The 243,793-nt window shown below is 40.7% G+C and overlaps 3 protein-coding genes across 3 annotated transcripts; 2 read left to right on the top strand and 1 right to left on the bottom strand.

The window, feature by feature from the left end:
• The first annotated feature begins 394 nt into the window (after positions 1 to 394).
• SLC16A9 (solute carrier family 16 member 9) lies at positions 395 to 4,937 on the top strand. The gene is made up of 4 exons (XM_084289691.1): positions 395 to 488; positions 1,409 to 1,504; positions 3,352 to 4,260; positions 4,562 to 4,937. The coding sequence occupies exons 1-4, from the start codon at positions 410 to 412 to the stop codon at positions 4,738 to 4,740; spliced, it is 1,263 nt and encodes a 420-aa protein (XP_084145817.1). The 5' UTR covers positions 395 to 409; the 3' UTR covers positions 4,741 to 4,937.
• Positions 4,938 to 17,967: 13,030 nt separating this feature from the next.
• Positions 17,968 to 133,373, top strand: FAM13C (family with sequence similarity 13 member C; the record flags this gene model as incomplete). The annotated part of the gene is made up of 20 exons (XM_084290035.1): positions 17,968 to 17,992; positions 18,196 to 18,405; positions 20,238 to 20,421; positions 26,026 to 26,161; positions 45,548 to 45,594; positions 85,270 to 85,308; positions 90,007 to 90,063; positions 91,330 to 91,528; positions 98,129 to 98,250; positions 106,597 to 106,660; positions 112,368 to 112,518; positions 112,885 to 112,950; positions 116,497 to 116,707; positions 117,620 to 117,758; positions 119,170 to 119,251; positions 121,033 to 121,244; positions 129,680 to 129,775; positions 130,976 to 131,175; positions 132,298 to 132,399; positions 133,192 to 133,373. 20 exons carry the CDS (start codon positions 17,968 to 17,970, stop codon positions 133,313 to 133,315), a joined length of 2,466 nt encoding a protein of 821 aa, XP_084146161.1. The 3' UTR covers positions 133,316 to 133,373.
• Positions 133,374 to 135,670: 2,297 nt separating this feature from the next.
• On the bottom strand, positions 135,671 to 166,601 carry PHYHIPL (phytanoyl-CoA 2-hydroxylase interacting protein like; the record flags this gene model as incomplete). Its single annotated transcript, XM_084290117.1, has 5 exons — positions 135,671 to 136,205; positions 139,693 to 139,810; positions 140,799 to 140,973; positions 144,995 to 145,191; positions 166,496 to 166,601. 5 exons carry the CDS (start codon positions 166,599 to 166,601, stop codon positions 135,671 to 135,673), a joined length of 1,131 nt encoding a protein of 376 aa, XP_084146243.1.
• Positions 166,602 to 243,793: the final 77,192 nt, after the last annotated feature.

The raw sequence follows: 243,793 nt of genomic DNA, 5'->3' as shown, positions 1-243,793 counted from the left end.
GTTTGTGGGCACAGTGTTATAGGCTAAGTATGTATATGTATCATCCTGTGTTTAAATAATGTTTTGTTCTCTCTTTTCTTCCCCACCCTGATACAATTTCATGTTCTTTTTTTCAGTTTCTCCTTGAGCAACGTATTTGCAGGCTTGATCATTTATGTTTTTATAACCTATCTTTTTAAGAATCACGTAAAAATGAGTATTCTTGATTGTTATTCAATTATACATTTAAATAAGTATTACACAAAACATTTCCACAGCCTGAGTGTGCTTTTTTTTTTTTTTTTTTTTTAAGTTCTTCCTGTTGCTGCTATTTACAACGAATGTTTTTCCTGCTTTTTCTCTAGGTCCTGTCTGCAGCATATGCGTATCATCTTTTGGAGCAAGACCAGTAGCAATCTTCAGTGGCTTTATGGTGGCTGGTGGCCTTATGATGAGTAGTTTTGCACCTAACATATACTTTCTGTATCTTTCATATGGGATTGTTGTTGGTAAGAAAGAGCTCCCTTTTATATAGACACTTAGTCTTTATCGTTCTTAGTCTTGCTTTACAAATCTGGAAGAGGAAGCTGATTCACATAGGCAGCTGTAGTCTGGGACTTCAGTTAGCAAGGATTATTTTGATCTGGGGAAGGGTCACACAGGCAGCCTGTTGCCATGTGGTAAATGTTTGTCAGAATTCGAAAACAATTTGTCCTCTGTTGATGCAGTTGTTATAGGTGGAAAGACTCATGTTTTACCTAAGGGATAGACTCAAGCAGTTCTTCAGTGGGCAGGAAGTGCTAATCTTGAAGGAATAAAATCTCTTCAGGAATTTTGTTATGTACTCATTCAAATTTGGTAAATTAGAGATAATTAAGGAGTGGTGTTGTTCTCCACATAACTGGATTGAACCTAATATGCTCAGGTATTAAGCATGAAAGTGCTGTTCTCCTGGCAGGGGGTGACCTATCTCTCTGCAGCAGAGGGCTGCTGTGGGTGGTTTATCAAATTGCAGATTAACTGTGTCAAGAATCCAGGCACCTCGCTGGCCAGCAGGACCCAGCAGGGCGTGCTGGCTTGGGCACGGTGCCATGCAGACAAAGCTGTACTGTTTGCCAGGGCCAGCCCCAGGACTGAAAGCCATTTAGCTGCTTCCACGTAGCACAGAACCTGAGCTGGTGAAATCCTCAAACCAAGCCAGCTCCATGTGGGTTCGGGAAATGGGACTGGCTGTGGGGAGAGAAGGGTGGGACAGTGCAGGCAGCCTCATGCCTCTGTCAGCGTGACCGGTGCTGAGCCAGATCTAAGGATATCTCTGTGTCTGGGGTACGCCGCTGTATCATATGGGGAGTAAATGGGGGCATTCATTTCCCAGAGTATGCTGCATGCTTCATTGCATCCCAAATCTTTATCCCAAATCTTTCTCCAGGGCTTGGATGTGGCCTTTTGTATACTGCAACGGTTACCATCACTTGCCAGTATTTTGACAAACGCAGAGGCCTTGCGCTTGGTCTGATTTCAACAGGTATGATTTTTAATTGTAGTTCTCTCCATCAAACCTTTCAGTGCTGACACAGCTACCGTTACTCTGGCAACAGTAAAACAGAATATTATATTATTCTGTTACTTTTCAAAGTACTTCTCAAGTCAAAACATAGTAGCAATGATCATGTAACAGCAGGCTTCACATAAAATAGTAACTACATTTATAGGTGTGTGGTGCAGGTTATCCATAACGATGAGAAAAGGAGGTTCACCAAAATGAAAGCAGATTATAAGTAGCTGGGGCTGTATGCCATGAGTAATGCCAGGGGAAACTTTCTATAGAGCTCTCTTCTCTCTCTTTGTACTTACACAAGATCACAGGTAAGAGAAAGTCTGGAGATACAAGATATAAGTGCTGGGTTACTGTGATCTCACAAAACTCTGTCTGCTAAGGAGTAATTGAAGTTTGGGCTTTTTTTTTTTTTCTTTCTTTTCTTATTTTCCAATATAAAAGGAGTCTAATGTCTGAAATCTTCCAAAAGGTCATCCCAACTTTATGTCCACGCATGTTACAGGGATCCTAGAGGAATGAGCCTTTGATAATACAAGGGAAATCCTTTGAAGGATGCTAGACAGCCTTTCTCATCCTCTCTCTGGGTCTTTAGGTTGTGTGGTGTTGTCCTTTATACCAAAAGGAATTGCTAACTTAATGAACCAAGTCAGAATAGATAAAGAAGCACATTGTTCCACACCTGGCTTTCTGTGTTGTACAGTGTCTCTCCTCTGATCCCTTTTCTCACATAACTGTTATTAGAGAGAAGCTTGATCAATGTGGTCAGTGTTGTAAAATATTAATCCTGATCCACACCAGCATATTGAAGGGGAACCTCTACAGAAGCGTCCATTAGAATCGTTTTCATTGGCTTTTATTGGGTTTACAAGTGGTCTGCTGTAAGGCCTGATCTTATTGAGTCTTAGTTGATTTTAGTACCTCAAAGATAAAACAAGTCTGAACTTTACAAGTTTTTGTTGTGTTTTTAGCACTGAAGTATATGAATTGCTTTAATAAAATCTAGGGACAGTCTTCAGAAAATCATTTCAAATTAAAGATTGTCTTTAATTTGACTTGTAAAACCAATGCTCTGTATTCGTGAGTGGAGATCCATTGACTTATAATCCAATAGACTTCTGCTTGCCTCAGCCAAGAGCTTTTTCTTTACATTAGTAGGATTGCATAAAATGCTTGTACCCATAGTAATTGTGTACCTTTCAATATTTTCTTCTGAATAGCCAAATTTTTCAAATGTGCGTTTGCATTTGGAGCCCCTGCGAGGCTTCAGAAATGCCTTTGGAGTAAATTCTCTTCTAAAATGTGAGCCACCCTCCTTCAACATCAAATAGTCACTTGCTGTTTGTAGGAGGGCTCTTGGTGAACCACTGGTCTGTTCTTGCCTTGGAGGAGGAAGGTGGTAGCAGTGAGGAGAAAGGGGAAAATAATCTTGGATGAAATTCTAACTGTACTAACTCAAAATGGTACCTGAAGGAGTATATGGATGTATGTGCTTGGCAGAAGGATGGCTTAATTGTTTTTGATGTTTTTTGTCAGACAGAAAATTTATCCTACTTGTTTCTGAAGTGTCTGCTAGTGTTAATCATTACAAACTGTTCAGATATTTTGAAAAGCTGTTTATTTTGGGCATACTCAATAAAGATGGTTGTGCATTCTCACAAAGGTGATAACACCAGTTTGTTAAATTGGGAAGAGGAGCACTAATGACTCAGCATTCCTGGGACTGTGTTATGTAGTTGCTGAAATATGGGAAATTGTTATTAGTGAATGAAGTTCTCAGCTCTTCAGTTTAAAACGATCTTATTTTCATTTTATAGGCTCAAGTGTTGGACTCTTTATATATGCAGCACTGCAAAGAGAGCTTATTGACCTGTATGGACTGGATGGTTGTTTGCTAATAGTTGGTGCACTGTCTCTAAATATATTAGCATGTGGCAGCCTAATGAGACCATTGGAGTCATCAGATTCCCCTTCACCAGAAAAATCATGTGTAGACAAAGTCCCAGACCAATGTTTTGTTTACCATGAAAAAGAAAAGACTGTTGAAGAAAACATAAGCATCCTTGAAAAGGGCTGTATTGATGAGAAATGTGTGAACAATGTGCCTGATTTCAAACAAGATAACGTTATAAATAAGAATGTATTAAGCTCAATAAATGTAAATGAGAAAGACACTTATAAAAAGAAAGTTGTGGAACAGACAAACTTCTGCAAGCAACTTGCCAAAAGAAAGTGGCAGCTCTATTTGAACTACTGGGAAGAAACCATTGTTCTTTTTAAGAACAAAGTATTTTCAGCTCTCTTTGTTGCCATCTTGCTCTTTGATATCGGTGGATTTCCTCCTTCCCTCCTCATGGAAGATGTAGCAAGAAGTGCAAACATTGATGAAGAAGACTATCATATGCCCCTTATTTCCATTATAGGCATTATGACTGCAGTTGGCAAACTTATTTTAGGAATACTGGCAGATTTTAAGTGGATTAACACTTTATATCTATATGTAATCACCTTACTAATGACAGGAGTGGCCTTGTTTGCAATTCCATTTGCCAAAAGTTACCTTACACTAGCAATGCTTTCGGGGATTTTGGGTTTTCTGACTGGGAACTGGTCAATTTTTCCATATGTAACAACGAAGACTGTGGGAATTGAGAAACTGACCCATGCGTATGGGATATTGATGTTCTTTGCTGGACTTGGGAATAGCCTCGGACCACCAATTGTAGGTAAGGTCAAGTTAGATATTTAAAAATTAACAGAAAGAACTACCCACAGGCAAATTAATTCTAGTTGGTCCTAATTACAATGAAAAGATGAAAATCTTAAAAATTAAATCCTGTTTCTCTTGAACTGGGCAATCTGATTTTGTTCTGTTTTCATCTTTGATGAAAAGCACATTTTCATGTGTAAGTGGTCAAAGTGTGTATTAGATTTTGTCCTCTTTATTTAACGATGCTTTTCTAAGTCACAGTGCTGTGTTCAGTTTAACTCCCCATTGATGCTCTTTCCTTTTATTTTCACCCTCAGGTTGGTTTTATGATTGGACACAAGAGTATGACACTGCATTCTACTTCAGTGGCTTTTGTGTTTTACTGGGAGGATTTCTTCTGCTGTTGGCAGCACTACCCTGCTGGAATGCCTGTACCACGCAGAGCTCAAAGCTGCCTCCAAACACTTACTCCTACAAAGTTGCATCTAGTGCTTAGGTGACGACTGGAAAACACTTCATGCTTTTTTTTTATATTATAGAGCAACGTATTTTAGTAATTTTCCACTTATTTATGAAGTCCAAAAATCCTCATCACTAGAAAAAATTCCATTGCTGGTTGGTGTTCCTTTTTTTCTTCTGTTTTTTCTTTTTTCTTTTTTAAGAACAGTCTTATTTTGTCTACTATGCACTGTGTTTTCAGCCTTTATCTACTGTAATTTCCTTTTGCCTGTAATGGGTATATTCTGCTGTATTATCAGCTGTACTGTTTTTTATAAGGGTTGGGTGGTGTGGAGGGGTGAACACTATGAAGCAAAAATGAAGGCCTGTTTCTTGTCCAAGAAGGCTGGCATTTATGTCACCTTTTATAGGTCTCCAAGTTGCACAATCAGACTTTACAAAACATTAATTTGCCTTATGAGAATGTAATGCTGTGGCAAGGTGCTTATAACATCGTGTTTAGATTAACTTTTTGGACTTTTTAACGTTTCTCCAATTTACGATGAAGTGCCAATTGGAGAGGGGACGAAGAGGGAGAACAAAACCAACTTTGTGTTGTATAACTGAACTTCGTGATGGAAGTAAAGATTCTTACTACCACTGCAACTAAGAACTGTTTATAAATATTGCACATTTTGTGAAGTCTGTTTATAACACTGTTGAACCAAAATCTTTTAAACCAAGGAATAAATATGATTGTTGAAACCACGTAAAGAAATGCTGACTCGGTTATGCAAGTTGAACATCTTTAGATTGGAGTTGGAGGTATGCTCACAGAAGCCTGCAGGTGAGTGGTTCTAAGCAAGCTGCTGCAGTCTGGCAGTACGGGGTGCATCTATCGCTGCACAGCTCCGGTTTAGTTGGTTGAACCTGCTGCGGAGACCTTGTGCTTAGTCACAGAGCTTTAACTTTGATTGAATTTGGACTTGATTGAAAAAGGTAAAATGTGATAACTATATATTCTTTGTTATTTTTTGAATCGATTTAGCAAGGAGAGAAGCGAGTAAAAGCGATCAAAAAAAAATGTGGTGAAGTGATAACAGAAGAGGTAAGGGACAAGCAGAGGTGGTGAGAGTTGGGACACTTGAACACCAAACAGGCTCTGAGTGTGATCTGAAGCTACTGCCCAGAAACTCCCTAGCTGCAGTCCAGCTCTGTGTGCCTGTGTTGTTTTTTCTCTCGAGTTTAGCCTGAAACCCGAGGTTGGCATGACTGGGGGGATGCTGCGTGAGGTTGAAGTCTTTCCTGAGCAAGGCAGGTGATACGAGGCAGGATGGCTCAGCTAGGTCTGCCCTGCCCTGCAGGCCCTGGGCAGCAGCTGTTGCTTCGCTGCTACTCCCACACTGAAGACATGCCTGGTTGCTCTCGTGCTGTAGTCATAGGAATCTCCTGTCCACTGGTAGCACATCCTGTGAGATTTGGTTTCTTGTTCTAGGCCTGAATCTTACTGGAACGTGTTGGGAAATCTTGTATGAGGTGGAAGTTCTTAGACTTTCCTGAGCTGTGTACTGTACTGCAGCTGCCCCAGCAGAACATACTACTTCTCAGCAGTAGTATTGTCTTCAGATGTCTGCTGTGACTTTGGCTCGTAAACAATCCGTAAGATAAAAATCAGATAAGAAATGAGCATCTTTTATTGTCCTAGTCCTATGAACAGAGTTACTGTTTTTGCAGAACTCATTAAGCAAGAGTGATATAACCTTTAAGTGGGGCAGACACGGGTAAGTTTTGTTCCCTTTTCTGATCCAAGTTGGGAAAAAGCAGGTTGTCTTAAGACATTTTCTGCTGGCTTTCTGGGACTCACTTATTCCTGTTTGTATTAAAGCCTGACAAAAGTAACAATGTAGTTATTTGGCTTTGTATTTTTTCCTCAATGTGTCATCTGGGTGTAACTACTGTGGTTTTTATTTCTTGGATCGCTTATTTAATGCACGTGGAAAAAAAATCGAGTACTCAGTGTATGTAAAAATGCAACTCCGGTTCCAAATTGGTGTCTGGTGTACCTGATGTGGATTTGCATCAGTTGTATGGCAGCTGCAGTCAGATTTCACCACATGCACATGGAGTGGTACCATTTTACACGTCTTAGAGAAACTGCTGTGCTGTACTGGATATAATCAGAATGTGTGTGCCTGCAGATTAATATCTTTTAAAGTCTTTCACTTCCTGCCAGTGATACATTCTTAGTACTTTAAATATGAAAATGTTATTACATCACTTGTCAGTTTTTGGAAAAAATCAGCTACAATTAATGTTAATGATTGGGCAACATGTAGCACGGTTTTGCAGTGGAAATAATGTCTATTATTAGACAGCTTGGTGTGTTTGGAAATCTGACTAGTGATCTGTGACAGTTTGCTGATGTAACCCTACCCGTCAGGGAGGAAAGAGCACAGGCTGTGGAAAAACCTTATATTACCTCTGCAGTCAATATGTGTTAGGACTCCTAATCCTAACCAGCTGGTTGATTACAGTGACCATAATAATTGATAAACAAGACTAAGGACTTAATGCTTCCATTTTCACTTCTACTTCTCTAGTTTTGAGGGGGTTCATTTTCAAGGAGATGTTTCCAGGGTTGCCGCAACTTGGGTTTTGTATGAGAGCTTTCACTTTTCCTGTCTGGCAGGCTTCATTCAAATTGACCAATAGGCTCAAATGTTTTTGTTGGAGAAGTACATCATGATTATCTATGCCTCATTTGTTTGATAACTAGGTCATTAACGCTGACAGGCTCTTAGATGCAGGTAGATATACGGTTCTGCCATGTAGTATTTAATTCTGCATCCTTTTGAATCTTACAGTCCTTGACAAACAGCTCTAGAACAGGAGGAGTTCAAGGCTTAGATAATTATTCTTTATACTCCATTGTAGAAGAAAAAGTTATTGTTGCGTAAATTAATTAGTTGCTGTGGAGTCAGTCATGAATAGAACATTTATCTTATTTGCAGATCTTAACATTCATTGTAGTTACCAAAACACGAGAAAAATGAAACAGCTAAGTTTTATTAGATTTATAGGCTGTTATGTGCCTTGCTTAATTCCTAGTTTTTAAGGCTAGCTACAAAAATTGATTGCATTCCTTTGGTAGCTGTTAATTTGCCTACATCCTGCTGATACTGGATTCCAGCATCACATCCTGCCATTGAACAATGTGCTGAATAAGGGCTACGGATCTAGTACTGTGAAAATTGGCGGAGATGTTTGCACTGGATTATACTGACATTGCAGTGTTTTTGACTTGAAAGATATTTCACGCGAGGCTCTTCAGAAGGGCAGGTCCAGTGTATGTGTTGGCCTGAGTATTATGCTGGTAAAACATAAATGATACAAAAATTGGACAGACATGTCAAAGGAAGTGGCAAAAGCTTCTTTCTAGTTTGAAATATAATTCCTCAGATTCAAAGGACTATTTCAGTGATGTTTTGCTGTAGACTCAGTTAATTATGCTGAAGAGCCGAGTTAGACTTGTCAGTCATCTTACCAGAAGATTCTCAGTCAGAGCTAAAACCAAGTATGCAGCTCTCTTGACTTTTTCAGCCTACAGATGCTCCAGACTTCATTTAGTGAGGAATGGGAGTCTTGAGCATGTGAAGATGACAGATCATTTGGCTCCAGGGTCTCACTACAGAGTGTTTTTCCCCCTGCTTCTGTCACTGCAGACTGAGAGTCTAACCTCTCTTGCCTTTTTCTGGTGTCACAGTTCATGTCGAAAAGTAAACATGTTTTCTATCATTAACAGCAACGACTAGATGTTGCTGAGTAACAAGACGAAAGCCTGCCCACCTGTTCTGCAAATGGCCAGTGCTCAGACCAACTCTATACTTACAGCTCATATCTAGATTATGTACTTTTTTCTGTGGTTATAACTTTAAATTGTGGTAACATGAAATGCACATCAGGTTGCGTTAGGTCACGCTGCCTTCTGTTGGAATCAGATTACTCTGGTGTTTAGTTAAAATGGCCCTGGGTTAGAGCGGCTCTCTCCCCGCTTTGCGTTACTTAGGGGGTGTCCTTGTAAATTGGGATAACTGAAATCTTCTGCCATCTTTTGAATGAAAATAAAACCATGTATGAGGGCAAGGGTTCATAGAAATGCTTTTGTTATTTATTATTTGTTCCAAATGGAACAGGTTTATTTGGAAGTGCTGTGAGGGAATAAGGGACAAAAGAATTGCATTTGTGAGAGTGGGCTTGACAGTCTGGTGTCTCCCTAGGCACTATCGATTGTAATAATAGAATTAAGTAGTCAGCTGTTTTGGGTGTGTGGTTGGCTGTTCTGGCTACCAAAAACAGAGAAAGAGAGATGGGGAGGAGGGAATTCCCACTGAGCACACCACGTAGAGTGGTGCTTCAGAAATCGGAGGCTTGGATTTGTCTGTGACAGACAGGATTACTGAAAACAGGGTTATGTCATCTTGCCTGGAACTGGAAAGGCTAACGGAGCTGCTGCTGCCATTTCAGTTTTTTGGAGGAAAGATGTCACGTTAGAGAGTCTTCCACCTTTTTCAAGTTTTCTCGAATATTGATCAAGAACAAGAATCACAAGACTATGGAAGACTGAGGTGCTAAAATCCATACAGAGCAACTCAGTGGAAACAATATTGAATCACTGAGGACCAAAGGTGTTGAAATTGTGTGCTATTGGAGAAATACAGATAAAAATCTGCCTCTGCCTGACTTTTACTTGTGTTTGGGCAGTGTTCATGCATGGTGCAAGAGGATGCTGAAGTCTCCACTTACCATATTCCTCTTTTCTTTTTTCAGTCCTCACCTCAGATGTTGTGCAAGCTAGATGCAGAGAACAGGCAAGGACTAACCATGTTTTATTTCTTCACAGCTCTTCAAAGATTTCTTCAAAGAGGTAATAATGTGTTGGAACTGTATTATTTCTGCAAAATGGCAGTGTGCAGTGCCAGAGATAATTACTCCAACTAGAGATTCGTAGCCCATTTTTCCTGATCTTCATTCAAAACAGAGAGAAATGAGGCAGCCACCAGCAAATACCAATGAAATTTACATGAAAAGAAAAAGTTTTATTCTACTTTTCAGATCAATCCCCTATTCCCATGACTCTTTTATTCGTGTATGTGTGTACTGCACCAAGTAGCAGGTTGAATATATTTGCATTTCTGGCAGGGATGGTAAGACTAGGGACGGAGGGTGTTGTTTCTTCCCATCACAGATTTCTCTGTGTCTTTTCCAGTAAGAAATAGTGTGGGCACTGGCATATGAACTGAAATAAGGAGCGGTGGTAAGACTCTAGTTGCAGAATAGCCCTTGCACCTTTGCTCAGTTTTTACCAGACAGCCTTTATGGAATACAATTACTACTTCCCAGCTAGTTTGAATATACTTTTCCTCTCAAATTTGCCATCTGTGTCAAAGTTTGGGATTTGCTTTCACATAGTTAATTCCCTGAGTGGAGAATCAGTTATCAGCCTTATTCATATGTATTTTGAACTTCATATTATAGACTAAAATGGTTTTAAAATAATTTGTAAGTCCTGAAAAGAGCTTTACTTCTTTCATTACCCACAGCTGTTTTTCCTGATGTTCCTGCTCTTTAGGAGCAAGAGCAAGACAGCGCCTTTAGATAATGAAGCAATATTGAATTCTGAATGCTGACTTGTTTTCCCTGGAACAGCATCAAGAAAATTAAGAGGTTTAGGTGCCAGATTGAGATTAGAGGAAGAAAATGAAATTCAAAACAGGAAGCAGAGAGCGTCAGGCTCCAACTCACCTTCATGCCATTTCCCCTCAAGTGGGAGAAGAACATTGACAGCGATTGACCTGTCACATGCCAGGTACCTGTGATTCTGCAATACTGCCAAAGAAACATGCACTTTATCTGCATGGTTTTTCAAAGCCTTTAAAAGAAAGCTGATGCTGGAGAGTTTAGGTGGGGGAGGTGAGCTGGGGAAGCAAGCAAGCAGTCCTAACACGTGCCTCCTGCTGTTTCGTTGGACAGTTCTCCACATGCCTGTAGTTCAGCTGCTGGAAATAGGCTCTGCTGAGCCACTGCAGGACACCAACACATCCACTGCCAGAGATGGGTGCAGATAGAGGGAAGCAACTGCAAGCTTGCCAGGTGGGTTAATGTAGTGCTGCGTCTACAGTAATAAATAGCCTTGCCGTGACTCAGGAGATATTTGCTGAGGCACAGCGCTGGAGTGGTGTGTGCCTGGCTGATGGAGAAGGGGGCAGTTCCTTTGTGCTTGGCCTCACCGTGCAGACATGCCTGCCTTTGCCCCAGGCATCCGCATCCTGAGGAGACCACCCGATCAGGTGTGAGCAGTAATAAAGCTGTTAGAGGAGACACTGCTGGCAGCTGATGAGCTGGCCTGGCAGGAGGAACTGTGACCTGTGTACTCTCCCCATAAGCACACTGAAAGCAATGCATGTAGTAACAGGGAAGAGCTATGTTCTTGTCAGCACAGCAAATTTTCCTTTCTGATCATTTGGCTTGGTGAGTAGACATGCTTCGTAGTCAAAATACTGTGATGGAGGATATGCAGCAACCATCCTTTATGTCTGTACTAACACTTTTGGTTCATTTCTCTTTTGCTTGAGAGATCCAGTGTAGTTTCTCCATTAGCTCTATCTAATTACCTTTGAAATGTGTGATTTTTCATAATGTACTCATTTTTCAGTTTCAAGTGGTTCATGATGCATTGGAATAAAATAGGCAAGTGCAGTGTGTCAAGGGTGGCAATGAAACCTGCTTTGGAAGCCTGTAAGACAGATTTATCTGATGGAAACTCATCTGTGTATATCTGGCCCTGAATGTTTTCTGTGATAATTCAGGGATACTTTTATGGGGTAAGGTCACAGGAGTCGTCAAGCCTGAGATGGTGTAACTGTTGCATCATAACACTTCTAGCAAGGGTTCATGCTGTTCCCAAAATATTACATAAAGAAGGGAAAAATGCATTCCTGAACTGGACAGTTCTGAAGATTTTGAGCCAAGCAGTAGACTGTAGTTTTTCTGTTTTCCTTCTGTTCAGGCAAATCGCTAGGGCCTTTTAGCATTTCCAGTCATACTTGCTGAAGCTCTCAGTTGTAAGAGATCACACACTGCTGGATGCTGCCATGATTTTGTGTGCCTGTCATGGTATATTATCCTATTTTTAAAAAGCTATATGAATTGCAAAGTCAGAGCAATAGTGTCCCCATGTATGCAAGTGACTTTTCTGAGATCCCTACCCAAAACAAACAGTGTGGTAAAAAGGGCCAGACAGACCATGCTGAAGTCCTGCTTCCCCTACTTATGCCATCAGCTTCTTGTGCTCCCTCCTCACAGTGCCTTTCCACCTCCCTCGGCTCGCACATGGTCTAACAGGGGGCTCACAGCTGTGGGGTTGCAGCTTGGGTGCACGTGCTGATTCACAAGCAGTGCGACCAAAACACAAGCATTTTTAGGTGGACAGTGCTTCCAATGAGAAGCGTATAGTATTGATCCTTCATTGGCATTGTGTGCCCAAGTACCCCTGAGAAGCTGCTGAATTGTCACTAGCTAATGAGGATCATGTCATGGAAGCGCTGGCTAACAGTTGTGGTTGGGTTGAATTTCTTTGGTTCATGTCAAGCTTTATGTGTTTATTTTTGAGCCCCATGGTGCTCCTCTGATCCTGAGCATCCCATGCTCAAAGCCTGTGGTTTGCAAGCTACTCTTCAGCTGGGGCCAGCCACGCTGCCCTCCCCTGTGTTTACTTCTAACCCAGAGCCACCGCGGCCTCTCCAGCTGGACCCGAGCCATGGCAGGACAGCCTGAGCTGCATCCCCACTGCGGCCTCCCCGCAGGCACGCGTTCTGGCTTGGCAGCTTTTGCCCACCAAGAAGGGCTTTCTTTCCTTTTTGTCTGGCTGCGTTGAGACTCCTGAAGCTGAGATGTGGATTACTAGATCAGCAGAACAGGCTGCTTGCAGTTTTGAAAGAAAACTGAAATGAAGCATAAAACTTCAGTTAGTTATTGTTCTTGCTGCTATTGTTTTGCTTGTTTTTACTGCTGCTGACAGTGGATTTACCACAGCTACCTCTGCCCTCTCCCACAGGGATCCTGTTGTTTCTAATGCTTCTTTAAAAAAAAAAATCTAAGGAAGAAAATGAAACTTTTATGTTTTCCTTTTATATTTATCATTGTATGTTTATTTTTCCTCTATCTTATCAAGAAATCAGCAGGCCTCAAAAGCCAGCCCTGTTAGTAGTTGGAGGCCATACCCCCACTAAGAGTACCAAGGTAACCCCTGATGTTTCCCCAGCCTCCTCGCACCACCCAGGCCAGGGCACTGACTTTTCTCACAAGCCTTCCTCTGGGTAGCAGGGTGTTAGGAGACCAAAAGTTTTGGGTTTAATTTAGAGATGGCCCTTGAAGTCAGGGTGACTTCCTAGGGTACCACACGTCACAGTCATGCAGCCAAAGTCCTGCAGAAATTCACTGTGACCAGAGGTTGTGAAGCAAGGGTTTGAACTGCAGCTGCATGGTATAAGCAATTACATGTTTTGTTTGTCATGTCTGTCACTGCTGCTCTTCGTACAACAGCAACACATGGAGAAATCTCTCTGAACTGTGTTACTTTGCATGGGAGGAGAATTCTGCCCAGGGCTTAGGTCTCCTTGCTGTGTTTGCAGCAAGGGTTGCAGGACCACCTCTGCAGCATGCCTCGTGTGCCCTCTAGCTGCTGCAGGCTTTCTTCAGAACCAAAATATCTTTCCATTTTATGTAAGCCTCACTGCATTTTGGTTTGAACTCAGCAGGCAAGCCTTGGAAACAAAGCCTTGAGTAATTGCAGTTAGAGGAGCAGCAGAGACCAAGTGGCCGATTGTAGTCACTGCTGACTTGTTTGTGCTGCTACTGCTGTGATGATCCAATAGGAAAAAAAAAACTGCTTGCTGCTCAGGCAGGGAATTTGTTGCTTTAAAAGGTATTTGCTTAGAGTTTGCACGTTCAGCTGAAGCAGGGGGGAACAAGGTGTCAGCAGGACGATTCTTATGAAATCTAATAAGAAGGGAGTAGAAACATACTGTGTGGTAGGGAGCGAAGAGTTGTTTGGGGATTTTTATTTTTATTTTTTTTTTGAACAGGGTTAGTGTGAGATATTTTATGTAGAGAGCAAATTGCCGTCAGCCTTCAGGCACAGTTAGCTGGAGAGCTGGTGGCTCTGAGTGCCTTGTGTTTTTGTCTGTCCCAAAGGGTGCTGGGGGTGCAGCACCATCAGCCTTGGTGCTGCCTGTGGGCCCAGTGCCTTTGAACCAGCTTACCTATGAAGTGGGTAATTTCACAGGATGGCTGTGCTGGAGGGCTCAGGGCAGGGTTGGGGCCCCTGTATTGCAGCTGTGGTGATGGGCCCAGGTGGAATATGTCTGGTGACAAGGCTGGGCTGCTCAGCTGTGTGCACACCAGCAAGTAGCCATTACGAGGTCCCTCCCTCTCTTGTAGTTCTGGGGGAGACTGGGTTGCTGGGTAAGGTGGCATCAGCCCCCTGTGCAGAGCAGGTGAGGGCAGTGAGGAATTTTTGTCAAAATGCGAACCCTGCTTAGTATGCATTTGGGGGTATACTTGCTACACCTGGGGGTGAAGGTGGTGGTGGGCATGTACTAATACGAAAGCAAGGCCCTCACCTGTGTGCACTCTCATCTCACTCCAGCTGGGCAAGGAAACCTCAGATCATAGGGCAAGGAATCCTTAAACAAAGCATTTCCAGATTTCATTGTGATATCAAGTGGAGAGGTAAGTGAGCTAAAAATCTGTATTATTTTCTAAGTGGTATTCACTCTACTAAGGTATCATCTGTGTTGAACCATCACTGTGGTGTGCTGACAGAGTAACTCCTGGTGTAGTACCCTACCAGGGGAGTTTCTCTAAGCTACTGTATTTTTTTTTTAATGTATCCATTAGAAAACTGACTGAATTTGAGTTAAGAATCTGTTACATTTAATTGCAACATTAACTGCTTAACTGTGATTTACCTAGTAGGAGAGGCTTTGCATCTGAAAGAATTGTAACATAAGTATCTACATCTTAACAGTATCTACATCTTCTGGATATCAAAATCTGGCTGGATCCTTCTTCATGTTTACCAAAATGTTTGTGCAGGTGTTACATAATTATATATTTATACCATTTGTGTGCTGTGGGCCACCTCAACATATTGGACTTACCACTGGTGGCAGGCAGCGTGGACAGCAGGTAATACGAATAATTTCAAGCCTGCATTGAAAGAAGCTGCTCAAAACTACATATCAAACGTGTGATCTGTGTGCTTTCAGGAAGCTGTGCCATTGTGTTGTGGTGCTATGGAAACATCTCTTGATGGTAACACATAGTGAACTTTTGCAATATGACTCTGGTGGCAAGTGTTGGCTACAAAGAAAATCTTTCCTCCTCTGCTAGGAGTTATGTTCTACCTGGGACAGACTCTGGAGTGAAACTGCTGATTATGATGATACTTAGCAATTATACTATGATAAGTTAATTACAGAGGAACAGTCCAATGGCTGCGGTTTGCTTTGGCTGGAATGCATTAATTTATAATGGGAAGAAAGGTGATGGCATCTTCTGAGCAGCACAGCTGAAATACTGATATTCTCCGTGGTCTAATATGGGAGCAAGTGCTTCCTTTTCAATTTGTGTAAGTGAATTTAAATCTGGCTTCTTGAGTCTCTCTCATGTCTTTAATTCTTTCTGAGGAAGATGCACTTCTTTTCTCAACCCAACTGTTGCATCTGAAGAGGTTAAGAAGAGGTATTTACAGTAAAATATCAGATGTGTTAGAAGTCTCTATTTTAAAAATCTTACAACTTGTATTTTAAAACATTTTTGTATTTTTTTAAACTTTTTTTTTTTTTGGCAATTATTAATGCTTTAGCATTATTATCAAGTTCTAAGCTTGCTTATGCATTGAAAGAGCAGAATAAGTTTTAAATTTTTCAGTCTGTGTGTGTTTGTGTGCATTTGCCATGGCAACAAAGCTGAATACAGCCAAGTCAAGTTCTGGCTTGTGGCGTTGTGTTGAAGGTGTTCATTTTATGAGCTGAAAAACAGCTTTTTCTATAGCAAGTCAGCTACAAATTGGTAGGAAAGTCTTTCATTTTTCCAGAAGGAAATGTTGTAATAAAAACATTGAAGGTTAGTTTTAGAATATGTTGGGATGGGGCTATAAAAAATTAGAATCTGCCTTTAAAATGAAGTATGTGTATTGTTTAAATGTTCATAATGCAGAACTGGTACGAGCTTTTAAATCTGGATATCTCACAGTTGGACTTCTGCTTTCATGGTGTTGTGTAAAATGTCCGACCCTTTAAATAGCGTCCTCTTGTATGCGACTGTGAATATACCCTGACTGATAATAAGTAAAGAACACAACTTTCAGGGCCTTAAGTTAAGCTTGTGACTTGTGGCCACCTAGATTTGAATGTAGAAGTAGTAAGAGTCTTGTGGAGCTCAAAATGGTTGCTGCTGTGACACGTTGCTCTTCTCAGCAGCCAGTTTTGAAGGAGGTCCTGCTTTTAGGGCCTCACATGATATCTAAACCTATTGCTCATGTCCTTTCACCTTCTTCTGTATTTTAAACTACCTTGCTGAATCTCTGGCTGGCTTTTATTATTAGATCATTCTTTATTTGTGAGTTATGTACAAAAGTTGTATGTGCTTCAGTGTGGAAACTGCAGAAAACGTGTTAGATCAGCATCTGGCTTTATAGACAGGCTGAATGCCCCTGTGTCGCTGCTTGGCAAGGCTTTTCAAACGCAGGCTGTATTTGGATTTTTACAGTTAAAGAGTTTATACCAAACGGTACCAGAAATCAGAGAATTCAGTTCTGGAAGCAATAATCTAGACTTGGATCCACAGTTGAAAAAAATAGGGCAAATTAAAAATCTTTTCAATTTAAGCAAAAAGACATAAGCTGCTGCTTGCTCTGGGAGTAGTCTTCTTTCATGACTTTTGTATTATAAATAGGCCTTTCTGTCAATAAAACTTTGCAAATGCCTCAGCCACAGGGTAAAATGCCTGTGGGCTGTCCCCTCCCCATGCCGCCAGCCCCTGAGGGGTTCCGCTGAGCCCTCAGGTGTGGCCGCCAGAACTTTCCGGAACCTTCCCGAGGCGGTGGGGGCAGCCCCGCCCTCTCCTCACAGACCCCTCAGCCAGCGCCATTTTCCTCATCCTCTCAGCCCTGGGTGGCCTCTGCCTGCCTCCTCATGAGACAGAAAACAAAAAACAGCTCCAGAGTGCATTTTGTTCATGATTTCTTCTGTATGTTTTTTGTATCGGTTATCAGGGTAAGAAAAAAGAAAAATCTGACAAGCAGAGGCGGGAAATCTTTACCAGGCTTGTGTTGTGGCTGCTGCTTAAATTGCTCACCATTAATCTTGCTTTTTTTTTTTTTTTTCCCTAAATTTTCTTGGTGGATTGGGCAGGTGGGATGAGAAAGCTGTGCCCTAGCACCAGTCAGCTCTTTTTGGGGAAGGGGTTTCGCAGCCCCTGCCTGCCTTAAACAGGGCACCTGCCCTGACCTGGACCCCTATTGCCTCGTGGTTTTTGTGCACGGCGTTGTCTGCCTCTTAACACACGCAGTTTCTGTAATTGCATTTCAAAAAAATCTATGTTTCACTTTGTGGATGGTCCAGACACATTAGTGTGCTCATATGTGAAGTAAATGTGTCATGGTTTGGAGGTCCTGAGGTTTTAACAGAGCAGCCTGCTGTCCCTGCGCCCGAGCAGGCCTGGGATGGCAGCTGCGCGGAGGGCAAAGCCAAGCCTCTGTGGTCACAGCTTGTGGTTTTTTGGTGCTGGAGGTGGGGGATCTGTGGAGATCTGGATTTTAGACTTGAGGGGACTGTAGCTATGTATAGGTTTTGTTAGGATTTACCCCACTGTAGGTTGTCTTATCTCTACAGAAGAAGGATATTAGCATTTTAGGACATGCAGTGGAGGTAAAATATGCATGAGGATGCCTTAATGGGGACGATAATTGAACCTAATATGTAAACCCTTGAACTTTATTAATTAAAAAACAAAAGCGTGTGTGTGTGTGTGAAAATCTTTTTCTTACCGTTTATCTGTTTTTATTCCCCAGAAATCATTATCTTCTGTTCAAGTCAGGCACACAACAAGTAAAGTCTCACCGGATGCACAGACTGACAGAGAAAGAAGAACATTTGGTGTTCCTCTGGAAGCTCTCATACAGGATGCAACGCAATGTGGAGTCCCTTTTCTCGTCACACAGATGGTGGAGTACCTAGAAGTATTTGGTAAGTTCATGTTTTGTCTGCTTGGGTCTGTTGTTTTTTGTTTAAGCAGGGCTTTTCAGCTGTAACTACTCAGCAGTTTCGTGGTCTAGTTTTACAATTACTGTGCTTTTGTAGAGGAGCTCATGCTTTTTGAGATCCACTTCTCTTCGCACAGGTATGATAATGCAGCTGTTGCTTACTGTTTCGTATTTCTTCTTGGGCAGGTCTGCAGCACGTTGGTATATTTCGAATCAGTGGTTCAGTGAATAAAGTCAAAGAATTGAAGCAAAAGTACAATCAAGGAGAAAAGGTAGACCTCATCAATCATGGAGATGTTGATTCTGTAGCCAGCCTTCTGAAACTGTTTCTAAAAGAACTGCCAGTGGCTGTTTTTCCAGACAATGTCTGTGGTGGCCTGCTAAAAACTTTCCAAGGTACGGAATGGATACCTTCCAAAATTCTGTCCTTTCTCTGACAGTGAATGATACTGTGTTCATAGCACCTTTGTAGTAAGCAGTGGTTTCAGTTTCCTTAATCCTAGACTGATGTTTGATTGCTTTTAATGGACCAGTCTTCCATGAAAGTGTCTATAGTCTTTTTTTTTTTTTTTTTTTTTTTTTTAATTCATTAAAGCTTTTGGACACGATATCCTGTTGTAAGGCATTCTGCAATCCAGTCCTCTGATCTGTATTCTTTGAGAATGATCCTTTGTATGTTTTCTTTTAAAATTTGGTGCCTTTACCACTTACTGAGATACCATTTTTATTTTTAATCTAATCACCATCATAATGCTGTTCATGCATTTATGTATCTGCTGCCTCACTCCTCTCTTTTCCAAGCTGAGGCCTCCCTCTCTATTTCATCTTCCCTTATACAGGAGCCTTTCCATTCCCTGTTCTTATTCAGTACTTTTTACTAGTTGTCCTATTGTTTTATTGGCAACCGTGAGTGGAATGGCATGAAGTGTTTACATCTCAAAGCCAGAATGAGTACCTATAGCAATATGCTGACTAGTTCCCTGTTCTTGTCTATAGGTCTTAATTGTGTAAAACCAAATAAAACCCTACCACTGATGCTTTCAGACAATTAGGCCAAGTGATTTTGAGTGATAACTGATTCAGGTATTTGCATACAAATAAGTGGGTTTTGCGGGTTAGACTGCAGGCTGCTTTTGTTCAAACTTTATCTGCTGGACTCTGAGTTATGTACACGTTTACAAAAAAAAAAAAAAGGCAACAAAAACAACGAAGTCCCTTTCATCAGATCTGAAAACAGTAAGCTGAAAGATCCTTCTACAGAGTTTTGCAATCATCTTGTTTTGACTACCCTGAATAGTATTGCTGAAATCCTCTTTTTTTTTTTTTTTATATATATTTTTTTAATTTCTATTTTCTTTTCTCCCTCCTTCCCTCCCCTTTTCATTAATATGTTGAGCAACATGAGTCTTGACCTTTATGGAATGTGTTTTTTAGGGCTAGAATTGCCCTTTAGGATGTGATTCGCTATTCACAATGTTGAAGCTATGCAGATGTGTCCTGTCCTGGAGATCTATGGCAAATTTGAGCATCAACTGCCAGTTACTGAGCAGTACTACTATCTCAGTTCTAATATCCAGGAGAGTTTTTCATATTAATTTTGAACTGCTGGTCAAATAGAGTTTTTTGTGAAGCCATTTTTTACCTTGTAACTCTTTTTTGAAGAATGGGAATCAAGGAAATGCAAAGTATTCCCAATTTAGTATTTTAAGCATCTCTTGTGTAAGTACAGTTGCATGCTTATAGAGCACAAATGTTTTGAGACTGAGAGCTACCAATTAGTCAGGAAACGGAGGTGATGCGGTGCTGAAAGGGTACAATTTCTTATTTGTTGTAATGAGAATCATACAGCGTGTCAAATCTCTGGGGAGAATCAAGGCTGATAATATTTTAACATCATTAAAGGCAGCTTTAAGGATTCACAGACATGGCTACTGCTCATAACTCCATTAAAAAGCAGCAAGTGCTTTTGTCCTAACAGGAAGAATAGCAAAACCAGAGTATACAAAAACCCAGTAATTGGAAAATCCACAGTACTTAAATATTTAATATGTGAAAATAGTTTTCCAAATTTAGAGTAGAAATTCTTCATGTAGAACATATATTAGAGCAAAGTAAAGAATAAATATTTTAAAACCGTCCCCCTTTCTCAGATCTATACTAGTATCTATGATGAAATCATGTTATTATTAGGAACATCTGTGGAATAACTTTTTTTTCTTTTTTTACAGAGCACAAAATCCACACAACAGAATGCATAAAGAATCTGAGACAGTTACTCAGCTGCCTGCCTGAAGCCCATCAAAACCTTCTGCAGTTCCTGTCTGCTTTCCTGTTAAAGATAGCAACATACAGTGCAGTGAATTTCATGACTCTGGAGAACCTAGCCGTTGTGTTTGGACCTGCTCTGTTCAAGTGTGTACTCCGTATCTATTTACCTGTCTTAAACAGTACTACTTGATCACGCTTTAAAACAAGGCTTCCCATCATAATTGTACATCCAATCTAAATACAGCATTTTGAAAGTTAAATTTTATGTGCAGTATTAAGGGCTAATGTGAACGGTTTCTGATCAGGCTGACCAACTTGGCGCTGTTAGGTTGGCTCTTTACAGGCAGGGTCTCAAGTAAGAAACAATCTAAAAAGAAGAGGTATGAGGGCTAACGAGCCGTTCAATGAGAATTTCTTCTGTTTTCCTGCCCAAGCAATGCATGGGCTGTAGAGGCTACTTGGCGAGAACACTGATTCAGAAATGCTAAAGCTGATTTTGACCTTGTAGTGGCACTTGATATCAGAGTCTCTTCTACCAAAGTAGAGGAGTAATTCATTCTATCCTTTCTGGAAAGTTTTGGATATACTGGTGCCACTAAAATGCACATGGAAATGTGAACAGAGGCCAGCTGAGCTTGCAAGAGGTAAGTGCAGAAGCTGGTGAAGGTGTGTTTGGGATGATGGAGCGTGGACACATACCTGGATGCTAAAATGAAAGGTGGGAGAGCACGTCAGGTAAGTCAAGGTGGTGAGAGGAAACAGCCTAGAATGTTGTGACGGTGGATTTTCCAAAGAAACTGAAATGTTTTAGTGCTTCATCCTGTTTGTCACGCTGATACAGAAATGTGATAGTGTTCATACCTATCTGAGGATTTGTAAACCTTTGTTTCAGTGGATCAGTCTAGCTGGATGTAAACTACAAGCAAATTACCAATTTGCAAAATTTAAGCATTAACAATCAGAGTTTTCTATACAGTAACAAACACCTTGTTCTCCATTTTTTTTTTTTGGTGTGTGTTTCAAGCTGAGGAAGTTTTTTAAAAGGATAAAATCAGCAAAATTGGTATCATTTGTATTAGAAATCAATGACAGGCTTTGTTTTGGGAAACTGTGCTCATAAACCTTGCTGCTGTTTTCAGAGGGCTCTGTTTGTGTCTGCTGAACTGCTCTATAGGCTTATCACCAGATGTACCAGCTTATAGCCTTTGCAGGCGATACAAATAAAAGGAACCTTACTTCTTAGCAAAAGTACAGCTCGAGAGATGAACCTAACGGTGTGCAGTGTGACAGGACTTACACCGTTCTCTCCTGTGAGAGTAGGTTTCACTATGGAGGATATTCAGTTGTAGAACAAAGTGCTTGCACAATAAAAACCCTTAACATCTGCATGCTGAAATCAATAAATGAGCGCAGACAGATGAGGTTTACTCCCAATATCTGGATTAGTTGCATGATGATGCTTATAAATAGGTAAAAGGCTAACGCTAAAAAGCCTTCATCAAAAATCCAGCCCTTAGACCTATGCTATCTCAAGGACTGCACTGACTGTCACTCTCCTGACATTAGACCCCTTCACCATCACATGAAGCTTGGGTGCATGCATGTGCACGAGTATACTTTATTACTTCTGGTCTCAAATTCTCTGAATGTATGCCCGCTGATTTCTGAATCTACACAGAAAATTCAAGTGGACTCCCCTTTTGATTGATGAACTGTTTTTGTTTTTAAGTACCCCAGCCTGTTTTGGGAGATCATCCAGCTACTTCTGAATATGCACCTATTTTTTTGTTTTGTTTTGTTTTTGTTTTAAGAGTGCACTTAATGCTAAACTAAATATTTGTGTCAAGTGACCTGTCTGAGAAGCCTTGGAAACAATCTCTGCCAGTTATTTGTCAAGACCGCACAGCTACCATAAATAAAAGCTATAACTACCCTATGAACATTAACTCCAGCTTTATGTAATCGTTCTGAGCTCACCATCTCTGGGAGAGAAAAAAAACATTAAGTCTGGAAATCATTTTTTGTAAAGTGTGTAAGTAGTGCTGTCCGTGGAGAGTGACTTTCTGCAATTATGAATCATCACCGTTCTAATAAATGGGTGGTGAGGAGAACCTTGCAACTGGCATTTTCATTCAGTGAGATTGCTGTACCCCTTGCTTCTGAGTGACCCAAGGCCTCCAAGACTCAGACCAAACCAGTTGTATTTTCCTTTTTAAGAGAAAAATTAAAGTCTAATGTTGAGGACAATTCTGTTTCTAATCTGCAGAAATGTATACCCTGTGCCACTGTTGGAAGTAACCTATTACTTCTTGGATGTACTATTAACTACAGTTCTGGTGCTAACTCACTGCAGATGTTAAGTGTTCTGCATGCATTCTGGTACTTGCCTTTTTTTTGTGCAGTTACTTCTTCCTGCCTTTGCTTTGGGTTGTTTATAAACCTTTCTACTTAAAATTTTCATCTATTTATATTCAAGTGTAAATTCTCTCTGTGATTATCACCTGTCTCAATCTGTTGACGCTTTATTTGTGGAGACCTGTCATGTTCATAGTTTCACTGAAGTGACTGAGCTTGAATATAAAGTAGTTGGAATATGGAACACATGGACCTTGGGGACACAAAATTAGAATATAAAACTCGCTGGTGATTGCACCTTACTAACCTAAACTGCCAGTGCTTCACAGTTAGTAAATACACTAATTGCAAATAGCAAATAGAAGCCTTAGCACAGGTATAACTTTGGAAGCCTGGTTACAGGATCACAGAAAACCTCCTTTTGCCGTGAATTTTAAATGCTAAGAAAATAGTATCACTGTCTAAAAACTGAATTTTAAATAAGATGTCCCTTCTATATTTTTAATCTGTTACAACCCCCTTAACTTACTGCTGCTTATTTTGAACATTTGACTGAAATCACCTTCATACAGGAATTATTCTGTTATAATAGTAGTAATATATCTGCTTCCTGTCCCTATTCAGAGTGATGGGACCCAAAACGTGATGAGGAAAAGATGGTATGTTTCAGAAAAAGTGTAACTTTGTAAAACACTTTATTTTTACCTCAGTGTCCTTTGCAAACCACCTCCTTCTGGTTTCTTCTACTGGCCTTTCTCCTTTGTGCTGTTTTTCACCTGTGAGACTGTCTTCACCACTATGAGGTTGCTCCACCAGCATCTTTCAGATTGCTTTGCTCTTAGATTTGGAACCTGGCACCTGTTTCTTATCTTCTGGAACTTCAGTCTTAGCATCTGTATTATGGAGCTTTCATGTCCTAACTTCCTTGTAGGTGAAGGAGCCCCAAACATAGCTCATAGGTGAATTGTCAGGCTGGCTGCTCCCTAGACTTCCTGTGCTAAAATCTACTCTTCCGTCACCTTCTACTGGTGAATTCTTTCTGCTCATCCTCTGAATTATTTATTTCTGTTGCCATTCCTCGTCCTCCTTGTGAGCTGTATCATGTCTTGCAAGTCTCTCTAAGTGCCAAGGAGAAAGTGTTGCTTTTATCTGAGGTTTGACCAATGTTTCTCAGATTTCTACAGGTACAATTTTATTTACGCCTTCTCTTGGTAAAGATATTTCTGCTGTTATCCTCAGTAAGCAATTCTTGAGTGTGTGTGTAAGGATGCTAGCCAGGTATCTGTTTACAGCTACTCACTTTGACTCTTTCTTCCTGTTAATTTACAGAAAGTCTCATACACAAGCCTCTGCCAGCAAGGAACTTTTGCAGATCTCCTGAACACAACCAAGGCAAAGCACTGTATGGCTTTTCTAGCTTGCACTTTGTGGCAAAGCGACTTTGAAAGATTTAGGCTCTCTCAAGGAAACCATCGTTGATTCCTGATGGTCAAGATTCAGTTTTTTCTTATTTGTTAGTTTTCTCCTGTGTTTGATTTGTACTACAATTGATTACAGGGTTTTTATGGTGAAATGCATAATATACCTCAGTAGCTGTGCTCTTCCTAGGAATATATTCCTGGATTCAGCATTGTGTGAACACAGCTCCCCTATTGTCAGCCTGATTACAGGATTTCTGCTAGAAGCAGAAGTATCTGAAGAGGCAGGAAATGTTTATTTTACAGAATTAATTGAAACTCAAAGAGGAAGGTGGCTTCAGAGGAAACTAAAAATGTACTTTCTATATTTGGAATACCCATATGTTGCCACCCGTGAGTATTTGCAGATGAGCAGATATTGATATTTGGAGTCAGCTGTAGGGTCACATCCTAGAGTACAGGTTTGGTTTGTGTTAAGCTGACTTGAGAACTGAGCAGCCAAAACAGGCTGCTACTAAGGGAAAGTGGGCCCCAGTAAATACAGAGAGAGCTGTTTATCTTCAGGAACAACTTGTGGAGTGCGCCTTGCTAGCAGGGAGTTAACAGTTGGTAGGGATGAATTAGAGAACAAATGTTTAAGTTAAAGAAGATTAAAAAAAAAAAAAAAATCTGAAAAGATTGCTTGTATGGCTTTTGAGTTGAGGGTGTTAATGTTTGGGTAAACTCTGAGTGATTTCTTGGGCTTACTCTATGCCAGAAAGGCTGTTGCTCAGTTAACCAGGTTTAAAAGCCATGCTTGATTTTATTTATTTATTTACTTCTGAGAAATTGAGTCTGTCCTGAGAAGAGGAAGAATCCAAGATGGAGAATTGTTACTCAATCCTGAAAAAGAACTGATGACACAGCAGATTATCCTGTAAATCTAGGTCATACCTGTCTATAACTCTTCTTTAAACCATTCTTTTTTAAAAGGAGCCCAAACTTGAGTTCTCACAGAAACAAATGTAGATTTACAAAATGAGAATGTGAATGAAAGCACTTGAACTGGACCCAGTGCATATATTTGTACTTTAAAATTGCAAATGAAGAATGAATGTACTGATTTAGCAAACAGAAGACTGGTGCATATGGATGTCTCCCCTTTAGTCTCCAGAGGTCATTAAGTGTTTAATTTTTAATACTGTGTTGGGTGGACCTGAGTTGACGCAGCATTTCTGGGGAAGCTGGAATAGGTGACAAAATTCATATGCAAAGGTCCTCCAAGCCTCCAAATGGTTCACAGGGGGCATACGCAGTCCCTTCACAGAATGAGATGAATCTCTTTATTTTGATTAAATGATTCTGATTTAGTCTACTTGTATGGATAGTACAAATGAAGCTACTACATATTAAAAAAGGAAAAAAAAAATCTGCTAAGGGAAGCATGGGAAGTTCCACTGCATGTGACCTGAAGTCTGTGAAATTACAAATTATTACACTGTAACAGTTTCTTATCTATGTTTATTTCAAGGCAGTTCTCGTAATAAGATATTGTTCCAGCCTTCAAAGTTCACCTTCAGAAGCTAAGCTGGAACAGCAAAACAACTCTTCCAGCCCCTGTGCCACTGAGTGGTGGCAGGTTGGCAGGCTTCTGTTTTTTTTTTTTTTTTTTTTTTTTGTCTTTGCTTTTGTGAACTTCATGGCAGACTGCCAGGTTCTAGCTATTTTGTTGCACTGCTTCAAAGATTCAATGGGATGTGAACCAGTGTAGCAAACTGGGGTTCTATCACTGTGGGGTTCCCAATGTTGTGACCCCCACCAAGTGGAGATGATTCTTGTCCCAACAATTGCTGGTTGGCAATGAGCCTGGAACACTGTTTTATCCAGTTGCCTGGCTGGCTGCATTGGTGAATTATTTCGGGCACAAGGGGGCTACTCGCATCGCTAGCCCCTGGTATGAGAGCTCCAAAACTGAATCCATTTGTTCTTCCCTTAGGATCCCTGTCAGTCCCTCGGCTTGTGAAGAACAAAGGCTTTACAACGGCCTCCTGCTGTATTTGCTTCAACACCATGAGAAGCTTTTTGTTGATCTGAACCCTGGTTTCTCACTGAGTCAAGCAGATGGCTTTCAGGTAAGAAAGTTACATTAATTGATTCAGCAAGGAATCAAAAGTGCTTCATTAGGTTGTAACCTACAAATGGAAATGTATTTGCTTATACATACTGTGAGTACTGACTGACTATACCTCATTGCCAGCAGCCTAAGTATTCATTGTATGCCCAAGCTAGAGGGGAAACATAAGTCTTTAAATTTGTAATTATGGAAAAAAAAAGCAAATCTAAAAATAAAAGGTCAAGAAAAAAATACTAACTTTTTCCACTTTAGATATTTTAATGTGGAACTTTGTTAGACCAAAGCTGCTGATTGTTTCCTCAAGTGAAACACTTCTTACTGCACTGCTATATGTAGATGATGCAGAAGAGCAAAATCACAAGGGTGAACCCCCTCTCATCTTTTCTGAAAATGCTGAGTATGTTTCACCTTTTTCTTGGGTATGTTCTTTTCTAAAACAATATTAGTACTTTTCTTTGTTTACCTTATTTGTCAAAAAATCTCTTAGTGGAAGAAGCATGATAGACTACTGCTGCTTTAGGGAGAGGGTCAATGTAAGTCTTGTTTTCGGGATGTGATGTATCATTGCTGCTTAACTGCTTAACTTGAAATTGATTTTTAGAAAAGAACTTGAGGGGAACGTAGTAACAAGAACTGCAGTCTAATACTTTACGATGAAGTTATACTACACATCCTTGCAGTTGAGATTGATGGAAGCGTGCCAGATCAGGTGAAGGATTATGAAAAAGACTTGCGTTGCATGTAATTATAGCTCATGCTGCTCAAGTATCTTCAAGTTCCTTCAAGTATCTCTATTTAAAAAAAAAAAAAAAAAAAAAAAAAGGGAAAAAGGAAACTTATAAAGTCAAATACTGTATTTAGATTTAGAGCATATTATATATCCCAAAGCAGGATACTGGGACTGTTGTGCTCCTTGGAACCTCTCTTTAAAAAGTTTTTCTTAAAAAAAATCCTGTTCAGTTGTAGGTACAGAGAACAGAAGACACTGATGTAAGGATGTTTATGAAAAATTCATCCTGTGATATAGGACATGGTCCCAGATCTAAAACTGGGGTCGTTTGACATAGAGACTATGTTGGAGCCCACACCTCTACTTTTCCTCACATGTCTTATGCCACTACCATCTTTGGGGATTCCTGCAAATGAGTATGCAAGACCAAAATGTTAGGAATCCTATTATATAATGTTTCTGTTCACAAAACTAGACCGATTAAAAAGCATCAGCGACTAAAGGAGATTGGAAAGGTATTAGAAAAGCCCAAAGTCAGGCCTTCTGGCTTTCTATTGCAATACTTTTGTTTTAAAAGCAACTTCATTCCCTGTAATTCTGCAAAAATGTCACAGTCTGTTTGAGATTGTGGTGATGTGGGAAAGAATTCTGCTGGAAAAATCCTTTCAAGTTCTTTAATAAAACCCCAGACAAGGCATAGCCATGAGGCACTCTCCTACTCTGAGGTAAGCTTATGAAAGAAATCCCATCTATGGTGAGAAGGGAATTCGGTATTCTGTGGTTGATCTTGTTTTTGTAATTTCTGGCAGGAAATCCAGCACATTGGATAGGTACTCTTCATCTTTCATAATGTAACAATTGCTGAAAGTCCACTAAATGAGAAACATCAAAGTTAGGCTTACAAACTAAACATATTCAACGTGCATGAACTAGTTCCAGCAAAGCAAGCAGAAAGTGAAATGGCAAGCCTGGCTCAGATCCCTTGTTGCTTCCTGGAAATTAAACTTGCTTTTATTGGCTGTTTCTCATGAAATAACTTGAAGCAGTAACGCTGATACTTGCATTTGGACTACTTAATTCAGGAGGTTTTTTCGTTGTCGGGGTGCTTTTTTTCCAGTATATTTTTTACTTCAATTTTATATGCCACTATAATTAATTGAGCTTGAACAAATAAAAGTCATATTGATTTGGCAAGCATGCAATACAGCTGACATACGCTTAATAGGCAGCTGTGTAGTTTGTAGCCTGAGATGAACACGACTGATTGTTCCTGATCATAGCTCTTAGGATACCTAGAAGTGCCAGGAGTCATCCTACCTCCTCTACCTCTGTAGGCCGATTCAGGCTGGCTGCTTGGGAGAAGAATTTACAGATGTTAGAAAGCTGCCTGTCTAATAGATCAGAATGAGTATCCCAGGCTGGCTAGGAGACTGTTCATACCCACCTATTCCATCTAAAGACAGTTGTTTAAAAGATGCTTACAAGCTACTATGTGGCTTTAGTTTGTCCTTTTTCCTGACCATTGCTGTAATGACAATGTAAGGCTGTAAAATCCTGCTGGTGGTGGTGTTTGTGTGGTGTGTGGTTCTAGTTGTTTTTTAAATCCTAATATCCATTAGCATTTAAAGCTGTTCTATAGTCTTCTGTCCTAGCTCACATACTGCACTGGTACTGAGCTGATTTCCCTGTTTGGTTTAAATCACTTTTTAAAGAGGTTAGACACTGTAATGTTTGTTTTGACCTGGGGTCTCTCTAGACAACTCTGTTTAACCTGAAGCGTATTGGTAGCTGTGTTGGAGGTGTGCAAGATTACATTATAGAAGTTAAGCTAATTAAATTACGATCCAAACCTTTTTAATAGCAATTTGTCATGCTGTTTGCCCTCATCATTTCTGAATCTTATGTTCTGGTTTAAAAAATGGTTACAGAACTCTTCACATTTGATCTTGGAGTATTTTTTTCATATCTCCTTTCTGTACAGAATGCTGCTTGAATTAAGTACTCTGCCTTTGCTTTACAAACAGAGAAGCATGACTTTTGGTGTGTGTGCAAGCCACTGCATCCCGTCAAAGCATAGGATTAATTGGGGAAAAAAGCCTACACCTTCAGGAAATAACTCTCATTTCTTTGTTTTCTCTTTTCTTTGTCCTTTATGCGTGCTTCACTTTATATTGGCAAGGCTGCAGGGACTCTTGATTGGTTTCCATGTAGCTTCTGCCTGCAATAATGGAACCCCCTTGTAAAGGGATTACAGAGATTCCGGTGGCTGGGGAAGGGGAGCAGGGCACTCTCCTAGACCTGCAGAAAGACCGCAGACACATCAGAGTGGATTTCTGAAACTATGCAGTGTGGTTAGGAGTTGGTTGGTATCACTGGAGCTAAATATTTTATGGAGGCTATCTATTTGAATTTTTTTTTTGATTTTTTTTTTTTTTGGGGGGGGAAGGGCTTTGTGGTCTAGGGAGTTTTGTTAGTATCAGACTTTTAGCCTTTTTTTCAAAGAGGGAGGGGATGTTTCAGCATTAACCCATTTCTTTAAAAAAAAATAAAATAAAGAATTGGTGCCCCACTTTTATCTGAAGTTGCCATAAAAAAAAAATTGTGGTCTCCCTGATAAACTGCCCTCAATTTCAAGGACAGCTAATAACTCAACTGATGTTTTCCTTTGATAATCAATCCCATAACAGTGCTTTTGAAATCAGTTGAAACCTTTCAAAAACAGAACAAACATGATCTTATGATACAGTAAACTCAAATTTCCAGGTTAGACTGAAGTGTCTTGATGAAATTCTTCTTTGGCAGAGGAACACAGTTCCAATTCCTATTTGTGGCTCTTAGCACTTTTCCCTTACTCTAAATTGGTACAGATTTCGATGTTTTTCTTTCACTGAAGTTCTTTGCTTAGTAAAGGTAACTTCCAGTTGCACTTAGGTGTGAACATAGTGAGTCCTGTGTGTGCCTTAGTTCATTTTGCTGGTCACCTCCCTCCTACCCACATTATCTACATTGCTTCTTTTCTTTTCACTTCTCTTTTGGCTGGTAAAGCTGTACCAGGAGCGGATGTCAGCAGGTGAAGGTGTGCTATGTGGGCCATGAAGCACACTGTCAGCAGTGCTTCACTGTAACAAGCAGCTGGAACATTTAAGAAGGAAGCTGGCCAAACTGGTGGCCTGTGATTCTTTAGTGCAATCAACAATACAATAATAGAGCTCCAGTGATCACACTGGCTGATAACACTGCTCACTGCCTGTCATTCAGTAATGGCAGGAAGTGTGTGAGAGGAGAAGTGTTCTAAAACTGACACATGCCTTTCCTGACTGGGAAAAACATTTTGAAGGTGCTCTGCTGTGCAGAAACAAACTAAGCAGTAGTAAAGACTTGCCTTTGTTACCTCTTAGTCTGTGAAGGCCTACTTTAAGTTTTGTTGTGAACAGAGCATTTTAAAAACCCCTACCATAGACAGACTCAAAGAATTTGTGTTGATTACAGATTAAGAAGTCTTAGTGCAATTCCTACCTGATGTGTTCAGAGTGGCAGCTGGTTGCTTTGCTTACTAAGGTGTCAGCCACGCTACAAGGAAGAGGATTATAATTAATCAGGCAGTGTATACATTAGGATAACACACATTTCCACTTTCAGAGGATGCACGTGGTCTTCCTCTGATGTTTTAAAATTTACCACACTATCTTAACTGAAGACTTGCAGCTCTGAGATTTTCAAGCATCTCAAGTTTGCAGCAGCGTTTTCTTCCACGTGGTGTCAGCATTGTTCTCCTTCACTACATAGCTGTATTTGCTTTGAACATAATTCTTTTATATGTTCGGAGTATCTTAAAATTAGGTATTGCATTTCTATTTTTGTAACATATCAGCACATCAGCCTGTTCCTTCTCAGATAATTGCCGATATCAGAGAGGCATGAAGGAAGGGTATGAACTCACCTCCAAACCACTGTGAAATACAATCATTTTTTGTTTTATGTTCATGTCACCTTCCTTAACTCAGGAAGACTACCAATAAACTCTGTTACACTTTTTGTATTCCTTTTCTTTGGTGTACATAAGCAATACAATTTGTTCCAGATATGCTGATGATGAGGGCATTTGGAAAAATAGCAGAAGTGAAGTCTTTGATGGGAAACTCATCCCTTGGGAAATTAAAAGTATTTTTACTGAAAGTTCTGTGATGTCTAAACATAAAAACATTTCAGGCTTTTTTTTTTTTTTTTTTCCTGTTCTTATAGCCCCTGTACTTTGTAAAGCCACTGAGGGTTTAAGTTAAGGGATGGAAATGGGAAATATTATCAGAAACGCAGACAGGAAACACAAAATAAAGCAAAAACCATAAAAAAAAAGTCCACTGTTAAAAGAAAATACCATTTTTTATTCAACTGTAGTCTTCAGAGAGACTTGGGCTCTCTCCAATTCAGGGCTGTGTAACAGTGAATTTAACAGACATGCGCTGAACGCAGGCCCTGCTCCCCCTGCCCGCAGTTCTTAGACCACTTTTTTCCTCTTTAATGGGTTTAAATACCTACCTAGCAAAGATGCAAACATGCCAAAATACTTAACTTCACTTGCCAGAAGAATATGCCAGCATTTATCGCAGTTGCGTGAAGAAAGGCTTGGCTGAATCTTGAAAGCATATTAGCACGTTATAGCCTAATGCAGTTTCATTCTCTCCCAGCTTATTTGGGTTTTTGCTATAGAGCAGTCTCAGTGGTATTTAATTTCTTTACTTCAAGTAAAAAAAGGAAATGTGTGTTCATGAGTCAGCACTGCTGTTAAATAGTTTCCAGAGCTATCAAACTAAATACTGAGTACCTTTTTATTTTGATATGAGAAAGGGAAAGGATGAAATGTGCCTGTAATAAAAACACAAATCCAGTTGAGCCAAAACCATGAAAAACATGATGAAATGTACGGCAAAGATGCATGTTACTCCTGTTCCCTGGGGGCCAGGGTTAGAAAAGTTTAGTTTGAATTGTCCTGATTTACTGACATCTTCATTTTCTTAAATAAAGAGATCTGTGGGGAAAAAAGAGGGAGGAGAAAGCAGAAGATGCCTTTAAGAAGAATACGGAAAAATCAACGTGATACTTCAGAAACTTATATTAAGAATAAACAAACACAACACCTCCTCATATGCTTTTTTCTAGATGCGTTCCTACTCATTTCAAAGGCCATTTTTAATTTAAACAAACATTATGGCAGTTTGGCTTTGTGCACATGGGTTGGCTTGCACTGCTGGTAATTTAGATGCTTGAAGCTGAGGTTCTGTCAACAACCTTAATCCTGACCTTTGAATTTTCACTGACCATACTCTCAAATTAGATGTAGCCCTGTTCCCAGAGGACCACAGATGAGCATGCATGGATTTGTGCCAATAAGGAAATAATAATGGAGGCATTCAGCTCTCATGCCAAATGACCCAACTGTTCCTGGGTCACTTGTGTTAAAGGATTGTGTTAAAGGATGCTGATCAGGACTAAATGTTTCCGTAAGCTGTTAGGCAGACAAGGAAATACTTGATGAGGGGCTGCTGCTGTATGACGCAGCATTGCTTCCAGTGTGCGACTGGAGCTTCACCTGGAAATTGTTGGTGTCACTGGGATATGCACAAAAGCAGCATAGGACCTAAGGTGGGAGATTCCTCTGCCAGCATCCACACACTGAGAGCTGGGGTTGAGGGGAGAGGTGTCGTTTGCCAAATCAACAAATTAAAAGCCACCTCCCCTGCATCTCACTGATGGGGTGGCTGCAAGATACAAGGTTTCCAAAGCAGAGGGTGCTGCAATCTCTGCCTGGCATAGGCAGGAGAGGGCCCAGGTGCTAGGTCAGGGAAAAAGGCTGATCCCCATCTAAACCTTGCAGACTTGTGGAGAGGTAAAGCTATACAAGATAAGGATATGGGTGTAAGTAGAGGAGAGCAGGAGATGTCTTAGGGAGGTCTTTGTAGATCCTAAGCTCTAGCTTTAGGATTTTTATGTGCTATTTATATTTTTCTTAGTCAATACAAGGGTACAATGCAGCAATAATAAACAGTGAGCTGAATTTGGTTATATGCAGCACGCTGTAACTCAAAACCATACAGTACTTCTAAAAATATATTTGTCTTTTTCATATTTTCACTAGGAAAGTATAGCAAGCAATCTACCACTTAATTGCAAGGAATGATGTGTGAACAGAATATTTCCTTGACTAAATATCTGATGTGCCGCTTTACTTTTCTTCCAACGCTTCCCTTCATGTCCTTAAAGTTTCTTCTAAGCAATTTCCTAGCTATTTTACTAACCATTTATGTTCCATAACTCTTTCCATGCTTAAACAAAATGCTGGTTGAGGTGGGGGAAGAGGAAGATGAAACAGATAGCTAAATATTAAATGGGCTATAGGGCAGTTCAGACAAGCTGTATCTACTTAATTAGTACTAAGCACAGTTCATATAAGAAGCTTAAAGCAACTTGTGAAAACTGCTGCTGACAGAACACAGACCTAGTGTGTTCTAGATAACTAGCTAATCAGTGAGCTCTGCACACCTTTCTTCTCAATTGCCCTTAGTAATTTGGATATTACAAAAAAAAAAATCTTCCTGCAAGTTGTAGAATAAAGATGCTTCTAGCGACTTCGCAATTGCAGGCAGATTTGTCAGCTAAAAGAAAATTTCCTTCTGGATCTGCCTAGAGTGTAAGTTACTGGCAGCAGCAGCAGTGTGTTGACTTCTTCTGTAGCGTTCCTTATACCCTGTGTTCTTAATGGTGGCAAAGTCACTATGCTTTCTAACCAGAGAGAGCATAAGCAGGTGAAACCTAAATCCAGATCCATGTAAACGTCAATTCTTATAAACATCGCTGTTTCTAATATATACAGCAAATGCAGGTTCAGGTGATTGTCATTCTTTATGAAGTCTGTTTCTAAAGTTTAAAGCATAAAACCAAATTCACCTCCTTTCCGTTTTCCTAAAAACTCAGAGTGTTTAGGGATCTCCTAAGCCATGATTAAAAAAAAAAAAAAAAAAAAAAGAAAAGAAGGAAAACAAAAAAAAACCAACAGCTTTGAAAAGTTTTGCTCCAATTTCTGTTTTGAAGCCCTTTGCTGATACCTGAGATACATACTTCTAAATTTAGATGCTGCATTTTCCTCCAGTGAAGGCTACTTACTTTAAAGAAAGAGAGAAGTTCAGATTGGGTCAAAATCAAAGAAGAAAATATCAAAACCTTTATTTGCAGAGGAAGACAGCATTTTTTTTTTATATTGTTATTAGGCTGCCTCTCTTGAGAAGCTTGGCACTACCACAGACACTCTGGAAAAGGAAAAGAAACTCTTCAAAGTGCTGTATGGTAACTTCAGTTAAAGGACAGGTCAGGTCTTAAGAATACTGAGGGGAGTGATGGTTCCCTTTAGTACAACTTCTTCCCACTTAGCAGATTCTACATTATGTAACGTTCCCTTTGAAATCTTTATATAACATGGGATTTCTTTTTTTTAAAGTTAACTTTGGAGTTGAAGGGCTGCTGCTGTCCCTGTATGGTCTTCAATTGTGGCTTTTTAATTAGTTGAAAGGGAAAATATATCAGTAGTGGAAAATAGAAGAATAAAGTAATTCTTCAGTATCAACTCATAAATCATTTCTGTGAAGTTGAGAATGGTGTTCTCATCTTACCCTTCTGTAGTTCTTCCACTCAGCAAAATATTAATTCTGGAAACTGCTATGTGGTCTTTAGATATACATTTTTTTCCCATTCTCTACCAACAGTTTTCTTGAAAGTGAGAAAGTATTATTTTATACTCTGAAACTCCTGCTATTGCAGAGTAGAACAAACAGTTGGCTTTAGAGAGACTGTATTTTTCTTTCTTGTTCCTTGCTAAATTAAAACAAATAGGGAGGAAATTTTCATCACTGAGCCACTTCACATCTGCTAAACTTTTGTCCCTTTGTCTAAGAAGTCGCCTGTCTAGAAATCAGGTATTGCACTGATGGAGGTGCGATAGAAAGGAATGGCAAGGTTTCTTCCATACCTTAATGCATCTCAGCCTGGTAGTACAGCTCTTGTTGCAGAGGATTTTTTCTGAGAAGGGAAAATACTGGAGAGAAAACTCTAGCATATTTCATGCTCTTCACTGGCTGTTAGTTGCTTTGGGTAGAGATTGAAGGCCTTAGTCCAACTGTTAGAAGCCTTCAGTGGATCAGCACCTAGCTGTGCTAATGAAAAGATTATTCCTGTATCACGTCTACTCTGATTTGTGTAGTTGATGTGTCAGAGATCCCTGATAAAGGTAATTTTGACTCTGGAATGATTTTGTGGAGACGAGAGTACTATTTCTGAACACAGTGCTTTCAAAGCATTTTGCAAGATGAAATGTTTTACTTACGGTGGAGAAGGTATTATTCTCTTGACAGAAAATCCCATCTTACTGGTTTCTTATGCTCTGCACATGTGGCAGGTGACCTCCCACCATAGCAGAAGAAAGCACTTTTCGCTGTGAGTAATGCTATGCCAGTCTCATTACTCTAGGTGGTGCTTGGATATTATCACGGGAAGCTTGGAATATCAGGTGAAGTGGAATAACATTCTGAATTGCATAACAATGACTTCTTGAAATTTTCACAGGGTATCTGCATTTTTTCCCACAAATAGGCAAGAATTCATCAAATTTCAACCAAAAAAAGCACTGCCATGTAGGCAAAAACATGAGAATTTGAAGGCATAGTTGTTGGGTATTGAAAGGGGAAATCTGTCTAGTAAAAGGTGCTAGAACTAGAGGTAGGAGCATTTTGGGGGATGAAGAAAGACAATATTGAAGAACCTTTATCCAATATATTTCCTGGCACTTAAGAGCTTATTTGAAAAAGCATTTTGAAGAAATAGGTTCTAAGGATCCAGGCTGAGTCCCACGAAGACTTGTCTAGTGGCACACATGACAAACCCTCAGGTAAACAGTAATGGGTAGAGATATAGTTAAGTAATGCCAATCTATGCAGAGAAAATATTTTCATTGTATTTTTTTAATAGACTGAAAAGAAAGAAGGAAAACGTTGGTACAGCCTTTATCTATTTCTGAATATTTTGTTTCCTGATTCATTAACTCCATTTGCTTTATGCCCAAGCTAATTTGGGTTGTCTCTGTTGCTCTGAATAAAAGCATAGGGGATCAGATGTGGGGTTCTGTGTTAACTCAGGCTGTGAGTCCAGAAGCAGTAGCACATCTGGAGTTTTCCCAAATGAAAATATTGTTCTGCCCGTTTCACCAGTTGATTGAAAGTGGACTGTTAATTTTGGGCAGATAGGTGTTTGTACAATAAATTCTGTTTGTGTAATATATTCTGTACAAAGACTGATTTTGACTCTTTGGGTCAGCCCATGAGATTTGTGTAATCTGAGAGAGATATTCCATGGTAATCCTTGGAAAACATTGTGAATTAACTATGTACGTAATAATTTCACTGGGGGAGCAGTGCTATTTTTCTTTCATTAGTCTGATGTTAACAGATTCTGTGAAGGACAGCCCAATGCTGTGCAAAGGTGCCTGAGCTAGCTCTACATTACACAATTGAAAAGGGTACAGAAGGCAGGGAAATAATATGTTTGTGTTTCATGGATGTATGTTCTGAATATCTTAAGTGTTTTTAATTTGCTTTTAAGTTATGGAAAAAAAAAAACAAACACAGAGCAACTGGCTGCAGCAGGGAAGTAGTCAGGGAATCTCTTTCACATGCTTTTTTTGTATGTAGCATGGATAGTAGTGCAAAAGGGTGACTGCATTCTTAGCTGAACCTTTGACTAAAGGCTCTTAAGTGCCAGAACAAATATTGGATAAAGTGTCTTTAGTACTGCCTTTCTTACTGAAACCAGAATATTAAAAAAGAAGGGGGAAAAAAAAAAAAAAAAAAAAAGGAAAGGTCTGTGGTGCTTACAGGAACTCTTTATCTTTCCCTTCTGGAGACTTAAAACCCGATCTGAAGCGTAATCCATAAAAATGCGTCAAGAGGATTTGTTCATAAGCGTACCGTGCATTGACATCAGCAAACTCTTATTCGGGCTGTCATGTTCCATATCGTGGAGCCTCATTCTAAATCTTCTGGCAGCATTCAAGTTCGGTGCTTTCCATTTTGATTGAATTAATTAGGGAAGTTTGGATGGATCCCCTGATTGTGAAGCTGTCAGAAATTTTTAAGAGGATGTTTGTAAAGGTTATTTTTACCCTAGTTAATAACAAGTAGGACATCTGACTGCATTTCTGTATTGTTTAAATGTGAAATACACTGCCCATTTGGAAGCAAAGAAAATGGTAAATGAGAGCTGTATTTATGTACTTATCTTGCCTTTAAGTTAATCTCCTGTTACTAGTCTTGAGCCTTGCACGTTGCTATAGAAACTGCCACAGCCTCCAACTGTGCTTCCGCCAAGACTTAATTGCATTCTGAGTCTCATAGACTCTCTATTAACTGCAGCACTGGCAGACACAAACACATTGCAGGAGTTGAATTAATGGTTCAATATGATGTATGCGTCTTTTTAATACTATGTTTTCATATCCTTTTTCAATTTTTCCTTTACCAGCTGCTTAAGCTCCTCTCTAACGTGTAGTGATACCACAGGGATGGATTCTCTCTGTTCACTGTCACTATATTTGATGTTTTCCAGTCTTCAGCGCTATTCAAGTATCTGAAAGAGTCATTAGTCTTAAGGATTTTTTTCCTTAGAGGAGTCAGATTATTTATGAACTCTCTTAGCTTCACTGAAGTCTTTCTGAGACTTCTTCACCTCTGCCTTTGTGAAACAGACATGGAAGTGCATAGCTGCTATCTGGTAAGCTTGTGCTGGGTCAGTGCTCTTGACTGCGTGGTTTTTATGTGATTGGTGTGCGTCAAAGATAGGCGGCTTTTCAGCAAGGCCTCTTTTTAGGTCAGAAATGTCAGTTTATCAAAGTTGAAACTGAGTATGGCTGTGTGCAAGGTTCAGTAAGACTTTACTTGGAATTATTTATTATGTCCTTGATGGAAATTCTCATCAAAACTAGAGAACATCTCTCGTTCAGCTAGTGCAACTAAATCTCAGAGGTCTGTTTCCCTGCTCGGTTCTCAGTATATCGATGGTGGCCATGAAAACACACTGTTCTTACTGATGCTGTTCCACATTCAGTGGGAATGGCCTAGACTGTAGCTAGTTAACATCAATTTCCATAGGAAATGGATCTAAGTTCAGAACTTCATGATAAAAAAAGCAATCCCCACTGTTCTGATGCACAGAAAGAGGGGAGAAATGTATTACAACAGGAGGAAAAGAGAAAGTCAGGTATTTCCATTTCTGTGTTACTTTCTCAGCTCTGCTTTACTTGTGCTTATAGGATAAGACACAGCGAGTAGCACACACTCTGTGCACTGTTGCTCTTATGGGATGTTTCCATACCTGTGTTAATGCTGGCCCAGAAATTTCTTTCTATCCCGTTCTCATTAGAAGCATTAGAGGCAGCCCACAAACTGGTGAATGGACAAAGTCAGACTGAGGCTGGGAGCAGGACAAAGGGAAATTTTACCAGCCTTCACTGCAAAATGTTTGTGCACGTTAAGTCATGCTTTTAGATAATGAACATCTGAAGACAGCTTAAATATACCTCTTATAACATTTAAGCTTTTCAAATACCCTTTAAAATGTGACCCTTTGTGGTAGCATTTTTCATGTGGCTCACTTTTTTTCCTTCTCTTTTTTTTTCTTTTTTTATTTTGAATATGTGCTGTGTTTATTGATGGGCCTTTATTAAAAAAGTCATGTAATTAAGGAGAGTAAACCAAGGTAGCCTTTCTGGTCTCATCCTTGCTGCTGGTATTTCTCTGTGAATTTGTGTGGAAAATTTTGTTCTTTTTTACTCTTACAACAAAGAAAATCAATTAGGAAAGGAAGAAATTGTGATAGTATTGTCAGAATTAACCTGAAAGTGCGTAGACAGTTTTGCAGTGCTCCATTTTCACTTTTTTTTTTTTTCCTTCTTGTCTTTTTTCATTAGCTACCTATTTTGCACCTCTTGCTGTGTGCGACACAGTGCACTTCCTGTCATGGATCTTAAATCTCTTCCACAAAATGTCATCTTTCCTTTTTAGCTGCTCTGAGAGTTTGCATGTTACAGAGCGCTGCATTTCCCTGCCAGCTCTGGCTCAAGTTATGTTTCCTGGATTGCCCTACAGTGTGTCGATGTATATTCTGAAAAGCTGTGTGTGATAGAGACCTTCCTCAAACCTTCTAAAAACACCTACTTTGGGATGGAATTCATTGGGATTTGAGTATAAAATAAGCATTATTTGTTGGCTCCTGACGTTCTTGAGAAGCCAGATAGTTGCCACGTCTCCAAGTTGTCTGTCTGCTCGAGCTATTTTCCAGTCAGTGACAGCACCTCATTTACATAAAGCACTGCTTGCAGTGTTTTTATGGGTATTCAGAATCAAGGCCTTGCCTATGAGCTGAACAGCCAGATGTGTGTGTGTGTGGAGGGCTTTACATTGGTTAAATACAGTTGTTAGCAGTATTAGTAGAGAGCAAAGCCTCGTTACAAGTCTGGGATGTGTCAGGTTGTTCTACTGTACTGTAGAATGTATTGCAAAAGCCTTTTTCACAAGCCATCATTTCTTATGATTTCTGTAGAAAGGGTGGCGCGAAACTTGACCATAAAAAGGATTTTGGATAAGCAGGGGAGCTGGTGAAATGGTGCATGCATGTCTCAGGCAACTATCTCCATTGAAATAAGGAGATGCACAGAGAATGGAGAGGACAGGTAGGGACAGTCCATTTAGCAGGTATGCTCTTGGGTTCTGCATCTTTTTTTTTTGGTTTGGTGACCTAAATGCAACCATCCTCTAGTACCCACAGGGCAAGATGGAAGGTAACACAGCTAACATGTGTGTGTAGAGTGTAGGCTCTGTAGGGCTGAACTTTAAAAATTATTGAAATAGAGACTTAGAAATTACTTTTAATATGATTTCCATCTCTTTATCCTCCCTCTTGTGTCCCCAGAATCAATCCCCAGTGAAATTTCTATTTTCTGTCTTAACCCTACTTACCCCAGTGGCCACTTAGCAGAAGAGTTTCACTTGTGTCAAGTAAACTGGTCATTTTGTATGCCCTTGTATGGCGTGCCACGGAAATGAGCATGAACTCTATTAATATCTGTTCTTACGTAAACCTGATCCATTTTATTCAGTTCTTCAGCTAACGAAGTACTGTGGGAACAGGACAGTCAGAAGCTTGGGAATTACTCTACAAGGAAGAATCTCAATGTTTCTTGGCAAAAGCTGCCTTATGCTCTAGGCTTTCTTGGTAAGAGCCAACAGTAACAAGGTCTTATTCTGGACAGAAGTTTAAATAAATAGACACGGAGTATTTCTGTTTGTCTTTGAAAACTGACACACAGAAATCCCAAAGTTGATTTCAAAGAAGGCTTAATTTTTGTCTGATTACAGACAGATACTCAATTTGGAGGTAGGGGAGTTTTAGTCTAATGAAAGAAAAGAGGGGTCCCAAATAGGAACTTAGTCCCCCTTTTCCTTATTTATTTCCAAATGCTGGCAGAATGGGAATATTTTTTCCTCAATTCTTTGTCAGTTTCCTTAAAGTAAGAAGAAAAAACTAAGAGGCATAAGGTGGCTGAGGTGACTTACTCAGCAAAACTGGCTTTCTAGCATCAGTTGCTATTAAATTTCTGTTAAAGTTTCAAAAGGAGCAGCTGAACTGTCATAAATGGTCATACAAAGACTGCCTCATTTGGGGATTGTTGGCAAAGGCTGTAGTGGAGGCATTAGATGCCATTAGGTTTATGCTGTCGTAACTTCTACAACGTCCTTTACAATTTTTCTTGCACTCTTACATTGCATGAGGAATAAATGAGAACTTGTGGCTAAAAGGTCAGTGTCTCCAACCTTGTGTCACATGCATGTGACCCTATACCCCCGTGCACTCATCTGTCTAGTACTGCCCTGGTGTGCACTGATGGAGGAAAAGAGGGAAGCTCTCTTCCCTAATGGCTTCTTAGCTGGACCGAACACTGACAGCTCTGTGAGTATGGTATTAGCACGTTAGCTTCTGTCTGTTAAGCTGAAACCAAGGTATGTGCCATTTGATGCTGTTGCTTGACTCAGGAGATACTACGTGCAGAGGCCTTTTGGTTTCTCTAAGACTGGATCTGGCAGAATATTATTTCAGTGTAAAGATATCATCAGAAATATAAGAAAAAGATGAAAGATCCTGTTTATTCTTGGGTTGTTGGCTTTTGGTTTTTGTTATTCCATGGACCATAAGATAACAGCTAAGAAAAATTTCAGAACACAATCTTGCGTTCTATATACTGCTGCAAATATGGCAAGAACTAATATGAGAGAGGGCAGGACTTCTTGTATTAAATCTTTCTGCTTCATGCATTATTCTTCTTCCTTCACAAAATCCTACCTTCAGCCCTCCCTGTCTTTCTGTTTCAATAAAAAGCTGAACTATGAATTTAAAACTTACAGGAAAAATGTGACCTGATGTATCTTTGCATCCCAGATGAAGCAGGAGCCTGTTTCTTTTGGCCTATGTTTTCTAATTGCCAGTTCACAATATGTTGTTACATTATCAGTAGAAATGTCAACAGGAAACCAAGGAATCACTAGTTAATGCACTGAGCAGCACAATTAGTCTTCAAATAAATCAGGATAGCTACTCAGTCTTTTATATTCAGCATGCATTGCAACAGTTGATGTGCAACAAAATTATCTGCTAAGACCTGCATAAAAATACAGCAATAAAAGAGATATCAATCTTCATAAACGCAGACCAAAACGGAAGGAAATTAGGACCATATGGGGAGCACCAGTGACAAAAATGAGCCATTTATTCCCAAATCCAAAGATAAATTTATAACTCTCTGTATGAACTAGTTTTCCTGGATGCAAGCATAATGAAATAGAACCTGTATTTTGTTAAGTGCTCAGTATTGCACCTGGCCACCTGAAAGACATTTCTGAGGTTCTGGAAAAAGCCCGTAGGAATCTAAAAAAGGGCAAAAAATGCACTCAGAAAATCTTTATAACAAAACATTTAAAAACCAATACATTTAAAGATAATTGAGAAAGTAGTTAGACAAAGAAATTGTCCCAATGCCCATTTCCTGGGAGTGTGCACTGCACAAGGAAATAGAAGGTCCTTATTCTAAGCACACCTGTGATAAAATCCCTAATTATAATCATTCAGATCAAAGTTAATTAAAAGCACATCTTTAATATAGCAGTACGCTTTTCCCTACATACCTTCATCTGGGACCAACTCTCTTCTGCCCTCTCTGTTATTTAACTTAAATAGAAACAAGTAGCTGCAAATGTACTTCCCATTTTCTTTTATCTGCCGAACAGTACTGTGTGTTCCAAGAGCACACACGTGTGTGTGTGTGTGAGAGAGAGAGAGAACAAAATAGTGTCTCACTCTCTAATGCTGTAGAAAGTTAAAAGAGTGACTGCAAATGCATGTGCTTCTTGGGAACCACCTTTCCTATTGCTCTCTTTGGTTCCCACTGTCCACCACCAAACAGGTCAGCTCTTCTGGGAAGTGTCAACATCCCTGTTGATTGTTAGTCTCCTAAAATGACTTTCTGTGTAAAGTGCTGGTCTGGCATCCCACTCACAAACAGGTACCAGGTTCCCCAAGCTATGTGGGATGTGATCTGATTTACCCGGGACATAACTTAAGGAACTAGGATAGGGGAGGGAGATGTAAATGCAGCCATGCAGTTGAAGTCAAATGATCAAAGTGGTGTTTAAAATGCCCAGAAAGTTAAAACTGCATTTCTTATAAGAAAGAATTTTGATAGCATTGCTTACCTGCATGGAGAGCACTGATGGGCTCTCATGATATTTATGTAATTACCTGTGGCATTATGAAGGATAATAGAGAGAACTTTCCTTGGATTTTTTTTTCTTTTTTTTTTCCCCCAGAAGTAGCTCAAGAGTTTCTCGATGGTGGAAAAATTGGTGGACATTGCAAGGCCTTTGCTAGGTCTTGCAAAATACGGAGCATACTCCAATCCCAGCCTCTTTTCTGTATGTGATTTCCACTCCCAAGTACTGTGTTTTTTTGTTTTGTTTTGTTTTGTTTTGTTTTTTCAATGGAATTTATTTCCAGAGCATTCCCATGTCTCTCTCCTATACAAGCCCATAGCAGATTATTGCTAACAGGCTTAATGTTTTGCCTAGCTAGAGGCTTCCCAAATCAGAGTTTCCCAATATGCAGTTCAAAAATAAACCAGCCCCCACACTATTGCGATTGCCCATGTTTCTGCTTCACAGAAATCAGATTAGTAATGAAATGCATCCTCTTTCTGCTCCTTGCCCCCAAAAAGTCAGTTACATTGTGCTAATAAGTACAATAGGACAAATCAGTCCTGAAGCTTATAGTTGAGGTATTAGCCAGAACTTTTGAAAAGAGACTAAAAGGGAAATGTTTGAACTCCTTCGTCTTCAAAATATTTGTCTAGCTTGCTTGCAGTGTGCCAAAATAATTGTGCCCCGTGAGGAGATGTGTCAGTTAGAATTTGAGGTAGGTAGTAAGCTGATTTCCAGGCCAGCTTGAACAATAACTGAACAGGACAAACATTTCCTCCCTGTGTGGCTTTCTGAGCACTACAACAAAGTGGCATTGCAGTGTTTCATACTGCAGGTCTGAAAGTTTGTGCAGAGCAGGAACAAGAACAGAGTAAGAAGGCAACATATATCTAAACAAAGGTTTTAATATGGATCAAACAGAACAACCAAAAAAAAGGGGGGGGGGGGGGGAGGAGGAAGGGGGAATATGATAGCCACATTTAGCTATGTTCTTTATAAAATGTTTCTAGGAGTTTAGTGTGTTATCTTCCTGCTCATCAGTGTAGAGGAATGCTGAATTCACAAATATTTGCTACCACAGTGGATGATACCTGTTTTTACCGAGTAAGGTGTTTAGAGTTGAAAACAACTGTTTCTTTTAAATGAATAAACATTTTAAAATGTTAGTATGTGTTTTTACAAACATTTCAACTAACTAAAAATGGTAACATGCTATCAAATTATCAACCGAGATAAACTCAGGCTGTAGCAAATTCCTGTTCTGTTCTAATTTCAGAAAAACTAAATTTACCTCTTCTGGCCTTGGAAAGAGAGAGAAAGTATGGCTAAAACTAAAATCTCAGCCCCTACTAATTTTTAATATCCTATCCAGAATTTCATTAATCCATTTTGAGATTAAAGTTAGAGACAACTGATTGTGGCAATAAATACTTAATTGTCTTTCATTTCAAGACATATTTGTATTCATCTGTTTCTTTAAAAGCTTTATTTTTGTAAAATTATATTTTTCAAGCCAAGAATGAAAGTGAGAAGGCTTGGGTCTCCAAGCTGGTATTCTCACATAATAAACCATTTTACCTAAGTGTTGTTGAGCTCATCACCTTCCTTTTCACCTGAGCATTATTACTATTAGTAAGATAAATAAATGGAAATTGCATAGTTTAGTGCTATGCATGAAATTCCTCTTGGCAGGCACTGACTGCTCTGTGTGCATGTGTGTATTTGTGTGTTAAAGAATTAGATCTTGCTTTATTTAACAAAACAGTCCAGTGCTTGCCAACCTACTTAGCAGGTGCTTAGCATATTTAAGTTCTTAAAGTTAAATATATGCATAAGCATTTTCCTTACTTGGAGCTTAAATCACAGGTTTTCCATGTTTATGATAATTATTGTAAAGTTGCTTAAAGGCTTGGCATAATAGAAGGTTACTTGGCACTTTTTATGCGTGACAAGCTCTTCCTGGGTAACTCTGATTAAGTACGTAATGGATATTTCATTACTACAGAATAACTACATGACAGAGGTAGTTATGATAACACTCATATGTGTACACAGCAAAATGCTGAATATTTGTAGTGTCCTGATTCCTGCACTGTGGAAGATAAAAAACACAAGGGATGAATAAAAAGTGAAAAGTGTAGCAGAGTAAAAAATATTTTTTCCAGTTTCCTACTACATCATGAACTGTTGAGTCCAGATAACACGAGATCTGATTGAAAACTCTATTTTCTCTTCTCTTAAAATAAATGAAAATGATACTGCTGAGATTTTTTTTTTTTTTCAGCAGAACCATAGTTCTGTCTTAAATGTAAAAAGCACCAGGTAGTTTGGGGAGAATTTTTGTAGTTTGGCAACATTGATGTTTCCCGTATTCCCATAGATGCTTCCCATTATTGAACTAATAATTCTTACTGTTTCAAATTTATATCTTCTGTTTGCCACAGTGTTTATCAATTATAGGGTTATCATAGCTTTTAAATCATGTAAAATTACAGATTCCTTGAACAAAAGGGATTCAATATAAGTAATGCATTAGATTAGTGTGAAAAGCAGCAGAGTCAAGACTTCTGGGAGCAGAGATGACTGCACACAGGCTACAGCAATGTGAGAAAATTTGGGCTTGGACAAAGTATTCTTTTGAATCTAAGGTAAGGTGTCCTTACTGGTTTGGATTTCTTACCATTGAAAAATGAAAACAGGAAAACACAAACACACACACACACACACACACAAGAACAGTGCAACAGAACATTGGATCAAACTTGTCTTGAACTGAAACCCAATCTTGTACATTTTGTTTCTTTCCTTGGTGCAGGAGAACAATACAGAAGATGAGGAGAGGGACAGATCTGCATTATTAAGGTAGGATGAAAGCACCTGTTATTTAATGGCTCTGTGGAAACTTTTGATATCTCATTACCAATCCATATAATACACATCTATAATGTAATGACAGTTGGTTTATTGGAGCAGTAACCTCCCCCCAAAATGAAAATTCTCAAATCTTAATGGTAATGTATATGAACTACACACAGATAGCCTAGCAGGCTAAAGTCACTTGCTGACGCCAGACGTGTATTCTAGATTCTTGGGTGCTTTGACTTTATTTCTTTAATTATTTGGTATTTCTGCTTGTACATGGGTATATCTCTGTATGAGCCTATATCACGGGTCACATGTTGGGATTTCCTAAAGTGCAAGGATGAACTGCCTGGTTTCACAAAGTGTTTCAGGGCTTTTCACTGGTGTGGTATTGCATCAAGAGGCTGAGATGTGTTCAGAATAAATATATAAATAACTGTGTGCACTTCCCCCTGGGAAGGGGAGGATGTTGGCAGTGAAATCAGCATCTTGATAGCTTACTTTTGGAGCAGAGTGTGGTGGCCAATGACTATACCATATGCAGATGGTTAAATTTGGTGGAGAGAGGAAAACTGATGCATAAACAAAGCTGAAATCCTTTGCTGCATTTGTCAGAAGGATTTGGCTTTTACTAGACTTAAGTTTATGTAAGCAAGCAGTATTTTGTTATGCCCCAAGACTAGATTTTCTTGCATCATTTCTCCAGCATATGACTTGGGGGCTGTCTGACCACAGGACCATAGCTTAGCCAAAAAATTTCTTAAGGGAATATTTTTTACCCATAAGGCTTAAAAATATAGTAATGCCTTCACACCCTTTTATGCATTTTGCAATAGCTATACTTGGACTAAGCCAACAATCACTGGAAAATCATGGTACATCTTTCAGATTTTGTGGGTTTTGTTCTGAGATTCCACTGAAACACTGCAGTGGATGCCAAGTTAATTGTGCTCTGCAGTGAAAAAGAAGAGGTAAAGTTGTTATAGCTCAGAGCAACTTCAAGTATTTCCCAGATATTTTGGAACACCAGACACTGCTACTTAATCCCACTTAAAATTCTGCTTGCTTTGCCAGAAATGCAGAACATTAATAAACCGCATTAGTTAGGAAATAGCTTTCTGAGTGAAGTAGGGAAGATAATTCAAGGTTTTAGACAAAGCTATTGAAGCAGAGACAAGCTGGCATTTCCCAAAAGCTAATCAAATACTCATAGAGCAATAAGAGACTGTAATATATCATTTGGGAGACAAAAGTCATGGGAGAAGATTTCAAAGGCTGCTATCTCTATTTGCCAGCAGGTAGTACCTCCTGGTGTTGAGCCTTTAACATTATAGGAATTGCCAAACACTGCTTGAAGTAATCATCTGTTCTGTGAGAGGATACCTTCTAAATCCTACTGATTGTGTAGGCCTGGTGGAGGACTTGCATATAGACCTAACTCATATCTGAATCTGAAATACAGGATTTGGTTCAGTAGATAATAACAATTCTGGGCATTTTTTCTATGTTTTTGGATCATAATGGAACAACTGGCAATTGTTTGTTTTCTGATTGTACTGAGTATAACTCCTTAGTGTCTTACACTATCATTTGTAAGTGATGATTTGATGTTCATCCACCTTACAAAACAGATGAATTTCAGTATTTGCAATGAGTATGTGTGTGTATTTGTATATATATAAGTATGTATAGATATATGTATGTGTGTCCAACTGTTTACATAATAAAGGTAACAAATATATATGTTCCATTGTTTATTAAATACATACATGTATGAATGTATTTTATAAACAGCAGAACATAATACTAAGGAGACTGGAAATGCTCAGCTTCAACTCTACTGGAATTAGGACTTTCTTCTCAGGAATTTCAGTTCAAGTCTGGGGAAGGAGGGGAATTTAAAGCCAGATTTTCTATCTTGAGTTTGTGTCATAAGTTTTGGTTTAAAAAAAAAAAAAGAAACACAACAAAAACAACAAAACTCTTTAAAAATATTTTACTGAATACATTTGACATGATTTTTTTTCTTGCTAAATGAAACTTCTGCAGCAAATTCAAACCTGGTTTGTGTTTCTTTGGGACAGATGGATTCACCCATCTCATTGAACCCAGTATTCACTGGTGTTCATTATTCTACAGCCAAGATCTGGTGAAGATTGGCAACAACTAATTTTTTTCATAGAATCAACGTTGAATATGCCTGTCTCAGAATCAGTGCAGTTATTTTTTAATAAGTATCAGCAAGTGGGCCAATTGCTGTTACGAACTTCCTCAATTTTTTGTTTTTGTTCAAACAAAATTAAGAGAATGTAGTTGAATAATCACTTTGCAGACCCTCAAGCCAGTAAAGGGTACCACTTACAAAGCTATAAACCCAACTGTTTGTTACTGCAACTCTGCTGGAGTGAAAATGCATAGCGATTTGTTTCTGGTAAAATAGGATGAACTACCCATAACAGGTCATTTCAGTTAGCTTGGCAGATTCTTGTCTAAACAGAGAATGAAGCACCTGAATGAAGTGACTTCACTTCTGGCAAACAGGGGCACTACCTGTACTGGGCAACATTGTTGGTTTAAAAAAATTACCTATCACCATCAAAAGGTCACAAACCTGTCAGTCTGCCACCCAAAAAATGTGTACTGCACAAAGATTCATGAAGTAAATATGTAGGAGAGAGCCATAGCCTCAGTGTGTTGTGATGGGAATAGGTACTGTAATTAAGAAACCTGCTCTATCTACTGTAAAGCTTACTGGTTCAGAATCAAAGTGCTGGTATTCTGTTAGCAAAAAATCACCTTTCTCTTAAGTCTAAGCACAATTAAGTGCTGCCCTGTTTCTCAGTATATACATCAGTAGAGGAAAGTGTTATCAAGAGTAAGTGACTGGGAAAGGACAGTAAATCTACTTCAGCTTGCAAAAGTCATGTCTAGCTCTGAACTTAGTGAGACTAAATACCACACGCCTGTCTTCACATCACTAACATTAAATATGGTAGTTGATGTTTAATTCATCTATATGGTGGAACTAGTTTCTTTGGCAATTCAGGCATTCTCAGATAAAACAGGGTAGTGGTTCCCTTTTTCAGTTACTGCATTTTTGTATCATATTCTGGAATGAAAACTTTTCCTGATGACTTAACTTTGATCAAATTCCTTTTATAATGGAAAAGCGAGGATGACTCTCACTTTTGGTTAGCAAGCTACAGACTTTCATTTACTTTACTCTGATGCTATTTTAATTTTCTGTAACCAGAGGTGTCTCTCATTTAGCCGGTTTACTATTATGCCCTTTTAAAGCAATTCAGTAGGCTATCACAAGATAGCTATTGACTGATTTTCTGTTTTGTTTCAGAGTGGCTTAACTTGATGCATATACAAATCTGTCAGCTTAGAAACCTGACGTACAAAAACATGTTTGACAGATACCTATCAGTATGCTTAGCCTGGCAATTTTAATCCCTTTAAATTACATTTGTTATTAAGGGCAAATAAAGTGTCTTTCTTGGGGACAGACATTAGCATATATGGGATTCTAGAAACACTGTGGGGTATTTGTCTTTTGTGAATAATTGATTTTGGCAGATGCATTCTGTTGGGCTTTTTTTGTTGTTACTTATTTTCATGTAAAAGCTAATTGTTAAATATAATTAGATTTACCAACTGTACTGGGTGAATTCAGATAGCTTCAGGAACACCCCAGAGCACCACACTATAACCAGGGTAGTGTCACTCGTCTGACTGTACATGATGCTAAATACTGTTAAATCTAGTAGGCACAAATACTATCATGGGTCTGTTATTGTTATGGGAGACTGATGTTTTGTCCTGCCCAGCTCCATTATATGTCTCCCAGTATATATAATTCCAATGACCTTTTTGAAAAAGATGTGCAAAGTAGCCAGAGGGCTTAGAGTATAAAATTTTAGCAATGTAAAACCAATGTACTTAGTCCCACCTATCAAGATAGCTTTGTCAAAAATGATATAAAACTAGCAAGTCCACAAAAAAAAGGTTTGAAATGGATGAAAGTATGTTTTGAAGGAGAGGATCATAAGGCTGATGTTTTACTTCCCTCCTTTTCTCTTCTAACATGCTCTTCATAAAATATGCAAATGAAATGGCAATTAAACTGAAGATCAAGGATGGCAAAATTGATGATCAAAGGTTCACAAAGTCAGGCTCGTCAAGAGAAGGCTAGTCCAGTGATTTTGGGCATTGTATGTAGGTACTTAGGGAAAGATCCAGACTAAATGGGTGCAGGTACATCTTCTACTCATAGATGTGGAAGGATCATCATGAATGTTTGTAGCTAATGTGATCTGCTTTCCAGAACCAGCTCAGCTCTGCCGTATCTGTCCATGTGTGTGCATGCACTCTTGAGTCCTATACGTTGATATAGAGTATGCAGCAGGGAATATTTCAAGTGGGTTTGATGAGAATGAAGCCATAAATTATGTAACTGAAACTCTTTGTAAGTAGGTATTGTGCCAAACATTGAGATTTCATTTTTAACTTTCACTTTGGGAGGGGAGGAGGAAGAAATTTTAGAGTATTTTCCAAATGAAAGTGAATAGTTTTCATCCAGTCACTTGTAAAATTAAATCCAATGACAACTGACATGTGCAAAATCCTTGGGAAGTGCTGTTGGCAGTCATTATAAATTGTAGTTCAGTGGGTTCCCTTTCAGCTTTGGGGGTTTGACAGTAGATCTCTACAGAAGCTTTAAGTTACTGTATTTCAATCTGCAAGTATAATTATTCAAATTTCCCTAATTTCCCCTTAAAAGCAGTCATTAAAATTTGCTGACATTTCACCCTTTCTTCAGGGAGCATGGCGGACTGAGGAAGCAGCAGTTTTCCAGAATTTATGCCAAAGCAAAGTTTACCTTACTTGCTGTCAAGTAGCTTATTTTTCACGCAGCTGTAAAGCAGGTGTCTGTATCTCAGTATAACTACTGCTCCAGTAAATTGAATGAGGCAAGTACTAATATCCTTGAAGGCTGAAACAACTTTGAGGATCATGAGTCATATCAGCCGTGTGGGTGGAGCTGAAGAACTGGAATTACACGAACTGTTTCCTTATTGATTTCTTATGAAAATACAGTTTATTTAAATTAAGAGCTTTGGGCAGCGTACGTAAAAGGAGAAGGCTGTCCAATTTGCAGTAGGTACAGTACTGAGCTACAAAATCCAGAGTTTGTCCCAACTCTGAGATTGGGTTTGCTTTACTTCCAACTTTCACAGTCTGTCTCTCATATTAAATTGCAGCATCTCAATGCTGGCACCTTTCTTTGCTACTCTGGAATAACAAGGCTGCATTTCTGGATCCAGTTAGTGACGTTATCTTGACTGGGAACTGAATGTGATCACCTTGGGCTTTAACTGACAGTGATAAACCACACAGGGAACCATTTTGCAACAGGGCTTTTTCCTAACTTGATGTAGTTAGTAACCGTCTCTCATTTAAGCCTTACCTAAAGTAGTGTAGCTAATTGTATTTCTATTCTGAAATGTTTTATGATGGCATATAACTTGATAAGCCAAAGTTGCATTTGCTCTTAGCTCTTCATAATTCGAGACAAAATTCTTCTCCAGAGAAACTATACGGCAGTTATTTCAATGAGAGGAAAAATGCTGGAGAACTGAGTCAAGAAACACGTTCCCAAGTCAGAGCCCTTGTTAAGAACTACAGATTTCAAACATATGTTAATTATACTTTAAATTACAGATTTATGTTCTGTCTGCAACTTCAAATACTGTGAAGACTTTTTTTCTTCTAAATTTTTCTCTTTTCAACTATTGCTGCATCAAACAAAATCTGCCTGTGTTTTGAGAATTGCCAGCTAATTGGGCTTCCTAATTATCATAAAGTGTGTCGGTGCTTTATAAAGCATGCTGCTGTTGTGTGCTGAAGTGATAGTGTAATTCAATCATACACAAAATATATAAATAGCCATCTCTTTTTGCACGTACAGTAGATATATGCTGTTTGTGGGCGAGCTCTTGGCTGCAGGGACAGAGATGTTGTGGTGCTAATGGGCAGCGCAGAGGCATGGGGAGCAGAGCGGTGCAGGCTGGGCTCCTTGCTGTTAGTGCACCTCTGCCTGCCAGTGTAAGCAGCTGTGGTAACACAGCCTCATCCTGGGCTCTCCTTCTGGAGCAGTTCCTTAGCTTTAGAGGCAGTTAACGAGTAAATCTTTCTTCACAGGAAGAAAGAATCTTCCTTCACAGGAAGGGTATGAAAGAAAACGTCTCAGAGCTGATTTTATTTGCTGCTGAAATGCAGAGCAGAACTCTGTAACTAATTGAATTTATCTTAGCTTCCTACCCTAGCTTCAATATCTTCTGGGTTTTTTAGTACCCAGACTTCATGGGAAAGGTGGTATGCAAAGATGTTTTCATAAAATGACATTGTCAGTGTGGAATATTTTAGGCTTTTGTTTTTATTCTTATGGTCAAATACGTTTTGCACTTTGGGATCTGTTCATTTTGAGAAATATTGAAGATCTCTATTGTCTGCTGACTTTGTTACTGTTCTACAGATATACCTTTGACAAGAGCTGAGGCTGGAAAATGTAGCAGATTATGAATTTTATGAACACCTTTCTCTGAAATGGCACTTAGGATGTGTGGTTTTCTTCTGGTGTGACATTAATGCTGTTTATGGCACAGCAGGACTGTCAAGAGAATTTGAAAATTAGAGGATATGATTCATCATAAAAACAGTGGTAATGTTATTTTCCATGACTACTGGCCCATGATGTAAATCTGGATCAGATCTTGCTTTATTATTGAGACAGAATTTTGGCAGGTTGGGAAAGTATTTCCCTGATATTCCTTGAAGCTTTCTTTGATACCACAGGCTATCGAGCTGTATAATTGTACTTAATTGTTTCAGAATAATGTGGTAGCTGAGAGTAATGGCAAAAAAGGTGGAAAAAAACCACAAACCTCTTAGCACAAGAGAGCAGAAATTCTAGTCAATTATTGTAACACCCTGCAAAACGTTTCCAGAGAGGATGGAAGTGGCCTGAAAAGACGTTCCTGCTCATTTCAGATTGCCAAAGAGGAGATCATCAGGCCCACTAATTAATTGTCAAGTTTAATGAAGCATTCTGAACCTTGAGTTTGAAGGCACTTATAAACCACTAGCAGTATGCAAAGCCTCTGATTTTCCCTTATTTCATAATAATTATGAATTTGCTCTAATATTTCAGCATCCCTGCATTCCCAGCATGTGGGGTTGAAATGCTCTGTTTTGCTTTGGTTTACCTCCAAGCTGAAGACTCAATTATGGTTAACTTCAGTGAATTAATTAAAGTAAGTTTTGGCTCTTTGTGTAATAGTGAAATTTTGGTTGTTAACAAAAATATTATTTATTGTTGGTTTTCACTGCACATTCCTCTGAACGCTTGCGATAAAATATTTTGGGGGTGGGGGGGTTAATGTCACTACTGGGGATGATGCTGCAGAGACTCTTTCAAAGTAATGGGGCATCCTTTTTCTATTACCACTTAAAGGACTTGAAAGCAATGTTCTTATTCTGCAAAGAAGGCTGAGAGAATTTTCTTATTAAGTAAATGTCCCAGTACCCTCTTGTCATGTGCCACAGGCTTTTACCTTAAAGGAATAAGGGAAAGCGTTGGTAAAATCCAAACTCCTAGCATGAAGAAAAGGGACCTATTTCAATAGGTGTGGTGTACAGTGCATGATCTGTGCTTTAAAAACCTCTGTGCAAATGTCACAATTGAGGGGAACAGAAAAAGGCTTGTGCTGTGATATGCACTTAAAACTTTTTTTTTTTTTTCTGTTGAGGGAAAAAAAGAAAGTACTGCTGTGCACATCACACATCTGACACTTGCAGTCAGCGTCCTGCAGCAGCAGGTCTAGCAGGCAGCTGTCCTCAGCTAATGATGCTTTTTCCTCTCCCCTTCTACCTTCTATTATTTGAGCTCTGCTTCTGTGATTGTGCTTTAAATTTTAAAATATGTATCCCTCTTCTTCTGATGTGTCTCACTGTTCCTTCTCAAAACAGAAGCTTAGTTTCACTGCCTTGTAGTTAATTCTTAGCTCTCCAAGAGGTTGCCTTATTCATGGGGGACTGTTCTGTACCCTTCATTTCACTGCAGAATGTTTTATTTTCAGATCACTCTGGGTCATCCTCTTACCATGTTTCACAAGAGTTTTTAATCCAAAAAGATTTCTTGATAAAAACTTTTAGGAAGACCCATATCCCTCTGCAGAGTGTTCCTTCCTGATAACACAGGATGTTTTGGCGACACTTCATTGAGTGTAGAATGAAAAAGCTTCTAGCCAGCTCTCTGATAGTGGATAAGTGTTTTGCGAGTATTACAGCTGACAGCTGATGTTCTGGGTGGCTGTGAATTCATTCTTGTTTATGGCCAACGTCAGAAATTCATTAGTAACTGTGTAACTGGATACTGTTCAACATGTGAGTCATAATGTGTTACTCTGATTAGAGTTTGTTGTTAGATAAATTTACACTGCCATAGACCTTCAGATAGCTTTCTCAATATGAAGCTATGGGCAACTGGAAAAAAGATTTGGTTTTATTTTTGAAAGGCAATTTTGTGCACTGCTTGGATTCTGTCATGAAGGGAAATGTTTGTAATTATTTCCCTTTTCTTAAGCCACATTGCTACTAGGAAAGGAAAGCCCCATCCTGGTTTGTAGGAGTCTTTTAAAGGAAAACTCTTTTGCTGAGGAGAGAAAGCAGAATGAAATGTTTTCCCTAGTTCTTGATGCAATGCTTGCTACCGTTTTATGGAAGGAATGGAAACTCTGGAAGTTTCATTTTTCTGTTAGTCCAGCTGTGGCTAACGAAGACATGGGACATGTGGATGGTGCCTCCAGGCCCCTGCTGGGGTTCTCTGGTAGGTAGCACTGTGGCAGTCAGCACCAAAAGCCAACAACAGTGCTTAGGGACATGGCTCTGGAATTTCAAAAACTCTCTCTAATGTCTGGGCATGACTGGAGCTAGGGTTTGATTTAACCCCTAGCAGTGTGTTAGAGTCTGTAGGGCTCTGCTTGTCCCACTGCGCACAGGCAGTGGCACTGCCCAGGCAGAATAACTGGGGGCATGCTGTTGGCTTTATAAAGTCCCTTTGCAAACTGAGGCAGAGTTTTGACTTTATACAAACACATATATTGGCTATTTTGTTCTTACGCTTTGAAAGATAACCGCACATTGCATCTATTTATCAAACTATGCACAACACCATGATCTTGAACACTACTGTCATCCTTTTTATTTTTATTTTTTCCCAAACATGATTTAGTAGAAGGTTGCTAAATTTGTATTACAATCACTGTACTATACAGTGGGCAGTAAGCAAGCTGTTGTTACATTGGGCTTGGCCAGGTATGTGTTTGAATATGTAGGTCAATCTGCAGTTTAACAGTTAAGGTTGCCATTTTTTCAGTGACTGCTGAATTAGTTTCTCGGATACAGATTTTTATTTATTTATTTATTCATTTAATGAAACTGATTTCTTTGCCACCTAGTTTTCCAAAGAATTTTCCATTTCCCTTCAGGGCTTTCCAAAGGTCTGGCATTTTTACATCAAATATGTTACATCCAACGTTTTTCCAAATAATAATGGGGATATAGTGAATTTAGTGAACCTTCATAAAAACAAACTCTCTGAACCTGCTATGGTTTCATTGTAATATGTTGAAATGGATATGTCAGCAGCAGCATTTTTCATCCTAGATTTCTAGTTCAGTACTTTTCCATATAAATAACATATTCCTGAGTTAATGGAAAATTCATGCTGAGCTACTTCATATTGGCTAGCTTTGCGTGTCACCTCCGATGTTTCTGTTGGCTGGCAAAAAGGGCTGGTATTTTCTATTTATCAGGTCTTTTGACTCTTTCTCTGCAGCGAACTAAATCTAATAGCCTGCAGGTGGAACACTTCAAATATAAAAGGAAAAGATGGCTGATTACATGGAAAGCCAGCAAGCTTCCAATCACACTGCTGAAATGTTGTTTCTAAATCAACTCTGAGATTTAACTTGTTTGACTTGTTTGATGATTTTGAAAAATAATTTTATAACTCCGAGAAGGCTGATGTCTGGATCGTTTACTGCTTTAATGTGAGCACAAATGAACAAATATGTTAGAACTGTCGAGGTAAAAACATCTATGAAACAAACAAAAAAAAATATGGTGCAACCTTGTTAGGTTTTAGTTTCAGCATGAAAAAAGCTGTCTTTCAGAGAAAGCTCTGAGAAGTCTGCTGCTTACATTTTTCACTTGCTTGCTCTAGAGCCTGTACAAAACTGTTAACAGGAAGGACTATATGCTGACTGAAATTCAGACTGTAGTTGGATTTTTGCTGTCTTATGACTATGTATCCTTACCAAAACAAAAAATCTAAGAAAAAGTTTTAGCTAAGCTCTTACAATTGTCAGCTTTCATCCTTTACCATTGGCAGTTTAAAAACATAATGTGGTGTCACAGATACAGTATGTCATTAAAACTGCATGCTGCAGCTGTTTTCTCATGGAAAATGTTTTTCCACTAAAATCCTTGATGCATTTTTTTTTTCATTGCCCCCCCCCCCCTTCAAAATACAAAATCAACAACTCCTTCACCATCTGCTCTTAGGAGAAGCAAAATGACAGAAGTTTTCAGCAGGGTAGTTAGAACCCCCTTCTTCTCCCCAGTTCTGTTATTAACTTTGTATATTTTAGGTTTTCTTAATTCTGTGGTGCAGAAAATTTAGTGTTTTTTTTTTTTTTTTTCAAAACCACAATTCCGTATGAAAAAGCACTTTCATATCCTCATCTGTTCAAACAACTGTATCCCTTTGTAGTCTGTAGAATCCTGTGGGAATATTTTGTATCATGGTTTCTTGCTTTTCTTTTGTTTTGTTTTAAGAGATTTGTTCAGAAGATCTGGGATTGCCCTGCAAGATGGTAACAGGATTTTGAACAAGCTGTACATAATTAAAATTGGAAAATTTTCTAGAATGTTGTGGGGTCTTTTTTTGAGAATATTTTAAGCCTGGTCACATCTGAGCACCAAGAAAGACCATACAAGAGTTTATGAGACTTGTAAAAGTGTAATATAGTTATGCTGGGAAAGCAGATGGTGAAAGTACAGTGTGGGTGGACTCCTGGATAATATCCATATAAAGCCTACAGTCTCAGGTGTCACGAAACCCTAGGGAAAATACAGTGTCATTTTGCAATGAAGCTGACATATTGTTGGGCAGCCAAGTAGGGAGTAAATTTACACCTTGCTCCTGCCAAAGCTGTGGTGCAGTCAGGGTAGGACTGCAGGAGCCAGAAGTACAGCAAGCACACAGACTGTCCGAGCTCCGGGATGGGAGGCAACACCCTTATCCCTTACATTTTGATGTGACAGACAGCTTGTTTAGTCTGCCTTCAGTGGAGCTGAAAGGTGTGAGGCAGGTTAATGAAAATATTATGAAGTGGTCACCAGGAAAATACAAGAATCTTACAAACGTTACATCAACATCCCACTTCATTCTCTGTCTCTGAAAGAACTTCATCTATTTCATTCTGAATGCATTTGCTCTGTCTGATGCCAAAAAGAGGTTCATTTTTAAATACACCTGTAAAGCAGCAAAGTATTTAATTTATTATATAGTTACGAGTGCATCAGTGGTTTGATTTAATTTGGGATTTTTGTTTGAAACATTTCTATATGTCTGCTTGTCTACTGCAGTCTGGTAGCTGAAACTGCTTTATAATGTATGCAAAAGAACAGCTCTGGGTACGTTAATTCAGGTTAGCTGAACTAACATCGGTTTAGTTTAGAGCTCCATGTAGATTATAAAAATCAAATTAGGAGCTTAAATACTGAGAGAATGGAGCCCATGCTGAGCTTTGGGCTCTCTCTGGCTAAGTGAGAAATGCCTGTAGTTGAGCTAGCTGGTTTAAAATTAACATGACTGTATCTACGTGCTCTGTTATGGTTGTAGCAGTGACCACTGGAGAACTGGTTGCAAGTTCCCAGGAAAATTATGCTAGGAATACTTGAAAATAACCAGGATATGAATCTGTACATTTTGTTCTTGTACTGTCTCGTATAAATTGACTTTTTGTGACAGGCTACAAGTATTTTCATATCAATTGAGTGACAAGCCAAACATGTGCTAGTAATGTACTTTTTACTCTGGTTCACAAAGCTGCTATTTGAAAGCAGCACCCTGACAACGCTTGAGATGGAACAAAGTTTCTTTTGGAGAAACTTTATGACTTGTTAATGACTTCTAGGTGGTTTATTTTATCAGCAGGAATCTCTTCCAGTTCAATTTGAAATTGGCAAAATGACTATTTGCTCCTTTATTACCTGCCCATCAGGCTGAGATACTCATGCTAGAAATATTTCTAGCTATGCAGTTCGCATATCAGCATCCATATAAATCAATTTTTGTGAGAAGGTTGACAATATTACTTAATTACACTGTTTTAGGAAATCACATTTGGTGGCTTCTGCTTCTTCTATCATCTAGAATGCTACTGGAACACCTCTCACATCCTGCTCACGCTACCTAGTTAGCACAGGCAACTAAGTTGGCTGCTAACTTCCACTTAGGGCTCTTTCTTACTCCCTGCTTCAAAGAATAATGTTCATGCTGAATTTTGATTGCTTTTGAGGAGATGGCTTTTATGTTATTCAATAACCAGGTAATTCAAAATTCAACTAAAACTTTCATTTTGACTGTTGGAGATCTCTGAACTCCTTCTAGTCTCCCTTTCATAATGTGACAGAGTATAAGGATAGGTTTATCCACCTGTGTCTGTTTGGGGCTTCTTATTTTGTGTGTTTTGTTGTGATATTGTTAAATCTTGGTAGGCGGGACAAAAAGCTTTGGCAGATAGACTTTCAGATGTTCCTGCTGACAAGGTTTCATCAACAGGTGAAGCAGTTCCATTGTCATTTTTGCAGAATTTGAGAAATTACGTTTCTGAAGGTGAACAGTTCTGGCATTTGTTACACTGTTGTTCCTTACAGTAATTCTCAGTACTTGGACACACATATCTGTACCTTCGATGTATTGCCAGCTTTTTCTTCTTATGTGAAGTTGGAAGTAGTATTTTAGCTTTCAGTCAGGCCTTATATACTTGTTTACTCAAGCCATATTTTATTGTAAAATATTCTCTAGTGCTGTTAACATTACAAATTCCATTAAGACTAGCTGCAAGTTCTCACCTCAGGCACTGTTTAACCCCTCAAGAGATCAGGTTATCAATTTACTCTGAAAGAATGATATTGACAGCCAGAAGCTGCTGTAACCTTCTCTTGTTTTCACCCTTATCTTCAGATAGTACAGAAAATGGTGCAGAAAGAGCCCCTTGGGTGGGTAATTTTCCTGTTGAAACACATGCATAAGTGCCATTAATACTAATGGACCACATAAGTAGATATTAAAGGGCAAACCATGCATATGTTTTACTACCAGTGTCTTACTCTGCCTGATCATTGCTTATCAGGGAAGATAAAGGTAATGGTGGGGGAGAAAGGATGGTTTACTTCTTCTGTTGTTTGTAATTTAAACCAGTTGGACAATGCAAGAAATAAACATTTTAGGGACAAGGCTTTGAGGGAATGTGTTTCCTAGCTCCCAGGGACTGTGATTAATCTCAATTTTGTGTGAGTTTCTGCTGGGAGATAGTCATTGGTGTGAGAAACATAAAGGACAAAAGGAAAAAATTCTGCATACATCTTTTTTTTAGGCAATTTCCTACCCAGATTGGAGTAATATTTTGTCTAGTTTTCTCAAAAACTAAAAATAATGTCATCATGTCATTGTTCTCCACCAACTTTCTGAGCCGTTCCAAGCCCAAGGTGTTTGTAACCTACTGAAAGTTTCTAATGTGATATTTAAAAGCCAAGGTAATAAAACAGGTTCACATTAGAAAAATAGACATATTATTACATTTGGGTAAGGATTTCTAATGCAGTTTTCTCCAGCCATGCTGCTGACAGCTGTAGGCCATTAGGTCATATTTGATTCCAAAAGATGCCACACATTATCTCCCAGAGTCACTAAATTAATGAAAATCATCGCAGCATCTGGCCACCCACTCAGAAAATAAGTTCCTTTCACTAAGACAGGCTGATGAGTGGTGAAGATTTACCAGTATTCTCTGAATTTCTGCCAGTGCAATTTCAAGACACTTTTAGTATTTGCTCTCAGTTATTGTACTTCTGTCTTCCTTTGATAGGAAATATAGATGCAGTCTTAATTTGGTCTATGGATTTCCCAAGACAAGCAATGAAAATTATATCCTAGCTTGCAAAGAAAGAACGGGAGGCTGATGCCTGTGAGGGTTGTCAACATTTTCAGATGAACCTGCAAAAAGGGATCCGCTACTAATCTATAGTTAGTTATGGGCTGCTTTGCAGAAGTACCAAGATACCAGGGCTGTGCTGAGTAGAGTACAAGAACAGCTACTACTGCCCTGTTACCCCAGCCATCCACCCAGCTGGGCTAAGTGCTTGCATGCATGTTGCCTTCCTGAGCCAGCACCCTTGAAATAGACCTGTTTGGGCCCTGATGTCTACTTGTCAGTAAAAGTTGAATTCTGAGTGTAGTTGATGCAATGAATATTTTGCAAAATTGAAAGAGAGTTGGAGGGAGGGGAGGTAAAAATAACTTCAGAAGAGCAGCCACAAAAAAGAGAACCAAGTTACACAGCAAGTTCATCTAATGCTCAGACATAAAGAAGGCTGAGTGCTTTAGTGAGCTTTGGACTGCTGTTTGAGGGAGGGTAACATACAGCCTATGTTACATATAGGGAGGGTAACTCTCCAATGGTAAGTAATACATAACGAAAGAACTTTACCCATTTTCCTAAAGTATTGTTAAACAGTTGGCAGAAATGTCAAAAAAAAAGTAAAAGGACTCTCAAAAGAAACAAGCACAAAAAGGTAACTTTGTGTACTTCCCAAAAAAAGGAGAAATCAGAATGCTTTAAAATAGTGTGGTGTATTTCAGTGTTTTGTGTGGAATGTGATAAGCAGGTTACTAATTTACTGCAGTAAGCTAAAATAAATTATCAACAGCACTTAAAAAAATAAATAAACCCCACCAAATTAACAAACTTGAATTCTGTAATACCTAGAATTGCCAAAAAAAAAAATCGTTACCATATTTTTGCATCCGTCAGTTTCAAGTGTACATAAACTAGAAATACAGTGATAAGCATGTTCAGTAGCAACCTGCTGGTTTTGGCAATGATGTGCCTCAGCACTGGGTACCAGAAAGAATTCTTTAATTTATTTGGCAATATCATTAGTTCATCTTCCAACTGTGGGTAACAAGCTGGACACCAGCTGGTACCATCAATATATATATATTTTCATATTTCCTAAGGACAACTTTTGTTTTTGATTGCGGGTATATGAGGGCTTTCAGGAAGCAAGTCAGTAGTTATGGTAGTTATGTTCTTCAGCCCTTTGAGCAGAGATTCTTACAGTGAGCAAGGTCAGGTTAAACTTTTTTTCATAAAAAACCTGAATAAAAGCGTTTCACAAATCATTGAACTGGGAAAAAAAATCCTTGAGATAGCGCACCGTCGCTGTGTTGGGATATACTATGTGTACTTACTATTAATAATAAGTACTTTTTTTTTTTGTTTTGTTTTTAACTGGTTTCTCATCTTTGATTATTTTCTAGATGTGAAAACAAGGCAAATTGAATTACAAGGTCATGACATACCTCTTTTTGTTCTCCTGTTCCTGACCTTTTTCTCAGTGCTGCCTTGGTTTATTGTTGTTGGTTGTTTGTAGTTTATGTATGTCTGTTTTTTTTTTTTTTTTTTTTTTTTTTTTTTTTTTTTGATATGCCAAGTTCCCTGTAAACCTCATGCTTTCTTGGGCTAAGACAGATATAAGTTGGCTGAATCACAATTAATGATCCCCTAAAGTTGATGAGCTAAAACCAGCTTCTTTAATATTTAGTAATGTAAGGAAAAAAGCAGTTTATCTTAGGACTTTAAAATATATTTGTAATAGATACAAGATAAGCAAAGACGTGTGCACATATCTTACTTAGGTAATACTCAAGTTTTAGTCTGGGTAAAACTTTTTTTTTTTTTTTCCCTGAAATAACATCAAGGCATGCGAGGATAACACCGAGAAAAACAAGTGCTGGAGCTGAACAGTACATAAGTCGCCTTGGGATACAGTTTCCTTTGTCATTTTGTGATCCTTTGCTGTTGCATTTTGAAGTGTGTTGCCAGATGTGTATGTCACATAAAAACAGCAGTTTGTGTAGGCAACTAATAGAAAAATCAAAAAAGGTGGTAGTGATGGGCTGGGCGAGTCTTTTTCGTGGAGACGGTAGTACCTAACTGCCATGGAAATTCTGTCTGTAGGTGGTACTTTTGCACAAAAAACACGTGGTAAACAAACTGTTGACAGAAAAATGTTTCTATAATCGGTGTAAACATATTGCATGTGTTCACCAACATGTCTGTGTTTACACAAAATGAAATTTATTATGACCTAGAATGTGAATACCTAAAGCTCACATTCAGAAAATGTCAGTTTCCAGAAACTGCAAGTAGAAATTTGTAGAGCAGTTTAACAAAGCTAAGCTTGCTTAGCAGAAAGAATTATCTTAAAACTCATTTATTGCTTTGTATCTTGATAGAATTTCAGCGAGTCTGCAGTTGTATGACAGTCGCCAGCCTGGCTTTCATGTTGAGAATGAAAAATTTACTTTCAAGATGCTAGTAATGGAGAATTATCTTATACTTTTTGAAATGTTTTCATGTTTTACATACAGTACTGATTTCTCTTCTCTACAAAAAGAAGATACATTTCGTGATCCATGGTACAAATATGTCTTTTAACAAGCTCTCAGATCAGGCATGTGTGCAAGACTATCATTAGGTGTCAGTGAAACATAAGTGAGGGGTGATCGTACTAGGTCAGCCAGAGAGATTAGTGACCTGAGGACAACTGCCAAGGCCTCAAGATGTTAATACTTGTTCTTTTTTTTTTTATTTTTTTCAAAAACAGAGGTAAAGAAGAGAGAAAACTAGCAAAAGACAATACTGCTGCAGTTCAAATGCTTTTGTTTGTCTCTTTATAAGGAAAAGCATTGTATTATTTCTCAAAAATGTGGGAAACAGCCATCTTCGTAATTTTGAACGTAGGCATAGATATTTGTAGTACTCCGGGAGTTCCAGTGTTAGTTTTGGCTGGTTATTAAGGTTGGCATAAACCTTAGTATCTAAGCTGTGTGACAGCAGCATGTTCTTCATCACTCAGTATGAATCCCCATTGTTCAGTAAATCTGGGATTTGTTTGCCACTCATCAGGAGTGTTGATGTGTCACAGAGATGGCCCTGCTATTCCCCCTATGTGGTTTATCTCCACGGATCAGCAGCACAGTGTTTTTGCAGATGTTATCAGATACAGTCAGATAGAAAATTGTTGCCTTGTGGCTGAAGATCTTTCAAAGTTCTGATGTACCAAGAGGTTATGGGTGTTTTCTTGAGATCTTCTTTGCTCTAGTGTGTGCAGTCTGTTAAAATGGTTCTTTTTTACTGAGAACATGATGGCCTGCCAGATGTTGTCAATTGTGAGGTATGTTTCCTTTGTGTTACTATGTTTTTGTTTCTGTTTGTAAGAGCTGATTCATCCCAAATGCCAAGGGAAGGCACTAAGGAGAGTTTTGCCATGCTTCAGAGTAGCCGATAAAGCACTTTGAAACCTTCCAGATGTGAGCTGGACAGTGAGATAGGCTTGGCTGTGAGACTCATGATAACACCCAGCCCTTGGCCTTTTCAGTGGGAATGCTGGTGGCGCTGCCATTTGGCCTGCAACAGGAGCTTGGTGTGGGTGATGTGGGTGTTTGCTCTTAGAGTGAGTTATGTCTCTGGTGTGCATGGTGACAGACTCTAGAAGGTGATTTCATTCAATATTTTCCAAAGCACTCCTGTAAAAGGAGAATTGGGAACCAACATTTCCATGATGGATCAGTAGATCTGAACACCTAGCTCACTTAAACCTCTAAAATTTTATACTAGGCTGCTGTGCAGCGCTTTGGTGCTAGCAGTACTACTCACTTGCATCATTTTCGTCCTGAAGTCACTTACATGCTCCAGCGATGCAAAACATTTTATTCCAACTGCAATGATGTAGCACAGGTCCTACTGGTGATCATGATAGCTTCTAATGAAAACAGAGTTAGGGAACTCTGAAATTCTGCTTCATCAGTGGTGTTAAAAATAGCAACATCAAAAAGCAGTAGAATATATATAAAACATACAAGTGTGTGTATGTGTGCATATATATGCATATAAAGGAATCTGGTTTTCTTTTTTCATTTAGTGCTGTGCCAAAGATATTCTATGATGAAGGTCCAGCATAGTAAAGACATTTTGGTAGTTTTCCTGCAGATTCTTAGGACTTCGTACTTTATTCTTGATTTGTCATTCTGCTTTTAGACATTTTAGTTCGTGTTATTGAAAGACTTGCTTTATATTAGTGTCTGTTTGAATGTCATCTCTGTTCCTTGTCAAAACTGTGAGTTTTACATTGTACCTATGTCCTCAGTTGGTAGGTATCTTGATGTGTTGCTGAAAACCAAATTGTTTTCACTGTTAACAAGAAAGTACTTTGGGGATTTTCCCAGATTTTGTAAAAACAGTAGTTTGATTAACCTTGTTCTTAAATTATGTGCTACATAATAAAATATTTTAGTTTTCATTAATGCCTTTATAAACTCAGTAAAGGAATTTAATCAGAGTATTTTTTCATCATAAAATCTGGACTGTAATAAAAATAAATAAATACCTTCCCCACAATTTTTATGTCATTTAGCAGTGTATATAGTGTCCGTCCAGATGTGATATTGATCAGAGATCACAGGCGATTTGATCTTGCAACCAAATTTACAGCCAGTCCCCCCCCCAAGTTTTAGAAAATTTTGAAATCCTTATAAATTGATTGAGGTGACTACTGGACACGTGTAAACCAAAAAACATTTGTAGTATACATTTTAATGAAATGCAAAATTCACAATGGATTTTGCATCTGTTACTTTGACAAAGCAGCTGATGCTTTGACCTCCATGGCCTACTCTGAAGCATGGCAAAACTTTCCTTAATGCAATGTGTGCTGTTCTCTCCTTCCTTCAGCATATAGGACTAGTTAGCTCTTACAAACAGGAACAAAAATCTAATAATGCAAGGGAAATGAATATATACTACTGTTCTGTTAAGACAGTTCGTAACATTTCAGCCAAGTGCTTACTTCAAAGCAAAGAGAATAAAATGCAAGTATAATCTTGTTTTCTTATCTCTGAATTGCTCCCTGTTTACTTCTTTCAATATAGCAGGCTGCTTTTCTGTTGTATTAGCTGTAATTTACTTCGAGGCATATATTGAAAGAAGGAAAACTAAACTCTGAAAATGCTTTGTCCTGCAGTTTTCCTATTATTTTTCAAGCCATACTTTAGTTAAAATTGAATGAATAGTTTCAGGTTAAGACATAATTATTTTAGTTAAAAAACTTCCCATTTTTTCGTTGTTTGTTTGTTTTTGTTTTTGTTCCCCCCCCCCAAATGCACACAGGACTACAGTATCAGTTTCTGTCTGCCAGCTCCACAGACTCTGCCTGTATCTCTGGATTTCTTCCTAGCATAATAAGATCTTACTAACATGTTCCTGAAACAGGCTGCTGTGGATGCCAAAGAAGAAACTGAAAACCTGTTTCTAACCTGGAGATCTTGGGTAGTGAATAGGTGATAAAAATGGATGAGGGGCTTTCATGCCGCTATTACCATCTCTTAGCTCCTGATAAGGAAGGTAGAAGCTTGGGAATCTTTAAAATGGAAAGAATTATTTTAGTTTGTAGTAGCTGTTTAGAATGGTAGCAGGCATTTGAGAAGAACAGAAGAAGTACGAGTGCATCAGAACAGAACAGCAAAAGTGTTTAATACACTGAATGGACAAAGCTCTCCTTCCCACAGGTTTTTGCACAGATGGTCTTGGGGCAGTGCCAGGCATGTACAGGTGCAGCAAACCTTCCCCTGGTCCTCATTCCCTTGAAGCAGCTCTCAAACTCACAGTTCCTCAAATCTTAGGAAATGGATTGCTTTTTGCTTCTCACCAGATAATTCGTAAAGGTTTTGCCAGCCAACTAGAAAGTGTGTTGCTTGAAATCTCTTAAAACATTCTGTCTTACCTGGTGAGATATAGCCAGCTGAAGGGAAAAAAAAAAAAAAAAAAAAAAAGCATGTCTCAGAACTGTTACTGATTGTTGTATTTTTGCCCTATAGAAGAAGGTGAAGTAGCTCTGTGATGTTGCTATAGTAGCTGCAGTTCTTCTTGAGCATCATCCTGAGAGTTACAAGGGCCATGAAGGCTGCTCCAAAGACAGACAGTGATTAATGCTATATTCATAGACTCACAGATCTGGAAGAAACCTCAGGAGGTGGTCTAATCCATACTTCTGCCCAAAGGCAAGGTAAACTCTGCTTAAAACATTCTTTACAGACATTTGTCTAACTTGATCTTAAAACACCAGAAGCAACATCCCTGGACAATTTACTCCAGCACTTAACCAATTTGTCTCCCTCTTCTTTATCTTCAACTACACAGTGCTTTTTGTCATCTGTCATAGTTCCTTAGCTTTCGTGATGTGTTTATTTGTGAGGCTTAAGCTGAAGGTAAAATAGCATGATTCAGCCCTCCTAGATTCGTTTAAAATACTGAAGACCAAAAAGAAAAGATAAGTTTATTTTGTTTAATGTTAACTGAATGAACTCTGCTTGACTTGGGAATGGATTAAATAGAATCACTTGGCTTCTAACTACATTTCAACCAAAGAAATATGAGCAAATTCTGCTTCTGAAGCACATCATGCTGAATAATTTAGGAACTCTTGGGCTGTTTGCTATGTGTGAGGTATTGCAGGGGGTAATATATCATTAGTTTGCATAGAGGCTTTATGTATTTTGGAGTGGAATATGGAGAGTATCGCAGCAGATAAATCCTATCAGATAATAATGAATGCTTGATGAAAATTATCTGTCCAAGCATTAGTTGCTCTGTCAAAGTAACAGATCCAAAATCTAATGTGAAATTTATGTTTTGATAAAATTAATGGAGCCCATCACTGGGACTTGTGAAGGTAGTTTACGATGCTCTCACAGTAGTGGCCATAAATTGGCTGGATCAATTTCACAGAGAATGTCTAGACAGGCAAAACAAGTCTGCACTGCAGCTTCTGGTAGCCTGGAGTATGCCGGGCACATTAGAACCAAGAGGCATGGCAGTAGTTCTGCTCTAGTTATTTGGGATATAAATGTTTCATGCAAAGACCCGTGTAGCTTTTGGCACCTGAGCGCAGTGTCAGTTGGCCTGCAGTTGATTTGAGGGCACACAGGACTTGGTGACAGATTGTGTCTCCCTTGTGTCCCACAGTGTTGTGTTGAGCACAGCTTGCTTAACATAAAGTGGCCTGAGAGCACGTTGCTTCTGATTTTACCTTTTTAAACACATATCCAGTTAAAAAGATTTACTTGTTGATGAGCAAATATCAACAAAGACAAAATTTTATGTTTCTCTGTGCTTGTTGCTTGTGAGGATTTTATACTAGGGTGTTTAATTGGGGCTGGGAAGATAAGTCAAGGTATTCCATGAGGGAAGATTGAGACACACACAGTTCATTCATCTGATGCAAAGTATCAAGTGAAAATGCCTGCAGTACATCAGGCACAAAGAATATCTGCTTATTTAATTCACTGGGAATAATTCATTAAACAGCACTTCTGATTTTTGTCAGCCAAAACTAGATTTCCATCTCGAGTCAGTTCTAACTTTATGGCCTATTTCTTTCCTGAACGTGTGCTGGATTTGACCTTGTAACACTTTTCTGCACACTATACTGTTTGGTGCAGCTGAGTCCAGGTGTATGATTTTAGTATTCTAATGAATACCATTACTTGTAAAATGATGTTAGTCCTGAGAGCTACTGCAAGTGGTAAGAATATCAAACTCAGTGCCACTGAAACATCTGAGCTCTGGTGCCAGTTTTAAATCTCCAATGCCTTCAGTGGAGACTATTAGAAAACGTAAAATTGGATGCATCTATATGCATGCTTATTTTTGTGGCAGTCCTTCCCTTGCCTATGCAATGAACTGACTGAAAGCAATGTAACTGCCCTGGTAAAATGGATTTATTACTGCTACCTGTAACACACTGGACTTAATAAAAGTCTTTCAGCCAGCTCAGATAACAAACTTTTATCTAGGATTTCTCTGCAAAATATTGTGTAAATGTCTGGGTAGTAGCTTGATGAGGGAGGGCATTTGTTTCCTTCTAGTACCTCTGTTGAATGGCATGAAACTTTTCATTTTGTCTGGTAAAGTAGCTGTGGGAAGAGGTTGGCACGTCCTTGCCTCATCCTCCAGAAGAGGATCTATGTCTTTGACTGGCCTAGTAAGATCAGCAGAGAAGCTCAGGGTGTGCCATCCCTCTGCCCAGGTGAAGAACAGATGTATTAAACGTGGTCATATGTGAGGATGCATTCAGAAAACAGGAATGGCACCTGAGCTCCTGAACTACTTTTTCCTGTTGGCTGGCACTATGTCTCAAGCGAGACATAATTAGTGATAGGATATTTGAATAAAGTTCAGGTCAGCTCCAGCCAAATGTTGACTTGGCTGTGTTTCTGTCCAGAAATGTATTTTAGAGCTTTCCTATACCTTGTAAATAGAATAATGTGCTGATTAAAAAGTGCAATTTTATGCCGATTGTGTTTGGTGAAAGTTTTAGTCCCTAAACTCCCAACTAATTATTTTTTTTCCAAGTTTATTGAAACATTTTTATAATGTCTCATTTTGGGGAATGGAATTCATGTGGGAAATTGAGTGTCACTGAACTGAAGAGATGCATTCTGAGTCCTAGTGCTCCCTTCTGTTGAATTAAAGACAGACTGAATTGCTTAACAAGAGAGGTCAGGAGAGACTCATTCTTTGTAGCCCACAGTCTGGAGCAAACTTTGGAGATGAACAGCCACATATTCATATTCACGCTCCAGGAAAGACAAATTGGGCTGTGATTCCTGGTACCCCTCATTCAGGTGAGAATTACAGGAATGGTAGGAGATTGAGAAGCTGAGAAAGTAAGCATCTCTTTTGTTGCTCTTTTATGTAACTCCCTGTGTAAGACTACTTTTTCTTTTCCTTTTAAAAAGAAATCTGCAAATGGGAACGTCCTACTTGGATCAAAATAGGTATTGAGTTGGTATTCTCTACTTCTTTTTTCTTTTATTTGTCACTGATGGCTACTACCTGATTGAGTTCTGAACAAGTATGTTTTCTGGTTTAGTTCTGTTAAGCCATAAAGGGTTCTCATAGGCACTGCATTAAATTAGCTGGACACGTTCTGCTTTCATGCAGTAGCACTGAACAAAACTCAAAACATTTTTTTATTTCATTTTATGAAAAAAGTTAAATCCATTAAGAAATACTACCGAAATATTTGAATTTAAGCTGCAGAGAAATATTCCATCTAGAGAAAAAGATTCATTTATGCTGCTTTGTTGCAAATAGACTAGCTTCCAAATAAATTAGTACTCAGGCAGCATCAAGTCCTATTTATTTCCATCCCCAAGTCTCACCTGCCTATCTGTCCTGGTTAGCCCCTATCACTGCAGATATGAATGTCTTGCAAACGTTGGACATGCCAGAATTTTTGCTTCTGTTTTAGAATGAAAGCCTACATGCACAACAGCTGCAAATTAGAGCTGGTAACAGGAGAGAAGAAATTCAAATACAAATCTAGCAGTGGCAGATACAAATATAAATCTGACTGTAAGTCTTATGCTCATGTGAGGTGTTGTATGTTAAAAAAAATTTAAAAAAAATGTTTATCTAATTCTGTTAATAAACAAAAACTTTTTTTTTAAGCCAGTCTGGCTTTTATCAAATCCAGAATAAAGAATGGCTACAAAAATATTATTTTATAGTTTTATGGGAGTTCTAATTTTAATCTAAGCTCTTCTCTGTCAGCTCTGTCATTATTTCTAATTGTTCCAAACTCACAGAGTTTAAGTTATAAACTGTACTCTGTAGATTATTCTAAAAACCAGAGTATTAGTGAACTGCCAGAAGATCAAAATAGTCACAGAGGAAAAATACGAAAATATAATTTGCATTAGTTGCAAATAGGTATTGCACACATACTTACTCAACCTACTGATTATTTGTGCATGTAGAAATCCAGTTTAATGAATACATAAACAAATGAGAAATGCAGATTGTGTTTTCCTGTTTGCATATGTTACCGGTTGTGTCTGCATTTCAGAAACGTTGAATCCTAACTATCTGGGGTGTTCGGGTTAAGGAGCAGTCATTGGGCTTGCTTCCATGGCTGGAATTACCAGATGGCTTTTTATGGTCATGCATATTTCCTAGCATTAATTCAATGAACAGGAACGTGTAACAGCTACATTTTTTTTTTGTTTGTTTTTGAATTAAATGCAAAACAAAGCAAGCGTAGTTAGCAACCCAAACCTCTGCCTTGGATTAATTAGATTTGCAAATTTTCAGAGATTTAGTAGTCTATTTTTGGATACATCTGGAAACTATATCAATCATGACAGTTTCTTTAAAATGCTTGGTAAGAATAGGTTATTCACAAGGAGGCTCATCAGAACAGTTTGGTTTGCAGAGTCTTTTTTACAGGTTTTGCTAAAAAAGAAAAAAAAAAAAAGGAATTTGATTATAAATACAGGAAAGATAAATTACCTTGACTCTTATCAATTCTTTTTCTTCTAGCCTATTATTTCTCTGTTATCATAGTTATTTTTTTCTGTGCTTTCAGAAAGCTTATCATCAAGATTCAGCCTTTCCAATTCTGTCTTCTCTTTTCCTAGTTCAACATGAGACCAGTTTCCTCTCCTCAGATTTTAGTGCACCATCCCACTCCATATGAACAATTCAGCCTTTCCCACAACTGTGCCCTGAGATACTTCTGCCTGCTTCAATCTTTTAACATTATACTTCTCCTCACCCCAAAAAATTCATTCCCTTTTCGTTTCCTCAGGTTTGGAGCAGCACCATTGCTCCTTTTTTCTTTCTTTCTTTCTTTTTTTTTTTTTTTTTCTTTTTTTTTTTTTTTACATTGCCCTAAATCTGTTTTAAGTCCATGAATATATATATATATATAATTTTTTTTTTGGCAGGTAGTGGGTGGAACAAGGGACTCTAACAGGTTACTGAGGTATGGCAGTAAACACCAGAGTGACAGCACATTCCTGCCAAGCACTGACTTCTTTTTGTCCCCTTCAGTGATGTGAGGAAAGAGGACTTCTGGGGCATCCAAGCCTACAATATTGAAGAACTAGCAGTAAGCATAAGACAATTCACTCAGAAAGTAGTTCTCCAGAAGGTTAAATAAAACCAAGGTCAGAAAGGAGAGTTGTGCCCTCCCAGCAGTTCCTCAGGGCTGAGGAAGGTGCTGGGCCTGCTTCTGGCTGACATCAGGTGCACAACAGAGCCTGGGGCAGTGGTGCTGCAGAGAGCAAACGTGCAAGAGCACCGCCAGGAGGGAGTGCAAGGCAAAGAAGGGGAGTGGGGAAGTGATTGAAATTGTCCCAGGGCATTTAAAAAAAAAAAAAAAAGTTCCAACTGGAGATTTTGCTGGGATAATGATGGGGGGGAGTAGCTAAGCAATCAGGGAGAGAATGGAGGATTGCATGAGAACAGAATTCATGTTCTGTTTGATAGCCAGCACATAACCAATTAGCTTTTATGTACTTTATTTTATGTAAATCAAAAGCTTGCCTTAAGACATGGTTCACATGACAGATTGGAATTTGATAATGGCAAGTTGTGAATGAGCCCTAAAAACTGGTCACTAGAAAGGCTACAAGACGGTCTTCAGGAAATTTCGCAGTGTGGCAGACTTCATCTAATCCTATCAAATGAAAACTAATATTCATCTGCGAGAATATTGTAATTCTGAGATAAAAAAGAAGTTTTTCATGCTACTGAATTCAATTTATTTTTGTTGTCGTTTATATTCTTGCAAGGTATACTCATCTTTAAAATGCTAGCTTAGCAATCAGAAACTCTGGACTTCTGTTAGACTGACTTTTAAGGAAGCAACAATACTTTCTTTATGTCTTTGTGTACGGCTCCAAATCTTTTCCAGTTCTCATTTTATTTTGGGTAGCCATTGGAAAGCAATATCTAAACGCATATTCAATCTAAGGATTTAGCAAAGTCATGTTAAAGCCATGTTTCAAAGTATATAATACGAAGCTCCTCTCAAATAGTGCTGATATATTTCTAATTTACATTTGTGTGAATGCTAGTAGGAAGGTATCTTATGTAGATGATGGCTGTGTCTGCATCTGAAACATTTACAAGAACGTTTTACTAGATTAATGACAGGCTTTCAGATTCCTGGAATTATGTGGTTGTTTTTAATCTTGCAACTGGGTGACTTCTTCCTGCTGAGGAAAGTGTCATGTTGATCTCAGCAGTAGCAAAAATTATTCTGAAAACTGCATACTGTGGAAACATATATAGAAACACAGATGGCTAACTGATGGTTCGAGTTGTGGGGACTATGTGATTCTTAAGATTCCTAGGATGTTCCAGGGCTTAGATAGCAGTTTTGCACTAAGACATGGATTGTGCTGTCTACATCAGTGCTATAATGACACTTTAGAACAATGGCAATGGTCTCAAGTTGCAAGCAGACTTGTTACTTGCGTCCTTTTTGCTCATGGGGAAAAAATGGAGGTCTGCTTATACGTGCAAAATTTTGAGATTCGTTCCTTAAAATGTTTAGTTTAGGCCATCAGGTAGCAAGTGTAACAACTTTTAAGACACCTGAGCCCTGTTTTTATAGGCCTGTTAAGAGGTAACAGTGAGCTTACTATTGACCTTTGAGTTATGCAGATGATGCTGTTTATGTATTTACAACTTGTATAATCAGTTACGTGATGTTGCATTTAGGGGGAAAAAAAAAAAAGGAGGCCAACAAAGTAAAGACTACTGTCTTTATATGGGACAATGTCACAATTTTTCTAGACTAAATATGAGGCACGTGCTTCCGGTTTTACACTTTCTCTGTTATCCTATTAAATAGGGAAGGTTTTGCACAGATCAGAGGACATTATGAAAAAAAGTTTATGATTATTAATTTTGAGTGGCAGCAGTGTTGTGACTCACCCTTTTCACGGGCATCATTCCCTACATTCTTAATGGATTGTGAAATTTGGAACAGGTTTCTGCCAACAAACAAAATATTAATGAAATGTAGAGTTGCATAATATATTTTTTGCATAATGTAGTTCTTCCCAGAAAATGAAATGACCACCTCCTAAAATAACTGAGGAAATGCTGCATGGTCTTATTTTGCTATGAGCTAAAAGGTATTTGGGTAAGTGCACTGGCATACTTATTTGCAGAGCCTCTGCAGCTTTGATGCATAAGAGAAAACTCCTTAACCTTTTAATATATGATTTCTCACAATGCCTGATGCATTAATTACAATCAGTTTCTCAGACTTGAGTAAGAAACATTTCATCATTTTTTGTAAAGTCTGCAGTGCACAAGCAGGGAAGAAAGGAGGCTGAGGATAGCTAGGAAACTCAGGAGTTCACCAGCACAAGTAAGTAAATATTTTTCTGAGTAATGACCTGGAAACTTTCTCCCAGAGAGCAGAGAGATGCTTGACTAGACTGCCTCAGCTGTTAATCAATCAAATGCTTCCTACAGTATGGATTAAATTAAGTATATCCTTGGTTACTGCCTAAGCCCCCAGGTGACAGCGCAAACCTTTTGTCCTCTTTCTCTCACTTCCCCACCTAAGGCCGTAAGTAGGTATTCATATCAAGGCTTTTGTCAGCAACCTGGTTGAAGCAACTGGATTTTATACAGTCAAGGAGAGAGCAGTAAATAACAATAAAGCCCATTAATCCTCTTTTCCATTAGTGGCACTGTCAGATAAACCTGCTTAGAGACTCTTGGGAAATGTTACATGGATGATTTATTATATGTGTAGTTTTAGACGTAAGTGTAATTTTGAAACATGGTACCTCTATATATTCACATAGTGACAGAGCAGAATAGCAGATGAATTATAGCACCATATAATGGGCAGTTTCAGTATATCTCTTTAGCTGATTACAGCTGATGAACTGAAAAGTTAGTGCTGGCTGCATTGGGTGGATCATTGGAGTGACAGGACACTTTGTGGTAAGAATTGAAATTAAAAAGCTTATTCTGGTCATGCACTGGGAGAAGAGGTTTCATTTGGTTCCTTTTCTCCTGCCTTTTTGCTGTTTGACTTTGCCCCATGACTATTTGTAAAAATGAGCTAGCAATAAATTAATTTGTCTACTGTACATCACGGATGCAAAGAGTAGTTAGAGTTTTATGAACTTTTTAAATACTGGGGATTCATTTTAATGGTGTATGAGGAGGAATATTTACCCTGTATTGAAGAGAGTGGGCCAATAATGAATGAAGGCTAAACTTTTCTTCCTTTTATAGATTTAACATCCCTAATTCTTTAAAAATACAAAATGCTTTTTGCCAGAAGATGGCTGTTCCTCAAGCTCTCCCTAAAAGCTTAGCTGTTCCTGACCACAGCTGCATTTTTTCCTAAGAGAGGACTCAGCTACTTTTTTATTCTGCTTGAAATTCTCTGCGCAAAACTATAATGTGGTTGAGCAGGGACTTGTAGAGCACCTGCAGGCAGGGTGCAGGCACCTGATAGCAGGATGACTCAACTCTGCATCCCTCTAGTCTGGTGCTCAGTTGTATTTGCCTTATGCTTGACTAAGAAATACGTCTTTTTTATTTCTTTTAGATTCTGCTAGAATCTAAAAATCTAGAAAACAAAACAAAACAAAAAAAAAAACAAAACAGAACTAACAAAAAAACTTTCATAATGCTAACTTTCTACATGTTTTATTTAAAACTTCAAGCTACATTTATTTGCTTAGATTTACACCATGATTCTGCTTTGGTAATCATTTCAAGATTATGGAATGCAAGGCAATTGAGAACAAACACACAGAAATGATTTAAAGGCTGACTTTTAAAAAGAGAGCTATTAAACAGGTTAGTCACAACCATGAGTCACTTGAATTGAGTCACGCTCAGTTTTTTTCTAGCTATAGATTATCTGGTTTTCCTATTTTCCCACATAGCTATGAGTAATGCTGTATTAAGAAATATTACTGCTTTGGAGAATGTTTTTTCCCTACTCTGTGTGATGCCCTCCCTGTCTGAATACATTTTGACATTGGTCAGTTTACAGTGTCATTGTTTGCTTCATTCTTTCAACCACTGAGTCTCTGGCTGTACAAAACAAGCAATGAAATATGTGCCAAGTGTCAGGTTGAAGAGAGAGAGATGAGCAAGTAAGGGACCTCACCATCAGTCTGGGGTTTGCACCATTTCTGTGGGGGTTAATTTGAGATGTTAATAGTTATCTTGGCTTACAGGAGCGTGTAAGCCACCCACAGCAGCTGAGGTGGAAGGTTTGGGATAGTTATACAGGGTGGGGATGGTCTGTGGAGAACAGTTCAAACAAATGTGAAGGGGGAACAAAAATATGTCCTGAGATGGTAACAGAGTTGATGGCTTAATAACTGTTGAAGCTGGGTTTGGATTTTTTTTTTTTTAATTTCTATATTTGTAGTGAACATGCATCAACACAGCTGTGGTGTTAGGCATAATCACAGAGCCCTTACAACCATCATTCTAGAAATAAATTTAGCATAATATGTATTGGCCAAACGTATTCAGCTTGGTAGCTACCTAAAATTAGTCTGAAACTGTGTAGGTGCTTAAATGTGGGTTTGGGAGACTGGATTTGGGCTAAAAAGTGTAGGCTGTAGTTCTCCAAGCATCAGAAAAGAGAGGGGAGTTACTGTAGCTTTGAATATTCGTGAATATGCCTACATTTAGACTGCAATATTCATTGCTGTTTTTTAGAAAGTACTGTCAGCACTTTTGTTAATAGAAAGACAAGACTATGTTTCCATGCAATCATTACAGAAAGAAAATAGATATTACAGATGAAGTTTCAAAGATTATTTTTTTTCCACTGGTTCTGCTTTTGGGAATTTTTCTGAAGTCTCTGATTCTCTCCAAAATGGATAGCTCACCTAGAAATACGGTTTTCTTCCACGACTGGCGTCTTGATGATTGGTGCTCCATGGTTGCTAGATGAAAAATATTACTAAAATTAGAATGAAAACATCTTTCTTATATTTGAGTCTCTGCTGAACAACCTAAAACCAAAATCAATTTTCTCTAATTTATCAAAGAGGTCTGGGGACAAACAATTTGAGTTAGAAAATGTGATGATGTCATGAAGAGCACTCAATGTGCTTTACAACAAAGAATTCAAATGCCTCCAAAGAGAAAAGCAATTTTCGCTGCCGTTTTGTAACAAAACTGTTGCACTAGATAGCAAAAACGGTAAAGCCGCTGTCGGTACAAATGTCTTTCCCATATGCTTCTGCTTCATTTCTGCAGATCTATACAGGAAATACTTGAGTCACAAATAGTTTTCATAGAGGCCAGCTTTGTATGAGAAGGGGTCATTTGTTCAGTGTCATCAGCTGTAAAGCTGCACAAGGTCATTCCAGAAAAATATCTCACTTGCAAGTTCTTTCTGAGCCTTGAAAGCTGTTGCTAACCTTGGATGAAAACATGTTAAAACAAATAACCAACCGAAAAAGAGCATGAGGGATGTGTTTTATAACCAAAGGACTGTCTGGTGTCCACAGTGTGTGCTTATATCAGTTCCGTGAACTAATTCTGGAGACCTCTGTGAGGTAGTCTCAGTCAGAAGGAAAAGCTGGCTCCTGCAGAGTCTGGTTAAGATTTGTCTTGGTCCTTGGAAGAGGACCTGGCCTCAAGATTGGAAACTGTGGGCTATCGTAAGGATCTTTGGTGCCCAGGGTGACAGATCACCTGCAGACCAGCTATGTCAAAACTCACATCTTGGTAAGAGAGCAGGAAGGTCTGCTACCTGAGACATGGGGATGGATCAGAGGCTCTTGCACAGGGCAAGTCTGCTGACATGCTTGAGCTCACTGCTATCTCAGGACACTTCTTGCATGGCAAGGGAGCCAAGCCAGCTCACAGGATAAAAGCACACGCTCTTAAGCAATATGCGGTGTGGCAGGAGGATAAAAAGCAGAGTGCGGATGGCATGTGGTTATGTGGATATTTCCTCGGTTTTGTATTGAAATTAGGTCACGTGTTTCTTATGTTTCAGTGCCTGCAACAGGTTTATCTTTTCCCCAAACAGCCATCATACAAAAGAAAAGGCTTTTAAGTAATGAGAAGGGTAATTTGGACATACAAATAAGATATCTCTATGCCATTAATTTACATTTTCTGTAGGGTTCTGGTTTTATGCCACAAAACTGAATATTATGTAACAGGATTATATTATTTAATTTCTGTAGAGTGCTGTCTTGTCCCACCAGTTCTACTATGTTGAAAGACATAATCTGCTGAGAATGTAAGTTCAGGTAAAATCGAATTTTCTCTGTCTTTCCCTTAACCTAAAATGTACATGTGCATGTGCTTAAAGTCTGGGGGGGGATGAGGCGGGGGGGGGAGTGTAGAGTTAAAAGCATGAGTTAAAAAACTTTCTGAAACTTCTGAAAAGCAAACTTCTATCTGTGCTGAGGAGTGATGCATCATCCTTTAGGGAAATTAAAATAGTAGGTGGTAGGATACTAGCACAGATTGGGAGCCTGAATAGAAATAGAAGCTGAATAAAAGAGAACTACTTGTTATGAAAAGAAATTAAAACAGCTAGGTAGAAGCTGAGCAAGAGTTGACCACTGACTGTGACTGCTAATGTTGACTGGCTTATTCATGGCTTTTTGCTGAAATACAAGTGCAGACGAATATGCCATAACTGATGAGATTTTTCTGATGTCAATGGATCATGATATTGAGAAAGTTAATGGTCTGAATCAGCAGTTGTCTAATGTCATTGACTATACATTAGAGCGAATGGAAAATCAGAAAAACAACTTTAAAAAAAAAAAGGTGGGATTCACTACCATGCATGTTTCATAATGGAAATGAGAATGAGCAACTGGAGCTACAAAACTACATGTAGATGAGCTAATGCCCTTAACTAAAGGAAGGGATCTCCCCCATCTGCCTATCGCAACTGCATTTTATGTTGTGATTCTTTGCTCATGGTGCTTGTTTTGTATCTGCTGTTTCTTTCATGCTGTCCTTTTATTTTCTCCAATATCAGTTTCTTTCCTTTTGCCAGCCAGATTATTCTCTCTTCTGTCTTTTCTCCCTGCCCAAAATTCATAGCCACATGAGTAGCTTTTCCTCTCTATGAGAGGTAAGATGACTGGGAAGAAATATTGTGCAGAATTGACATCTAGAGAGGGGGAGGAGGGTGGCTCCAAAGGTGTCTGTGAGAAGTTGGATATATCTTGCTTTTAGATTTATGCAGCACATGCTGTGAGTTGAGAAAAGGACATGTAAATATTTATATTATACCAATTGATGAGGCACATCATATCAAATGGATTGGACGTGCTGGGCTATAAGTACATGTGCAGCATCCTCAGGTGGTGTAAACTAGCGTGGCTCTGTGTGGACCACCAGTACACCTGCCTGACCTTTGGAGAGCCGCCTGTTGGTGTTTCCTTGTAACCGAGTGGTAGAAGTGCACACACTCGTGTTTTGTAAACCTGAAAAGGGCTTAGAGAGGACTGAGTGTGAGTCTGTTTTTAATGTTATCTGAACTGTCCCTCAGATATCACCAGGACCAGGCAGCAGTTGTCATGTGGTGCACAGCGCATGGTGGAACAGAAGGCCAAGTGCTGCTTGAAAACACTTTCTTAATGATAATGAAGCTCTTTGATAATGCCAATTTAAGAGATTTTGCCTATATGTCACTGAGAATAAGCTCTGGCATCAAGCAGTGTTTGTTTTAAGTTAATATTCTTATGTGATTTCTACACAGGTTTAGATTTTGTTTTCTGTCATTCTGGCTCACGTGCTTTTGGAAGGATGAAGCTGCAGGTAAAGCAAGGTGAAATGTTGTTACTGTGTTAGGTGGGAGTTAGTGGTTTGCAAAGCACCTCACAAGTAGATGAGGAAGAGCTCTGAGTAAAAGCATGTGTATACTTTCTTGTTATTTTTTCCTTTCAGGAAAAAAAGTAGATTGCCCAGCATAGTCAGCCTTATTCTAAATGGCCACTGTCATCCTCTGTAGAGAGAGAAAAGAGTCATGAGGGCACCTTCATACATACATTGCGTATCTTTATCATGTCTGGGCTTAACTTGAACCAAACTGACTGGGTGGCTCCACGTGTCTACAGATGCAAAGACCTAACAGAAAAAAGCGTTAATGTTTCTTGAGGGTACGAGCAGCAGTTTGCTTGCTGTTCCATTTATTTTCAAATGCTCTGCCTTTAGAAAATATGGTTGAGCTCAAGTTCACCTTTCCATTTAATTCTGTATTGGAAAATGCAAGGAACACTATGCACATCAACTTCAGGTTGGCTTTCTTGCACGTGAATTACAGTCTGGCCTCTGCCTATATGATCACATTCAAATTGTTCAGCAAGATCTGTACTCTTAGAAAGAAAAGGACATTCTTGAAGTTTGAGACTGAATTCCAGAACTATTTTCTATTCCTGACTAGGTCTCTTTGGTGTTGCGTAAGACTGTTGTACGTGAACAGATGAAATAACATAAGCTATGGAACTTTCCTTAATTTTGCTGTTCATACTCTATGTAATAGCAATAATATAAGCATTTTCCAATGTTTTCTAGGTCTCTGAAGTAATCAGTCTGGGATGCTCAGAAGACAAACTTGATTTTAAATTAGTGCTTTGTTGAGTCTAGCCCAATGTTGGTGCAAGCCTGCTGGAAATTGTTTTGTCATCTGTGGCAATACCAAATCACCTGCAGTGGGTGAGTGCAGTCAAGCAAGCGTTAGTGTCTGTAATGGCTCAGACACCAGCACCAGTTTGACTGGTACAGTTGAGTTTGTCGGGCAGCCTAGTGCATGCTGGATAATGATACTTGGGCATCTCTGCATGACAATTTTCAACAGAGATGACTGGACTTCATAAAGCAGCTTGTTCTTTAATAACAGGCTTTGAGGTGCAAATCTGTATTTCCAAAACAAAATAACTTAGCACACTTATTCAAATCTGCAGACCCGTATGAAGTTTGCTTGTGCTAACTAACCAGGGCACCAGTAGCACAGGAGGTGTATGCACCTGAGCAACAAAAATGTAACCTGAGTGATGGGAATGAAGTGGTTCACAAATCAGAATTTCCAATCTGCAAAAACCTGTGCATTTCCATGATATTTTTCCCTTTAAAAGGCTAGGGATTTGACTGGTGTGGGGCTGTGCATTTTGGACGACAGGGTAGACATGCCTTCCCCTGTACAAACTTGGATGTACTATGGAGTGTGTATGGGACTTACGGGCCCAGTGCTTAGAAGGCTTGAGCAAGGACGTGTGTGCAGTTTAATTGCTCACTAACTCATCTTTAGAAAATATAACCCTGAAAGTTTGTGCAGTTACACAAAACTCAATCCAATCCAACATATATATGCTTTGTAGAATTGCCCTGGAATGGATGACAACTGTGTCTGCGCCTACACTCCGCTCGAGTCTCTTCGTGCGTGAGCATGTCTATGCATTTTAAGACATACAGCAAGATCAGCTGAATGTTTTTTCCCCCAGGTCCATTAACTCAGATGATGTGCTAATTAGGTCACTGGGAGAATCAAAGATAGAGAAAGTGGACTGAGTGCTCACAAACTGGCTCCTACATGTAACTGCTGTGTTTAGTTTAATTTGCCTTAAGATATTTTCTGATGTCTCTGAGAATGTCACCCATAAAAAGGCAGACAGCATGTCAAGCAAGCAAGTCAGTGAACACACGAATATTTTCAGCTGCTTGAATGTAGTGTTCAGTATTTATCACTATAGGAAAGAAGCATATGGCTTCTCTCTCACACGGCAGTTCCTTGGTTTATGCCTTACTGATTGGAGAGTAGCAAAAATATCCCTCATGAAGAAAGGGCAGAGCTGGAATGATCCACAGTGCTAACATTTCCTGCAGAATGATCCCTGCTCCTACCCCATAAAAAAATCCCTGTGTGTTCGAAGAGAACAGACATGCTGAAGGCGGAGATGAGTGACTGAAGAGTCCATCAGTTTGTTTTCTGCTTAAATGAAAGTGTTTTGTCATAACTGTGACCTCAGAAGCAGCAGCGTGACCCGACAAGCAAACTTATTTAATCTGCTCTTTGGTGAGTGTGAATGTATTTTTTCCATAAAAGCCTATGTAGTGTGTGTGTGCACAGGTCAGATTGAGTGTATCTCTGTGTTGGTACAATCTGAGAGGCAGACGATGGACTGTTGGAGCACTTCAGGGTATTGCTACTTGGCAGGAGCACACATACTCCAAGGCAAACAAATTTGCTCAATATTTTTATGAGTCTCCGAGCTCAGCTGGTTCTGGCAGGGATGACTTGACTTAACCCGGAGAGGCAGCAGGGGAGAGCTCATTCCAACTTTCCCTTTATTTGGGTAGTGGAACATGAGTAACATCTTCCCAGACAGGAGGGAGCCACCTTGGCCTCCTCATCATGCACAGCGTGTCGTACCGCGTCTCTCGTGTCCCTCCGTAGCGCTTAGTGCAGCTCCCTCGTATGGCCTAACCATAGTGCAAAATGTAATTGCCTCTGATGCAGCCATTTCAGCACAAGCACTTTGGACTCTGTGGAATAACAAATAATAGTAAAGAACACAGTCGTGCAATAAATGTTAGTCACACCCTGTAGGATTGCACTGAATTTGTCATTAGCAGATAGCAGATATTAAATGCACGAATTCTAACTTTACCAGAACCTTTGAGAGTTTAAAGTTCTTTGCAAATAAGTTAATTCTCCCTCTAAACATACAGGTTATTTCCCAGTACAAAATCTTCATTATTCTGTGGTTAAAATTGAAAAGCCTTGTCGTTTACTTGAGTCAGAAATCCCCTTAGGAGAACACAGTCATTTACTCAGATGAGCAAAGGCTGGAAATTGTGGCTAAGGTTCTGTTGTTCGGTGAAACCAAACTGCCAGGAAGTCTGGAGGTGGGTGACCCTTCAGACAACTGCAGCCTGGCAGGTTTTACTATTCCTCCTTTTTGTCTGGCCTTTTGATCTTGATCATCGGGCTTTCTTCTGTACTCCTGAAGCCAGAAGTACTACTTGCACATAAATTACAGTCTGGCCTCTGCCTGTATGATCACATTTGAATTGTCTCACTACCTCTCTCTTCTTTTGAAGTCTTCTGCAAGTAGACCATACCATCTTTGTATAGCTTTCCCTGGCTGATGTGTTTATAGTGCCAACTAATGTTGTTCGCAGTTTGTGAATGTGCCATCTATATTGTGCATGTGTCTTTATTACACGCTAAACGATTCCCACCTCAGCCTTCCTCCTGAGCTAGCAGTAATTCTCTTGGCGATACAAACAAAAAAAAAAAAAAAAAGAAATTTCTATGCCAATCTATTTGTCAACCATAAAAAGACAATATTTTACTCAAATTTTAAGAAGTGAACAGCAATGTATTTCCGAATCCCGATATCTCCAGAATATAGGTAGATGTTTGCTTTGGCGTCCTCTATGTTTATTGTCAGCTGAGAGCTGGCATGCGATCTTTATCTTGGCTTGATCAACTTCTGGCAAAAGAGGATGAAAACAAAAGTGGATATAAAATAGGAAGCTTTTAAAGAAGAATTTGTCTTTCTGCAGTCAGGATATTTGAAAAATATAAATCCTTTAAATCACTAGACATAAAAAAAGGAAAAACTGATTTAAAATCCTTTATTTTGAGAATAAAAAGATGTATTTTAATGACTTAAAAAAAAATGTGCGTAAAAGTATACTTGCTCTTCAGTGGCATAATCCAATGCTCACTTCACATACGGGCGTAGCATTATTTTCATCAGGATGATGAGAGACCTGACACATCATGTGAAAGTGATGACAAAATGTACCAGGCACTGCAAATTTCAGTATGTTGAAGAGTGATGTTTTATAGCATTTCAAGCCTGATTGACTTTAACTTCATTACTGAACATGAGGAGGTTGTGCTTGGAGCTTAGAGGCAAAAAAGATACATGTTTGAGCATCTTTGGCTTTGCCACACCTGACTCGTCCTGTTCTGGTCTTGCCCAGAGCACATGGATGGGAAGCACATGAAAGGAAGTGGGGTTAGCCAGTAGGGCCAAGCCAACATCACTGGTGAAATAAGCATTTCCCCTTAAAGAGAAATTCCTTCCTTCTGGGAGTAAAAGAATAGAGGTGAAGTTATTGTGAGTCTGCAATAGTTGCTCCCTTGGGCTCCCCCAGGAGTAGGATGGCTTCATCTGTCTGGTTGGAAGATTAGCTCTGAAACAGGATCCTGGTTTTAGCCGGCCTTTATTTTCTTTCTTTATTGATGTTACTCTGTTTTATGTGAAATCTTGTTTGTTTGTTTGTTTGTTTCCCCCGGATGATTTCACAACCATGCAAAAAGAGACTATCCCATAACACTGGTCAAGCACTGTCTTTAAAACAAATGGAAGTTTGTTAGTGACCTGAAATAAAGTTAAAGTGCTTGCCTAGAAGAGATTTAGCAACAGCTGTTTAGCACTGAAGTTCATACAAACAATGTAAGAGATGACATTTTAAAGTTGGTCTGTGTCCAAAGCCTCCCTGTTTTACAAACTGCTCTTCAGTCATGTTCTGTTATTAGTAATAACAAGAAAGCACTGTAGTGTGTTTGCACAGGGAGTGAATTAGCAGAGAATTTGACCTTAACTTTACAGTTAGAAATGGAGAAGTTAAGTTTATAAAATCCTTGTTTTCATTCTCCCTCTTGTGCATGTGTAGGAAGGAGAGTGGGGATAAAAATGTAGTGTCTCTTTAAGCTCTGCTCTGATCAAGCTGTGATGCTTGTCAGTCTGATTTTGTGATAAAAAGCTGTGATTCCCCTGTTGCACACTTGAAATGCTAGCTGTAAAGTTAGCCTCAGCATTTAAAATCAAGAGCCAAGCACTCACAGTTTCTGAAGTATATTTATTAAAAATAATTTAAGATATTTTAGTTGCCCTACACTGTGTTTGTTTTTTTTAGCATGCAAACTGAGTTTTTGATTGCCACAACAGCTAGAAGCACACCTTTTGTTCAGGTGCTGTCCTGCAAATAGAAAAATAAATAAATAAAAAAAAAATTTAGATCTGTACAGTCAGACCTGAATAACTGGAAACAGGAGGAGAAAATTTGAAATTTTATATCTAGGGCAAGTTATAAATGCTAATTATTAAACTGAGTTTTTCTGTTCACCCTTCTCTCACAAAGCCTGTTTCTTTGTAGGGCAGAAGTCCCTAGGGACCGGCTGTAATATTCTGATCCCCAGATAATTTGTGCCGTGATATGAATTGATATATATGCAAACACAGGAAAGAAAAAAGCAAATAATGTGTGCAAGCAGGTAGGAGGGCTGGGGAAAGATGAAGATAAGATGCACCATCAGCGCTGCTGGTGAGAGAGGGGAAATTGTCACGTCTGTGGCTCCTGCCTGCCGCTGCCACCTGGGAGATGTGTCGATACCACGCAGCAACACGATCTACTGCAAGGAAGGGGATGCTGTACCTCTCTGAATCCCTGCTCTGCTTGCTGCTGGTGTCTGTCAGGTGCCATTGTCACAAGCAGGAGTGCTCGTAAGACGCTGTTGTCTACACTACCTTCTCTGCTTCCTCCCAAGCAAAAAATAAAAAAATAAAAAAGTATGTATATAAAAAAAAAAGCCCTGTTCTGGTATGTATCAGTGAGAATGGATTTTGTTTGTTTTGTGTGGCTATAAGATTTCAGAATGATCCAAGAATGTATTTACTGGCTTTGAGAGGTGTTGTTTGAGGGGGAATTCCACTGCTGCCTCAAAACCAGCCGTTTACTGTATCCTGAGTTGACCCTCAGCGAATATATTACATCAGGTCTGAAACATTTTGCTGCAGGAGGGCAGCAGCCTATTCCTTTCATAGGAATGGTTTCGTCTATTGCTTGTGGTTTGCTTAATAGCCTTTTGCTACTTGAACTGTCCTTTCTGCCAGATTATTTTTTCATAGCTTCCCCTGGGGTCTGGCCATGAGCTGAGCATGTAAGAGACCACCAAACAAGAAGAAAAAAACATCCAGAGATCTTAGCTGAGCAGCCCTATTTAAGTAATAAAAACAACATTGTGTTTGATGAGCCAATTACACAGAACAGGCATTTAAAGGACGGAATGCTGAATACTTGTTTGTAAACCTAAGACTTTATTAGCAGCAGTGTTACAGTTACAAAAGAATATGATCCCTTTCTGAGCCTCACGGACTACCTGCATCGCCGTATTAATTCAAAGCACTGCTGGATGGGCTTTGTGAGTGTTGTAGGGCTAATCCCTATGGTTCCTTGATTATGAGCATGTGCAGAGCAGCCGAAGGTACAGTCGTGCATGTAGAGCTAGCACACAGAGACTTGCCTTGCAATGCCATGTTTGTGCATGTGTTCTTACAACTGAGGACGATACAGGGAGCCTGCCTGCTTTGCTGACTTGTCTGATGTTTTCTTGTTTCTGTTTCAGCATTCAGGATAATTCCTTCAACACCACAGCTTTAGCAGAGTAAGTGAACACTTTGAAGATGTGCCTTATTGTTAAATAAGAATGCTGAGTTTAGCTACTGTAGAGAATAATTGTAAGTACTATGTGAGAAGTCCCAAGCTTTCTGTCATATATTTTAATTCAGTTTTCTGTAATCTAAGTATATTATTGAGAATATGGAAAGTATTGCATAAAACAGCTGCCTTTACATTTTCTTTGACCATTTAGCAATGAAATGCCTTTCTAGGAGGATATAAATCTGATGTACATCACACATGTTTAAGTGCATGATTTCAGTGTAGGTTAAATCTCCTGTGAATATATTGCTCATTTCTGGTACTGATGATCTTAACAAGCTCAAGTGTGTCTGAACACATGCTCTGTACTTCCTGCATACATTAGTAAGAAAAAAAGTCTTTGCAAATATTTTGAAAAAATAATTAGACATTATTTAGATGGACCAAGCACCAAATACATTGTTTCTTTGTAATCAATTCCATAAACTCATTGGAAGGCTTTTCGTCTGTATCATAAGGATATGTCTGTTGATTTTGTTGTTGTTTGAGAGAGACAACAAAATAGGATGTTAGAAAGTTAGAAAGGTGAAGAGCTTAGGAAGGATTACAAATGAAATTGTCTTTTTTTATTTCAGTCTAAAATGTTTCAGTTCATGTGTTCTCTCATTATTTTGCATGCTTCTGGTTGTTTCAAAAGCTTTTAGGGAAGACTCTTCAGCAATAATGTGTCAAGCAGTTTTTCAGGAAGGAGGTGGTTTATAGATTTGTTTGTATATTAGGTGAGTTCTACACTGCTAAAACACTCATAATTTAAAAAATCCTAGCGGGATGGTGTTGCGTTTGCCTGTGTTGTGGGGAGAGAACACACTCTGAAAAGCAGGCCGAGTTGTAATTTGGTCTGAGCCATCCCAAAGTATTGTCAAAATCACTATGGGAAAATATAAGTAATATTTCTTTAATCTCTCCTACATTCCTGCCTTGCTTTAGTTGATATTTTAAATTAGTCACTTTTTCTGTGTGATTGTGGTAAATATGGGAAGATTTAACAGGAGCTAGTTAAATCAGAAAGTCATTTTGAATTATTTTTTTGTGTACCTGTTAGTTAAGTGATTAATTGTGGTATGTGAAATTCTGGGATGCTCCTCCTTTACAGAAGAATAGCCAGATTTCAGATAGTACTTTTTTCATATTATTGTCTCCTTTCCTTGTCTCTGTCCCCTAAATACACCCATTGTTTCCATGTTCCCCTGATGTGACCTGGTGCCTGCCTCACTCTTGAGGTTTTCTGGGACCTGAAGGTGATAGCTTTGCGCTGTGGTGCTTTGTGTGATGTTAAGATAAGGGCTAGGATGGCAGAAAAGCTGACTGCAAAGTATCAGTACTGAAAGGGAGAGCTGGGCCAGGAACTGCCTGCAGGCTGAATCTCCCTCATTTAAGCTGTTGTTGGTTTTGTTTCAGGGGCTTTGATTTTTCATCTTATTTTCCCAAACACAGAAGTAGTAACATGCTTTTAGAAAACAAAGGAAGCGAACAACATCATCTGAAAATTATTGTCCAAATGAACAAACCTGGTTTCCAGAGTTGTTTTCCCTAAATCCTGTTTTAAAGCCTCCCCCAAAAGCCTGTCTTGAGAAGTGCTGAGGATACGTAATTCCTACTGATTTCAGCACTAGTTGTTTGTGCTAGCCATCTCTGAAAATAGGTTACTTCTGTTTAACAGAATAAAAAGAGAGCTTGCCGTGCAATTTAGACATCCCCATTGACATTTTGTCTTTCCTTGTGGCAAAGGAAAAAATCAGGGCTTCCTGAATGACATGAAATCACTGAAACAATAGTTTCAGGAACATTTCTCCAGATAAAACAAGTGCCTGGGGCTGCCGTGCTCCCAGCAAGCCATGTGTGCAGCCAGGTGGAGAAGTAGTTGATGTGAACATCTTAAAGGTCAAATCTGCAAAAGGAAGCAGTTTTCCAGCTGTACTGAAATGGCTCCTATAGAAAGGTGAAAATGGAAAAATAAAAAGCCAATCCCACAAAAACAGAGTTCTCTGGAAGAAATGTACAGAGGCATTGCTATAGAGAGTCAGAGCAGCAGTCTGTCTACACTGGGATCCCATCCTATATGTCAAAAGGCAAATTTCATGCCCATTCTAAGCTTCAACCCTTAGGGATTTATGACTTGAGGCTGTTCTGGTGCATACTGGGATGCTTTAGGAATGAGTCTGATGCTGCTTCGGTTTTTCTGGTGGTGGCAACTCTCCCTACTGCATGGCCACAGACTTTCACAAAACTTACCAAATTCTTGAGTATTCCTCTAGCTGTTAAAATGTGGCTGAAGTTGGGCAATGAGATTTAGAGGTGGGAAGAGATGAGTGTGAGTATCTGTGTGTTCGTACATACAGACAAGTGGCATGAACACATAAGCTGCATTTCTGGAAGAAACCAATGTGAAAACACTGTGCTTTCATGGTGGATATTTTCATTATATTGTGAATTCATCTTTTAAAGGTCCTGCTATGATCTTAGCCTCAAGCAGTGTCTTGTGCGAGTGAGTTTCCTTGGTTAATGTTTATTCCTGCAGAGAGAAAAAAGTCGATTTGCCCTTTCAGGTTTTGTGCTTCTGAACTGCCTCACAGTCTTTTTCATTGCGTGATGCTCACTGCCTTGTGTGATTCACCGTTGCTTATTTTTCATATCTACTGCTATCTTGTTACTTAAATACAGCTTATTGTGCTCACTTAGAGTATTTATAACGTCTTGATGTATAACCAGTTGGTGCATGCCGAGTTAGGCTTTCCGCTTCTCTAGATCACCCTTATTACAGCCAGCTGAGGGAAGGTGACCCCCGAGGGCCCTTCCCCAGGTTAAGGTGGATGCACCCAGATATGCACACGTAGCCTTGGCTGAAGGACCTGCGCTCAGTCACCCACCGTACTTCCAGAGAGCGTTCCCAGTTGCCAAAATGGTCTTCTGTAGGTGAAGACTTCTGAGTGTGCTGACTGCTGAGAGGAGGGGGTGAGTGAAGCTGGTGTTGGAAGTGCCCCCTCCCATCTTCTCTTGTGTCACACGTGGGAGGGAGAGCGGGCCCCAGCGGGGGTCCCTGGCCTTTGTTGCCTGTGTACACGGTGCGTGGTGCACCTGGTGGCATGTCACCCTGCTCTTGGGTCTGTGCTGGGAGTTGTGTCCAGCCAGCTGTCCTTGGCACTGTCTCCTCACTGTGTATTTCCTTTCTGTATTTTCTCCTTGCTGAAAGTTTCCATCCAGGTACCTGGCTCCTTTTCTCCTTGGCTTCCCTCTTCATACTAGAGAATATTTATATTACCCATTACACCCTGTCCTCACGCCTTGCTTATCTCAGAGATCAATAAGGTCATTTATGAGTGATCAGAGGCAAAGGTGTGACAGACATCCAGAGGCAAAGAAAGCTACATTTCTACAGTAAATTTATTCACTGTGTGCATCAAGCTCTGTCTTCCATCTGTCAGTCCAGTTTGCCTTGCAGGGAGAACTGCACCCATTGCAGGAATATTATGTGATTGAGGGAAACCTGCAGTTGTAGGCATACGTTCCAGTTGCTTTCAGCGAATGCTTTCAGACAAATGCTGATGTATTCAGGAAGTGTAAATACTTTGTATCCCTTTAAATAATTTCTGCAGCAGTCTGGCTTTTGGTAAAGATGCTGGCAGAAGACTGGTGGGAAAGAGGAATATATTAAAATCCTTGCCGTCAAATTGCAATGCAGAGCTATGAATTTATCACTTAATGTGCTCTGTCCTAAACTGGGCAGCTCTTCTAAAAATTTAACAAGTCAGCGGAAGTATAGGCTGCATCCCACATAATGAAGAGATTCCTGTGCCAGCAAACTTCAAGCGCTCCAGGCCTACTCAGTGCCTGTGCCCTGTGAGTATGAACTCAGGGTGAGGGCAGGGCCCTGACTCTTCCGTAGAAATCATACCCAGGAAGGGTATGTACATGTTTGTTGGGACGGTATGTGTATATATGGATGCTTATTTGAAGAAAAACTGATCTTGGGCTTTGCAGCTGTATCATTCTGCAAAATTAATCGATGCTGCACAGTACACTGTTCAACACTGGCGTTTTGCATATTTATCCAGACTTCTTGTTTTGATTATGTAGTCCTATGATAATTTTGCTGTTTTTTACACAGTGGGATGGAATTGATTATTATTCCTTGTGCATTTTAAAAAATTCTGATAGTTCACTTTTGACTAATGGTCACTTTGTAATTTATTTGGGGATTACTTTCCCTGCTGCTCAAAGAATGACTGCTGTATTGTTGTTATTTTTTTTTTTTTGGTGAGTCTAAGAGAAAAAAAGCCTTAGCTAATTGTTGTTTCTAATTCTTTTTTGAATGTTAAATATATTATATAAGCAATCAAAACTCAGGATTTCATGTAAATTTTTTCTGTAATTTTTATGGTAACATCTGAAGCCTTTGTTGTCATTATTTCCAGCTGGCTGAGAAAGATATGCCAAATTGTGTGCATTTAACATTTCAAATCCTCTTCTTCCTCTGAGATGTAGGCTATCACTGAGAAGCTATGACATTAAATGATTCAGCTAAGGTGTGAGAATGTGAAATGTGTTTATGCGTACTTTCAGCTGCACTGTCATGTTATTGAAAGCTAAATTTCTGCTGCAGGAGCAATTATTTATCAGCAATTATTTTCTATCTATTTTCAAGGTGTGACAGGAATTCAGACTCTGTACATGAAGATCAAGTGGCCAGCTGCAGCTCCAGGTATGCTATTGCAAATTTTGTCTGAAATCCATTGGCAACAAGTAAAGCTGTCAGAGGACTTCTGTTAAACCATTAGAAAGAAGCCTTTATTGTCAAAAGAATGTAGAATTTCTGAGGTATTGCCTGCTATAGCTATTACTGTTTCTGGGAAGTGCATGTTAGTATTATATATATGTAAACAATAGGAGGATTAAATGTCATTTTATAAGAAAATATGTTATGGTCTGTGTTTTTAACTCCAAATCATATTACTTTCATTCAGATGGAGCTCTGAAACTAATATATTTTGTTTTACTGTACAGCAGCTGGTACAAAGCAGTAGTAAGTGGAGTTTTGTAACTGTGCAAGGATATGCACATTGAAGAATCTCTGTGAAAAAAATGAAGCTGATAAACGAAGTTTCACCTGCACACTAGATAATAGTCAGGGATTGCAGAGCAATAGTACCAGTCTGCTCATCCTGCCAGCTAAGTAGGCAGTCTCACATCCTGCATTTGGGTTGTTCCCAATAGAAGGCATTAGAGAGGTTTAAGGTGGGATTGGATGAATGTGGATAAGGCTAACAAAGTCTCCTTAGGATAGGTTGCACCTTGTAGACTAGGCAAAGATTGAAAACCTCTGTTCAAGATTCAGTGGTTATCAGAGCATGCATGAACAACAGCATCTGTTTAAACCAGCAGCTATGGTGTTATAAAGGGGAACCTTTCTCCAAACTGGTAGCAGGTGATGCTCATCCCATCCACCCAAACATCCCTCCGATTGTTCAAACCCTGCTTCGTGTGCCTACCTTCCTTGCTTTGTACAAAAGCCCTCAGAAAGATGACGAAAGGCTGTCAGAAGGGAAGTGTGACTATAGGGAGGAATTACTCTGCGCGAAAACATTTCTGTGAGATTATAAACTACTGTAAAGCATTGGACAGGGAGAGGCCTGCTGCATGAAAAAGACAGTTCCAGGTTTTATTTGGGGAATATGAAATGTAGAGCTGAGGCCAAAGAGTGCTTCTAAAACTAGTCTCATTTAAATGTCTCCACAAATAAATATATAATAATGCTAACAGTAGTTTAGCTTGTGATTTCTCAATAAGCACTAGCCTCTTAGAATCATTTTACTAATATATGCAATGTTTGTTTGGTATGTAGGCAACATACATTTAACATTAAAATTAAAACACCATGAATAGCTGAGATCTTGTTGATGTTCTTCATAATGTTTTGACAGCTGTCTGAAGTCCTGTCTGATGCATTTCATTTTTGTTTTTCTTACAGAGATGATGATAACAAAGAAAATTATCTGGACAACACTGCTGTCTTAGGAGAAAGGCAGCTGCCTTTGCAAGACAACCAGCAGCATAAAGAGCAGGCAGTAACTGACTATGCTCTAAAGCCTGACATGGGCAACTTAAAGCTAAGAAAGCCTAAGCCCTTGGCAAAGCTAGAAAATGGAAAAAGCCATGAGGAAAGTCAGGTAAAAACCGAACTTACCAAGAGTGGGTTTATGGCACAGTGTCTGAGCAAGCACACCTTTTGAAATAAGAAGTGGGGCTCTCTGCTAATCCATGATGTGGCTATAACCCCACAATAATCTACCCCAGTTTTCAGGGACCTGGAGTCCTGGAACCCTCCTGTAATGCCAAGTAATTTCTTTGAGGCACGGAATTGCAGGGAGGGCTGTCTTGCGACTGTTGTCAGAAGTAAGTGGAGAGCGTATCTGAAGATACACAAATCTCTCTCTTCAGATTTCCTGTGGCTACATGATAAGATTTTTCTGTTTTATGTGACTGAGGATGTCTTGTACTGGTATTTTGGCTGTCTGTGGAAAGCTTTGGTATATCCCCTTTGTCTTGGTTATGTTTTTCTCATCTTTAAGTAATAATTTTTTTCCAAAAGTCTCTGCAGACACTAGTACCAGCGCTCTGCCCACAGGCTTCCTTGAGTTGAGCTGAGGGGAGCAGAACTGTAACTTTCCTAAAGGCTATTTAGAAGACTAGAAATGAAGAAGCTTCTGCTGCTGACAGTGCAGGTACCTACATAGGCTCTAGGCTTACCGTGCCCCCAGCACCCGCAGGAAGTGCCTCTGTTCTCCCCCAGTGCTTTCCAAGTCGAATCCCGTGGGCAATGTCAGGGATAGAGCTCTTGTCCAGGTTTAACTCAGCTAGAAATATTCTCTTAACTAGGACTGTTAATGTTCACTTTGGCAGATAGGCAGCCTGTACTAGGGAAAAGGCCCGTGAAATGTCTGTATTTCATCTTTCATGTGTAGTGTATTTGCCTTTTGTATTTTCTGTTTCTCCTCTCTTCTTGTTGGTGGATAGAAATTTGCAGAGTGCTTTCTGAAGTGCTTTGAACCATTCATAGGCCAGGAGTGATTTTCGTCCAATTTTTCAAATTTAGAGTGGGAATTCATTATTTTGGATGGCATGTGTTACCTTCAAAACCAGGAATGTCTTTTTGTATCATGGAACAAAACCCAAAGGCAAATAGCATCCTAGTGGTATTATCACAGTCTCTTTTAGGATATCAACATTAGCTCTTGCCCTAATCTTTTTGCATGCTTTTTCTGGAGTTTATTCCTAAGATGAAGTAATAACTTCTTTTTTTTTTTTTTTTTTGGTAACTGTATTGCGTTACTAGGACATACTGTGTAGGCTGCAGGTAGGTGAGGTGTGTGTGTTTGCTGGCAGATAAAAAAAAAAGATTGGAAATTTTTCCCTATGAAGCGCAAGTGGAGGCAAATCAGGAAGAGGAGTCATGAGAAAGTCATAAAAACGGCAAGATCTGTCTCACAGATAATCTCTTGCTCTTTCAGCTGCCTCTGAGTCTTCTGTCTGCCCTCTCCCTGTGTATATCATGTCTGTATCTCTCACTCAATGAGAGCTAATATAGCACAGATTTGCTGCTCCATGGTATTTTATGTCGTCTGAAGGGGTTAAATGAAAATGTTGATATTGTTTCATGGGAAACTTTTTGAGCATATAATTAGACTGCCATAAAATAGTACTGCAACTCAGATATGCAGTCTCTGGAAGGAAAAACAGTGTCAGGCAGATAATTTTCATATGACTCAAAGGCTTGAATTAGGAAAAACAAAAGTGGTCCTGTGCCCTCCTCCACCTCCCAATTGCTCCCATCTCTGTTGTATTGGAAGAGGTAACGTGTAGGCACTGTTTTATCCCACCTTTGATTTGCTGGGACTACTTGAGAGACAAGAACTAATGGAGAGCTTTGAATGCAATATAAAACCAAAGCACAAAGCAAACATCCTGTCATAACAGGAACTCTGCAAATTCACTGAGGAAATTGTATCCTAGTACTGTGAAAGACTTTTCAATGAGTATCCTATATCTATACTGAGCTCAGTGGTGTTTGCAGTGCAGGAAAGTGTTTACCCCTTGGAATAGTTTACACAAGGAAGCTATTCAGGAGAAGGCATCTACCAAGTCCCTCATATGACATAGCCTTCATTCTCCTCAGTAGGGGTGTGCACACTCCTTGATCCCGAGTGCTTGCTTTGCTACATCTTCAGCTACCTGGAAAGCTTTCGTTCTTGAAGAAGCGAGCACTTGGCTCATGGCTTTGTTTAAGGTGCTTGTGGAAAACTAGGCTGCTTGCAGGAGTGCTCTGTAAAGTGTTTGTGTGTGAGGCATTCTCGTTGAGATCCTTGGTGTGTTGTGACCTTCAAAAAAACTACTGCAGCTGTCTGTGTTAGCAGACCTAATCATAAGCTGGTTGCATCTGCTTCTCTCCATTTTGAAGCTGAAAGTGAGGTGCTGCTGTGTTTTTTTCTAGTAGCTCTTGGTTTTGTGTATATGGCAGGCTGTTGTTACCTGGGGAAGTGGGACAGACTGATGCTTTGAAACACTGTGCAACTGCATATACCTTCCTTTTGGGAAACAGCTTGCCACCAAGCCATTCAGTGAGATAAATGATGTACTTAAAAGCAGCTGATGTCAAGCTGACAAACAGCAGTAACTGAGTACAAGCATTGTAAAAGAAAAGTATGATGCGCTGCAAATGGTGATTAAACTGTTCATCCTCATTTTCTTGTGTTTATCGATACTGTACTTTTTCAGCAGTCTCACTTCCCCAGCCTGAGTTCTCTGTGGCATAAAAAAGAGACTGTGACAATATTGCAGTGGCAGTGTCTCTTTTAAAGATGTTGCTCTGATAAGTCAAGAATGCTTGCTACTCACAACTACGTGTTATAAGCCCGCGAGCTGTATTTTTAGAAACTCGTCCCTTTAAAATTGGAACAGGCTTTTGGTAAATAAGTTTGCTGCATGTGTTGGAAGGATTAAAGTCTGCTTGGATGGAAACGATTTTGTATGCCTTTCTGCTAGCGAGAATCCAGGGGATTTCCACTGTAGAAAGGTCACTGAGAGGGAGCAGGTCTCTGCTCGAGTAGGGGAAAGATGGCCATCTTGGGGATTTTGAGCTTCATGAGGCTCGGAAGTGTGTGTGGCTGCTGAAGTGTGATATCTGTACCTCTGATTTTTATCACACAAGATTTTTACTACACAAGTGTAGTACTGTGGTCACGTAGTATATGTGGTTGTGTCTTGATGCAGAAAAGGTTATTGCATTTCCAGTGATGATTAACAGGACCAAGTCTAATAAAAGTGCAGTACCGAATGACATCAGTTGACAAAAACATCAACTGGTAAAAACTCACTACAGTAAAGCTGTTCCTTGGATATTGCATCTGGTAATTTCTTTGGAGGCAGAAACTGAGTGTGGAGGTTGGAGCTGGGCATGGGGGCATCTGTAACTTTTCCAAAGTATGGGACCAGGGGCAGGCTGCTGGAATGTGGCTATAACTTTGTATTCCAGCTACTTGGGTTCACCATTTCCCTGGTTTCATGAGCTCTGTTTAGTAATTCTGCAATATTTATCTCTAGAAAATCAAATGGATTAGGATTTTTGGGGCTTCAAGAGATAAGGAAGTATATGCTTAGAAAATAGTTCAGGGGTTCAGTGTAAGAACAGATGGTGAGGAATAGAAAGTCTGCTCTGCTTGCCTAATCCTTTCTTTGGTTACTCTGTGTTAATACACATTCATGAAAATAGATTATTAAATGAATCCATCCTCTGAATCCTCATTGATATTGTGATATTTTTATATGATGACACTAAACATACTAGATATTGGGTATAACGAGGTAAATTCAGTTTTTAAGTCATATTATTAAGGTAAATGACTATTAAAATGAAATGGCGGCTTAACAATAGATACCCAGAGATGGGAATTCTGACAACTGCTGTGTGAAATTTTGTATTTTGAGTATAAACTTAAGTTATCAACCTATATTAATTTCAGAGGACTTCCAGTATTAAAGTTGTGGTTTAAAATACACAGAAAAAAAAAAAAAAAAAAATCAGAGCCAATGTTAAGACAGTAGCCACACGATCGTATGAACATCTCAGGTTCCACTTTGTTTTTTACATATACTCTGTTTATGTTCAAATTATACCCCCTGTCATGGGTTAAATCTGTTCCATTCACTGCTCACTGTCCATTAAACACATCTGCTTCTTGTCTTGTGTGGACTGGTGTTTTCAGGAGGTGTAGGAGGCACTTCTGCTCAGGACTTTAGTCCTGGCTATTCTCTGCATTGACACAGCACCATGAGGTATACCAGAGCTCTGGGCCCACGTGCTGATAAAGTATTCCCAGGGGCAGGAATCACGGTCAGGAATTTGCATTTGAAGAGATCTAAAAGTGTTTGTGTGTTGGATAGGGCATATTAAGGTTGCAAGGCACTTTTTGAGGTTCAAGAGCAGATAAGCTGCTGTGTAAACACAGCACAAGTTTGTACATCTGTACCGTAATTCAGATGCTGTGGCAGAGATGGTTTATGATATGCTGCGATTGGAGAAAAACATTAAAAAAAAATTAGCTTGTGAAACAGAAACGGATTTATCTCAACATGTGTATGATGGTAGTTTTTGGCTGACATAGTAAAGAATTTCTTCCTTATATCTAATCTAAATCTACCCATTTTTAGTTTAAAACCATTACTCCTTGTCTATCAAAATAAATAAAGTAAAATGGAAGACAGCTCTATACTGTTTGTTGCCTCTGACACAGCAGAAAAGGATTTTGTTGCTCTAAAGAAACAGTCATCCCATCAAGGGTGATTCTCTAGGGTTTTTCTATAACATCCTAACAACTTACAAACAAAACAAGCAAACAACCAAAACCCACCACCACCACAATAATAATAATTAAAAACAAAACAAACAAACAAACAAAAACCACCCCATGTATTATGGTCCTCAACTTTCTCTTTCACCTAGCAGAAAGCATCTTGAATTGTCATTTTCTCTGTGCTGATAGTGGAGAGCGGAACTTGTTGCAAGAGAGGCTTCTGCTGAAGTAAGTTTACCACTTACCAAATGCAGGTTTGGTTTAGCACTTTTACCTGGACTGGCTTTTTGGAACTGAATGATTTAAACAGTCCAACACTGAGAAGATTTCAGCCTCAAGATAAAATTGGTAAACTTGTTTTGATCATTTACATAGTACCCAAAGTTTTATTTTTGCCTGTATTAGCAGCTGTTGTCGTCAACTTGAATTTAAGCACATCTAAGAACAAATATTTACACCTCTGTGAATGCATTACAGGCATATTTTTACAGATCTCATACACCAAGTAGAAATTAATATTCCCTTATTCAACAAGTATCCTGGTACTTTATAAGAGGTCTTAGATTAAAATAAATTGTAAGAGTATAGTTTAATATCATCGTAAAAATTAAGTAAAATACCAATGATTGGTCTTGTTATGTATTTATTTTTTTTTACCATTTTTTTTTACAAGTTCCTTTAGTCCTTCCACATTAATTTTGAGAAGCAAGCACTGAATATTTCTCCAGAGAGAAGATCATTTAGACAACTTTCTCGAATTTTATAACTTTTAGTAGAGTTTGCAATTTTATAAAATAATAATTTACTTCTGTTTAAATAGTGTATCTCTAAGCAAGATTCATTCATAATCTGTAAAAATAGAACAGGCTAAGAAGGACGTGAAAAGCATCCATGTTTTTTTGTAAATGCAGAATGACTTCAGCACTCCAAATTCCCATGCAAGCAGTCCTATCCAATCTTATGACTTTCAAGCTTGCATCTAAGCTTTGAGACTGGAGCAAACTCAGGAACATTGTTTTACCAGGGGAAGTGAATGCGTTGTTTTGCAAAACACATTGCATTTTAATTTTGTAAATGAGTAGAATAAATCATTGGCTGATAAAAGCTAATAAAGTAAAAAAAACCCTTTGATTTGAAAAAATGTTCATTGACTTACCCCTTTGCAATACAAGGGAAATATTATAACCCATTTTATAGGTAAGGAAATTAAGACATGCTAAATAAATTGTCACAGCCATACAACTGGTTTCTGAAAGCTTGAAGTCAAGTGTATTCCTTTCTAATTCCTAGTTCTGGCCTTGACTTGTTGCGTAAATTGCCTTTTCTATTTCCTTTTTGGCTAGATGTCTGATTATTTATTTATTTTCTTTTGCTCACTGATTTTCACTCCTCTGCAGAAATACTCTCTTCATTAAGCTATGAATATGCTGGGGAAGGGAAAGAGCAATAGGAACAAGAAGCTGGGTAAACTTTACAAATTGTATTTAAGTGAACTGAATTTGCTTTTGTCAGCCAAAATTTTTCTGATTATGCCCAAGCAAAGAAATATTACTGACATGTGAATAAATAATTTCAATTTAAATGTAAATTTATAAATAAGCAAAAAATATTGAACTCTGTGTGCAGCACCTCTTAGCTCAGATGCTGACATATGTTATCTAACTAATAAATAGCAAAAGGGTTACAGTAGCTTCTTGTCTGCTTTAGTTTCAAAAAGCATTTTACAGTGAATGACGCTTCTTTGTTTAAAACCTTTTCTACTCTGTGTTTTCCAATTGTTTGCACATTGTTACCAAAAAATAACAATGAACCACAAATCAGCATCCAGTCCCATGAAGCTCTTTCTTCCTTAAAGCAAAATATTCAGCTGAGTTTGATCAGTACTGACAGGACATTGAACATTTTTGTTGTTTTCTGCAGGAGCTGGAGAGCTCATTGCCAGGCCTCTCAGACAGGCAGGAGAAGGAAGGATCCTCAGCTAATGACTATGCACAGAACGTGTCTTTCAGATGCCAGGAAGAAGTCGTGAGGTTTCAACCAAGGTAAGCTTTGGGATAAGACAGTGCATTCCATTTCTGATTAATTCTAGGAAAGGCTAATTTATTTGTTGCCTTTCGTATGAAATATTCAGACTCCTGGCTCCCAATTGGCAGTTGTATTCTGTATTTATGTGCCTAGAACTGTTTGGAGAAAATGAAAGGGATGAAGATAAGAATGCAAATTTTTATCTTTCTTTAAACCCCTTCAATTTCAAACAGGAAAAACATCCTCAGATCAGAAATTTCAGTTCCTGTGTGCCAATGCCAAGAAAAATAGCTCAATACACCCTCCCCCCCCCCCCCCCCCCCCCCCCGACTTGCCTCAGTCTTTCTCAGAGCTGTATTCCCACTGAGAAATGGGAAGCCACACACTTGATTTTAGCATGGGTATATAAACATTTACATATTGTTTACACCCTGAGCACTGTGGAACTGTGCTTGTTTCAATGCTGTGAAGGGTATGGAGGGATGGGGGGGACATTCAGGTCAAGAGTTAGCTGGCTCTTGTATACAGGCAACCCAGCAGATCATGAAGTAACCTACCTCTGGTAACTACTGGGAGTCAGAATTCCATTCCCAATCCTTCACAGCTCTGCCAAAGGCTGGCAGTGGGGCTTCACCTCACCCAGCTGACCCGACCTACCAGCAAAGGCACGTCCCAAGGATAAGATTTAGCTCTTACTGACGGGCTTGGACTGTGTAAATAAGGTCATGCTCTTCAGAGTCATTAGTTTTCAGGGTACTGCTTTACAGATTTCCCATGGTCAGGTGCTGGATCAGCCCTGCTTTGCTGTGCACGTTGAGTTTCAGGCAGGTGAGCCAGGACTCTCTGATCTCTGTTCTCTGCCTGAAGGTGCATGACAGCCTTGGTGCTCTGAGTGCTTCCACTGCAGCGTGACAGAGGCTCTGGCTCTCTTTGGAGGGGACTTGAGCAGCAGCTGTACGCCCTGGGGATGATCAGTGGGTCAGGACACAGCCAGTGGACACACACAGCTCATTGCCTCCAAGGCCTGTCTCAAGTTGGTGCTAGCTCAATTATATCAGTTGCCATCCAATGGTATTTTGGTGCTTTATGTGAAAGGAGCTGCTTGCCTTCATGACAGCCTTTAGTAGGCAATGTTGTAAATGATTTTAATTTGTGCTCTCAAAGGAAACTTTAGCAGAATGACCAAGCATTTAATTAGCTTTCAGAAAGAACTATATTCACCCTCCAATGCTTGTATCTGCAATTGAGACACTGCAAATCCTGCATATCGGAAAGTGTTTCTAATTACCCCTAGCCTAGGAAACCTGCCTTCTACATCTCTGGTATTCTTTACTCTAGGAAAAAATCACATGGATTACTTGTCAAGAGGAGAACAGTGAGTTTGGTACCAGAGAGTTAGACCTGCCCAACGCTCGTCTGGTAGCATCTGTGTTAGGATAGATAAGGAAGTAACACGACTGGTAACAGAAACATAACGAAAGAAAGATGGACTTTAAACATAAAAGCCATAGTGTGCCTGAATTAAACAGCAACCACAGCAAAGTTACCCAGTGCACTTCAACTGTTTGGCCTTTTCAGTTTGCCTATATGACACTGTTGTTTGCTGTGCTATTTACTTCTGTTTAACACCTGGGTAGTTACTTAGAAAGCTGGCTATCCACAAGTGCTAAGTTTGTTAAATAGTGGCACCTGGATTTAGCACGGTGAGAGCTGTGAAAGCTTAGTGAGCACATCTCAGTTCTGGCCATGTCTTAGTTTCATTATTAAAACAAAATGGAGTTGACTTTGAGCATGGAGTGAACACATTAACTCATGGTCCCTGGCCTCCCACACACATCACATTCACTTCATCTATCTTAACTTTCCCACCACCCAGCTAGGGCAGAGGACTTTGAATTGCTTATGCTGAGGTTAACACTTTCAGTTTCAGGGTCACTCTGGCTGGTGACTCCTCTTAAGAGTCACCAGCAGCTTGCCTCATCTCTTTGCCAGCAATAGGCTTTGATTGGGCCAGAGAGTCATTATGTGCCCATGTCTCAGCTTGTGCAGGTCACTGGCTGCTGTGTCAGGATCCCAGAACTGGCTTGTGCAATGGGCTGTGAAACACAGCTGCCAAGCTATGATGTCTTGCCTTGTTTTCTTCCTTCTCTGCTCTGGAACATGGCAAAGGTTAGGTATTTAGGCTTGGGAGCAGACAACGGTCATAGTTAGATTTTGATGGAATGCATCTGCTAGCCCTGCAAAACTTGAGTTTCTCTATCTTCTAGTTGAGTTTTGCTAGGTTACTGGTAAAAGTGAAAGTTCTTTGGAATGTTGCAGCTTCCTAGGATACATAACTCACAGACCAGAAGCTTTCTGGTCTTTTGGAGAAGAGGAGATGACCACACTACTGCAGGGGTGCCACTGGTCAGGCTCTTCTGTCTGTCTGATGTGTATGGGGAGGATAGGAGAGGAAGGATTTATTTCTGTCCCAGACTAAGGTGGATTATTTCTAGTAAGCTTTGTTGTTCCTTCGATAATATAATTTCTTCAGATTGCTATAGCTCTGTAATTAGTCTCATTGGAGTTTAAAATCTAAATACATCTGAACTGTATGGAGTTTTTGAAATCTCTTCTAGTCAGTGCAAAGCCAGGTCAGTTTTAATTTGACTAGATATGGATAAAAACTGCTGAGACACAAGAAACTTTTGGGCACAGTCCCCATTTAGCAGAGCAATCTAAATTCAGGGTGACATAACACAGGAATTTCATAAACAGATACGCGACAGAAGAGCAGAACTCACAGTGTAAGAGAAACATTTCATAGAAATAGGGCACAAGTGCATGCGTAGATTGTTTGGGTGGAGGGGTTAGTTGTTGGTTGGGTGCTTTCATTTTATAATGACTCACAACCACTGAAACAGTGAAGGAAAAGTTAGTGGGATTTGAGAGAAATAGGAGAATGTTCTTGGTGAAGAGATTTAAGGATAACTAGTGCATTTGAAACAGAAGAATGAGGGGATATTGTCTTGTCCTTGGCTAAGCTGTATTTGCCCTGTGAATCAAGGTTTTTAACTTTGAGGTGTCTGTCATGCATAATTTTATGAAAATCAGCATCAATTTAGAATACGAAATGCCATTTGTGTAGATGGAAACCTTTACATTTTATTAAAAGAACATGAATTTCTAATACTGTTGCCACTGATTACATTGAATACTGCTCCAGTTGTTGTGTGCAGTTGGGTTTGGATAAGAGTGTAATATAATATGCACCTCTGGGAGGTAAAAATTATATGCAAGCCCCAGGAACAAGTGGTGCAATAAAGAGAATTTATTTATTTATTTATTCTTTAACAAAGAACAGGAAAGCATGGATGATTTTGCATGATTGCAAAAAGCTGCTCTTACTGATTGCCTTCTTAAAGTCAATCAGCAAAACTGATCTGGATTGCAGAGCTGTGCCTGCAGTTTACCTGAGTGGAGGATGGTGTTTGCTTCAGATACGTGTTCCACAGACAGGGGGCTGAAGCATGGGACTCCTGGGCAGTGGGAATATCAGTGTTTCAGAGAAGTTCATGTTCAAGTCAGTGGGGGAACTACATTTTTTTTCCTGACAAAGAAAAAATTTCCCCTCCTTCCTATTCCCCAAACAAAATAGAAATGAAGCAGTTTCATTCAGTAGCACCCAGCTTGTCCCTGGGTTGGACTGCAATTTCTGCAGAGGTTTCAGGATAGCTGCTGTTGTCAGACCTACGGCTCTTCTCCAGGAAACCTGGGAATGCTGAGAGCCCTGGGCTTCCCTGGATCTGGGGCTCAGCCAGAACCTCCCAGGATGTCTGTGCTCCCCCATGGGAGGCTGGGCTCTAGCAAGGCTTTCAGTAACAAAGTTTTTAAGGCAAGTAGCTTTTGAGTGCAGTTCAGGTGGTGACTGATATCTTCCATGCTTCCAACAGATACATCTCAGAGATGTGTCAGAAAGAGCAGGGAAGATGCAGAATTGCTGATGTCCCCATACCATGTTGCGGAGCCTCATGGGTGAGGCAGAGCTGGGGAGGCTTCATTCCCATGCAGGTGGCCAGGCAAGCCAGGAGAAAACCTGGCCAGATTCTCTCCGATCTGGCAAAAATTCATCACGACCAGTCTGTGTCTGTGCTTACCTCTGTGTCAGCAAATCTTGATTTGCTGATGAAACACTGTTTTGCTGGGAAATGATGGATCAGTTCCTAAAAGCAGTTTCTTCAGGAGTATTGATATTAAAATACTGGTGTATAAGGTGCCAATGGTACTTCTTGTATCAAGAAGTGGAAAATCCACGAGCAAACTCCTGGGTTGCCATCCACTTAAAAAAAAAATAAAAAAAGGCGGCAGTAGTGGTGCTGGGATGACAAAGGGGGAAAAGAAAAAAGCATATAACTGTAGCCCAAATAAGGACTGTGGCTGGTGAGTATGAAAGACACTCATGATAAGAAAAGCAGATAATGGTGGTCCACAGCCAGCCTTTAGCTACTGCAGCTTGAGACAGACACTGCTCCGCTGGCTCTCTGGATGTCTGCTTGCTACAGCATTCGGGGACTGCTGATAGAGTAGCGTAGCATGTGTCCAAGCAGTCTTGTGCCCTTAAAGATGTTTTATTGAGAGTCCACATTTTATGTTAATCCAAAAGCCTGTTGTGGTTCTGCTTTGCTTTTTAAGGATTCATAAGCCAGTTTTTTAAGCATTTACTTGCAGCTCTGTATGAGGTGGTGAGTATGTTTGAATTTTATAGTGCTTTTTGCCATTTGGGAGTCTCAGCAATGATGTTTCCATTTCCCTGATGCTGAGGTGTGTTGGTTCTGGGGTCTGCCATTCTGTGAACCCTTGTTATATAACCTCTGGATAGGCTGAGTCAGTCCCCTGACGTGGTACTGAGACTACACTTTCTGAGCTGTTCCCCTGGCAGACCATCCTCACAGTGGGCAGGGTAAAACTGATAGACAGACTGGAGATGAGGAAGGAATATGGGTCCAGGACAGACTGAAAGTGAATCTGGAAAAAAGGTTTCAATCCACAGCACAGAGTAGAGTTTGCTTTCAAGGAGTTGTCACTAATGGCACCTCTAATGCATTACTTGGCCCAAGACGCTGAGCACACGAGGCACCGTGGTGTATAAATGTCTCCAGAGAATGGTGTTAGAGTAATCCAGGGTTACACAGGTTTAAACGTACAGGAATCTAGTCCTAATCCGAGGTAGAACTGGGAGGAGTGTAAAGGCTGGAGATGTCAAGATTACAGAATGTAATGCTCCTTTCTGGTTTTAATCTGGGAAATAAGAATCAAATTTGCTTAGGTTATGTTTAAACATTTTCCCTAGTTTTTAAAATTGTGTTTTTATTTGAATTTTATATGGGTTTAGAAGTGGCATCATGCATAATTCAATACTTTACATGTTTTGGTCTGTTTTTTTTTAAACAGCTCACTGCTCATGCAAATTCGTCCTCTCCTTGAAGTCTGTTAGGAGCTCTGTTATGATAATTAACATTTAGATTTTTTTTTATGTCCACAAGCTTCAAATGTACATGTTATTGGATTGAATCTTTGTCGTCTGTGCCATAGCAGAACACAATAATTCTGCCAAAGCCAGAGCTGCCAGACTGCAGGAAGGGTGAGAGATCAGGCTTTTTATATTTTGTAAAGAATTATGTTACACATATTTGAATAGTAGCTATAGAGAGAATTACATTTTCATTATTTTATGTGACGTCAATAATACAAAATAAGGGTTGTATGCAATTATTCAAAATTTCAGCTGCAGTTCAAAATAATTTTAATGTTCTCAGTACAGATGGAAAATTAGGGCTTCTTACTGCTGCTTTTGAAGTTAATGGATAATTTGTGATTGACTTTTAATGAGAGTAGGATCCAACCCTTAGTTATTAAATTGTAAGCCCTTTGTTGCCTGGTGACAATCAGATAACCTGCGTTTGCCTAGCAGAGCGGTTAATCTCGGTGAAAACAAAGAAGCACACCCCAAAACTCTATAGAATAGGATTAGCTCAGCATATATAGATGGCTGTTAATGTTTTTTCACACAAAAATGTTTATTCCGTTAACGATTTCAGAAAAAAATATTTAGCATCTTCTGAACCCAAAGAACATAAAGCTAAGAACATCTTATTCTAGTATTTTTAGTGAAATAAAGAGTAAAATGCAAGACTTCCGCATCCCCAAAACAGTAGACAAGTACATCGTCCTAAATGAGACAGGTAGTACTGCAGGGATGCTGTAATCTTTTTACCCTCCAGAGTGCAGAATTCATGAGTGATATAGCTGTGAATTACGTAGAATATCATCCTGCGTCTATAAGAACTGCTAATGTCCTTCTTTAGCTTTTTTGTTTTCTTTTGCTGAGGTAGGTTAAGTTCTGCTCATCTGATGCACCCTGAAAAGAGTTATCCAAATAATACCAGAAGAGAACAAATTTTACATGTCCTTTTCTTCCTTTCCACTTGTCTAGCACTTGTTCAATGTCATAAAATCACTCTAAATATTTTTATCTTCATTAGTGGATTGATTCTTCAGCTGTTTGTAGTCTTGCAGGTCCTTCCTTATGTGTTATTAAACAAAACAACAAAACTAAGAACACTTTTCCCTACTCAGCTAGTTCTTTGACTCCCCATGGTATTTCATAGTCTTGTAAAAGTTTTCTGCTGCCTCATACTGTTGTCGCTGCTGGGTAAAAGCTAGAGATCAGTTGTTAGGCATTAATCTTTTTGCTTCTGCAATTTGGTTTTCCTTCTGTTCACATTACAGAGATGTTTGCTATTCATTTTTAGGAGAAATGGCACTAAAATATACATGCGGAGAGCTATACAGACACGTAGATAAATGCTGGTACAACAGTCAGCCAAAGGCACCTTGCTGCTTAAGTACCTCCAGCAATCACTCATGCACTTCTGAGCAATATATCTTCAGTGAGCTTCGTGCTGGCTGGCCTAGGAGGCCTCCCATGCTGGTGCTACATGTGCCACCACCAAAACGGCTCCTTTTTGTTCCTACAGACATTGCACATCTCAGAGCCTTTTTGAAGGCAAGTGGATGTTCATTGTACTATGACTATCATGTCTGTTTTAGTATAGAAAGTTTTTGTGGCAGACTTTGTGCAAGTTTCAGTCTTTAAATGCATCGTAAATCTATGAAGAACTACATAGTTCTTGGTTAAGAACTACAAAGAGGACTGTGTATCTCTTTGTACTTTGTTGTCTCTAGAGACTTTTAAAACTGCTTGGTTTTGCTGGGATGAGACTGAGCATGATAGGTTGAAAAATATGAATTATTTTGTCCAAGGGAATCTGGGTATTGTAATGATTTTGATCACATCCACGAGTGAGTTCTTGCAGGGACAAGTCTTGAACAAATATTGCCACCTTTTCAGTAATGAGAAATCTCATTCTCTGAGACAGCAATGGTTTTCTTGCTTCAGCTGAATGCTGTTTTTGCAAGTCAACTTGTGATACACCCATGTCAATCTTTGAAGTTTTATGTGGAAAGAGAGCCTCTGCTTTGGGAAATGATAGAACTGTGGTATCAGGCTCTGCGGGTTTCTCACCTAATCCACGGCAGATTTTTATTAGGCTTCAGTTTCAGTCCTTGATAGATGCCTGTAACTAACCCTGAAGCTGTTGTGCATGTGGATCCCTAGGAAATGACTACATCTGCCTGGATATGGCACAATCCTCTCACTAGCTAGTCAGCAGGAAGAGATTTTCCCCTTGCTGGTCCAGGACCTTCCTTTCCTATTTCTGCATGGAGAAGTGGTGATACACCGAGAGAAAAGCAAAGCTATGAACACATGGAAATCTCTATTGTTTAAAGGTTTTCCAGCTCCTCTTGAGAGTCCTGTGAGTCTTTATGAAATTTGCAAAAGAGTACTTAAGCAGAAAGTTGACGACTGGGAGCCTAAAATACCATCAAGTAGAAATACAGAAAGATTTATTCTTTATGGCTCTGATACAGGAAAAGTTTTGTTCTTAACTTAAAGCATGTGGGACAAATCGTACTTAGGTTTAAATGTTTGGACTTATTTTTGGCTTTAACCCTATTAGTTTATGATGCTGAGAGCCAGTCATGCTGCCGCAGGACTCTTTGTATGACAGAGTGAGCCCACACTTTAACGTTATAGTTTCCAGATTCTCATTCAGAGTTTAAATATATTATGTAGAATTCCATAAAATCACCAGTGTTTTTTGCATGAGGTATAAAATACAGAAGTAAATTTCATAGAAATGTTATTTTTTCAATAAATATCCTGTAACTTGCAGTTTATGTACAGACATGATGAAAAGTTTGAAATATTTGCAGCACACACAAGCAATTTATTGAGTGAAAATTCTTGTTTTATTTTGTAGTCTAGATCAGAAAGCATATATTTCACAAAAGGAAGCAACTGAGCCACTGCACAGCTTAAGTGAGGTGAGTGTAACCAAAAGCTGAAATATGGTGTTACAAATTTTGAATCAAATATTTGTGTTTTGTTAATTCTCAGCTCTTGGAATAATGTAATCACTTGTGAATTTTAGGTTAGCTTTTTAATGAATCATTCTAGTCATGTTTTTGGAGAAAAGCATAATAATGTGATGCAAGACTACTATAATGTTTTAAAAGTTGGAATGAGATTTTAAAAATATTTTAAGTGAGCTATGCTGCTTTTTGTCTGATCAGAAAAGAATTAAACATTGAGTATTGACTAAATGAAATGCCGTCTTGCAAGAACATTTGATTTTTTTCATCACATTACAGCTTAAATATGTTCAACCATCAATTATGTTTTGTTTGAAAATAAGGTCTCAAGGTTGCTACATCCTGTATAAATAAACTGTGAATTGTACAATGTATTCTGAAAGGTAGGGTTGTCAGTAGGAGGGGAGAGTTGGAGGGAAGAGAGAAAGCAAGGAGAGCCAGATAACACCTGTAACACTCAAAACGGGAGCTTTTTTCATAGTAATTATGTCAGGAGCACAGCATAAGAGAAGAACACAGAGAAACTGTCAGTGTGACCGTGGGTGAGCCTGGGCTAAACTGTCACAGTCAAGGCATTTTACGGAAGGCCGAAAACAAGTTGTGCAATTATTGAAAATGGCAAACATTATAAAGCATCTTCCACAAATAAGGGTATCTGCATACTAGCATAGAGCAAACTTAATACTGGAAGATAGTACTGCAAACATGCTTGGACTTAAACAAAGAGCAGACAAAATTTTAAGTGTAGAGTAAGATGACAATAAAGGCAGGTGGAGAAAATGAAGTCTATTCCTGTCAAACTATGGAAAACCAGCTTTGTTTCCATAATGAGCCATTGAATATGCCTATTAATAGATGCCTGACTTTCATTAGGAGAAAACCACAATGTTGTGTCCTTTTGAAAGAATTCAGACTTAATTTTCTCCTTTCGTTTAATTATTTCCTGTGCATTTGTGCCATCGTTGTGCAGCTCACTGTTGAAAATCCTGATAATAACTAGGCACTTTCTGTGACCAATATAAGGGAGCATTCTCAGGACTGGTCAAGCCAAATAAGGTCCTGGGAGAAATTACTAAATAATCATTTCTTCTGAGAAGCTCCATTGCAAATTTCACCAGAATTTCCAGAACCAAAATTGGTGAATCATAGAAAATCCTGAGGTCAAAGGCACCCACGAGGGTCCTTGAGTCCAACTCCTGGCTGCACACAAGATTTAAATTACAAGATTTAAAATTCTTGGATTCTAAGGATTCCTTAGCGGTTAAGATAACATACTATAATAAAAACTGTGAGATATTGAAACTGATAAATAGATCAGAAAATAAAATGTAAATCATTTATGGGGAATGAGCAAGATCTACATTCTGGTGCTAACTTTCTTTTGCAAAATCTTAGATTGTAGTATATCTCAGGTCTCCTTCAAACCCAAGTGGAAATGTGCCATTAGAAAACAAGTTCCCTTCTTGCATTAGAGAAATTGTTGTCTCTCCTAACTGGTCACCTGTGACATTATTCAAACCCAGGGCATATCTTGTTCTATCTTATAGTTGCTTGTTTGTTCCTCGTAAGGGAAATTTTGAATTGAAAATGTCATTTGCCTCAAGACACGAGTATTGCCCTAGCAGATACCACAGATTTATTTATATTCGTATAAAATACACCTATCTTATTTTAACCTCAACTCTCAGATTAAAAGGCAAGGGAGATGCTTTTGTATGTCACTGCTCTAGCTCTGCTTTTAATTTCCTTACGGTGAGGAAATTGAACAGGCTGATATTTGTTCAGTTTCCTTTCTGTATGAATCACTTCAAAGGCCATTAAATTCTGAAAGCTTGGATTATTCTCTTTCTCTGCCCCAGCTGATTTCATAAATCCAGTAAATCCGTCAATAAACTGGATATAGTGGAATAGCTGCCTTCCTGTCCCGGGGTGGGCAGCAGCAGGAGCAGGCCCAGGGGCAGGGTGCAGCCTTCCTGAATATTCAGAAACATTGTGTGGGGAAAGGCAGCTTCAGTTTACGTCGACTGCAGCAAGTCCAGGCTTTTCTGACACTGGGCAGGGTCTATGGGAAGGGGCAGACCCATTCTCTTTCCCTCTTTCCTCAGTTCCTAAATTTACCAGATCTCACATTTCCACAGGAATCAAATGAAACAGGGAGCAAAATTATTTCTAGCAGCAATGGCTCTTTTTCGGCCATTGGTAGCTATTTGCTTTCTCTGGTGATTTGCTGTGAGTGCTGATTAATTAGCAGGCTTAATGGTATCATAGCCCTTGGTGCAACAAGGGAAATTTTGTTGTGCTGTGAGGCTCCATTTGGCACGTTGTTTTCCCTTGGGCTGCAGCTCCCTGGTTATGCTGACTGACACAGTGCATAGGGCTGATGTTACAGGGCCCCATGTAGGAGACCTTCAGCTGGAGAGGCAGGTACTGATAGCACCAATTAAAAAAATTAAATACATTATATATATATATATATATAAAGCTATTCCATGGGACTTGCATTCATTGCCAGAGAATTTTGGTGATAAACGGCACATTTGTTCCTTCAGCGTCGCGTTGTCCAGAGTGATATAACAGTGTGAGTATAGGTGCGTGGTATTTATCTTTAGATATAAGAAGTTATCTGTCATCTCAATAATTCCTTGCCCTAAGGCCTCAACTCTTGATTTTTAATAATCATTTGCTGGAAAGAGAGATGGTCAGTGGATACAGTCTACAAGCTTGCTGGTTTGTAAAGATGGCTTCTTTACTGCAGGGCTGAACTTCCTCAGCAAATGGCGATCCTTTTGTACCATTTTTTCTCCAGCAGACAAGAGTACGATACTTTAATGACTATGTTTTCTTAAAGCAATAGCAGGAGTTACAAATAGGAATGAAATACCACACTGCATCTCTTTCTGTTTTCCTTGGACTTCCTGTAAATGTCTATATTTTTCCATTATCTTTGATCTGCAATAATGCAGGGCTTTGTTTCTTCTTCCTCTAGTGGAATTGGTATAGCTCAAGTTATTTGAATTGTCAATTACTTTAAGAGGACAGCGAATATAAGAAACCCTTTCCCAAGACAATTATAATTGCTTCGTTTTCATATTTGCAAAATACTGTTCTTAAGAGGTGTCAGTATTGGTTTTCTTTCCAATAAACTTCAGGAACCATTTCAAATATTGATATGTCCTTTCATTTCCATCAGCATGAATCAGGAATTATTGCATAGCACAACTGGCAGGCACCAGAATAAAGTTGGAATGAGCATCAAGTCTGTAGTATTTGAGATGAGGTTGTCAGCTGCTATAACATGCCATAGCTTAAATTTCTTCAGTGATACTGGTTTTCCATGGAAGAATTTACCTAAAATTATGATGGTACCTGCCATGACCCAACATTTCCCTCCCTATGTATTATAGCTGTTTGTATTTGCTTCTAACGTGTTTGCAGGTCCCAGACTGGCAGGATCCAGCTGGCTGCTCAGCCTTTGCCCGTACTTCAGACAGTCCCTCAGAGAGGGGCAAGGCAGGCAGCAGGGTCATCCCTACCCTTTAGTAGGACCCTCCTGTAAGGAGTAAGATGAGGTTGATGGCATACTCCAGATTCATTTACCTGGTAACATCAAAGTGGTAAAAATTTCTTACTCTTTTTGTCCCTACGTCAAATCTCTGTGAAGGGCATATTCAGGAAATTATAGCAGGTGTTTCTATCATTATTATAGTTTTTTTTTTTTTTTTTTTTTTTTTTTTTTTTAGTATTTGGCAGGGGCTGGAAATTTGCCATCCACCCACCTTCCACAGACGGGTGAAAAAACATCACATAAAACTCAATATAAACCAGCTTGTGAATTACACCACAGGCATTGCTGAAATAGCGTTTAACAATGTAGTCTGTGTGAATGCCCTTATACTGCGCTTGCCATAAATATTAATGTATCATAAGAAATAGTGATGTGAAATGAATGTGTTTTCTTGACTTGGGATTTTTTTTTCAAAGGCTGAAGTCCATGAAGGTTAGGTGTTTTTGTCAGTTATTTGTTTATGTACTCCATACTGGGAGACTTAGAGACTCCCTTGAAAATTTTGGAAAGGTGCTTGCTATCAGCAGTCCATGCGATAAGGTCAGTGCTGGGATCAGAATTCTCACTAGTGTGTAAATTGTATAGTTACTGTAAAACACTGCCCATCTGCTGTGGTAACTCCACAGCCACACTGGGTCTAGGTGGGGTGAGAGGTTGTAGAAAATGAGGCCCTATGGGTCATGAAAACTCTTCAAGAACTAGTGGCATGGGTGCACATTCAAGCCAGCATACTTAGTTTCACAGGGAAAAATCACTTCTTGCTTTTTCAAAACTTCCCTATTTTGAGGTATCTCCTTGAAAGAGCTGCTTTCCAATCCCTTTTCACTGCCTGAATTCTATAAAAGGATCAAGGCTGAAAGTCTTCCCTGCTGTTTTCATTCAAATTAATTTACCTTCCTTAAGAAAAAAAAAAAAAAAAAGACTGGCTTATAAAATTCTCGGGCTTATAAAACAGCTGTATTACAATTAAAATAATGTACAAATATATTAAGCTACTTACTAAATAGGTGATATATTCTTACACAAGAGAAATTATTCCAATAAATAAAAGAGCATTTTAGGGTATGAACTTAAGGAATATTTTTTTCTGTTATGACTCAGATATATATTTTTTTTTCAGAAAATGCTCTTTACAAATATGTACCATTTGTGTGATTTAACATTTTATGTATATTCTTAATGCACCAGCTGTGTGATTATTAAGACAGCCTTGTGTGTTTTTGTTTTAAGCTGCAAGCTGTATTTCCCTTGAGAAAGGGGAGCTGAATGCACGGGGTATCAATAGTGAGTCATTTCGCCCAGTTGGATGGTGATTAGGGCTTTCACAGCGTTTACATCACAGCAAGATGCTTCTGTCAGATTGCACAGCTGAATATCGCATGCAGCATTAAAGATTAAAATGAGAAATGGACCAAGCACGACACAGTAGCTGGAAGTGATGTTATAGATAACAGGTCTCATTCCCATTGATTTGTCTGCAGCAAGTGACAATGATCTGCCAATTTTGCCTTTGCAGCAGATCGGAAATGATCTTTTTGCCCTGTAGAAGCAGCAGCCGCCTACATAAAAGCAACGTCTACATAAAGAAGTATCTCTAAAAAGCCAATCAAAAAAAAATCTCTTCCAAGAATCCCGTGAGGGAGTGTGTTCTCAGTAACTCTTTGTTCACTGCTGTGTACTGCACAATAGGCTGGAGAGGGATACCTTTTTTTTTTTTTTTATGAATGGTGAATGGGGAGGGACATAATATCATCAGATCGTGATGTCAGCCCAATGAATGAAACACTTGCTTAGGGTATTGCTTCAAGACCAAGAAAAGGGACACCATCTCAATTTGCCTTCCTAGAATAAATTGTCTTTTGCTGACGATGTCATCTTTCCCACGTGTCACGAATAATCCATTTAAATTGGGACTTAAATAACCAGAAGTGAGGAAACTCGTGGAATAGTGCGTGTTTGTTCTCTTGCACATCCTCTCAGAGCTGCTAGTGGAACACCCCTTTGCAGGCGCTTCTGATGGGCTCAGTGAGTTGAAGAGCTATCTCTGTATTTTGTTACTCTCTATCTAGCCCAATGTTCTGCTTTTGTCTGCAGAATTCTTTGTTGAAGCTACAAGCCCTCGAAACCGATCTGTGCTCTGCATTTCTGCCAACCCAGGAGGAAACTCCTCAGCTGCCGGCACCCAAGGATCCAACCCCTTCATCAGTCCAAACCAGTGTGCATCCTGATGGGGCCAGTTGTGGAGGTAAGGGATCGTGTCATGATGTGCTCTCATTTGCAATTATAAGAAAGCCTTGTGATTTGCAGTTCAATCTCAGATTTGCAGTCCTCCGGGAAACAGTGCAGAGCTAATGCAAAGCACCATTTCCTGATGCAAATGCTATGTAATGCAAAAAGGGATGATACCTGTTAAAAGAGCAGAAAGGAATGTCTGGAGTCCTCTGTTTTTCTGCAAAGGAGTGGTACTTTTCAGATAGATTTTAGGAATCCCAATTCCTTTATTTTCAGTTTAATTTGTTCAAGTAAATTTATGCTCTTTATTTCCTATGTCTGTATTGTGTGAGATCGTCTGCCATATCATGTAATTCTATTTTTGTCATTCTTTTGTCAGACCAATATCACTTCATTTCTCCTATTATTGATTTTAGTTTAATGCATCAGCAGAGAGATAGTGAAGGTGAGTTTTACAGCATGTGGATTTTAATAATTCATGAGGCTTTATTTAAAATTACCAATATGGGCAAATTGTGGTGTGTTATCTTTCCTTTTTCCTCAATATGGAAATCAGTCCTTGCAAATAAATAGCCCTAAGGCTCTGCACTATTTTTGTCAATTCATAGCTTGTAGTCATTGGGCTGGCAGAGTCGTGATGCTCAGTAGAAGAGGAATCACTGTTCGTGAAAAATAGGTCAAAGGCAATATGACTAATGCATCTCACAGACAAGTGACACGAATACACAAATATCTAAATTGTTGACCACATATGGTCAAAATTAAGGCAGATAGGTAAGTAATCCCTTTGCAATTGACATTTAATGTCTGAATAAATGCTAGATTCAGAACTTATTTCAGAAACTGTTTGCGTATAATTTTCAGCAAGAAATAGCAGCAAATTATTTACCTAAAAAGATCACAAATTATAATATTCTACTTAAGATGTTCTACAGTTTCAGGTTTGCATTGGACAATTAAAAGAAATGGTACATAGAATCCAAATTATTATAAGACAGAAGGAATGTAAAGAATACTAAATATCCTGTTGTACTGGGTCTTCATTCTTTTAGCTTAAAAAATTGGTGGTTTTGCACAGTGAGGCAAACACCTTAATGGCTCTTGGATACAGGTATTTAATTTTGCAACAGTGCTATTCCTTGATGTGGATCTGAGGCAGAGACAAATCTGTATGTGCTGCACAGGTAGAGACATTTTGCAGCTCATCCAAAACCTGCACTGACTTTTTCCTTTATGGCAGGGTGAGTTTTATTTCCTTTTCCTGTCATTTACTAACCTATTTTGTTCTGTTAGTTTCATAATATATTGCTAGGATGAATTGTTAGGCTTCCTTTGATTATTTTTATTATTTTTTTCTCTTCTAATGTGATTCTGTTTTAATTTAAAGTGTTAGTGAACCCCTACTCTCTATCTCTTACGTGCCTATCTCCCTCTACACATGCGAATATTGGATGATGTAGCGTTTCTCTCTTGTAGTTCAGAGCATGCTCTGTAACTCTGGCAGTTCAAACTTCTGCTTTAGATAAAGCTTGCTTAGTTAATGGATTTCAGTGGATTCTCCTTCCTGGTAACATCTGTGTTATGGTTAGTTTGCTTGTTTTTAATGACTTTCTATTTTTTGTAGATAGAGCCAGTTTTAATTCTGTCTCTTAAATTACTAATGAAATCTTCTGAAAGATGCAGTTTAGGTACAGTTGCCACGTGGGACTGTTTGTTATTTCAGGTTGAACTTGTACAGAAGTCCAGAGATTTGCACCAGGCTAGAAACAGACTTTCAAGGACGTGCCATATATACAATGTCCCTAGTTATTAGCCTTTGCTTAGTGAATAAGGCAATAGGAAAAAATTATTTACATGTACAGGTGTGTTATTTTAAATATAAATATGACTGTGTAGTGCATTTCATTTCTGTTGTTTCATGTCCCAGACAACAAAAAATTCAAAAAACATATGTTTTTATATGTGTGGTGAATGAAGCCAGAACAGTTAATTTTAAGTGATTAACAGTAACTCTTGCTGAGAAATATCACCAATTTCCAGTTTACTTTTGGATATGGAAAAAAAACTTGAATTAGAGCTGGCAAAATAAGACTATACAGAATTGCAAGGGGGATTATTAAGCAAGGTTTTTTAAAGGGAAAAAAGAAAAGCAGATTATAAGTTAGAGTTTTGCATTCAATGCGTCTGTGGTATAGTATGGTAGGGACTAAGTTCTTGGGTCCATACCAAAGTGGTATAGTTTCCTTAGTCTGCAAGCTTTAGTAGAGTGATGCTGTCAGGAGGACCTGGTGCCAAGGAAGAGGAAGGGCCTTGGCCTTTGGGAAATCTACCTGGCAGGCAGGTTGTCTCCTTTTCATCTTGCTAGCTGGATAAAAGGACCTCCTCAAATGTTGTGCAGCTCTGTTTCATTTTACACTGGGGTTGCTCCAGCCACTACTCATCCTTTGCATTTACCTTGCAGAAGTGTTTAGCTTTGAGGGTGTCCTGTTTTGTAATTTCCGAGACTGGGTTTGGCCCACTAAAATGGCCTGGTTGTAAATGTGCAAAGGGGCAGATGTCTGTGACTGTATGGTTTATCAGTAATACAGAATGCCTCCTGAAAAGGAGAAATCCTCAGTCCACTGGAAATCAGAGTTCAAACGCTGGAAAACAACACTTTTGTTTGCAGAACAGCTTTTATTCTAGTCTTTATTACTGTATGTTGTCTGTGTAAATAATTTCCTTTGACTGGTACAATATTATATCCTTGCCTTCTCCCAGATGTCTTTCTGGATCTATCTCAGGAAGGACTTGAATCTCATACACTGTTTAGAACTTTTGGGAGTTGCTCTCATATCTTGGAGAGGTGAATTTGACCTACAGAGCAGGAAGTATCTAGAGGAAAGATGTATGACAAAGAAAGGAGCACTTTCTTTGCTTTAATATATACCTTTTGGTCTCATAGGGAGAACTTTTTATGAGGATATGGAGTTTCTCCATAGGAGTATAATCTGTTTTCAAGCAGAATTATCTGATAGAGAAAATATCAACTAGGTTAGATTATCTTCACCCATTTTACCCACTGAATGGTGAGGAAGAAGATTCAGTGGTCCTCCCTATTAGTATACCCAGGAACAGTCAAGGGAAGATGAACACTTGGTATTCCATGGAGGTAGGCTCTGTAATGTGCCCATCAGCTTCCTTGTTAGCCATGAGTACAATCAGTGTGATAAGGTTCACCAGTTCCTACTTTTTCAGACCAGAATAACTTATTTTGATGTCTAGCTTGACCATTTCTATTAAAAAAATCTTACCTTTGGAACACCTGAGGTGAGGTTTCCATTGATAGTCAAAGACAATATTAACATAGTATTGTTAGCGTGACTCGTCCAAGTAGCAGTCACTGTATGTTACCTTGAATAACTACTGTGAATGTTATTTTTTGTTATTGCTGTTTCATATCCAGTGTTCTTCAGACCCGTATGTATGTTATTGGCAAAACTTAATGAAATTCTCCAGGATACTGCAAGTAACACTAGAGATCCTTAGCATCAGGAAATCCTGTATTTCTGTTCTGGTTTTCTCTTGACCAAGGGACAAAATGCTAAATTACAAAATTAAGCTTGTTTTGTATATTTATCTTCTGGCTTCAGGAATGTGGCTTTCTAAAGCAAAGAGATTTATAAAATTTTAATTAATGCTTCTTTTCTGGGAAACTCTTCATCTTTATATTATACTCCATAGTTTACAAATACACCCACCTACCTTCTCTTCTGGAATTTAAAGATACTGTATGTCAAGTCAGTAACTGTCCTTTCTATTTTCTCATCCTCAGTACTATGTTCAACCTGCACATGGTACTTTGTTCAACTATTTGCTATGTTTACTTTGACTACTTAGTCTTTTAATATTTCTGTATGTATAGATTTGTATTTATCTGAGTAACTAATATCTTGTGAATGACCTTCAATCCATATTGTTTTATGTTTTTGTTTGTTTGTTTGTTTTCTAGAGCCTTTACCAGCACAGAGAGACTGGCAGAGTGACATGGACAGCAGCCCACAAGAACATCACTCCCTAGGGACCAGTCGGCTCCTGTATCACATTACTGATGGAGACAATCCTCTTTTGTCACCGCGCTGCTCTATCTTTAGCCAAAGCCAGAGATTTAATCTAGACACAGAGTCTGCCCCTTCTCCACCAAGTGCTCAACCTTTCATGACGTAAGAAAATATATTTTAATTCTTACATATTTTAAGTAATTTTTGTACAATGCGTGATCTCTGACTCTTCGAGTTTCTCAGTTACTTCTATGTCATATATAAGAAACTTTCATATTATACAGTATTTCAACGTGGTTAATTTGCAATACTGGAAATGGGATCTAGCATTTTCAGTAATAACACAGTACAGCGTTGTTTGAAGTCTTTGTTAATTAAAGTTAGCAATGACAGTTTTAAAGGTTATTTAGTAGTTTCATAAGTGAACTTAAGGTAGAGGGAATTATCAAGGTACTAAATAATAAAAAATTCATCTGTAATAAAACTATAGCTTGTGTCATTCACTAGGTAGGAGGGAAGTCATAGAATATATGAACAGTCCATATCAAAAACCAGGGTGTGAGTTTCAGTCAGGAACCACACTTTCATAAAAGCTTACGTACATAACTCAGTCAAATGTGTATAAATAATAATCAGACCTATTCACTTAAAAAAATCAGAAACTAAATTGCTTTCAAAATGCTTATTCCCAGTAATAAACTCCCTGGGTTTACTTCTACAAATCATCTTATTGTCCTTGGAAGATATGCGAAGTAAGATGCTGCTCTTAAATGGAAGTACTGGATCAGTTTGTGACCTACTAAATTAAACTTGAAAAATATTCAAAAATCCCACAATTAAGAGAGAGAGAGAGAGAGAGAAATATAGTAAACCTATTACTGTATCCTAGGGGTAACCTCAAGCAAAAGCAATTATTTTATGTTTACTTTGTAAAACTAAAACTAAACCTATGAAAGAATCTACCTGCCAATTCCAAAGTGCTAAGAAAGTGTTAAGTATGCCTGAAAAAAGGCACAGTCCGTTTTAGCTGTTTTTTTTTTTTTAATCAATCTGCTATGTGTTTGGCTTTTTCAGACCAAGAAGTTCTTCTAGATGTAACTGTGAAGAGTGCAAAGAACCACAAACAATAGCACAACTTACCAAGCATCTTCAGAGTCTGAAGAGAAAAATCAGAAAGTATGAAGAAAAGTTTGAGCAAGAAAAAAAATACCTGGTAAGATAATCATTGAAAAGATGATTGAAAAAGGAAATACTGCAAAAGGCAGGCAGGAATCCCAGTGTATTTAAAATTATGCAAAACAAATTATGAAATTGGAAAATAATTAATGAGGGAATGTATTTCATCATCTTTCAGTATATTCAGTAGTGCAGAGACTGATTTGCATTTCCTTTGGATTATCTTTGTTAGAAAATATGCATCTTCTAGCTGTGTGAGAAGTACAAATCAGTTAAACATAGCTGATAGACTTGTAAACCGAAATGGTTGAAAAGGTGAAAAGTTACTTATTTACTTTGTGGATGAAGTTAATTGCTTGGAAACTTTTGTTCTGCTATGCAGATTCCTTCTTTCAGGCAGATTCCTGTAAACCTCCAAAGCATAATGTCCAATAGAAGTTGACGTAAGAAATAAGAGAAATAGGAATTGTGAGGTGTTACTGATGGGAGATGTTTGAGGCTCTGTGCAGTATATTGAAGATCATTGGTCATCATCAAGCTAGTTCTGTGTAATGTGAATTGTGTCGTATAAACATATAAAATATCCACGAAGCTAAGATGTATACAGTATGAAACAAGAAAATTTGTGATATAACCATGTTAAAATGAAAATGGAGCAAATTGTATTATTACTTTGTGATCTCACTAATGCCTACAAACCTAAACGTACATCTGTGAATTGTACTGCCCTGTGGTCATCATATACTCCTAGGAGTAAAATTTCATATTGAAATAGTCATCAAAATGTGAAAAAAGTTATTTCAGAGGCTTTATTTTGCAAAATTTCTTTGCCGTTTAAAATATCTGAGTTTTGAAATTGCAGTGTAAATTGATTTTAATCTGGAAGCATTCTAAATGGAAAGAAAAAAATGATATACAAACCTTTTGTTGTTGTTTGCTTTTGAAATCACTCCGTTGCATGTTTGGTTTTTGTTTGTTTGTTTTCCACTTAATTAGTTAAGCAGTTCAGTTGAAATGTTTAAAGTGTTGTTTCCCAAGAGAATCCCTGTTGTGAAGCAGTTAAGGCTTATCCCTGCAAGGTGCTTCATTCAGTTAACATCCTGCACATCACCTAGGAACCTGACCAACATTAGGTATTTGACCAGTCCTTTTGAAGTCACTGAGGTTACTTATCCAATTAGTCAATGAAATGTTTTTTTTTAGAATCAGAGCCAAAATACTCAGACCTGTAGTGCTGTGCCACAATGAGGAGTGATAAGCCATGATAAACTCATGCCATGACCAAGCCAAACGGTCTGTGCAACACTATGGTATAGTGGAGCTGGAACTATGGATATTTTAGCACAGTATGTGGATAGGTTTTAATGCGTTTGTGCCTGTTTTTTTTTTTTTTTTCTGATTGTGTAATCCTTACTTCCCTTTTTTCTTCCTTTTTATTTTACATTCAGCCTTCACATGGTGACAAAACTTCAAATCCTGAAGTTCTAAAATGGATGAATGATTTGGCCAAAGGTCGCAAGCAGCTCAAAGGTACATAATAGCATCTCATTTCGCTTTCTGTATGGAAAGCATACAGAAGCATACATGGAAGCAGCATGAATGCACCTGGAATGTTTTAAAGTTAGTTTTCTATTCTTAATGCTTGGCTTATTTTTCACTAGTGCATGACAATAAGTCTCTTAATGACAACAAAGGTATTAGGTGACATGACTTGCCTTGATTCCCGGTGGCAGGGGTTAACATTAGGTCAGTCAATCCTCATAACAAGGGTAAAAAGGGGAAGGGGAAAAGACGTGATCTGTCCCTCATAAATGTCAACATTTATATAAAAGGCAATGTTATTGAGAATATTTTCTATGTATGCTGTTGCAAGGTCACTACAATTAATGTAAAATACTGAATGACAGAGGTAAAAGCTTCTTTGTACAGGAGGAGCAAAAAGTTTCTTTAGGACTGAGGTTACATAGCTCTAAAGCTTTTATTTATTTGATCATAAAAACAGATTTTTCTCTGCTATTTGATTTGGTCTTGGGGCTCAAATTTTGCCCTTGACTGTCTGCACACAGCTCCATTAATGTCTTTGGGAATATAATGTGCTTGCCCTCAGAGAAAATATAGCCAGGATTGATTGATTTTTTTAAAGGCTATTTATAAATTATCTATGTGGTTTTTTGTTTGTTTGTTTGTTTTTTTCCCATTATAAATGAATTCTCACTGCTAATTAAATCCTAATATTATGTTTCATATGTGTTTTGGAAATAGTTGAGGATGTAGATGTAGACGTTGTTGTTTTGGTGAATAAATAATTAAAACTCATCATTTAGTTAATTTCTGCTGGAAAGTTCTCCTAAGGCTGCATAGTTATTAGATTCTTTTTTCCTTGAACCTTGGGTTATAAATTCAGGAAGGGCAAATGAGAGGATGTGGCCAAACAGCGTATTTTACTTTCTGAAAGTTATCTCTCTGACTCAGCCATCCTGTGAACACCCTTGATTGTATTATCCTGAATAATAACACTGATTTTAAGTGAAGTAAGATTTGTAACATCCATGAGACAGGTACAATTGAAATGGAAAACCACTCAAGTTCTCATAAGTCTTTTTCTCAAGACCGTGAGGCTCATCCATTCTTCCTACCTCTTTGAGTTTAATAAAAATTAATACTTTTCCCTGCAAGCTTGGCCTGTGTCCTTAGACTGTCACGGCTAAAACAAACAAACAAACAAAAACATTACTGCATAGATTTCAGTAAATTTAACAGGTGTGGGGCGAGCAATTTTCTGCCTTGTCCAAGGTCCTGCACCAGCCAGGTATGAGCTAGAAAGAAAGCCTGCTTTTATGGGAGCTACGTGGGGGAGTGAGATATCTCTGCTTCCACATCCTTACCCCCTGAAGAAAACAAGCCTTCTATAATTACTGTGAAGCTCTGTTTGTCCTTTTGAGTCTTTTTCCTACCCTTATTCCAACCAAAATTCTGTGCTGATTCCTACCCTGACTGCACGCATTAACCCAGTGCCTCTTCAGTCCTCCTTCATGGTAACTTACACCTTTTATGTCAAGGATGGGTTTGGAGAGGTTAACTATGTGCTTTCTTAAGTGTCATTGATCTAGATACATCTCATCCTTCACTGGATTTCGCTTTAACCAGATGCAAGGTGTTCCATGCTGAAGCAAAGCAGAATTACTTTCCGACACAGCTGTGGTGTAATAATTCTATGCAAAAAGTTGGGATGCTTTTTTCTTACGGTGTTATGGGAAACTTCTTTGCAAATATTTCTCACCTATTTACTTGCCAAATAATTTGCCTTTCAGAGTTGAAACTCCGAATGTCAGAAGAACAAAACCGTACCTCCAGAGCACCCCAAAGAAATGATCATTGTGAAAGTACTGGGACCTCCAAGGAGACTGGGACGCGGGAGGCCACAAGCGTGGAACCAGCTCCATCTGTAGAAGAAACCATGGACGGTGTACTGAGACGACTGAAGGAGAAAAGGCAACACTTCAACATTCCAGAGACTATTAAGGTATTTAGCAAATCTGACTCTTTCTTTCAGAGCTTTATCATCTGAGGCAGATACTAGCTGCTGTGTGGCTGTGTTAGCCTACTGTATGACAACATGACTGTGTTGCTTACAGCCTAAGATAACGGCTGTGTTACTCGTGGGAGATGGAGATACCTGCTGCTAGCTAGCAAATTCTCACTGTCACGGGAAAAAGCATTTGAAAAGTTACTCCTCTCTCTGTTGAATCAATACTGGTAATGTATTGAGGCACAGCAGCTGCTGCTCCTGCTTCTCCTGCAGAGGATCTCCCGAAGCAGGAAGTTAAGGGCACTAATTTATCTTGATGGGTATAGGTTTCTGCCTTCCAAGTGGGAACATGTCAGGCTCTCTGATGAGGGCTGAAAATGGCAAAGGCTTTGAAGAGGGAATGGGAGCTGGGAAAAGGCTTTAAGCACATTTGAGCAAGCATTTTCAAAATGCGTATGCTGGTGGGTGTGCATCCTGTGCCCTCTGGCACTGCAGTGCATTTTCTCTCTAACGAGATGGGAGCTCTAGTACAGTTTTCTGAAGTGATTCTTCTGTGAAGAGTTGCACAGAAAATCAGTTGCGGAAGGTTTTTTTGAATAGTGCTAAGCACTTTTTACACAGAGATGCAGGTAAAGAACCATTTGCCACATGTTGTAGTAACCTGTGTAGCTGAGGCTTTAGGCATGTGAAGTGTGTATTCTGATGCATCAGAGATGGTGACTGCAAATGTGATCCTATTTTGAGTCCACGGACACTGCGTGTCTAAAAATGTTCCTGAAGTGTCAACTCTGTGTTCCCCCAAGGCTTGCCTGAGGCAGTGGCTTTGCTTTTAAAGGAATAGCTCTGTGCTATTCTTCCTGAGGAGCCTTAGCAGGAATAAGGGACCAAGACTTCTCCTCCAGTAAACTAGTTTTAGAAGTTGCATTCAAACCCAAATCAGACTGCTTGTTGGCTATGCTCCCAAGCATCTTCTAATGGCAGGCAGGGTGGCTTCAGCTTTGGTTCCTACATGGGACCCAAAGGTGCCTCCGTAGTAGACAAATAAACCAGCAGGTCTGTTTGGTGGATCTCTTCCAAATATTTTTGAAGCAGAGGAATTAGAAACATGTGCAAAGTAATTTTGACAGTAAAGTCCCCTCGTACCTGAGAAAAGCTGAAACTGTGCATTAAGAACACATGAATAGCACAACCATCCAGGCTGCTCTGCCCTTCTGATCTGGTACTTTACTTGTGTTGATATTGCCCCTCTCTTCCACATTCTTAATTGTTCTCCTTAGTTTAAGAGACAATTTCATATTCCATGAGATGTGCTGGGCATCTAATTACTTTTTTTTTCAAACTAGTACCTAGTTTAAAATTCTGCTGTACCTCCATACTACTGGGGCATTTTAGGATCTGTGTAAATCTGTTGTTCTGCAATACATATTTTTCATTAGGAGTAGTTTAGTTTAGTTTAGTTTTACTATTTTTTACCACCAAATGAGGTTGCTATGCCTAGTGCTGTATATCTAAACATGACAACAAATTCTGTTCCCAAAGGTTCTTGAAATCCAAACATTGACAGTAACATCTAGAAAATGTGGCTGCTGAAAGAAAAAGGGGGGAGAGGTTGAGAGAGACAAAGAGGAGTGTAGAAGAACAAAATGCTTAACTATCCTGGAACATTCTAACACTAAGAAATGTTGTTGGTTCAATTTCAATAGCAGAAGGTACGCAGCAGAGCTAATTTTAAATTTATTTTGTTTTGATTTTATTCTTGGTTCTTAACACCCAGTTATTGTATTAAAAATTAGAACCGTGCAAAACTATGCCATGCTCTGTAACTGAAATATTGAGTTCTGCATACATGACAGGCTTTTTAATTCTTTCGTTTTATAAACTGAATTTTTTGAAAACCTGTAATGGAAAAAGTGTTGTAAGAAAACAAAAGACAACAACAAAACATCCAATTCTGTATATAGTCCTAAAGCTCCAACAGTACAGACTCAATGAAAATATTTTTAGTTGTTAAAAATTTTGTTCTATGGATGACTCCAAAAGAGATGTCAATGAGGAAATACTTTCTAAAAAAACCTCTTTTACATGGAAGAGAGTAAGTTGGCTGTGGGTCTTAGTCCCACTCAGTCATTGATCAACTGGACTTCTCTTTACTTTCCAATTGAGAACATCCTAATTCAGTGCAATGGCAGTGCTGTCTTCAAAGTTTCTCACGAAGAATTTTGTAATGTACATGAATTTTTTGCAATAGTTAATATTTTCAATTTTTTTAAGGTCCATTTGCACATTTTAATTTATTTTCTTCCAGCATTCCTGTAGAGCAAATTTGTGTAGAAAGAATTATCCATTTGATAGTAAAAGTGTTTGATAATAGTTATATAGAATCACTACGGACCAGAGGCTTGAAAAGGATTAATATTAAGTTGAATTGATTTATTTCAAGATAATGTATTTCAGTAGGTCCTTATGTTTCACATTAATATGATAGATTTTTATTTATGAGTGATCTGCGAGTTTAGGGGGAGAAAGAGCTTCACAGCGGTGGTGATGCGAAATGAATCAAGGATGTCAGCTGGTTACAGAAAAGATCAAAGGCTTCATTTAAGCTGCATGCAGCTGTGCTGTTATTGTAGATAATCTTTATGTAAAACATTTTATTTTTTATATAACTTTTAGATCCTGTACCAGAATGTGAACTGGATTAATAGCAATCTAAATAGTAGCTTTTCAGTTTTTTTTTGTTGTTTGTTTGTTTCTTTGTTTGTTTGTTTTCTTTTTTTCCTTTTGGGGGGGGAAGGGTTGTTTTTATTTTCAAGATTAGTAATGTGGGGCAATTATAGTGTGTCTATACAAGACTGCCTAGATCTCTCCTGAAGTTCTACCATGGAAAGCGTCTAAGGCCCTGCTAAAATAGAAATGGGAGAGTGTGTCTTTAAGGAAGATGCAGAGAATAATTTAATGCGACTTGTGAAACTGGGCTTGGTAAATATTTCACCGACCAGAATTGACAATGGGATTCATAGATCACAGAATTTTCATTTTTAGGCGAAAGATGTGAAATCACTTTGGGGGAACATTTTATTCATCAGATATTCAACAGTCATCCTAACAGAAAACAAAAAGTCAAAAATGTGAGGAAAGTGGGAGACACAGAAGGGATATAAGATCCCGAATGATCCAGTATGTCTAAAAATGACAAATCACAAAATTTGAATATGAAATAGCAGAATGTGGTTCTCAGAACAAAACATCCCCTACACTCTCCTCCCCCAAAAGCCCGAGTAAAGTTATTCAATTAGGAGACTTAGGGAAAATAGAGATTGACCTGTGAATGATTCCGTAACCCAAAAAGGGGCAACGACTTGTACTATCACTAGCTCCTAGTATGTCTATGGGAGCTGGTGGTTTCTTTATATATTTTCTTAGATTGTTTACATTTATGTATCTGTCCTCTCATTATAGACCCATTTCAGTCAATATTTTCATGGGCTATAAAGCAGGTTTTGTCTAAATTAGCATTGAATTTCTCGTTGCTGTGTACAGCTTACAGTCCTAAGATGTTCCAGACAATTCTGGACTTTGTGATTCCAGTTTCTGTCTCTGATTTTGTTCAAGCCTAGCTGAATACAAACTTGTCTTGAGATTGCTAATGAAATGATTTAATGAAATAAGCCCAAATGCTAAACACTCTTGAGATTGTTTCTCATGTGTAAAATCAATGTTAATGATCACTCTCTGTTTCCTCCTAAGCATTCAGCTACTTCAGGCTTAATAGTTTTTAAAAGAATTAATCTCGTATTAATTGCAGAACTAGCAATAAATAAAATAGGTAGCTGTTTTATAATACTCCTAAATTCTAGTTAGCAGCTCTTCCCTTAATGTGAATGGCAGATAATTTTGGAGTGAGTCACTCATGCAGATCTTTAAGAACAAATGTGATTAGAGGTTCTGCACTGTTTTTGCATTCAGGCAACAAACAGAAAAGGTCATGTTCCTGATGAAATGAATTGCAAGGCTCGCCTTTGGTATTTGAAAAGCATTGCTTCTTCAGGGTTTCATATATATTTGAAAAGAAGAAGCTAATGATTAAAAATACTTCTCCAGTTTGTCCATAAATAAAACCTAGTCATTGATTTCTTGCAGAAAGGTATCCTTGCGCCCCCACTCCTTTCTTCTGCTCATTGCTTCACTGTGGTGGATGAGCTCTGCTCCAAACCTTTGAGCACTTGGCCCTAACTTGTAGAGAGATCTGTTGTGACCTGGCACAGACTGCAGGGGCTCTGAGGGTTCCAGTAAATGGGGTTACATCAGGCTGGTGGCAGTCACTAGTGTGGTTCTACAGGGCTCCGTTTTAGGGCCCTGTAGCAGGGGCCCTAAAGTTCTCCACTGAGAGGGTGGTCGGGCACTGGAGCAGGCTCTCTGGGGCAGTGGTCATGGCACCAAGCCTGCCAGAGTTCAAGAAGCATTTGGACAACGCTGTCAGACATAGGGTTTGGGTGGTTCTGTGTGGAGGCAGGAGTTGGACTTGATGGTCCTTCTGGTTCCCTTCCAACTCAGGATATTCTGTGATTCTGTGAAAATTACATTAGCTTCATGTGCTCCTTGCTGTTTCAACCCAGATGCAAATGTGCACCAGTCAGGAACAGATTTTATTGGGAGGAGGAGGAAACTGAGAGAAGGAGAGAAATAGCAGCTAAATATTGTGTTCATTGCACCAGGCACCTGTATTACTGTATCACCACCACTAATAAATCACATTGCCAAAACACATCATTCCTTTTTCTGCTACCAGTGCTTTATATTGTGATTTTGAACAAAAATAAACCGCATCACTTGTGATTCTTCACTTTAGAAGGAATCCCATACCTGTGAGGTCGGTAGTTGTTAGGCATTCAGTCCAGGAGAGCAAAACCTGTGAGACTGGGGATGAAGCCCAGAGCTGCTCCCGTTGCTAGTACAGTGCTGCACTTTCTGCAGCTTCTCCATAGCAGTTCTACAGATGCACGTTATCCAGCTGAATTTCCTGCTGGCTGATCGAGCTATTGTTCCCTTTCATTTTAAAGATAGTACCTTCTTCTAGTATGTTCAGCTTTGGAGGGTTTTAACCATGGTATCACAATGTTTGGTAACATAAAGATTTTGTTGTGAATCTATCATTCCACTCAGTAAATGGGTTGCATTTGCGTAGCTGAAATTTCTGTTCTTCATCCCTTACCAGCCAAGGCAAATCTACTTCTCCTTCTCAATGAATAATTAAAAAGTTGAGCAATGTCCTTTTTGCATTTTTGCAAGTTTTTAAGTATTGTGTCTAGAATGATTTTGTTCTAATTTGTTGCAACTAAATCATATTTAATATATGATAGAGAATTGTATGATTTACAAACTGATCTTGCAAATAGAAGCGAGTAACACACTGTTCTTGTTAACAGCTTTCTCCCTAGGAGAAAAGTACTTCTTTAATTTTTCATTTACTACAACCATTTATAAACATTACCTAAGCATCAGAAGAAGTTCTAGGAAAGTACTGAAGTACTGATATCCATGGGTCCTCAGTGTCAATCCATTCCACTCACATGCTGCAGTCTTTTTTGTGAGCCCACCTTCCCAAAACCCAACCCACAAAATACACCCCATATACATTCAGTTTGGTTGTGATAGTCAAGTAAAAAACTCTGCTTTTTTAGACTTTGTCAACCAGTGTTCCCAGATACATACATATATATATATATATATATATATACATATATATATATATATATTTCAGATACAGGCTCTGATCCAGCAAATCATGAAGATCATTGCCTTATTGAATAAGACCATAGTTTGTACCCTTTGAAGTTCTCCAGATAAGGATGCAATGTTTTTTCAGTAGCCTAGTATCATTTCCTAATTTTAAGTTTGTTTAACTGCTTTTATAGAATAGTCATTTTGAAAAAAAAATCAAAAAAAAAAAATCAAGGAAATAAACTATTAGATCACCATAGAATGACAGTTAACAGGAAGATTCCAACCTTCCAGTACATTTTCATTTTTGCATCTTTCTACAGGAGAAAGAGTACAAGTTCTGGCCACAAAGACTCCACTTTGGTGAGACAAAGTGAACACAGGATATTTCTCACTGGTGAATGCCTAATCTAAAATCTACTCTGTTTGTTAGAAGTATCTCTATAGATTTCTTCAGCTCTGTATTAGGCCTTGAGTGTGTAACATGTATTCACAATCCATTTAAAACGTCAGTCATGTACATTTGGACTCTATTCTTACCAAGTCAGTGCCAAGTCCCTGTTAATCTGAGGGTGCACAGAAACAGAATTCAGTGTTAATGTTTATTTGGGGAGCACAGGTTACTGAGCAAATACCTACCTGTACCCTTGTCATGAAATCCTGACTCGTAATTTCATACATAACTTTTTTAAATAGGACATGACAAAAAAGCAAATGGCTTTGGAAAAAATCAATCTTCAGAAATGCCTACTATATTTTGAGAGTATTCATGGACGGCCTGTAAGTATACCATGGAAAGATAGGTAAATTAAAACTTACTTAATTTCACTACCAAGTATTTTTGGACTCATGTATTAAATATATTTAGATTATTTTTCCATGATTAACATAATGTTAGTTATTTCAAACTAATTTTCAGATATAAACTACTGCTTTATGAATTTGGTTTATGTTAAAAATAAAAAATAAAAAGGCAAGTTTCGAGTGGTCCTGTATCTCTCCTCGTGACTAGAAGTTGCAGATTTTGACGATAAAAATGGAGAATTATATATCCACATCAGACTTGGCTCATACACACTGCAGCTGTGCTACAGCATACAAAAGATTAGAATATTTAGCAGCTGAGAAAGGTTTGCAGGGCAACGTCAGAGATGAAATAAAAAATTAAATAGCCTGTCATCTGTTTTCCTTTTTTTCGCAGCAGCACTTAAAAATATTAATTAAATCATTTCAAGAACTCTGTATTAAAGGGTTTTCAATGCTGAATGTAGGTACAAAACAAATAATTTCCAACATTGGTGAGATGATGATTTGAAAATGTGTCTATGCAAATTCCTGGAATTCCTGTTTGATGTGGAGGAATGTCTGTATTCTTATGTCTGTTTCTCCTTTGTAATTGTTGTGGTAGAGGAAATGTGGAGTGGCACCAGCAAGCGTCCAAAACTATGACAGCTCTCAAAATTACTGTGATCTGAATCTGATCTCTGTGCATCTTGGATAAAATAATTTTTAATGATGAATAAGCCTCTTTAGGCTTTGAATGAGAGCTGAGGGATGGAGAGAATATGTAGGAAGAGTCTGAAGAGATGACTTTTCCTAAGGAGAACAAGAAAGAAATGAGTTATTAGTGCTACATAAAAACAACTGAGACTTGAAAATCCAAAGATAGAGAAGAAAATAATAGGGCATGCTCTGTGGCATGGAGTACAGAGAGGGTTTTTCTTCCCAAGGTAGAGGCAGCTCTAACCATCTGAGAAAGAAGATGCTAATTGCATAAGGGAAGGAGATGATCAGTGATGCTAAGCAGCCATGCAGCAATCTTGGATCTGCCAAACAGCTCTGACTTAAGGTCACAGAAAGCTCAGAAGCAAGCAAGAATTTAAAGCAGGGAAATGGAAGTCAGGAAAGATTTTTACATCTTTTGTTGTTCCCGAAAATAAGCAATCTGTAGACTGAACGTTTAGAGTCACATACTTAAATAATCATATATTTTAGAGAAGCAGATTTTAATATTCGTATCAATATTAATGTCTTTTCCTGTGGGAAAGGGTTGGAGATTCTGTGTGCATCCTGGTCACCAAGAATAGCTGGAGACTGAGGCCAGCAAGGTCCAGGCTCAGTGTCGAGCACAGACAGGCTCTGTGCCCAGTTCAGAGCTGGCAGGGCCCAGGAAAGAGCATCTCAGGAAGCTCATGTTTGGTTTTAAGACATGCAGGGATGCCAGCTTACAGAGACAGTGAGTGTCCAGGCAGAGGCATTCTGGTGAGGTCAGCCAACAGAACAGGTGCGTCTCCGCTATCAGAGAGTTGTCCCAGGGAAGCAGAAAAAGGATTTTTCACAATGCATGAACATTGACTCCTGAATACTCAAGTACTTGAAATGTTTGACCTAGCAGGCCATGCCGTACCTTGCCATTTAACAAGTATCATTCCATGTCATTATCAAAAGGCTAATTTGAATTGAATATGCTTGGCTGGGATTATAAGAAAACTACCAGAAACTTAACCTACAACTCAGATTTAAGCTAAGTTTCTTTTTCAAAATTGTTTTTGTGCTGTATACTACAGTTCCCATGGAATACCTGTGGAAGCAAAATACACATCAGTATTTCTTTCTAATTATTTTCTTAGATTTACAGGAACAAATGAGGAATGTATTTATTTATTTTTCATTTTGGAGAAGTATATTTTATTATGATTTCTCCTTAGGTAACTAAACAAGAAAAGAGCCTTATGAAGCCTCTTTACGACAGATATAGAATTATCAAGAAGCTTCTTGCAACTCCATCTTTGATCACAACAATTGTAAGTTGGAAAGAATTCATAGCCATTGTGAAGACAGTGTGCTGAATGCAGTGTTTAATTTGTACCTGTATGCCAATTTAGCAGCAATATGACTAGTGCTATTTAAAGAATCTGCTTATTAGTTAAAACAGTGTTTATATTTCAGCTAGATCAAATGCTCTGTAAAATTCATCTTCCAACCATACCGGAGGTTGTAATGTAAGGCAGCAGTTCTGGAGGCAATTGTTTCAAATCACTGGGCAAGAGATCAAAGGCTGTCAGTTTTCTACTACAGCTGATGTATGCAATATAAAATGAAACTTGTCATTTTCCATAAAGCACTATACTGTCACTGTAACTATCTGCTAAATTTTGTTTAAAAAATCTTTTATTTAACATGTAGCACATAAATGTCACTTATAGTACTTTGATTAATAATATATAAATGTAATTTAACAGTAATGGTCTCACTGTGAGTAGAGGTGGTGGAGTTTCAAATTTGGTTGGGTTGATTTTAAAAATTATGAACTATTGTCCTGTTAGAGGTCAGTGAAGCTTTAGATTGCTTAGAAAATCTTGGTCTAAATCCTTAAACAAGTGCACACGGACACTTCATTTCAAAATTCAACTGAAGGTAACTGAAGGTGTTACTTAGTTTTTAGGAGCTTTGCTCCACAATTTCACATTTAAACCCTCATTTCAAAAGCCCAAATTTTCTTACGAGGCTGAAGGAACATGGGGAAGACAGCAATATCAATCTATTTTAGTAGTTAACATTTGTAGCTATAAAACCGAATGTAGAATGTCTACCTCCAATGCATGTTATAGCCATAATTTCTGGGCTTAATAAAAGTGTTAGATGGTATTTAAGAGCAGTACAAGTTCTAGCAAGACTGCAGTGTTTGCATAAATACAGAATGCTCTTTAAATCATTTCTACTTGTAAAGACTCATGAGTAAATATAAAATCGATGGCTGGAGGTACTCGGAAACAAGGTCAGCTCCTGTCCTGTTTAGCCATAGTGAACAATACCCAGTAGCTCAGCAAACCCCATGAGAGTTCTCATGAACTCTCAGGTAGAACTGGGTAGAGCTTTCAATATCTGTGATCTTTCAGTGAATACATCCAGGAAATTAACATCTAATTCTTTGTGTTGTCATGCTATTAGTTGTTATATTGTAATGTAAATGACTAATTTGATAATGCTTTATATTTTACAAGCAGGAAGAAGAAGACTCAGATGAAGACCATTCTCAAAGCAGCCATGAGCTATCATCTGGGCCAATATCTTGCCTCCCTGTTGATGAGCATCTGTGTTACTCTCAGGAGGACAGCGAGCCTGCATATGTTTCACCGCTGGATGAAAAGAAAGTTTTCAGACAAACAGCCCTGTCTATGTCCAACTTACATGAGGCAACAATGTGAGTTCTGTCTTTTTGTCATGGATGTTTTAAAATATTTTGTAAAGAATTTGCAAATGAAGCATGATCTATACTTGCTAGATAGGAGAAATACACATTATATGTCCATGAGAGGCTACTCCATGTGTGTACAATCTTATTCCTTGCAATGAGGGTATTTATTGGTGTCTGGATACCCAGAAAAATTAACAACGCTCTCCTGCTCTCCATTAAAACCAAAACAAAAACCTCGTCCAGATTTGTATTTAAAAATTCCAGGTTGCATGAGGCAACAGGTCTCAAGATGCACATGGGCTGTTATTACTTAGCTCTGAATATGCTTTCCATGACCAGGTATGTTCTCATAACATATGGGCTATTATCTTTTTCTCAGGTTTTGGTTGGTATCACTTGGATGCATACATTATAAATTGACTAGGTTCTACCAAAAATGAGAGTAAATTAAAGTTTTGTTTTCCTACGTAACACAACTGTGTATGCAGCAGTGTGCTCACAAGTCCTTTGAAGATATTTCTGTGTGTTGTGTTCTAAGTAAAAAGATATAGTATGGGATATATCAAGACAAACAGAATTATTTCTCTGCTTGAAAAAAACACAAACTTATTCTCCAAACAATACCAGCTGAAACATATCCTAAAAGAGAAAAAAAAAATATTCTGGGTACCACTAGCAGTATTACTGAATCACAGTAATATTTGGTAACAGTTGCTTTTCAGATTTGGGCTTTGCTATTGACTTTATTTATTGAGAGAGAGAGAATGTAAGGAGTTTGATGTAAGCCACTCAGCCCTGTCAAGTCCCTTAGCTCCACGTAAGACTGAGCCCACTAACAAGCCTCAGTCCTGAAAAGCTTTTGCCATGTTGTCCACAGAGCTCTGCCTTCATTTTATTAGCAGGGTGAGACTAACAGTAGTAAACGGGAAGGAACACAACTGTTTAATCACGTGATTGATTGTACAAGCAGTGATAGCTGTACTTGGAGGGCTATGTTAGATTGCTTGGGGGCACTGAGTTGAGCACCTGCTGTGGCCAACAGCAGGAGCCTGACTATTGTCCAAAACCCTGGCTTTTACAGGGATTCCTGGTGCACAGGGTTTTCATAGTCTTGCCTCTGTTTTACAGGCCTGTTCTACTTGAACATCTCCGAGAAACAAGAGCAGATAAAAAAAGGCTTCGCAAGGCTCTGAGAGAGTTTGAAGAACAATTCTACAAGCAGACAGGAAGGTAAATAAACCAACTTGACAAATTCCTTCTCCTTTTCCCCTCTGGGCACCTATGCAGACATGTTTGTTTCTACTAGAGCAGGTACTCTTAGGTGATCAAGCCAAAGAAAGAGCAGTCTGGAACTGGAAGGTAACAGGGAGGTGATGGGTCTCTGTGGAGATGGCCAGCTCCCCGTTAAGTTGAGGATGTGGGCATCCCTGATGGCTTTCTGGCTCTGGGGAGCTCCCCAGAATATGCCTGTACTAGACATAAACCATACAGCATGTCAGCACAGGATCTTCCTGAGGTGTAGAGAGTCTGCTAAACAGGCTTCCTGAAGATGTCAATCTCTAGGGACTTCACTGCGAAGTTTGGCTATCTCTAAAAGGCTAGATATAAAAAAGTAACTACTGTTTCTTTCACCCATAAATATTACTTTCCACTTTTTGGTTGTCCTCCTCCTATTATTTAACAAACTTTTGCTGAAAAGGTAGTATTCTGGTTACAGTTTTCAAAGCAATGCCTAATAACTTCCCTGTGTATTTTAGAATGAAGCAATTACACTTACTTGCATAGCTGAGTAGAAAGAAAATTACCTGATATAGGAAAAGTTAATATTTGAAATCCATTTCATTTCTGTCTATGACGTTGTTTTTGGTTTTTTTGGTCCTGTCAAAATAACTTTACTTACCTATTGCTAGGAAAAAAAATATATATATGACCCAAACCTCATTAGTTGCTGCAGAATTCATTTTAAAGACTGTTTCTCTGTTTAGTCATAGAAGTGATTGTACTTTTACTTGCTTTTAATAGGAGTCCTCTAAAAGAAGATCGTGTACCAATGGCAGAGGAATACTCTGAATACAAGCACACAAAAGCCAAAATCAGGCTTTTAGAGGTTCTCATCAGTAAGCATGATGTTTCCAAAACAATTTGAAATTAATGCAATGGCGTGGTGTTATTCTCTAGCAAAACATACAAGAACAAGAACAAAAAAAAAATGAGGCAGTTGTCTTACAGGTCTTGGTCTGCTGCACAATTATTTGACACACTGAGATTTTTTGATGCACTTTACCAATTATACAAGCTGGGATGAGCGAGGACAGCAATATACGAGAATATTAAGTGTGGGTGAGTGATCTATAGTATATATATTTTTTTCCTTTTGAAAAGCCTTGAAGTGCACTGTGAAAATGTTAGAAATTAAAAGGACATTGAAGTATGGTTGAGACTCAGTTTGACCTGTTCTTAGGTTTAAAAAGTGTGAGGAAATGCTCTCCAGGTTTCTAGTATATCTTAGTATTTGGTAATGTACCACACATTTCTTAGCAGGATTTACATGCACTGTAATTAACTATTGCTGTTGGTTCTCAAGATAGAGTTGCCATTCAGTTCCAGTAGCTTCAAAGAAAGGTGCGTACACAAAATCAGTGACAGGATTTGGTCTATAATTCTGAGAGTAGAGCAAAGTGATGCTGCCTATGCGCAAAAAAAAAAAAAAAAAAAAAAAAGAGAGAGAGAGAAGGAAGGAATATAGCTGCCAAATGGAGACAGTGGAGATAGTGTTTTTGATTTTGGTTTTTTTTTGGAAATAAGAGCAAGCATTTGGCGAAATAAACAGGTAGTCTACTGGGAAGAGATAAAACATAGGTACTGGATGCTGTCCTTTTCACTACGGTTTACAGGACATAAAAAAGTGGTACACATTGTGGTACATAAAATTCAGTAAATAGGTCAACTATGTGCTAATTTTCATTTCTGTATTGAACTTTTGCACTTTATTTTGCCTGATGCTAATTTGCTTTTCTAATTACCAAAGCTTGTTTAGAAGCATGCACTTTGTAAAAATGTCAAAGTATTTCCTGTGTTATAAATTACCATATATATATATATATATAAAAGACAAGACTAGATTATTGCATTATGCTAAGATATTTTGGATAGATTAAAGTACATGGTATATAAGTGAGTGTCACAGTTATCTGATGAGGAACGTTAGACTTCTCATTTACTATAAATAAGATTATAAAAAAGATATTTTTCCATTGGAATTATGCATCTTTCTTAACTTTCAGAGTACCACACTTTGTAATATTAAGGATTTTTTTTTCACTATTTGTGATAAACCATTTGTGTTAAAAGTGAACTGTTAACAGGAGGCTTATCAACATTTTTGTACTGCAAATGAAAACCAGGGATTTGGGAAAATACCTATCCCAGACATAAAGGGAGGAAGAATGAAAACAGAAAAAAGGACTTCAGTAAGTTGAATCATGTTTAGTGTTCTGCTTTAACTGTCATTTTGTATTGACCACATAGTATAAGCAACCTGTTTTCTATCTATCTTGGTAAGAAAAATTTCATTTTTTAAAGCCTATTATGTACCAACCACGTTTGTACTTCTATTGTATGTAATGGCTCAGCATGATTTTGAAGATGTACGTACCTGTTTTCAAGTAGCTTGGAGGAAAAAGTATGATGACTAAAAATGATTTTTTTTTTTAATTTCTTAGAGGTATGTTGTTTCAGTGTACTGATTTAATAATTTGTAACTTTTATGAATCAGAATGGTCTCCTTCGTAAATCTGTTTTAATTAAAGTCATCTAGAGCAACAGGAACAGATACAGAGCTATTTGAAGTTTACAAACTACATCTTTGATAAGGGAAAATGATTTCATGACATGTATACAATTGATATTAAAATGTGATCTATATATTCTATATGATTGTATAATATTTTATACAACAGTACAAATAAAATATTTTTCTATTATATTTATTATGTCAAGACACAGTTTCTGCTTTCAGTTAGCTAATATAAATAACATAAATAACACTGTCAAACAACACGTTGGAAGTGCTGACATTTCTAGGATTTGAAATTTAAATCATGCTGCAGTTACAACCTTTCATGCTGTTTGGAGTTATCCCAGTATTTGTTCAGTAGTTAAAATGAATGCATATTTAAACACCATTTATAAGCCGTTATTTTTGTTTTGCTAAAGCAGTTTATATAGGATTTTGTTACATTTGGCAAGAAACAGAAAACATTTTTTGCAGCATCTAGGTATAAATGGTTGCCGGAAAAAAAATCCAGGACTTCTAATCATTTAAAGCATTGGGTGAACAGAAGGGAAGGAGGGAGAGAAGAAATACTAAAAACGCTATTGGAGATTTTGAAGACCCATGTTTGCTTTTGGTGACAGCGGCATGTGCATGCTTCTGACAAAAATGTCTGACTATGGAAATGGGCAACAGAGGTTTGAAGGCTCCTAAGTAACGAGGGAATTTTTAACGTCCAACACTGATATTGCAGGTCTTGCAGCTGGGATCTTTCTTTGCATTTGCAGTAGACAAGCTCATTAGTTGGTGACCAGTAATTTCTGCAACTGTGCCGAGGGAGAGATCCACAGGATCAGTGTAAATTACTTCCAGAATAACATCCTGGGCATGATGGTAAACCATTACACCATCTTCTTCATCACAGGTCAGAAATTTATTATCTTTTATATTTAGTTGAGGAAGGCGCTGCTTACAGAATTCATCTCCTGGTGATCCAACAGGGGCGATAACGAGAATGACGTAGTGGTAGGCTGTGTACATGCAGTAGAAGTCTCCAAAGTACAAGTTAGTATTTGGGTTGAAGAGTTTTTCAGCTGCAATCTCAAACCTGTATCTTCCATATGGTGAATCCTGTGGTGGTTTCCCAGTGTTAAACTCGGTGTTGCAGCTAAAGAAGATGCCTTCCAACTTCCCGCTGATTGGAGAGCCATGGCTGCCACTGTTATCCTTAACAGAAGGCTGCAGGGCGTTCCCATGGTGCTCTCTACAAATGAATGACTGCTATTGTTTATTGTGTAACACATTAAGAGAGTGGTAAGTTAGGACTTCATGCTGTTCAGTAACAGTACAGAAGAGACATAAAGGAAAACCATTAAACTGAGACCTGTGGTAAGTGTCATGATTTTCAGACCAAGAAACTCAAGTGAAGCCAGACTCAGAAAGGGGTAGTGCAACTCCTGCTCAAGGGAAAAAAAAATTGCATTTCCAGTCTACCTTCTCTGTCAGCTGTGAGCTGCATCAGTATTCTATGAAAGAAGGCAAACAATAGCACAAACAAAAAAGTCCCCAAAGCACCAATAGCTTCCATTAGCTGATCTGTTCAGCTTTCCACTAAAATTCTAACAATAAACATATTTTAATTTAATCACGTGCTGGAAATTGCAAGTGAATCTCAATATGCTGAACCTATTGTTAGTTAATGCATATTTTTAGCATAGGCAGTATGTAGTTCATGTGGGAAAGGTGCTAAAGTTATTTCTGAATTATGTTTCTCAGAGACATTATAGGAAGGAACATAGTGTCTGATACTTGCTATTCTTTTTTTATATTATGTTTTATACATTTTTATTCTTTTACATTTATATTTTGTATTTATATATTGTATTTATATATATATATATTTATATATTTTATTTATATTTTACATTTTTTTTTCCACAAAATGATAATTTCAGGACTAATTTTTCTACAGGTGACTTCAGTCAAAGCAGAGCTGGGCACAGTATTAATTAGGTAATTTGGTTGGGTTCCACTTTGGTTGGTATCCAGCTCCTGCAGTTACTAGTCCTAAGGTACAACAATGTACATGACTTTTTATTTTTTGCAAGCTGAGCTCAATTTGGTTACACTGAAAAGAAACATTCAAGTGAATTTTTAAACCTCTAAATCCTGAATTGCACTCAGCAGCATTAGGCTGCTAAATTTATGAGGACAATCTTAAACACCCCACTTAGTCCTCTGTAGCACCTGAGATTTTATGTACAGCAAAGACATTCCCCAGAACTTGTGACCCATGCTTCTTTGTATGTGCTGTAGCAACAGCTTTGGCTATCTCTGCACCTGCAACCATTTAATGCCAGAAACTGAAACATTCCCTCTTTTAAGTCCTGTAAAAAAAAACCACAACCTTACCTTTAAAGACCTTTACCCTTAAAGATTGCATTTATACACATTGATTTATACACATTGACAGATTAAGAAGGCATTAGGGTTGTAGAGTCTTACATCTATCTCCCCTCCCTCTTTTACTAAGCAAGTGAGAACAAGTTTTTAATCTCTCTTTTAAATTTGCGACAACTCCAGGAAAAATGGTGCTGTCTGAGAAAAGATTTTACCTGGTTAAACTGGAGGTAGCAGTCAAAGCAAACACATTCAGTGTACAAGTAAGAAGGTAAGAAAGCTCTAATCAACAACACAGTAATGTCTCCAATTCTGGGTGTTCCCTTCCCCTTATTTCTAGTCTTCTCAGAAGCAAATCTCAATTTATGATTAAGTTAAAGTTCAGAGGTTTTCTGGCTATTCAAATAGTTACTGTCTCAAGCCCCATTATACAAAACATTGGGCTTTTCAGGGGAGGGGAGGAGGAGAGTGAGATACAATTGGTATATTATGACTGAAGTGAATGCTAAGGAAAAAAAAATCAGCTTGAATAACCACTCTCTCTGCAACCTGAGAAAACAGGCTTGCAGCTTTATTTCTGTGGCAAGATACTGACATCCAGTGGCCAATTATGCTAATTATAGGTCACTCTTCCCCAGGGAGCTGAGTTGCTCTATTGCACTTCCAGACGAGGGAAGCAGCAGTGACGTGTGTCACATTTCAAAATCCTACATTTAGGGGTAGTTGCTCATTGGCTATTGGTACTACTAGAGCCACCCCATAAGCTTTTTCTGACTCGTTTACTAGTTAGGACACTACAGAGGCCACTAGAAGAAATGGTACAACAAAGGAATTTTTCCTAAAAGGAAGCCTGTGATTAGGGTTTTTAACACACCGTTCAGAAGCGTGCCTTGCAGGACTAACCCTTGCAACCACGTTAGTACACTTCTGATCAGAAAAGACCACTGTTAGACAGTTACAGCTATCCTAGCTTTATACTGACCTGGCAAAACTCAAAGACAACAAATTTAGTTGTATCAACCCAAGAAAGACCGTAAGAAGAGGGAGGGAAAAGATACAGTGCAATCAATTAAAGAGTCACATTTGGCAGAAAAAGGCCAAAACCAGAGTTACAAATGTACCTCAGTAGCAATTTTTAAAGCTCTGTGAACACAAGAGTGGACACATCATGATTACACAACTGAAAATAAAGCTGTAAGAGAATCAGAAACTGCAATTTCCCTTCTGTGGTATCCAGTCCTAGTCCAAGGTGGCAGTAGATTTACTAGGTCCTCAGAGACCTTAAAATGCAATTAATTTGCTACCTCCGTTGAATATGCAGCTCTATCAACGCGCAACAACATAATTCTCCCAAATCGCAAAGGAAGGAGGAAACCCCATGCTCTGCAATATATAAGACAATCCTAGAATCCCGTATGTACTCATGACTACAAAGAGGAACATTTCCAAGGGTGGTGGACTCTGCTTTTTGAAGGTGGACCTACAGAATATTTTGTTTCTTCACCAGTTTTTTAAAAAAATAGTTCTATGTAGGTACTAATGCAAAACGCACCTAAAACTGGCATTATGTAGCAAAGGAGCAGCCCCAGCACCAGTGCTGAAACAGCCGCTGTCACGCCACTTACCTCTCATCCACGTTCTTCTAACAAACAGCAGAAGGTTACCGCTGCATGGTGGCTGTTCTTGTAGGTGAGCTTTGACTCCTCCCATTGAAATGTCGTCTTTTCTAGTGTAATGGTGCTTCTGCTTGTGTGTGCAAGGTCACACTGGCTCTCCATGCAGGAATAAGGAACCTACCTCCAGCTATCCCATTTATTCATTCCAACTGAAGCAGTGTTCTCAAATTGTCTAAACATCCCTCCTCCCCACACAAACATGATCTGTAAATTAAGGTTTTCATTACAGAGCCCCAGTTACGTCATTTGGGCGCACAAATGGGGTGATTGTATGTGGAGAGCAAATACATGAGATAGATAGAACTCTTATCTACAGGCAAACACTTACTGATAGATACAATTGTGCATTCACACTATTAGACATCTCACCATGAATTTCTGAATACAATGGCAATATTTGGCTACTAAACACTTACAATATCATAGGCACTTTAATGAGGCTGGAGACTCTGTGAGTACTTAAATTCCTGCTCTAAAACACAAACTTTTATTTCCTAATCAAAGTGCTGAGCAAGACAAGGTGGAAGAAATTAGTTACCTTTTATTTCTCCCTTCTTCTGAACTGGCAATAGTGCACAGACATCCCGCTCCAGCTTTACCACAGCTGCCTCCATTTACTTATTTTCATTACTACTGTAATTTGCCAAACAATTTTGCATCTGTTTACTTTCTTACCTGGTATAATCAAAGTATTCTTTGTGCTGATTCCGATAAAAAACAGACAATTTAAGCATACGGCCTGCAATCACTTCAGCTTTTTCCAAAAGCTGTGTTAGGTGAACTTTTGAATAATCTGAGGAAAAAAAGACAAATCTGCTAGTATAAGAGGGGAGAAAAAACACAATGCTCTTCAAAAACAACAGACATAATGGGGAGCAGAGCCTAAATAACATACCTCACAGCACGCAGCAGCTATTGAGCAGCTATCAAGCTCGGCATCAGCTTCCAGCAGCAGCAAGAAACAGTTGGCAGGAGCATGCAGATTTGATTCTCCCCACTCCTTTCCCCATGAATACTTTGCAAGCCTCTGGTAACTCTCACCTTGGGATTCCTTGTGTTAGAGGTGGTTTCTTGTATTTGGCAAATGCAGAGGAGCTCAGAATTGCCCTCTGACTTATGTCATTTAATAAAATGCTTGCTGCAGTGTACCTGGTTATGAGCCACACAATTAAAAAACCTTGCTTAGAACCCAGCCTAAACTACATCTCAACCAACATGGGCTTCATAGAGAGCTTCCTACAGCTCCCAACTTTCACACACGCAGGCGTGTTGATGTTGGGTGATGTTCAGCCAATAGAATACGTTTATAAATCAATGACAGGCTAAAGGTACATGTACTAGTCCTTGAGACAGAGTATTGGTGGTACTCAGGCTTTGCAGCACACAAAGAACAGCAGAATGGCTTAAGCAAGCTGTCTGTTAGGGAGCTGCCAGTATTTTCTCCACTGGGCTTGCGGGCAACAAGAGGCACACAAGTGGCCCCGCTCCATTGCAGTTCACCAATCTCCTTTCCTGGTTTGGAAGAAGCAATGGTACAAGACACAGCAGTTCTGGGCAGCTGAACTATTGTGGAACACAAAGGGGCACTGCAGCTGCTTCCCTCCTCTCATTAATGCATCAAACCAGAGTGCATACAAAGCCCAAAGCTAGTATTGCAGTTTACAAATCTAACTATTAAGCCTACCAAGCTACTGCACACTGGTAGATGGCTAATCCATTCATGCAGCAAAGCTAGCCTTATTGGATACACCTATGGGGCGTTCTTTTCTCAGAAACATTACCTGCTGTGCAAAACTCAATGATTTCACTCCACTCAGAAACAACGTAATCGCCGTCAACTTGCTTTGATGCTGTCTGCACTGCTACTGTGTATTCTGTTCTTGGGCTCAAGAACCAGTGTCCACGGACCGTCATAGGCAAAGGAACAGCTTTGGCGACCAATTTAGTTGGTACATCCTGATGGGAACAAAAAAACAACAACACAACAACACAAAAAGGTCAGCACAACAACCAAACCAATCCACCACCACTCCCCAGCCCTTGGCTCTGCTGTGTAAGTATTAACTACATCTCACGATCCATTGGTGCAGTGAAGTTAACAGAGCAGCCTAGGACAATGGCCTGAGGTCTGCTCTAAAAGCTACACTGGTAACTGGCACACAAGAGTTTATTTGTGGTTCCACACGAATACAGACCATTATATATAGCCCAAACACACAATTCAGACTAAGGTCATTTATGCTTAAGCATGCAAGCAGAGCATGAGGACGTGTTAATTTAAGTACTACTTGGGCTCTTATTGACAAGCTTTTCTTTCAGTGCAACCAAGCAAGATTCCTCCTGCAGTCATTGAGTCCACCTATATCGCTGTTGGTATCCTCCACCTTGAACAGAGAAAATCAAACGTTGCAGAGTAACTTTGTGCACTTTACATATTTCAAAATACCCTTATGCACAGGGAATGGCCAGAACAAACCGAACATATCGCTAGATGTTCTCTGCTTATCACCACACCTCTTGCTCCCCCACATTTCAGGTGTTCTGTCAGCACATCCCACGATAGTGCAACACAGAAGTATACCTACTACTGCAGGCGTACAGACAGGTATAGCTACTTTTTGTTGTTGAAATAGTTGGCATCTGCAGCACCAAAACCTGCAGCTCAGACCACCAAGGGGAAGAAAAAATGAACTGGACAATTTATACTAGAACTGTGGGTAAACACTGCGGGACACACACTGAGGGACTCACAGTGAAGTTGAATGACTCTTTACACATTGTAGCTGAGAAGCTGTGAGAGAGTGAGAGGTGTTTGTTCTTTAACATTTACCAGTAACCACAGAACAGTAAGATGGCTTCCACTCAAAAAGTAGACATTTTAGGTAATATCCATAGCTATCCACATGTAAATGCTAGTCAATAGTTACCCACATATAAATTCTAACAAAGCAGACCCTTAAGGAAAAACACACACACACAAAAAACAAACAAACAAACAAACAAACAAAAAAAAAAACAGAAAGTAGACTCCTCCTATTCATGATCTGTAAGCAAGACATGGAAGATTTTTTTTGAACATCTTCTATTATGGAAAAATCTCTTTTTATCATTTTTCTTCAGTTTCTATATTACAAAACTAAAACTAGCAGCTTGAGATATTACAAAACTGAAATGTGATTGACTGATGATCAAGGGTAAGATTTTGTTGTTACTTTGGTTTCTTTTTATGTTAATTTTCATTTAAATCAAATTACAAACATCTTGGAGAAAACTTTCTATGTTAAGTACTAAGTTCTGTATTCTGAAATACATAATATACAAAAGAGAAAAAAAAAAGTACAGGGGGGAGGGTGACATTTAAAGTTACCACCCTAGAACTACATTGTAAAGGCATCCCACTGAACTGGATTTACCAATGCTAATGCAGTCAGCAGCTGCTACAGTTCCACTCATTAGTCTTCTTGTCATCTTTTCTTTGGCTGTGGTAAAAGCTGACTCCACCTGGGTCTGCTCTCTGTGCCCATGACACTGTAGCGGTTTTTGCCCCCATTAATTTTCTGAGTGTTCACACAACATTAAAAGCCTCATTACCCCCATGGCTCAAAGCCTTACCTCCCGGCTGTGCATCAGGAAACTCTTTGAACTACACCAGAAGAGGCCAGAACACCCAGAGCCACAACATCACTTAGAGGAGTTTCTCTTACGTGGTGGGGTAGGGGGATGGAGTGGGATGGGAGGGGGCGGGGAAGGGAAGAATGATGCTTTTCATAAATTTAACTTATTGTTCTTTTTCTAAGCAAAGCCTTTTTTTTTTTTATTTTTTTTTTTTTTTAAATAAGATCACTATGCTGACCTCAGAAATAAATGTTCATGTTGAAATTCCTCTGGGCACACTCTGCTCTGCTCTGGGCTGAACAAACCAAGGGACCTAAGGGACCTCAGCTGCTCCTTGTATGTCTTGTCCTCTAAGACCTTCCACCATCTTTGTAGCCCTCCTTTGGATGCTCTCTAATAGCTTTATTTCCTTCTTACACTGTGGCACCCAAAACCAGTATACCACTATACTGGTATACCAGTCACACTACCTCACTCTTTGGGAAGAGAAGCCTGCCTATTCTGTAGTCCCTTTTCTTCTCTAAAGAAGCTGATTTCAATTTTCAGCTTTCTTGCACTTCATCTCATCCTTCCCTTTGCCAAGTCTGCTTGCAGGACACAATGCAGGAGCTCAGCACTCCTAGCTTCGCTGCATAGCTGAGCCTCATTTCCCTACCTATTATACGGGAATAATCATACATCCACATTCTAGTCTTTACATACTACTACAAATCTCCTTCCCAAATATAACAATAGTCCTACGTAATAAAACAATATGTACCCTAAACAAGTTGAGTATGTATTTGCCAACAGAAAAAGCATTGAAAGTACAAAGCATTCACATTTGCTCTTCCAGAAGGAAATAAACACCATTTACTGAAGTACAGAATCTGTTTACCAGGTTAAATCTACATCCCAACTCACTTTGGCTCACAACCATCTCATATAGCACACTAACTCTCTACAAGTTAGGAAGTAGCTGAGCTTATCACCCGTGAGAGAAACAGGCCCTTGTAGACATTCACGCGACCCTTATGCTGAGTAAGGTTTTTAATATTACTACAAATATTTTTCCTCATTTTTCACAATAGTCTCATCACTGCAATAAAGATTTTTAAGAGAATTTAGCATTTGGTCTGCCAGAGTGGCTCTACCTTTTACAAAAACAAATTTTACAATTTTAACACCGGTTTGCATATGAATGAAAAACATGTAAATTAATAAAATGAAACAATTAAGACAAATCCATCTCAGTAAACATTTATAGTGGAAGGCGTATTTATTCTTGCAGCATAAAATGGGAATGGGAATTGAACTTCAAAGGCTGCCATAAGAAAAAAACAACCAAACAAATCATTCATTACCACAATTAAAACTGGATCAGAGTAAAGGCTATTATAACATTAAATTTGGTACTGCTTTGCATACCACTTCCTATCATCTGCAGCATCTTGTAGGCCAAATGTGTGAAATCCTTGACTTCAAATAGCAGTAAGTGATTTTTGTTACACTTAATGAATATGCTATTTACAACCATGTTAAAAACGACAAAAAAAAATCTAATAAGGAAGCATAAATGGAGGGTTACACACATGCTGTGAACAGGCTGTCCCATTGGTTTATACACCAAGAGTAGTTTAGGTGTTAGTAAAATTGGAGTGCTCATATTTGTCTGGATGGTTATTTGTGCCTTGGCCAACCTTATCTTTTAGGGATCTTGCCAAGACTGCAGATAATTAATTTGCAGATGGCTGTGGTGTTTAATCTCCTTTTATATCTCATTCCATGTTTCTACAGACATCTCAGTATTTGAACTGTTTGAAGTTGAAGCAATTTTTTCTGTTATTGATAACAATAGACTCGGCAATACATTCAGTATGTCTCTCCATCAGTGGTTCAAGGATATAGGCCAGATGAATATTCAGGTCACAGTGCTGAATGCTGCAACCTAAGATTGCTGGAAGCCTTCCTAGAAGTGCATTAGAATTTTTGACTCTTCTGTTGAAACAACAGGTATTGCCATCATGGGTCTGTCACTGATTGAGGACAGGCACAGAAAACATAAATTGTTTAAATAACGATTAAGAACTAGTCAGGAATAAAAACGTCTATCTTACAATAAATTGTACAGCTTCCAAAACTGTTTTAGTTTCAAATGAAATAGAAAAGGTAATATTACTTTCTCTATAAAACAAATGTGTTTGCGTGTACATGCACATAAGGTTTAAGTGGAGGTATTCTATGTAAAAAAATATTGCCAGTCAGATTAATCAAACCCACCTTGGCCAGATGTCCTATACCTGGTTTTGAACAGTTCATAAACCACTGAGATTCAACTATTTAAAGTCATGCATTTCCACCTTCATTTTTAAAATAAATTTACCTTGTGTTTAAATTTGTTGGAATTCTTGTTTTCTTTCTTGTTGAGATCAATGAAGTAATGAGTAATGCGATCCTTGGATTTAGAATCCATATCCCAAGAAATCTTGAAGGAATCACACGTGATGTTACTTATTTTGATATTGTGTGGGACGGGAAGTTCCTCCATTTCTGCAATTCCACTGTCTTGTGATTTATTCCCTGCATTAAAAAAAAAAAAAAAAGCATGATCAGTTAAGGTCCTACTAGATTCTGTTTCCTTATATGATGCCACCTCTGAATAGCCTTTAACAAAATCTCACAGGTGGTACTTAGAAGCAATGGTAAGGCACTATTATGCAAGCCTCAATTTGAATGATGAGAAATACTGAAAAGGGATGGCATTCCTCATGTGAACTTGTAACATGTAAGTGGGCTTCATAGACTGGCTAATATCACAACTTTGTGCAGTTACAGTTTGAGAAAAAGAAACATCTGAAGTTTTCTGGTGCTACACTGATTAGTTAAGATGCCAGCAATGTCCACAGTTCAGTTAACATAATGGCCCCATCCATACTTGTCCACGAAATAAATACAAATAGAAATCACATGCGTCCTAAAAGTATTTTTCAAGCCCAAAGTAAAACCACCCTCCTCAAGGTTAATAGATGGTGTCTATACATACACATATGTAAAATACTCTCCTCCACAACGAAACCATTAACAAAGGAGTCATTTTACTGAGGCAAGTTAAAAGGGACATATACACCAGTGTCATTTTCCTGTCTTTTTTCTATTGCCCAATTGATACCCCCTGCTTTTTTTTTTTCCTAATATCTCTAAGTGCATATATGCTGAACATAATGAGCACATGTCCACTGACTCCCCAGAAGCATCACAGGTACCCAAATTAGGTCTTCTCTTAGTTCCAGGGCAACCTTGTTGCACAGCATACAGTGAATATTGTAACTCAGAAACATTACGTGATCTTGTACTACATAAAACACAATTCAAAAGCAAGCAAACAATACAAAAGACCTGAAAGACAAGAGAAAAATAAGTGGATAAAAAGAAAAAAATAAATAGAGAAAATGATGAATAGAAGGAATAAAGAAGCGGCAATGAAAAACAACAAAAACCCCACACACCCTTAAATAAGAATAGAAAGAAACAAAGGAGGAGGAAAAAAAAAAAAAAAAAGTATGTATAAAAAAGTAAGGAAAACTCCCAAATTGTGCCCAGAGGTGAAAGGCAGGGAGACCATGCTACAGTTGTACCAGAGATATGTGGGGAACACATTGCCACAATTATTTTTAGTCTCATCTAAGTACAGCAAGAGGTAACATTATACCTGTCCATCATAACTGATAAAAATAATGGACACAAAGGGATCCAGTCAGTAATAATAATAAAATATGTGACTTGTAAGTCCTTAGGGACTTTTCAACCTGTCAGCGTATGTTATCAAAGAGTTACATCGACACCTCAGTTCAGGAATTGTTCAGGTTGTTCTGGTTGTTCAGAATTCTCCAGGTGGATACATGAAATCCAGTTACAGTGCCTGAGAAATCCATATATTTCCAGGTGGTATTACAACAAAGTAATTTTATTGATGATGATTTAAAGAACCAATAGTAATACTTTTATATTTTTGTTTCATTTGGTATATTTACAACCAACATGTCTTCTATTTTTTAAACATCTTATTGCCTTCCCCCCTATGACTCCCACCCCTTTTTAATCAATATCCAAGTCAGAAAGTATATGGTCTTCCTCAAAATGCAATGCTATTTGTTCCAGACACGGGGACTTTTTCAACAGCTGCACTGAGTGCAACAGATTCGGGAATACCAGTCATTACTGAAGGCTTTCTGTTCATACAAAATACCCAGTGCATGCTTTCCCCTCCATGAGATTTCAGAAAGCTAGCAGGGAGAAAGCAGCATTGCTTTGTTTTGTGAGCATTCTGTATTTGAAAAATGACTAAAAGCTCTACCAGGTACACTAAAAAGTAGCATGATTGCTCTTTCAGGAGCAAGGCCTTGTGTTTAACAAGACGGGGTGACGCTGCTGAGGTTCTCACACCTACAGAGCTGGAGGGACTCAGATCCCAGCACACTGAATGACTGGATAAGGACACGAGCACACAAGCTGCCATATATATCCATGATACTCCAATACACAACATCGCTTCAAAACTGAGCTTGTATACTCCGCACCTCTGGGCTCCAGCCACATTATAAACGACCCAAGTAATTTAAACTTCAGGAGATGCACAAAGCAGTAATGACCACTGACTTGAAGTAACCAAGATGAAAAAAGATTTCAGAGCACACTCATGACAGTTAAAGAGCAAAAGTGCTCCCATAAATGGCTACTGTTTTCTATGTAATTTTTGGAAGTAATGTTTAGATGTCTGTGTTCCTCATCCATTTCAGAGAACCATAGAATCGTACTTCCTTTACTTAAGAAGTGAATAAATAGCTGGAACGAATGCTTATCAAAATATCTCCAGATAATATTTAGAAACATTTTTAATATGTCTAGAGAAAATAAAACCATTCACATTACTAAGTACAAAGCTATCTGTCTTTTGTGTGTGTGTGATGCCACAAAATCCAAAATACAAACATTTCTGGAATCTTTAAAGTTCTTTGAAAGTGGAAAAAATAAGTTTAGAGATTCTGAAGTGCGGAGTATAACAGAATATGAAATAAATAAAACATCTCACAGTCATCACCAGCAAGCAATATTCCAGTTTCCCTTGTATTTAGAATATGAAGTATCTGTGATATATGTAATGTATATATATATATTTTTATACTTAGTTGTGTAGTTCTGAATGTCAAAAGCCATTGAATTGACAGGCAGTGTTAAGAACCTAGTAGTGACCAAGGATGCAGCTTTCCCCCACACAGATCCAGCTGACTACCAAGGTAACACATCGGTACCTTGCCTTTTTCTCACTTGTGCTTTGGTAAATGGTTTGAACTGGTTTTCATACCGAAAAGCATATCCACTTCAAACAATTTCTTCCTTATACCAGCATCAATTAAAGAACAGACAATATTTGAAAATAGGAAATCTACTAAATGCACAGAGAACAGCTGAACTTACTCAAAAATAGAATATATTTTCCCTAAATATAAGTCCGGCTGACAAGAAGTTAGTACTGTTAGGATATGAAAACAGGTGGAGAAGGCCTTAGAACAAGCTGCTTTCATGTTAAACGTCTTCCCACTTCACTGAGGCTAAATTCGTCTTTCTTTGATGAAACATCACAATACATACAGGAATTGAAAACAGAAGCAGCGTAGGAAATGTCTCTCTGAATAGCTTCATATCAAACTGAAACAGATCAGCTTCCAATTAAAATGGCTGCTTTGTTTTGCATTCATGTTGCTTCAACAGTGGGTGCCACTGCAGGACTTGATAGAAACACTGCTCTCTGGTTTCTTTCAGGCAGAAAATTATACAAAAGCTAGTAGTGAAACAAACCTGGTCTCACTGTCAAAAAAACCAACAACTAGGCATGTCATCCCTGTGTGCTGCAGGAACACCTCTGTTCCAACAACAGCAACAAACCAGCTTATTTCTATAACAAGCAATAGGGCTCAGTGATTCTTGACCCTTATAAAAAGTCAAAAACCACTCGTGTGCACAGGTCACACTGGAAGCGTAAGACATTAAATTTCTACAAAGCCAAAGAATAAACACAAAATGCTAGCTTTACTGAGATCAGCTGAAGAACTGCACGATTCATGTTTTATGCTCCTATTCACAGGCTTATCTCTCTCTGCCATATCCAGAGTTAAATTACAAGTTAAATTGTCTAATCAATTTTAAAGCAGTCATGATAGTCACTGCTGCAGCTGAGCCAAAATGCTGGCAAATGGGTAACAAACCAATTTTATTTATACACACACAGACACACTTAATTTAGCATCCTCATTATATCCTCTACGTACATAAATTATCTCTGAATGAGAAAAAAAAGGCAGAAAATTCCCATTGAACATCTATGGCTTTCATCTGTCTTTATTGGAGACAAATGATAAGACTCAGAAATTGTTAAGTCTATGCTGAAAATATTTGGAAGAGGATTTTTTTTTTTTATTTGCCTCATCACTCAAACCAAATTGCTGAACCATGACATCTGCAGCAGTGGCAAGGCGGTAGGGAAGAACCTGGACACATCTCCAGTTGGTAGTTGCTGAGCCCTCACAATGACTGAATTTTTATAAATTTAGAATATTTTGTTATTCTTTTTCCTTCATTCTAAAAATGCAGAACTTTGCAGCAGGGCAAGGTAATACTTGCCTGCTTTTTCATTTCTCAGACAAACGGTTTATGTTATCCACAAAAGAAATCCTGAAAGGACTAATTTGTAATCCATCCTTTAAGGCTACTTACCGCTCTCATAAGTAAGTTTTATGTAAGTAGAACAATAAGATAATACATTGATTCCAGATTCCTGTGACACTGCACGTGGAAATTATGACTCTATTTCATTATTTGGAAGCACTAAAAAGATGGGCTCATGCTCAAAGTCTGTATACCAGACAGGCTGCAGTAGGACTCCTAAGCATTCAAGAACTCACTTGATTTGTACTCAGCAATCAAATCACGCCTCCTTTCCCATAACTCCATCCATAATACTAATATGCCACCTCTCACAGCATTAGCTATGTAGCTGGCTGCACTGTGAAAGCATGAAAAGTTATCCAGCAGTCAATAAACAAATTCACAGAAAACAGAACTTGCAAATGCCTGAATACAATGACATAATAGGCATCCATCAACTGGGAAAAAATACACAAAACAGGTATTGAAGCCATAATGAGTGCGATTGCTTGTACTCAGTGTGAGGTGAACTCATGAAATAGTCATTCAGCTGCAACGATGTCCATTACGTTTGGAGAAACTGAAAGAAGGAAGGGCCAGGTGAAATCATTTTCTCTGCTGGAGCTGAGAAAGCCTCCCTTCACTAATTGTGGATGAAAAAACATATCTAAAATACTACTCTGTCTGTAACGCAGACTTGGATACTAGGGAGAACAGCAAACAAAGTCATATAAGAAAGCTGTTCATAAAGGTATTTCTTTTTCATGGCACTGGACATTTGTCCAACATCCAGGTAAGAAATACGCATTTTATACATGGGAAAACTGTAAATATCTAAGTAGACTTTGGAATTAAGGGAGGGGCACATTCAAACCATCACTTAAAATCAAAGCTGTCCTAAGTAAAGGTGGAACGTTACATATCTCTGAAGTGATGTAAATGCACTTGATATCACAGAACTCAAACATGCCAGGAGAACAACCAACAGAAAAGAGAAGAAAGCGATAAAAAGGCTCTTCCCTGCATCATTTTAAAATCTCTTGTTGACTGTGTTTCCTGCTAAGGCATTGTCACAGACTCACAGTGTGGCTGAGGTTGGCAGGGAGCTCTGGAGGCCATCTGGGCCAACTCCCTGCTCCGTGCCACGGAGCACGGTCTTTAAAAAGACACTCGAGGTACTAACCCCAGCGGATTTATCTGTGAAGTGTCAGCTCCAGGAAAACCTAGGAATTTGATCAAAGGAAACAAAACAAAGGTTTGTAAGCCAGAAAAAAAAAAAAAAAAAAAAAAAAAAGGTGAGATCATACCCACCTAGCAGAAAATTTAGAGCTAAAGCAAGATTCTTAATATATTCTGGGGGGATATCTGTAAACCCTAGATAGGTAAATGGGGATGAGAGGCACAGAGGAATGAAATACAAGATCCAGTGAAGTTTTCAGTCTCAGAAGATCAGGTTTGCATTATACACAGATACCAATAACACATGTAATAGATACAATAAAAGCCAAATAAAACCTTATGATACAAATCCGATTTTTTTTTTAATGTCACCTGGTTTAGATATTAAAATATATCCATTAGGGAAAACAGGAAGTGTGTTTCTCATATCAACATTTCCAATACAACGAGAGGCATTAGCTATGACCTTTTGAAGTAGAAATCTTTGATGAGAGGGATCAACGTGAAAAAGAGCACATCGGTACCATGGGGTAAGAAATCCTCTTAGTAGAGAGTGGTATTATCGACTGAAAACAACTCATTTAGATACAACTCGCACAGAATGACCAGACACGTTTTTATGAGTTTTGAAAAATTTCTAGCTTTCTTTGTGCTGACAGATCAGCTGATCGGTTATATATCAGCTCCATAAAGGCAAAACACTGAGTTCATAATTCCAGAGAACTGCTTGTGTGTGACACTGAGTACTATAACTCAGTCTGAATTTTCTAACTTGGTATGGAGGTATGTTGCTTCCTCAAAAAATAAGGGAGAAGATTTTAATAGGAGGGAGAATTCTTTCTGTATAACCATCAAAAATGGCAGGAAAGTGCCAGGAAATTACATATTAGCTACACATTTAAATTTATTTCATCACAAATACAATATAATGTTGTTTTTTGTTTGTTTGTTTGTTTTTTTCCTCAGCTTTGAAATGAACGGGCTCTGTCCAACTGCTAGCTATGTAAGACTGTTCCACAGGACTGTGACAATATGTCCCTACCGAGCAAATTAATTAACCTGAGTCTCAAAAGCTTCAATGTTCACTGCATCATCTTGCTTAAGAGACAACAAAAATACAGAGGAAATACAACTACAACAACATTTATAAAATGATCAGGTCAAGGCAGGTATTTCTTAGGCCATGTCAGTGACACTTCTCCAGGATGGCAATCCTATTTCAAAATTCAACTTGCTAGCCACAGCCATCTAAGTAATATTTATGTATTATTCAGTATCTGTGCTTCTTTTCCTGTACAAAAAAAATTGTCTCAGACTCTTAAATGCCTCACCCCCTCTCTCACCCAGAATCTTGGTAAACCAACTCCTAACACAGATTTTTATGTTTATATAAACATATTTTAAAATATTTTCTAAATATGTATTCTTGTAGAACCACTTCCCACATTAAATAAAAAGAGAATGCCTGGCTCGATAAATCCTGTTAGAGGAATAAACCTCTCAAAATCTTTCTCCTCATTTCCTCCCCATGTCTGACACTAGTGTTATGCATTTTCTAGTAAGATAACGTGCACTCCTCTATTATTTTTTTTAAGTTCTGAAAATTAAGTATTATTTATAACAAGAATATATCTATATTTACTAAGAGGTTTGGAAATGTTCATTATACATTCAGATTCCCTTGCTACTTGGTTTAACTCAAAGTGTGATTCCTTACTACTAATCTATGCCATTGACTTCAGCAGCAATACTCCAAAAACAAAAAGAAACCTAGACTTTGCGAGCACAGTTGACCCTTCAGCACAGCCAGCTTCTTCAGCAGTGAGTGCACCCCAAAACTGTGCCTACGTAGACCTGTGGATATCACTTGGGTGATATCCACAAAGGTTACCTAGCCATTGGAAGAAATTTGAAGCTGAATGAGTTTATGAAAGCAATACAAATTTTCTAGTTCCTGCATCAAGGAACTTCTCTCAGTAAAAACCCTTACAAAAGGCTCAATTCTTCCTCTGTCTCCCATGGAGAACAAATGCCCTCCACAAGCAGTCCCATGATTCGCATCAGGAGCAGACCAATACCTCAGTCCTGCAACCGACAGCAACAAATGTGCAGGCTTAGTTCCCAGCGAGCAGCGCCCCGCTGTCCCCAGCATCATTTCTCACCGCCTGCTGTCAGCTACAGGACTGAGACCCTGTTCCACAAGCAGCCTCTCGCTGCACCAAGACAGCTCAGAGACTCGGTTGCTGCCTGACAAGAGCTGTAGTACAGCAACTGAAGGAAAGCGTATCATGAAAGGAAAGCATTCAGCACTCCTGAAGGTTTGCCATCCACTTGAACACTAACTCAGCTTGGATGCTGGTCTGGCCTCAGTGAAAGTGCTTGTGTATCACATACTTTGAGATCTTGGGCTGATGGCACGTCAGGGGCTTACCTTCCTCAAAGATGTATGTTTCCACTAGCACCATGGCAAATACACAACACAAGTGTGGCAGACCTGACAGCCAGCGGTAGCACATAGAGAGATTCACTGATATATTTTGGACTATGATTATGCCATCAGAACCAAAGGGCTCTGCTCTAACATTCTCTCAGCAGACGCTGAATGCAGCGTGAGGTTAAACAGGAAATTAACTACATCTGTACAGAGAAGGTCAGTATCGTTAGAAAGCAGAAATCAAATAGTCCTGTTTTAACCCTTCTGTGGAATATAAATTTTGACTTAGCCACAAAATTCTCACAAGTGGGTTTGTTGGGCCATACATATATACTCCTTCCAAGCTAAAAATAATAAAACCCAATCATTTCATTGACACTTAAAAACAACAGTAGATACAGTACCAAGGAATAAAGCAGAAATACGGGAACAACACACACTCCTGCCATAAGACCACAGGTGTCTGCGGAATTACACCTGGAATAAATTTTACGCAAAAGATGTGTCCTCTGATTTAAATACAGACTGACATGTGAAAGATTTTATACATGTTACTTGCAATGATGTTCATGCACAATACTTATATATATACTTGTATATATATATATATATATATATATATATACTCTCTATATATACAAATATCTAATGATTCCTATCTAAGGATGCCAGTGAATCATGGAAGCTCATAAGTTTCACAAACCCAAAGCCTAAGGCAAAACCTGACCAAAAATCCAATCAGCAAAACTTTGTGCAGTTGCTAATACAGCAAGGCTGACCTCATTCATTCACTGAGATTAAATTTTTATTGGGTATCCCAATATCTTACAAGTATTTAGTATTTACACTCAATTCATCCAAAACTAAACATTTTGAGGATATCAATGACAGCCTTAAAAAAAAAAAAAAAAAAAAAAAAAAGTGGCTTTCTGACAGACTGAGTACTAAATTGGAAAATGACATGAATCCTTTTTTATAGTTTCCCAATTCTTATGGATACTTTTGGAAGACAATACTTATAACTGGGTGCCTTCATGTTTCTGGAAAGTATGCACAAGACTGGACCCCTATTGCCCTATTTTTTCTGCTTCCTTTCTATATTTTTCTTACATGTAAGTTGAGGTGTGTTACTAAAATGCTAAGCTAAACACACACAGGTTCACACAAAATTTAATTTTCACTATGTTAAAAAATTGTAAGAGGAAATTAAGAAAAAGGAGACATTTCATTATCAGATAAAAATGCACAACTGGAAGGTTGTGCATAATCATCCTAGCGAGGTGGTTGATGCCCCGTGCCTGTCAGTGTTCAAGAGGATGATGTCCTCTATTAATATGCTTTAACTTTGGCTAGCCCTGAAGAAGTCAGGGGGTTGGACTCAATGATCCTTTTCAAGGTCCCTTCCAGCTGAACTGCTCTACTCTACTCATACACCATTGGTTTTCAGGCCCCTGACCGTCAGAGCTAGAGCGAGGCTAGCGCAACCCCACCTTCTTGAAATCAAACAGTACACCATAGTAGTCTGTTAACACTAAGCCACCACAGTATTTATTACTAATTAATGTTCCCGTTATGTTCGGCACAGCAAACTTACTGTACATGGGTGGTAAGTGGCTCTCCTCAGCATGTGTTGACTGCAAGACGCATTTTAAAAACAAATTTTAATTAAAATGAGCATTTCTCAGCTGCTGAAAGAGAAATGAGGTAATAAGAGATGTAAACAGTTCTAAACCATCTTCTAGCTTAATCTAAATGTCATCTAAAAAATACAATGAACTGTACAGCCACTTATATGCACTAGAATTTGCATGTGGACAGTTAAAAGAAATTCAGATTTTGAGAGGTAGTTGCTACACCAAAAACATTACTACAGAGGCAGATCAATTTATCATACGTGACTTGTTCATGTAGCAGGAGCAGCCCGCATTGTCAGGATCTATGCATCCTTATGAAATGCTGTACGACCATACTTTGGACTGCACTCAGACCCATTTTGTAGTGTATTTTTGGAAGGATGCTGTCTCAGTATTACAGCAGTTCAGTACTGTGTTGCTGGAAAACAGAGAGTGACATTTTCCTGCATGCAGACTCCCAAACAGTTGATTATTAAAGGACAGATTTTGGAGCAGGAAGTGATCTGGAGCTTTCTTATGGCATGAGGTTTCTCTCTTCTGATGAATAAACAAGTACAGCTGCCTCCAAGATGGTGAAATTGCCCATGTCTCCAAGACTAACAACGAAAGAAAACAGATCTAACAGATGAAGGCACCAACTGTATGACCTTGGACAAGTTGCTTGGGGCCAGATTCTTATCCAAGTTACTCTGCTCTAGGTCACTGACCTAATTGCTCCAATGCTCTTCATCTAACAGTGTAACTGAAGGCACAGCACTGCCCTTAATCTTCTACTGCTGTTAATATTAACTGTGTATTAGAGAAATGAGTAGCCTTTCGAACATGATTTGTACTTCCACACGACACTGAACAAAAGGGAGAGGCAAACAAACCTTCATTTTAGTTGAATATTATGAACATTCACACTTGTTCTACCTCATTCTTATTTGACTGGCAACAACTTGTGCCATTTACTGCAGCTGTGTCTTAATCAAAAACTAAAAATGTTACCTGTCTCAAGTTAGGTCAAGTGAGTTCAAATCTAGCAAGGAGAGGGAGCCTTGTATTCATGCGAGCTTTAATTTGACCTGTCAGCGTAGTTTTCAGATACAACTGCCTTAATCGCACAAGAATTTTCATTTAAGACCCACTTTTCTTTCAAGCAAAGGGAAGCCCACAGAGCAAGGCAAAACTCATCACTTGAAGGGCAGCAGAGAGAACTCAGTGCTGAGGAACACACTTCTACTAAGCTTTCTTGAGCAAGCAGGGTGCTCAGCATGAGTGGGCTTTTGTACCTCACTGGTACACTGGCAGCCTGCAGCATGAATGAGCATTTCTTTACTTCAACACGCTGGTAATTGCGGCGTACCTCTCACACAGATCTCTTGTAAGGAACAGAATTTGGCTCTGTTTTACACCAGTTTCTGCTATTTAACTGTGATTTGAAATGTATTACATAATCTCAATAGCCAAGGACTTTCTTCTTCATGACTAACTCTTGTACCATTTTTTAATGTAATTTTTATGCAGGTTTCCAACTTTTTCTCAAGACACTGACAAATGAAGGGGTTTTAAGAGCCTTTTATTTTTTTTGGCAGGGGCTGTAGTTGTTCTGTTTTGTTCCACTTTTAGTTGGTTTCCTAGGACAACCAAACATAGGCAAGGTCTTTGCATCCACATAGGATGTGGGTCTGCCACTGGTTCACTGTTACTAACTTTCAAACCTCTGACAAGACCAGAGAGAAGCTCACAGACAATTTAGGTTGCTACCACTGTTACTAAGGTAGGCAGACATGCAGAAAGGAGAGAGGATGCTGTTAAATACTCCCCATCAAGGGGAGGGCTACAATGGATTCAAGCTTTTCACAGATGCTAAAATATACAAATAACATAGCTGTGAGTACTGCAGTCAAAAGCAAGCTTTAAGTGACGCTTTCACCATGTTTGAATTCACCCCTCCCTAGGAGGGAGGCTGCATAGAGTACAGGCTGTGCAGGCTTATTAGAAGTCTCGACTCCAGCTCATCATTTTCCTGCCCTGATGGCATCTGTAATAGACAGCTCATGTAGGTTCCCTGATGTCGAAATGAAAACGAGAAAATTCAAACTGAAGTCCTGATGTAATTAAGTTAAAAGGAATCTATAACAACTCCAAACCGTCAGATTTTAATCCATTGGAAATCCATAGTCCTCAATAGCTCCAGAATTTTTATTATTTTTTTTAAAACGCAGCTCAGCTGGATGTTTTAAATAGTTTCCATAATGAAGTCTTCTGTGGTCTTATCACCCAGGCTATCAAATAGTCATTGGATCGTAACACGGAATCAATCATGACCATGCTAAGACAAAATGGAATTATTGCCTACAGAGAAATAGCTGCACAACTTACTACAAATTCGCTAAGCCAATCAAGTCCCCTTGGATATGTTCTTTAAAATAATTCAGATTCAGATTCATTTTTCATGTTTCAGATTTAGAACATTCAAAGGCATCCTAAGTAATACTTTCCAATTCACACTCCCTACCATGTGAGCTAAATTTAACAAGTGTGCTAAGATATACTGAAGGATTTCGGTTCACTTTCTGCTTTTCTGTTGGCCTTTCTGCTTTCATCTCAAGCTCCACACACTTGAATTAGCACTGACAGCCTCACCAGACAGCCTAGGTAGTTTGCTGATGGTTTGCTCAAGGAAGCAACTCAGAAACCAGCTGAGCTTTAAAGAATGTATAAAAACAGGAGGAGGAGAATCAGAGTTTTGTTTTCACATACAGGACCTGATTCTGTCTTTCCTGCACTTGTCCAGTATTCTGTGCTTCCTCATAACTGGACATGTTCCTACCTAAACAAAGTGACGAAGGGAAGTACGGAAGCTACATGCAACTTACTCAATGGGTTGAGGTTCCAAAGCATGGCACAGAGCACTTCACAGAGAGAGGAAGCAACAAAATGTACCTGGAGCTTCAGGTGCCTCCAACTAGGAGAGAAAAGCAAGCTGTACTTAAGGACAGAGCTCAGACAATCCCAAGGAATTGTGTATGTGTGAAGTGCTACTGTCCTTCATGAAGGGTAAAGTGGTAGCTGTATCACCACAGAGCATGTGGTGCTGGCTAAAATTCCAGCACATTCCACAAGTGAAGGACAACATTTTGATGTCATGGATTGACTGAGCAGATAGGCTTGGGGGTTTTCAAGTCCTGTGATTAGAGATGTGTCTGGAAATTACATTCAGAGTTTACAATCTAGAAAATAATCAGAAATGTTACCGCTCTGAAAGCCACGTTTACCACTACCTTGAATGTTAAATTACCAGCGTAACATCCATCATTAAAATGTAAGTGCATAATATTTACTTTATGTTATCGGATGCACCTTACAATTAGCATTAAAATACAATCTGCTACACACTCATCCTTATTTTTATCCCTTAGTTTATATAAACTCATGTATAATTTCCCTTTACATACGTGAGATTAAAAGGACTGAAGACACAACATGAATCACTCCACTGATGCTTGTACTTACGGCTGGCCAAGATTGAAAGAGCTTTTAAGGATCTTTTCATCCTGCTGATTTTGAAGTCTTCAACCATAAGTACACATAAAAGAGAACTGGAAAAAAAAATCCACCACAGAATAATCTTTTAAAAATGTTTTTTCTTTTAGCCCTAGAAGAGGCCAGATGAAATCCAGACAAACCGGAACTTGAAGAGGTAAAGTCTGTATTAGACACGTGTCTGTATGTGTCAGGACTGAATGCACGCACCCAAAGTTAGGGAGAATACAGTAGTTGTAAGATTGTGAAGATGCTGAGTTATGAATCTAAATTTACTTTTACACAGTCCTATTGAAGTCAGTGGAAAAGCTCAGGAACTAAACTCATGGGATACCTCTGACAATTGCAAACTGCACAATTCTCCTAACTAGAGTGCATTCATACACAAAGCTCAATATGGGAATTCCTCAGACTGTTCTTATCATCCTAGAGCTGCCAGCTGTACCTGATTTAACAGTATTGGAGAAATAAACTCCAGATACCAGTCCGTACTTGGAACTGAGAGTGCAACTCTGGTAACAGTTACTTCCTTTCATTCTGCAGGAATAAAAGAGTAACACTGAACTAGTTTTAAGGTTTCCCCTTTTTGGCAGCAGCTAGAACTGTCAGAGCTCGGAGGAATTGTTGTTGGGTTATAAAAACACTATAGCTAATCATTGTTTTTGAAAACATCCATGCAAAACAGCTTACTCATTCAAGCATAAATAAAACAAGAACACTGTGAAAACAATAAAATAAAATTGATTAATGATTCAACTACAAACACCACTGTGAAAATTGATCCAGCTACAAACACTAAAACAAATTCTAAACAAACCTTCTGTGCTGAAGGAAACATTTTCAAGGTCGCATAAAGGATGCTGTGCCATATAACAAAACAGCATGGAAGTCACAGGAAGTGATGCTGGAGCAGAGCTTTCTTTCATTCCGATATCATAAGTATTTCATCGGGAGTACTTTCCTATAACAGTGACAAGTTTTTATACAGATATCATTGATTGAAAATGGCAGTAGAATTTTTTCAGACATGCTCCTAAATATTTAGGGTGGTGAGGCGCCAGAACAGGTTGCTCAGAGAAGCTGTGGGTGCCCCATCCCTGGAGGTGTTCAAGGCCTGGCTGGGGCCCTGGGCAACCCAATCTGGTGGGAGGTGTCCCTGACCATGGCAGGGGCTGGAACTGGATGAGCTTTTAAGGTCTCTTCCAACTCAACCCCTGCTATGATTCTATGACTTGGAAAAAGTACTGCAAGTGATATGCTTAAAACTTCTACCAAGACACAAGAAAACAGTGGATGATTCTGGGCCATCTTCTGCCAGAATTAAAAATAGCTCTCCAGGTTACATAAAGCACAAAAGGCCATGCATGCTGGCAGCATGGCAGACATACCTACTGTACAAAGCCGACAAAGAAAAACAAGCCCAGACTGGAAGGACTTTTAAAGATTACCTTCTCAGTCGTGCGTAAAGATGCTGACGCTACTTCAACAGCACAAAGAGAACTGAAACCTACCCTATTCCAAAAGCTGGGGCCTCCAAACCTGCTTTGCAGAAGCCATGAATAATAACAGGTAGAACAAATTACAGGGAATGGGTAAAGAAGGTGATCTTTCTAGATCATGGAGGGGAAAAAAAGAAAATTAATGAGGCAGAAAAGTCCCAGACCGAAAAACCAAGGTCAGGCAGATAAGCTTCAGCAAGTCTTTGGAGCCAATTTAAAACAACGATGCCTGACCGAAACCAATTCAAAAATGAATGAGGAATTACAATACATCTCTAAATAAGAATGTGACATAGCCCTTCCTCCCCCAACCCCCATGACAAAACAGTCCTCTGCTCATTCGAGAACCTACGACTTCTGGGATCAAGGACCCCACTGGAAGGGTCCTGTAAAAGCTGCAGTGGCCTGTAGCACAGACTGATCTAGGCTACAGGCATAACTGCAGGGTAACTAACAAGCTCAGAGAAGTTTGACTACATAGCAGGCTGAGAAGAAAACTGCTACATATAGTTTAAGATAGAAGCTGAACAGATGAAGAGGTTACTAACAACATTTACTCAAGAAAAACAGCTTTTGTCTTTGAGATTTTCAGTTTATGTGAAATTTTAAGTGAGGGGGTGGCTTGACAATCCTACTCCTCAAATGCTGGAGGCAGTAGTATTTCTCCTCCCTAAACGATTCCTCCTGCCATGGTACTTACTAAGAACTTGATCTGCAAGGCTGAACACTGGCTGGCAGAGAGGAGACGGACAAACGGCAAAGCATGAAAGGAGTTCAGGTGCCTCACGGACTACCACAGAGCCCACAGCTTTCTTCCAGGCTAAATAAGCATCTTCACGAATGTTCTGGAAAGATTCATCACATTTCTTTATTGCAGACAACATCAAAATAGGAGCTGCAAACTTGGCATGGCTTGGAAACGTAGACAGAAAGTGATAAAATGGATTCTGCTACAGAATAAATAAACATGCATTTGGGAATTATAGTCTGGAAGAACAAAAGCCACTAAAGAAGGACATACACGGGAGGCAGCGATGTTTAAAATACCCTAATTTAAAACAGTGGGTGAAAATTAACTACAAAAAACTCATCATACACTTGAGTTTCAACCTAGCAATATCATCTTATAGCGCTGGGAGAGAACAGTGTTTCTGTATGTGAAACTGGCATAATTACACATCAAGCATTTGAGATGACTTACAGCGGATCTAGAAAAGTTTCAGTGAGCAATAACTGAGTCAGCTAGGGACACAAATAAAATAGCAGACAAGACTTAAATAGCTAATCATACGTAGCTTGGTTGTTGACAGACCAAACAGTTAATAATCTATCAAACAGATTTGCACAGCGCTCTAAAAGGAGAAGAGGAAGGAGGAAGAAGGAAGGAAAATGACTCTAAAAATAAAGAATATTAAGGAAGAAAGGAAATAATTGCATTTCTTGACACAGGAATGTTGAAAAGTTCTTTTTCAGCAAAGTCTCGCTAGTTATTAATGGCATCATTGCTTATGATACAAAACAAGAGTGTAAAATATTTGCATTAGTGAGATGAAGTGAAAGATACAAGCAAATCATTCTTCTTCTCTTCCACAATTTTAAACATCATTCACGAAGACTTCAAATAGTTGCTTGGACCCTTTCAATATACCTCTGTGTCCTAACAGTAAGGAATGTTACACGTGGAAACCTTTGCCTCTGGCAAAAATGTCAAGCTGAAATGATAATAAGTACTTTTATTTGCAACAAGTGAACTTTTGAAGCCATATGCAAGATTCTGGCTCCTACCTGAAGTAGCATTATTGCTTGTCACAAAAAAATAATAATAACCCCTAACTTTGCTAATTTGAAGTTCTGCCAACTAAAATGAAATTTTATGGAAAAAAAAATGCATTAATGAGTTGGCCATTATATCATTCAAATTCTAGAAAAGTGAAACCGTTTGCAGTTGAAGAGTATGTGCCTAAATCTACAGACTCGCAGTTAGGGAGGGAAAGAGAAATGACAAAAACTTTGTGTGATATCTGAATATCACACAGGCAACTCTGTCATACTAGGTATTAACATACGGATTATTTATTATGCTCAGAACTCATAATTAAGAACAAAACAAAACACAACACCACCAAACTATGCAAGTCTCATTCAGGACACGGATCCAAACTTGGATCTCTCAGTTGTTCTTCATGTAGGAGTCCCCCTAGAAATTCATTTTTTTCCTGTCTCTCTGACTTACAGGACAATATTTCCAAAATAGCAGTGACACTGCTCCATAATGCCATGAAAGGGATTTGAAGAATGGCTTCAGAGCCTCGATGATGCCACTCTATCCCTTCTGTTCAAAAGGCAAATATGTACATGATATGGCCAAGAAAACTCCTCTCATCTACAAACTCCAGAAATGTGTTGTGGAATGCCCTGATAAACCCAACGTGACAATAAATTTCTGAAATAAATAAGAAAACATGAGACAACCTCAAATAGCATGGAAAGCCAGAGATACAAGTTGTATATACAAGAGAGAAATACCATCTTAGCCTGTATGATGTAATACCTATATACAAGCTTTTTAGACTAAACAATTTTGATAGTGTCAAGTGTATGGATGGCGATTAATTTGATTTACATAACTGTAGCTGGCTAAGACACCAATTCCAATTGTGATCCTGACACCCAAATACTATCTTCATATATTATGGACACACAGAAGGAAAAAAAGCAAACAACCACACACACGAAAACAAAACAAAACAAAACACCTTTAAAAACATGTTAGTAAGACTGTATAGTTTAAACCATCAATAATTAGAAACATCAGAATGAAGCATACTTGAATAACCTTAAATTGTCCCCTTTGTGTGTTCAAATTATGATATAATCTTTAATTGCATGATTACATACTATTTTTCTACACAAATTCTGACTCATTCAACATACTGAATAGTGTGTACATAATGAACTATTTTTCTTGTAACAGCCATTCACTATTGTTCAGTGTGTAGTCCCAGGACTTATTTGTTACACATTATTCAGATCCTGCTCTGAAGACAAAATTATGAATTTAATCATGGGCTTTTCCAAGTACCTCATGGGTTTTCCAGGCTACTATGGTGCCAGGCTGCTTAACAAACATTCATTAGTTTATTTTGAAAACATCTCTGTGAGGGAAAGAAATAATATTACTTCCATTTTACACATGGAAAAGTGAGGCATGGAAAAATTTAAAAAAAAAAAAAAAGAAGTTCAGTGGCTATTTAACATCATTAATATCCCTTCTCCCCTTTCCCCAAGCATTTAGCACTGTGCTTTTTGTATGTTCAAAGTCTCACTCTCCCTGACACTACCTGCAAATGATGACTCTCAGTACCCTTGAAATCCTGACAGCGCAGTCCCAGAACCAAGCACCCAGAAAAGGAGGAACACAAGTAACAAATCCCTGTGATAAGTAGGTAGCTCTTGCTCAGCTTCATGCAGGTCAGACCATTTTTTTTTCTCCATTGTTTCTTCCCCTGCTTTGCTTCCAACACCAGCACTCAGCACCCCCAGTATTCACTGCACAGCATTCAGTGTCCTAGCACCACGCCAGTTCTGCACAGAGGACCGTACTTTTCGCCATTTCCTAGCTTTAAGAGCTTACCTCGGCAATCCTAACAACCCATTATGTCTGCCCTTTCTTAGGTCTTACAAAACAGCACCTGAACAAAAGCTGGAATTCTACCTGTAGCTTCGTATCAATCCTCCCGTGGGTAACCAGTGGCGCTGGCACATTGAGGTGCACAGTTCCCAGCCACCTGCTGCCAGCCGTACCAGACTGCCATCCTTCAAACGCATCAGCACTGCAAAAGGATGTCATGCTTTGCCAGGGGGGTTTAGATAGTTTTGCTGGTAAATAAACAAGGAGATGGCGTCTGGCTATGGAACGTTGCATGTACTCATACAGACTGAGCTTTGTCTGCCTGTCACACCGAAAGATAGCTACTTCTGTCCTCTTGAGCTTGTTCCTGTCCTGCCCCTTCTTCCGCAGCCCAGCCACCCTCCAGAAGCCCTGTTCTTCATTCCTAAGGCTGTTATTTTGGTCCCAGCCTCTTTGCCCAGCAAGTCCCAGTTACATTCATTTTCCCCTAACCTCTGTGGTCCAAGCCGCCCCATTCCCCCACCCACACTCTCATACTTTCCGTCTCCTCTTTGCAGACAGGTCTCCAGGTTTTCTCTTCTTCACAGGCTCCCAGTTCTAATTCCATCCTCATTCACCCAACTCATCTAATCTGGGTGAACACCTCCTCCTCTTATTTTCCCAACTTTTTTTCTCTGGGTACCCCATCCAAATCTGGATCGCCTCCCTTGCTACTTCACCTTATTTTCCCATTCTCATTCAAGGTCACTCTTCCCACCCATTTTCACATGCAATTTAATCCTCATAAACATCTCCACCTTTTAAGTTTCTTCTGTTCTTCCGCCCTCGACCAGCCACAGCCTGTCTCTACCAGCTCCATGCCCGTGTGCCTTCTGGGCCAGTCCTTTCGCTCCTCTCCCAGTCCAACATTCCCAAGTCCCAACATCCTCGCTGAAGATTTGCTGCTCCGCTTTTCTCCTTGTTGCGTTTGGATCGGTGCCTTTCTCTCCCCAGCTGCCTGTGCCAACTGCAGGAGCACAGAAAGCAGATGACAGCGTCGCTGCTCTCCCGCTGGCGGGCCTCCAGCAGCCCAAGAGCAGCATCTGTAGGGGGAGCCCTGCACAACCAAGGAAATTCAGCTCCTAAAATCTGGGACTGTTCTTTCTACCAAGGCTCTGAAAAGGAGAGTTTTTTCAAAATTTCTGAAGTTATATATACGTTCACAGAATTGGCCTGTTCATGACACAAAGGCCATCTATCTACTAAAGGTTAATACCCAGGTACGGTCAACACAGGTTTCATAAAATGGTCACCAGAATTTTAAACGCAGCTCAAACATTCTTTCCCTGCCTAAGTTCACAAAAGTATGGCTGCAACATCCAGATACGGCAAAGGAAAGCAACAAATGATGTGCTTTTCTCTGCAAAGTGAGTTCCTTAGGGTTCCAAGGAACTAAATGTTACCCTGTGCAACAGACTAATACAAAGCTGTGCTAGTAGATGCAACTAAAATAAGAAAAAAAAAATGCAAGATATATTCATAAATAGCAAAGAATGCTGAAAATAAGAGCTGATGATTGGCTTTATAATTTTGCATTCACTTTAAACCAAATCTTACTAGGTGTTTTTATTTAGAGGTCTCCAAAATGCATACATTTGTTTTATTTTGCCTGAAATTTTTAAGTTTTCTAAATGATTCATTAAGAGAGGTGGTGATATCTGTAAAAAACCCTGAAACAAGCAGTAAAAAAAATCTAAAAAGATATAGATTGTGATATTATTAATTGCCCACTCCGATTCCTGGACTTCTGCCTCCTGTATATTCTACCACAGAAGGTATAACCCAGTTTTCTGAGCACAAAATGTTTCAACATTAATTCCCTCGTCTTAAAAATACAAGAAAAAATATTTTGTTATCTGAGTAAATATTTCATTATTGCTTACAGTTTTACTGCAACATTGCCTGCAATTCCAATTAAGAGTGCAGCAGAATTTATATCATGGTTGGATTTGCTATGCTACCATTTCGTTGGCTCTCTTCATGGCTGCTATTGTTTAGGGATAAAGGACATTTTCAAAAGATTAGGATCTAGCTTAATTCACAACAGGTAACACATATTTATGTTTATTGCAAAACTTTGACCTCAGTGATGCCAGCATACCATCCTGACAGCTCAGTCTTTCACAGCTAAGATACCCTAAAATAAATCATAAGTATTTATAATATAAATGCACTAACTAAACCCATGTACACAGCTGGGGATATAAATGTGTTGCACATGCATTTGCATGCTTACCTAGAAAGATTAACACCCAAATCTTTGCTTTGCTTGTTTTTATGATCCCATTTAAACACGCTTTTTGATACATAAGTGCCACCTGTAGGAAAAATCCTGAAGTATGCTCCAGCGTGATCTCGTGCCACGCAAGGCACTGAGTTGCAGATTTCCTATGCCCAATGTAGGTGCCCCTTTCGGAAATTCGACCACATCTGGTAGGAAGCAATGACCCCGTGTGACAGGGGAGATTGGTTCGTCAAGCCAGATCTACAGGAAAGCTGTTGTTTTATTGTGAACCCTACTCGAACAGGAATTAAAATGAAAAATTAAACCACCGTATTTTTTCCATCTGGTGGTCTGTATGACTCTGCTTCACAGAAATCAAGCGTGTTTAACTACAGAGTGTTGAGCCAAACAGCGTCTGCGATGATTAACATGGAGTACTTCACCACGACTGCCTGGGGCAGACAAATATTAGGGATTGCATAATTTTTCCATTTTCACTTCTCGCCAGCATCAATACAAAGAAACAAACGTGAAGTAGTGTTTTAACACAAGCCCAGCCTCCACTACCATGCATGCAGTTCAGATTTTCCAAGTAGCGCGTTAGGCACGAGCGGATGGAAGTGGACATTCTGCCTTAGATCAGACATCAAAAAAAAAATAAAAAAAAACGGAGAATTCCCAATGCTGCTGCAAAAATGGTTACTGGGAAGACTTGTCGGTGCATTAGCGATCAGTTGGTTTTTACAGGACAAACAGAGAGCTTAGGGAATTCCATTGTTTGACAGATTGAGTCGATCTTGGTCGACGGAGCGAAGTATTTCATCAGAACTGATTTGTAAAAATAAAATAAATAAGAACGGAGGCTGATGGAGCCGGCTGCCCACGCTGCCCCCCGGCAGGGCGATACCTGCACCAGCGGCCGCCCCCCCCCCCCCGCCCGCCGCTGTCCGCGGTGCTGACCCGGCCGGCCCCGGCTTTGTTCGCGGCACGGGGGGGGCGGCCCGGCCTTACCGTCCGTGTCGCAGAGCTGGATGGCCTCCAGGCTCAGGTTCTTCAGCACCTCCTCGCAGGGGCTGCCGGGGCCGCTCATGGCGGGCGCCAGGCGCGGAGGCTCCATCGCGCCCCTGGCCGCTGCCCGCTGTGCCTGGGCGCCGGGCGGGGCGGGGCGGGGCGGGGCGGGGCGGGGAGGGGGCGGCCGCTTTTAAAGGGGCCGCCTCGCGGCTCGCCCGCTCCCCGCTTCCCGCCCTTACGTAACGGCCGCGGGCGCGCGCCCGCCCCTCACGGCGCCCCGCTCCTAACGGTCCGGGTGGGGCTGGGGCTGGGGCTGCCCGCCCCCCCTCAGCCCTGCCCGTCTGTGCCACAGAACCCGCACTGCCCACAGGGCTCCCCGGCCCCACTCAGCACAGCCCAATGTTGGCCGCTCGGGCGGCTTTCCAGCGGCCTTCGGGAGCGTCCTGCTCCCTGTGATGGTTCCTGGGGACGCTAAGCTGAGGAAATGATCCTCATTTATCCTTCACAAAGCTGCTGCCTGGGAGCAGGGAATGGCTCTGAGGAGCCCAGAGTCCCCCAGCCCCTTCAGAGGCCGTGGTGCAGCAGTTAGGAAGCACCATGCTGAGCGCCCTTCGGGCTCCATCTCCTCTCTGCTCCCTCCCTCTCTCGCTCACCTCCTGCTTTCTGCCCCTCTGCCGTTTTATTAAAACCTCAGACGTGCGAAGAAGGGGCAGACAGAGGAGAAATGGAGTGAGTGGGAAGGAAACCCGAAGGAAGAGAAAATGAAAAAGAAGCAATAACAGACAGGGAGGGAGGGTGTGAGTCAGCGGGGAGGTGGGGAGGGAGAGGAAGATCTGAATGAAGACACAGACAGAACGAGGACAAATGTAGAATCTGAGAGGGAAGACATGAAAGTGGGTGAGACTGCATTCATCAGGTTTTAATTTTGGCTGACAACCATTCATTCCCTGCACGGAAGCAAACCCTTCCTACTCATACTGCGACTGTTCTTAGCACACCGTCATCTCCTACATAAGGCTGGGTGATTTCTTTCTTTGAAGACGCCGTGTTTAGTCTCTCAGCCTTATGCTCCACGTTCCTTCCTTTCCACAACTGTGGCAGACTTCTCAGCAGCTCACACAACAACCACCTTACTTATTTGCTACAAGATTACATAAAGTCCATTTGAGGCAGACACCGTTGTTGAATACTGAGAGAATTCCCATTTTATTCTCGCTGCCTCTATTTAATACACCATTCTCTCCTCTACTTTTTGTTTTGAGCTAGTGAGATCAGGATTTTAAGGACTGATGGCTTTTGCATAGATATTTGAAAGCAGACAGCCTTGGGGGTGTTCCCAGTCCTCCAAGGCCTCTCGTTTCTCAGCTGCCTTTTAGTAATAACTTCTGGCTGAACTGCATCTATTTATCTCCCCAAACCATCGCACTTTTTTTGAAGAAAAGACTAGTTAGTGTACAAATCCTGCCAGCCTCCTGTGGAACGATGCCACAGAGAAACCTATTCCACAGCTCTGCCCTTCCGAAGCACGAAACAAGCCAGACCTGCCTGCGACAGCTTTTTGCAGAGTCACTCTTCAGACATGCTTCCTTCAGCCGATAGCTACTCCCATCACCTGGGCTAGGCATAAACACTCTGTAAAGCTCAAATTACTCCCAGATTTTGTTCCATTTACTGTACTGGAGTCACTGCGTGCTGCCCTAGGTATTTCAGTCTCGAAGCACACAGCACCATCCTAGTGCTCCTCTTATCTGAGAGAACTGTACGCGCGGCTTGTCTCCTGAGCAAGGAATAGCATTATCTGAGGCACAAATTACATTTGTGCTAAAGGATGACAGAGCCTCAGCCTATAATCAGAAAGTTTATTCTGAGGTGGATTATCCCTGACAGTGTTTAGCAAAAAATGTCACAACTCACAAATATGGGTCAACATTATGTAATGGGAAGCCTGCCACTGGCAGCAGACTGGTAGAGACAACGAAGCGGCATGTGTCTAGAGCTGCAAAAGCTTGCAAAGAATCTGCCACAACACCAACCTCCAGCACTTTCAACATTAGATAAGAGGGGTATTACCAGTTTCTGTAGTTCAACATGGGTGTATCTGTTATTACAGCAACCTTGTGCAAGCAGAGAGAAGCAGCATTTTCTAACACATTAGCAGTACCAGCAAACATGGGCTGTGGCGTGCACCTCTTGCCTGGCCAGGTTCAACAGCCTCAGCTCTCCTGCCTTCGCCTGGCATTCACAGCCCCCAGGCAGGGCACAAAGGTCTTGCAGCAGGGCTACCACGTACAGCAGACGGGCAGAGAGGCTTCCTGCTGGGAAGCTTCTTTCCTGCAAGCCATGACCTTATTCAAGCCATAAACACAAGAGGAAAAGGTGCTCTCCTCCCCACAGACAAAACCACGCCATCACAAAGTTCGGTCCTGCCTCTGTTATCTTAGCAGTCCATCTTGGGAAAAGTGCTTCGTAGCAGCAGAGTACAGCACGGAGCAGTAAGGCAACTGCTTTGTCCTTATTTGGAAACACTTTTTCAGTTCACACTAGCAGGTTTTTATTTGTGAGTTAAAAAAGAAACCTTTCTCAGACTTCAGCAAGACTCAGAGCTTCAGCCATTCCTTCCCACTTGGAAATAAAAAAGACTTGTGTTATTGCTCAATGGACTGTGGAAACAGAAGGCAGAAAGGCTACAGACACGGTTTTCAGTAAAGAAAAACAAGGGAGCAAAAAAGGCAGCCTTTTTTTCCTATTAATACGTTTCTTTTGAGAAAAGCAAAACATTAAAGGTCAGAAACATGGAAGGGTCAAAAACAGTATCCAGCATTTTGGGTCATTCTTAATAAGACCAAGACTAAACTTAGCAAATGACTCCTGAAGATTCATGGAAAAACACTTTGCAATTTCACGGTCATTCTTTGTCTTTAGTGGACATGCCAGTGTTTCAGCATGCAAAGGCATATACTTGCAAACGATTGTGCGCAAGATATTCTTGGAATACCATAGGACTGAAGTAAAGTCCACACAGTAGTGACAGGAAGACAAAAAAAGATTTAAGACCCTTTAGTGAAAGCCGCAACTGTGTCGAGTTAATGCGCAGTGTGACACAGCTTCCTTTTCTACACTGACAAAGACATTGATGTATGGCAGTTTGGCACACTAGGCATGGTATCTCGCTGGGAACCTCTCTGCTTTTTCTCAGATAGCTTAGCAAGAGCCTCCCCAAGTGCTCAGACAGGAAGGGTGATGGCACGGGAAAATCCGAGGCAGAGCAGCAGTGTTTGTGTCTTAAATCCTGAGTGAGGCTTTCGCACTCTCCCCCTCCCATGCAGCCAGGCACCCTGGCACTAAGTCCTGTGCCCAGGCTGCAGCTCTCTCAGAAAGGGGTCCTGTTGGCTGGTTTCTGCTCTCGTCTTGCTTGTGATGCTGGGAAGCCCTGACGACTTGTGGGAACTGTCCAGTGGGATATATACATGTACAATAGCTCATACATCTCAAAGTGCCTCTCCTTCTCTGTCTGGAAGGTCCCATTGCAGTAATTGAATTCAGTTCATGCATTCAGGCTTTTCTTGCAAGGCCAAAAAGCATACTATAAAACACCAAAGATGCAATTCTGAGGTAATTTTTTGACTTCTGGTGCCAGAGATCCACTCACAAATCTAGATTTTTTGTATAAGATGGCATGGAATGCCATCTGCATGGGGAACACCAGCCTGCCCCTCACCAGGTAAAAAGCCAGTCAGTGTGAGAAAGGCAATGCAGAAAGAGTCACAAAAGCATGAGGAGCATAGGCAGGGCAACGAAGTGTGACTGCTTTTCAAGTCTCCCAGCACAAATACTGGGGAGTGTCAAATGCAGTTAACAACAACCATCTTCAAAACAAAGAGGAGGAGGAGGTGATACTTCACACAATGTTTATTACACTTGCAGAGTTTTTTTCCAGGGGAGAGTGTCAATGCTAAAAGTTTGCACTGGATCAAGGAGAGGCTAGAAAAGTTCAGGGGAAAGAAATCCTTCAGAGTTACTAAATGCACAAGTGATTCAGGGTCCCTTAGCTGGAAACGATTAGAGTCTGGGGAAGAGTTACTGAAGAGAAGTATATGTGCTTGTCCTGCTCTTCTCTAAACAACCATTTACAACCGTTGGTGAAGACAGGAAGCTGTGCTTGGTAGCTCTTTGGTCTGACCCAGCACAACCAAGGAAATGCTCTGGTACCTACCCCTTCATTCCTCGTTCCCCACCCCATCCCCACTCATAATAAACACTTCAAAATTTGGAGCTCTCCAACTGTACCATCTGGGTATGCATCTTCCAACCTACTCTGAGCATTGTAAGTGGTTAAAAGAAAATGTTCCTCTCAGATTAATGAAAAGATATCAAGCAAATTATCATTATATTAATGCTATTTATACTGCTGCTTTCTGAATTTCAGTTTTCTGATCTGCTTTGTAAAGCCCAAATAAGCATTTAGGAAAGACAAATTCGTCACAGACGACTATAATGTATCTGTGGCTTCATAAAATTTATTTGTTGCCTAATGGGCACAAAGTACTGTTAATGATTGCCATTATCATTTATTTATTTGCTTTTCTTTAAGTTTAGCCTCACTTTATTAGATCTGTGGCATCTCTAGAGAACAACTAGAACCATTTATATTCCCTCTCTCCTCTGTGCTGTTAATCATTCTCCTTACTTTAGTATCATTTCCACATTTAATTAGTGCTTTATCCTCCACATACTGGACCGTATCTTGACCTTTAAAAGATACTACAGAGTACATATCCTCATGCATATCCCCATGAATGCTGACTGCTATTCAGATTTAATTTCCGTCTACAGTTCAGTGGCCAGCTTGTGATACCTTCAAATGAATTTTAGCCCAAGCTGACTTGATTTTGTATTTCCCTTAAGAAATTGTGCAACAGAGCATCAAATACCTCTGTAAAAGTCTTAATGCTACTCTGTACTCTACTAACCTGTCACCAAAAATAAAAAATAAAAAATAAAAAATAGGAACTTGGAACTTGCTAGTTTGCATGGTTTAGTTTACTGTAGTACACCTGTGTCATATCTGGGTCTCATTATACTATTCGCCTCCATATGAATAAATTTTATCCTCCTGCTTTCATATTTATACTATTGCTTTCAATCTTGAACTATGCTCTTAAAACAATAGTTTCCATAGTTACTCTTAATTCAATTTTTAAAGCCTGTGACATGCTGATACTTCATTAGTCTCCCAATACCTCCTCAATTCCCTGTGATATTTTAACAACTAGCTGTTCTGTCAGTTCTATAAATACCCAAAGGGACACCTCAGCTATATTTGTTCAAGTGATGATATTTCATTATGTATTTCTTAGTTACTTTTTCCCAGCAGTTCACAATTACATCGATGATTTCTTAACCAAGCTGTTATTCAAAGTTTAATCCCCTTCCCAATAAACTTCATGGCAAAAGTCCAATTAGTTTTAGTGGGAATAAGAACCGGTCCCAAAATTTATCTCCCTATTACAAATTAATTACCATTAGTATTTTCTTGGTAAAGTCATTTTGCTGCACTGTGCCTTCAGGACATACAACAGCCCCTTCATATTATCTTTAACCTCTTGGCACCTTTTTCAATATATTTTCTGGCTGTCCCCATTTTTCTCATGTGTACTAAACTTGGAACATAAGAGCCTATTTTGGTGGCCTTCCAGTTTTCAGTTTCCTAGCGTTGTTAATATTTTACTTTTACTTGCTTAAGTAGCCCACAGTGACCAATTCCTCTGTGTGGTGTTTCCCATTTTCATTGGAACAAGATACATTTCTGCTGGCTTTCCATTACAGTATCTTTTAGAGTCTTTCCCACTGCCCTTCCCCTTTCCACAAGGGCTTTTCATGATTACCCGGAACGATCCTGTGCATTAGATTTTCCTTATGATACTACACCCCTTCACTGGATGACATCAAAACTATTTGCAGACAGTCATGCAGGAGGTAACACATAATAAAGTCTAAATGGCTGGTTCTTCAATGTCATCTGCTGATCTAGCTTTTGTATAACTACAGAGGTTTACATTTTTTGTTTGCTTGTTTTGTTTTTTGTATCGGCACAGAAGATGGTCATCTGAGATTAATGCTGGTGCCTGCCAGGTTTGCACTACCAAGATCTATGACTGAGGTCACGTGGCAAGATAGGAAAGACATCACTGTCTTATCTCCCACTGCAACCATAAAAAAAACAACAACACAACACACTAATTAACTGCTAAGGAAACAGAAGGAAAATTATGCTAAATGAATGAGAAGAAGACACCCAGACATTCCCTCTCCTTGGCTCAGAGCCTAGATGCGTAGTGAGACCAGGCTTGTATTTCACTCACTTGACTCAGTCAGTTACTACAAATCCTTACACTCTCTTTCAGATCTCTGATTATTTAACTGTGAGACCCACAATTAGAATTTCACAAAGAAATACATTAGGAACAGCAATTAAGAGTTGTGTTTTACGTGGTTTTGCTCTGGTAGGAATGTATGCCCGCTTCAGCAGCCATATACAGGCAGATAAGATAGGGAGAGAATACAAACAGACAATAAAGTGACTATTAGTTTATAGCACTGTTTTAACATTCATCAGCATTTTAATGAAACCACGCTCTGCTCTGAACAATGCCTTATCACCATTACTTGCCTTCTGAATACATGCCAGCCCTACAGCATGTTCTTGATACGCATTATACAACCCTCACAGATTGCTGTTCCTATAGAGTGCCCCGGAGTGCTTAGAATCAGTGGAGAGATCACAGCATTGTGAGCCTTGAAAATCACAAGACTGACTCCAAAATCAGTCAGTGACTGATTCGCTGCTCGTGGTCCTTAGACCAGGCTGCACAGGATAGTTGCGCAGGCTGATGTTATCCTAAGGAGCTTATTTGCCCTGGGATCTTTCCACAGCCAGCGGGGAGTGGCAAATTCCTCTACAGCATGTCTCCACAAGAGCTCGTTGTAGGTGCTCTCAGTTGCCCCAGAAGAAGTACTTTCTCTTGGTTCTGCAGGAAGCTGAGGGAGAAAAGGTTGGACTTGATGATCTTGAGGTCTCTTCCAACCTAGAAATTCTGTGTGTGATTCTGTGAAAAGCACCCTGAAGCTAAAGCCAGGCTTTGTGAATGCCCCCCAGCTAATTCTTATGTGGCTGTAACAGCTGCCTCTGATAATCTGCAAGATACTTTGCAATGAGAAACGAGAACAGCAAACGTGTCAAAACCCCCCTTTGAGGCTACCATTAGCCCCAGTAAAAGCCTCTCACCCCCTTGTCCGAAGTTCAGGCAGCTTAATATACACGGCACGCTCCCAGGGGCAGTGCCGGCTGCCAAGCAGAGCAAGCAGTCATTTGTCCAGGCACAGCTGCTGCCTGATGACAGAGGTCTGACAGTGGCTCCCCTGTGATAGAGCGTGGGTCTGTTTTCAGACTTGTCTGATCACCGCTTATCTGTGGCCTGCTGAACTCGCATCAAAAGCTCATCATCTGTAAATTTGTTTTCTCTAATTTCCTCTTACTCTTCCACTAATCGCTAACCTGATGTCTTGTGTGAGCTTTTCTTCTTCTTCTTCTTTTGGTAGCAGTATTTTTATTCTTACTTCCTTCTAATTTTTCTCAATTTTCAATCTAACCTCGTCTACTCCCATCTGTCTCATTGTCAACTTCTGAATAATGTATCTCCACATAAATTCAGTTTAGCCACTGATGCAATTTTTTTAGGTTTCAACACATGACATCTACCTGGTCATTTCTGGTGCGGGGAGGAGAAATGAGGTAGAGAATAGCAAAAAAGGCAAAAAATTGCTTTTGTTGTGATCATTTTTTTGTGTGTGAAATTAAATTTACTGGTGTCTTGTCCTTAGCATGACTATTTACGTTATCAGCTGCTAGATGAGAAAGTTGTCTCTGTGGATTTTATCAATCTCATAACACATTCCTTGTCATGCTGGGGAGAGATGAATCTGCATATAAGCAGCAGAAAGGTTTTAGAAGAGCAGACCAACAAAAGTAACCAAGTAAGGTGGAGCTATACAGAGTTTTGGAGTTTAAATGCTAGTTACCCAGATTAGCTCCACCATTTTGCGTGGGCAATAGCTACACCACTACAGTTTATTTCCTTGATTTTTTAGAACATTCACTACCCTTTGAAGCTGTAGCTCCTTCAAATTAATTTAGAGGTTGCACCAGCCTAATTATACACAGATCTAAAGTGATACAGCTAATGTCATACAAAAACTGAGCATAGAAACCCCCTTTAATTTCTATGTACCATTAAACAGCACCTGCCAGGAATGAATTAGCCCTGGTATTAAGATAATACCAAAGCTTGTGTGTATTTTGGGAGCAGAGCCAAACGTTCATTTATAGCCAAAAACCTAGAAACATATTACTCCTACCTGTGTGTTTACATGCATAAAATATATACAAGCAAGGTTACTCAGAAAAGGCAGATATGGCACTGAGCAAGCCTAAGGAGAGACGGAAAACTGAAATTCTTCAGCGCTGATCAAGTACTGCTCACATTTGCCTAATAGTGCAATAGAAACGATGCCAGTGGCACTACATTACATCCAAATACTCCATTCTCGGCAGAGAGTTTGAGACCAGGGCAAAAATGCCCTGCCATGACTTTTATCATCTCCCCTGTGGTTTTGTTCTTCCTTCAATAATATACCACTATAAACTTAGGAGAGGATACGTCAAGCTAAGTCCCAGGGTTAATGAGATTAGCAGGTATCAGACCCATAGGCTATCTATAGCCTGACCACTAAGTCTCATGCCCTGAGGCGTTAATAACGGGGCTATCACAACCCTCAAAAATGCACGTAGCTGGCCTCTACCTGAACTGCAAGCAAAGCTTCCTGCTTCTAGCACAGCAGCAGAAATGTGTCTGATAGAAATGTGACAGCAACTAATTCAAGGAGAAAAACCAGGAAGATGTTCCAAGATGTTTTTAAGGCTTTTCCTCATGCTTAGCAGGAATAAGGGATGCTTACTCACAAATGAGACACACACTGGGAAGCCCAGCTGTGAAAGCAGAGATTGCTTCCTCCACCCCTCTCACCAGGTAGCTCAAAACTGCATTCCTAACTAAAATTTGCAAAAAATGGTCTTGAAAGTGTGGCGAACACAATAGCTAACATGAGGAAAAACAAGCTATCTGGAGCTTGGTTTTATTTTGGTGCATGGTTCAGCATTTGAAACCTTGCCATCCAGAACTTCTGAGAGCAGTAGTTACCGGCAAGCGATATTAAATAGCAGACAGCTTGGGCAAAGATGTTCACTTGCAACGTGCGGCTGTTTGGTTGCAGAACACAAATGCCTGGGAGGTGCCAGGAGTGTCAACACAGAAATAGGAACAAGCAGTAGGATTAGACTACAGTTGGTTTAGGGTTTTCAGCACTCATTACAATGACTGCCTGACAGTACTGTCTAAATGGAAATATTATGCGAGCTTCTGCAAACCGTGAATTCATCTTGGAGTAAAGCCTTCTTCCTGTATCTTGCTGGGAAAAACACATTATGCACAAATAAATTCAAATTGAAATAGATCATGCAGCCAATTTTAGAGAGGATGCATGGTCTTAACCCTGTTTTCTCGTTGTGGATTTCTCCACCTCTCTAGGGATGGCGCTCTGAACTCCCTATTCCATCAAACATTCGCTGACCTTAACAGAAAATTGCTCATCTCAAAACACAGCTGAGCAGAGCAGCCAGCTGCCTCGCCTTCAGCCACTTGTTCCCAACCCGGGGTTGCAATTCTGTGTGCAGCTGCAAGGGAGGAAACCGAGAGCGGGCTCAGTCCTCCAGCTCATCATGTGGTGGTTCCAAAGGCCATGGGAGCAAAAATTTGGCTACAGCAATGGTCAGGAGTATCTTCTTTTGCTACTTTTAGATTGCTTTCTCCTCTTCCTCCCCCTCAATCAGCCATGGAGACTTATTACTGCTTGATCCATCCAAACCCTACAGCAAAGTTTTCAGCACTGGGCACACTCCTGCTGAGAGAGTTTCCTATGAATTATAAAGTCGGGGCATTCAAGTAGTACATCAATTCCCTTCCCTCAGGCTGTCTTCATGAACGCTTATTCATCTTGAAATGATGGTACGCTAAGAAGTCATTTAAGCTCTTAAGCTCCCCTGATCTCATGTCACAACTTGAAGGCAAACAACCAAAAGGGGAGAAGGCGAATGCTCGGAAAGTGAAAAAAACCCAGAAACTCTAGCCACAAACATCTCTGCTGTTGCTGCAACTGCCTTGCAGAAATGAAAAGATCCCTCCCTGTGCAGATACAGCATAACAGTGTGTTTTGCTGTATCACTCGTAACAACCTTTGATTCAGTCCAACATGTTTGTGGACAAAAGATGATTGCTGTGGCATCCTCCCTGTAGGGGAGTTTGGGAAGGAGGAGTGACAGACAGGAAGCCCCTCCACAGGCACCCTTTTAGAGACTGTACAGGAGGAGAAGAAATACCAAAAAGATAGCCAGCCCTTTTCTGCTGTGGGAGGACTGTTGTCTATTTCTGACAAAGAGAATACCGATCTGAGAGAGACGTAGCAGCTGAAAAATATTTTCCCTGTCATTATTAACAGCAGCATTGGCAGCCTTGGCAAAGCACCCTTGTGTTTCAAAGAAAACATTACCACGTGAGTGCTAGCGGGGCACCTCCATAAAGGCTTGCACACACGCTTCTTCCAGCCTTAAATCATGTCTTCCGGGCCTGCGGGATACCAGGGGGCTTTGCACAAGCCACTCGTAATGTCCTACCTGCTAACTACAGAGCAGGCAAATGCCTGCGGGCTGGGCTGGAGCTGCAGGCGCACGATGCTCGCTGTGCTTCAGCCCAGGAGCAGAGAGAGCACCGCTCCCCTTTCTCTCATGCCCTCCGCCACACGCCAACAAGCAAGCAGGAGCAGGGAAGCAGCTGACCGCTTCTGATGCCAAGGTGGACTGTAACAGCCTGTGCTTGCCAGCACTTCTCAAAGGAAAGGAGAAGGCAATGTTCCTCTCGAGCCTTGCGTGAGGGCAGAGGGAAGGAAGAGGAGGGCAAGCTGCTCTCTCTACTCTTTCTCCTCTTGTGGGAGCTAAGCTGTGGAAGCCAGATTTCAGTAAATGTATGAACATTTCCACACAACACGGCAGCTACAGCAGCACTGTCAGAGCCTCAAAGCCAGCTCTTGACATTGAACTCCCAAAGTGTGGGCAAGACGAAGGCACAGGAGCCCTGCGCACTCTGGTGCTGGTTCTTCCCTTCCCGGGGCACAGCCCAGTGACTGGGACAGCCAAGCAAGCTCGCACACCACAGAGGTGCCCCCAGGACCTCTTTGTGCTTCTCTTCCCCTCTCTTTGCTTACCAGTGCTTTCTGGGGGAAAGGGAAAAATGGAAGAACAGGTGGCACCTGCATCTTCCCAGTTCCAGAGATAATGCAGCACTGCAGCAGAGCTCTGCTCTGCAGCCACGTGCAGGTGGCACTCCTCTCCATGAGGACAGAGCAGGGCACGCTGAGAAACTCAGACTTTTAGGGGTGAGGAGACTTCAGCCAGAGCTGCACCCTGCAACAGTGTACCCCCTCCTCATGCTGCCCTAGCTCCAGGTCCCTGAGCCATGGGAGGCCAGCGGAGGGGATGGAATCCAACATTTATGATATTCAGAGGCAGATCATCGATCATTTAAGGACCTGTCCAGGGCAAGTTTGATTCTATTTTCAGAGCTGCATAATGACTTTTGATGACATCTGCCCACAACCAGCAGCAAGCATTGATGAGTATTGTAAACAACCAGTTTCCAAATGTACAGCCACGTGTCTCCTTTCTGCTCCAGGCAGCTAATAAAGATCCATTGATGGGAGCTGCTCTTTAATATGGTAAATGATTTTGGAGATTACATTCTTAGTTTATGTAATCCTATTACATAAGGACTGAGAAAGCAAACATGCGAAGAGCAAAATTTGAATAGCAAAACAGCAGGGGCTCTGCACCTCAACATAGGTATTGCATTCTTGAAGTCTTTTCTGAGTATCCAAAGCTAAGAAAAAGCCACCTGGAATAAAATTCATTGCCTTTTAAGTATATACAAGAAAAATAAGAGTGGCACCTCACCACAGAATCCCGCGTGATAATGCATTAAATGCCTAAATAGATGTTTGGGGCATGAAAAGGCAGGTAACTAAGTAAGTAACTTATAATTAAAAGTAAAACCAAAATAAGACTGAACAAAAAGCTACAAAACTTGGAGCCTAGAGATTGCAAATGGGTTGTTCTTGGGGTAGGTTCAGGTTGGAGACAAATGAGTTGTTCCTCTGAACCAGCTCTCACAGAGTGGCACGCACTGACATTTTTTGCATGCTGATTTATGAAACAGCGCTGTGCTACTCTGTTCACAGTCTCCCCATGTGCTGCTGCATCAGCGGCTCCTGCTGTAAGCATGTTGCTGGCTGCTCCTAAGAAGTGCTGCATCCACACATTGCTGCTCATTCCTCAGAATCCAAGCCTGTAGTAGGGAAAGAGAGGGAAGGGCTCCAAATGTTTTAAATTTTGGTGGCAGAGAGAGGGGAATGTGAAAGAAAAGGTAAAGAGAAGGGAAAAGAAGAAGCAAAAGCAGCAAAATAGACAGAAAAGGGAGAGACTCTATTCTCCTTCTAATTCATATTTATTAGTCTGCGCTGTTCCTTATCTCTACTTGCGATATCATATATCATACTGCAAGCTTTGAGAACATTGTGCTCACCCAGATTGGCAAAAAGCCAACACATGCAAGACCTAAACATGCCAGAGAGATTAAAAATGCTCATGGGTGGAGGCTGTTTGAAGCGATGCGAGAAGACCTCAGCAAGTTTCACACCCACAGAAAAAAGGTCAAAAACAGGAGGCAGTCTGTCCTGGCTTCTGTGCATAGGGTATAGAAGGCTCGCAGATTTATCAAACTCAGTAAGTGATGGCTCCTGTGATTTATTATTTTTTTCACTGTTTTTATATGAGATTTGAATCAGGTCTTAAGAGAGGTGAGAAAATTCAGAGAAAGTATCCACCAATGTTTGCTCAAACTTTTTTTTTATGAATTCAGTTCAACTGCATTCAGAGTTCCTTCTCTGTTTGCCCACTGTATGCATTCTAACAAACAAATTCAGTGGTGATGAGACTCGCAGACACTGAAATTATGCGAATTATTCAGTGAAGGATTTGGAATAATGCAACAGTAAAGGCGAGATTCTTAAAGACAGAGCAACTAAGGAAATGTCACCTCTGCTTTGCTGCTACATCAGTTATAAGCAAAAGGGTTCATGTGAGTTTTTTTCTATTCAAAAAGCTGTAATTCTGACATTAGCTAACATTAAAGTGCTTTTCATGCTTGACTTTATCAGCCACTTGTATGAAAAACACTGCCTAAACATGCATTATTTTATCCAAAACTTGTCATTTTTTTCCATTTGCATTAATTGCTCTTTAAAATACAAAACATTGATTGGTGTGCATTTCCATGGCTGTGAGATCAAGACCAAAGCCAAGGAAAAACAAGCTAAAGCTCCCAATACTGGCTTCATTTACAATGAAATATCACAGAGAACAAATGCAAACACAGTACTTTTTACCTTTCTTTGCTTGCAGTATAGCTCCGAAGTACAAGATAGACAAAATGGCCGAAAAGAGGGAAAAGAAGAAAGAAACAAACACCAAGGCTAGTAGAAGATAGGCTGCATGCTCTTATTTCATGGGGGAAAAACAGTAATGAGAATATTGATCATCTAGCAAGATTCAGTCTGTTAAAAAAATGAGGCTTTCACATGTTTAGTACCACATTACCAAACGTGACAAGAGATGTTGGCATGGCAGCTGACACTATTAACCCTGCTGCACTCCCTGGGTCTGTAACTCACTGTTTCTGTAACTCGTTGTTAACAGACTTCAGTGCTGCCAGTCTCCCACTTCGCTGTCCTATGCCCACCACACAAACCTGTGTTCCTCGCTGGTGCTATGTATGCACAACCACATTCATCCTTCTTGAGATGGACTCCCTGAGACCGTTCTGGAGGGCTGGTAACCACCAGCATGCAGACACACACTTGACTGACATTTCTAATAACAAACTCACTTTCTTTATGAGACAGAGAGTGATAGAAAAGAAAAAGTTTTTAAGGTGTTTTTCTATCATCACATCAAGAAACATAGAGACACAGGGAACTTCATCAGGCTACCCTTCTGCTCAGAAATACCTTTTCTATTAACAAACTAACCCTGGAATTTTTATAATGTTCCTACGGTGCTCCTCCTCCTTCCACTTGCAGCATTGTTCTCCATCATGAGCAGTAAGTTGGCTGTCTGGATCTCTTCATTCACTGTGACATTTAGGTACTTAAGCCTAAGGCTCCAATGTCTTTTGAAAGGTTGCACAGGGTGGCAGCGCTTTGGTTCAGAAGATGAAATGCATCCAGGCACTGAATTCTGAATTTCAATTACTTCTTGACCTATACTGACAATTTGCACTCTTCTTTCCCCCCTCACTCCCTTCTAGGAGGGAGACATTCAGTTATCTGAATATTTCTTTTGGACACAATATAGCTTAGTTGCAAAAATAACTGAACGTATATGAACGGTAGATCTTATTTACGACTGCTCTGTTTCATACGTGATTGATTGCCTCCAGTAAGAATACCTAAATGGAGCTGAGCTATTTGTGTTGGAGGCAGTGGCTGCAGAGCAGTATCATTTGGCAGTCACCAGATAGCTGAGCTGTCTTAGTGCTCCTCTGTACGTGCCCCAGCAGACATTATTATTTTCAAGTCAGTAATACTGCATATTAGAATCCTGCAGTGACACTTTTCCTCTGCTTCTACAAACTTTTTGCTGTTCCTTCTACACTGAAGTCGTGGCTTTCATTCTCCCCCTCAGCCCTCTTTTGCCAAGCTGTCTCTTTAATTTAGTCACCTGATAACACAGCATGTAAATATGTCTGTATTTATCTCTAGCACCTATATATTTGCTAAGTAAGGAATAGAGGGAAAGGAAAAGTGGAAGGATAACTCATCTCCTCAGAAGTCCCATAAGATGGAGATTATGTTCTTTCTCCCCAGAGTGACAGCAAGAAGGAGGTCCACTGAGTTCAATGAACAGGTTGGAACCGAAGGATCCAGCCCAATGCCAGCCTCAGCAGAACAGCACGGAAGGATTTTCACAGGAAGACATCCTAAAATGACACTTGAAACTTCATCATACTGCATTTCAATGTTAATCAGAATAATTAGTTAATACTTGTCTTGAGACTATATCTCAAGTAATTTAAATGTAATATGCCCTGAGACTGTAAACAACAACAACAACCAAATAGTAACGATCTGGAGGAACGCTTTATGTCCTCCACAAAATAAAGGATTGAAGCTATCAGAGAGACTCAGCTGCACAAGAGCCCTGCTTTAAGAGATGGACATGCGGTTGTCAGTTTTTAGATTTTGCTTCTAAACTATTCAAACATCCAACAAAATAACATTACACCCAAACACCGACTAGGTCAGAGGGAATACTGGCAAATACCATTGCCATGTAGAGACCCTCCAGGATTTGACTCATGAGTAAATGGTTTCGTGCAGATGCAAAGCAAGTACAGGATTACAACTGCTGAAAGGATTACCTATGGCCTCCTCATGTTTCGTCTTGCCAGTAAAACATCCTCATGAGGATAATAAAATACTGGATGGTGACGAGCAAAGAGCAAAAGCTTTTGAAAGCATTCTAACAAGGATGCACCAGGAGAACCTCTCTTGACTTAGCATACAAACTCTGGACAAGAATGGTACTGTGGTATGTTACAGAAATGTTGGCATGTCGTTTAGATATACTTTGATATTCTGCCAGTGTTCTGTTTCAGAACATGGAAGTGGCCATCACATTCTTAAAGAATGTGCATCAGAAGTTGCAGGTTTTTTCCTCATGCTTTGATGATCAATGCCACCACAGAATGGTCTTTACATACCTCATGTTTCTCACAGGTCAATACAGTATAAAATTCCAACTGATAATCAGAATGAAACTCCATGGACAGAGGAAAGTGGTTACACAACCACAAAAATGGCACGCACCAAATTCAGCTGATGTTTTTTGAACACGAGAAATATAACTCCTCTATTAAAATCATATAAACATACTTAAAAATAAAAATGGACACCAATTCAGGTCTTGAATATGATCCTGCAGCACATTTTGCAGGTCACCAGGCACAGACTAACTTAGAGCTGAGAGGAATACTTCTAGAGAGGGAAAGTTGTCACAAATGATTGTCACCTCCACTTCTCAGCACTGAGAAAGGGTACGCAGCTCCCAGGCTTTGCCTTGGTCAACACACCATCATGGGCTGCAGGAACGTGGTCTATGAACAGGAGAGCAAAACCAAAGATAGGTTTTATACCAGTTTAGATATAGATGCTGATTGTGGAAGTCACCTTATCTTGTTACAGAGAAGTACCACACCATGGGGAGTCTTCTGGAGATGCGTGTTTCTACACGGACACAAGCAACATGTCCTCAAGCAGAAACCCAGGCCCAGGGCAGGATGAGAGGTAGGACCTGGGCAACTGCAGGAAGACTTCTGCTCCCTTACAGCTATAAATATCGCTGTCTGCCTTACGTTCCGAATACAAGCACTCATTTTAATTAGGGTTTCATCTCCTACCTTTCTGCACCTGACCACTCCAGGGTATTTTCTTGCACTGAAAAGGTCTTAGTATCGCTGGGTGTGGTCTGGTTTGACAGACTCCTGTGGATCTACCTTCATCTTTTGTTTCCTGATGAAAATCTGCTAAATACGTGAGGCAGAAAACAAATTGTGTTTGAGCATTACTTGGATGAGAATGGCAATTTGTGGATTTGAGGAATAGCAAAGGTGCCACTAGAGTGTGTAAGTGGGCAGCTGGCACAGTAGCTTTTGCCAACATTTGTGTTGATGTGGGAGTAGAGCAATATGGTAGCTGTTAACATTGCACTCAATAAATCTCTCGTCATATGTGAAGACATGACTAGCCTTTTGGAGGAAGAAGCTGCGTATTCTCTGCGTTTGCAGCAGGAGTTTATGTGTAATCCCAGCAAGCATCAGCAGGCCTTCGTGGGCGCTTAAATACTGTATAAATAAAATTGCTTTCCTGAAATCTTGTGTGTAGTGAAATGTGAAATAACAGTAAAATAATTCACACATTGAATTAGAGAAAAACAGTGTAACGCTCACCACTGCACCTTTTCCCAGCTGACTCAAGCCTTAAGGCAAAACACATGGGCCTGCTGCTATCAAGTGCACATGACAATTGTTGTTACTATGAGATCTGGTTTCTGTGTGCTATGTGTATGTACATCCATAAGGGGAGGCACTTAGGTTACTTCCAACATGGTTTTGCTGTTGTTCAAAATAGGGAGGACATTAAAATTACTGTTTTGGAGTAAAGAAATTGTTTCTGTTTCACATGAATTTGACACATTTCATAACTATTTGTGTTAAACAACAAATACAGTACTGTAGGTAAAAACAGCACCGGAACTCAGTGGGGTATGTTTCTAAAACTATTTCTTGCCACGAAGTTTGAAAATCTCATTTCTTACAGCTCTGACACAACAATTTGATATGTTGTACTATTAGGAAAAAACCTTCTGGCGTTACCTCCCAGAGCCCAATGCTCTGTATTTCTGCTGTACATGTTCCCTTAGAAGAAAGTAATCTATAATAAAAAATTATCATGACAACAACAACTGAAACTCCACCATTTTGAAGAGCCAAAACCACTGAGATTTTCAAGAAATGTTGTCTGTGACGCTTCAAAAAGGTCAATTCACAGAAGCAAATAGCAATAAATACAGAACTAGAGCAAAATCAAAATATGTAACATAACCCTTACTTGATCTTTTAGTCCATTTCACTGAAAATGAACATACGAGATTTAATAAGATGACAAAATCATTATTTGTTCTCAGGACCTATAAAAAGACCTTGAGTTAACCAATTCCCCATATTTATTCATATATTGTCTGCAGATATCTGGCTGCCAACACGTACATTATCCACAGGGTAAACATACAGAAAAACATTAGGAAATTCTAAAATACAACAAAATGCCCTATAAAGCCCATTGTAAAACTAGCTGGCTAGTGAGGTGAAAGTTTTGCAGGCTTTAGTAGTGGTGATTACCCAGACTCCAAAATGAGGATACATAACAGCACTCTACTCACAGAACATCTCCCATGGTTTTATTTTTACATGCAGAAAATTCTAACTGTCTTTTATGAAAGAATTTGAGAATGTAAGCTGTTGGGGGAAAAAAGACAGTACTAAATGACAGTACTATTTCAAACTAAAAAGACTCATTATAGAGCTTATGTTATCACGTAAAAAAAATGCACTTACATGTGTAGGAAATTAAGTCTTATAGTTTTACATGCAAATATCAAGAAGGGCCATTTACATTGTCTTACTGAAAAGTTAATGGCTTGCATTCTCTAATAAGATACTTTCAGTAAGCCTCATTAATGTTAGCTATTTACATCCACAGTTAATTGCCATAAGCATAAAGAAGGAAGATATTTTCTCCACCCTACCCTTTTAGCCTAAAAGCCTGAATTCGTATCTGTACAGAAATGTCAAACTGACACCAAGAACCAAAACACAAAGTTGCACCTTCCGAATGAAAGTGAAGATCGTGCAATATTGCTCTGGGAAGTGAGGTTAGCAGCAGGCTGATTTTAGCAGCAGGCAGCCCAGACAGACCGGGGCAGGGGCAGGTATACATGTATTTATTTCCTCCTGCCAGCGCGGAGACAGCTTGCTGCCTGAGCGCAGGGAAGAGCTCATGGGGCCGGGCTAGCCCCAAGCCAGACAGAGGGGCAGACAGCCTGACTGCCCTGCGAAGCCACCGCTTCCCTTCCAGCCAGCTGGAGCTGGAGACCCAGGCTCTGTCTTAAGCCGACTCACTCGTATTTGCCAAGGAGGTAAAAAGAGAGCCTCGTGCAGCCATCACCAGTCTGGTTGGACAGCAGTGCGGAGGGATGAGGCTGCTAACCGTCCTCTCCCCGGGTGCTTCCAGTGCCCCCAGCACACAGCAGAGCCCCGTCGGCCTGCCGCACACCCTCACACATGCTGCAGAGGTGGCCGGGATGCAGCACCACCATGCTGGCTGTTCCCAGCTCTGATTTCTCCTCTCAAGCAGATACTGCCTAGTGAGTTAAGCCTGACTTGTAGCCACTCCAGGGGCAGCGATCCTATCCTGTATTCAGTTCCATACGTTTTGTGCATTTGGCAATGATAGGCTAAGGCTTAAGCCGTGGCTGTATCGGCCAGCTGTCTCCAGCCTGCCTTCTAAGTACCAAACAAATTGTAGGAGAAATGTCAATAGGGAAATATTCTAAAATAGCATTTCATATAGAAAGTACACTGCCATGACATTCACAATGAGTTTCTTAATCAAGCAGTACACAATTTAATACCAAAGTAATGACAGCCAGAATTCAATACCCCACATAACGAGCTTTCCAATAAGAATTTAAATTAAAAAATAAAATAAAATCAAGGATGTTGACACATGAGATTCATGCAAATACAAGGTGATATGCTGGAACTTGACAGTGTGGAAAGTGTTGAGAAATTTATAAAGCCAGGTACTAGTCAGTCTTCATTTTCCAGTCTACCACCACACCAATGGGTTTTACATTCCTAAGAGTTAATGAAACATTTATCTGTACGGTAAAAGCATCTATTTCCCAAACTAGGTGCCAAAATAAATAGTCTGATATCCCATCCCACAGAACAGATCATTCTGCACGTATATAAATAAAACTCCACTCAGAAAACAAGCAAACAAGAAAACCTTTATCCTAGAGCATCTGGGATCCAAAGGCATTCAAGTCCAAGCGAAGAAATCATGTTTGAGATTTATCACATGTTCAAGAGCAGGTCTAACCATTCTTTTCATGGAAGCAGCCATAACTTTTTGAACAGATGGGAAACCTGATGGTCTAAAATGCAATAAATCCCTTACTTACTGATTTCAAAAAGGGAAAGTTTTGGTTTTGAAAGTTGTTTTCAAGACAGTTTCCCAACTCCACAGCTTAGAAGGCCACCAGTGTAGAAGACTGCAATTTTATGTTGTTAAACTCTGGAGACATAGGATCCAGACAAACCTACTTAATGCCAGCAGAGTAAAAAAAAATAAAGAAAAAGTGCACATCAGATTTGTCTGTACAACATGGGCATTCCCACTCAAATGCCTCAGGCATTGCATACTCAGGATCGCATCAAGGCCTTAATTCCACAACAAATCCTCCTCCTGTTCCCCAGCGCATCCCTCTTCCCTACTTTGCGCGTATTTGAGCTTCTCGTTCAATCTCGCTGTCCCTGCAGGCAGTGAGTCACATTCTTCCAACTCCCTCAGACCTGGCTTCTCACTTCTCGGCATCCCTTCCTCTCCTAGTTGCTCAGCTCTTTTCTAGCTCCCTTTCTTCCCTCTCTCCAGTCTCCCTCTGCCCCAGGACTGCCATACCTCATGCACAGTGTGACTGGCTGGGATCCTTGCTGGAGGAGCCACCCTCGCTGGCGCTGGCAGCTTCTCTGAGGGCCCTTCCCCTCGCAGAGGCTCTGCGCTGCCCGCCCGGTGCTCCTCCCCCAGCTCCTGCAGTCCCCTCATCTGGACGCAGAGAAGAGAGATTTGTTGAAAGTGGTGCTGGGGCCTCATGCGAGGAATGGTGCTGCCCACTGTGGCCAACAGCCAAACACCGAAGACACGGCATGTGAAGGGGCACTAAGGACCTGGGATGCTGCTGGTCCCACACCCTGAAGTCGGGCAGGCGTGAGCTTTGGGCTCTGAAGGCAGCATGCATCCTCCAGCCCCGTCGCCATCGGTGCTCCTGATGACCTCCCTCTGAGCATATGTGCTTGTCCTGCTCCAGCACAGGGCAACAGAGGAGCAGGAGGTGGCTGTGCAGCCAGGCTTCCCCTGCCACACTGCTCCCATCAGACTCCCATGGCACAGGGCTGATCTGGCTGCCTCTGTGGGGCTCTTTGGCAGGAGCCCAGCAGCAGCCGTTCTGTGCCACTGCTCACATTGTACTGCAGGAGTATAAACATGGGCTTGTCCACAGAGCAATCAACAGCTCTGGAGGAAATCTACCATCATCCAGTGTCAAACAGGCTAGAGGAGCTGGGCAACTTTCTGTATGCCAGCTCTTACCCATAGCCCAATTTCCTACCTCTTGTAACAACATGGATGTTCACTGGCATCAGAGAAAAGACGACATTGTGATGGGACTACAGTAAATATTCTCAGAGTTTGATGCTGCAGAATCGTCTTTGATGTTCTCCTGCTTTTAATGACACTGGATAATGCTTAGCGTTTCTTGGGACCATGCCATTATGCCACAGAGATAAAGAAATGAGGCAGAAAATACACAGCACTTAAGAAGACAAAAAGAGTCACCAGTGTGAGGAGAAAAACGATTTTGGAACCCAAAAAAGGCCATCTCAACCAATCCTCTCTCTACCCTACAAATATTCAAAAGCAGTAAAAATGTTATCACCACTCTACTCACTCCTGTCTGAGCTCTCTTTGGCTGGCAGGATAAGCCTGGAAAGCATGGAGACAGGATCCTTCATCTGCCTAGCAGTTTTAATGCCCTGCTCCTTAATAGTGCATACTCTACATGCACCACCAGCGGATTACACTGACTTTGCACAGATTTGAGTGGCTGCACAAACTTCATAGCCCAAGAACACAAGAGCGAGACCAGCAAGAAGTCAGCATGGTTGGTCCTTTCCAAGCTTTGAGATCTCTAGCCCAGCAGAAAATCCCCATGGCTACCTGAACTTCAAGCCTGGACTTGGAGCCCCCGGGTTCTCCCTCCTGTGCAGGTACTGGCCTAGTCTTCTGCAAATACTGGATGGCAAACTGCCCTGGAGCCCCACCACACACGGACCAAGACTTAATGTCCCTCCTGCAGTATGCTGTGGGGAAATTCCAGTAGTGTTAGGAGCTGATGTATGTGCTATAAACCAAAACCGCGTGGTTTCATTTAATCCTGTTATCGCTTGGGCTGAGTTGCTTTGCCTGTAAGGAGAGACTGCCCTGAACGTAGAGCCTGAAACCTAGGGCAGCACCGGGGTGCAAGCAGGACCTCCAGCTACTCCCCTTTGCCCACCCCACTGCAGACCAGACAGGGGAGAAGCACACACGCTGCGTATATACTGTCAGATACTGCTTTAGTTGCCTTTACAACAGAATGTGGCATTTCATGAATAGCCCATTTTCCACACGGACAAAAGGCAGGATTCTCCCGTCTGCGTTCCCGGTTGTCGCAGTAGTCAGCTGATCAAGCGCTTCAAGACCCCATTTGGAAACTGATGTAAATTATCTTTATTCTGCTGTCTTCAATGAAGCTAGACAAATTCACACCCACTGAGGAACTACTCCTTATATATTCCTGCGATCTTGTACAAAGGAATACAGTTACAAAATTGAAATGCAAATATGGCTGTGAAAAGAAGAATTTTTCTCTTCCCTAAAAGTTGTTATCCCATCAGTTTTCTAAAGGATCACAAAAGTGTAGGCTGCAGACGTTTTTCTGTATGTGTTCCTTCTTGAAATTAAGATTGCTTTAAACAAGCCCAACCTCTGTAACTTTTCTTCTTTCCCAAATCAACTACTATTTCCTGTTCCGCATTTAGTTTTTAACGAGGAATTAAATATGTACTCTGATCAAAAAATCAATTTCCTTTTGAATTACCCAAGTGTTAAAACCGCATTTCTGTGGTAAAAAGATGACGCTCTGAAGAACAGAGCCATCTACAGAAATCTTTTTGATAATGGCGTCCTTCTTTCAAATCCAAACATTTCCTTGATGTAGAATACAAATTGAGCTCTAGTGTACAAGTCAGCTAGGATTTCAAAGTTGGCCTTTATACTTTGCCATTAATTAATTCCGTCCAAGAAATTCAAACAAAGATACAAACAAAAAAGTTCTCTAAATACGTTACATAAGGCATTCAGAATATTCCAATTCATTCCCCTCCAGGAACACAGCAGAGTCAAAGAATAGTGTACACAGCATGTTTAGACTGTATAAAAAGCACTAGAAACTGTAAGAATAGTTTTAAACCCATTTATTTAAAGCTCTCCATTATAAGAGCTATTGTAGAGTATTTGCTAATCAATCTACACTTCTGAGTTCTAAACAATTACAGGCTTAATGAAGTGTACTTTTCTTCACTTTCAGAAGCAGGAACAAAGAGTTTCCTATTAAAAGGGAGGAAATGAAAGCAGAAGGCAGAAGACCTCTTCCAGAACTTACTGAGGCTACACAGCAATTTAAATATTAAATAGAAAGTCAGCAACTCTTACTTGACATCTCTTCTTTTAGGGGAAAAAAGATCTGGGAAAGATGCTTTCCTCCCCAGTGCAGCTGTACAGCCTGAAGCCAGGTGCCAGGTAGGATGAATATTCTCTCCGTGACAGTAAGGAAAGCCTCCCAAAATCTGGCAGGGAAAACTCACACAACTTAGTCAAGTTTTTATATCTCATTTTGTTGCCACTATCATAATATAACTAAAACAGAAGTTGAGAAATGGGGTCAGTAGTCAGCCAGTATAGAGAGATCTTTCAAACTGGGCGGCTGACAATGTTTTTTGCTGGGGAGTAGGAAACACAGCATGGAATAACAACAGCAGATGTCTATTCAGTCTGAAAGCAAAGCAAGTTTGCTTTTCCTCAAGATCTACTTAAACTAATTTGTAGATAAACACAAGGGAAACATGCCCCCTAACCTCTTTGCTGCAAAATTTTCTGGTATTCACTCACCTGAAAACAAATCTGGTAGACAGAGTTGAGAAGGCAGAGCCACAAATGCTATGTCAGGCCAAAACCAACGTGAAAAGCAGACTTTGTTGTGCCCCTCAGTACTCTGCAATGCACAGATGCCATCTCCCTCCCCATCCCTCCAGTGCTATTGTGACAATCTTTTATAAGAGACCACAGAGCAAAGCTGACACCACACAGCGCTACAAGCACCATTAACCTCAGTGAGACTACCCACATCCATTTTATTTTTTAACTCCTACTCTTGTCTCTTTTTTCTTTGGAGCCCACCTCACAGAGAAACAATTACTGGAAGCTTCCTATTTGGGCTAGGATCTTATCTGTTCGTATTTTTTATTTTTTATTTTTTTATTTTTATTTATTTATTTTTTTTGGGTAGCCCATCTGGTTATTTTTTTGTAATTTTATGTGCAGTTAGATCTAAGAGTCCCTACTGTATGACTTATATGACTTCATTTTTAACACTCCTTTGTAAATATGCAGCATGAAAAAGGAGGTATTTCACATTCTTCCAACATTTTTGTAGGTTTACCTCTAACTATAATGGACTACCTTAATAAGGTTTTAGGTTACCATCACTTGTAGCATTTCCTAGGACAGTTTCAGAAAATACAATTCTTGTCAGGGGCATGGAAGTTAACTCTGGTGCCTATATGGGCACAGAGAAGCACCTACCTTTCCAATTTGCATTTATAATTGTTTATGATAACCAAGGCTTAGGACTCACTGTATTTCCATCATGCAAATTTAGATATATTTTTTAATATACATTCTAGTTAGGGGAATCTGCTTAAATATTCGGATTGCCTTTAGGCACTGAACCACCTGCACTGAAAGGCATAGATGTTCCTTGACATGTTGTCTGAAAATTTGTTACCATGTATCTTCGCATGTATGTTTGAAAAAAGGATAAATGACTTCATGAAATATAACTAATAACCACAAGGATTTTGTGAAGGATAAACCAAGACATCTGTGAGAAGCTATGAAACGTTGATCTTCATGGGACAATCAGGTAGGAGTTGCACCCTAAACGAGGAACAAGCTAAGAAGTGTTCATGAAACCATAGTAGCCTTTGATATTAACATGGGTTTCAGAGGAAACGTGAAATTCCAGTTTTCTTGAGGAAACAAAGTCCATCTGATACCGCATAGTTATGCGATGCATAGCCAGGTATTCAGACATGAAAAGAAGACTGCAGCATTTGTCCAAGAAAAGCAGTATCACATGAGTAAAATGTGTGGTTTTCTTGTGACTACAATTTATAGACTACATAGTCTGGGGTGGTGACAGATGAGCACTTCTGCTGCATAGTGTGGGATGATTGCCTATTATGCTAAGGGCTCTCTGTAAGGAAGGTTTCCATGACAGCATTCTGTGTATCATTGTTATTTGGGAAACAGCATTGAGTTTTGATCTCTGACTTCTACAGATTTTGTTATTCCCATGAAACATTATAGCCAAGCGGAAAAAAGCCAGGGCTAACATGCATATTTTACATACAGCCAGAAATGCGTGGAAGTGATATCCCCGTGATAAAATGCACAGCTATGTGATAAACCACAGAGCTATTTGACAAATGCACCCATTAAACACCTTTAATTACTTTTTCTACTCTCTGTCCAGTAACCGTTCTGTCTTGGGGCTTATTCTGTTGTTATATTTTTGAACAGGTTCAGACAGCTGGCATTTCCAGCCTGCTCACTACATTAAAATACAGACATTTTCTTGAAAACTACCTCTGCCTCAAAGCCCAAGAGAGGTTAGGTTCAATCCTGGGCCAAGAAAAAAAAAAAAAAAAAAAAGGCTTTTCTATACATTAAAATGTGATAGCTTTTAAAGCACAGCAGCTCATTCCATAGAGCTGAGGATGCATTTAGCACTGAACAAGAGGGGAGCACTGGGAGTGGAGCGGCCTTAAAACTGCTTCACAATCAAATGCTCATAAAAGTTGTCCCAAATAAGTTTTTAATCTGTTTTGCAGCTCTTTTTTCTCTGTGTTTGGATGGGGATTTTCCAAGGTGTCTGAAGGAGCTAGCCGCCCAATTCCTATTGAATTTCAGTAGCATTCTGCCTCTTAACTCTGTCGTGCTGCTCTGAAGGCTATTAGACATGAAACATAGCCTCCCTACGTGAGTTTAAACTAACAGCGAGAATCTGCGATTTTTCAAGAGCATGGCCGAAAAACAGATCTCATCTGCAGCAGAGAGCTCCTGTGCAACTTCCTTTGGAACTGAGGACTTTCCTAAATCCACCTATTAATCTGATAAAGCAAACTATAGTATCGCATTATGCATATCTGTCTGTAAGTGTGTATGTACAATTTACACACAATAAAATACCTAACTAGTTGCAATCTCCTTAAGGAGCTTTTCTCTTAATCCATTTGAATTTCAAAGCCTAGCTAAAATTGCAGGGGGATTTTAATTGTATACAAGATTTGAGCTTGGATAAGCGATCTGTATGGATTCTTAATCTTTTGTGGGCAGCCAGTACTTGGTAATCAGTGTAAAAAAGAATTCAATAATAAATACAAAGAACGGTCTACATTAAAAAATCTGGATTTTCTAGTACCTTTGAAGGCACAGCACACGTGCCTCTGACAAAGGAAAGCAGATGCACTGTTCGCAAAATGTAACTTCAATTACTTGATTTGCCCACATTTCTTAGAGGATTATGAGAAAGATCCGAAGACATGGCAAAGAGAAAACATGATCAGTACAGCGTTCTCCCCACACTCTCTTCCTAGAGTAAATCCAGAAGTGTTTTTCTGTATAAATGTCAGCCAGGAGCATTAACCACTGGTGTCCCACTTTCACACATGCTCCTCCCTTTCAAGCTCCAAATAACCCAACAGAATATCGCAAGACGTATTTCCATCCTTCCAAACGCCTGTCGATAACCCTGCACTGTGTCAGGAAGGCTGTTTTGCTGGGATACGGCATGGAAACAAGCCACTTGCTCCCTTTCTGAAGAATGTACACATTTAACTTGTGAAAAGCTTTTTTGTGTAAAGGATGACCCGATATCCTTTGCTAACATACAACCTGAAACTGGAGCTTCTGCCATGATCAACACGAACAAGATGCAGTGGTGGAAGCACAGATAACCCCAAACGTACTTCACACAGAGCTATGGCATTTAGCTGACAGACCAGGGCTAAGGGGGAGACTAAGGCCCTTGGCACAAGTGCTGGCAATCGTGCTGGTTCTGATAGCAATTTCTCTCTCTCTAAATCTACCATAAGAGAAGGATGAGGTAAAGTCCTACAGGAAAACACACAGGTGAAGTAGGGAGAGGCTAAGTTTATTGTAGTCCTTTCCTTTATCCAATGCTAAGGGAAAGCAATGCTTTTAATCTTCTTCAGAGTCAGGTGATATGCTCAAGGGAGTCCTCTTTTTAACATCACTCTAGAAAACTCCACCTTGCACAAGTCCTGGGAAGATAATCAAACGCAAACATACAATCAAGGGCAAAATAAAATCAACCCAAGAACAACTTTTGATGATAAAGTGTTCCCAATCCAAACAACCTGGACATATGCCACATTCAAGCCAAAGTCACAAATAAAAACGAAGTGTGAATTAACAGGCTGCAGGGGAAGCCAGAGAGGATTTTGGACTCTGTGAAACACTGGCACGAGACAGCATCTGAGCTGCAGCAGGCTGCCTTCCCTGGGCCGGCTCTCCTGCACGGGGAAGGCTGAAGGAAGGCAGCAGAGAACAGGTAGAGCTAGCACCCACGTCCAAGCAGAGCAGCACATTTCTGCAAACTGGAGCGTGTAAGTGTGCAAAGTGTGTAGATAGCTTATTTTAAGGTCTGAGCACCACAGGAAAGTGCAGATAAATGTTATCTTGGAAAGGCTTTCACTTCTGAGAATACCATGGCAGCATAGGTCCAGTTCCTGTGTACGTAGCATGTTTCTCTTAAACCAAAACCTCGCACTGCAAAGTGTAAACAATATTTCTTCAGCTCAGAGAGGTCAGATTCCATTCTACTTTTTTAGTCTATTACCAATGAAAATCGCAGTGAACACCTGAGCTGTAGAAAATGCACTTTAAAATCCCAGCTTTCAAACACACACCATTTTACAGAAGCTGGCAACAGCGTATGGCTCCCTACTTGTTTTGGATCCCCTGTCTGACTGCCATGGGAGCTAGCTATGTAATATCTGATGCTTACAATTCACTCATCAGTGGCTATTCTGTCTCTCTCTCTCTCTTTTTTTTTTTTTTTTTTCCAAAAGAGAATGCTATGCAACTCTAATCAGAGTTGAAGTAAATCAATACAAGCCCTTACTTTCATTATATTTAAATGGACAAATGATTTATTGATTTGTATATCAAATTTAGCACACATATTCTCTGTTTTGTCTGTTGCCTATCTGCTATAACAGTGTATCTCTAGGTCCAAACGTCATTCAGTACAAAGCAGAGTAATTCCAGGAAGATAATCGAGCAACAGTATTAGTATAGGACACATTTATTTTATGTTGTCTTGAAGTTTGTATTATGTAGACATCTCCATTTGAAAAATACTGAAGTAAGGTGGTGTCCTGAAAAAGCCATTAAATTGGCATATCCTTATTTTCAAGGTTTTTTAAACAAGGTTACTTAGGACCTAAACATGACGTGGCATTTCTAGATATTGAAAACTACTTAACAAGTAAAAGCTAATTTATCCTGTGGCATTGATAATCAGCTGAAACCAACAAAGAGCTGATAAAAGAACAAAGGCCACATCCTCTCCTGCCATGTATCCTCTGTTTAATATGCCTTTGTCATGATTTCTTTTTTTAGACGGTGTGGTCTGATTATATATCTGACATGAACTGATCACTAGAGTGAGGAATTACTAGGATTCATCTCACCAGCCATGTGTACATTTGAGAAGATTTAATTTAACAGCCACCTAGGCTCCCTCTACAACCGATGCAGTAGGACAGGGACCTCACCACCCATCCACATATAAGGATCCTCTCCACTGATCAACCTCTGCCCAGATGGTGGACCTTGGCTAAGAACCTGGGGTTTAGACAGCCAAATACAGAAGATATGAATGGCAGCTTTGGTGAAAGCTGCTGTTCTTTCCTTATTTTTGCAGATTTGACCCAGCCCTAAGGCCTCGCTTCAGCCATGCATTACAACCAGGAGCACTGCAGCTCGTTTCTGTGAGATCAGTGTGCTCTTACAGCCAGGCAGAAGCAAAAGGGACTTGCTGAATCATGCCCTCCGTCACACACAGGCTTGTTCACTTGTTGAAGGTTGCATAAATCACGTGGGGGCCTTAGAGGGGGCCTTCAGGAAAGCTGGGGAAGGACTCCTTGGCAGGGAGCGCAGCAATGGTTTTAAACTAAAGGGGTAAACTAATGGGGTAATGCTTTTAAACTAAAAGAGGGTAGATTTAGACCAGATATAAGGAAGAAATTCTTTACTCGGGGGTGGTGAGGCACTGGCACAGTCTGCCCAGAGAAGCTGTGGCTGCCCCATCCCTGGAGGTGCTCAGGGCCAGGCTGGATGGGGCTGGGGGCAGCCTGGGCTGGGGGGAGCTGTCCCTGCCCATGGCAGGGGGCTGAAACTGGGGGGACTTTGAGGTCCCTTCCAACCCAAACCATGCTGTGATTCTATGATATCCCATCCTTAACAGGCTTAATTAACACAGTGTTAAGGACAAAGGGCAACCCTACAACTGTAGCACCTCTAATATACTTGAAAGGGCTTTTAGCACCTTTGGCCTTTCCTTTCACAGCTGAAGTGCAGAAATGTCAGTCAGGTTTATTTCCACTTGGATGAAAGGAAAAGGAGCATGAAAAATAAGTTAATATCGATGAGCCGTAGAATGATTGTCCACGGTATGGAGGTGTCATCACCTACTAATATCTTATTTTTTCTAGGAAAAATGGCACATCTATTATACTTGTCCTGTGTGTTAGCAGCACCGGATTTGGGGTCAGAGAAGTTTTACGTTTGCTAGATGAATAAAAACATGATCCTATGTGAGTGACTCAGTGCTGTTGTGTAAGCTCGTAAGCATTTTCGCATGAAAGATGAAGGCGTTTTAGATGAGCCTACTTGAATCACTGCTGTCCTCTCAAGCTTGAGGACATTGTTCTGAAGAAGGCAGACTTGAAATGCAACAGGATTTGAGCTAATGTGTTATTGGAAAAGAAATCCACCAAAGCTCACTTAATAAGGTTTCTTTACTCCAGTACACAACTCAGCGTGGCTGTGGAAAGGCCTCTGGTTAAGATTTCCTCTTGAACTCTGACTCCAGTGACACAGTCTTCCTGAGGGCAGGCACGGTCGTTCTAACCTCATCTCAGTCAAGTGGTAGGTCTGAGATGTACAGCAAAATGCAGGTAATTTCACAGTGATATTTTAAAGTTATTGCAACAATAACAGGTCCATCTGTTTCTTCAATCATTACTGCAGGTTTAAAGAGAGACTGATATTTTTTTGCGTGCCTCCATCAGGCTGCTGGGGCAGGAGAGGAACTCCCCTGGGAGCCCAAGGATGCCCTGCCTGCCAGGCCCTTTGCTTGGCCAAGCCCCTGCTCTTCGTGGCTACCAACTGTGCCCCCCACGCGGCCTGATGCAGTGCGAGGAGCTACCTGGCTAGCAGGGCAGCAAGGCATACACGGGGAGCCTTGGGAAGTGGAGAGGTGTGGGGGAGTCCCATTTGGTAAGAACTGGCACATCCCCTTGTCACAAGGGTGGAACTATATACAGCCCTTCCAAACCTTGGACTAGTATTGCAGGGGATGCTTCCCACTCTCTCACCAACCCAGAAAGCCGTACTAGCAGATACTGCACAGACCTTAGCAATTACAGCCAACGAGAAAAATCCTGCTCAAGTTTATCATTGTACCCACGCGGTCATGCCTACAGGACAACCCAAGTAAAACACCAGAAGCTTGGGAGAAGAGACGCATTTAACAGGCCCCCATTCTCTCGCCACCCCCGACAATGTGTTTCTCTGCTGGCTTTGCTTCTCCAGGCAACTCTGCTGAGGCTGCAACACTTCTTTCACACAGCCCAAATGCCGCTTTCTGTTTTGTGGGGCTACACGATTAGATTTGCTTCAGTGGTTCAAAAGTTCAACAGGGAAGAGCTCCTGTGGAGAGGAGAGGGCGAGCAGCTCGCGCTAACAAATGGGTGCTTGCCTTGGAGAACAGCACGTGTCTGTTCGCATGCATCCAAACTGCAGGCTGCAAAAGCATCCCACCGAGAGCGAGCCTGGCAGGGGAAGCAGCTTCACAGACCTTGGAGTCATCAAGAGAAATGCAAACAGGAGCCAGAGAAAATGTTTTGCTACTTAAAGAGGAATTGTTATACAGTCCTTGATAAAGTTTATTGTACCGACTCATGGAATCAGGAGCGAAAACAGTGCCGGGTTCTGTGAGGAGAGCATTCAGATGTTAAATGTGACCTCAGCTCTGTGATGTTGTTGTGACAGGACAGAGACAAAAGGACACACAAAACTCCCAGCTAAGAAAGGGAAAAGAAAAGCTGGTAGCTGAAAGAATCCCAGCTGCTGCCTAGGACAGTCACAGGACGAGTCCAAAGGGAATCTCCCACGTCCAAGTCCACATCCAGGGCAAAAATTAGGACAAAGGTGGAAGTACTGAGCAGGTTTCAGTTATTGTGCCTCGCTAAGGTTGAGCAAAAGTATTTTCAGAGCCAATGAATAAAGGTGTGTTATTCTTCACCAGAAAAAGAGAAGGTCAAAGCAGCATTATTCCACAAGCACCACAAATTACAAAGAAATACCATCCTCAAAAGTAACGTTCACTGCCCTGCTCTACTGGAGTCAGAGACTTCATTGGCACTGCGGGAGAAGAGTAAGACCTATACACGCAGTATGCACAGGTACAAAGTTGTCCACACCAGTCTGCTACATTTATGTAGCACCTCTGATCCTGAAGAGTACAAAAACCGTTTGATATGCTCTCCAGCATTAACAGGACTGTTCAGTTGCCACACACCTGAGCTTCTCTACCACAGCACACCAGCTGCCAGCCCCACTGCCAGGACATGTGTGCCATATAACCCGTTGCCCTTTCAAGGCTGCAACGAAACCCAGCAAACAGAAAGGCTTTTCTGAAGCACTGCTGCCTGCCCAGGGCTTACGGAGGAACGGGGTGGAGCAGGCACATCCTGGGCCACCACCTTGTGGGTAAGCTACACAACCTGCTGAGCATGAACAGACCCAAAGAAATGATTTAGAGAGGAAATTAATCTGTAGAGTACTCCCAACCTTTTGAGCTCAGTGTTTATGATGTTTGTTTATGCCTTTTTTTCCCCCACATAATATAGCTTGCATGATGAAGCTAGATGCTGGTAGAGAATATTGTGAGGTCAAAACGTTTTATACATTGTGGTTACCAGCAAAAGAAGAAGAAGAAGAAAAAAAAAAAAACAACCAGTTACTTAACTCTGTGGTTTACAGAAAGTGCTCTTAAAGTTATTTTTTAAAGGCACACCAAACCTAGAAATATTCAAGTTGGGTGGTCAGTATTTTTATTTCAGTCTCATGCAACTGGTGGAAAATAGGATCAGGCAAACCATGAAAGCTTAAGCCTACCTCTGGCTGCATTTCTGGCAAGAAATCATTGCTCAGACTGAAAACGCTGCCATAGTCTACAAGAAGACAACTGCGGATGAAAAGTTATCTCAGAGATGTGTCACTTTTAACATATGGGGCCATTATCATGAGACAGAACTAAGAAAATAGCCCAAAACCACTGAAAGCATTTTGGCATTTGTTTTAGACTAACAAAACTCCTGCATGTTCTATTTGTGGTTTATTATGTGTCTGCACATCAGGAGAATGTGCATTTTGATTTGTAATGGTTCAGAAACAGGACAGGAAACCTGAGCCAAGGACAGGATTTATTTCTGCTTTTAAAACACTTTTTTTTTTTTTTTGTTTTTTTTTAAGGCCTGAGATTAGTGGGGAATGACCCTAAAATCCTGGAATGATATTTCTGTGCCCTCTTATCAGACAAATGTATGAAGAAGAAAATGATGCCAGAAGCCACCTTTAGCCACTTTACTCACTTTTGTTGTGTCCCCCCCTCTCCTATTTTACAAAGCAAAATGTTTCTAACAGTAACAGTGAAGCCCTTGAGAAATTACCCAGGAAAGAAGTCCCGCAATGTTTAAAGAGAAGCTTAAACAAACACATATCAAAAATGTGTTTGAAGTTGGGAGCTCAGCTGGAGCTGCTACTTTGCAGCTGGGGAGACACAGGACAGCTGCACGGGCTGTCAGGGCAGCACTTGAAGCTGATGGAGCCCAGCATCTCTTGTGCCTTTGCCAAGGCGGGAGCTTTGGCTCGTGTCCCACAGAGATGTCCCTGAGCTGAAAGCCCCTTCCCCAGCCACCACTGGAAAGCTTGGAGCACACCACACTGGGTCCCTGACCAAAGGAGGGGGAGGACACTTCGAGCTTTTATGATTTATAAACTGGAATTACAGTTTAAAACCATCAGAACTGCGGACAAAATTAAAATATCTACTTTTAACTTGCATTTTGGATACAGCTACCTAAACTCTGTGTCCAGGAGCACAATTTCGAGTACACAGGTGGTGTAATGACCTACATGGACACTGCGTTTCTGCTGTTCTTTTGAGTGAGTGAATGACTTCTGTATCTTTCCCTGTTTTCATGCCTGCTCTTCAGTGCTATACTACCAACATATTTGGGATCAGTTTCTTTAGACTCACCGTTGGCTGCTCCGCAGGTTTGTTTTCAACGTTTTCTCTTAGCATTTTTATTGTAAAGATATTGAAATTTCTCCTCATATACATGTAAATGCTTCAGACATTTTATAATTAAAAGCACGTAGTTCTTGAGTGGACTCTTCCAATGATTTTTGATTGTTTTCATCAAGAAGTGCAGCTGAGAAGCAGCTCACTTCTAGGTAAATGAGCTCTACACTGCATGGCAAGCAAACTAGCACTGCAGCAACCCGCTGAAATAACAGCAATGAAGTCTGGCTCCCGGACTTTCCGTGCTGGCTAAGCAAAGCACGAGGGTTAAGAGCATTTCTGCTGTGCAGTGGTGCTCTTCTGCATAAATTTGGGGCTTTCTCATTTGTTTTCCAGGTCCGTCTTCCAGAACGGCCCAGAGAAGCTAGGAATGCCCCATCCCTGAGAGTGTTTGAGGCCAAGTTGGCCAGGGCTTTGAGCAGCCTGGTCTGCTGGGAGGTGCCCTTGGCAGCAGGGTTGGAACTGGATGAGCTTCACGGTCTCTTCCAACTGAAACCATTCTGTGGTTCCGTGAACTTGGAAACCTAGTTTGCAGAGATGTCAAAAGCACAACCGCTGAGATTTAGCCAGTCACATTAGGATTACGAGTAAAGTTGCCTTAGCAAGCATTTCATTGGCAGGCCATAAAGTTGACAAACTATTTTTCCATTAACCTGAAAACTTAACTCCACCAAGACGTATTTTGTTGATTATAGCAATAAAAACCTAGGGAAGATTAAAAGGAGAAGAAGAATCACCACTCGGCATAAGTCACGGAGCGTTCAAAAAGCTTTGTAGGTTCAATGAGGTTTAAACCAACGCTTAGCTGGTTTACTGACAGAACTGGATTTTCCTGCCGTCTGGTTTTGAGTGTTTGTACCACAGTCACGTGTCAGGATAGCATGCCATCTTCCTCCACGTCTGTGTTCCAAGAAAGAGAAGAACCGTGCATGGGAAGAACTAAGGAACTCTACCTCATTCTCTAAGTCTGTCATCTTAAGACCTGACTGACAGAAGCAGTGTCTAACCCACTCAGGCATTCATTTTCTGCACTCCCAAACACAGCTATAGGTGCGTGGTTTCTGAGTTCAGATGTGGTTGATCTGTTGTGAATACTGCTGAGCTCTTTCCTCAGCCTGCGAAGGGCCAGCTCTGTGTCCTAATTTTCACTACTGGGATGTTTTTGAAAGGCTCCCATTATTTAGTACTTTGAAAGCATGCTGTCTCTTCAAGCATAAAATGTTGGCACTGATAAATCCTGGGAGTGTTTATACAGTAAATTGATCACATTATTTTGTTTAAAACTATTGTTCTAAACACAATCAGAGACCTCTGCATCTTAGATTGTGTTCATTTTGGCCCCATCACAGCTAGCATTATGACCTGAATCCCATCTAAACATTTGCACTCTTAGCATTTATTTTGATTTTAATCATATTCTTATCATAGAGCTAGTATTTGATTACTTTTTTAGAGAAGAAAAGTATTCATAAACCAGATTAAATAGATCATTTTGTTACATGGTTTTGACATGAAACTCTCCTCTGTAGAGCAAGTTATTATTGCCAGATTTTTCTTTCAACCTTTGTAAACATTTACTTTACTGTCCTATAATTGCTTTAACATACATTTTTGTGTGCAAGCTAACGATTCTCCATTAATTTTATTAGCAGGAAGATTCTGTGTAATGTTCACACTCCTTAAAGTTGTTCACGTATTTATTTAAACACCCCTATCAGTCTTACTAAATTCAGTGCTGTGCTTTGCAACCAGGCTAACTTCCATCTATCACAGTGAGCCTTGCAGTGAAACACAACAATTTTAGGCACACACCCCAAGCCTTTTCAGAAATGATCCATTCCAGCCTGTAAACACAAGTGCCTCTGACACCGATTTATCCAGGAACAGTATTTGAATGTTCACTAATGCATCTGGGGGCAGATCTTGGCTTCAAATTTGGATGAGATGAATGGCTGGCAAATTAATACATGTCTGGTTTACAAAAAGGAAGGTCATATTTTTCAAAACAAAAACAAAATTCCTTTTTTTTTTTTTTTTTTTTTTTTCTTTGCTTTCATTTTTAGATTAATTTCAGCTTGTGGACTGACTCTCCCCACGTTCATGCATACGCTTTGGCAAACATGTTTTGTAGTGTACTAGCTCAGGACTATTATATGGAGCCTTTTAACTCAGCGTTGCTGATTCAAATGAGTATTTTTTCAGCGTGGTCATGGTGGCAGGCATTCTCTTTCCGCAGTATATATAGCAAGAGCTAGCATTTACTGTGATGGGAAGCCTACACACTGCGGCACTGTAATGTTTCTGAGAGAGGGGAAGGCGAAGGGGGGAGAGGGACAGTGAGCAGCAGTAGAGAGCTCGAGCCTGTGGCAAGGTAGAGCTCCCAATCTGCATGCACCGCAGGTGCTTTATGTAAGATGTAACGCATTGTTTGAGACCGCTTATTTGAAAATATTGACACAGAAATTTATCACAATTATCATGAATTATTGCCTGCCTTGCTGGTTTCTGCAGTAGTCAGTGAATGGTTCTGGAACTATAAAAATAGCCTCAGTGCATTGGATGTTTTATTGTGGTCATGACTGAAACACTGGAAATCCAACAGTATTGCTAATTCACTGCAGCTGCTCTGCAAATGCGCAGTGCCTTTGGTAGCTTGGCTTTGGGGTTGAAAATCTAAAGCCTTCCAGAAGAGTCAAATTCAAAAATTTAGATGTGGCAACTGACACACCACAAACATCTTTTGCCATATGGCACACATGTATCAGGAGCTATCTGAGATTCTTCAGTGCATCACACAAAATCCTCTTCAGTACATTTGCTCTGAATACTTCAAAATAAATAAATAAATAAAAATATCTAAGTATACCCTGTCAGAAGATATCCCATTTTTACCAGAGCTTTAGGGAAAGGGAAGAAGAATTTATCAAAACCTTATTTAAAGGAAGCTACAGAAACGTTTCTAACTTTACCACATGTTTTTACAGAAAACAAAATCATGTTTCAGCCAGTTCGACTTACTACACAGTAACAGGATATGCTGGAGCCCATCATTATAGCCAATCAGTGAAGTTTGTAGTGTTCTTTACTCGATATACAAGTGTATCTATGCTAGAAATATATTAATAGAGAGTCAGTAGGGAAACAAACAGGTCTTGTACCTAGACCTGCTTATTAAAGGCTCCTGAACTGAATCCAGTGACTTGTTGGACTAAGGCATGATATGCTGAAAGGCAGGCAGTCAGGAACTGAATAGTTCAGCAGAATATTTCATTTGCTTTGATATCTTTTGTGCCAGTAGTAAGTCACTGTCACTGTTAAATATTCCTGTCTTACTATTTGCACTCATCTGGCTGCAGCTTCCAGCTGATCATCATCCTCATGCCTTTCCCCACTAGATTAAAGAGCCCGTTAGAACCCATTAAAGTATTTATATCTTGTAATCAAGTTGCCTCTCAAGCCTTTTCCTGATAAACTAAACAGATTGAGCCCCTTAAGTCTTTCCATGTAAGGCATTATCTTCAGATCAGGTTGGAAACTTTTACCATACACTGCCACACACTAAAATCATTTATTGATTTATTTATTTTTGCTATGCAGCTCGCAGAGTATCTTCTGCAAATACCCAAACACCAATTGGCCAAAGGTAGCCAAACCAGTATCACCCAATTATTCTTATTTATTCTGTTTCCTGCCATCTGTGGATTTTCTTTTTTTCCAGTGCTGAATCCACACAGGGAGTTGCACGTGGAACTTAGCTGCCTGTCACATGCATGCAGCTGGCAATTCTTGCTCCTGAAGGTGCGTTCTTCCAGTCAATCGGTTTAGTAAGCAGCTCCAATAATTCTGACACCACATCTATCCCTGTTACTTAATATTCTACCAGTGCCTGCGTTACACCATTTTCAAAGCTTACTTTCAGACTATTAGGAACTGTGTCTCATTGGGCACGATCATCACTCATCAAAGTGCACTTTCCAGGTTCAATGTTGCAACGCTAAGTGATAAAAATATGTATCTCAGACAAAACACAGCTTTACCTCAAAGGCTGAAATCAGGGCTGTCTGACCACATTAATTCTACTTTTATCTTCTGATGGGCTTCACAGCAATAATGCATGTGAATCAAAACTAATCTGTTCTTATTTGCCAATTTAATTAATACAAGCAAAGGTCTCTATAATATTCCAATTAGCAGACAGATGCAGCAAACTAATTCAGATCCACCCCCTTCCAGGTTCCTGCTTTTCCCTGAATATTTTCTGAATTCTGTGCAGACCAAAGGCTTTTGATAAACATGGCAAAATAAATTGTTCCAGTTACCTTAGTATGGATTGCTGCATTCTGTACTGCTTAAAGTCCTACCTGTAAAATCCACATGACTTAGAAACACTGCCAGAGAAGAAAAAGAATAAGCCGTTTAGGATAGTTTGAAAACCAGATTAGATTACTGCAGAATGTAACAGTTTTTCTGGAGAAAATCTACACATGGGCCAACTGTAGCAGCTAGAACTGGGTCTCCTGGTCATTTCTGCAGCCGGGTAGGGATGAGCAGAAGGTGGGTGTGCAGCCCCTGTGTGCCCAGCTCTGTGCCCACACCCTGCTGCTCTCCCACCTCCTGTGCCCGGCACCAACCTGTCACACAGAAATGCCACGGGAGGACTGCTCTGCCAGCACCCTTCACCCCGGCAACCTTTCTCCTATTGTGCCATCTCTATGTGCAAAGCTGCATAGCTTGTTTTGTGAGTGACTAATATATTGTGTGACTATTTATATTTTTATTCCTTATTTCAACTGACAGATACATAAACATGTTGCTACAGCATGAGAACTGAACTTTCAAGAAGGTTAACCTGCAGGCTCGACAAAGCAAACAGTGATAGCAGAGAGAAGCTAACGTGAAGAAGAGAAGGAGGTTCAGATCAGAGCATAAAGGTGAGATCAGGCAACAATATGCTTTATTATCTAGGTGATTTTTGCCTGTAATTGCCATCTTTAAGTCTCAGTGCCAAGTGACACTGAGTGTACGGCAGGACATGAAAAACTTGGGAGTGAAGAGGGAAGGGAATACAAGATTTATCTAACCCAAGTGCCAAGTCCGTGACAAACAAGAAGTCCTACAGTAATAAATGGCTCTTGCGATCCCAGTCGATGGCTAAAACCAGCAGCTCTTGATACTTCTCCCAGTGCGGTGCTGGCAGCTGCTGGGGCCTCAGCACTGGCACTCAGGAGGAACATTTTGATCAGGACACAAAGGTGTGCTGAAGCACGGCTCTGTAACGCTGCTGTGAGCACCAGCTTCTCCCCTGCTTCAGCACAAGGCCGGGAGACCTGCCTGCACGGCCAAGGGCAAGGGGGGAAGGAAAACATCTCACCCCTGCAGAAAGCAGTGCTGCATTTGAGAGGTACAGCACTCACAGCTTCTTTATGCTGGCAGCTACTAGCCTAAAATGACTTAATACTTCTTACAGCTTTCTTGCAAACACACCCTAGCCCGGTAAGTCAGGAAGGCACTGAAACCGGTGCGTGCCTTGGTATGCTGCTGCCTGATGAGCACAGAGAAGCACTGGGGACGTTCTGTGTTTGAGAGCAGCTTTGTGTGTCACAGCACAAAGCTGCACGGAGAATGACCTCCTTGTCACGTGTGGCAGGTAGCGGGGCACACACAGACCATGTGGCACATTGCTTGTTTTTCCCCAGGCTGCATCAACCAGGAGATGATTTCAGAATACCTGATACAATCAAAGAGCTCCCATCGGGCTTTCAGACAAGCAGGGATGCAATCAAGGCAGTCCAGGGGATCTTTGCTATTGGTTTAACTGGCAGCATAAAATAGAAAAAAGAAATAAGAAAAAGACCAAGAAAGAGCGGAACACCCATAACAAAAGCATTGCAGTGGCCAGAAAATAAAGAAATGTTATTGTCGCTAACAATGAACAGGAACCAATGCCTGCATCGAAGCAGAAAAAGCAGTGAGCAAACACAAGAAGGGTGGCTGTGACTGCAGACTTGCTGAAGTCATTAAAAGCCATGACAAGAAACGTATAGACACTTCATGCAAGATTTATGATGCTGCCTGCGGGAAAAGGTTTGAAGCAAACACCGCCAAAGAGATACGTGCAAGAATTAAAATGATATTACTTAAAATGTGTGTAAACAAGGGATGTTGGGAAGAAAGAGCCCTGGGAATGCCACAATAAGTATCCGAGACATTGGGTCAGAAAACACAGTATCAGCACTTTGCCCTACACCAGCAATCATGAGGAAAGGACATCAAGGAACAAGTGCATGCCTGCTCAGGGAAATCAAGTTTCTGCTCGTGTAGGTCACTGAAAGCTGCAGCTAAGAGGCTCTCGTGCATTTCTCACCCTGCTGGGCTATCTGTATTTTAGGTTGGAAACCACAATCAAGAAGGGAAAGACGGAATAAAAATGTGAAGCACTTGTGCCAAAGTAACAAATCAGAAGGCCCGAGAAATAGGGTGAAAATACAGATATTAGAACAGACAGGCATCTGATCCTACTTTGAAACCCCCAACTTTCACCAACTTATTTACACGTTGGCCAGAGAGAAGACACAAGGTGAAATACACGTGTTATTTTCTTCTCTTAATATATGTTCTGATCAAAACTTGTTCCGTACCAACATGAGAAAGACAACATTTCTTCGCACCTCAGCTACATGTTGGTAAATTCCTTGCCCCCAGACATCATTGCCCTTCTGCTACCTACAGTCCCCTTAAGCCTGCTGGTGGTACAACCCTTCCCCAGTTTGTTGGCTCCCCCTGGGAATGGGGACTCGTTTCACTGGGATGTGACCGGCCAGGTGTCTGGCAAGCACTTGCAAAGACTCCAGGCCAAAAACTCCATTTCTTCCACTCTCCAAATCTGTAAGGCTTTAATGAGGTCTTGGGGAGAAGCAGCAGTTTGCAGAGATTCATTAAAGATGAGGACACCCTCACACAGCTACTAATTGCTCTAACTCACTCGTTTGTACTGTTTGTAAGAACTGGAGCTTGCCAAGCGATGCTCCCAATGTAAATTGCTGCGCTGCTTTGTGCCCACCATGGAACTTCCCTGCTCTGCCCCTGCATCAAAGCCCAGCAAGGAGTGATTTTCCTTTTCAGCCTGACAGAAGAGACTTGTTTTGCTGGGGTCTGTGTGCACCCTTGTCTAGATAAATATTCAGCTACTGAGAATTATGCTGTTGGAAGCTTTCAGAGGAATAATTATACAGGTATCATCAATAGTATGGTCCTACACACACTGCCCAAAGGAGGTTGCGGTGAGGTGGGGGTCAGTCTCTTCTCCCAGGCAGCAAGCGATGGGGCAAGGAAACAGCCTCAGCTTGTGCCAGGGGAGGTTTAGGTTGGAAGTTAGGAAAAAATTCTTCACTGAAAGGGTTGTGAAGCATTGGTTTGGACTGCCCAGGGAAGGTCGAAAACCCACGATGTGTGCTTAGGGGCATAGTTAGGGGTAGACTTGGCAGGGCCGGGTTAATGGTTGATGTGACCGCAGAGCTCCTTTCCAACCTAAGTGATTCTACGAGTCTGTTCAGTGGTTAACTCCTGGACTGCACCCTTCCTAAACATCAGCGTGGCAAATGCTTTGTTGCTGTAGGTCTGATTAAAAATAGTGCTACCGTAGCCTTTCATGAAGAGATGTGGCAAATCAGTACTCGATGAAAATGTATTTTCTCTGTGAAGTCAGAAAGCCTCTGGCATACACTGTTTTTGATCTTATATTAAAAAAAATATATCATTTTTGATTCATCTGCTCATGCTTTCTATGCATGCAGGATTTTCCAGTTTACCCAAACATTTCTTAGCTGTACCTTGACACCTCATTAAAATATGGCACTTGTCATTTATAATCTACTTATCAAAGTTCATGTCTAAGGGTGTTTAAATGAAGGACTAGCTAGATCACAGCTGTTAGTACCACTTGTTTTGCTTAGAAGTACCTACTGGAATCGTGGTTTTGTCTCAAGTGCTTCAAAATTATCTCTGAAGCTGCATTTATACAGAGAGAGAACTACCCTGTGAAACTGAAGCCTAAGTAATTCCCCTAGACCTAAGTATTCCCACTAGCAGCATTTGGGGGAGATATTAACAGAGGGCTTTGTAAGTTAAACACAGCAAGAGATTTTACATCTCAGATGGACATTTTCAGAAGAAGCAAATGGCAGGAGATGCCCCCCTGCAGCTCCCAGCTAGGCATGGGTCACCCCATAGCTGTGAAAATCCTGGTGCTGTCTGCTCCTCCCCTCAGCTGCTCACTCAGGCAGTGGATAGGACATGCACCTGCCAGGCATGGGACTGATTGCTTTTGTTTTCCTTGATTTATTTTTTTTTTCCTGGGAGGGAGTATTTTCCCCAATATGACTCAACACCCCAGCCAGCTTTGTCTAACTGTGAGAGCAGACTTGAAGGCAGAAATTCTGTTTCTAGAGAAGGAGCTCAGAGCTCAGGTTGCCTGAAAGACTGCTCAAAGTCTTTGAGGGAATGATCATGGTTAACAGCTTTGTACTAAAGAAGGGACAAAATTTGTCCATAAGGGTAAAAATTACCTGATTAAGATATAGTTTCTTGTCTAGTTCATGGCTATGAAATAATCCTCTTTCCCAAGCAGAAGGAACCAGAATCTTCATGCCCTACTTGCAAAAATGTGAGACAAACACCCATGGGGATATAAAAAGGCAGAAAAGCAAAACAAAAATTCTGACATAAGTTTACAAAATTCTCAACTACCTCTCATAAAGGTCGGCCTGTTCAGGTATTAAACAGAAAGCCCAGGGGAGTTGCACATGCTGCTACAATGGCACTGGCTGAGCATCTCATGTTGGCTACTCGCCCAACTACCGTGAGGTGCTGGGCTGCTGTGACCCCAGGCAGCCGTGTCCCAGCTGAGACTCAGACTCCCACTATGCTTAAACACCCTCTTCCCCCTGGAGGATGAGTTTGGCTTCCAGAGAAATCTGCAGAAAATTGGTAATAGCTGTGAACTAAAATCCTGTGCACGGCATTTTGAGTAGCCCATGGTTTTTACTGAAGGAGTGAAGTGAGGGGTCATCACGGAAACAAACACTCTTCGGAAAAGCAACAGTTATCACTAACCCTCCTTTCCTAGGCCCTGAGGATCTGCCAGTCTTAAGGCAAGCAGGATTTCCTTTGCCTCTCTGGATTTCCCACTGAGCTGCTGGAAATAGCCTGGGAGAGCAAAAGCCACGGTTGCTTTTGCACAAAACAGCCGCTGCTGCTTGGCAAGAGCTCCCCGCTGAGCCCTCATCAGCCATCCCCTGCAGGTACCTGCGAGCAGCGGTGCCAGGGTGACCTCCTCCCCGCCCCAGCAGCCTGCCGTCCGCCCGGAGAGCCTCTGTTTAGCTCTAGCTGGCTCTAGCAATTACATGCTGACAGCACGGCGCTTAGCCAACAGCTCCATCCTGTAGAACTGAATGGCCGCAGCAGCCTGACGGGCAGGACGTGGTTTTCAGCCCCATGGGAAAGCAGACGTTGCTCCCAGGTTCAGTCACACCGCCAAGCACTGACAGACACTGCCCGGGGTGGCAGCCCCCAGCCGAGATGTGGGAGCACCTGGAGGTGAATCAGCAGCATGAAGTTCCTCAGAAATCTGCTGGGAAAATCTGCTTGCACCAGGCATTCAGCAAACAGCAAACAGCAACTGCATTTGCAATAACAGTGCGGAGCTTCCAAAGCAGGGAAAGGAACAGCATTTCCTTCAGCATGCTGCGTGACACGGAGTGTTTCTGAGCGCCTCGTACTAAATGGCTTCAACAAACACTGTTCTACAGCGATTCTACTTGAAATGGTAGCATCTTTCCCAACTATTCTGTGATATTCTGTAGACTAAGTGATGGTGTCTGCTAGTCCAGGGCTCCCACCCTATCCACCCCGTTCATGCTCTGGGAAGGGATTCAGCTGGGGAGCCCCGCTGGGAGGCCCTGTTCCCCATAGCGCTGCCTCAGAGGCACTGGGCTCTGCAGAGCAGGGGCTGCAGGGAGACTCCTCTCTGGGTTCGTGTGGGGGTGCCTGCATAGCAATGGGAGGTGTCAGGCACGGCTCAAGCATCCTACGAAGCACTGCACAGCTCCTCCACACAAAGGGCTGGGCTTGGGGCTTCAGTGCAGGCTTTAGCCAAGTGGCAGTTTTATTTACAACAGTAAGCAACGGGCAAGCAACCAGACCTGCTGCCAGAGATGATAGAGCACAACAAGGCAAAACCCAAAACTACTGTGCTTGCACAAGGGTCCATAAGGTAAAATCAAAAGACAAAACCTCCACGCTGTAAGAGAAGATTGCTACATGAGCGAGAGTGAGCATAGGACTGTTTCTGGCAAGTATTTGAACACAGTAGACATGATGTAAAACTTTATTCAAACCAGTGCTGACAGGATCAAAACAGAACTGAAGCAAAGAGGAGAAATGTGGTGGGGTGAGTTAAGGGAATTAACACAGTTAATAGGAAATATGCAGAATAAATTAGTTATGATAGCTAATTTATCTTCAATGAACACATTTATATATAGGCTTCCATGAATGAATCAGACGAGCAGATTTTAACTCTGCAGGTAAATGTTCTCCAATTTGCATTCTCACTGGCTCTCACTGTGCAGCTATATCTGCATTTAATTACTAAGAGGGTGACAAATCTCCTTCCTTAGCAGCACTGCAAAAGACAAGGAGGTTTGTCCAGCCTCCTGCCACAGCCACAGGCTGCACTGCCCTGAGCAAGTCCTCCAGCTCCGCTGGGCTTCCCCTGCTGTCTGTGTGCCAGAGACAGGAGCTCCCAGCCCACAGAAATAATGAGCCCCACCGCACTGCAGGCTGGAGGCAGGAGATGCAGAAGGCCTACGGACAGAGATGCATTTGAAGAACTCTAAGAATAAGCATGAAGAAATGGAAAGAGAATTTTCCTCATTTCATTCCCTCAAAATTCTCTGACAAGTGGTTATTTCCTATTCTCACCCTATGAAGGGACACAAGCACAGGCTTAGGTGCTGCAGCAGGAGGATTTCCTTCTTGACCTATGATCCAGGAGCCCTAAAACAGGGCGTAAGAACCAAAATAATCAACCCATACACCTCAAAATTCTTCTGTGTAAAACAAAGGAGCATCCTTTTCGATCACAACCAGCCCTTCCAGCCCTCCAAAGAGAGTCAGGTCTTCAGAATGAAATTCTGCCATTAGCAGTGGATGAGCACTTGAGTCCACTTACTTCAGTATCCAAGAGTCCACCTGCTATCTCTGCTGGTATTTCTCTCTTCTCTCTCCCTTTGTAAGGAGGAATTCTGGTGAATGACATGACACGTTATGTCAGCGTCTGTGGCTGACAGTCCTGCGAACACGGTGTGCTGTACATGAGCTGCAGGGTGCTATTCCACCTCAAAACAACCCGTGAGCGCACCGTGTCCTGCAGCTGTCACTCAGGAGAGCAATATCACCTTGCAGAGACGATTAAGTCTCTGCCCACCAGAGGCAGCGTCTGGCCCGAGATGACAGCAAATTAAAAAGGCGAGGCACTGCCAGAGGCACCAGAATGACTCAGATACCTCCTGCAGATTTACACAGGCAAGAATCCCCCCTCACACCCCCCCAATTTCTCCAGCTTTCTCCGAAAACCTAGCTTGTTTCTTGGACAGATACCCCCAGCCTCAGCTGTACCCACTCTGCAGAAGACAGCCGTGTTTCACAGCTGAAATGCAGACATGGGGGGCAGATCCCCAGTTTAGCATGGAAGCCAGGCTCCATTAATGGTTCATGAACATCACAACGTCCACACGTGAATTCACTGCAGCTACATGGTTTATCTCCTGTACCGTTTAGTATCACCCTCCCTGAGTGGTAAATAATTTACTGGCCTCTTTTCAAAGAGGACATCCTATAGTACAGCACACACGGAAAATCAACATGACTGACAAAAATCTCGCTTGTGAAAGAGTTCTTGCACTTCTTGAATATGAATAAGTTATGCCCTGTTCGCAGGAACTTACTGTAACTACAATATTTAGCTGTCATACTATTCAGTATCATCTTGCCTGCACAGTAAATTATTTATCTGTTTATTTCCGTAGGGGACGTCATACGAGCGAACTTGAATGGCAGCTGATTGCATACATAGCATGTACAGCCTGAGACAGGACTTGCAGCAGCCCCGTGGTAGGAGTGCTGGCTCCTGCTGCCAACGCAGAAGGGCTGAGAGGTGCACAAAGCACACGCTGGCTATCGATGAGCTTTCTTTAGGGGAGCAGCCCTCAGCAGATGTGCCTGGTGGCAGCAGGCCAGCTTACCAGATCGCTGGCGGTTCTCAGAGGTTCACATGAGCCTGCTAGGGAGGGACAAACAGGCCCTTACGCAGGGTGATGTTTGGTCAGACCATATTCATCTTCCAAAGCTACATGAAAGCTCCTCAAGGAAACAGTAAAAAGTCATTCTTGTGTCTCTGTGGCATACTTTTTTTTTTTTTTTTAGTAAAATAGCACATAAGCAGACCTTTTCCCCTCAATAATTTTCATGAATAATAATTCTTTGTGGTATTCGTATCTTATCCTTGAGCTAGGAAACTGAACTGCAAGACCAAATTTCTCATAATCACCAAGAATAAATGACTTGTGTGGACCCACTGCTATTTTACCAGAACATCCTCCAGCTTTTCAGGCCCTTGGAGCTTCCAGGTCCTAGTCCCCACTTTGCCACTAAACGTATAATCCTAAGCAAGCTGCCACCATCTCTGCCATGACATATTTCCCCACCCCACAAGGAGGCTGGTATATTGAACTGGTATTTTTAAAGCACTTGGAACTAAAGGTTATAGCAGCAACTTACAAATTTGCCTGCCACTCCTTTTCTATTTAACCAATAACGTGGGTTTTTTTTGCATTCTTTTTGCTGTGTCTGTCACTGTGGTATCCTGGCTCTCACAGAGATGTGTGTTACTCTAAGAAGTTTCCCTAAAAACAGACTGGTCACACCCAGAAGTAGCTCACCCTAAGGACCAGGTCCCAGCTGCACACTTTATGCCGCAGCACTCCTGAAAGAAGCCCTTGCACTGGTTCATAGGCTAATGTGTTCCTCAGAAGAATTAAGGGACCAGATTCTGCTGTTAAAAGGAGCAAATTCATTTCATTTCTGAACTTTGTGCATCTCTGTACTGTTTAAGGAGCATCACCCAAAAACGTGCAGCTGGATCAGAAAGGTTGTTAATGTGTGCCAAATGGGGATCTGCCACCAATCGAACGCAACTCCTTTCAACTTCTATAGGAAGTCCAAGCTTCCAGCACTTTGCATGGCTTCTGGGGGCACTGATTTTGATTTTAAAATGTTGTTTTGGACTGTAAATTCAATGAGATCTCCTTTCTCCTCAAAGCAATTGTACAATTCAATTGAATTTAATTAAGCTACAATTGTTTATGCCAGTGTAATTAGGAAGATGATCTAGCCTGATAGGGTACGGCATGATGTGAAGATGCAGTGCTCGGCCTGCACTGTAGAACACAGAGGTACTCCTGATTTTCCCATCTCTCATTCTTACCAACTTGGAAAAAGAGACAAGAAAAAAAACATGCCTGTTTGGAGACTTCAATATTCCTTATTGACCTCCGTAATCAGCAAAACTGGATTTTGTGCTGAAATGGAAATGAATGATCCTGCCAGGTTCATTTTATTGACGTTCTATGCATTTACACAATGCGTGGGTCCCTACTGGCTTGGAAAGTTCTGGTGGCTTTTTATTGAAAGTAGGCTCTGTTTGTATTAAATCTATGAAGACTTATGCCATTGCCTACACTTGGGAAGACATTTTGTTGAATATATTATTAGTTTCAGAACTGTATTGTGAAAATCTTGATTTACACCAAGATGAATTACACTTAGGATAACTAAAGCTGTGCAGTTTGCAAACAGCATGGGTTTCTCTTCTTACCTGAGCTATAAATTACTCCTGGAGCTTGGGCACAAGTTTGCCCAGAGGTGCTAATCAAAATGGATACTGTGCAAAAGCTATGCCAGTGTGACATGGGAAGAAAATTTACTCCTAGAAGAAGCTTACATAAAAGCCTGAGTAGAAGAACAGAGTGATTTTTTTCTTTCAGTTTTGATATTTGCCTGGCCAGGTGATTTGGAACGTTCTGTTCCACCTGAGAAGGAACATTAACTTTTCATTCTTTATCACACCTTTCCTTGACTTTCAGTTAAATGCTTCCCTAGCAGAATGAAAAAAAAACACCACTGTATTTCTGTAGTTTCAGTCCCTGCCCCTACTTATGTAGGTTTTCTCAAAGAAGCTGCTCAGCAAATCCAAACTCAATGTGGTAACAGCTTTGGTTATCTCCAAATTTTTTTTATTTTATTTTTTTCCTCCCCCAACCCTACTTTTAAAGGGAACCTACTGTTTAGGAAACACGAACACACATGCACACAAAACTCGCACTGTTTCATCTGCTATGAATTGCTATGAATCCTTCAACATCCTCGTGCAGATTATAGTGACAATGAGTATTAGTTCTGGCACCAATGTGTCACCTCATGGCCAGGTGGGCATTGATAAACATGTGTTATTAGGCAGTAGGATTATTTTGTCAAATACCAAACTAACAAAAAAGGAGACTCCATCATAAAAATCTCACAGTTAGATAAACACAACAGATGCAATGAAAAAAAAAAAAAAAAAAAAAAAAAAAAAAAAGGTTATTTTGTACAGGGGACTGATCTCAGAGAACTTGCACATTGCAGAGGAAAAGATTCACAGCACATCCAGAAAATTCCTAAGATCCAGGCTAGCAGTTCAGCCAGATGTCTCTCTCTAGCATGAGAGTAACTTTGTATATGAGCTTAGATCACACAATTTATAATCTATGCTCTCATTAGACCATTTGTCTCATAGATTCATCTTCAAAAGAAAAAATAAAGCATTTATCCTTGGATTTCTCCCTTTCCAATGCAATCTTAAAAGAAAAACTGACATTAATACCCAGATTTAGCCTGCTTTCCTTAATGTTTCAGTAAGATTTCCCTGAGAGCCTCTCGGATTTCCCTGCTTTGCCCTCTCCCTGGAGAAAGTCTTCAAATAATTCAGAGCAGAAAAGGAAAACAACAACAACAAAACTATAAATGCTGCTTCATAAACTAGTTGCTTGTTTTGGCTGTGTAGCTCTGAAAAACTACTCCGATGCCTGCCTATAGTTACCTCACAAAGCTGCGTATAGGAAGAAACGAGCTGTTGTCCAACACGGTTCTATTCAATGTATTTCACAAGTGTAAGCTAAACAACCTTTCTGACATGCCCACAAGACAAATACAGAAATGGTCCTTACAGAGAGAGGTAGGAGACAGGATCTGTGTGACTTGCAGAGGCCACAGGGAAACCAATCAGCAAGAGATGGCACAAACTCTGCATTTCCCATTCCCATTCCCCATTCCACCTGTTGGTTATTTATTTAGACTTACAAAAAAAGAGATTCCTGTCTTTTTAACAGGAGTTAAGATATGACAGACCATACAGAGAGGCCATCTCCCCCCACCCTTCAGTAACACCTCTCACAGGGCCATCCTTGCCCTGAGCCCCACAAAGCCTACCCAAACTGGCCACACACGTGCAAACCTGGGTGAGATGGTGCCCGACGGCTCAGCACAGCTCGTACAATATATCGTGGCTGTAGCTCCATCACACTGCAGACGAACATGTGAATCCAACCACTTCGGAGTATTTTTCTGTGTTTATTTTAGCCCCGAATTACGCAAAGCCTGCATCACAGCCCAGATGCCTTTGGGAGTCAGCAGTTGGATTAAGAGGCTGAACTCGCAGGCGAATCGTGCTGGTCTTTGGAGAAGCAATTACTCTGCATTGACAGACACAAATTTTAAATTACCAGGGTTGAAATTATTTCACAATCCCTATTGTGTTTCTGGCGGTTCTATACTGTCTCATTAAAAAATTTAAATTTATAGAGAGGACAGAAATAAGAGGTGGCAAAGACTCTGCACATTTTCCAACACAGTAGAATTTATTCAGTAATACTAAAACCACACAAACAGCAGTCAGGGTTCCCACAAGTCGAATGCATTCTGGTCCTTGGTAGTTTCTACTGAATTTCTACTGAATTCAACAACAAAAGATGAAAAGTTCTTCTACCACTTTGCTTTTTTTTTTTTTTTTTTTAAATGTTGTGTGAGATGGCTGTTGCTTTAATAAAAGCTAAAAAAATAAAATAAAATAAAACAGTAAAGCAAATACGAAAAGCTGACAGCAAAAATAGCAGGCACCAACACCGAACACATTAAGAATGAAAAAAACAGGTTTTTGTCTTACAACAATGTGTCTTGGGAGCACTAATAATAGGTGCCTCTTTTCTCTCCGAGCCTGACTTTTTCCCTTCATCACACATGACCTGATGCGGGCCTTGTCTGTCTCCGGTATCTAGATGCAGAGCAAGCGAGGGAAGGAGCCTGTCTGCTATTTTAAAAGCAGGAGTTCTGACTGGAGCAGGGATGATTAAAATGCTCCGTGTGGCAACGGCAGACAAGTGACTGTCTCCCTGACAACAACGATAATGCTCATATGAATAAAATCCTGTGTTTACATGCAAGCATGGAGATGCAGGTCCTCCAAATGTCAACAGCAGCTGAGCCAGGTGTATCGTTTAGTATTGTTATTGATTTCTTAATTATCAGGCATGAAACACCGATATTCAGCTTTATTCTATTTATAGTTTTCTCTTTTTCTGCTGCTCTCTCAGAGAAATACATTTCTAAAACAGTGGCTCTAACTACATCGTTTTTTCCAGCACATGCTGTTAAATGCAATGTCTGATACATTTACTGCTCTACAATTTCTAAACTGATTCATTACATTAGGGAAGAATATTATTTGGTTTTCTTCATTGCCACAAGGCTTATTTTTATTAATTAATTACACTAGATGTTCACATAATTTTCCCTCATTTCTGGAAAAAACATACAAAGTTAATGTTGCGTAGCTTTGGGGAAATGATGCCATGAGGCCCTTGTGAAGAACTCCGATGGGAAAGGTGCTTCATTTCTGCAGAAATATGGGTTTGGGCTTCCGAGCCAATTGCCTTTCTCTCGCTTTAAATCAAACACCATGCATCCGTAGCTTCATTAAAGCAAAAGAAGGACGTGCTTGAGAGCTGTAATCAATAGATAAGTGCAGGTTCCCAGAACTAAAATGTCTCTATTTCAGTTCAGCCACAGTCCAGAGGCTTCCCCAGCTGTGTGGCCTCGGTCCCTCCCCTGGCTGTGCCTGCCCTGAGGAGCAGAGGATAAGGCAGCACCCCGGGCAAGCCCCTGCACCGGCACCACTCAGTGAGGAGCCGGAACTTGGGTCTGGGCAGCTGGAGCCAGGCTCCTCATGAGCCCTGGACGTCAGAGAGACACCCTGGCTCTCTTTACAGCCCAGCTCTCATCTCCCAGTAGTTTTTATACCAATCTGGAACAAAATAATACACAACATGTTTAGGTCTCCTTCAATGGTGCACTTGCTATTACAAGATGCAAGGCAAAAATTGTGCTGAGACTCCGCCAGGACTAAGCTCAGCCAGAGGGATGACCTCTTACTCCCACTGCTCCAGGAAGCCCTCTTCCCATCCCCACACCTCTGCCACCCAACAAAGCACGATGCCAGTCTCACCCAGTGAAACTACCAGGAGATCTCACTGTAGCTGCTGGCTTTTCAGCATCCTGGCTGTTAGGAGCACGTCCATGGCATGACAAACTGCTCTTTGGCCAGCACAGCCCCCCTTGCAGCGGGCACAGGGCTCTGAGGGCTCAGTGCTGTGGCAGGAGCCAGGGCAGCCCTCGGGCAGCAGGCTGAGCTCAGCACGCAGCCAAGATGTGCAGAGCCATGCAAAAAACGGCTCCATCTCTGTCTACACATGGTGTATGTGAGGCTTACTCAATGGAGTTCACACCAACCTGCCCCAGTCTTTTTGCTGTACTTTCACAAGTCACATCAGCGAGCTGTTCTGGAGGCCAGCGCCTTCCCTGGGAAATCACACATTGCTTCCTTCCACCCATCCGTAACGGCGTTTGCTACACACATGCACATCTGGAAGCGGGGGCAGAACTCGGCTGACCGATTGCAATAGGCTTCCTTAGGACACCTTTGCTACTCACGGCTGCCACAGCAGCGCCCAGGTGTGCGAGTGCTCTGAGCACCGTACTAACGCAGGGGAAGGCAATTCCCCGCACGCTAATTGTCTGCACAAATTATGGTGTATTTTCCTGTAGTTATGGGTTAGAAAAAAATCTGTAAACGCACTGCTCGATTTTCAAAGATACAGCTTTGATAGCAAAAGAAAAGTAATTAGTAGTGTGGGCCCTGGCAACCTGACAATAATCATTTGAGAGGTTTACTCTGAATACTTTCAGAGTATCTATTCAGAATATGCTAGTTTAATTCCTAGGGGATGACTAAAAGACAACAGGCCAAATAATTTTCCTTCCTTTGTTACGGGAAGGCATTCCAACTGAAGAAGCACTTGAAGAGGCAGTAATAAAATCATATTTAAAATGTAAGTAAATGAAGTTCAGATTTGAAGTATTTGTTAGAAACAACAGTTAATAACAAGAAATAAAGTTAGCACTTACAACAGTGCAAAAGACAATATGAAAAGGTAACTCTAGCATATGCTTGTTTGTGTGACTGGTTCTTTCAATTGATTTTACCATAACTACTCCTGCTTTTCCACCTGTCCATAACTGGCCTTTACACCAAGGCTTTGGCAATGCTTCAGTCCAACTCACTATAGGACTCTTTTTCCTGAAAAGCCAAAAACAAGAGCTGTGATGCTTTTGCCACTCAGCTCTTCCACTTCTGGGCTATGAATTGAAGCATGATTTCCTAGTCCTGTGGCCAGGAGAGTGGCAGCAGCCTAACGGGAGGCAGAAAGAGGGGTCATCTCATTAGGATGAACAGCTAAGACAGTCAGAACAAATGCTTCATACTGGAAGTTTTCAATATAAAAGCATTTATGAACCAATTGTGTAAGCTGAATCCAGCCATTATAACCATCCGTTCACAGCTAATTCACAATAAACAGGAAAAATAATTAAAAAAACAAACAAAAAAAACTAATGGATTGTTTCTTATGATGAGTTTGCTAGGTTGTAAGCAACCTTGTAGTAGCAAACTTTGCATGTTTGCCTGCTCCAAGCATGTTGTGAAATGCAGTAGGGGCTGCGAAGTCAGCGTGCTCAGGGGGTGGGTGCTCTATCACCTAGTTCACAGCGAAGGCAAGGGCCCTATTGCAATTACAGCCAGCGGAAGTTTTCCCACATATTTCAAAGAGCAGCAGAGTTGTTAATCAGTGTGAGCCATGGCACAACCCAAGGCCATGCTGCCACAGAACTGCTAACATTACGTAGATGGGTCACTTGATCATAAAAGTTCTTCAGTAAGGAATGAAAGTCTTTCAAACACTCAAGAACTCTTGCAACTACCTTTTTAATTATTATTTTCAAACAAAAAGTCCTCAAGGTAGGGCGCAGTTGCCTTTGAGTTTTGTCTCATTTTGTCCCTTGTTTTATAAATGATAAACAATTAGTTTAGAAGTAATTATTTGTCCATCCCATTTTGTTTTTCTCCGTGAAGGTTTGAAATAATCAATTTACTTCCATTTTTTATTTAGTTGTGATGATTTTATACCTATTTTTCCTCATGCTAGCTTTTATTTGAATTCAAATAACTCTCCCATAGTGTTTCTCTCCCCGATTCATCGACTGCGAGTGATCACAGATCCTCTTGTCCTTTCCTAGGCTGAACAACTAAAGCTCTTCTGGTATTCTCCCGCATCTCAGTCACCACTTCATCCCCGGTCCAGTTTCAGATCCTCATCACTCTCACGCACAAAAGGGGGCACCATACATTTTCCCAGGGTAACTCTTAGAGGTTATCTGTATTGGGGCATTATTAGAGCCGTGGCTTTCACAATACTTTAACATTTTACGTTTGTCCTTCTCATGCGTGCAGCTTGGTGCATACACCACAATCACACTCAGGTCCTTGAAGGTCTGGCAGCTGAGGCAGAGGAGTTTCTGTCTGAGGAATGGCTGTGGGGTGGGCTGTATGGGGCAGCACCAGTGGCAGGTCTCAGGATTTCCCCTCACCTGAGTCATGCAGCACCTGCACTTGGAATGTACCCGACAACAACAGTCAAGACCAGGAGGAGTATAAAAGCATCAAACCTTATGGCTGCCTTCTTCAGGATTTCTTTTCCCGTTATGTATCCTATTTATGTATCGTTATTTGTTTGGACAGTGCAAGCAAGGGTAAAACTGCAGAAACAATAAAAATAAGACTTATGGAAGGGGGGAAATGATTTTCATGGTAAAACAGTAAAGATCTCCTTTAAGGCTAGCATTTCATAGGCTTTAGTACATTGCATATTTATCACAGAAGTATTTTTCTTTTAAAAACTGAACAATTTTGAGATCTACATTTTCTAAATCTATGCTGGGTGTTTTGCATCTAGTCTTACAATCAGCTGGTGAGACCCATCAGGCAAACTTTTTTTTTTTTTTTTGGTGCAGATGTTTTATTTTGGTAGGGAGGGATTTGATCAGTCTGCTTGGCTTTCTATTGGATATAACTTTAAGCATTGGTAAAAGACCATCTCTGTTAATTTCTTTGAGAAGAAGAGCAAACGTCATTTCAGGGAAAGAAATTCTTAAAGACTATGAAGACACCATAACCAAAAATTTGAACTGAAGCTACATCATCTCCTACATTCTTTTGCATTTCTCATGAGCAACACGTTTAGGTACTGACCCTCTTTCTAGGCAACAACGACAGAGAAAGAAAAGCTACTGATCACTCCTTCATCACCACTAATTTTCCATTTCTAAACACACTTGGTTAAATCTCCTCTTTTCAAATCAGGCTTTTGCAAATGACAAAGAATCACTTTATTTTCTCTGCTGCCGTGCAGAGCAGCCCTGTGTTAATTTATCTGGAATAAACATGCATTCAGCCCACATTGTCCTCTGATAACGTTGTTTACAGTTGTTTGCCCTGTCCAGTGTGTTGTAGCTGTGGACTGTTACAGATGTGTGCTGTGTTAGAAAGGACCATCTCTGCTACCAGCATGAAGTAGCTATCGCTCTTTGTCTCCCTACAATTTTCATTAGGTCTTATTCATGTGCCCCTGCGAGTGAGAGAGTCAAAGTCATCTGCCCGCTGGTTATTATGCTGTTGCACAAAGAGGTTCTTCAGCCCAGAACTGGAGACTGAAAACAAGTCTGTTGACAAATTATTGTGACCCATCCTATTGCTACTTAGAACCACTGCAGCTGTTCTGAAGCTGAGGTTAACACCCACATCTGCACATACCCAGGGTGATGTTAGAGCCCTAAGCAGAACAAAACCACCACGGACAAAGCTCACGCCAAGAAATTCAGGCAGTCCCAAGCTACCTCATACCACTTCTTCAAGTACCAAAAAAATCTTTTAAGCGCATTAAAATAAATGAGCAATTTTTCTCCCCAGGCTGGTATCATGAAGCTGAACATATCATTGGGCTCAAGTTTTTATATTAATGGAAAATTATGTTAGAATGGGTACAGAAAACAATCTTCGCTAATCGCAGTCAATAAGACATTGCTAATCAGCAGGTGTCCTGTCTTAGTGGTTTTTTTCTGCTTGCCACAAACCCCCGAATTACTGTAGCAATAAATGCACAATATTTCCTGTGGTTTGGGATATAAATACATTTATCTTAAGATGTGCATTGGGGAAACCAGGAAGTCAATAACATCCTGGAATAACTGAAAATTAGTATCTACAGCAATTATTAATATTTCTGCTAGAAACAAAATACATAACACCTACAAAATGGAAATGAAATCCCTCCACTGTTACGGAGCACCTTTCCCAGAGTGAAACTAACTGTACCTTCGAAACAACGTTGATTTTCAAAGCCACATTTACTTCTGATAGATACCTTTCCTGTCTGGCATGATTCAAAATGTTTTAGCACATGCAAATCCCTACACCGAGGAAGGCAAAATCAAATACCCAGTATTATGTCAGCGATAACAAGTCAGGCAGCAATGTGTAGGAAAGCATTAGGAGTCATCTTGAACGGCACAAGAGCTTGCAAAGCAATGCTGATGAACAGGAGGCAGATTTCACGGGCTGCATTAATAAGGCAGCCAGTGATTCCTCTCTGTTCAGTGTTGGAAAGGCCTCAGTTGGAATAATGAGTACAGTCCGGAGCCTGACACTTAATTCTTGTCCTTAGAGGCTGGGGAAATAGATGAACTTGGTCTTATCTTAAAGTTGGACTGAAGCCTCTCCAGAGGTCGCTTCCAGCCATATATAACACTACTTACATATGTGAATATCAGCTCCAGTGCTCTTGGTTAAAAATGAAAATAATTATAAGACAAAGCCAAAATTAAACCAAAGAGCATCTACTGCACTAATGGGTTTTTGTGCATTGGCCTAATGATGATATTAATGATTGCTGCATTAAGCCTCTTCCCAAAGATTTGTATTCTACAAGTGTCCCAACCATGCTTAAATATTCTTAGATTTTAGGATCAAACCCACTGTTTTCTCACTATAACCTCAATCTCCTGATGCGGGTATTTTTCCAGAACTTAATTATGAGATGACAGCCATATCAGTCCTGAAAACAATGGACTATAGAGGGAAAGAGCAAACGTCTTGCTCATCCCAGTGGCATTTTATCTCTGTGCTAGGGGCCCTTCTCCTCCGAGCTAATTGCAAAGAAATGGCTTTGGCAGAAATGGATGCTATCTCTACCCGGGGAGAAAAAGATTTCCAGGAGTTAATGCGCTAGCACAGAGCAAGTCTGGCAGCACAACCAGAAATGGGGCCTGACAGCTCGGCGTCCCAAGGAGCATGCAGCCTCACGCAAGCTGACCTGCTGCTGGCTTTCCTGGGACCCAGAAGAGCCCCGGGCTGCCCCCAGCTCATCCTGCTCTGATGGTGCTGCAGCGCCGAGCAGCAGGCAGGCTGAAAGCACCTCTGCCGATCTGACACCAGCACTGCTGTGGCTACACGTGACAGTGATTCATCGCGTGCCTTCAGGTTTTGCAGATGCAGCTCCAGCTTTCAGCCAGGGCAGTACAGGCGCAAGCCAACCCCTGACGTACCTGCACGCACCTCAGCCCGATTCAATTAACAGGTAGAGGCCACACCGAGCCTAATTCCCTCCTGCAGATCTGTCATCCCGCTACTCATAAACAAGCTCCCTTTTAAAGTGGCATTAAGCCAGCCCACACGTAGTTAGACCTGGAATTACAGCCCACGAGTGCTGGTGAGTAATTTATTTTCCACATTCACCTACATGTGGGTTTCTGCCTATCAGGTACCACACCAAAAGCAGCATAAGGACTAAGCCGTTATTCAAACCTGTTAGCAGGAAATTATCTCAATGAGCAGTTTACCAATTACGTGCAGAGGGAGGGAGTAGTCAAAGAAATTTTACAGCCTAAGTACAATGCCTTTGGGAACACTTTAACTACCTTTACCTGTCAGCTCTTTCCTGATGCAACATCAGCTTCAGGCAAAACATTAAGCTCACAGAATGGAGAAAAGCACATCTGGATTGAGATTGCAGTTTGCTGCTGGGAAGTGAGTGTGCCTGTATGGGACAGCCTCTTGGCTGCCCTCCTGCAGCAGGACTGACCTGTGCCTGCCAAGAGCCGGGAGCAAAGCCATGGGAGAGATGAAAAAATGCTCCAAGGCAATGCAAGTCAGGACCTGTAAACACCCAGGCTAAGCAAAATACAGTGCGCCCAGCACCAGGGCAGCAGAGGACAGAGGCTGGGCTGGAGGAAAGGCAGGCTCATCCTTGCCGGCTCCATTCCCCCCACCACGCTCATGTCACACCATTCCTGTTTCTCAGCAGTGAGGCTGCAGAAAGCTCAGCTTCCCTGCGGCTGTGTGATGTGGACGACCACAGAGGTGCTCGTTAGGCTGCTCCTCGAGTACTCCTGGGGGAGACAAGGTGTCCCAAAGCTCCCTTAGGCCAGGAGCCAAACCAGGCCTTCTAGACCACCTCCTCCCTCCAGTGTCCCCAACAAGCCACAGAGATTCACCTGCTCACATCTGTGCCTGGGGACTGGCCCAGGGACTGCCCCATCCCCAGGGCTCTGGGCGGGCTGCTCACTGCACAGGGGGACTTGCAGAGGGGTCCGAGATCTCTAGCTATGATATTATTCCTGTTAAATTTCTACAGGAAGGAAAAATTTGAGTGAGAGGGTTGTTACCCTGGATTTATCAGAGGAGAGGTCTGACTGAAAACAAAAAGAAACTTCTGGGCAAAGCAAAAGCTGTAAGCACCTCCTAGAAGGTGGGAAAGCACAGTGTGCAGCGACACAGAGAAAGGGCATTGTCTCTGTCACTCTTACAGATCAGCTCTGAAATCCTAAAATGGCTTCAGAGGAGCTTTTCTCCAGCTGATGGCCACCCTGCCTATGCCACAACGCAGATTTCACCTTCATTACCCGCAGCCAACAGCTATTTGCCAGGATAAAGCCTGCTCACCATGTTCCCCTGCAAGAGCTGCAGCAGCACCGGTGAGACCCGCGCCCACCACAACACCCCAGGGTGGGTCCCCTCCGTTTGAAACACAAACACAGAGAACACGAGATGTAGGGGATGATGCATGCAGGGGGGGAACCTCAGGAAGATGAGGGCTCCTACAGCCAGCACAGTTTATACCTCATAATGTTTGTACCCTAGAAAAGCCACGGTGTTTTCTTTCCACTTGCTGTAAGGGGAGGGCTGCCCAGGGGCAGCTGAGCTGCAGAGGTGGAGGGCAGGATTTATCGCGCGCAGTCGCTTCTCCAGAGCAGCCGTGGATGCTGTTTCGTGGAAGCGCTGCATACCAGGCTACCGGTCTGAATGAATGCCCACCCCAAAAATCAAATCAAACTTTCATTAGCTACCAGGAAAGACAAAATCCAGCACAGCTTTTCAAATATTATCCCAAGTAGATAGGAAGTTTTTGTTCAAAAGTGGCACATTACCAGAGCCCTTGCAGTGCCCGCTGAGCAGAAGTGGCCTGAGATATTCTAGATGTTGTTTCTGAAGCCTGCTGTGCTCAGCGTGAGAGATTTCTGTTTACAAAGAACCAAAAATCTAGCACTTCCTATATGAAAGCAATGAAGAGCGCAAAGTCCAATTCCTCATGCTGTTTTTCTGGACCTGCAGCTGCTTTGACACCGTTACCCAAAGGTGTGAGTCACAGTCATCCCAGAGAAAAAAATGAGCCCAAACCTCACTGATCAATACCCGCTGCCTCGACACTCCGCACCTTCCTACGTGTTTCACCGGGATCCCTAGGAGAAGCAGCAAAAAGGGGAAACGTACAGCTAATTCCTCCCCACGCAGCGTGGCCCAGGCTGCACCTTTAAGGAGTTGTTATGATGATTGTTCGCAGCAATCGAGCTCAGCAGAGGCTTTCGTGTTCAGCACACTGCATCATCTCCAGGGAGCTTCCTTTACAACACTTATAAATGAGAAAACAAGATAACTTTAGACTGCACAGCTGCAGGGTGCAGGAGGAAAGCGATAAAATAACACTGAATTAATCCATTCATTCAAAGGCCACTGAATTGTAATGGATGGATTTAATGAGACTGGACTCTAAATAGCTAACAAGAAAAAAAAAAAAAAAAAAAGACAAAAAAAGAAAAGAGAAAAAAACCACAAACTTTCTTGCCCCCTTCCCATCTCATACCCAGCTCCCCCAGCTGATCTCCCAGAAACAGTTGCAGGCAAGGCTTCCCACATTATGTAGGTCAGTGCCCACTCTAAAATTCATCTGTTTTAGTGAAAATAGAGGACAGGCACCAGAGAGATGTTTCCCGACCCCAGCTCTTCAGAGCAGCTTTGTCAGAGATTGTTTTATTTTTCCCAGGCGCTCTGTGGTTTGCACCTCATGAGGCTGGAGCATGGCAGCACCATGCAGGTCAGGCTAACACATCCTCATGGCTCAGCACACTGCAATGCTTCGTGCCTATCAGGATGAACTGGGCACTTGTAGTCCAGACTAATGCACTGCTAATATTTTGGTAATTAGGGCTCGAGTCAGGAAAGAAGAGCATTACACTGTATTTTACTAAGACAGCAATGTGCAGCAACATTTTCAGTTGCTGGGAGACCACTGAAAGAAGTTGAATCTTGGGTAGCACCAGCCCCTCACTGCCACAAACGGCTCAGCCCAAGGAGCCAGAGCAACCTGGGAGCCAGCCTTCCCCACACACAGCTGTGTTCCTTCCCACCTGCCTGGGCACAAAACATCCATCCTCACAAAAAAAAATAATAAAAAATAATGCACACCCTCCCTCCCTGAGGAACAGGACAACCCCCATGTGTGACAAATACATGACATGGCGTTTACAGCCTAAGGCACTCACATTTCAGGCTCCTCAGCCAGAGATAAGAACCTATGTGCAACTGAAGACAGGGAAGAAATGCAAATTAATATTTTCTTTTTCCACACAATATTTAGCAGAGTCATGCTTTAAACCACAGGTGCAAATCACAGGGACGTTAGGGCTCCTGCATCATGCTGGACATGCAGCAGTCACACAGGGTGGAGATCGGGGATCACATCTTCATCCTAGTGCTGCATTGCTGAGTCAGAGCCGGGGCCCGTGAGCCACCGCGATGTGCTCGGGCAGTGCCAGCACCAGCCGCTCCTGGACAACAAGACTCCCGCAGCAGCCTCTGCAGGGGCAGCTATAGCAACGCTCCTCCAGCCAGGCACAGGCTCACAAAGGTGGCTGATTTCAGCCTGAGCACAGTGATTTTCACACAAACCAAAAGTGCTTATTATCTGCTGACATGGAGAAAGCGTATTTAAAACAGATTATTCCATGCATACAGGGAGCTTACTTATGTGGGAATTAGTATTCTGTACCCCAGCCTGCATTCATGAAGTGTGTGATCTGTGTGATTAAAAACTAAAGACAACTACTTGATTCATGTACTTCTATCTTGTTTGAAAAAAAAATATTTTGACTTTTCAAGCTGGAATGTACAAAGAGCAAAACAGCTCCTCACAGGCACTGTTTTCCTGCGGGTGTCCGGAGGCCCCACACATGGGACCAGAAATGGGAGAAATGTGCCCTCAGAGCCCCTCCACATGGGGTGAGACTGCTGTGGGCAGGGGGACTGGTACAGATCATTTTTTCAGATCAATCAGCGTCCTGGACAGGACTGCACTGCTGGCACTTGGTAGAGCCAGGCTTTAGCATCCTGGTTTTCACCTACAAGGTCTCTGCTATGAGTTGGAACCAGCAGGACCTTACTTGCGAGGAGTTAGAAAGCACTGCAAAAATACCAACACCACGTTATAATCAAAAGGCAGACAGGCAAGCTAAACAGGACGCCTCTGCATAGAGGAACTACTAGACAGAGATAAAATACTTCCCTGTTTAAGATCTACTGCCAACTTGCTCTCCCTGACAATTTTCCCTCCTGGCAGGATGATACTCTCCACGTCTGATGAGCACAGAAGGAACGTGCAGTAAGAAAATGGCTCCGCAGGGGGTTCGGTTCCAGCCTAACCCCAAGCATAATTTAGGGAATGGCAGTGGCCCTACACTTTGGAAATGTCTCCAAGCTACAGAGCCACGCCAGCACACAGCCATGCGCTCAGTCCAGCCCCCGGCCCCACACTGCCTCTTCCCCCAGGGCAGCCCTCCAGCCACCTTGCACTTTGCCACCCCCGGAGGAGACTCCCAGCCTTGCTGGTTCAGCTTTTGGAAATTTGTACTGCTGCTAAAGCTTCCCAGTAGAGCGTCTGCCACAGGTCAGGTCTGCAGGTTTTTTGGTGTGAGGAACTGAACCCTTTGGTTAGGCCAGGTTTTGAACAGCTAACATCTTATGGTAGAAAGTGCCTCACACACGTACAGAACAACTCGCTCCAAACTTTGTCACTGCCTGCAGCAAAATGCTGCCTGGTCCAGAGCACAGCTAGTCTCAGGGAAACAAACCTCATGCCATTCCTCCCAGATGCACATCTTTCCAATAATTTGTCACTTGGATAAGCTGCTGTCCTAAGAAGGATTATTCATAATTCCTGGGGACATTTGGTGAACTCCCAGGGAGCAGCTGAGGACACAGAGAATGCCATGGGATGGGGAAACCAGAGGCGCAGACAGGCTGAGTGCCTGTCAGCTCTGCCTACGTCTTTGGTGCAGCAGGTACTAGCCAGAGGGCAAACCGTACCCCACCCCAGCTCTTGTTCCCCTGACTCTCATTTACAGGGAGAATCTGGCTGCAAAAACACAGGGAAGGTAAAGACAGTGTCCAAAAAGCTTTCAGAATTAAACCCTTGCGATTCCTCAGCTCTGCAAAAGCTGGGCATACATATGCAAGATCAGACAAAGACAAAACCTATCCCCCTAAAAACCCTTCTTACACAGACTTTTTACCCTGTGTGGCAGAGAAAAATAATCCACTAAGGATTTCACTATTGCTATTGACATGGTGTGAGAATTATCCAATACACCAAAGCACCAGGTGGCAACAAAAGATCTCTAAAACATGTTGAAAGGATACAGTAAGAATAACCAGATCAATAGAAACCACACACAGCATTTCCTCCATCAACTGAACAAAGTTGAACGAGTGGGCAAAGCTGAAGTTCAGTGAGATCAGAGTTTGGAAATTCAAAAATTCCTCATTTTCATAAATCTAATCCTAGTTCAGATGGCCAGTGCATCTCTAGTGGTATGTTTTTAGCAAACCAGCCTTTCAATCCATGCATCCAAGACATCTTTACCATCTTAGCTGCACCTCAGCACAGCACGACACCTGAGCACTACGCTGGCGCCAGAAACAGCCCATACTGCAATAGCATTCCCCCTTTCAGTTCTAAATATAGTTTGACTCTCCTGGAGTCTTAAGACATTTCTGGATCTTTTCTTTTCTTTTTTTTTTTTTTTCTTTTTTTCTCAGAAGTTTATCCTGGTTCAATGCAGATTGTTTTAAAATATCTGTCTATCTATATACAGAGAACGTGGAGGTAAACACGCTCTGTGTAGGTGTGCCTCTGACTCCATCAAAAAGGCTGTGCCCACTGGACCGTGAAGAGCAAAATTAATTCTGCATGACAAAGCTTTTATTTGTGTATTTTTGGTGACAAACCCTCTCAGATAGACAGGAAAGGTGTTATTATATTAGCACTGTTACTGCAACGCCGTCACACCCAGAGCCCACCAAACGACCTTGCTCCCTTCCCCACCCCGTCACCTTCCTGCCAGCCCAGGAGCAGCGTTTGCAGCCACCGACATGGCCTTACAGCCCCCCGAAGCCAACCCCACAAGCCCAGGGTTTCTCCAGGTGACAGAAAGCAGAAAACTTTAGGCTTATTGCTGCAAGATGGTGGTGGCACGGCGAGCACAGACGCAAGAGCAATGCAGGGAGACCAAACTGAGCATACTGAGTGCCACTGCCACCAGCACAGAGGGGCCACGGAGCTGCTCCCATCCCCGCAGGGACACGGGACATGTGGGCCATGGCTGTGCCAGTCCCCTCAGCACTGCCGCTGGGTGCCAGCCCTCTGCCATCGACATCACTAGGTCATCAGGGGGGTTGTTTTTGAAAACAGGTTAGAGTTTAGGTTCTCCCTGCCTGGGATTTACCGTGCTCTGTGTTCACGTGCTACTGGGTATGGCTTGGCTAGACCTGTGCAGCACAGAGGAAGGAGAAGTGCTGTGTAATTCAGCTCTTACTTCCAGTGTGTAGTTATTCATGACAATCTATATTGCTGCTGGGGGGGGGGGGGGGTGTTTGTTTGTTTGTTTTTAAATGAAGCATGGTTTATACTTGTAGCAGCAGGCAGGATTTCTGTTAAGCACTATATTGGAATCAAAATTAGAATAATTTAATCAAGAGCACACAGGTTTATCTCAAATCTGCATCTCTTCAGTCTTCAGATTCAGAAGGTGTTAATTTTATCCCAGTGCTTCTCTGATTTGATCAGCCACTTCCAAGAAAGGTTAAAGTTTCATTTCTATATCGTCTGCAGCCTAATCAAAAGAGCAGAAATACCAGGCTTACTAGGGAAAGAAAGAGATGAGAGATGGAGAGGGCGTTTGAACACACTTCATTTACAGAAAACAAAGATGGCCTTGTTTTTGTATAGTGCTGCACAGCAGTTAGTGCTGTCTTCATCTTGAACCATTCAATCTTTTCCCAGAGCTCTCTCCTCTTTAGTATCTCCTCGCATCCATTTCCATCCGCAGGCAGCAAGCCCAGACTGAGGCACAAGCAATTTCAAGCCTCCAGGTAATGCAAGCAGTCGCTGTATGCTGCCTGATAGAGCAGCGAAGGGGTCTTTGTCCTGAAGGCCTCTGGTTTTTTTTTTAAAATGCCTCACATGCTAATAATAGATTAAAGCAGTAACTGCGTGCCTGTCAGCACGTGCTCACGGAATCCATTACTGAACGACCGTGTCGCTCAGGGGAACACGCCGTCATACCTAATGGGGAAAATTTCAGGAGTTCAGTGAATTCTTAATTTCTTGAGACACTCAGTGCTCGTGACACTGCCCAGCAGAGGAACTGGGAGGTTTGCTCTCAAGACAGCAGGGGGAGCATCAAAGTGCTCCTCGGCAACACCCAAGGCAGACCCCCAAGGGCCACAGCTCCCTGGTGGGTGAGCTGATGCTGCCCAGCCTGTCCCCCTGCCTGTCCCCCCAGGGAAGGCCAGCGCTGCTTTCTCCCTTCCCCGGGCCTCCTCAGCCGGGCTGCCTCACCCCGCTCCTCCAGCCCATGGGGACAGCCAGCCTGTGTGGTCAGAGATGGTGCTTCAGACCTCTCAGGTTCTTGCAACCAAAGTGAAATGTTTTCCTTCGTGCTTTTATATTTGGAAAAAGTGGCTTTTGTGGTTATTAAATGCTCCCATGATGTGCTGACATTTAGCCATCCCTATAAGCTGTTTAGCGTACATTGCAGACTGTACTCTTTTACTGTGACATTATTCTTTAATTCTTCTAATGAATCGTGTGTTTTTTGTAGTAAACCAGGCAGTAAATCACACAGGCAATTGGTTTTACAACCCAGACTTCAAGGACAGCTCAGGGAGAAGACTACATTATTAAAAAAAAAAAAAAAAAGGCAGTTCAGTTACTACCAGCAATTCCGTGCTGAGCTTCTACTGCCTATTTTCTTCTGTTTCTCTGACTCCCACCTGGGTTCACGCACTTGGAGGTTGCCCCCTGAATGTCTGCCTGCTGAACACGCCCAGCGCCCACCCCCTCCCACCACACGTCCCCCATGTTGGGGCACATTTTCTCTGCCCTGCTGCTTCCCCAAGCACGCACAACAGGCATTTCTTGTGTATTCAGAGGCCGTGCAGCCAACTGGAGCCCAGCCTCAATGACAAGCAGTCAGGACAGACATGGGGCAGGAGATGCAGCCGGTGGCTGCAGGGCTGTGGAAGCCTGCGTGCAGTCTGGGTGGTGCTGGGCCCAGCCTGGCACTCCTGGAGCAGCTTTCAGCTCTTTGCCAAGCATGACTCGGTAAAGGGAACCCAGAGGATGCAGTGTAAATTAACTGAGCAGCTCAGGTACGCTGGAGATGCCGTGCACTTGGTAGAGATAATTAATACACTCCATCTCTGTGCAGAGAAACTACTGAAGGTTTACATTCCTGCTGCAAGAATCAACTGGAGCAAGTTTTCAGCTTGCAGACTGCCTTACGCTGAATCCCCAAAAAGCTTTCTGACTTCAATAGCAGGGTGAGGACACAGCACAGCGTGCTTAGCTACCGGCACTGGCTGCTCTGCACTGACACCCCACAAACAGTGGGGAGCTGCGGGCAAACAAGGCACAAAGAGAGGCAGGTCACAAGCACAGGTCTCAAAAAACATGCCACAAAATCCTGGGAACAGAACATTTCTAGGTGTGCATGTAATCTATGATGCCCAGCATGAGGGCAGGGAAGGAATTTGGAAGTACAGAGTCCCTGTGGGATATCTGGAGCAGATGGGAAGACCTCTTTGCCTCCAAGAGCACCAGTCTGACCCCTTGGTGTTTGGCAGGCTGAGCGCCATGGGGATGTGCTGGATTTTAGGAGACATGAAAATCAGACTGCTTCTCCAGGCTGTGCCACGCAATACCACTGTTGTGTCGGACAGATTATAGAGCGTCCCTGTTCAGCCTGCAGCTGTGTGTATTACTGATGTAATTGAAAGCCATGCCAGAATGAAGATTTAAAAGAAAAAAAGACAAAACAACACATTTTAGTTTTGGCTTATGACACTTGGGGCATTTTATGTCAGAACAAGCGGGCATTTGTCTGGGGTAGGTCTGCAAAGACACTCCAGCAGGGATGCATTTATTATTTATCCAGACTCTGGGCCTAGAGAAAGTAAAAGGCTTATGTAAACCCCCAGTTGGGATTTCTAGATCCTCATTTAGACGTTTGCTGTACCAGCTTCGCATGGAGACAGCCCACTCAATTAGGGATAGAGAGCAAAAAGGATTCCTTCATCAGAGTGTAGGTACCATTAAGTGCAGGACTTAAAGCTGCTGTTGCATAGCTGAAATGTAATTTTCCCCAAAGCAGGGGTGAGTAGGCAGGAAAGAGCCTTGTGTACCCACAGCTGAAAGCAAACTGCAGCCATTACCTCTGCCAGCACGAAGCTGTCCAACCCCGTGCAGCTGGGCTCTGCTGGTGCTGGCTGGAAAAGGCAGCCCCAGCAAGGAGGGAGGACAGAGGGGCTGCCACCCTCAGGCAGGACGTCCCTTTCCCTTCCTGTCCTTCAGAGAGAAAAGGGAAATCATGCATCTGAGTGCCCAAAATTAATAATAAAATGAAGTCATCTAACCTGACTGTTTACACTTGGGTCTCTTCCCCTCGTTGCTGGGTGAAATGATCTTGCAGGACTGCTTGGTATCAGGTCCCCAGCACCACATAGTGATGGACCCAGCCAGTTCCCGCAGCCCAAATTTCGACCTTCCACTGGTCCTTACCCTGACAACAGCAGAACCTGGCAAGATGAAGGTGTACGTTACATACCCTATGCATACTAAGGTTTTAAGAGCAGAGGAGTCCAAGAGCTTAGGAATGGCCACGTGCTGCTTCGCAGTATTTTGGTGCTTAGCTTTGTAAATGTAACTCTCAGGAATTGAACCATATCTCTGTAATTAAAAGGCTTTTGGTAATTATGTTGGCTATGAAATAGTAGGCGGCCAATTAAAGCTCACATTGCATAACAAAGGTCAAAGAAGCAAATCATTTTTAATTGAATATGCAAATTATATGAACCATCTAGATGTCAAGAAGGTAGAAAGCAAAGATGCAAGTTTGGTAAGTTACTCTAGAAATCAAATGAGATGTGTCTGTCCTTTAACTAAGTGTAGTTAGAGGGCTCGAAAAGCAGCAGAGGGACGATTCCCACCTGCGTTGGGAACTGCAGGCTAAGCACCAGGGACAAGGCAAGAAACTGCATTTACACTTCCAGGCTGAAGATAGCTTGGGCTTTGAAGGAACATTGCTTTTTACTACAAACATAGCCATTTTCAGTTAGCAGATAGCTCCAGGCACTGCACTCCTGCATTCCAGCTATTTATTTTTGTGATTTCACAATCTTTACGCTTCCCTCCATTATCTCTCACAATGCATGTGTAAAAGCCCCACAAAAACAAATTCTGACAGACTGTGCAGGGGAATAGTAAAACTGACTATACACAACGTGCTGTGAAACGCAAGGAGCTAAACAAATAGAAAAGCAGGTGGCATCATTTCTTAATTTGTTTCGTCTACCTTGGGTGTTACTTGAACAGCACTAGGTAGGCATTTGCTAACAAACGTGTGAGTTTGCAGCAGATGGTCCTCCATTAAAAATGCAATCTCAGACAGAGAGATCTGGGAAGTCCTTGGAGGACCGAGGAAACTGTCAGTCTCGTATTTATGCCTCTCTCCAGAATTCAGGATATAAAACCAACCCATGTGAGCCACATACCCAAACAAGAAGAATAAGCAATCTTGTCCTGCCTCTACCTTGCTGAGGTACTGATCCTCTACGTGGCATGTGTGGCCTGCAGCCTTTTTCTTTAACCGATGGTTGCAGAAGAATGGTCAGAAGCAGCAGCAAACCTCAGTGGTAGCTCCTGCACCAGCCAAAGAGTGACCGTATATAAATCAAGGTAATGGACAAATAGGTTCTTGACAAAGAGCATAAAATACAAGCTAAGAACGGAGCAACCGCATTTCTGTTACACTTGAATGCCCAGGGAAGGCCGGACTGCATGATTACATCTCATCTCCTCGATTTCCCTATTGCTGCTCACGGATGAATTTTTAAAACCTAATTTTAATGCGGTATCTTTGAAGCTCAGCTCCACCAGACGTGGGGGACAGTCAGCAGACATCATCTAACTCTGCATAAAAGGGCTTTTTAAGGTTTAGGACGCAGAGTAACCCTAGCATGTCTGGAAGAATGAGCGTATAAACTGCCCTGTGCACATCACGATGAGTAAGAGCTAATTTGAAGTCACAGAAGTGTTCTGCAGTGTGACCAGTGGCAGCCTGGCTGGCCAGGATGCCCGAGCAGCCCGGAGCTTCGCAGCCTGCTGTGAGAGCCCGTGCAAGCCAGCCCTGCACAGCAGTCCCTTCCCACCCTGCTGCCACCAGCACCTCCACTCCCTCTGCAGCCAACCCTCCAGCACAGCAGACACCCAAAACCTACTCCAAGAGATCAGGCAGACGTTCATCTACCTTTCAGGCAAAGAACCTCTCGTCTTAAGGGGCTGGGCAGTGCGACCTGCCATGCACAGTACTGCATGTCAGCAGGTGAAGAATTAATGCACTCCGGGAGATTTTCCAACCAAAATCAGGGCAGATATCCTAAAGAAAGTTTGTCCCTTGTGTTCCATCATTGAGGTGCCCTGAGTATGTACATGTATCCCATCTGAAGTAGTGTCACAGGCTGAGGTAGACAGGGAGAAAGAATCTCTGCTCCTGTGTACGTGTACACTCACGCTCTCTGTTTCCTCATATTTAAAATAGAACTAATTCTTCTGTCCTGTGTGAATCATTTCAAGATTTTTGGATAAGAAATCAAAAGCTGGTGACTTCATGGAATAAAAAAATAACCTCTATTCCATGTCACAGAAACGATTTGCTGCTACCCAGGCACCTCAGCTTCCCTGGGTACACACTATGCTGCTGCTCTCGTACCAGCACTTCCTTGGTTTGAGAGGAGCACTGGCCTAAGATTTCCCCAACGGAAGCATTTCTACAAATCAAAAGGGGAAAACTTCCACATATGATTCATCTCCAGGCATGCTGCAGTACATGACAGAGACTTCTCATGGCCAAAGGCATGGAAATAACAGACCCTCTACAATTTACTCCATTGATAAAGTTTAGAGTCCTACTGGAAAATCTGGTTAAACATAAGAGGTCTTCCTTAACAGCAAGCAGCAACCACACAAGGGATAACTGCAACTCTTGCCTGCAGGCATCTTCTTTTCCTTCATATCTTTGACTTCCAGACTCTATCCCAAAGACATTATTCCTCTCATAAAGTAAATGCAGCAATAAAGCCCACAACAGCTACAAAACATTTGGCACTCCAGTTGCTTGGTGGTGGTATTTGAAAGGATACAAACACTCATACATATATCGGTCTAAGCTATTTACAGTAACTCCAAGTGCCAAAAAGATGCAGGTGTGCTTATTTAAACACATTTTTGTGGCTCATTTCTGAACTGACATTGATTTGGAGTAACTGAGCTTTGAACCTGCCATGAGCTGTCAGGTACCCAGTTGGTTTCTTGGCCCCAGGAGCTCTTTTCAGGAATTTGTTGAACCATTTATGCCCTCTCTCCATTTCCCATGTGAAGCTGTGGGGTGTGTGCAGGGGCCAACAGATATCTGGGCACCCCCTGGCCCCAGGGAGCCCCCCTTCTGCTGCCCCACGCCACAGAAACCTTTGACAAGCTGGGACAGGGGCAGGGGAGGAACAGTAAGGGCCGTTTTTGCAGAGTACCTCCCCAAAAGCATGCCAAGCTCCAGCATGGCTCAGCTCCTGGCTCCTTGCAGAGGAGCTGCGGCATTGCTGCTGAAGAGCAGGGCAAGTCTGAGTCATCCGCACGCAGCTCTTGCAGATGACACGCTTGATGTGCTTCATTACAATCAAAGGCTCCAGCACTGCCGCCTGGCTTCATTTCACAGCCCCAGAATGTAAATGCACTTTCCCCATCTAGTGGTCCAGCAGAGTAAAAAAGCCATTTTTCTCCTGCAGCTGAGGGGGGAGTCCCATCTGGCAGGAGCATCTCCGGGCAGTGCCCATCCACCCACAGCTCTGCCCATCTCAGCAGCGGGCCGCAAGCAGGGGAAGGACGGAGACAAACCCTATGGCAGGATGCACGTCTGCTGAAAAGAAAAGCTTTAATAAAGCTAGAAAAACAAATAAACAGACAAAGCAAAGCTGCTTTGAGTACTCCAACAAAAAAAATAGCTTATGAAGAAGCACATTCCTTAGGCTGATGCAGGATGAAGCCCAGTGCATTTTAAAACAATCAAGAAACCGGTCTCCTGAAAAATCAGAATTACCTTGGAAACTCTGACAAGCTATTAGCCGTGACAGCAACAAAATGGCTTCCTGGAGCGATCGCTCCCTGATCGAATCCTCCTTCACTGGATACAGGCCTGACAGCCGGTGTTATTAGAGCGACACGCTTACAGAAATAATAAACTAAATCCCTTCAGTGAGGCAGCTTTCAGCAGCACTGAGCTACGTTTCCATGGGCTTCACTGCTGTGATTCTCCCTGCCACGATGGGATTAAAGCAATGCAGGCAAGTAGGCTGCAGCACCTAGCCCTTCTCCTCATTTGCAGCCAGCAAACCTAAACCACACAAAGTGACCAGAGCAAGAGCAGCCCCCACTCCAGGTGGCACAGGAGGAGCGGTGTCCAGGCACCTCTTGTTCCCTACCTGCTGTGAAGACGTGGGGTGGTAGTGGCCACCCCTGGTGTGATTCCTGGCACATTTTCTTTGAAGCAACAAAGGGCAGAAACCAACTTTGACATTAGCAAAGCAGCAGAAATAATCCCCTCATGCGGCAGCACCAAGTCGCTCTCCTTTTCCCGACGCCTGGTCCGCACAATGCTGAAACTAAACCCAGCTCATGAGATGTGCCATTCCTTTCCAGTCCAACACCAAACCACACTCCACTCCCTTTGTTTTCCACTTCGGGTAATTACACAAACATTGTTTGAAATGGATACGCTGTGACATTCATGATTAAAGGTACTTATAGCCAAGAGAATTTAATATCACAAGCAATACAACCAAACTCCCCTGATCCAAAACTGAACCAAGTCGCCCAGACTGATCCCGTTGGTATGCAGGACTTCTGACTTGTTAAATCTTCTTTTGGAAAGGGTACTTGGGGAGGTATTTTTGCTAGACCCATTATAATTCAGAAAGTTCCTCCTATGTCATTTTATATCAGCAGCAGAGAAAGTTTCTTATTTTCCCGTCTGCTTTTTTTAATGGATTTTCCATAGAGAGCATCCATTGTAAGGACGGATAAGATACATTCACTTTTGTAATATAAAAATATCCATTTCTTTTACACGTATTGCAACCTATCTGTTCCATGCAGTTCATATGTAGTTTGGTCTGTTCACACACAGAGAAAGTATCTTTATAGAGAATGAGATATTCACATAAATATCAGATTTCATTTTAAGAGAGAAAGTCTAGTTAACCTCACAAGAGAAAAGAGAAAGAAAGAATTTGGCAAACCAGCCCCTGTCTTTTCAGAGCTTTTACTTGGGGCTTTTCTTGATCACTCACATTAACGTAACAGACAGCATTTCTTCCTAACAGCCTCTGGTTCACGCTGTCTGGAGCTGGGAAATAGTTTGATACTTCAGCTTAAGCCATACAGAATATTTCGCTGGTGACTTGAACAAGGGGAAATCCCCTTGGGGCGATCTGGTCTGTGCAGCCGGGGGGGAGAAGCTGCTTCTGGCCTGTGACTTCGGATGACTTTGAGCTTGGAGAATGCAAAACGTGCGTGAGACACCAGAGGTGGGGAGCAATGGGCATCAAAGGGAAAAAATTTCCCTGGCCAGCACACGCTCCCTGAGCTGAGCCTTATCCCTGTGATCAGCTGTGCTCATTCCTCACAGGGAAGACTTGGAGAGAGAGAAAGAGAGCACTGCCAGATAACTGAGGGGAAAAGCATAGCTAAACCTACATCCATTTTGTTGTAGCTGTACAGAGGACAAAACAAGCCTTTTCAGGTTTTATTATTATTACTGGAAGCAGCAGAGGTTGGGGACTTGGGGAGTGCAAGGATGTGGTGGTGAACTTCAAGCACAGGAAGCTAAAGATGCTTTTTTTTTTTTTTTTTTTAAGAAAGGAAATTTAATTGTATAAACAGCCTATAAGAAAAAATAGAAAGAGTCTATTCATATCCAAGGGAAACAGCACAGCAGGGCTGGCTGTGGAAAGGCTGGGAGCAGCTGAAGCAGCACCCAGCTAAGCACTCACACTAGCACAGGGTGCGGGGAGCCCCACGGGTCTCCAGCCTGGAAGGTGCCTCTAGGAAGGGGTGCTCCCACCACACCCAGCTCTCAGGGTCTCCTAGCACAGCTCTGTGCAACTCCAGCACCCTCAGTGCTCAGTGGCCATCACGCCAGGAGGTGAAACCCACACATGAGATGTCACCATGGTCCCCGGTCTGACAGCCTGGATCACACCAGGTGGGTTGCAGAGGTGAAGCAGGAGGCAGCCCTGAGCTCCTCCCAGTGATCTCCTATTTCAGTGTGAAGTTTTGTATGATCCTTTTCTGGAAAGTGCTGTCAGAGGGCCACCACGTTACAGCTCTGAAACCACAAGGGTCTCACTGCTCTCCCCTCAAAGAGCAGGCTTTCTTTCCTCCTTTCCCTAAACAGATGAATAATTCTTTCAGAAACACGCAGTTGGATTCAGGAGACCCAAACCACTCTCTCCACAGAGCACAAACAGCTTGGAGAGCAGCCCTGAAAACTTTCCCACACTGCGGCTGTCACCTTCTCCCCTCCCTCTAGGAGGATCACTGAAACCAGGACAGTAATTCGGTTTTCTGGCCCTCTCTCCCTCTTCACTCCTTCATTCAGTGTTAACAAAAACACGACCGCGTGCCAAGCGCAGCGCAATGTCTGCGGGGAGGACATGCGTCTGGGATGGATGTAAGCAGGAGATGCAGCTCATTTCCCACAGGCCACCTCAGATCTCCCCAGGCCACCGTGTCTGGCTCAACCACTGCTGAGTGCACTGTGCAGGGCGTGCCGGTAGCCGCACAGTGCAGGTAGTGCCTTGAAGACTTCAGGTGACCTACAAATACCCGTACGGGCCACCAGTAAGCAAACCGGGGGAAAAAAAGAGCCCACACAGCACAGACCAACGTACCAGGGAAGCCCTGCCTGCAGCCCTGGGACAGGCTCGGGTGGGTCAGCCACCAGGGGCGGATGGTGCTCAGGTCGGGTATCACCTGGGCCACAAGCAGGCACCTGCCCCTCCTGGCGTCCTTCCCTTCCCGTCCTCCAAGCAGCTCAGCGCTCGCACAGTGCTGCGGGTCGCAGAGGTAACCGGCTCTCGAGACGTGAAATATCAAGAGATGTGAAAAAGCCTGGGCTGGAGCCTTTAGCAACAGGAAGGAGGTTGTTACAGCAGTAATTTACTGTGGTAGGTTTTGCAGCACAATTGCAACATATCATTACACCAGTTTTATCCTTTTCCATTTGGCAGATGCTGATTTCTTCCCCCCATTTCTTACAGAGCACAAGCCAACGTGGCAGTATTTCAAATGGTTTTAAACCCTGCCAATGGCAATAAAAAAAAATAACTGAAAAGTTCTCACAATTGCATTTGCTTACCCAAAACTAATACATACACACACACATGTAAAAATATACACGGTTCAGCCAACTTGCAAGGGTGGCGCCAGAGAAAGAGCGGGGCTGGGCTCCTCTCCAGGGAGGTAAAACAAACCAAAGATGGGGGAAGTGGGAGTCTGCAGGGAGGGGGCCGTGCAGCCCTCCAGACAGACAGAACTCCTCCTAGGTAGTCCCCCAGCTCAAATGCATTTGGCACTTCCCAGGCCCACTCTGTGAGACGTACGTGCACTAACGACATGGAGTCAAACATCACACAGCACAGGGATGGCAGAGGATCAGTGCTCTGTGCACTGCGAGGTGGGAGGGGGCATTCAAGAAATACAATATAGTTTGTATTCCCCCCCTCCCAGGCTCCTCTTTGTTCTTTGTACAAATCGTCAGTCCAGCAGCAGAAAGTACGTGGTGAGCGAGTCATTAGAAGCCTTTCTTCGGGAGGCTCAAAAAGGCATTTTTGCATCCGAGCCCTTCACTTATACTAATGTAAATAAGAAATAACTCCTGTGAAGTCGCTGTAGCTTGGCTGGGGCAAAGCCAAGGAGAAAGGAGTGCTCTCGGTCTTTAGGGAGCTCCACAGCTCCCCTGCAGCGACTGAAAGCCTCTGCGCAGGAGCCACAAATGGGGAGGGGAGCTGGGAGGAAACAGGGCTGCCTCCACCAGCGGCATGAGGAGGGTGGGATTTGCTCTACATGGCGTTTTGTACTTCTTCTCTCTCGTTCTAAGCTTTGGGAGGATGTGGCAGGATGCTTCCTCTGATGCTGGAGCCATTTTCACTCACATTCAGCTGCTTCTTTCCAAGGAACAACTTCATTGCCAGACATCATCTCCTTGCAGAAACTGCTGCTCCTTCTTGCTCCAGTCAGCTTTTCTCTTATGGAACTGCAGATCAGGAGCTGGCAGCCCAAAGTGCAGAGGGGAAGAAGGTGAGAAACACAGGCCAAGGTGAGGAAGTGCATCTCTCCCCTGGGTTTAGCCAAACAGACCTTCACAACAGGGCCAGACAGCCACCACCTACAGCAGCCTCTGTTGTTTGTGCCACAGGTCTGCGGAGGAAGGCATTTTCTTTCCTTGCTATTTTTGGTGTAGGCAGCACACAACTGGAGCTATACACGGCATATCCCCGATGTAGGAAGGTACGCTGCAAGGCATGGAAGTCTAAATTCTCCTACTTATTTCTATTTATGGTTTGATTCCTACTTAAAGGCAAGGCTTTACGCCGAAGTGATGAGGCAAGAGGAAGTGTGTATCAGCTCTGATTAGCTCTCACTTAGTGGAGGATGCTCCTGAGGTTTTTGCAGGATGATAAAATAGGACAATATATTACTTTCTTATTTAAAGGAAAATAAACAGCTGTAAGGTATTGAGATTGTCTTTCAGAAGAACTGTTTGTAATGCAATTGAACCAATGTTATTCTCAGAAGTGTTTAAATTTAAGTTCCTTCTCAGAATGTATAAAAGATATTAGAGCAAATCTTTGCGAAAGTTGCAACCGTTCTTTAGCTTAGGTCTACGTAATCAGCAATTAACATACAGTGATCATTCTTTTTGTTCTGGATTTGAAACTTTGGTTGAGCTCCACTTCAACCAAGAAACACCTGTTTCTAAAATATCTACTATCTTATTTACAACTTGCAGTCACATTTCTACAGCCTTGGTGGGGATGAGGAGAGGAGCAGACAGGCTGCTAACCTTTCTCCTGTTTAAATTCGTGTTTATGATTTTAGTGGTGTCGCATAAGTAATCACTAGCAATGAAATAATTTATAATTTTCACATTTAAAAATATGATTCTTAGGAAAATGTTTTCATTAAAAACGGACTTCAATATCTCGTCAGAACAATAAAACCATTCCTTTAAAGGTCAGCTGTTATACTTTCCATGGAAAAAGAATAATCTTATTAATCCTAAGTGACTTCTTCAAATGAAACAATAAATGACTTAACTTCTTTTCATTTTTCCCTGCATATATTATCAGCAAGGCATTAATGAAAAGAGACTCCAGTGAAAAGCTCTCTGATTTTTTTTTAAATGTGGATCAGTTCAGCACAGAATAGCAAATGCATCTGCGTGGGCAGAGTGAACAAATTTGCAGGAAACAAATCTGCTGAACAAGTACCTTAGCAGTAAGAAGGAAAAGCTTCTATGTTGTAAAATGTTTCTGTATGGAATATATTTGAATATGAATGCTTCTATATGCAGACATACCCTTCATCCAAGCATGAGAAACTGTTTTTACAGTTCATTTTGCTACTTAAATTTCATAAAACAAACAATCTACTCCCTCATTCTCCCTGCACCATGGTGGGCCTCCCTTCTCATGCATCTGGTCAGCTGCTCTTGGGCACGAATCCCAAAAAAGTTCCTTGAGGAGATAAATTTCACTTGCCCAGCAGTTTAGGTTTGCAAAACTGAGCATGAACATGGGGGGAGTGAGCTTCACTCTGTGTGTAATAATCCAGCGAAAGAAGATGGAGATTTCCCACGTTCTGATTGTTTTCCTACACAATTCTCAAGTCAATGAATGCAAGAGAGATTTCTGCAGTAGCTTCTGCTCTGGTCAGGGGTCCAAACACAATTTAAATATTCACGTCCAAGTTATAATGGTGCAGAAGCTAAAATTTATTTAAAAAGATTAAACAGCAAAAATCATAAGGGAGAGAGACTTTTTTTTTTTTTTTTTTAAAACCAGAAGGTTCTTTTCTGATTACTTAAGTTAATTTTAAACACTATGCACTCAGCCTCTGAACGGAAGCTCATAAAAGACAATCCTTCAGAAATTAAACTTTCGTGGAACAGATTTTACTTTACTTATTAAATAAGTGTTTCCAGCATAACGCTCAGACTGCACCCAAGCCTACTCATGTCAAGAGAAAACAGAGCAAAGAGAAGAAGCTGTGAGTATCTACTATAGGTAAGGAATGCCCACAAAACAAAAAGAAGTCCTTACAAGAAAACCTACAAATACCACCAAATTTGCAAACTCTGTATCACCCCAACTGTATAAAATCCTAACCAGTGCTAGATCTCAACTGAATTATTAAACCCCCCTGATACAGAAGTCAAGGGTTCTAATACTAAAACAAACAAGCAACCTCTATACAAATACCACCAAAAGCTTTTGAGAAGATTCAGAGCAAGATCTTTAGATGAGAAACTAGGCTGGAGCCAAAATAAGATTATCATGTTTTAAAACAGGAATGTACACACACCCTCCCAAATACCAAAGGATTATATTAGAAGTGAAAGGGATGGATAATAAGCTTCATTTACCTAACGTGATAGCATGAAGATGATCCTTTCCTTGAAATATAATGAAAACCCTACACATTGGTCACTAGGGAGAGAAACTTCCCTGGATATACTCATTAGTGGCACTGACCTTACATTTTCAGACAAGTTCCTTTAATGACCTTACAAACTCTTTCCTAAAAAGCCAGTAGATCATTTTGAGCTCATCTCTGTGTTTGCACTGCTGGAGGCATTTCCTGCCACTACTGAGCTTAAAATTCAGTTTCCATCAATACAAAGTCTCGGACATTTTCTTATCTAGCAGCTCAGAATCGCAAAAACCATATTCTCACTGCCCTGAACAATCCCAAATAACATCCGCTTGAACTGTCCCAAGTGATTTAACATCTTCAAGAACCTTTGTCACTCAATAGCCACCTATTTCTGCAGATAATTAGGAGTTCATTGAACAGTGGTTTGCTCTGGCTTCTCCATAGAGATCCTGGCTATTTATCAGTCCTTTTTTCCCCCTTCAG

This window comes from Netta rufina (assembly GCF_964035555.1).
Source record: "Netta rufina genome assembly, chromosome: 7".
NCBI classification, from domain to species: Eukaryota; Metazoa; Chordata; class Aves; order Anseriformes; family Anatidae; genus Netta; species Netta rufina.
This window is presented reverse-complemented; position numbering and strand designations above follow the sequence as displayed.

What these genes read in the sequence shown, in the direction of transcription:
- SLC16A9 (XM_084289691.1), top strand. Translation starts at nt 410, where the DNA reads ATGGTGGCTGGTGGCCTTATGATGAGTAGTTTTGCACCTAACATATAC. An exon ending in TTCATATGGGATTGTTGTTG is followed by an intron (nt 489 to 1,408) that starts GTAAGAAAGAGC and finishes ATCTTTCTCCAG; the next exon opens with GGCTTGGATGTGGCCTTTTG. An exon ending in CCTCGGACCACCAATTGTAG is followed by an intron (nt 4,261 to 4,561) that starts GTAAGGTCAAGT and finishes TTTCACCCTCAG; the next exon opens with GTTGGTTTTATGATTGGACA.